The sequence below is a fragment of the Hemiscyllium ocellatum genome, chromosome 25 (assembly GCF_020745735.1).
Source record: "Hemiscyllium ocellatum isolate sHemOce1 chromosome 25, sHemOce1.pat.X.cur, whole genome shotgun sequence".
NCBI lineage: Eukaryota > Metazoa > Chordata > Chondrichthyes > Orectolobiformes > Hemiscylliidae > Hemiscyllium > Hemiscyllium ocellatum.
Genome location: NC_083425.1, coordinates 36,931,376 through 37,138,801, shown reverse-complemented (window position 1 = coordinate 37,138,801; position 207,426 = coordinate 36,931,376). Strand labels below are relative to the sequence as shown.

The window sequence follows — 207,426 nt, the reverse complement described above, 5'->3', positions numbered from 1 at the left end:
AGGAAAAGCAAGAGTTCCGACATCACCTTAGTGATCTCCAGTACAAGCCTTCCCCAGCCCAAAAAAAAATCTGTTCACCACTTCTGTTTCCTGTCACTCAGCCAGTTTCATCCTAACATTGCCTCTGTTCCTTTATGCCACATAATGAGTTTTGCCACCACACGTTAAACTGACTGGCCAATAGTTACTGGGCACATCAATGCCCAGTCTTCAAACTATTGTTGAATCCCTAAAGACGAATGGAAAAGTTACAGCCTGTGCCTCTGCAATTTCCACGTACTCCTTTCTCTCTCCGATCCAACCCATCTATTTCTATCTTGCCAAGTTTAATTATAGACTATATCAATTACTGTATTTATTATCATCTCTTCCTGTGGCCTGGGCAGCATCTTCCTTGGTAAAGGCAGATGCAAACTATCCATTTAATACTTCTGGAATCTGGAATAGCAGAAAGTAATTCCTCTTGGTCCTTAATTGGCCCTACCCCTTGTGGTATCCTTTAATTACATCGATGCCTACAGAACTTCCAGATGTCACCGCTAGTCTGTTACTTTACTTTCTCTCTTCCTGCAGGATTTGCTTAGTCACTTCTGTTCTGAACCTTCTAGAGTCAGCTTAGAACATTACAGTGCAATATAGGCCCTTCAGCCCTCGATGGTTCCAGAGGTCGGTGCAACAATCTGAAGCCCGTCTAACCTACACTATTCTATTCTCGTCCAAATACCTATCCAATAACCATTTTAAATGCCCTTAAAGTTGGTGAGTCTACTACTGTTGCGGGCAATGCATTCTAAGCCCCTACTACTGACATCTGACCTACATCTACATCCTGCCATACTAGCCATCACCATCTGAGGAAAAAGGCGCTCACTGTCCACCCTATTTACCTTTCTCTCTTGTCTCCATTAAGTCTCCTCTCAACCTTCTCTTCGGTCTTTATTTGTATTTTCTATCTGACATCTGTTATAAAGCACACTTTTTTTGTCATAAACCCCCATTTTGTATTATCTAGCGATCTCTGGATTTGCTTGTCCATTTTTCCCCTTTAGGAGAATATATCTTGATTGTGCTTCAGAGGGTGCATTTAGATACTATATTTCCTGCTAACCTTTGAATCTAAGCTGAATAAAATGGACTAATTCTTACCCTTCAGTTGGATTTTCTACAGTTAATTATTTGTACTCTACCTTATTTTCCAAACATTGATTGGAATGAAGGTTTGGATGGGGAGGAATTTGTTAAATATGACAATTTTAATATGTGAACATTCCTATTAGAGAGAGCCAAACTCTACCACGTCTTGGGATACAAGGCAGATCAAGTGTTAGCAGGGAAATATTTTAGGACTAATGACCATAATTCTATTATTTTTAAATGTTATGAAAAAGGTAAGGCTTTCTTAAAAGTTCTTAATTGGAATAAGGCAAATTTTAATGGTCTGAGAAGAACTCTCAGAAGTCGACAGGAATCGACAGTTAAGCAGGGGAAGTAGATGACTGAAGTGGGAGGCTTTCAAAAGTGAGTACGTCCAGAGGCATGGTAGACTAATTAGTACAGTTCGACCACATTGGATTAGCACATAGAACAATACAGCACAGAACAGGCCTTTCAGCCCTCATTCCTGAAGAAGGGCTTCTGCCCGAAACGTTGAATCTCCTGTTCCTTGGATGCTGCCTGACCTGCTGCGCTTTTTCAGCAACACGTTTTCAGCTTCAGCCCACGCAGTTGTGCCAACCATTGATCCTCATGTAAGGTAAACCTAATGTACGAACCCTCAAATTCCTGTGACCATATACATGTCCAGCAGTCTCTTAAATATCCCCAATGACCTTGCTTCCACAACTGCTGCTGGCAACGCATTCCATGCTCTCACAACTCTGTGTAGAGAACCCATCTCTGACATCCCTTCCATACTTTCCGCCAAACAGCTTAAAACTATGACCCTTCATGTTAACAATTTTTGCCCTGAGAAAAGGTCTCTGGCTATCAACTCTATCTATGCCTCTCATTACCTTGTACACCTCAATTAAGTTTCGTCTCTTCCTTTTTTCTGAGCTCGGTCAACTTCTCTTCGTAAGATAAACCCTCCAGTCCAGGCAGCATCCTGGTAAACCTCCTCTGAACCCTCTCCAAAGCATCTACATCTTTCCTATAATAGGGCGACCAGAACTGGACACAGTATTCCAAGTGCGGTCTAACCAAAATTTTATAGAACTGCAACAAGATCTCACGACTCTTAAACTCTATCCACCCGTTAATGAAAGCCAAAACACCATATGCTTTCTTAACAACCCTGTCCACTTTGGTGATTTCCCTATTTCCTTTCTTGAAGAGAGGAATTACATTTGCCTCCCTCCAGTCCTCCGGTGCGACTCCGGTGGAGAGCGAGTATGCAAAGATCTTCACAAGCGGCGAAACAATCACATTTCCCACTTCCCAAAGCAGCCGAGGACAAATGTGGTCTGACCCTGGCGACTTGTCAATGTTTGTCAAAATTAGGGTATAGGTTTGTTCGCTGAGCTGTAAGTTTGATATCCAGACGTTTCATTACCTGGCTAGGTAACATCATCAGTGGTGACCTCCAAGTGAAGCGAAGCTGTTGTCTCCTGCTTTCTATTTATATCTTTCTCATGGATGGGGTTCCTGTTCGTTTTCTGAGGGGTTGATTGATGGTATCTAGATCCATGTGTTTGTTTATGGCATTGTGGTTGGAGTGCCAGGCCTCTAGGAATTCTCTGGCATGTCTTTGCTTAGCCTGTCCCAGGATAGATGTGCTGTCCCAGTCGAAATGGTGGGTTTTTTTCATCCGTGTGTAGGGCTATGAGGGAGAGGGGGTCGTGTCCTTTTGTGGCTAGCTGGTGTTTATGTATCCTGGTGGCTAACTTTCTTCCTGTTTGTCCTACGTAGTGTTTGTGGCAGTCCTTGCATGGGATTTTATAAATGACGTTAGTTTTGTCCATGGGATGTACTGGGTCTTTTAAGTTTTAGTTTTTGTTTGTGTTGGTGGGTTTGTGTGCTACTAGGATTCCGAAGGGTCTCAGTAGTCTGGCTGCCATTTCTGAAACTACTTTGATATATGGTAAGGTGGTTAGGGTTTCTGGCTGTGTTTTGCCTGCTCGTCATGGTTTGTTCTTGAGGAATCCGCGCACTGTGTTTTTTGAGTATCTGTTCTTCTCGAATATGTTGTATAGGTGGTTCTCCTCTGTTTTTCGAAGTCTGTCTGTGCTGGAGTGTGTGGTGGCTCGTTGGAATAGTGTTCTGATACAGCTTTGTTTGTGTGTGTTGGAATGGTTGCTGGTGTAGTTGAGTATTTGGTCAGTGTTTGTCGGTTTTCTGTATACATAGGTTTGTAATTCTCCCTTGTCCTTTCTTTCTACTGTGACATCCAGAAATGCGAGTTTGTTGTCAGTTTCTTCCTCCTTGCTGAACTTTATGCCTGTGAGGGTGTTGTTGATGTTAAATGTCTCTTCTATCTTGTTTCATTTTGTGATGACAAAGGTGTCATCTACGTAGCGAACGCAGATTTTTGGTTTGATGATTGGTAGGGCTATTCGTTCTAGCCTTTGCATTACCGCTTCTGCTTTGAATCCTGATAGCGGAGATCCCATGGGTGTGCCATTGGTTTGTTTGTAGATTATGTTGTTGAAGGTGAAGTGGGTGGTGAGACACAAGTCTGCTAGCTTCATGATGTTTTTGTTGGTAATGTGATAACAACATAGTTGTTGTAGTGGGCAGCACAGTGGTTAGCACTGCTGCCTCACAGCACCAGAGACCCAGGTTCAATTCCCACCTCAGGTGACTGACCGTGTGGAGTTTGCACATTCTCCCCATGTCTGCGTGGGCTTCCTCCCACAGTCCAAAGATGTGCAGGTCAGGTGAATTGGCTATGCTAAATTGCCCTAGTGTTAGATCAGGGGTAAATGTAAGGGTATGTGTGGGTTGCGCTTCAGTGTGGACTTGTTGGGCCGAAGGGCCTTGTTTCCACACTAAGTAATAGTTACCATACAGCAGACAGTGAAGACCAGTGGGCTGAGGAGTGGCAAATGGAGTTTGATTTGGGTGAGAGATAGATTGCATTTTGGTAAAAATAAACATAGGGCCCTCAGCAGCGTAGTGGAAGATGTAAACTGCAAGATCCTTCATGTACACATGATTACTCATTACTTTGGTTTTTATACTCTAGTTTAGATGCCTTGCCCTTTACCTTGTTTGACTGCACCAGGTTTTTGGCTGACAACATTCAGTTCATAAAACAAAAGTTTATGGCCTGCTGTCTTATCTGACTGCAGTTTGGATCTTAAGGTCTTGTGTTAAACTAGCTGACAGAAACCAGGAGATAGTCCCTATAGCCAGGAGCCTGGCACTGAACTAACTGGTCAGAGTGCATGTAGTATGCTTGTGTAAAATAAAGGTGATGGGACATCGGTCTCTACAGTTATTTCACAAGTGATACATCTTCAGTCATTTTTCCTATTTCTAACTAGCAATACATGTTGCAAAATGTGAGGGTTGAAAAAGGTCATTTCAGCTAGGAGGACAAATTATTCAATTTAAGTGAACACAACTGTCACTTCTCTATCAACCACCTGTACAATGAATTGACCAATTTTTGCTCTTCCTCTGACATGCAGGTTGTATTCATTGGTGTCAGGCATCTTTGAACTCTCCCAACCTAAACAAAAATTACTTGGACCAAGTTTTGAGACTCCATATGCTTCCATTGATTAGTTACCATAAATGTCCGTCAGATGTGATCAAATGCTATTGGAAGCCACATTACTAATCACTACACACAGACACTGCAAGTTTTTTATAAATTGGGACTAGTAAATATCTAAATAAAAGTTTGTCTTGATGTTTATGCTGATGGTAACTAAATGACTACTTGATGTAAATGACATCAGGAGGAGATATTGGCCTTAGATAAAAGGAAAGGGCCTTATACACAACATAGTCAATAAAGCTGCAAATGTACAGCAATTTGTTACACAGTACATTCAGGCTGTTTCATTCCTAGAGGTGGTAACCAGCACAGGCCACAACCCAGAGGTATCAGCTACTGTGGCTAGCGGTATTAGCTGAAAGATTACAAACATTGAAAAACTGAATTCAAAGTGGTATTCACGCTTGACCAGGTCTTCATTAGCCAGTGGTATTCTTTCTCTTTTCTCCCCAACCTGGTGTCCATTCTACCAGTGCTACAGTGGGTATGACACCTGAGGGACAAAAAGTGTGTCCTGTTAATCAGTGGGTCTCTGCCAGGGTATTGTCCATCTATATCAGTAATGCCATCTCCATGATGCCTGAGTGATTGGGAACATTTCCAGCTCCTAATCGGTTTTTGTGATAGAGTTAACCAACACTTTGATCCAGATCTGCCAACAGGTGCAATTGCCATGGGATGGTGCCCAACACTGTACTAAACAGCTGCTGTTAATATTTCATTTTGTAGTCAATCACTGAGATGGAGTGAATGGGGCTTATTGTTAAGTGGCTATGAACAAAATACTGCAGTCTTCAGTGCTGGGGACAGTAAGCAAGCCCAAGCTGGTTTCACTGAGCAGACATCAAAATAGAGTTGAGGGGAGTCAGTGAATGATAGAGAAAGGGCCAGCTTAATTATAAAAATTGCACACAACATCATTAAAATGTAATGCTGGAAAAAACCAAGATTAGCAGATATCATTCTCATGACCTGAAGCAAAGAAAATCAAAGTAAAATGCATAACTGGCTCAGTCAGATGTACAGCACAGAAACAAATGTTTTGGTCCAACTCATCCATACCAGATATCCTTGATTAATTAGTCCCATTTGCCAGTACTTAGCCTATATACCCTCTACAGCTGTAATCAAAGGGCAAAAGGTGAACATAAGCAAGCATCTTTCTCTCCCCAGCATTCAGTTCAGTATTTGTGGAAGGAAGGGATGTTAGATTCACCAGACTTGGAAATAATGCCAGGCTGGATATACTTTGAAGTTTCAACAGAATGACCTCAAACCTATATTTAAAATAAAAAAAACTATAGACTACTGCATTATCGGAGTGCAATCTTTCATGGCAGAAGGGATTTTTTTTTAGTGGAAGCAGTAAAATAAACCAGTTTCTCAATTGTCAAATTACATTGACTCATGGAATGTTTGTAATTTGATAATTGAACAGGAACACAACCTAAAAATGATCAATTCTAAGAACATTGCAATATGGTTACAAAATATGCACAAGTGCATCACCACACCTCTTTTCAGTGGGTTTTGTTATCTCTAAGTTCCCAAATTCACAATCTCAAACCTGAAAATAAAAATGTGCACAAAGGCAGCCAAGCTGTTACAGCTGCATTGCTCAAATGCCAGCATACAAGGACAGAATTTGATTAGTTAATGTTTATCTGACAAAGAGAGGTTGAGAATCTAATTCACACATGAAACAATGCTAAAATATTATAGTCCATTTTCATTTTATAAAAGCTTGATAATCCTTCACTCAAGGAAATTGCTTAAATCAACAATCTTTAACCACTAGCTAGCTGCTTCACCAAGCCATTCTGTAAATTGGCTCCCTCATTTTGTTGGGACTGTTCTCTTTTTGAAGGCTGCCATTTATGCACAGACATTGCAGCTGCTCATTAACCTTACTCAAACACATTCTTCCTGTTTTGGCCTGCAGAGTGGTAAGCAATTCCTACACAAGAGGACGGTCATTACAATAGAAGTCTAACTTTGCCCTTTTCCAACACCCACATCTACTTACATCTGTAAAAGAACAGTGGGAAGTCACTGACATCTCACTTTGGAAGCACGGAGCGCTCCCCACAAACATTAAGGTCAGTTACTTTGCACTGAGCAAGTTTTTAAAAAACAAGAAGACATTTTCTCTTTTTCAGACCTATTCTGCACAACCACAGCAGCTTTTCTACACACCACAAACATTTTAAAAGAAGAGGAAACCTTATTTAAGTAAAATATTTAAGTGGAAAGTAGTTTGTTTATAATAAAAACAAAAAAAACTACTGAACAACAAGTGCATTTAATAAGTTTATTTTTTTTAAAAAATTGTTTCCAAAGGAATTTATTGAATGGTATAACTGTCTAGAAACACAGGTATACAAAGGTATGAGAACAACAGCGCCTGGTGGTCAACAGCCAGTACAGTAAAAATACTTCAAACTGATGTTAAAGCTTTAAACCAGAAGAAATTGAGAAATTCCTGCTTGGTACAGAAGGCTCAAGGTACATATTCAATAACACTGAGTTAAACCCTCTATCATCGTCTGATCACAAGGGCTGCACAAGGCATAAAGCACAGCTGCATGTAAAATATAAAACCATTTTAATGGTTATAAACTCAGCATAATGTACTATATGGTTTCAACTGTGATACTTGCTCTTGTAATCAAATTATAAGCCATGTCTAAGGCACTTTCTGAAACCTCTTTATAGGACTCCAGATGTAAATCTGGATCAAACAAAAATTGATAGGAATCTATTAGTATGCTTTTGAAACACAGCATCTGGTAGCTTATGGGGACTGTTTCAAATATTTATTTTATAAATTTCCAAAGACCAGGTATATATCACCCCACACCAGAAAACACTGGAGGTGAAAACAGTTTGGAAGGGTGAGAAAATTTGGAATGTAGGATCAGGTTGTGGCTAACAAGAACATTGCTAAACGCTGTTCATTCGTGCTCAGTGGGACAATACAAAAAAAGGCCAGCAACCTTCCTGGGTCCATCCTGTAAAAGCCAGTTTTCATCCACATTTTTTTTTAAGAAGTGGAAAATTGATACCAAGGAATTTAATATTGTCAGAACAAGCTTCTGAAATACTGACGTCCACTGTGTACAGAAATATAAGCAGCTACATGAGAAAATGAGACAAATAGTTCAAACACCATAAACACATTAAGTACAACATTTTGATTTCCAGTATAGCTATTGAACACTTAAAAGTTGTACTTACTTCAAAATGATTTGTGCAAATTATCTGAACACCAATGGCCCTTACTACCTTTAAGTCACCTCTAGTAATTTGAAAAAAGATTAAGTTCCTAACAAGTTTACTGGGCAGCATGAGTGAATGCATATTAGAAATCTTTATTGCAAAAATAAGTGAATGAAATTACATTATGACTGACTTCAAGGGTACTTGTGTAGCTAAATTTGGGTTATTTGCTATCCTATACATGATCTGTAATCACCGATTACTCAAAATATGTTGGCACTAACACAGTCTGAGTCAATCCTCACATTTAATTAGTCAAACTAACCAGATACCGCAATCTTCAGACTTTTTTTCCTCATTATAAAATTTGCTTACACAGATCCAGCAATGGTCACAGTTTGGTCTTAATACAGCAGTCAGCTGCAGACTAATAAATTGATTAATTACCCACAAAATTATATGGAAATACATGTTTATTTGTACATGTAGCATGCATAGTAATATACAAGAATCCTCTCAATCCTATCTTAATTATGTCTGGAATTTAGTTAAGTTTCCAAAGAAAACATAATTCAGGTGTTGTCTCAACAGTCAACATGTGCTCAAATTAGTACTTGATTATCAAAAGACAATTTAGGAAAGCAATTGTGTGAATACAATGTGCATGGTGCAATATGTCGAGACAAAAAAAAAAATTAAGACCAAAGAGAGCAAAGATTTATACGATTTCTAGCTTGCCAGTTTAAAAAAAAATAAAATGGGAGTAGAGAGAATCAGAAGTCAGCAATTGAGAAATCATTCTTATGTTCAGAGGCTCTCTGAAATCAGAGAAGGGCATTCTGTACTGACTGCACAATGGCTCTACTCTCCCTGGCTTGTTTGTGTTTCATTGATATCACCCCCTTTACTATCAACATCATCATCCGAGAGTTCAAGGGCAGTGCCCTCCAGTTGCAGTGCCCGCCTTCCTGCTCGACTAGTTGTAAATGTCAGACCACTTCCTCCTCTCCTAGAGGAAAAAGGAACAGCAGTTAGGTACAGTGCAAAATACCAGGCAATGGCATAGGATTACAGCACCCATTTTCTTTAGAATTGAAAGTGAACTAGATAGTTATTTATATTGGCACCAGGGAGGGTTTATCAGATTTGCATTCATCTATTTCTTGTGCTATGTTGAAAACTAGCAAAAATCAACTTAAACCTAATTGAGGAATCTGGCGTTTTACCAAATAATCTTGATGTTAACACTTAGATCAAAAAGAGCTCAGTGGTTACTGGGGCTAATCTGCAGAAACTGGGCAGGACAGTTGCCTGTACCGATGGACTGAAGGTCTCTTCATCACTTCCAGTTGTGTTTTCTGCAAAGAGGTTGGGCTAACTCCAGTGGCCCACAGTGGGAAAGGGCATTCACAGCATTAAGTTGCTAACATTTTGGCACATAGTTAGCAATCTCATTCAAGGACTACTTAAAGAAAATGACAGTGGGAAATGCAAATGCTACAACTGTGACAGGTTCAAGTGCACGAAAACCCTTGCAGGTCATCCCATTGATGATTTTATAACTTGACCACGAATACTACAATTCATATGGTGCTGCTTACACTGTTCAAAAGCAAACTGGGAGACTGTGACAGAATTAATACTGGTCATTTTTTTCCACCCAATCTATTAAGCAATGCTGCTGTGCATATCCCAATCAGGTGACAGTACCTCATACTACTGGCCTACTGAATGGATTTGAAGCAAGATGTCTGCAGTGAAAAACTAGTTTACATTTATATGCACACAGACAACACTTCGTGATGACCCAGAACTGGAATTTCAACTATTACAATATTTAGCAAGTCAGCAATGCCACAGTATTAACTGCTCAATGTGGCCCTGAACCACAGGCATTAGGCTCAGTGTGGAAGAAATTGTGGTTAAAAGTACGAGATGAACTCCAGATGGAGTTCATCCATTTCCCAAGCAAAACAAAAAGAATAATTAAAAAAAAACTTTGTTGAACAGAGACTTGTATCTGAGAAAGCCCACGTTACCGAAGCCTGCTCTTCAGAGTGTTGACCTCCCGATTCATCGCCTCAGCAGTCTCGGTGGTATCGTCCAGTTCACGCTGGAGTTTCCGACGTGCTGCATTAGCACGTGTCGCCTCTTCTTCAGCCTCCTCCAACTGTCGCTTCAGTTGTTTCATGCGAGAGTTGGATTTCTCTACCTGGAAATAATAATTGGCATCTCAATTGACGTGAATAAAAAGACAATAGAATCAGGTACAGACATCAAATAAGTGATTACAGCAACACTTTTCTATTGCCAAGGAGACTAACTTTCCACAAGTGCCTGTAATGCAATTGCTCTGTTTGCTTCCAAGTTCAAAATGCAGAAAGGTGTGATCACAGGAGCGGTTTTAAGCTGAACATAGAGCTGTAAACACACAGTCTCAATGCATTAAACTTATTACTCCTCCAGAGCACTGAGTATCATCTATTTAGAGGTTACTATAGAATGCAAATCTAAACCCTATTTATGCAGTTAGTACCTCATTTACAATTTTATGGGGCACATGCTATGCCCAGGTTGCCAGTCTCTTGCTGTCAAACTTAAGAACGTTTCGTCCCCTGTCTAGGTGACATCCTCAGTGCTTGGGAGCCTCCTATGAAGCGCATCTGTGATGTTTCCTCTGGCATTTATAGTGGTTTGTCTCTACTGCTTCCAGTTGTCAGTTCCAGCTGTCCGCTGCAGTGGCTGGGATATTGGGTCCAGGTCGATGAGTGGGAATATGTGCACAGGAGGCTCCCAAGCACTGAGGATGTCACCTAGACAGGGGACGAAACGTTTGCAACACAAATTTCCAGCTCAGCGAACAGAATGACAACGAGCACCAGAGCTACAAATCTTCTCCCAAAGAAAGAACTTGTGATTGATCATTGCTGGCTTTCTCTCCCAGTTAGATTTTTGAACAAATTGAACAAAGACAAGCTGTGTGATGTTGCCTACTTTCACCTTCCCCAACCACCTGCCTCAAATCACCCAAGGCTACGTAGGAATCAGTTTTTATTTTATCACTATCCCCAAAAGTTAAGTGGTAGTAAATGGGTCACACCCTGGTAACTGACAGTAACTGCAATAAGGAAAACATGGTGACATATAAAGCAGTCAGCTCACCTAACATCTTCCAGGTCATGCCATCACTGTTAGTGTAATGCTACTTGTCAATACCAGTGATGTCAGAAATGAATGTCTGTGCTTGAGATGCCAAGTGCATAGGCCAGCCAAGTGAAGATGTTCAGTCTAGCTCAAATCACACTTGCTAAATGTTACATCTGTATTCACTGTCCAATATGGGCCAAAGCTTTGTTCAGGCATTGTGCTCTTTAATTAAACAAAGCATGGTTACCATCATGTTGGACAAGAAATCACACCTGCCCTGAAGTCATGGTAAAGTTCTCAGTGACTGAGTTGTTAGGTTACATACTTTAAAAAGGTCCTCCACAATCCTTCACTTTTTGGGTCAGTGCCTTCCCTTATTAGGGAGCTCTGACCACATTAGCAATGAAGGGAGGAACTGCCAAGTGGTAACCAACCTGTAGCAACATTCATACATCAACCCGATTTATTTCTTCTGCAGAGTTTTGTTCCTAATTTGAACAAGATTGAAACTTCTGTTGGAGCCAACTCGTCAGGATCGATGATCTGGTTCCTAGCAATTACGTTCTTATCGGTGTTTTGAGATTGTACAATCTGATATGTAATGGACAACCAGATCAAGCAATGCAAACGTGGTTTACAAAAATGTCAATGTCTGACTGTGATCAATAAAAAGGAATTAACATGAAGCTTCTTGGAACTGATCTTAGTCAAAAAGGTTGCTGCTCCCGTTAGCTATTATAACAGTCTCAAAATATTAATTCAGTTGGTTTGTACTGCATGACTTCTACAAACCTGTGACAAACAAGGACCTGCGTTTTTAATTATGCTATTGAATCAAATGTTAAACTAAGCCTGTGCTCCCGCAGGTTTGTCCTGGGCTTCTGCTAGTGACTTCTCCGCAGAAACTATCCATTTTAAAATCTTGAATAACGAAGTGGAGTTGTCTGATTTCAATTCTGCTAATTAGGTTATGGTTCCCTTCAACAGTATCTATTGATTTTGGGAATTCATGCATAAGCATACAAATTGGGAGAAGTGAGCTAATCGAAGAGTGTGGTGCTGGAAAAGCATCTGAAGAGCAGGAGAGTCTATGTTTCAAGCATAAGCCCTTCATCAGGAAGGAGCTGTCGACTCTCCTGCTCCTCGAATGCTGCCTGACCAGCTGTGCTTTTCTAGCACCACACTCCCAGATCTCCAGCATATGCAGTCCTCACTTTCTCCTAGAAAGGAGCTAATTGGATTGTACTCCAAATAATGGCAGATGCAGCTGTTTTAATTTGTTTCAAGTAAAAGTTCATCTGGTACCCATCAAGTCTTTTGAAATGTAATCTGATTGACAGCTGTAGCACTCAAGGCCCCCTGACACCAATAAATAGTGCAGCTAACGTATTTCATTCATTGTAGTTTTATGTCATAGGGATATGCTAGAACAAAGTGTTTAATACTGCCATAAAACCTTAGTCAAAAAATTCTGATAAAGGTCTCAAATCTCCAAATTATTTTTCCGAAGTCAGTAACGATATTGTCATCTTAATTACTATTTATTCTATAAAAGTTTGCATCTTGAAATGAATTTCAATTAGTTTAGCCTGTGCTGCATAAATTGCAAAATATGTTCTCATCCATTACTTCAAAGTGATCGGTGCATGATAGTATCACGTTATATTGTGCACACAGCCCTGTAATAAAATGTCTATTAATATTGTGGGTTTTTTGGTTTGGCTCAGGTTAGAGTTGTTTATGAAAACTGAACTGAATTCTTTGTATTGAAAAACTAGTCTCAACTGTGGCATGTATCCATTTACTATGGAATATAATGGCACTTAAAGTCAAAATAAATAGAATGCATAAATAAAAATAATTACTAACAGCCTTATTTTAACTTCCTTTGTTGTCCACTCAGGGCAAAGTTCTGCAAATTACATCCATTCTGAAATGCACTTCTCTCTCCAGAAGGTTCTGCTTAAACTGATTTACTTTATGATTAATGCAAAAATTGGCTGTGAGCCAGTGTAATTGTGCACTTAAAGCCAAATTCATTTTCAAAGACAGCTTTAAAAATACTTCTTGACATACTGAAGAGTGATAACTCAGTAAGTTTGATTACTGCGACCAAAAGTGGGATTAATTACAGAAAGGCAGTATTTTAAAATCTGTCAATCCATCAGGTAAAAGCTGGATTTAAGTTACTGAAAATTACTTTCCAAATAAGAATCATCCAGTTAGGAACAGCCTCAAATCTAACAAAATTGAAAAAAAAGTCATTCAAAAAATACCAATTGGTGAGCTTGCACTTAGGTTGATATTTTTGGAAGGTCCATGATATAGATACACAAGTGAGTTAGTACACTGTCCAAGGCTAATTCATTCTCTCCTGGGGATGTGATCAGTTTTGGGGGTAGCTCCTGCATTGTTGTGGTTCTGTTCGCCGAGCTGGAAGTTTTTGCTGCAAACGTTTCGTTCCCTGGCTAGGGAACATCATCAGTGCTATTGGAGCCTCCTGTGAAGTGCTGCTGTGATGTTTCTTCCGGTATTTATAGTGGTTTGTTCTTGCCGCTTCCGGGTGTCAGTTTCAGCTGTAAGAACAAACCACTATAAATACCGGAAGAAACATCACAGCAGCGCTTCACAGGAGGCTCCAATAGCACTGATGATGTTCCCTAGCCAGGGAACGAAACGTTTGCAGCAAAAACTTCCAGCTCGGCGAACAGAACAACGGACACCCGAGCTACAAATCTTCAACCAGACTTTAAGTAGCTCCTGCATGTACCACATAGCATTTTCAAAACCAGCGCACAGGCTTGCAGGAACTAGAGTTGTAACAGTACACAACTTGCGCTCAAAATTCCATAGTATCTGAACCACTGCAAGATACTATTAGGAAAATTGAAGTGAGGATGCTAGTACAACCCAGTAGAAACTCAACATTAAAAACATTTTAAAACTGAATAAAAATCCAGGAAAAAGTAGATTTTCCTTTTCCATGGTGACAGAGGATGCATTTAGCGGCGGGGGGGGGGGGGGGAAGCGAAACCACTGGGCAACAACCAAGGTGTCCAGTATTGGGAATCAGAAAAGTGAAGTTCACTGGTTTTTCAGTGCCAGACTTAGAGAAGTGTCCAGTCCTTAACTACATTTTAGGCTTTATTAAGTAACATTATGTATGTTTTCTGAAGGTCAAAAGGCACAGCTTTCCTATTATTTTATACTATAAAGGAAGTGCTGAAGGATGTCAGAGGTACAGGATTCAGTACAATGATATACCTTAGACATGGGCAGCACAGTGGCTCAGTGGTTAGCACTCCTGCCTCAGTGCCTGGGACCCAGGCTTGACTCCACCCTCGGGCAACTGTGTGGAACTTGCACATTCTCCCCATATTTGGGTGGGTTTCCTCAAGGTGGTCTGGTTTCTTCCCACATTCCAAGATGTGCAGGTTAGGTGGATTGGCCATGCTAAATTGTCTGGTAGTATCCAGGTTGGTTAGCCACAGTATATGTACGGTTACAGGGATGGGTGGTCTGGGTGGGATGCTCCTCAGGAGTCAGTGTGGACTTGATGGTCCGAATGGCCTGCTCTCTCACTGTAGTGATTCTGTGTTCAGATACCCTATGACAACATCACTTCTCGTCATTCAAATAAAATTCACAGTTTCTACATGAATCCCGATATTTGAGGAACAAAGGCTGAAAAGCTACCTGCTCCTTATATTGATCTGCATGCCTGCGTTCATCTTCGACCTGCATGTAGACTTCCTTCAGCTTCTTTTCGGTCCGGCGAACAAGCTTGTTGGCTGCTGCCCGTTCTCTGCAATGACAAAGTCACTGGTCTTTAATGAAAAGGGGAAAGATGGAATAGAAATCCAGACTGCAGGGAGAAACAAAGAGACATGCTGTTGAAGCTGCTTCTTCTGCACTCATGAGGACAGGAACAAAGATACCAAATTTCAAGGGGAATAACAATTCATATTTGCATGAGAAGAGAAGACTGTGCCGATTGGTCAAGGCACTACTGTAAAGAAGGCACCAATGAAGATTTATCCCTAGCCTTGTATTTTTTAAATAAAGTGCAAGTAGCTTCAATTAGTCAAGGCATTGCCATGGGGAATGCATCTGGTAGCAGTTATCCCCTGCCAACAATATGTCACATTTAATTAAACAAATCCATCAGTGCCCAACATTAGTTAGGATTCTGCAATTTGACAGAACTTGCCAAACAATCCCAAATGCACTAATTATGCTAACTACAAATTTGAGATCAGCTGAGTTTACAATGTGGCTCATTTTCACTTGCTTGAAGTTACGAAATACATACACAGAACCCTGCTTGCAAAAGTACACAGTGCACTTTTTAAAAAAAAAATTAAACAAAGGCTTGGGTGTCAAGTGTCCCCTTGCGCATTCTCCATGGCAAGGTCTCAGAATCCATCTGCTAATCAGTAGCATCCTCTATTGATGTAAAAATTTTATTTGGGTGTCTGTCCTGACAAATGCAAGACTAAAAGCTTCAATTGTAAATTTATTGTTTGCAATACTCAAGTTCTATATCACCAAGTGACTGCCTAAAATTCAGCTACTGGTCCAAAATATTGGCAGTTCAATTTAAAGATTATCCCAAATATTTGTGATAACCAATATACGTTTTAAGTATGATACACATTCGCATAGAATTGCATGCACCATGTTCTAGCAAGTGTGGTACCTAACCTGTTCAGACCTTCATATAATAAATGCTCATACAAGTCATAAAAGATACTCAACAAAAGTAGCAAATCTGTACAAGTTCAGTGGCATATTGTTCAGCTTTGAATATTGAACTGTTTTCAGAACAGATTATTAATGACAGAATTAGTCAGAATTTGACTAACAGTAAATTGGACATGTTCAAGGAGAAGTATTTACTAAAACAAAAATAAATTCTACAATAAGATTCAAATTAGATTTTCTTAAAAATTGAGGTATTCAAAAAACCTAAAATCAATACTGTTACCAACACCAATGAAATCAACAATATCAAGTGCTCTAAAAATGGGCTTCAAGAATTTTGGCATTTTCGAAAATTCTTCAGATTAGTCAATTTTCTGAAGAACACACTGATGACAATGACATTAACAGTATTGTGAAATGGCCAATGAAAAGTGCAATAAGTTTGATTGATGAATCATCCAATGTTATTTTTACAGCTATGCATCTACAATCTCAAATTATAATGTATAGACAACATGTACTGAACAGGATGTTACATTGTTACACTGGAGATTAAAATCAAATTTCTGGCACCAGTTGCACAGATTTCTTGACTATATTGAAAAATCACTTGTCAAGGTGTCAGATACACAGCACGGCTATTTAACCTATCCATGCCCTTCATGGTTTTATAAACCTCCCATAAAGGTCACCCCTCAGCCTCTGACAAGAAAAAACAGCCCCAATCTCTACCTATAGCTCAAGTCCGCTGACCCTGGCATCATCCTTGTAAATCCCTTTTGTTTGAAATAGTTTAAATGCAACATTTCAATTAAAGTGTCAATTAGCTACCAAAGATAAAATAGATCTGCATAAAGTAATCATTTGGCATCACAGTTCTGCTGTACATACCTATTGTAAACTTTGTAACCTCTCTCACCATCCTTTATCAATGGCCACTGCTAACATATGGGAAAGCTAGAGCTCCAATAAGAAGCTATCACAAGCTGCGTGAACATTAATTATCTTAATCGAAGATTAAAATTTTAAACATCCAATTAGCAATTATTGCTGAAAAGATTTTTCTAGCCCACCCTCCGGGATGGATAAAGGAAACTTTATAATAATTCCCTTCACAAAACTGCAGCTCATTTAAACAAGACCATCCCAGCCAATAGATGAGAACAAGAATAAATTTGAAGCAATAAGAATGCAATTTACAATCCAAATGCAAGATTATGGAAGCAAGCCCTGGGAGGTATCTGGGAACTAGCTCTCAGTTACAAGATTTTTCTGGACCAAATTACTCATTATTAAAATGAAAATTAATATGAAACTGGCAGGAACCAAGCATAAAGTGCCATGTGTGTCCGCGCACAAAATACAATGCACAATGATTTTACTTGGCTTCCTGTTCAAGTTGTTCCTCCAACTGCGCTATCTTGGCCTCCAGTGCAGAAATTGTTGACTTGAATTTTGACTTGACTGATCCCTCCAGTTCTTGGAGCTTGGCTTTGAGTTCTTTATTTTGTCGTTCAAGTTGTTGCCGTGCATTTTCACTCTTCTGTCCAGCACTGCGTTCGCTAGCAAGCTCAGAGTTCAGAGTTTCAACCTTGCAAGGAAGTTGAAGCAGAACAAAAATGGGTAAAGAGTTGGAAATCTCAGACTTTGCTAAATGCTTCTCCAATACTTTGGCTTTAGCTATGACCCAATGTAATTAGTTGATATTTCCTTGGTCACTGATTTAATACATCAATGAAAACATATGGTCAGACAGTGGAACTACATAAATATAGTGGACAGCATCAAATCTGTTATTGCAAATGCTATAGTGCTATGCATCCTTCATGGAAATGAATGAATCAAATTTCTTCTATAAATTTTAAAAGGCAGCTAGTCAAACAATGCACTATTGTATCATTTAATGAGAAAATACAGATATTAAGATCCAAAAAGTATAAGGAAATAAATCAGAACACTTGCAGTAAAGGACTTCCAAAACTTTAATTTCGCAAAAAAAGTATCTACATACGGTTTGGTGTGCAATATCTTGGTTAACGTAAACCCCACACACGCACACCAAAAAGTGAAGCTCTGACTTGCAAATGGCTGCTCTGTTTACTGGAAGTGAGAGGCTAACTCAATACAGAATAGAATGGGTTAGAGAAGGCAAATGCAATTCAATGAACCTAGTTCTTACACAAAACACTCCACTTGATCACTGCTCAAGGAAAGACTCTGGAAATGCTTACCCTGCCCCCAGCTAAACCAAGTAGAATTGCAACATACCAATCAACTTCAGGCAGACCAAAACCATTTTACAAGATTAGTCGTAAAAGGTGAAATTCTAGATTTTATGAAAGACAGACGGCTTCTTGTTCTCTTGGGTTTTCCCCTTTTAGTATATGGAATAAGAATCCAGCCCAGAGAAAGGAAAATGGGGAGTTTGGTAGTGGGTTTGTAAGGAGATGGAGTCGGAGTTGTAGTTAGTACATTGAACTTAAGCTAGGGAAAGGCCAAAGGAATACTGGGGCTACATTAAATTAGCTTAATATTTGCTGCAGGGCATTAATAAAGTCAGCACTTCATTGACGTAAAAATCTGATCTTGCCAATCACAATCCTTGCACTGGATCTCCGTTTTATTTTTCAAATAATCCCTAAAGCTATTTCCCAGGTGGTGAAGAGAATTCTCTTAAGAGTTGGAGGTTCATACTGCTCAAAGTGGCAGAAACCAGCCAAGTCCCAGAACTATGCGCAGACCAAAGCAATTCCTGACAAGGCATGGTGTGCTTTGGTGGCTGTACAGCAATTCTGTGCTATACATTAAAAGTGAAAATTTATTGTAAGTGTATCCAGCTTCATAGCAGCACAAGTTGATGATGCAACATAAGGTATTTCACAGTCTCTCTACAGGAATACTAAGCTAGTCTAAATGAGAAACTTTACTGATGGGAATTAATTGACAAGCAGCTCTCTGGTTTCTTGAGAAACTGCAGCCACTACATTGATGCAACAACTTTGGGCATATACCGAGTTTATTTATTGGATTATACATTTCATTATCAATCAGCTTAGTAAATATTATGCAAGTTTATCACAACTCTAAGAAACAAATACAAAGTGTGCCAAAGAGTCAATATACTCAAAACTAAAATGGATTATATATTACTAGTGTGCCCAGTGGGAAAATTCTCAGTCAGGCCGAGCACAGTAGGATTAACTTTGAACAGTGAAAAAATCAAACCTGCATTGTAGTTTTACGGAAACGATCATTCAGGAGCTCCATGTTGCTCTGTTCCTCTTCAAGTTCTTCTTCTAGCTGGGCAATACGAGCTTCTAGGCGACGTTTCTCATCCAATAATGCAGATCTGAGGAATCAGACAGAGTCTTTAAAAAGGAGGATTTGTTCATCCAGATGTTCCATTCACTGGAACCAGATAAAATCAGACTGAGTCGATTTTGGAGGTTGAGACATCTAAATGATATACAGGGCAGCAGGAACCTGTGATGTGCAGATAACCAGAACATACTAACAGACAAGGCACCAGCCAAAAAAACATGTACAGCATGAAATGAGCATGTATGCACAAAGTAAAATTAGAAGGGATGTGATTTAGGAGGTAGGTTGATTTCATGCCAGCAAAATATCACCCAGGTTGTTAAAAAGTTCTTTCAAAGAAAAAATTAGTACAGCATTTTATGTTCCACCTGCATCAGAAAAATTGTAGAAATATGACAGCTTAAGTTAAATAACTGACTTCATACCAATGTCACTGCCCTAAGTTAACACCACAATCTTCACCTGCCCAAAGCATTTGCAGCAATATATGGGCTCATCTGCTCTAGTTTAACCCATGCTCAGATTAATAAGTGCTTGTTACGAAATGTAAATGAAACTCAAAGAATGAAGATTCAAAGCAAGGAAATCTCAGATTCTGCATTCTCCACATTTCAAATGGTGTTTGCCAAAGTAAATGACAATGGAGCATTCATATAGAGAAGTTAAAGCCCAACTTTCCTCTATGTACCACTTGTAAAATAAAGTAAAAAATAACGAAAATCACAAGAATGAAGGTTCACAGATGTGTGCGACAAGTAAACCCTGACAGGCATGTTTAACGTACAAACATTTCTCCTTAAGGCAACTTTACATTAGCCAATGGGCAGTCAGAGTACAAAATGCACACAAGGTAAATAGGTGGAAAACTTCTTTTACTCACTTCCATCGTCAATGCAGCGGGGTGGGATTCTCAACTGTTTGATGCTGCCTGCTTTAACTTACTTTTCACATGACTGTCATATTAGACTTGATTGCTAGTGCCATTCTGAAAAGTCACAACCCCTAGCTTCTATCCAACAGGAGAAAGTGATACAATGATATCTAGCTGGAGGATACGAAACTGCTTATCTGCAATGGGATGTCATTTTCATACACACTGGCATATCCTTCATTCAACAGATCTTGGCAGAACAGTGTAGCATGGAGAACACTTCACTCTCCCCCCAAAGAGATGTTTGCATGTGATTTTTACAATAGGTTTTTGAATTCAGGATTTATACTGCGATTAGAGTTTCATGACCTTGACTGAAAAGTGTCTGAACATGGACCAAGGACCAAAGCAAACTAAACTGAAATACTGCCAAGTCAAATAAGCTGCTGGAACTTAAAGTCCTTCCAGGACTTACAAAAGGGAACACCAAAAGAAAGAGAGTGTGCCTACTCAGACTAGTAGTGGTGGTAGCAGTGAAAATACATCACAAGAGAAAAAAGAAAAGATTTGGGGGAAGACTAACTGACCTTGGAGTGAAACATGACCATTAATAAATTGCAGATACGAGTTAACCGAAGGCACTGTTAGTAACTTGCCAAGTATCCAGAACAACTTAAAACTGAAGAACCTTCAAGCAATAGCCTGGCACTTTGGACATTAAAGTCCTTTACTGCTCAGGACTGAATGCCCAGCATTAACGATGTTTATACAGTTCAGCCAGTTGTGAACGCTCAAGATACAAATCAACTCTAGTCTGTATTGTTGTTGGCAAAACATGAATTTCATTTAGATTTAAACTTGGGACTCAATTTGATAAGAGTTTTAAATAAACATGTCTCAGTAATAAATTCTGCAGCTATGGATCTATGCCATTCTTCCTTACTTTCCAGATGTGCTGTTTGCAATTTCATCTGCCAGCTCATCACGTTCCTGTTCTGCATGGCGACGGGCCCGCTCCGACGCAGCCAGTTCCTTCAAAGCAACACAGAGTTTGTATCAAGTCAAGCTAATCCGTGCTAATCAGTCATTACACTGACCGGAAAAGTACTCTGAATAAATAAAGCTATTTCAGGGAGTTGACCGTGCTACAGTCCCATTAAAACATAACCATGAACCTCCTTATTAACAGGAATACAATGTTGTGGTCAACCCAGATTATGGACTGCACATGAACTGTAGTATTCAAAGCTATAATTTTCTCAAAATTGTTTATTTTTAATTATGCAACATAGAAATGAGTAGGCACTTGACACTATTTCAACATTCAATGTCGTGGTCGATAGATAATCTCCATCAAGGCTACACCCATCCAGGCTCCATATTCTGCATTCTACTTCACAGACAAATTAGTGAACTTAGATATAAAATGGAGTTAGTATTTCCTGCTTTGCATGTTTTTACCATCCTTTTGCATGTAGAAGTATTGTCCAACTATTTTCCCAAATGGCCTGGCTCACATTTTAATGACTGCATCTCCTTGTCCTAGAAGGACCATTCCTCAGGCTCAGCAATGAAAAATTCAAAATCCTAAAAATCTCAAGCAAAAATCCCCAAATTGTACAAGTCAGAATACAATTCTAGTTCATGCAATCTCTCCTTGTAACCCAATGGAAACCCTGGTTTCATGGTGCAAATGTACAGCACTTTTTCCAAGATACACTGCCCAGAACCATACATCACCCTGCTATTGTCTAACTTGGGTTTTGTCTCGTTGTTGAAAACTACCTCCTCTTTACATTGATATTAGAAAGGCTGAATATTAGCCAATTTTTTGTACCCAAGTATTACATTTTAGCAATTTATTGGCAAGGCATCACTACCACCACTTAAAAAATTTACTGGCCTCACACTTAGCTGCATAGAAAGCTAACAGCCAGTTTCATCTGCTCAACCTAATGAAGATTTTGCAATTTTATGTCTTAATGATTCTTTCTACTCCTAGTTATTGACAAACTATCTCCATTTCCAAATTTCAAGTCAATATTCGTGAATATTCAACTGCTGACAAATTGACAAATGGAATTAGTCTAATTTTAGTTTTGGCCAATTAAAACAGAGCTGAATAAAAAACAATTATTATTCCGCTCTATAAACACCAATGGAGACAACTGCTGGGCAAAAATAAGCTCACTTGACCAAAGTGGTGTAAGATAATCTGTTACACATGCAGACTTTTGTTCTTATTCTCTGCATCTCCCTCTGAAGAAACCTGGCTTACCCCAAACTGGCCTCTTCAAAATTTTGTACGTTCCCCTCAAGGTTTCAGACGACTTAAGCAAACTTACAGCTTATCTTTAAACAGTCATCAAACCCTGAGCTCATCCATTTGTACGGTTCTCTCAAATGGAGAAACTTTCTACGTACAATGTGGTGGTTGTAACTTGAGCTGCACTAGGTGAACGTTAGAGATGTACATCTGTAGGTGTGGTCCTGGAAACACTAGACAGACATTAGCATCAACAATTCCCTGGTGCCAGCGATGACTGACAAGTTGGTTGTATATACCATATGATGGATTGTACCAACAAACCTCGTGGAGTTGTAGAATTTCTGCCTCCAGACCTTTCAGCTTCTTTTCATTTTCTTTTGACTGAGCAAAGATCTCATCTCTGGAAACACGAGCCTCTTCCAGCTCTCGCTGGTAATCTTTCATCTGCGCCTGAGAAGGTTTTAAGGAAAAGGATTACTCTTATACTGCAAATGTTACCCAGCCATTATAGCTGAAGATATTATAACTATCAATTACCAATATCTCCCTGGGCTATTGGTGCAAATGTGCCTTGGATCCCATTTCTGGTTTTCTTATTTCACAATGATATTGTGGGAAAAGAGAGATTTCTCTGTACTTTGAGTTATGAAATTCAAAGAATGACTGAGTACCATTCCACTTGGGTACAATAGTGTGAGAGTGCAAAAAGCTGCAATCTGAGGTTCATTAGAGACCTCGGGCATGTAACAAACACAGATAGCTCAGTGCGCTTTTGAGAAAATGCTACCTCAGATGAAACGTTAAATTCTCAGCTCATAGGATCTGGTTGCAGTGAATATTAAGATAGCCCACAGTATTTTATGTAGAGAGATGGGCAGGAAGTTTCCTGCATAACATTCTTCAAGCATCCCACAGAAGAAAATGCAGATCAGTTCAAAACATTTTGTGGGATCTTGCGGTGCTCAATTCAGTTGGTGCTTTTAGAATCACCTGTGGTATAATTTATTTGCCTTTTGAATTACTGCAGCCTCATGTATTAATAGTGTTAGAAATGCTTACTCTTGTTAGAAATAAATATAGCTTTGCCCATTAACAAGGTAAGTGAAAAGTTCTCCGAATCGGAGGGTTACCTGAAGTCTGCGGAGTTGTTTGATTGCCTCATCCCGGTTCTTGTTAGCTGCTTCAATCTGTGCCTCCAGATCTTTCAGATCCATCTCCAGTTTCTTCCTCCCAGCAACTGCCTGTGCTCGCTGCTTCCTTTCATCTTCTAGCTCAGCTTCTAGTTCACGAACCTACATAAATTAAGACATTTCATGTCATACAATATGACAATTACTTCACAGCTTTTTGACATCTGGGACTCATGACACATACTAATCAATTGCACCAGTTCATGACAAACTCAGTCGATCCTAAAATAAATCTATTCATTGCTCACTTCTACCTGGTCCACCTGACTCCTCCCTCAGTTCCTTGACTTCAGTTTCCATTTCTGATGATTGGTTGTCTGCAGACTCCAATAGTTTCTTCACCTATACCACCACAAACCCGGTTTCTTGGAAAAACTCCAGCCATATCTGATCCATCTTGTGCATCCGTCCTCTCCCCCTCCCAGAGGGATAGGTGGGAGAGCAATGTGCCCTCACTTTTCGCCAGTCTCCCCTTTCGAAAAGAATACGCCATTTTTGCCATCTCCAGCAGGGTGCCACAAAATATCCTCCCATCAGAATTCCAGAGACTCTTCCTCCATGATACCCTAGTTCACTCCCTCAGGAGAGCTAATGCTTTCTCATTCCCCCTAAAGTATCTTGCCATGTAGTTGAAGGGGTAACACTTGCCCATTTATCTCCTTCCTTCTTCATTCTCCATGGCCCCAAACCCATTTCCAGGTTAACCAACATTTCACCTGAACCACTTTCAAAACTGATTTGTCACTCACAACGTGGTCTCCTTTACATCAGCAAGATCAAACAGCCTCGGTGACCGCTTTACAGAATAACTTTGTTCTGCTTGCAGGAAAGACCCTGGCCTCCCAGTCACTTAGCATTTCAGTAAACTACCTTGCTTCCATACTAATCTCGGTCTGGAGCTTGATACAAAACATTCCCACGAAGCACAATGCAAGGAACAACATCCTATTTTCTGCTTAGAAACTTCACAGCCAAGGTCTCAATACTGAATTCAATAACTTCAAAAGCTGATTACATTATGCCTGTTGGCCATCTTCCTTACATTCTCTCCCCCACAGTGTTGTCAGATTTATACAGAGTTATTTACAGGAGAGGCTGAATAGGCTCCAGCGTTCTTCCCTGGAGCATCAGAGGCAGAGTGACCTCATGGAAGTGTATGAAATCATAAAAGGGCATGGGTGGAGTGAATAGGGCAAGAGTTTGTCTCTTCTTTCCCCCCTCTTTCCTCCCCCCCACCTCCCCCCACCCACCCCAGTAGACAAGTCCAAAACTAGACAACAGTTTTAAAAGGTGAGGGGGTAAGATTTAAAAGACAATCTCAGGGGTAATTTCTTTTCCCCAGAGGGTGCAGTGTGTATGGAACAAGCTGCTAGAGAATGTGGTAAGATGGATATAATTATAACATTTAAAAAGACATCTGGATGGGTATATGAATAGGAAGGACAGGACCGAAGGGTTTAGAGGGATATGTGCCAAATGCTGGTAAGTGGGACTAGGTCAGGCTGGGATGTCTGCTCAGCATGAACAAGTTGGGTCAGTTGGTGTCTTGTTTACTTTGGACTTAAAATGTAAAACGCATGTAAATTAGAAAAAGGTGCAAAATGGAAAGAAGTGGCCCTTTGACTTCCTCCATTATCCTGGTCTTTCACATTCAGTCAGTAGATTCCTGAAGAAGGGCTCTGGCCTGAAACGTCGAATTTCCTGTTCCTTGGATGCTGCCTAACCTGCTGTGCTTTAACCAGCAACACATTTTCAGCTCGGTTTCACATTCAGTCAATCTATCCTCTTGCTCCTCCTTTGCCTCCAAGCTGGATAACAAAGCAGCTATGTTCCAAACACCCTTCAGTCTGTTTCACTCCAGTCACTGCCAGAGCAGAGTTTCTCCAGCATGCTGTGTGGTTATTCCAGATTTCCAGCAATTTACATTCCAATCTGTGTTGGCCAATTTAGCAATTCTTTGGACCCTCCATCCCAGTCATTTAACTAAATTACAAAAAAGTCTTTGAACAGATTCTTTAGCACACCATTACATCTTACCAAACAGGAAAAGATCTACTTATAGATTTGTTTTGTGAATACTTTTGTAAAAGCCTTTCATTTTGCATCATAAAGTACTTTTTGAAAATTCAAATATAGTACATCTCCCAATTCCCTTCTATCTGCAAGGGAAGTGATAGATGATTGGATTAACTATTTACCTGTTTAACCAACATTCTCTTCTTTTCTTCATTCTGCTCATCCCTGGCCTGCAGGTCTCTCTCAAACTGGGCCTTCATGGCCTGCATATTAACCTCCAAACGCAGCTTGGCATCTTCAGTGGCCTGCAGCTCATCCTCCAGTTCTTCAAGCTGAGTCCTCATCTCTTCCACTTGCTGCTCAAGGGCTCGTTTAGATTTTTCCAGTTCGTGCACCTATCATTCAAAACAGCAGCAATCAGGAACTGCGCCTGAATGGTGAATTTCCTGCTTATCTACAGTCAAAGTTGATCTACCAAGAGGCTTTAGTTTTCCCCTAAACAGGGGAAATGCTTGACTTGCCATTGCAGGTATCTGTATGCCAAAGTTATAAATTGGCTGTTAATTGTCAGAGCTGCAACATTAAAATGTCTATACAATCTACCTGTACAGATAGATGTTAGACACCATCAGGGTAGATGGGATTTGAACCTTCTGGTCTTGAGATGGATATACTTCTCCCTTTGCAAGATGAAAATTTGACTTGACGCTAAGTCAAGTTTAAAAATGGACCAGAATATCTTAAATAGCCTTCTCAATTAAATAGAGAAAGAAACAAGTAGAGAAAACAAATAGAAAACCTTATTGTCCACCCAACAAAGCAATCCCATAACATCATAAAAAATTTGAAACAGATTTCAGATTGTATTTTACATATTCATAAAAAAGTGCTCTATTTCCTTCCTGTGTTCTCCACATTCAGGCAGGGCTTACCCTGGAAAACAACGATTCATGTTTCGGCACGCATACCACAAATGGAGGGGTTTAGTGCTCCTATTGCTGTAATGCTCACAGGCAGAAGGCAGCTGCTGATATGGCTGCTGTATCATCGTTTGGTATTCAAACAAATTTGAAACAATATTCAATTTTTATGGAAAGACCTCAGACTAAGGTCAAACAGTAAACTGTTCTGTAATCTCAATACAAAGTAAAACCCTGACTCCATTTAGACAGTGTCCAATTAAATGGACATTCTTGATTTTGGTAGATCCCCTTGAGCAGCATGGGTGTGCCTATACCCCAAGGGCTGCAGTGGTTCAAGGGGGCAACTCACCATCTCCTTCACAAGTGGAGGTGGACAATAGGATCTTTTCACATCTGGCAGAGATCTTCCTGCACAAACACCTTATCCACTGTGTCTTTTGCCCTCTATGGGAGACAGGCGGCAGAACATATCAGGAAAATCTCTGGGACACATGCATCCAACAAGCCCACTGCTTGGGGGGGGGGGGGGGGGGGGGGGAGGTTTACCATTTCAACTCCCTATCCAACTATGCCAAGGATATGCAAGGCTTGGGCCACCTCCACTGCCAAATCCAAGCCACCTGCCAACTGGTGGACGAATGCCACACACCTTCTGCCTTAGGACTCTTCAATCACACAGCATCAACATAAAGTCTGATTCCAAATCTCTCCTCACCCACCTCATCCCAGATCCAGCCTTCCAACTTGGCAATGCCCCTTGACCTGTCCATCTTCCTTCCCACCTCTCCACTCCACACTCCCCACTGACCTACCTCACCCTCCTATTTATTTCAGTCCCTTCCCTGATGAAGGGCTTAAGCCCGAAATGGCCACTCCCTTGCTCCCCTGATGCTGCGCTTTTCCAGGGCCACACTTTGATCTCCGCCGTCTGCAGTCCTCAATATCTCCTAGCGATGAGCAATAATTAACAGCCCAGCCAGTGAAGCCCGCATTCCACAAATGGATGAAGGTTTTGCTCGATCACGTTTCGATTCGATTCATTAGCTTTACAACTGACATTTGTTTGCAATAATTCGGACTAATAGGTCGTTGCTCATCAACATTTTTTTAGCTGCATCCTGAATTACTTAGGTCTACACAACTGCGTACAGATTGTTTAATGCCAAGTCTTTTAAAAGCTTTTAAAATCCTTAATGTGATTAATTTATGCAAATGACTAATCAAATACCAAGTACTGCAAAGAGGACTGCTACAGAATAGAAATTTACATCTAAATAAATTCCACAATATAAAAGCTCAAACACTGGTTACTGCACAAATCTAAGTCTCAGCCATTAAATCAGCTCTAGATTAAATAAGAGGTTATACCAAATAAAATACTTTAAGGAGTCAACTTACATTCTTGCCTACATCATCTTTGGAGCTCATTAGGTCCTCCATTTCAGCACGGAGTTGCTTGTTTTGTCTTTCCAATTCTTCTTTAGCTTCAAGAGCTTCATCTAGAGATCGTGTTAATGATAGAGTCTTTGTCTCCTTTTCTCTGGCTTCAGCCTCAGCTCTGTCCCTTTCCTCAGCAAAGCGGGCAGAAATGCTCTTTTCCTCAGCCAGCATCTGACAAAGAGTAAAGTTAATTTCCAGCCAAGGATAGGTTGCCACAGACAATAGTTTATACAATTGGAGGCCATTTAATATACGAACCCCATAATTACAAAGGCTGTCCTTCTACAAAATTCAAATTCAAAATTCCATGAATGATATTTCAAACTGGACTGTGCTATTACACTTTTCAATCCAGCAATCTCAAGAAAGAAGAAACTTGCACAAATTCACAAAGCTAAGCTACATAGTCCCCTTCGGTGCCAATAGAAATAGATAATTAACAAATTCTGCTGCAGTTTTTCAAAACTGTAAAGCTTGAATTGCTGCAATGTGTAGTTTTTAAAAACACATTTACTAGCACTTCAGTAAATCTAGTGAAAAGACACATACCTGATCAAATTTCTTCTGCTTCTTCTCAAGGTTGGAAACTATTTGCCGTTGATGGTCCAGATCTACCAACAGATCATCCAGTTCCTGTTGAAGGCGGTTCTTGGTCTTCTCCATTTTATCATAAGCCACTGATTTCTCCTCAAAGCGCTGGTTGAGGGCTTCCATATCCTTTTGAAGTTTTCTTTTAGCCTCCTCCAGGCCATCGATGATCCCCACATCCTCATCCACCTTCTTCTTTGCATCAACCAGCTAAATTACACACAGGTTATACAATTGACTACAAAATCAAACACCAATGAATAAAATTCTAATTTAAAAAAAATGAGATATCTCAAAACTATTTCACAACAGCAGTACAACATTTTTTGCTACTTTACCTGAATGTTAAAGCATAGATCATATTAATATTATACTCTTGAAATAATGGTTTTTAACAAAATTTGCTCAGTGAATACCAGTGTGTTACTGTGCAAATTTGTCACTGAATACGGCGAGAAGATTGGTCAGTACCATTCAATAATATTGCAATTCTATGGTTAAAAAGTAATTAGGATTAAAGTAATTGGAATATATTGATTCAAGTCAATTCAGTTCCAAGTTTGAAAGGTGAATTTAATTCTAATCATAGATATTTAGTCATCCACAATAAAATGGATTCTGGCCCAATAATTACAACTGGAGCTGTAACTCTGCAGTCCAATGCCAAACCTGCATTTGCAGAGCAGCTAGCTGCTTTTCAAGATTCTTCTTTGCTTCTTCCTCCTCTTCCTGTTGTTCTTGGAGATTGTTCTTCTCTTCTTCCAGCTGTCGTATGCGACTGCTGAGATTCAATTTCTGCCGTGTCTCCTCCTGAAGTAATTCCTGTCAAAATTTACATTTAAATAATTACATTTGGGCCTCATGTTGCTAAACCAAATAACGAATTTTTGGGATTAATAAAATACATTAAAAAAGGTGAAATGCTGTAAATTATTGCTGACTAAAACAAACCCTTCCAAGCTGTGGTAAGGAAAGTGGAATAGTTTAGTTTACTTATTTATTGCCAAGATAGACAGTTTGAACACCATTTGCTAACATCTCTCAAAGCCATAAAAAAAACAACTTTTCAAACTTAGCATGCAGATCTTCCCAAGGCTGCAAATACCAACTTTGACAGGAGAACACATCAGCAACTGACAACTGGTAAAGCCTGAAAAGATTTGCTCTACGGAATCTAAGCTGAAATAGATATTGAAATTGAGCTTTGACAAATGGATATGATCAAGTCACTCTTTAGCTCAAGCACCCATTCCTCACATAATACCAATATCCTGATCCATTTCTTCCAACCCACCCCCCCCCCCCCCCCCCCCAATAACTGTCCTTTATTAAAGTACTTCATTTTTGTGAATTCACATACCTGTGTATCCTGGAGTGAAGATTCCAAACTGGTAGTATCTTTGGTCAGCTTAATTGCTTTTTTCTCAGCTTCTTCAAGAAGTCCAGAGACATTGTCCAATTCATTCTAAGAATGGAGAAAGTGAATTCCAGACTCTATTAGAATCTTCAAAAGTTCTTATTTAACAAAAATCATTTCTATGCTAATCTCACTTGCGTTTCAAAGAACGACAGTGCATTAGTACTACTTCCTATCACCAACTTTATTTTCAATGTTTTCCTCATCAGAAAAATAGCTTCTACAATTATATACCCTCTTAAGAGGACTGAGATTTCACAAATATCTTCTGTAATTAGTTAGAACTGTCAAAATGGCAATTAAATAAAAAAAAAAATCAGGAAAATCTAAACATTGATTCATATTTCAAATAACTAAAATAACTGGTAATGACTGCTTTCTTGTTAATGAGTTACCATTGGTTACCCATTCATCATTTCCAGATTGATGATTTAAGTATAAAAGATACCACTTCACTAGAACAAAAACAGTTTACAATACAACACAGCAGAGGAACAGGCCCTTTGGCCCACAAGCCTGTGCCAATTCCTAGTCCTTATTTAGGCTGGCTACTTACCACCTATTCTTGGGTTCTATGCCTCTATTCACCGCCTGTTCATGGGCCTATCAAGATATGCCTTAAAAAAAAAATTGCTAATGTGCCTGCTTCCATTACCCCAATTGGCAGTGCAACCCCTGCATAAAGTTTTCCCACACTTCTCCCCAAAACATTCCCCTGCTCACCTTTAACCTATGCCATCTTGTATCTGACTTTTCCCACACTGGGGTAAAAGCCTCTGACTATCCACCCTAGCTATGCTCCTCACGTTTGAAGATCTATCAGATCGCCAGCCAGCCTCAGCCTTTCCAGTGACAGCAATCCAAGTTTATCCAACCGCTCCTCATAACAAAATCTTCCAGACGACATCCTGGTAAACCTTCTTTGCATCCTCGGTGGGCGGCACGGTGGCACAGTGGTTAGCACTGCTGCCTCACAGCGCCTGAGACCCAGGTCAATTCCCGACTCAGGCGACTGACTCTGTGGAGTTTGCACGTTCTCCCCGTGTCTGCGTGGGTTTCCTCCGGGTGCTCCGGTTTCCTCCCACAGTCCAAAGATGTGTGGGTCAGGTGAATTGGCCATGCTAAGTTGCCCGTAGTGTTAGGTAAGGGGTAAACATAGGGGTATGGGTGGGTTGCGCTTCAGCGGGTCGGTGTGGACTTGTTGGGCCAAAGGGCCTGTTTCCACACTAAGTAATCTAATCTAATCTACTGCACAAGGTTCAAAGGTGGCCTAAAGTTATGCTACAACTGTAGCAAACTTGCCAACTTGTGTGATGCCTCAACTCAAACATGCTGCATATGCCTTCTAGACCACTTTATGTACCTGTTGCCACTTTCAGGGATTTGTGGACCTGTATGTCCAAATCCTATTTGTCAACGCTCCTAAGTGTTCTGCCATTTATTGTATCATTTGCATCGGAATTTGATTTTCCTTGCATTTATCTGGGCTAAACTCCATTTACCATTTCTCTGCTGGATCTTTCAACAATCCTCCTATCTGCAACTTTGCCAATTTTGGTGGTTGTTTGTTTTGCAGTTTGATGCAGAATAGTTAACTAAAACATCAGATGCATTTATCAAGAGCTGATAAAAATTAAAATCACCAAGAAAATTTGTTGAGCATTTTCCCATTAAATGTTTCACAAAGCTACATAAGAGGTCTAAAGTGACAAGCATTTAACATGTTCCAAAGCAAAAGAAAACTCACATTTATCACGGAGTGCAAACTTTAACAATTTTTTCTTTAAATGTAGCATTTTGTTACCTGAAGCTTGTGTGTTTTATCAGCAAGTTCAGACCTTGCCTTTTCACTTTCTGCAAATTTGACCTGAAATTCCTGCAGGTGAGCTTCAAGCTTCTTCCTTTTATGTTCAGATTCAGCCTTTGTGTGTTGCAAACTCTTCACTTCACAGGCCAACTCTTTGTTATCATTTTCCAAGCTCTGTTTGCTCTTTTCTAAATTGGCTTTGTGCTGTTTATAAAACAGGAAACAAAAAAAAAGTCAATAGTTAACTACTGGCATGAATATACATCTAAGTTTAAAAACAGTTTACAGAACTATTAACGGTTCAGGTTAAACAACAAAACTCTGCAGGCTGTTTAAGGTAGTAAGGACATGCCAGGGAACTATAGACCAGGGAGCCCTACGCCGGTGCTGGGCAAGTTGGAGGGAATCCTGAGGGACAGGATGTACATGTATTTGGAAAGACAAGGACTGATTAGGGATAGTCAACATGGTTTTGTCTGTGGGAAATCATGTTTCACAAACTGGATTGAGTTTTTTGAAGTAGTAACAGAGGATTGATAAAGGCAGAGCAGTGGACTTGTAAAACATCTTACTGAAGTCCATATTGATCAAGATTCCCCACGGGAGACTGATTAGCAAGGTTAAATCTGATGGAATATAGGGAGAACTAACCATTTGGATACAGAACTGGCTCAAAAAAAAAAAGGTAGAAGGTAGAGGGTGGTAGTGTTGTTTTTCAGAATGGAGGCCTGCGACCAGTGGAGTGTCACAGGAATTGGTGCTGGGTCTGCTACTTTTCATCATTTACACAAATGATTTGGATGCGAGCATACAGTTAGGTGGTTTGAAAATGACACCAAAATTAGGTGTGTAGTGGACAGTGAAGGTGGTTAGCTCAGATTACAACAAAGAGACCTTGGAGTGCAGATTTATAGCTCCATAAAAGTGGAGTCACAGGATAGAAGGCGGTGTTTGGTATGCTTTCCTTTCTTGGTCAGACTATCGAGTACAGGATTTGGGGGGTGAGGGATCATGTTGCAGCTGTACAGGACATTGCTTAGGCCATTGTTGAAATATTGCATGCATTTCTGGTCTCCTTCCTATCGGAAAGGTGTTGTGAAACTTGAAAGGGTTCAAAAAAGATTTACAAGGATGTTGCCAGGGTTGAAGAATTTGAGCTACAGGGAGAGGCTGAAGAGATGGAGGCTGTTTTCCCTGGAGTGTCAGAGATTAAGGGGTGACCTTAGAGTTTATAAAATCATGAGGGGCATGGATAGGATAAATAGACACAGTCTTTTTGCTGGGATGGGGAAGTCCAGAACTAGAGGGCATAGGTTTAGGGAAGGATTTAAAAAGAGCCCAAAGGGGCAACATTTTCACAGAGTGTAGTATGTATATGGAATGAGCTGCCAGAAGAGGCGGCGGCAGCTGGTATGATTACAACATTTAAAAGGCATCTGGATGGGTATATGAATAGGAAAAGGTTTGGAGGGTTTTGGGCCAGGTGCTGACACATGGGACTAGATTCGGTTGGGCTATCTGGTCGGCATGGACAAGTTGGACCTAAGGGTCTGGTTCCGTGCTGTACATCTCCATGATGGTGACTGGGTTTAAAAAAAAAGGTTTGTTCAACAAATTATACTGGACGTCTAAAGTCATTTTGTACCACTTAGATTAAGACTTAAGAAATTCTTGGTAACTACCACTTGTTGAAACATTCTATAAATTTGACCACTGATTTCCCCCAAATTCCCATGTCTGCCAATTTAAATCCAAACCAAATGCTTAGTTGCATCAACTTTTTTTTTTGCATAGCTGGTTTCAATGTTATGATAAAAATTCAAAATATAATTTTCTAAAAAAATCTTAAACTACTGACTCTCTTGGCTTGTTCAAGCTGTTCGGAGACCTCCTCAAGGGCAGTGCTGTGTCTCTGGCGGATGTCCTGGATTTGAACTTCATGGGCTTTGGTCTCCTCTTCAATTGCCTTCTTTAGCTCAGCTACCTCCTGTTCACGTTTGTTCCTTAATTAATGAAAATTAATTAATTTACTTCAACGACTTTTTCCAAAAAGTATTGATTCACTTTGCAAATTATGATTTTCAAAGCACATTTCTATTGACCTCATATCTGAGAATGTACCAGCACCTTGTTAAATTGCGTACATAAGTGAGATTTAAACCTGTTTAAATAGTAAAATTTGTGACAAACTTAGTATAAATCAAATTTTGTACAACCAAGTTTCAAGTTAACTCATATCTTTAGTCCAACAGCTGGTTTCACCTTAGTTCTTGTTGGGCTGCTGTGGTATCCAATGTATCCTCCAGTTCAGTCTTCAAAGCCTCCAGCTCCTCACTCAAGTCTCTCTTCTGCTTGTCAGCTTTATTTCTGGCACCCTTCTCAGACTCCAGATCCTCCTGCAACTCTGAAATCTGGACCTGTAGTTCCCGGATTAGCTTGAGAGCGTTATTCTTCTGAGCACTTTCTTCATCTCCTCTGAAAGAGCGATTGAAGAATACAGCATAGAATTTGCAAGTTCATTCACCACATTACGTAGAGTTTACGCGAGTAAATATTTTTAGTCAACTGCAATCTGCAAGCCACCGTTTCAAGCAGAATGGAAACATTGCAATCGAGATTTGACAATCATGGAGCAAACAAACAGTTTAAAAAAGTTCCATACTATAAAATGAAGTGGAACATTGTTCCAAAACTCGAAGTTTAATATGGAAATGAAAATTTCATTACATCAAAATTATTTATTTAAAATAACTTAATATAAATCCTCAGCATTTGGAAAAAGATGCATATTTCTGGAAAACAAACCTAAATTACCCAAACATTAATGTTTTGGATCTGCTTTCTAAGGGGTTCTCAACGCTCCTTGTTACAGCATGGTACCTCTTTGTTTGATTTAAACCAGAGGAATATCTACATATGACTTGGCTATAGACATCTCTCCAAGTAATTAAAAATGTAAAGTTTCTCAAATGCCAGCCTTTGTGGCCTTACAAACATGTTGTACCAATCACTGCTTATCAATTCCTGAGATACTTAAGCTAACTGAAAGCATAGCTTTATTTTTAAATTGAGCTTTTTGAAATGAACTAATGTTGGCATCAGAAGATAGAAGTAGTGGGGTCACTAAGTTTTTAAAAAGAGTGACAGATGATTCTCATTAGTCAATGAATCAAACAAACATCAGCCAAGATCTTATTGACAAATGCAGCAGGACCAAATGGTTCATTTTGTACTTTTCCTCTTGCTTGTTTTTCACTCCCTTCTCCCACCCCGACCCCCTGTCTTGCTACTCCCCACAACCCTTCTCCAATTCTAAAAGCCACAACTAAAATACAAACCCAGCTACTGGGTCCAGAACTCAAGTCACTTTCAATGAACTATATCAATTGATTGGAGTGTGATTTGCAAGAAAAACATTTAAAATCACTGCAATGGATACATAAGTATACTCCTGTGCGGAAGCAGAGTCTGACAAATTTGCTCCTTTGGCCTGTACCTCCACAGAACTTACCAGCTACCATTGACTAGGCTATAGTTCACAACAATCCACACAAACCTAACATTAGCAATGGCTTGTGTTAACCATTTGGGGAAAGGAGTGTATCAAACACCTACTTGCGTGTAGAAATATTTTTAAAATTACATTCCTGAAAGATCTGGCTCTAGCTTTTAGGCTATGCCACCTAGGATTTTCATAAATAGCTGGTCATCAGGTGACATCACACAATGATTTGACAAATTCAAATAGTTTATGCTCTCATTTTAACACTGGTATCTTTTATTCTGATCAGTTCACACTATATTGCTTTTAAGGCCTAAGTATCCTTTAGTGGTGGCCCAGAACCCCACAATACTGCAGGTATATTCAAACAATGCTACAGCATTAGTTCTACCTCCTTGCATTATAGTTCTCCAGCTAGGGGAAAAAAGGCCAGCATTCCACAAGCTTGTCTGATTAAAAGCACACAGAGATAATGATTTGTGAACATGCCACAACACACACATTTCCTCTGGAACTACTATTCTAGGTTTGCACCATTTAGAAAGTACCGATTTGAATGTTGAAAACACCTTGAAAGCTTAGAATGCCAAGTTATCACAAATCTATTTTCCACCAATATTGGAACAAGTTTGTCAGTAGACAACAGATTTTTGTTTTAGCCTCAGACCTAGCAAGAGCAGCCTGTAGTTCCTCCTCTTTCTTTGCAAGCTGAATCTTTAGCTCCTCTATCTGTTGCTGTAGCTCAGCAATTTGATCTTGGAGATCTGTAGTTTCACCATCTAATTTCCTCTTGGATTTCTCCAGCTCTTGCCGGGTCTTCTCCTCCTTCTTCAAACGCTCTGCATGAAACAGTTAAAATGAATGGCTAGAAAAATATTCATACTCCATTTCAGAGTCTTCTGAATTTTAAATGCATTGTTGAAATGTGAACTTTATTTTTTAAAATCAAATCTTCTGCCATCTAAAAGACAAACAAGTGAAACCCCAATTAGGGAATACAATTTAAGCTTTCATAATCACAAATGCCTTTAAATGATTGGGGAGAAAGAAAAAAAAAGAGATAGATGTGGCACAATTCTGATTACTCGCTGACAACTCTTATTGAAAAGGGTACTTGCTTCAGAACAAGTGCAGATTTCATCATGACGACCTCTGTCAATAAGTTCCCAATATTCAAACAAAGGGCAGTCCTTGTACAATTCAAAAACGGTAGATATTGCCCCTGGAACCACATTGCCAACTATAATATGGCAATATATGACAAAGGGAATAGGAGGGAGAAAATCTGAAAGAAGTGTCACTAAAAAAAAGTCAAAGATGTCCAGTCCTAATAGTTTACAGTAATAAAAGATCATAATTTTTAAATCCATCACATGGCACAGGGATATTACTGTACTAGACTAACATTCACTGCCCATCTTCAATTGTCCTAGTTGTTGTGAATTGCCTTCATAAACTGCTGCAGTGCTACGATGCAGAGACATGGAGTTTTGTTTGGGAGTTGCAGGATTTTGTTCCGTGACACCGAAGGAACAATGATACAATTCCATGGTTAGGATGGGGAGAGGGGGTAACTTGCAGGTGATGCTGTTCTGATGAATCAATGCCTTTGTCCTTCTAGGTGGAGGTGGTTGTGGGTTTGCAAAGTGTTGTCAAAGAAGCATTGCTCAGTTATTGCAGTGTATCTTGTGTTTCTTCACTGCATTAATATGTATCAGTAAAAAGGGACGGTGGATGGGCTAAGTTAACTAGGTAAAAACAAATAGTTGCAGATGCTGGAAACCAGATTCTGGTTTAGTGGTGCTGGAAGAGCACAGCAGTTCCAGCAGCATCTGAGGGCTAAGTTCACTGGACTGCTTTCTCCTAGATGGTGTCAAGCTTTTTAAGCTGTTGTTGGAGCTATATTCTCCCAGGTAAGTGGGGAATGTTCCATCAAACTCATGATTTCTGCTTTGTAGATGGTAGCCAGGCAAGGGGTTATTCACCACAGAATTCAGAGCTTCTGACCTGCTCTTCATTGATATGGCTAGTACACTTCAGTTTCTGTTCAGTGGTAACCCCCAAGCCATCAATAATGGGGGATTCAGTGGTGGTAATGCCAGTGAGAAATGCCATGGTGCAATGGCCAGAATCTCATTTGTTGGAGATGGTCAATGTCTAGCACTTGTAGCATAAATGTTACTTGCCACTTATCAGCCGAAGTCTAGATATCGTTGAGGCATTGCTGCACATGGACAGGCTGCTTCAGTATCCGAGTCACAAATGTTTCTGAACATTTTTTGCTCATGACGGCCACATCCCTCTTGCTTGGATGAGTACAGCTACAACAATACGCAGTCTGACAGCAGCCTTTTTCATTCGTACCACAATCAGAAAACATCCACTCCCTCCACCAAAGACACTCAGCAGCAGCAGTGAGTACCATCTACAAGTTGCATAACAGAAATTCACCACGATTCCTTGAACAGCACCTTCTATTCCCATGACCATTATCTTCCAGTATTGTTGGGTCAAAATCCTGAAGGCTTATGCACGAAACGTCGTATCTCCTGCTCCTTGGATGCTGCCTGACCTGCTGCGCTTTTCCAGCAACACATTTTTCAGCTCAAAATCCTGAATGCCCTCCCGGATGGCATTGTTGTATACCTGTAGAGTCCAGCAGTTCAAGGCAGCAGCTCAACTCCTACTTCTCGAGGGCAACTAGGGAAGGGCAATAAATGCTGACCCAGCTAGCAACACTTACACCCCAGAAGTGAATAAATACAACTATGAAGGAGGAAAATGGTCATTAAGTGAAGCAGTTCAAGATGGCTGGGTGTCAACACTACCCTGAGGAACTCTTGAACTAAAGTCCTTGAAATAGGATGATTAATTCAATCATGCATGGAGGTAAAATAAAATTCTCTCTTCCCATCCCCAGTCCCCATCCAGCATCATCACTGCTGGCATCTATTTTGGAGAACTGAAAATGGTGAAATGAGTATCAAATATTAGAATCTTTAATTTTTTTTTCCCCTTGGCAAGTGATCAACTTAGTTGCATTTTCCAGTTCCTATTTCTGATCATCGTTTAAAAAAAAATTTTAATGACCCAGCATCAAGCTTATCCCAGGATAAGCTAATGTAGCGCATTATGACTACCTTGACTAAAGCTAATTCAAATGGAAAAAACAAATTTTTGATGGCGCACACTTTCCCTCCACCAAGGTCTCCTCACCTTCTAAGTCTGTAATCATCATTTCCTGCTTGTTCTTCACTTTACTCAAATTCTTTGCCTTTTCCTCCTCCTCTGCCAGTTGAGAGGTAAACTCAGAAATCCGGTCTTCAAGCAGTTTTTTCTCCTGTTTTGAGAAACATTTTGAATAAAGCTAGTAATGAATTCTACAAAATAAATTACTACCTACCCAATTACGTCAAATCTAAAGCCTCACCAAAAGAGGACTAGGAAAAACCACCTATAGCAGTTTTTTTTGGAAATAAATGCATTAATGGAATGAAGGTGTCAACAACAAGGCCAGCTAACGGCTTTTGAATGAGGAAAAGGTGATTGTTTGACTCTTAACTGCCTTCCGAAACAGTCTATCTGGATTCACATAAGTCAGACCAAGTACATACAATGAATTAAAATGGGGGGAAAGAAAAGTGAATCAAGTGAGTTTTAATGACAAGTTTGTGGGAAGCAGAAGTGTAATAGAGTTCAATATTATTAATATATTTTGATAGCTACATGAAATATTGTCTTTAGCATTTGTTTTGTCAATGTTTCTAGAATGAGAAAACACCAGTTACAGGCTGTGACGAGGTTACTAGGAGGAGATTGTCATGCTAAATAAACACAGTCACGAAGTACAAACCATGAGATGTTATTTTGTTGTTTGCTGAAATTTGACAACTTTAATTTTTCTTTTGTACAGTAACTAACCTGAACAGCTCCGTGCAATCTATGACACACAGAGGAGAATTCAAGTCATGAATAACCACAGGTAAAATATTTGAGAGGTTCCATTGTTCACTTGTCAGTTCATTTCAGTTTCCATTAATATTAAGGAATGGAAGATTCAATTGTTGGTTGTTGAGAACGAAGTTTTGGTTTTCATGTCATGATAGACAACAGGAATAAGCTAATTTGCAGATTTTGTATTTGACCAAACTTCAAAATATTCAAAAATATTCAGAATAATTCCTTAGAATAGGTTTTCCCAACCTTAGGAAAGATCTGCCTTACAACGGTGACATTTACTTGGTATATTAATTTAAAATAACAATGTTCTTTTAAAGTGCACGCTTTAATGGACTAGCATGGCATGATTTCAGAGTCCCCAGTGTTAGTTTACACACACTCCAGTGCAAGGGCCAGAGAAAAGATATTCCTGCTTATTCAGTTTGTCTGAAGTTTAATTTAAAAAGGTCTGGTGGCTGAAAAGTTAACCAGATATATCTTTCTTCCATCCCTCTCCAGGAGGGAATTTCACCTTGGAGTTGCAGGCCAATTCAAGACCAGCACTTCTATATACTGGAAGCGCCAAGAGAGTGGTCACCGCTGGTGCTGAAGGTAGGTCAAGTTCAAACTGACAGACATGAGGCTTGCACAGCAGAAGTGGGGACAGGCCTCCACTGGTACTGGGCAAGAGTCATTTCCTCTCTTCCCTGTCCCCAACTCCCCCCAACTAGGCAGCATAACAACCTTCCAATTCTCCAGGTCAGTCAGGCATTTAGAATTACACTTCATTAACAGTCTGTGCTTCCATTCCCACTAATCTTATTTTCTATTAAATTGAGTTGGAATAAATAAGTATCCTTCGATAAGCGACCCTGGTCAGTTATGCTAAAGTTCTTCAAAGCCACCAAGCAGATTGAAACTTTAATTATCTGAACTGTATCTAAATTTTACAAAACCCTCTTGAAAAAGGGATTTCATTGACCATTAGGATGTGATAATTTCAGTGGACTAAGCCTTTATATTGATTATACATTGAGGAGTAATGAATACTGAAAAAGAAAAGGACATCAAAAGTGATGCCCTACACAAATATTTAATGCAACTCAACTGGCTGAACATTTGTGCAATAATTTTTAAAAGCTTATGGTTGCTAATAAATTGAACAATCTTTGATATTTGAGTTTCTGACAATGGAAGTGTTAAAAGTTGTTACATATTTAAAAAAATGTTGCAACTCTAACCATACATGGCAACTCACTTTGGCAAACTTTGAATTCTGATCTTCCAGCAACAAGACATCCTCCTCCATTTTCTTAATTTTAGCTTCTGCTGTTACTTTCTCAAGCTGAAGTTTCTGCCGGGCTCCTTCTTCTTCATCAAGTTGCTCTTCCAGATCCTGGCAGGGAGTAGAAAATATTAGTGATTACGACAGATTTTAGGTTATGGCTGATTTCTCACTTTGGGAACCAATTGATAAACCAATAGTTACACACAATACATTTTTAAATCTCGTCAAGTCTTTGCTAGATTCAATATTTCCCAAGAATTCAATGCACTTCAGAATGATGGTAAGAAAAGTATGTGTGCGAAGAATTCAGAGATTAAAGCATTAAGAGATAGATGGGCAGAAGGAAGGGAACAAAATGTGGGTGAAGGGGTGGATGTTAGAGACAGGGCATACACAGGAGTGGTTGAGAGAACCATGATATCGCTAGGATATTTATTTTATATTTGATTACTTGAAATTATACTAACCCTACTTTGGAAATCTAGTTGAATATTATATATTTTCAGGTGACGAGCTGATGCTGGTGTTGGACTGGAGCGGACAAAGTAAAAAATCACAACAAAATTATAGTTTATTTTAAAAACGTGTGGGGTGCTGGAAAAGCACAACAGGTCAGGCATCATCGGAGGAGCAGGAGAATCGACGTTTCGGGCGTAAACCCTTATGACCAAAACATCAATTTTCCTGCTCGTCTGCTGCCCGACCTACTGTGCTTTCCTAGCACCACACTACTGATCTCCAGCATCTGCAGTCTTCGCTTTCAATACTAGGTTATACACCAACAGGTTTATTTGGAATCACTAGCTTTCAGAGAACCACTCCATCAGGTAGCTAGTGGAGCAGGATCCTAAGACAGAATTTATAGCACAAGATCAGTGTCATGCAACTGATCTGATATTTTGAACAAACCAAGATTGGTTTCATTAACATTCCCCTCGCAGCTTTTAAGCAAGTTTCTGCCAGACTTGCCAACTTACTGCAGTTATTACTGTCTTGTACCAAAATTATACAAGTGTATAACATTAACATCCTCACAAATACAGATGGAAACCGGATCCCATCACCACAACATCTTACACTGCACGTCCTGCTCTCCAAATGTTACTGTCATCCACGTGCACGCACCTGAACATGTTGTTGCATTTTCTTTTTTTCATTCTGCATCTGCTGGTTTCTTTCCTCCTCTTCCTCCACTCTCGCTTCCAAATCATGCAAGATTTCTTCAAGTTCTTGCTTTTTATTTGCCAGACGTGCTCGCATTTCCTCAGCTTCTGCAAATAGTTCTGTCTCAGCTTGCAGCTGCTCTGCCAGGATATTCTTCTCTTCCATTAGCTACAAACGAACAATCACGTTTATCAGCCCAGGAAATAAACTTTTACCTCGTCATAACATGGGCAAGGAATGAAAACAATTTGAAAAAAATACACCTACAAATGTCAGTGTAACCACAAACAGCACTTACAAAGTTAGTCCTACTTAAAGTCTCAAAAATCTCAAACATTCAAGCAGCTTCGTATTGTAGAGATTAGTACAGTGCAAATAAATCCATGGGATTCATCTAGAATCAAGCAAAACGCATGATTCTGTACAAATATTCCCTCTGATCTCCATTAACTTACACGTTTTGCCTTCTCTGATCACTTTACTAATTTCTTTCCTCAACGTAAATAGGTTCTACTGAAAATTATAGTTACAAACTTTTATGCAACTAACTTCTCTAACTAAACATTCCAATGCCAGGGATGACCATTTGTTGGCCAAATGGCATTAGCTCAAAAGATGGAAACAAAGACATGGGGAATAATTTAACCATCTAAAATTAGATGAACTGCACTTTAGAACCAAGGGCCACTAGTTTCAAAGATGTGCTTGCTACAGGCTGGACAAAAAAAGTTTATTTAGGTCATGCTATGTCTTACAAACATTAGCCATTAAATTGCACATCAGACATGCAGAGTTTAAGAATCTACAAACCTGCTGATGCTTTCTTGCCATAGCAGTTAGGTCTGCTTCCACCTTCACATGTTTCTCTTTCACTTTTGTCAACTCATCCTCTTTGGATAGCAATTCCTCCTCTTGGCGAGTAACTTGCAACAGTGGTTTAACCTACAGCACAAAGAAAATTAAAAATAAAAGAAGGTAAAAGATGGTTTGCTCATGTATATGATTTAATATCTTACTACAGAACCACTAACACTAGCCTTTTATTCCCCCCAAACTAAAGTCACCACTTAAGACTGACTGGCTAACTATCCTGGCGAATTTGTTATTGTGAACTGATAGGAGGAAGTCTTAAAAAATATCGTAATTCAGAAAAAACAATTTAGTAAACGTTTACAAATGCACATCAGAATCTTAACACTTAACATCTCCTAAATTTTGCCTCCACAAGATCAATGAAGGAAAACAACTCCAACCTTGGTGAAAAGCCGCCACCATTGCCAGTGTCTGAGCTTCAGGTAAGCAGCACAATTCCTCTGCAGAACCTTCAGTGCACTCAGCTGCTGCTGTTTCCTCGAAAATGCTCTTTAATCAAAAAAAGAGACAGATTTAGAAATCATTGAGCCAGTGCTCTTTCATACCAGGTTATAATATCCTTGGGCCTTCAATAATTTGAGACAAGTACAGCAACTTTGGGGTTAATTGCAACCAAGCCCTTGTCAGAGGTAGCAGGCCTCAGCAAGGTCAGAGGTTGATCAGAATTTGCTAGTGAAAGGCAAGAGAACTGAACTAGAAAAAAAAGTGATATTTGAGGGACGTGAGGGACTTCAACTCAGAGCTCAGATTGTTCATGACATCCACTTCAGCATATGTACTAAAGGTACTCAGCACAGTGCATCCAAATGTTCTCAATAACTAGTCAAGATTGGAAGAGCTGTCCCACCTGATTACTTGAACAAAAGCCTGTCACTCAGCCTTATGACTACATTCTGTAACATTGGCAGGATAATCACAAATAGTGACAATGATGGTTGCAGCCATGAACATGGTCTGGGCATCCTCCACCTTGTTCTACAGTATGAGCAAGTTAAATCAGTAAGCAAGCATCAAGTGTGGGCAAGGAAACCTGTTGAAAACAAAATACCCTCCTCCTTAGGTGATTAATCTGTACAAGCTGTACATCACTGGAAGCAGCACAGAGGTTAGCAAGGGCACAGCCTGCTGGGTAGGGAAATTTAATGCCAATCAAGACTGGTTCAGCAATAGAGTACACACCAGAGGTTGTGCCAGGCATATCTAAAAAGAGAGAGGAATGTTATAAACAGGATCACAAGAAAGTAACACCATGGAAATAACTTTGACTGGCCAAGGAGCCCAAAGAACACATGACAACTCCACAGTTTTGTAACGTGATGATGAAAGGAGGAATTTAAGAGAACAGGAGGCTCCATTGACATTGTCATCTTGAATAAAAGGTAGAGTCTATCAAAAGGACAAAGACAAGACTCAAGTATTTTCAACCAAACAGAAGTGACCCATCACATCCTCTTCCCGAGGGAAGGTTTAGCCTTCAGCCAAAGCATCTCACTCCATGTGACAGGAAATACAGCCAAGTACAGGAGATTCAGAAAGACCAGACCATCTGCATTAGCTACATATGCCCCAAAATCACTTACACCACCAGTCAAACTGTCCCAGCACATTATCCTGGAGATGTCAGTGTAAAAAAAATGAAAAGTTGTCTAGGAATACAATAAGTTTCCAACCCAGTCAAATTTTACTCCACCTGGTTACTTTCAAATTGTTAAAGTTGATAGAAGGTAACAGTGAAGTCAAACACCAAAATTATCTATACACCTCAGTGACAACTTGGATTTTAAGATTATTCATCTCCAAATCTCATTATAGATGCACAAACATGGGCAAGAGAAGTCCAGAGATGAAGTGAGACAGCAACTGCCCTGGCATTTAACAGTGTGGGATTAAAGATCACCAATTAGCCGGAAGTCAATGGCAGTCAGGAAAATATTCCTACATGTCTCCAGCCAAAGGAGATGTGAGTGCAGCTGTTGAAGGGCATAGTTTTCAGTTGCTTCAATAACCTCCTCAAAAAGATCAGAAGTAGAATATTCATAAGTTATCTTACAACTCAACCAGAATTCCCCAGATATGATCATCCTTATCTAGGATTTATTGTGGACATCATTCAGGCCTATGGTGGCAAGTAATATTTATTCCACTCAAATGACCAATCTCAAAAAAAAAGAGGATAGTTACTGCCCACCCTTGACATGCAATGGCATTGCCAAAAAAGGACCCAACAACATTCTGGGAGGTTACAATTAACTGAAAAACTTAACCTGGCCAAGCAACAAATATTACTGGGATAACAGTAGGTCAAGAGGCTGTGAATGTTGAGCAGCAATTAACCTGCCAACACCTGCAACATGGCAAAAGTCAGGAGTGCTTTGGAATCTGAACAACCTGCCTGGATGAATACATTCTCTACAACTGAAGTAGTCTGATGCCATCCAAGACAGAGGAGTGGCATCTCATCCAGCATCAGAAACATTCAATCCCTCCACCACCAGTGCACCACAGTATCTGGAGTTGCAGATGTACTGCTGCAACTCCAAGGCTTATAAAACAGTACCTCCCAACAACAGGTGGAACATCCACAGTAGTACACCAACAGGTTCAAGTTCTCCAAGTTACACATCACTTGGACTTGGAATACATCACCATTCCTTCAGCAGTGGTCAAAATTATGGAAGCCCCCCTCATCAGCACCTTCACCACAAAGGACAGCAGTGCTTCAAGACAACTCCCCACTATCTTAAAGTTGAAATAGGCCAAAACAACTGCTACCTCACCAACAGATTCATGTGCAAACTTAATAGGTGTGCTGACACTTGAACACTAGTTTCATAGTCAGTTTCAGGGGTGGAAGGAGGAGATTAAAAGTAATGAAGTATTAAGAGTGGTGAAATATTAAGAAATACTGTACAATTATTCTAAACTGCTAATAAAGTTATTTATTAAGAAAGATCATTTTATATTTGGGCAAGTTTTATCATACTTGCCTTTTCCTAATAAAAAAAGGATAGGACAGATTCATAAACACTGGCAAAATGAAAAGTTACTCAAATGATACCAAAAGTCTGCAAAGTTTAGTCAGACTAAAGCAATGTTTGTAGTAAAACTAAAGGTAACATCTATTATTTTTGGAGAAAAACCAATAGTATGTACACAAATTTAACTATTGTTCAAAAGTCCACTGGATTTCATCAGACAACTGCAAGTAAAACAAACTAAGCAAGGTTTAAACTTACTTCCTTGCCAGGTATCCACGGCAGATAGCTTGGAACAGGATAATTATATCAGTGATCTTCAGATCCCGTTCCTCCTCCAAATGTGCTAGAACCCCAGCGCGGAAGAAAATCTTACTCTGGCCGATGCGGAATAAGTTAGGATCCAATTCCAAGGCATGAATCTGATTACAGAGAAAAAGGGGAAGATAAGGAACAGGAAAATAAATATCCATATTCAAAGAGATATATCCAGATATATCTATTCATTTCCAAATGTATGCAAAACATGCAAGTAATTAAAAAGTAAAGAGATCAGGTTAACCTTTTAGTTTTTAAATCTAATTAAATACAAAATTAGAGGTATTATTCTTGATTTTTAATGCATTGGTTTTGTAATTTGAAAACATTTACACTAAAGCACAAGTTTTTGTACAATTTCAAACATTCCAGACAAAAAAATTTAAAAATTAAGTGTCTACCATTCGTTCACAGGCTTGTTTCCCATCCATGAAACCTTTAGGGATTGAATTAGGGGTCAGAATCTCGTACCTAGGAGAGTGGAAGCATTACAAATTGAAGTATGCGTTTCTGAAATTACATTCAACTTATTGAACAGACCTTTCAAAAGCTTTGAATAATTCAAATTAATGTCTTTTTTTATTTAAAACTGAAGCTACTTTAAACTAATTTCTTCACTTCAACAACACTAAACAAAAAAGGTACTTAAAATACCATCCTTGACATAATAAAAACTACCCAAGGTGCGCAGAGTTCCATTTCCCAGCTTTTAACATTAGTCACATAGGAGATACTAGGGCAGTTTTCACAAAAACAAAGGCTTTGAGAAGCATCTTAAAAACAAAGGATAGATTGGTAGATGAATTTAGAGCAGGAACTTCAGAGCTATTGGCCTTAGCAACTGAACACCAAATGATGGAGCAATTAAGTGATGGTCAAGAAACTAAATCCAAAAGAGAGCAAATATCCCGGATCTGCAGGCTGAAAGAGAACAGTTTAGATGAAGGGCACAGGAGGGATAGAAAACGGATTTTTTTTTTTTAAAAAATGCTGCTTAACCAGGAGCCAAACAGCTCAACAACAGAGCTAAAAGGCTAATGGGCACACAAAACCATGAGAGCAATTTCACTGGCAAGAACCTAAAAACCAACATTTAAGAATTCTGGGTCAAGATGGATTGCCCTTCATTTCGTTAGAATCAACATTTGACCCTCTGACTGGGTTATTTTTATTCAGGGTTTGTTTGGCTTACAAACCTACAAAGCAAATGCGATTAAAACTTCCCCCGGAATTCATTGTGCCCAACTGCATTGCTTCCTCTCAACATGAGGGAGAGATTCATTCCACATTCCTCTTTATAAATAAGTTGTGTACGGGTTCAGTTTGTAAAAGCTTAACTACCTCTGTCTGAACTCCTGGAAGACAATCCTATTAGGAAAACCTTGACGACAAATTCGAATACCCTCCAATACTCCGTTGCAGCGCAGCTGGTCAAGAACCAAGTGAGGATCCAGTTTTCCAGCCTGTAAGAAGTGAAATTTAAACTATCATTAACTGACTTTGGTTGTAATCTCTTAACACTGCTCAAATTTGCTAGGAGGCCGAGTGTTGAAAGCAAAAGCTTTATTATGAAAATGTTTATTCCAGTCAGCAAAGTTAGGTTGAGTGGTTTCCCCACCCAAACAGTCCACTATTTACACAAATGCACAACGTCTGGTCATATGTCAAGTCACACAAAATATTCCAGCTCGAAGATGCAATCAGAGGCAAGTAGGGAAAAAAAAATATCTGCAGTGCATCTATGCCAGATAGAAAACTCCACTGGACCAGCCACGCAAGTCCATGCTTTTAATCATCTGTACCTACTGCTGAATTATCAGATCAGGCTGCCAGTAAAGTGTGGAAAAGTCATTAATACATTAGTACTGGCATGCTTGATGCTGAAAATGTTGCAACAATTGTAGGTTATAAAATCTAGAGACTTGATCATGTCGACCTTCAAACCTTAGCTATCAAGAGTCTCTCTGGAAGTGGCTGATGGAAACAACCAACTCATTTGGTACATGGGTGCTTCATCACATGAGGTGGAATTAAGAACACAGGATAAATGTTAAAGTAGATTTTCCATTAAAAAGTAATAAAATTATTAGATGAATGTCTTTTAGAACTGCCACAAGCCAAGCAACCATTTACTTGGAATTAAATCTTCCAACAATTAAATTGCACCATGATTACAAAACAAAAACAAATTGCTGGGGGAAAAAACTCCGGTCTGGCAGTATCAGTAGAGGGATAAATCAGTTCATTTGTTGGGATCACTGGACCTGAAATGTTAACTAAATTTCTCTCCACAGATGCTGCCAGAGCTGTGGAATTTGTCCCAATTTGTTTTGATTTGGATTTCAAACATCTACAGTTCAGTATTTTATTTTGCACCACAATAAAAACAAACTAAAATTCTGAACACTTGAGTAGCCAGATAACTGCAAAATTAAAGTCCACTTCAACTCTAGAACAGGAGCTCAAAAGCTTTTAAAAACTTAATCAGGATTCAGCAATTATGCTGGCAGTTCCAAAGATATTAAGTAAATGCAGGCAGTGGTCAAGGTGACTGCCTTGACATGTTACTAATTTTAATACTGCTCCCTCTCAAAACAGAAGTGATGAGTCATACTTATGTTGAAAATTCTCAACCAAGCCTTGAACCTTCCACATCACACTTTTTGATTGGACTAAAAAGTACACTGTTTGACCACGGTGTGGGAATGAAATACAGCATATTAGCTAGAAGTCTGTCAGCAACTTTAACATATTAACATCTTTACTCCCTACACTGGTGACCTCAAGGGCCCACTCATGAAAGTAGGACCAAATTGAAGACAGCAAAGTTAAGCAAATCTCCTAACACCCTGTCCGCAAAAACCCACCTCAAAAGTCAATTAGTTACACGTTGCCTGCTCTAATTCAGAAGGGGCTGTACAAATCCTTACAAAAACTACTTTAAAACTTGGCACAAAATAGTAAGTTGGAATACCTAAAATCAGCCAGGATCGAGCATGGCAGTACACTAGTGAATTTAAGAGTGTGCAAACTGTAGAAATAACAAAATAGCATAACTTTAGATAATTTTCACCAACTTTTATATTAAACACTGTCACAGGTACCATTTCTGCTATGAAAATATACCCACCCTTTTTTCGTGGTTTGGAATGATGCATCGAACAAAGTTTGGGTTGGTATTACGTAGGGTTGCCATTAATTTTGCCAAGGACTCTTTATACAGTTGCCCCACTGTGCGGAACATGCCCTTTTTTGTTTTGTAAGAGGAGCCAAAAGCAGTTTCGTTCATTCCAGCAACTTGGTCCAATCCCACAATACGATCAACTGCAAAAAACATTAAATTTTACAAAAGCACATTAGCTTTATTATACTTTCCTGCTGCATTCAGATGCAGGAGTTGCAGAAGCAATGCAAAACACATTTTCTTCGTTGACTGCAAAGCCACAAATTGCAACATTGATCCAAAGCAACAATTAGTAACCAGTCAGGTCTTAAAGTCGAAGAGTTCTTCGATGTCCTACAATGTAATCTCTGAAGATTTTGTCCAAAGACAAGTGTAACAGGTACACTTCCTCCATAGATGGTGGTGGTAAAAAGGCAACCCTGCATGACTGAATAAAGTACCACCATATCATGGCAAAGTATCACTATGGAGCCACAAAATAAAAAACTTTAAGCTTGGTGTTCATGACAGGCTTTGGCTAATACCTGTACAAAACTTAAAATTCCAATGTATTCTTGAAGTGGCAATGGACACAAACACTCAGCATTTTCACATAACATCCAAAAAAATCTTAAACCCTGCAATAAATGTTAAAAAAAATCACAACACCAGGTCATAGTCCAACAGGTTTATTTGGAATCATGAGCTTTCGGAGCACCACTCTTTCATCGGTGCTCTGAAAGTTCATGCTTCCAAATAAACCTATTGGACTATAACCCGGCATCAAGAGATTTTCAACTTTGTCCACCCCAGTCCAACACTGGCTCCTCCATATCATGCCAAGAAGAATGGAGAGGCAGGTATCACAGAATCTATATAAATAACTATAGTCATGTACACTTCCTATAGTGAGGGATTCAATATGTAAAATAGGAAGCAGCCTACCAAGAGGAAGGCAAGAGAATAAAAAAGTGAGCTTTGCAAAAGGAAGTGAAATCTGGACAGCCGAAAGTATTTTTAAGTTATTATAAGCATGGTGGCTTCCCATTCTTTGACTCAATCAAAATGTGCAATATCAAATGCTTGATCCTATTTGGACATAGCGTTTTGTCTGCTCTATCAATAATACTCCCTCACACCCACTTCAACAGAACCTTGCAAATTCATGACCTCTACTTCCTAGAAGGATAAGGAGAGTCATCACCTGCAAGCTAGCCGCCAAATCCCACAATATCCTGATTTGGAGCCATATTGTTTGTTCCTTCACAATCACAGATTTAAAATCCTGTAAATCCCTTCTTGTAGGTTTACTTACACTAAGGATGATAATAGGTCAAGGCAGCAGCTCACCACCACTGACCAAAAGGCAACTTGAACAAACAAGTTCCTGAAATTCTGGTTCCAGCAGTGTCTCTCTAGGATATATCCTCAAACTAACTCAACAACTTTTGGACGTCTCTCTCTCTGGACACCTTTCATTGTTGTTATATTGCTGTTTAACATGAAATACAAACCCTAAATTCTAATACCCAAGAGCAGATGGGGATGGGTTAGTTCTGTGAAGGTCTTTTTTTTTATTAAACTACACGGGTCAAAGTAATTTTGAATGTTAACTTCAGTTCATCCATTCCAAGACCTGCAATGCAGCTGAACAGCCAGCCAGCAGGAACCCCTGTTGGTGTTAAACTGAACAGTAAATGTTTTATTCATTATGACAGGTTAAATTAAAACTAAACTAACAGCTTTTGAGTTGACTTCAGACAGACGATTCAAGGTCTCAGTTCAGAAGAACCCAGAATTCAGTGAGAAGAACAGTTTTTCCTCAAAAAAAAAGAATTTTTCCACCAATCACCATACACTGTGTCTCTAATGTTCACGTTGGGAGAGTTTATATAGAAGTCTTCAAAATTTTATAACTGTGTACATTCATGCCATTGGACTCTGTAAGGAATTAATTGTCTCTACTGTCCAAGGGAAAAAGAAAAAAAGGGAGAAAGTTAGTTAAGTAAAAAGATATTTTTAAAAAAAGAGATTGGAATCATATTTTGCTGAAAGTATTTTTAAAAGCTAGGCTTGGAAACAGATTCAAATTTTGGTTGGATGTTTGTGATAAGATCATTCTAATTTGTCTGCTATAAACAATTGCTGTGTCGCTTTCTTCAGTAGTGACCTTATGTTCTATTATTAAAGAACACACGTAACATCCTGTGATTGTGTTTCACTGATTAACCACTATGGTAACCAACTGCAAAAATTAAATATACTCCATCAAGCCAAGTTTCATTCCCGAGTTCCTACTTGTCCAGTATTAGGAGATCAGAAAATGCACTGAATTGTTAACTCTTGTTTCATCATGGCAAGGTTTGCAAACAGTAAGAAAAAAGTCAACCAAAAAGGTTCCAGACTTCCTGATATTAAATAATTGGTTTTGCTGGCTTAAAAACAAACTTAAGCTAAAACCGTCTCCCACCTCAACACCCCAAGTACAAATTTAATCTCGTATAGTTATATTGTTCCTAATAAAATGCTATGATAGTTTCTAATAAACATGCTCCAAGTATTAAAATCCAAACAGTAGCTGGATGCAAGGGATAACAAAACTTTAAGCATTTCTCTAAAATGCTGTTATATGAAGGGATTTTAATAACTTGAACAAGTTCTCAATATTGCTAAAAGATAACTGAACATTTCTGCATCACTTCCACGGTCTTTCAGCAAGCTCTTGGTAAATATCTGCACAATTGAGACATGTATAAAATAAAATAATTTACAAACCATCTTTCCATAACTCTGCCACAAACTTGTCCATTGATTGATGCAGGAGTGTGGCAACATTGTCATTGAGTGGGTCCATGTTTTTCAGAAGCCATTCATCTGCCTTGTAATCCACCTAGTGCCAAAAGGTTGAAAGATTATGGAGTACTTGTGGTACATGAAAAAATATCAATTACATTTTGACAGCAAACCACGTGATCCCACTTCAATGAACTTTAAAAACTCATTGAATTCCAGTTGTGATTCAGTTCCATTTGATACATTAATCAAATTGTAAAAAAGTTTGCTCAGCAACCTCAGATGGGATTCAGAGTTTTGGAATAATAACAAACAGAACCCCAGATGATTAATTGCTCAATATCATACTGTCTGAGGTGGCCTGCTGCCTTATTCCCTATACGTTAGGATGGTGACGAGACTTTAAATTGTACTCAATTAGCTGGAAATGTCTGACGGTGTTGCTATTTTGAAGATTTGTAGCTCATTGTGGATCACGTTCTAAGTTTGCTCACTGCGTTAGTAGGTTTGTTCAGATGTTTCGTCACCATGCTAGGTAACATCAGTGAGTCTCCTATGAAGCGCTGGTATTCTGTCTCGCTGTGTGTCTTGGTCTATTGTGGTGGGCGATATCACTTCAAAGTTTTGTTTGAGGAGTTGGTAAATGGGGTTAAATCTATATGTTTGTTCATGGTATTCCAGTTTGAATGTCAGGCCTCTAGGAATTCCTGTGCGTCTTTGTTTAACCTATAAAATACCCTGCAAGACTGCAAAAAACATTACATTGGACAGACAGGCAGAAAACTAGCCACCAAAAGACATGACCAACACACACACCGGGACAATACATCTACCCTGGGAAAGGCTAAACAAAGACACATGGGAATTTGTAGAGGCCTGGCATTCAAACCGGAACTCCATTAACATATATATCAATTTGGACACCATTTACCAACCTCAGGAAAAGAACCCAAAGTGCTATCACCCACTACAACAGACCAAGACAGATAAATAGCAAGTTGGACAGAACACCAGCGCTTCATGGAAAGTACTGTTCCCTATCATGGTGACAAAATATCCGCAAACAAATTTACCAGCTCAAAGCAAATTTACAACCAGTTGGTGAAAAGTGATAAATAAATGCAAGAATTTCCATTTCTTTTCTTTACAATTCAAATATCTTACCAAAATAGTTGACTCTTTCCAGGCCTTAAATTCAGTTTTCCTCAAGCGATAGTAGCGTCAAAACAAATGCTCTTACATAACTATGTCTACTTTAATCATTAAAAAAAGTGATTGAAAAAGCTACAAGGCCAGTTACTTCAAAACTCACCAGGAACCATGATAAATGGGTGATAAAAAGTAAGTAGAGGATTAAAAGATAAAACACCAAAGTCAAAAAATAAAAGGTATCAATTTACAACAGATTAGCATATTCAGTGACTGTTTTTGCCAAGAATTAGAGGATACAGCATAACAGCCAAAGTATCGCTGCAAAAATGAACACATTTTGGAAAAAGATATTCCCTGTATGAGTTATATGCATTTTACATTCTATTATAGACTCTTAAAATGCCAGATTGAAAACCAGTGGAGGAAAACCGTTCCAACTTAAAATTCTTGGAAGCAGCCTCAGATATTGCTTGTAACTTGCGAATGACTACTCATGAAGATTCTGTTGCTATCACTGAGTGGAATGGAAAAAGGGAAGGGTTAAATGGGTTCTTCAAGTTCCTCCTTTCTGAAATTAAAAGCTTTTGAATTGTCCTTAAAAGGATGCCAACAAGCTACAGTTCACAAAAGCAAGCATTCCACTTGTTTTCCAGCTTCTTCCCCTGGATATTCTGCTAGATATTAAAATTGTAATCCCATTCAAAAACCTAAGAGGTGCACGCAAAATAATCAAGAGACTTCATGGATGCAGAATGACTTGTTCTTGCGTAGCACAACAGATTGAAACAAGACAACTCATTTAAATGATGTACATCCTGTTCACTATAAATCAGGCAAGTCTGGCTGTACGTAACTTAAAAGCAAATTTTCCATGGCTGTGCTACAAACACCAAATGGTTCTAACATACCACAATAAAAAAAATGGTTGAACCACCAGACTTAAAGCAACACACATTTTATTCATCAAACATAGTTAAAATACTACAAAGAAATTGAAATATCTATTAGAAAATTTAGTAATAGATACAGTAATTATTACTATTTAAAAATGTTCCTATATGGTAACATCCCATAAACCACTTTTGGAAAAGGCAAATTCAGAAAACATTGTCTCACATTAAAATCCCAAAGCATGCAGACAACTCCCAGCTTGTGGTTGTAACCAAGGCAGGGGGAGTAGCTTCCACTTCAAGACTCCAACAGCAACTGCTGGAAGCTAAAGATCCTGATTTGTGGATGGGTGTTTGACCTCACCAGGTTGGTTCTATTGCTGCAACTTAAAATACCCAAAGCTTCACAGATTGTTCATCTTAAGACTGCTGACACCTGTGCTGCAATCTGAGAAACTAGGAGAACACGCACCTCTTACAGCCACAGCATTGTCAGACTGAACATCTGTAGCCATCTCAGGTGAAGAAAGCTTATCGATTCAATACCTGTCTATCCCCTTGGTGCATCCTTAGTTTCCGAAGATTACTTTCCCACCTAGTATACATTTGTCAAACATCAATTCACCACCCTTGGCCACCTCATTCAAATTGTTTGCAGAGATCGCAAAAGGTTGAGGCCCATGATCCTTACTGTAAAATGAAAAGGATATAATCTATTGGCCAGTTAGCAAACCAGAAAGCAACCCTTTGAAACAATGGTTGTGCATGACTAGAGCTGTGTAAAAGCTTATTTCAGTGTTTGCATAAAGATAGACCCAAAAAGAACACAAAAGCTTGTTTTTTTCCCTACTCAGAACACAAGTGGATAATACTGCTTATTTCTCTGTATAACCACTGGGTAAGTATTTGAATATGCCATGGCTCCATTGATCTTAATCACTTATTTGCTACATACTTGGGTCAATGGCAAAAATATCAATTTAAATGAGGCCACTAGTCTTACTACATAAACTGGTTCCAAATGCCCAGTTCAAAACTTTGAACCGTTTTGAATGAAGAAGAATGAGAACAAAAGACTAACATTACAAACCCATCGTAAACACATAACATTCTATTCAGTAGACATACCTTGCCCGCGTAGTGAATAATGCAGAAGTCGGCCTTATCTTTGAGCTGCCTTGGCTTTTGGAATTTTGAGTGTGTACCCTGCTCTTGGCTCAGCTTCTCCACAAATGTCTTATCCGTAGCCTTAGGAAACCAACATTCCTCATCCAACAAAGCCAGCACACCAGGAGGATTTGCCTGGTATAACAAGGAGTTCATGAATTGAAGTGTGTTTTATGTCCAAACATCTCAATGGATTAGTGTGTTTACTCAATCTACACCCCACCTCCCATTCACCCCCAAAAACAACTATTCTCCATTGGTTAATACATTAATGCTTTGAAGTGCTGTGAAGTACTTTGAACTTCCTAGTGTCTCTCCCAAAATCTTTTTTAGATAGAGAAACAGGTAACATTGTTGTCCCAGATATTTAAACAAATATGCATATGGTATCCTGATAGCATTCTAGAACAGATGTAGCACCTAAGAGCGAATGTTGAATCTCAACAAATGAGTTGCTTTTTGTCAGTCTTGTCCTACCAAAAGAGATGTGCAAGCTGAAAAAGGTTCTGAATAGGGATTTTTTAAAAAACTCATAGGATTATGGACATCGTTGGTTAGACCAGTATTTATTGCCCATTCTTAAATTGCCCAGAGGGCAGTTAAGAGTCAGTCACATTGTTGTGGGTCTGCAGTTGCATGGAGGCCAGACCAGGCAATGATGGTAGATTTCTTTCCATTAAAAAAAGGATAATTTGTGAACCAGGTGGGATTTTCAGACAACTGGCAACAATTTTCTGGTCAGACGCTAAAATCCAATTTTTCATCGATTTCAAACTCCATCTGCCATTCAAACCTGGGTCAGTGCAACATTACCAGGATCAACAATCTAGCAACACCACCACTTGGCCATCACAACCTCAAAAGGAATATTTTAATTTTTAAAAAGTAGTCCCAGATAATAGAACTTCAAGTCTCCCCTCATATCCTGTTCATCAATTGTTTGGAAATCCTACCCCAAGCTTATCTTTTCTCTCTGCAAGAAAACTGCCCTTAATCTCTTTCAGCAAGCTTTTGGTCAACTATCATTTAATTGATTTTTCCCCCGCCTCATGAGCAGTTCTGAGTTTTATGTCAAAGCTAATGTAAATGCAAGTTTTACGATTAGGAAAGTGAGTATGTTACAATAAAAGTGTCTATAATGGTCACTAAATTACTCAGTCTAAACAGAACTGTTATATTCTTACAGGTCTCTCTATGAGGTCAATGCATGGCTGCAGATCCAGGCCAAAGTCAATGAAATTCCACTCAATGCCTTCTCGCTGATATTCCTCTTGCTCCAGGATAAACATGGTGTGGTTAAACAGTTGCTGCAACTTTTCATTGGTGTAGTTGATGCAGAGTTGCTCAAAAGAATTTAACTGTAATGATAGAAACAACTTGTCACGTAAGCAGGAGTAGACAAAAATAAAATTCAGCCAAAGCCTGGCCTATCATACAATTAAATCATGATTGCACTTCACTGTAGATGAACAATCTCCAGAAATCTATTGATAGCTTGAACATGCTCAATGACTGTACATCCACACTGCTTTGAGGGAAGAGAATCCCAAAGACTCACCAACCTCCAAAAGAAAGAAATAGCCCCTCATCGGTCTTAAACAGTATATTGCTTATCCTGATGCTTATCCTGAGATTGTATCTCCTGGTTTTAGTTTTAACAGCCAGTGGAAACATTATCTATATCTATCCTGTCATTGCCTATAAGGATTAAGTTTCAGTGAGATCACCTCATTCTTCAAAACTCTAAATCCAGTTTCTTCAGGCTATCCAAAAGACAGCACTGTCATCTCAGGGATTATTCTAGTCAACTTTTAAGCATCCTCTATGATTGGTACATCTTTCCTCAGATAAGGAGACTAAAAGTGTACACAATACTCTAGACATAGTTCAACAAGGCTTTACATGATTGCAGCAAGACATCTTTTCTTCTTAAGTCCCCTTGTAAAGAATTCAATATTTCTTTTACGAAGGTCACCTGCACACTTTTCAGTGACTCAAAGATCCCTTTTAGAAAAATATTACTACAAGTCCCCATAACCAAATCAGTTCTGGCCTTAGCACTGATCTTAGCAGTACCCCAACACTAGCAATCTGCAACCCTGAGAATAGGAGAAAGTGAGGGCTGCAGATGCTGGAGACCAGAGCTTAAAAGGGGGTTGCTGGAAAAGCGCAGGTCAGGCAGCAAAGGAACAGGAGAATTGGCGTTTCAGGCATAAGCCCTTCTTTAGGAATGAGAAGGGTGTGCCAAGCAGGCTAAGATAAGAGGTATGGGGGAGGGGTGCTGGGAATACAATAGGTGGAAGGAGGGGGAAGGTGAGGGTGATAGGCTGGAGAGGGGGTGGGGGCGGAGAGGTCAGGAAGATGATTGTAGGTCAAGAAGGCGGTGCTGAGTCTGAGGGTTGGGACTGAGATAAGGTGGGGGAGGGGAGGGGAAATGAGAAAGCTGGAGAAATCTGCATTCATCCCTTGTGGTTGGAGGGTTCCAAGGCAGAAGAGAGGCGTTCTTCCTACAGACATCGTGTTGCCATAGTCTGGCGATGGAGGTGGCCAAGGACCTGCATGTCCTTGGCAGAGTGGCAGGGGGAGTTAGTGTTTAGCCATGGGGCAGTTGGGTGGGTTGGTGCGGGTGTTCTGAAAATGTTCCACAGGTAGGCGGCCTGTCTCCCCAATGTCTAGGAAGCCACATCGGGTGCAGCGGATGCAATAAATGGTGTGTGTGGAGGTGCAGGTGAATTTGTGACGGATATGGAAGGATCCCTTGGGGCCTTGGAGGAAGCGAGGGGGGAGGTGTGGGCACAAGTTTTGTATTTCTTGCGGTTGCAGGGGAAGGTGCTGGGAGTGAAGGGTGGGGTTTGGATCTGACAAGGGAGTTGCAGAGGGAGTGGTCTTTCCGGAACGCTGATAGGGGAGGGAAATATATCCTTGATGGTGGGGTCTGTTTGGAGATGGCGGAAATGACGAAGGATGATATGATGTACCTGGAGGTTGGTGGGGTGGTAGGTGTAGACCAGTGGGGTTCTGTCCTGGTGGCGATTGGAGGGGTAGGGTTCAAGGGCAGAGGAGCGAGAAGTGGAGGAGATGCGACGGAGAGCTGGTGGAGTCGGTTTACAGTAAACGCCCGTGTTGAGTCGGTCGCCCGAGATAGAAATGGAGGGGTCTAGGAAGGGGAGGGAGGAGTCTGAGATGGTCCAGGTAAATTTGAGGTCCTCCCTCCCCTCCCTAGACCTCTCCATTTCTATCTCGGATGACCAATTCAATATAGACGTTTACTATAAAACGACTGACTCCCACAGCTACCTAGATTACACCTCCTCCTACCCTGCCCCCTGTAATAACACCATCCCATATTCCCTCACCTTCGCCGCATCTGCTCCCAGGAGGACAATTTCCAATACTGAACCCCCCAGATGACCTCCCTTCTTCAAAGACCGCAATTTCCCCTTCGATGTGGTTGACGACGCTCTCCACCGCATCTCCTCCACTTCTCGCTCCTCCTCCCTTGAACCCCGCCCCTCCAATCGCCACCAGGACAGAACCCCACTGGTCCACACCTACCACCCCACCAACCTCCAGATACATCATATTACCCTTAGTCATTTCCACCACCTCCAAACAGACCCCAAGGATATATTTCCCTCCCCATCAGCCTTCCAGAAAGACCACTCCCTCCATGACTCCCTCGTCAGATCTACAACTCCCACCAACCCAACCTCCACTCCCAGCACCTTCCCCTGCAACCTCAAGAAATGCAAAACTTGCGCCCACACCTTCCCCCTCACTTCCTCCAAGGCCCCCAAGGGATCCTTCCATATCCGTCACAAATTCACCTGCACCTCCACACACACATTATTTACTGCATCCGCTGCACACAATGTGGCCTCCTATACATTGGGGAGACAGGCCGCCGACTTGCGGAACGTTTCAGGGAACACCTCTGGGGCACCCGCACCAACCAACCCAACCGCCCTGTGGCTAAACACTAACTCCCCCTGCCACTCCACCAAGGACAGGCAGGTCCTTGGCCTCCTCCATCGCCAGACCATGGCAACACGACGGCTGGAGGAAGAGCACCTCATCTCCTGCCAGGAACCCTCCAACCACAAGGGATGAGTGCAGATTTCTCCAGCTTTCTCATTTCGCCTCATCCCACCTTTTCTCAGTCCCAACCCTAAGACTCAGCACCGCCTTCCTGACCTACAATCTTCTTCCCGACCTCTCCATCCCCATCCCCTCTCCGACCTATCACCCTCACCTTAACCTCCTTCCACCTATTGTATTCCCAGCGCTCCTTCCCCAAGTCCCTCCTCCCTACCTTTTATCTTAGCCTGCGTGGCACACCCTCCTTATTCCTGAAGGGCTTTATGCCCGAAATGTCGATTCTCTTGTTCCTGTGATGCTGCCTGATCTGCTGCGATTTTCTAGCAACACATTAAGCACCCTGAGAATGACCAGTTTATTCCTACTGCTTTTGTCAAAACTAAATCCATTTGTTATTACCCACAATGCCACATGCTCTAATTCTATTAACCCCAGTATGAGCTTTCTGAATATCCAAATTGACCACCATCCATGGATTCCCATTTACTTGTAGATATACTATCGTACAAAAAAAGTTACAGTAAAATGTTGATAAAATGCTGTACATTGACAAAAGTGACTTCATTGCTTAAACGTTCATTTTTAGGTGCCCAGTTGTCATACCCAGTACATATTCTATTTTTGCAACTAGTGACATCAGGCTAACAGGTCTGCAATTCTCCATTCTTCTTGTTAAACAACAGTTGCTTTTGCACCATTCCAGAATCCCATAGATTTTAAAAGATAACCACCAAATGCATTAGTTCTCTCTCCTTCAATACTCCGGATGTAGATATCTGGTCCAAGGAAGCTATCAGCCTTCAATTCAGTTAATTTTTTCCAAGTACTTAGTCTTTAAGTGTATTAATGTCTTCCAATTCCTTAGTTTCCCAAATTCATTGGTCACCGAGTATTTCTGGGAAATTTTCTGTCTTAGGTGAAGATAGGCAAAGAACAAACTGATTTAGTTTCCGTCATTCCCCTATTCTCCACTATACATTCTCCGGTAGCACGTGAAAAAATCTCACATTAAAGTTGAAAGAAACTTACTCAAGGGTAGTAAGTAAGTTACAAAATGGAAAAAATGTTGCTAAGAACGCAGACAAATACCAAACGCTATGGTACAGGACCATGCCAATCATAGATTTTCATTCAACCACATTGATAAATCCAGTGACTACAGAATTTCATCCATCAATTTTAAAATTAAAGTAGTCTTGAAGTATAGTTCATTCTCTTCTGCACTTTTCCCACCAACCTAAACTGCCCTCAAGCTTTTTTCCATTCTTGGCTGCACGTTAGTCTTGCTTTCAAAGCACCTACTAGAATATGTTATACAGAGTGAACTGTTCAATTGAATGCTTTAAGACTAAATATTTTCCAGCCATGCACAGGTGGCGATCTTAAAATTGGACAACTCACAAATGGCCGTGGTTATATACTGCATACAGGAAACCGCACTCAAATAGCCATTGCTCAGTGTCCTTTTCCCACCACGATCAATTACTAACTTTCTCAATGTCTGCTTGAGCTCAATTAGGATCATGTTGAGATCTGCATGACCTAACTTAAAAATCAAATCAGTCACGTATACTGCTTGATGACTATCTGGGACTCTACTAGGAAACACCGAAGTTAAGGCAGAGCCAGGATTACACAGAGTAATTATAAACTTACTTCAAAGATTTCAAAGCCAGCAATATCCAGAATGCCGATGAAAGAAGCTCCCTGCCGTTTTGTCCTATCCAAAGCTTTGTTAATGCGGTGAACAAGCCAACGAAAGAGACGTTCATACGTAGCTTTTGCCAAAGCTTCAATTGCAAAGTCAGCCTTAAAACAAAAATCAAAAATAAATTTATAGCAATGAAAAAACTTCAATTGATTTTTAGTGCTGCAAGCCACAGTCATACCTGCTCTTTGGTCTGTGCCTTCTGAACATAGTCTCGACCGACTTTGATACGTGGTGTGAGAATAGCACGAGTAAATTCCATCACATTCATTCCCAGTAGGTGACAGAGTTTCTGAGCAGCTTTACAAAAAAAAAAGTACAGATTACTGAACGATCTCTTAACAAATGGCTTCATTTATTTTCCACTTTAGTGGATTTTTAGCAGGCATGGAGAAAAACAATTCCACAAAATTGAGCAGCATTTGTATATCCATTCAATGGTGAACAACTTTGATAATTGGATAAATGCCTCAGTTTGTTTTATTATTTTTCAGTATAGAAAGCAAATCACAAAAAGCAGCTGAGTCCTCTGAAGGATCAGAGGCATCAATTCTCTCTCTAACATGCCAAGTATTTTCAGCATTTCTGTTCTTATCACAGAAGCGAGCTAGTTGGTAGATGGGGCCAGCCTCCCTAAGACAGAGGAACTCATGTGGATAGGTCTGAAGTAGAAATACGTACACAGTATACACATTTGTGTTCCAACCCCACAAACACTCATCTCAAATTGCCTCTTGGATATTAAATAACTGATTAAACAAGGAGTAGTTGTCTTGTGATTCCATGCCCATTATTCATACGAGTCGCAAAACAAAATAAGGTTGAGGAGAATGTCTTCACAAGTAAATACCATGGAATACTGTACTACAAGATGCAGTTGAGGTAAATGCTACTGCATCAAAATTAACATGCACAGTTTAACCCAGGACCCTTACAAAGGTGAACAAATTCTCTGCTTTTGAACGCTTTCTTAAAAAAAAAGAAACAAATCTGCTCTACCAACATTACAATACATTTGATATTTTTGCGCAATTTACAATTGCTTTCTAGGCTCCAAATAATCTTGTTAGACTGCATGCAATTTTGAAAAAGAAAAATTCACAAGTAGCCTTAGTGTAAAAATCTGCAAACAACAAAAGAACAAACTAATGTGACTTATGGTCTAAAGTCCCTGGAGGGAGGAAGGGAAGTTATTGTTTAACTCCCTATACTGGGCTTCGTTTAACGGCCGGCATGGCAATACTGCAATGGCCACAGCTAGGCTAGAAAACCAAAGCTAACTTTCTTTGATGTGGAGAAATCTAATATTATACTAACTAGCTGCAACTTCGGTATATTCTTTAGATCTACTTCTAAAAATTGTGTTTTTGGCATAATACACAAACTTGTGTTATAAACTGATAGCTTACCAGTGTTGTCTGGCATAGATGCTTGGTCTGTATTCCTTTCCTTCTTGAAGACTATGTTACCAAACTGCAGTACTGATGAAGCTACTTTCAACATTGCTAGAAAGTAACACAATTAGAACAATTAAGAATGTCTCTTGTCCAAACTATCATGCTATAAAAGAAATTTAGATCTTTGTAGTAAAAGATGGGACAATGATATTCACCAGGCATCAGAGTTGTTCGGTCTGAAAATCTTTCCCAGCATTTTCTTGGGTTCAGCTCCTCAAACCAATTATGGCCACTTTAAACTAAATCATGACATAGCTGCAGCTAACACTGCAAACCCACTCGAAATTTTACACAGAGCAAAACAATCCAACTCAAAATTACACTGGAGAATGCAAAATCAAATATAAAAGATCAAAGCTTTCTGAAAGTAGTGGAGCAGGATCCTTGCATGGAAGGTTACCAAGGCAGGTTACATTTACACAGCTACACTGATGCTAAACCAGCTTTATGAATGCACCTTTGACTAAACTAAATACCACACAGTTTGAAAACTTAAAACCCTTTTTAAAGCTCCTTAATGACTTGAAATATTGTCAAGTATGACATAACCGAAGTAACAGGTAGAGCATATACTTAACATTCAATCCTAGGAATTCATACAGAAATGCACAGCAATTCAAAAACGTGACACTGGTACACCAGCATAAGACCAAAGAATGAGAAGAGCCATAGAAAGGTTACAGCATGTGCACATTGCTGGTATTAAACTTGCTGCCCATTCTAATCCATTTTCCAACATTTGACCGGTGGCCTTACAGCCCTTCAGGTGCAGACAGATTCCTTTTTAAAATCAACTATCATTTTTTTTTGGTGAGGGGTGAGCTTTTCCTCCTGTGCTCTCAAATTCTACCCATGACCTTTAAATCTGTCCCCATTAACTGACTTCTCCACCTGTCATGTCCACTATCCAAACCCCTCATTGAGGGGTGACCTGATTCATTTTCCACCTCAGCCTCCTCTCATGCAAGGACAACCACCATAGCACATCCAGTCTTACCTCAAATCTGCAATTTTCAAATCCTGGGAAACATTCCTGCAACTCTCCCCTATATTCAAAACAATTATGCCATCTCTAAGATGGTGAGCAGAAACAGACAAGATTCATAGACATAGACAACCATAGCTGTGACCTAATGTGTTCCAATATTATCCCACAGCTTTGTTATTCCTTGCTCAAAGGAAAGCATCCCACATGTATTCCCTTGCTTTATTTCCCTTGCCCTCAAATGCATAACCTTGTACTTTTCTGGATTGAATTCCATTTGCCATTTTTCCATCCACTCAAAAGATATTGTCCAGCTGGAACAGCACCCTCTTTAATAGCAATTGTCTTGCTAACTTGTGGCATCTGCAACTTTCCAAATCATGCTTCACAAAGTGAAAATTAGCATATACCATAAACAAGAGACCCACAGAACACTGGACCACCACTGGAAGCTGTATTCCATTTGCAAAAACAGTGAACAATTTTGGATCCAATTCACCATATTCCCCTGTAATCTAAGGGCTAGATATAAAGACCATGGAAGCAGAACAACATTTTGCTGTTCAGAGACTGAATGTACTAGGGGAACTAAATCTAGCCAAATTTACAAGACTGATCTCAGAGGTTGTCATCTGTATACTAAGCAAGAGTAGGACTGTAAACTGCTGGCACTTTACTAGTGGAACAAAAGACTTCAGATAAGTAACATTCTGAATGGAAACTATTAATACTGATGTATTACAAGATTAAAGCTTCATTAGTCAAAAGATCTTGCATTTTACTGAAGCTACATCTTAAGCTTTAAATTAAATTGCTTTTAATCCAATGTTTAATAATGGTATTGACTGTTTAATAAACAAAGTGCCAATTCACAATCACTAATGTTTGGTATCACCTTTGAGAGCAACTCATTCACTCAATATTATTTTGCAACCCATGGTAGGCAGTAAACATCACAATTTTGATTGGAAATTGGAGTATTGAAGAGATCAATCAACTTGAACATTTTTTTATTGCAGTTAATTATTCTGTAATTACTACAGCCATGACAACATTTAACTTTGTAGCTTAGAGCACAAATACAGAAACAAAAATCAGAAGTGTTATCAATATTTGCTGGGTGACTATAATAACAAGTTAATGTTTGGATAGGATTTCAGACTTAAAGTGAAAGAACCATACAGACCAAGTCTTGGCTTTAAGACAGAATTCCATTTCCAGTTCACTTTCATCAATTTGATGTTGGATGACTTTCACAGAACAAAGTTGGGCTAATGGAAAAAAACATGCACATTTCTCTAAAATTGAACATACTCCATGTCAATTTTATACTCGAGTGAATGCAGTGGGAAATATGCTTAGTGAGATTATGACCACTGGAAAGAGATTTACATGTTAATTGCTTCTCAAAACCCATTGAATTCAATGAGGAAAATGTATCTGTCCAGTTGACCAAGAACCACCTGACATGGATTATGAACATATTCCTGAAAAACACCACCAGAAATAGTGATCGATATTAATGCCTGTTTGAGCATTAAATATACAGTCTGATGTACCTGTTAAATTTAAATTGTTCAGAAATTTAAAAATTCACAGGATTAGAACATTGTGCTAAAACTGGAATTGCATTTTTCACAACCACATTGCGGATCTATGTAACCAAACTGAAAAAAAACATGAAAAACAAGAAAAAAATCCAAATAAAAAGTTCACCCATTAAAACAGAAAATGTAACAAAGTCTCACTTTTTTTTAATTTCAGAGACAACTTACTTTTGATGATTTAGCAAAAGAAATGCTTCTAATATCAGTAATGGCGACCTCTCAAAGCTCCCCACCAATATTAAAATGATTCCTGGTGTTAACTGGAATCTGGTGCTAGATTAAGGGCATCTCCAGGTATCAGCTACAGTAAATGTTAAAGTTGGGTAAGCAACCAGACTGAAGAATTCCCACAAGCAAGTCATGAACTAAATTATAAACATTTTATAAATATAAATTTTACTAACATTGTGGGATTAAAATATAAATGAGAGATTTTAAAAAGTTAAGTGCATGGAATCATACTTGAAATTGGAAATTCTGTGTAAAATTAAAGGGTCAAATGTTTCTTTAGTGCCTCATTCGGTAATGTTCAATCATTCCCAAAGGGACTTAAAAAAATCAACTACATAAAAATGGAAATTCTTATCAGTTCAGAGATTTGCAATTTTTAAGATTCATTCACAGGATGAGGGCCGCACTGGTTGTTCCAGCATTTACTGCCCAGAGGGCAGTTAAGAGTGGAATACATTGTGGTGGGTCTGCAGTCACATATAGAGCAGATGCCAGTTTCCTTCCCTAAAGGGCATGAACTAGATGAGTTTTTTCTGACAATCGATAAAAGTATTAGTGGTCACCATTAGACTCAATTTCCAGTTTTTCTTTGCATTCAAATTCCACCATCTGCTGTGGGTCCCTGGATCAACACTTCAACTAGACTACTACCAGCTCATTGCCCTCCCCTTAATGGTCTAAAAGCATGGGAAGTCCTTCAGTACCTTAAAAAAGGAAGGAGAAATTAGAATAAAAACTGAAAAAGGTGAATAAGCCATACATGAACAGATTTAAGATTGACAACTAAAAGGCAACTTAAATAGGATGTTCCAAGTCCTCCCAAACCTTCCCCTTCCCTCCCCATGCAGTCTTACAACCACTATCTAAATTAGGGTTTGACCGACTGATTGTATTTGCCCCTTTAACTGCACGGGTTGATTTCTGAAATATCAAATACTGTCAATTTTGCTGCTGTGCTTGTTGTAAGATCAAGGCCACTGATCAGTTCAGATGGACCAGAAGCCTTTGAAAAGTGGTTTCTGTATTTGTGAACTATCCACCATGCAATATTGCCCCATATTATGAATTTTCCCCATTTTCTGATTAAAATTTAAGCGCAATAATAAAAACCTCAAGGTTCTATTTTCTCACCTTTAAAAGAACAGAATCTCATTAATCTTATGAATTTTTGTCTATTGATTGCCATATTTAGTCAAAGATACCAACTTACACAAAATTTCCTCATGTGAAAAACCCATGATGTGCATTGCTTCCATGGTTTCTTGGAAGTTATCTTTTTCCTGCTGTCCAGGGATAGGGACATAACCATTGGATAGGAAACGGTAACTATTAAATCCTTCAAGCAACAAATCAGCTGTGTATTTAAAAAAAAAATAAAGTTCCATTATAGGTTTTGTACTCAAAAATTGATACGTGCACAGGAAATAAAATTACATTGTAGAAAGCAAGACTTTAGATCCTACAGGAAACAAGGAAAGGGCATCAGTGCATCAAGGAGGGAGGGTCAGATGCAAAAGCGAAGATCCAAAAAGTTATGAATTACAGGAATCAGATTTAAAGGCTGATAATTAAAAAGACAGCCTCAAAAGCAGTACATTGTTTCATCTGCAAAGTCTCCCTTCTATCCACAACCCCTCTTTTCCAGGCACATTTCCTAAAAAGGAGACACTTTTGCAGGTTATACTTGTTTGCATTTGTGAAACCAGTAAACAGTCACCTTTACAATAGCCGTGACAACCTGCTTCAAACAATTGAACATTAACATGTTTGACTAGAGAAGTCAGAATGGAATAAAAAAATGTTTAGTTAACACACTCTTTATAGAAAGGACACTGAGTTGCAAATCAAGGGGGGAAATATGGTTACTGTTCCTTTTATTTAGTAGTGGATCTTGAAGTTAAAATTGGGAATGAAAACTACTTTTTTCTGGCCTGTTATGGTTTAGTGGAACACTGGTCATTCTTCCACACAAGCAGTGAGGTGGCAAACTGTACCAAAAAAAGAAAACTTTGCCCTACCCATTAATACCAATAGAACATGATTGATAAAAGTAAACAAAATTCTGGCAAAAGTGTGAACTTGCTGGGGCACTTGTACAATGGGTCAACACTAAACTGCTCCAATTCTTGTCTGAATGCCAAAACATATGTAATTTAAAAATTAAGTAGTGTTGATGCTTGCCACATTATCTGGGCAAATAATGTGCAAACTAGATAACATCAACATTAATTTTATCATAAGTTGAACAAATTCCAACTTGATTATTGTATGATCACTTGAGACTAAAGCCTTAAGTGAAGTCAAAAATTAATCCCAGATGTCTCATTTCCACTGAAGTTTGGAAATCAACACTGCTCTGCAATCTCTGCATGCCTGAGCTTAGAATTTCCAGTCTAACATATGGGGGAGGAAAGCAAATTGAATACAGTGGAGCATGGCGAATTCTATCCAAATCCTCATATCTGACTAATTCTGCAAGGTGAGGGGGAAAACAAGAATATTTCTCAACATTTTTCATTCCAGAACTGATTTACATTTGAGATGTTCTCCTGCACCACAAAGCAGCTGATAGAAAATATGGAACGTTCTTTCTTCCTTGGCCTGGCGGATTGCTCGAGATTTTTCCAGAAGATCTGGTCAAAGTCAAGGATTATTTTTAAACATTTTAACATGCCTACCAAATTCCAGGTTGTCAAAATGCTGAGGCCTTTGTAACAATTGACAGATGACTGCCATTTACAAAACTTTACCTTAAATAGCGCAAATCTGGAGAGGAAGTTAGAGTATCTATTGACAAACAAAACAGTTGCAAAAATTAAACTTAAGATGGCTGTGTGTTTGGTAAGATTTAGTTAACCTGTTATTGGAAGATCTCAATTTGAGAGAGGATCTTCCTTTTATCAAATTTTCTGTTTCCAAATCAAACTGGGCTCATTGAAAATATTGGATTAATAATTGGTTTGTGCATAAAAGAGTCTAACGAACCGAAAATGTTTATCATTTGGACCCCGAATCTGCTTCACCAATCAACGTAACTCATGGCTGGCCTTCAATATCAGCTCCATCTTTCCTCATTATCCCCATTCACCTTCAAAATGCATCATGAATTGATAAAGAATAATCTTCCACCTCCAAAACAGTTTACTAGCATTATCTAAATATCCACGAAAACTAAGCAAAAATCTCAAAAAGAGAATATTTTTATCCTACACCTCCCCTTCAAATACAACCATTTATCAGGATACAGGTCTCAATGTTGGCTCCCACAATGTAACCGGTCACATCAAAGTTGATTCGGATAAACTTGCCCTACAAGAGAAAATCAATTATTTAAGCATACATCCAGACTAAGCACTTTTGTAAATATTAAGTTTACATAAAATTATGCACTTGAAAATAGTAATCATAGACAAAATGTTGCCAAGTTTAACAATTCCAAATAATCTTAAGTTAAGGTGCTAATGGATGTTAAAAAACTTCACAGGTTGTCAGGTGATAGTGAAGAAACAAGACCTGCCATGAGCTGTTCAGACATTTTTCACTCCAAGCACAACTAATAAGTGACAAGCACATCCACAACTGAGTCAAATCCAGCGAGAAATATTTAGATTAATTTAATGACAAATTTTTTTTGGGGTGGTGGGGATAGAATTGAAATTCAGCAGAAGACAACAGAATTAAAGCTGAAACCAACCCAAATTCATTAACGGTATTTCAAGCCTGTTTTCCAATGTTATAGATAATTTTAAGCTCAGTCCATCATTATAGGTCACAATGTTGTTGAAGCAACAGGCATTACAATTTCTCTTAGCTAAAAATCAAAATCACAAACTCAACTGACTTGGCAGCGAGTTATTTTCCTTTTAAACAAAAAGGAAGCTCAATTGTGGCCTTTTACAAGTTTAAATTCCCAATGTGAGCCTTAAACTTTTCAAAGAGCTTCTATAAAAGATGCCAAGATTATATCAGCAGAGCATATGAATCTGTTACCAACTTTAAATCTTTGGAGAATTGCAATCATTTCTGCACTGCAAATGGATTGTTTTTATTTGAAATAACAAATCAAGATTAAGCTGCAGAGATCCCAGCTGACTCTGAAGTAGTATGAATTACTGAACATACCAGAAAACTCAGTTTAAAGGAGAAAGGGGGTCAGGAAAGGAGGGGATTCTCACTGGATAATAAAAGATGGGACAGATTGCTAAGAATGAGACATAAGAAAATGGTGCCAGAGAAATGACAAACGAGCTCCAGTAGTGAAAGAGAGAGAGAGAATCTGTGCAAAAAGTAAAGACCGAAAAGAACTTCAACTTGGCACAAAACCCTTTTGATCATTTCATAAAATCAGTTCGAGTTTTGATTAAGTGCACATTTTTAGTTTAATTGCTTGAGTAATAAATAATTCTGATAAAAATGAAGTTTACTCACTGGATAAACATTCCTTCAAAGTTGTTTTCACTATGACAAGTTTCAAAAACAGTGTCCCGTTTCACAGATGGCAAAAATGATTCCTCACAGGCCTAGTGTCTTACTCCATAGCAAGTTAAATTAAATTTGCAGGTGGTCAACTTGTGTTATCTTTTCATATTTTACATATTACAGAAGCTGCTCATGGCAGAAATCCCAGAAGTCCCTCCCCAAGAACACTGGAGAGTCAACATAGAGTATGGACCTCAGCAATTAAAAGGTGGTAATCCCCCACCTTCTCAAAAGGCAACTAGTCCAGCAACAAATACTAGCTTAGCAAGTCCTAGTATCAAAAACAGGGCATTAGATGAACAGAACGGGAAGAGAAAAATTCATTTTTTGCTGCAATGATGACCAAGTGTCAGAAAACATTTTTTTCTTCTTTTCAATGGTTATTAGGGGAACAAACGTGTCGAATTGAAACTCCGCAAGCATGCACTGGCTTTGTTACAATTGGAAGTCTTTCCATTCTGGTTTAGGGTAGGAGCTGGAGAACAAAGTTTTAACGAGGCACAGCAAATCCTGCATCCTCAAGGTCACCTATTCTGACCAAAACAGCAATAAAAATTCCACATCTGCAGGCAAACTCCTACTCACAATTTTTTGTTTCTTTTTTAACTGGTATTTTTAAAATGGACTCTGCATTCGTGAACTTCTCATTCACAGCAGTTCCTCGGAAAACTAATACTTGCATGTATCGAGGGGCGACTATTCATTTTAAACTTTTATCATTTTCTTGCCAAGATGTTATTGGTTTGTGAAGATCATGGTGCAGATTTGAACATTACATGCAGCTCCATTAGGGAATGGATGCGTGCAGTTTTGCACACAGTCAGCTTTTTAATTACTTGCCGTCAGAATCTCTGACAGTTTCCACAGTCAAGCAGCCTGGTTTCTGGTTTTCATTTTAGGCAAATTTTAACAACGCAAATGGAAAACAAGTTGGTAGCAAAACAAATGCAACTAGAGTGTAATTGAAGATACATTAGGACTGCTGGGGTCATCCTTGATTGGTAGCTGAGCCTAGAGATACACCCCCAGAAAGGCTGGCATTCTAGGAGCTCTCAAGGCTGTCAGCACCATCCACACAATTTGTTGATGTCACATTTTAGCAACCATGAGCTTGCTGATAGCAAAGGCTGAGCATGCACACATGATGGCGCAGCTCTGGGATTTAAGAAAAGTTTGACCAGGGTTCTGGGAAGAAAACTTTGTGCTGCACAATTTCAGAGACTCTCATCTCATCAACATGAAGCTATTTCCCCATAACCTGACTAAAAAGCTGGTCACCTTAAACTCCATCACTGAGCAGGTTCATTTTGAGAATGTTGTGTTCTACACATCATCCACGTAATTATTGCAACAAGAGCCCATTGTGTTCAGTGCAGACTGACTGGTTCTCAGCAATCTGTCCGAGGGGGAACAGAAGACTGTTTCACAAGGCAAGAAAACATGGGGAGGGGGAGCATGAGAGCAAGAGCAGAGAATTCAATAAAAATATGAAGTTGCAGGGATCTCGAAGGAGAGATATCAGAAAGTAGTAAACGCAAGGAAAAATAGCTGACTGCTGTGCAATGAGTTGCTTGCTGCCTGTCAGAGTTCACCCCATCAACATTTAAAACACTTTAGTTTCATTCACAAGCTAAAGAATAGCACTGCTGTTAAGTGTTAAAATATTTCAATTCAGTATTTAATGTACACCCATCAAGAAATTGCTTTAACTAGTCATGCCATTTTTACCATGAAATAATTTGCTTCTTGAAATTCTATTTAACAAGTCACTATTTAAACTCCTCTCGATGTTCAAATGTTTGATTTGTATGATGTTAGAAATGTTAAACTCTAAAGGAATTGTAGCTGGCACAGTAGATACTTGCTTCTACATTGTCTATCAGGTTTCAGAATAAAAATACCATGGGGATCAGACCACAGCAGTCTTAAGACATTAAATAACTTACAGATGTATTGCCTCAAACCCAAAAATGTTGGCTTCAACTTTCCTTGAACACTTCACACTTCCAAAGCTATTGCTTCAATTATTTTGGAACCATCTTAGCCTCAGATATTTTTAGCAATAAACAAAATCCTTCTGGAATCCAGAACTCCAAATATGGAAAAGTAGGATACATTAAAAATGGTCCCTCAATCCAGATTACCATGATAACTCTTCCCACCTCCCCCACCCAAAACGCAAATGATTGATCTTAAAAAGTTGCGTGGATTACTCATGCTAACAAGTCAAAATGGGGTTTTGAAGTTGGTATGAGCACCTTACAGAGTGCAGTCTAATCTGTTTGGAAATGACCATCCACCCCAAGCAAAGGTCTCTTCATTAGCCTGGGGAGATTCTCAGCTGGAAACTACACAAGGGCAGTAGTGTGGTAAGTGTGCAAATAGAAAGGCTACCAAAAGGAGAAAACGTGAATAAAAACACTACCTGCCAGATTAAACAGTACGGCCTGCAGAATGTTTATTGAAAACACAGTCTTCAGAGGCAAACAGGGATTTTTCAGAGGCTCTGGGGATTGCAACGCTTTAAACCACAAAGGGTTCAACTGGCATCACAAGGAGTAGGATATTATCCAAACCCTTTTACAAAAGTATTTTGATACTCATAGCCCAAAAGTCAGTCAGTACATTAACGAGACATGCAAGCTAAAGAACAAACCTGCAATGCCCTCAGGAAAAAATGTCTGTTCACAAAACTGCAAAAGGCCCAATGCTAATTATGCATGGTGATGAGGCAATTTTGACTTCTTATTCAATGTTGCTGAGTGCTTAATCTTTTGAAAGTTCTGGAGTTTCAGTTTAAGTTTAGATTGGTGACGTTTCTCAGCTGTATCTTAGATGATCAAAGCAGATTTGCATTTGTTCCCTCATTCTTCAAAGTTTGTCAGAATATTCACAAACTAGTACGTGTATATTTAATATTCACTTGTTAATTAGTTTGATTTGCTATTATATTCAATTAAAGTTCTGCAAATAGCTAAACAAAATTAGCATTTCAATTGCATAAATGACCATTAATGAGCTCAATATTTCATTGATCTCAGCAGGGAAGTGATGGAGTAATAACATTTCCTGGATTGCTAGTCCTATGACAATGTTCAGGGAATCCAGATTTGAATCCCACTACATCAGATTTAATTCACATTGCACAATTAAACACGTAATTGCAAGTCTACGATAATAAAACTAAACTGTCCACTAACGTCCTTTCGAGAAGGAAATCTGCCATCTTCACCTGGTCTGGCCTAGATGCAACTCCAGACTCAACAATGAGATTGATTCTTAATCTCGGAAACAGCATAACAAACCATTCAACTCAAGGGTAACTCAAGATAGGCAACAAATGCTGGACCCAACCAGCGACACCCACATCCCATAAAATGAGTAAACAATTTAAGAAAAATAAGTGGCATTAAAAGGTCAAGTCTTTTCAATAGAGCTGTGTAACACTTTCATGGCTCCATCATTTAAAAGTATTAGAATTTGTGAATAGAAAGGATGTAAAATTATACCTCAAGACAGACTTAAAAACAAATCCAGCTTTTATTCTGTGGTATGAATACCAGTTCAGGAGGTGACATTTAAAATTTCTCATTAAATTTTGGAATGACACTCCAAAAGCAGATTAACAGGGAGAGGAACAAGTCAAGTCCTATGACTCAACTTGCTAAACTGATCAGGAGATACATGAACAGTCCAATGTAGGTTTATAATATCTTTGGAGGTAATGAAACATTAATGTCCCCAGTTAATGGCACTACTTCTTTAGTTGCAGCAGCAGTCTAATATCTGTATTCCACAACATTTTATGGTTACTGCTAGCTAAAGCAGACATGACTGGCTGAAGTGGGAGCCCCGATTAAGAGCCTTAAACAGAAATGACTTGAAGGTCAGTTTTGAAGGTTTACGGTGATGGGTTTTCACAGCAGCATAAGTCAAGGGATGACACTCCGAGGTAATTGGTTAGATGAAACAAATAGAAATTGCATGTCTGGTAGCATCTATATAGAAGAAATCAGTTAATATTTCAGGTGCAGTGACTCTTCCTCAGAGCTCACGGCAGCTAGGAAAAAGTGAGTTAAGATGGATAAGGAGCAAATGATAGAAGCCAAAGAGAGAACAGTTGGACAGAGCGTGGATAACGATTGTCCTGGGAGAATGAATAGCTACTAATGGCGACAATTAGTGGCTAGGCTAACAATGGTTTGTGTACAATAGCAGACCAAGAGACAACTGTGTGCGTCATGGTTGGGGTAAGGACATAGGAGAATGTGCCCTCTAAAATTAGATTACTTAATGTGGAAACAGGCCCTTCGGCCCAACAAGCCCACACCGACCCGCCGAAGATCAATCCACCCAGACCCATTCCCCTACATTTACCCCTTCACCTAACGCTACGGGCAATTTAGCATGGCCAATTCACCCAACCTGCGCATTTTCTTTGGACTGTGGGAGGAAACCCACACAGACACGGGGAGAATGTGCAAACTCCAGTCACCTGAAGTGGGAATTGAACCAGAGTCTCTGGCACTGAGGCAGCAGTACTAACCACTGTGCCACCCTTGATGAGCTCACAGTCCAGGAGGTTATAGAGCTCCCAAGCAGAAAATAAGTTGCTGCTCTTCCAACTTGCAAGGAGCTTCATTGGAGCAAACCCAAGACAGATGTCAGTCAGGGAACAGGGTGGTGTGTTGAAGTGGCAGGCAATGGAAGCTCAGGATCTGTTTTGCAGACACAATCATTTTACCAGATGTGTAGACGAGACCACACCGTAGTGAATGTGGTAGACTAGATTCAGTAAAGTGCAGGTAAAGAGGCTGTTAAAAGGAAGTAGGGGAGCACTTGTAGCTGGGTGCTCGAAAAGCACAGGAATTCCTGATGAAGGGCTTTTGCCCAAAATGTCAATTTTCCTGCTCGTTTAATGTTCCTGGCCTGTTTATAATGGATGTTGCTTAAATTGACTTACAAAAGGTACGTGATAACATCCCACATACAGACTTCACTAAAGTAGAAGCTGACAGAACGGATGACAAATTACTGACATGGCTGGGAAATGACCAGAATGGCACAGAAGCACAGTGGTTAACATTGTTGCACTTCAGCATCAGGGACCCGGGTTCCATTCAGTCTTGGATGGCTGTATAGAGTTTGTATATTCTCTCCACGTCTGCATTGGGTTTCCTCCCACAGTCCAAAAATGGGCAGATTAGGTGAACTGGCCATGCTAAATTGCCCCGTAGTGCCCAGGGGATAATGTCCAGGTTTAGAAGGTTAGGGATGTGATCAAAATCTTCAAGAAAAGACCAGGTTAGATACAGAAACTATTTCCAATGGCTAGGGATTCCAGAACTCGGGGGCATAATTTAACCATTAGGCCCAGCCATTAAGAGACACTAGGAGCTCTTCTGCACACACAGATGGTAGATGTTTGAAACTTTTTAAAAAGCAAAAATGGCTGCTGAATCAGCCATTAAGTCAGAGATAAATAATTTTTTTTTGTTAAGGGTATTGGAGGATATGGAATTAAGCCACAGATCAGCCATGATTTCACAGAATGGCAGAACAGGCTTGAGGGGCTGAATGGCATACTCCTGTTCCTTTGATCTTATGTCCTGAGTAGCCATGCAGATTTAAGGGTTTTTTTCTCTATGATTGTTTAAAATTGTTCATTTAAAACATTTTGTCCATTTTTAAAAGCAAACTTTAAGCTGTTAGCCATCTTGGAAGTCTAACTATTTGAATGGTTGTAGTATTAAAAACATGCTGCTAAGCCAATCCACATTAGCTAAGCGTTTATTGAACAAATTTTTTATTTAGATCAGTGCAATAACCAAACAACTTCTGTGCTTCATTAAAACAATAAAGTATTTCATGGTTTATCTTCACATTCAAATGGAGTTTGGACATTAGGAGCAGTGCACATGAACTAAGTTGATTAGAGTGGGACTTGAACCGACAAAATGCATGTAGAAGAAAAAATTAGGGACAGCTGCAAGCTGAAAAGTTTAAAAGGTGACAACAATTCAGTACCATTTACTTACAAAGCGTGAAGAATTGTCATTTTTCACAGTTTTGGCATTGCCAAATGATTCTAATATAGGGTTTGCTTGCAGAAGTTGCCGTTCCAATTCTCCCTAAGACAGACAAGAAGGAAGCCATTAGAGAAAACAAGAACATGACAGAAACCATACCAACATGGAGGCACAGATAAAAACCTAATCAGTAATTCAGTTAGTGGAAGAATGCCAGTTGGGAGTGAAGTTGTTTATAAGGTTTGCAGGACTATTCTTTTCTGAACAAATGATATTGTACTACTGGAATGAGTTTGAGATTACTCGCATGTGATGGAAACATGAAGCATGAGTTATGCTTGTCGTACCAATTGGTGTCTGGCCAGAGGAAAAAATAAGTTGCCTATGTCCATTTATCGACATCCAGTCAAGTTTGAATGCCAAGAGAAGACAGGATAGATTAAGTGAACACTCCAAATATTTTACTTTTTCACTAGTTGCACAATTACTGCAAGCGCAATGATCATGACCTTCAGCTGGTCTTTCACTAGTCACAAATTTAATTCCGGTCACTTGACAGACCTTCCATTGTTGGAAACTTCTTAAATAAAAAAAAGTGATAAGTGCAGCATGTGAAGCATTAAAATAGATCCAAATGTCTAAATTTTCTTACACCAGGCTAGATCCAAACTGCAAGAGCAAGAGGATACTGCAGTACTATTGAAACTATGGATGAGGTATAATATTAACCAGATTACTTGGATTACAAAGTGACCAGTCTTGCAAGTAATGCAAAAATTGAGTAATTTTAAATGCAAGTGGAGGATAGCTTCAGAAAACAAAAAGACTCCCAACACTTTGATTCTTGACAAGGCTACTAAACCTTTTCAACCATCGGGGGAAATTATTGCTATCATTGCAATTTTTGATTCTACAATACCTGATAAATGCAATGTTGGCTTACAAACGGAGTTAGTTTATTTGAAGGATTAAATGGACAGTGAATGTGTGCCACAGATTTGAAGAATGAAATTGTATTTTCCCATATCAATGATGCATTCAAAAGAGAACACAAGCTACAATTATCTCCATTACTCACGAGAAAAAAGTGTATTCCTATAATTAAAAATAACAAATACAAGATAAATATGGACGACTCTTAGTTATCCATGTTTATGCATGGAATCATTTCACTCCCTCAAGGAATGGAAACTATATATGAGACTTTGTATTTGCTTTGTCACTCAATTGCAAAAAGGTGCTTTCAAATGCAGCCTCAGGAATGTATGTCCACAGATACTATGAAGCATTTTATTTTGTTTAACAAAAACATTGATTAATACTTCATAAAAAGATGGATGTTAGTTAAAAGACTCCAAGTAGTTAAAGACACAGACCATTTTGAATTTCAAAATTTCACTGCCATTCTCTCCAGCACTACAACAACTCCTAAGTGGTGGTGTTCTGTGTCCAGGACAGAGAAATTAACTTCCATTATGGAAATAGTGGTTGGTTTAAATTTGAGATCTAGTCACATACTAATGTTTACAACCACAAGCTCTGACTAGAGCTTGCTGCTCTGATTGACAACTTAAAAGCAAGCAAACCAACTTGGTATCAAAAATTTGATAAGGCACTTGTTAAAATTGGGGGTGATCTAGGATTAATTCACTACACCCATTTTTCCAAACAGACAGTAAGGTAACTGTACTTGAAGAGTTATCTTTTGATTGCAACGGCATTGCTAAAGAATTGCTGCTAAAAAAGTTAAACAGTGATGTTAGTAGCTTCCAGTAAATATAATGGAATATCAAACATCTGTTAAAAGGAACGAACAGTGAAGGTGCACAGTTTTGGTCTAGGATAGAGAACCACGAAAAAAAAGTCCAGTTAGATCTATGTATATACACAAACTAGAAGGAATAGGCCTTTCAGGCCAGAGGGCCTGCTCTGCTGTTCAATACAACCATACCTGCTTTCCTCAATGCCCAATTCCCACTCTCTCTCCAGACCCTTTGATTTTTTACTATCATAATTGTCTCAATCTTTTGCACACAAGATTGCTGCAATGAACTATTGCCAGAGCCATCAGATGCATGGAAGGTACTACAGACTTTCACTAATTTGCACTACCAATTTGTAAAATCATTTTAATGCATGGTTGAAGCAATTAGCTTGACAGATTGCACCCCATACAATACCAGTTAAGGATAAATCAGCTGGTCTGAAATAGTATAGGATAGGATGGAACTTTTCACAATAAACAACTAATACCTCTTCCTGTGGTTCTTAAAGTTATGCATTCCAATTGTACTTTATCAGGGAGATCATAAAATTCACAGGCCCCTCCACTACAACTTTTAGACTGCAGTTAATCAAGAAGCAGTACAGTTCAAGTGACATGATGTTTCCATCATCCCTCATAGTAATGACCATCGAATTTAGGAAATTAATGAAAACAAGTCAATGAACCGGATGAGCAACTTCAGAAAATTAATAGAATCCTGATATTCAAATGATTCCAATGTGCACAGAGATCACCTCCTGCATCCATTTAATCATTAAGTTAACTTGCAGGAGAGATTTGAACTAATAGTTTTCAATGGACTTCCATTAACTACAGTGGGAGAGAAGTAATATTGATGCCTATTAATTAGCAGTTTCTGATGAAGTCTATGGAACCCATTATTATTTTGCAACTGAATCCAATAGATTCAAAAGCCATGTATCAGTTGAAAAGGAACTAGAACAAAAATCATGCACAGAAACACAATAGGCATGCTTAGAGGCACACACTTGCAATGCCTGAATTATATTTTCTGAAATGAAATTCAAAACTCAATGGTTTGGAGATTAAATGCACATGGCATTTTGTATAAACCAGGATGCTTCCATGCTGGAAATGCAGAGTTTGCTGATTAGATTAGATTTCCTACAGTATGGAAAGAGGCCCTGCAGCCCAAGAAGAACACACTGACCCTCCGAAGAGTAACCCACCCAGACCTATTCCCCTACATTTACCCCTGACTAGTGTACCTAACACTATAAGCAATTTAACATGGCCAATTCACCTGACCTGCATATTTTTGGATTTGGGAGGAAACTGCAGCATCCAGAGGAAACCCACACGGACATGGGGAGAATGTGCAAACTCCAGACAGACAGACAGTCGCCAGAGGCTGGAATCAAGCCCAGGTCTCTGGCACTGAGGGAGCAGTGCTAACCACTGAGCCACCATGCCACCCACAATTTAGCACAATTAGTCTAAGACTTGAAGGACAAATAGCAACGAGATGGTTGCAAGTAAACAGTCACATGTCAAAGTGTGGTGCTGGAAAAGCGCAGCCAGTCAGACAGCAGCTGAAGAACAGGGGAGTCAACATTGAGCACAAGCTCTTCATCAGGAACAGAGTTGGAGCTGATGAAGAGCTTATGCTCCAAATGGTGACTCCTGTTCCTCAGATGCTGCCTGACCAGCAACACACTGATCTCCAGCATCTGTAGTCCTCATTTTCTCCCAGTCACATGATACTAAGCTGGCCAATATGGTTGTGGCCTGTTTTTTCTTAAACTTACAGCTTCTGCCCCTTGAAATCAGGATTGTTTTAGACCTCGAGTATTCGGGCATTGACCAAAAGATGTCATATATCTTTAGTAACTTCAGATACGCTGTCCATGTTTGTCTATGTTTATGACTGACACAATGTACTTCATCGGTTGTCATGCATTTTGCTCCCCCAGTTAAGTTGCCATCAGCCTGACTGAGGATTTTCTTTCATCACTCATGACATTTGGGAGCTGCAAATGCATGAGAAAAAAAACAGGGAGAAACCAGTCTGACCTTGGCCTGGATTTGAAGCTGAGCCCAGAGTTGATGAACATAAAAATTTTAAACTTTCAGCTATTTGACCACTAGCGATTTCCTGTGTCTAGAATTATTTGAAGCATACCATTGCATGCAAATTCCACTTGGTGATTTAGCTCACAATGTTCTGTTTGATTGGTATCATCCAGCATTGAAATCAAAAAAAAAAGTTTAGAAAAACCTTGAAATTAGATTAAAACCTTAATGTACAAATCTTAGAATAATAAATTCAAACTATGAATTTACATGTCAAACATGGGTGATGAGAAACAAAGCTCAGTCTTTGTGCAGATATTTGGGCCGTGTTCTATTCATTGGACATCAATGCCTAGGACAGTTATTATTATGGCACCAGAGCCAATATAATCAAAGCAAAGTGGCTAACATCCAAGCATAAGTTGTGCATATTCCTTATTCTCAACATCATGCAGAGAAAAAAAAAGCTATTTACTAAGCCACAAACATCTGGGATAGAAGAAAATGCAATACAAGTTAGTCTCCAATCAAACAAGCAGATTCAATAGAACAGTAACTTTTCCTTTTATTTTACTATTTGTGTAACAAGATTGGATTTAGAGTTGCACAAATTGGTAACAACCATGATTAATTATAGATCCAAAACGTAAATTAGCTTTTCAAAAGAATCAAGATAAATATTTAAATAAACAGAAAAATAAAACTATCCTTCACTGTATAATCTCAGCTTATAACATTTAGGACATCCAGATTTGCATTTTTAGATGGCAGATAAAATAGTCCAGCACTCATTCTCCAGAAGGAAGCAACTGTGACAAGTGGAAGATTAAAGAGTGTGCGAGTTGCATAAGAGTCAGAGGATAATCAGCAATTTCCTAACATGCAGCAATCACTGTTGCAATAACGTTTCTTCATATCCCTCCCCCATCCCTCCAAACAGCTATTGAAAAACATGGAAGAGAACAATTTATATTTAAAGAGCAAGATTCTGATTCTTAAACATTTTAGATTAAGAATTTCCTCATCCGATAAAGTTATAGCAAAAAAAAAAGCTCATTAACTATGCACATTTAAAACAAAAAAAAAGCAGTTACTAGAATAAAGTAGATCAAACTTGTGCAGGTTCAAAAAAAAGGCAACTGATATTGATACCAAGTAACCTGAAGATGGGATTTTAGGAAGTGTCACCATTTTGAAACTTCAAAATTTCAAGTGCTATGCTTCATGTCGAGAAGGACAGCTTTAGAAGGTATTCACATCTACATCTTCTGATACCTTGACATTAAACTTAAATTTACCCTGCCTTATTTAAGGGATGAGTATAAAATATTTTTCACTTGATGCAAGTATGCCAAAATGCCTTCTAGGGTACAGACCAGTCATTCTGTAACAAAGTTTTGCGTTGGTTTTAGCAGATAAGCAGTGAAAGATCATGCTAAGCAGAACAGGAAAGGCATAATCAAGAATTAACACTATTGTTTGTTGCAACTTCAACTGAGTGGGAGTAAAAATCCTGTCTGTTGCATACAGGAACAATAGCATCCTGTTTCTTGTGCCCAATGTGAGATATGCCATGAAATTGTTAGAGACTTAAAACTACATGCTACTCACATATAACAGTGATGTTCCACTCTGTCAATGGGCAGAAACAGATAGCATACCAAAATTAAAAGTGTTAGAGACATGACAACATGTTTAATATGACTTCCAATCTGGATCAGAAACAAAACATGCTAAAGATAAAAAGATGCTATATGCACAAGATTTAATAAAATTATAAGATATAATTTCAAAATCCTGTTCAAAGTTTCAGTAAAAAACGTATTCCTATAAAAACAAATCTAAAATAGTGACCACCTAACAGGAAGGAGTAAGCTAATATTATTCACTAATAGCTACTGATGAGTTAAAACAAATTCAAAAACAAAAGCATTACAGATTATATGTCAAGCAATGTTATTTTCTTAATACATTATTTCGGATTGATACTACTCAAAGTTCCTGAATCTCAACAGTGTTGGTTTGGACAAAAAAGTAAATTCTCTTAACAAAATCATCCCACTTCTTCACCCTCTCCCCACTTCCAAACATATTCTTTCATAACAGGAAACTAAGTAGTTTGTTATTGGACTATAAACTTTGGAGACAGACACACACTTCCAAGAACAGCGATTGTAAATCATTAACATTTGAGTGCATGACAGGACTGCAAACAAAAAATTCAAAACTGATCCCCAGGAGACAAAAGGCTCAATGAGAGGTAGGTTATAGAAACAGGTTTTAAAAAGCAAGAGTCATATGCAAGGAATTCCAGAGCCCCATAGTGCTCATAACACGGGACCAATAGTGAGGAAATGAGAACTTATGGAGATGAGGATTGAAACCAGAGGCTGGGGCTGCAAGAATGGAGGTGGTTATGTGGATGGGGCAGGTGAGAAGGGATTTGAAAGAGAATTTGATTAACTAAGCGCCAATGCGAATCAGCTAGTGCAGGGGTGAATGGTAAACAGGACTATGCCAGTTGGAATATAGGGGGAGTGTGTCTTAGATGAGTTCAAGTTTGGAGGGTGAGATGTTGTAAAAGGATAATAAGTGTATTGCACAAACATTAGAACAGTAGGTTTAAGATGTAACTAAAATTGAGATTCAGCAAAAGGCAAAAACTTATACAGCAAACCAAAGTCAACAGTCTGAACCAGATCCATCTTGGTATGAATTGTGACTTCAGGTTTTTATTGATGTGGGACAGCACTATGAATAATTCCTTGTTAAAACAGATAAGTACACTACTGCATCTTGTAACTTTCTATTATGGAAACAGGAATGCCACATTAAAATTCCCCCCCCCCCCCCCCCCAACTAAAGAGATTGGCAATTAGTTATCCTTTCCAATTAAATGCAAGGCTGCCACCCATCCCTTGCCCCTTGGCATTGAAAATACTATTTCTAGAGGGACAAGTTATCAAAGACTAAGCTCAGCATTAGCAAAAAGACAATGTATTCACAAGTAACTTCACATATACAGGCTTGTCAATAAGAACTTTCCTTCCACAGGGCAATCTTTCAAAAAAAAACTATTTGCCTTCAAAGATATATGGCAAAGAGTCCCATCAAGAGAGTTAATTCAAGATATAGCCTCTAAAATTATAGAGAGGTCATTGCACCATGGGCCAATTCTTACAGAAGTGTCCATTCAAAAATCTATACTTCAAAAGAAAGAAATAGCAGGATCATTAAAAGACAACTGCCAAAGTTTTGTCTTCTCTTTTCAAACCATAAAAGTACCAGCTTAGATAGAAATTACATAAGTATTCAATAGTCTTCAGTCCCATAATGTTTGCATATGAATAATATTCAAAGTATCATTTTTAGCAATAGTACATGGAAAATAAGGGTTTATTTACAAAAATCTGAAAAGCCATGAAAATGATAATTTTATTTCAGAATTCAGATTTTAGAAAACGATCAGAAAGTGTGCTTTTTAAAAGAAAAAAAGGTTTGCACAAAGACTCCTTTCGGAGCTTTTAAAGCAATTACAAAAAAGGAAAAGTGAAAAGGAAGTTTTTAAAATAATGGAAGTAACCATTAAACTGGAAGAGTTTGATTACATGTTGCAAAGAGTTAAACTGAACAGCATTTAACACTTGCCTGATGTTTCACTGGTTTAGGCGAAATGGGCTGCGTGGTCGCAAACAGATAAATAGTACTGTTAGGAGATACACATTAACCTCAAATATGCATAAACTTCAACAGCTGGGCACATTCCCCCAAGCTCTGCAGAGCAAGCATTGCATTGAAGCAGAAGTATTAGTTTTTGTTCATGGAATTAAACAAAACTTTTGGTGAATCAAAGAAATTATCTACCGAGATGCACAATTATGTATAGATTTTTGTAACGTCATTTAAAAATGGTACTGCAATGGCTACATTTAATATTTCCACTCTATTGCTATCTGGAATGGATATAGCAGGCTCCGCCACACTATTGTCTAATTTGCACTGAAGGTCAAATCCTAAGTAACTTCATCTTCAAAAAAAAAGACTCGGCACTTAAGATGGTTCATCACATCTCAAATGCCTCAAAATATTGAGGGCAATCAAAGCATGGAGATTTAACAGATTAGTCACAATGCAACATTTTTGTGCATATTCCAATAAAACATTCTGAAATAATTATGGTCAAGAAAGATAGCTCATGGAGACAATGTTCAGCAAGAGATTAACTTAGCACTAAGGTGAAATAGTTTTATCCCAACAGTTGTGTACACTGTAGTCAAAAGCTTACCCTATATGTGCGACTTCAATTAATTACATATGAATTTAGGAGAATGAGTTATTTTAACTGGGTAGGGGTACTTTTAGTGTTTATAGGAATTGGGTTTTATTTTAAAATGCCAAAGGAGAGGAGATTGAAGGAATGACTTCATTATAAAATAGCAAACATTTAAGCAAGAGAAACAGGGTAACAGTTTGTTGCAACATGGGGAGCTGGGAAAATGATGAGAAGAAGAATGGAAACAATGTGTTATAAAAGTGGTCTCAGGAATTTAGACTGGAATGAGAACTGCTTCAAAAAGTTTAGACATGCCATGTAATATTTTATAGGATTGCAGAAGCCTGACTACAGCTTTTAAATCATCAAAATTCCCCAGGGCAACTTTATGACTGTTTGGTTGCAACAATAATTTCAAATATTTGCTACAATAACCCATAGTGTGCCTTTTGGGACACATGCAGTGACTAAAATGTAGAAAGGAGGTTACCATAGCCTCTTGGTATTTTTGTTTTTTTAAACAAAAATGGAATGCAAAGGTCAGGGAGCACCAAAAACAAGAATTCTTTCAGTTTTCAGAACTTTAATGGCTTGCCCACTCCATAACTGTGGAACAGAGTTGTCATAGGATTTATTCTACAACTGTGCAAACTGACGTTTGGTGCATTATTTACATTGAGATATCTTTCTTGGGTTTTCAGAAAGTGTTGTCACCATACGAGGAGCACGATGATCATCAGGAAAACCAAAATTTTTAGATTCCATGAGACAAAACATACTCACATCTGAGCATAGTGCACTAGAATGCAGGTTATTTCACAAAATAGCCTTAACTGTGGTGGAATAAGTTACATTTCAAGGATATTTTTAAGCTCCAAACATAACGTATCGATGCCATGCTGTAAAGAGCAAATGCATTGCATATGGCAGCATCACACAGTAGTCAATTAGTTATATTATGCACAAGCCACATCAGCATTAAAATTATATTGCATCAAGAAATTAAAACAAATATACCTGCATCATACAATAGTGGGATTAATGCCACTAGGGTTTTTTTGAAAATTTAACTCACTGGAATATTATGGTCCTTTCGCCCTTTGTGGGAAGAAGCGACATGGGCCAGATATTGTATAACTTTCTTAGTGTTTTCTGTTTTGCCAGCACCAGATTCTCCTCTGTATTGAAAAAAGGAACAGGTGGAGAAATAAAGTTAATTTTGATTCAGTGTACATATTGCAATGTTTGCTCATTCCATACCTAGTACTAACTCCAAAAGGATTCAAACGGTCACTGATCTGACAGCATCCATCTCAACGTTTCATTCTGTCAATTAGTTTACAACACTGAGGGTTGGGGGGGGGGGGGGGGGGGGGGGGGGAAAAGAGAGAAGAGAGAGAAAGGACATTGAAGCGGAGAATCAATCTACAAGTCAGGATTTTTCAGTCACCTGGTTCTAAAGCTTTCAGGAGCATCTACCCCATACAAGGACACTGACATGGACACAAATTCTTTGGTGTACTTTACCATCACTGTTAAAAGTACCAATTTGAGATGGCTCAGGGAATCCCTGATGGATTCAACCTGCAAGTCTCCCTTGGCTTGTCTGGGAGATCATTCTGGGGTAGTCTGGAATATAAAACTTAGCAAATAAAAAGGTAATAATTTAAACTAATGGCATCAACGTTACATTATAATAGATACCTACACACCAGGCTGGATCTTAGGTTCTAAACCATTAGCAGGGTAGCAGCACCACTTCTTACCCTTAAAAGCGCTCCCCTTATTGCTGCAAACAAGCTGTCTTTATAGAGAAATTGGTATTAAATTTACAAAAACACTATATGCCCATAATCAGAAAAGGATCAGTAAAACAGCAAAAGTTTGCCGAGGAAAAGAAATTCTGACAGGTCCAAATACACTTAATTAAACTACACGCACAAAGTGAGACACCCTGATCAAGCCAGGCCAAATGGCCAATTGCCTTTGGAGAGATAAACTTCCTTTTAACAGTACATCCTAACTAGTCAAAATTATGTGGAAAGGGTCATGAGGTAACCACACTTAGCTAACATGACAAATATTGTCCTACAAAGTGGCATTCTCTTTTAAAATCTCAGATTCCCAAAATGCAAATTAAATTCATAACATTCCCAGACCCTGAGCTCCAGGGAACACCCTGCAAACATTCAATCCATGATAAGGGTACACTCCAATCAGACCACAGAATTAACCTTTCCCCCAGCTCCCATCCGGTCTCTCCCTGCGTCTCTTGAATCCTTAGGTCAGTGAAGGTAATTTACAGAAGAACGTTTTCTCTCATGTATGAACGTCTTCCAACCTCCTTACTATCTCAGTTTCGGTCTGTTGTTTTTTCCTAGCCTGTATGGGTAATGAGACATTCCCATTCCAGAACAGTCAAGGTTAGGGAGTTAAGCTCCATAAATTCAAATCTGCTCTGGTATACATGGAAGTGTATCAAGGTTGTTCTATTATATGCATATTAAATTACAAGTTATTTTCCTATTGAGTGAGTTTTGTTAAGAGTCTTCAATATAAACCAGAAATTCACAGTTATCCAATATCCAACTGTTCAGATATACACAGCTTGTCATCCCTCAAAGTCAAAAGGAAATACCCAGTCACCCATTCCTCAGGTGAGCAAACATCACCTTATTTACACTGATCCATTGACACAAAGAACAGATGTCCTTAAATTTTTCTGAACTAATAACTATGGTGGGGGGAGGCAAAGTGCTTTCTTCCATATCCTGTCACTGATGTGCAAGGCTACAAGCTATCATACTTTTGTCAAGCTAGCTTAGTTTAAACCCAAACATTGATGGAGCATTACTAGAGACCAAAGACCACTGGAACTTACTGTTATCATGATATGAATATGTAAAGTTACATGAATTGTGATTACCTGACCTAACAAAGCAGAACTAAAAAGGCAACCACTTCACCGTAAAAAAAAAGTTGAGACAGAGAACAAGACATGTCATTTTTATTTCTACCCACTCGCACCCCCCAGTGGATGGGTTCCAGAGTGTGTAGAAGATGGCTCTAGATTGAGAGGTGAGGAATTCCTTGGAGAACAGGCCAACCCAGACTGGGTATTAGGCAATTAAAAAGGAATAAATCAGCAATCTAGCTGAGAGAGGCTGCTTAGGGAAGCATCACAGTATGGAGAACCCTGCATCAAGATGGAGTGTGATGTAGGTTGATTATTCAGATTCAGGACTCTGGTCTCAAAAGAAACTAGAAGAGTAATAATGTTCCAAACAAATGACAAACTTAAGGGATAATGATGGATAGGCAATGGGAAACATTTAAAGACTACATAGAGGAACTGCAACAATTCTTCATTCCTGTCTGGCACAAAAAGGGACAGTGGTCTCACTATAGCTAAAAAAGGGTTATTTGGGATAGAATTAGTTCCCAAGAAAAAGGCAATAAATTGGCCCAAACAATGAACAGCCAAACAGAGAATTGGAGCAGTTTAGATTTCAATGAAGAGGACAAAGATTGATTAATAGGGGGAAAGAGAAGATGGAGCAAGTTGGCAGGAAATACTCAATTTGTAACAGCTTCATAAAAGAGGGAAAAAAAGGTAAGTGAAGACCAATAATTGTGTCTGTAAGGGACCTATTAACAGGAAACAAAAATGGCTGATCAGCTAAGTACACACATTGTGTCCCCTGTAAACAGGGCCTACAGGCAGTGGTGAGCCTGTGAAATCCACTGCCACAAAGTGGTTGAGTCCAAACACTGAATGCTTTCAAGGAGTTAGACATATTTCATGGGGCTTAAGAAGATAGAGGGAGAAAGCAGGAACACTTATTGAGGGAGGATTGTTAACCATGATTTCTTGAATGACAGTATGCTCAAAAAGAACCAAATAGCATATCCCCCTACCTTAATTTTGTATGTCAGAGAGACAAATTGGATTGACACCAACCAAATCTGCTACAAGCTTATTTAAACATGAAGTTAAGGCCATTTGGCCTAGTCCCACTGTCAAGTCCCATGTTCCTATGGTCATGAGATCATGAAGAACTTTGCATTTCTCTATGTGTGAACTAGTAATAAATTCCAGAACCACTGGCAAGTTCTCAACCTCTCTGGGGGTAAAAGATTTGTACAAGATGGTTGTAGTATTTCCACAAGCTAACAACTGCCAAAAAGGGAAAGCCACTGAAGATCCTAGATTCAAGCCAAGCTTTATGACCTCCCCAGCTTTGCAAGTTGAAAAAAAGGAAGATTTTCCAATTTGTTTAGCTTTTTGGCAAGCGTTTACAATCAGTTTAGTTCTGCTACAAGTTACTCAAAAGACAATAGTCTTGGCTTTCAAAAAAGTTTAAGCACAACTAAAGACCAACGCAACAAACTTCCCTTGAATGCTAGTTTCAGTGCAACATGAACTACCCTGCAAGATCAAAGATGAAGTAGTCATGACAACAAATTAAATAGATAGCTATGGCTGCTGGCATTATTATGGTGACAGAGTGCTATTAACAGGCTTGGTCACACTGATTTCATGACTATGGAGTCACCACAGCAGGAAACTCATTCTCAGGTTGGCTTTTCTGTGGTGTTCCTCAACATGACTCAACACCAGGTCACATTCTTTTCAAAAAAGGTCACTTCAGAGCTTTGGAAGTGATTTCTTGTAGATTTCTACACAGGAGGAACCGGAGATCTGACCAAAATCATGTCTAATGAAAATATGCACTATCCATTACGATCGGCATTCAAAGCCACAATTAGGGATTTCAATTCAGCGAAGACCAAATTTCAGCCATATGCCCTTGTAAGGTAATAATATTCAAATAACCTTCTCCTAAATCAAAATCAAGATCATTTACCAATTGCATTCTTTGGCAAGAACAGTCAAGCTATTTTGGTAACTTTGCAGTTTCCAAATTTAAACAAAACTAACATGCATACCTTGATAATCTGGCCAAAATAGATAAATTTTTGGATACTGGGCTTATCAAATGAATAAGAGCTTAAAATGGGGCTGTAGGATAAATCTTGAACAATTATTTTAATAATGTTCATGCAATATACTGCAATGAGTTCTTAGCTCAAACAATGCTGCTAATACTAAAATGAATCAGTATATGTTCACAATTGTCTATGACAGAGGCAACATTTAGGTAGACAAGTTTATAAATTAGTTCTTGGGCTTGGTCAACAGTAACCTTTGCTATTAAAATGCTGAACCAACCCAAATTCACAGAAGCCTCAAAATGTAAAAAGGGTGTGTTATTGACTCTCAATGCCACTGCTAACCAATTATTGAGGGATAATGGAAAGATCTTAATTGCTAGTAAACTGACAAAAAGAGAGGGACATCTGCAGCCTCGTGCATCTTCTGTTGGTAAACGAAGTATTATTCAAAATAAAAATGTACATGGAACAGGAGCCACAAAATTAATATGAAAAAGTATGAATGGTCTGAAAAATTTAGGATTAAAGGAATGAAAATTCTGAAACCATTCCAGCTGTACTCTTGGCTTCTCCAAAGAAAAATGTTTATTGTCAGAATGATCTGTAGTGCAAGAGCCCCAAACAAAATTTGCATTTTGACTGGACAGTTGAGTTCAGTTACTTGGCATCCTGTCTGTATGTTTGAAATTCCAGGACACTTACATCTGAAGCTCAAAAAGAATTGACAAATAATTAGGAATTAGAGAACATTCATTTCCAAGCTTAGATTAAGTCTTTGAAATCACATGTATGATCATATGCACATTGTTAGAATGATCAGTGACCATCTACATAAAATGGATTTCCAAAAAGGGACAAAGAACTCTAAGCTAGACAGCTCAACAAGATTTAGAAATTTTTCACTGGTCTATATCAGGCCATGGAAAGTTTTAGTCACGGAATGAGATGGTAATGGTTTTAAATACATCAGGTCTCAACTTTGTTCAGGCAGAAAAAAAAACAAACAATGCTACCAGAAAAACAAAAGACTATTTTCCTATACAAGTGGTACATTAACAGGAGAAAGGTGAGGACTGCAGATGCTGGAAAAGAACAGCAGGTCAAGCAGCATCCAAGGAGCAGGGGAATTGACATTTCGGGCATGAACCCTTCTTCAGGAATGAGGAAAGTCTCATTCCTGAAGAAGGGCTCATGCCCAAAATGTCGATTCTCCTGCTCCTTGGATGCTGCTTGACCTGCTGTACATTAACAAGTTCAATTACAAAAAAGTAAAAATAAAATGAAATGCTTAGGTTGTACAGCAATGGGTTCCCTAAAGGTGGTTACTGTCAGTTCCCTGTATGGCAGAGACTGTGGAGCACTGTTCCAATTGGCTTGCATTCCTCATTTGGAGCCAAATCAGGGCTTGGACATCACTGAATTCATAAAGATGGAATAATTTGCACCTTTTGCTGGTTAGGTCACCTATGCACATTTACAAACTTTGTGATAGTAGTTATTAATAACTACTAGGAAAATTTTAAACACTGCCAATTTGCAAAGATGGAGTAAAAATAAACTCCATATCAACAACTGAAATTCATGATATTTACCACTACTACTTTCACCAGTTACATAATATTCCGATGTTTCAGTATTAGCTGATGTGAGTTCGTAAATAAATTCATATATCCACATAAAATAGGTACTTACGTGCAAAGAATAGATTGATCTTCACGGTCTGGAAGAGACAAAAAAAAGTCAATATTCAGCTTGTTGCATTGTTTTACTTAATCTTTTCTTACTGTCAATGCCCATTATTCATAAAAAGTTTGCTCTTTCAACTTTTAGGAAAAACTAGACTCCTAAGCAAGTGTGCCACCTTTAGTCTTATAAAATACAATATACATGAGTAATAGAATAATCATTTCTACAATTCAGCTGCTGGTAGAGTTAACAAAACTAATTAACCACATTTTATCTGCATGACACTTGCATAAATGTATATGCGAAAATGGCAATTGAAAAAAAATAAGGACAAAACACTAGGACAAAAAAAAACTTAAATTCCAAGAACAAATTGCTTCACATTTTGCAAAGCAGGTATTGGCAGTTTGAGTTACACACCATTTAACAGGTGAGCATTTTGAAATGTTTCAAAGTCAAAAACGTTTCAGACAAAAGTATTAGAAAATTTCAGTTCAAAACTCCATACCGCAGCCACTAGCCTAAAAATCAACTATGACAACTGATCAAGTGGATTCAGAAAACATGACAGCCCCCAAAAATCAATAATTATTTTGCTCAAAAAAGATACCTTAGATATTGTGGTCATTGCCATTCAACATATGATTAACACTATATTCACTTAATAGATTTTAAAATACAAGTAATTGAGCAGCTAATCTATGGCAGAACTGAAAGGCTCAAAATAATGAGTGACTTTGTCAATCACAAAAGTTAGAGATTAGAAACAGTTCGTTTGATCCAACTGGCCTATGCTCCACAAAATAAAACTCCATTAGATCAACGGAATCTTTCCAATTTGCTTGATGTACTGTTTGAAGTGATTTCAGCATGATAGTGCCCATGGGAGCTAACATCAATTATTTCCCATAAAATAATCTATAGTTGTCAATATCACAAGTCAGCCAAAGTTCACTTTCCTACATTGAAGTGGTTATTACTGAAAGCAGATCACCCACTATTCAGAAGGTTTACGTATGACAATGTTCCATTTTAAACTTCACTCATCTTTTAATATTTTCTGGTTAAAGCCAGTGATGTTACTCTACCAAAATCATTGATCACGCACGATAGCAGCTAAGATGCAAAAAATGCAAAATTTTCTTAGGACACAACATGCTAGAAGTGTGTTATTTAGTAATGTCAGTGTTTCATTTCCAAATAATTTTAAATTAGATAGTTTTAGATGTTTGGCAATATTTCTAAAGAAAAGTACTTCAGATAAACCCTTATCATCAAGACTCAATTTCCAACTTCAAATTTGTTGAATCATCGTTTTAGGTATCAATTTAAATTGCAGAGAGTTGAGGGAGAAGTAACAGCTTTGACAGAAAGATATTCCCATTGCAGAAAAACACTGATTTCAGGCACTTGAAATGGAGGGCCTATTAAGGGAGTTCAAAGTGTGAACCACAAAATGAAAAGCTCCATAAAAGCGGTTCTAAACATCTGTAATGTACCCACACCTTAAACTAAATTGGTATATACATATGCACTCTTTACCCACCTCTGCACTTCCAGAAGTGCTGCAACTGCTCTTCACACCCCCTCATACACCATTTTCCCCATTGTTAGTTTTCCTTAAACCAACTGCACACCCCAAAGTTGCTCAGAAGCTGAGAAAAGCAAATCTATGCACCCCTTGGTCATTCACCAATTTGCATAAGTTTCAGGGAAGGTGGAGAATGGTTAGCATGGGTCAGGGTCAATTATGGACATGATCAAGTTCTTGCTTATTTTTGAAAGGCTTTGAGATCCTTCAAATTAATCTTATCCATCCACTGTGTTTTGCTTCAATGAAAAATTCTGGAAACACTCAAGGGTCATCAGACAAACCGATAGCACCTAGAGGCACACCACTCAGCTGTATAGAGCCAGCCTGCACATGTTGAAAGGATGATGCAGTGATGAGAAGTAACTTGGAAGGACAGGACAGGGAATAACGTGTTCAGAAGAGATAGGAAAGTAGGGGGACACCACAGCAGTGTTGGTTTAAGAATCTCAGCAGTGGAGAAAAAGGAATGTCTCTGAAAGGGATTTAAGGACAAAAATCAAGCAAAGGACAAAAAAAATGTTGCAATTACATTACTCTGTATCACCTGCAGAGCAAGTACCAGTGGAACAGTGAAAACTAGAAATTAGAGTGACAAGTGGAGACTAACTTCCTGCATATAGCCCAGGACAGTGATAGCTTTTAGAGTGGAGAGAGGCACATGTTCCTAGATTATGTTCAGGAAGATTTCCCATAGCAGTTTGTGTCCAATCCAACTAGAAAGAGAATGAACTGGTGGACCTAACTGCTAGTAAAGTAGATCAGGGGAGGGGGGGCTCCGAAAATGTTAAGAAAGTCAACAGGTAAACGAAGAAGAAAAAAAGTGTCACCAGAATGGGTCCAAATTGTCGAAGTCTTTGATAGCCCATCAAAACATAAGGTTGACAATGCACTGGGACTGGATGTGATGTATCCAAAAGAACATTGAAGGGAAAGAAGGGAGAAATTGTACAGGCAGTGGACGAAACTTTTCAGTCTTCACTCAGCTTCACAAAAAAAAGGTGCCAGAGGACTGGAGACATTACATCCTGGTTCCAAATAGATTGCGAAGATAAGCCCAGCAATTAGACTGGTCAGTTTAACTTCAGTGTTGGGGAAGCTTCTGGAAGTAGTTATTTGGACATGAGTGTCTGTGAAGATCAGATAGGTTGCTTTGAAAGAGCCAACGTGGATTTACAAAAAAAAAGGGGAAATTTGTTTGACTTAATTCTTGAAGAGCTAACAGAAAAAGGTCAATTTAGGGTAATGCTATTCATGTGGTATACAGGACTTGCAAAGAAAGTGTTCAATACAGTGATAGATTTGAGAAGTTATATCTCAGAATGAAAAGCAGTAACAAAGTATAAAATTAGCTGAGCATCAGGACAACAAAAAAGGTGTCAATGCTTGTTTTCCCCCTGGTTCTTGGAGTTTCTCCCAGAGTTGGCACTGTGACTCATTTAACAGATTAATATTCTAGATCTTGATGTGCAGATATGAAGTGTGGGAATAAACTTGTTAGGAATTCAGATTGGAGGAGTGGGACTGCTCTGCATAGCCTTTGTCCCTTCTAACAGGGGACCTGATAGAAGGTGAGCGAGAAAAGATGGAGAAACAATTCCACATGAGGAGTGATTCAGCTCAGGAATGCACTGTCTGGAAGGGAGGCTGAATGCAAGTCAGCTGAGGCATTCAAGGAGACATTGGATGATTGGAAGCAGTGTATAGGGGTAGGTGGGAAAGGTAGGCAAGTAGTCTTAAGTTCGTAATGCTCTGTAGGTGAACGGGCACAAGATAAAATTGGTTGAATGGTCTCCTAAACAAATCCTGTAATTCTGTAGCAGCAGTGGCAAGAGTGTGAAAGAATGCTTAAAAGTATTCCTAAAAAAGGTCTCTGGTTGAAAACATTAACAATCTCCACTGATGCTGCCTAACCTGCTGTGTATTTCCAGCATCCATGATATTCTCAGAAGTCAGATGCACAACCAGCACATTTCTATTCTACTGTAGATTTAAGAAACATTAATACATCAAGAATTATCCACTGAGTTTAAAAATGACATGTTCACAAAAACCCAGGTTTTAATTTTTTGTCCAGTTGCCCATTCTATGCTTCAAACGGAACTTCTGAATAAAGCTTTAAGTACATGCTGAAGAGCAGACTAGTGACCGGAATTGTATCAGGGTTTAGGTCAGCAAGTAGTCAGAATCTTACAGAATATTAGCTGACTCAGCCCCTTTATACAAAAAAAACTCAATCGAGGAGGCAAAAATCCTATTTTGTAAACAGATTTTAGAAACAACTTCCCCATAAGCAGCTCCAGGAAAACTACGCACAAGAAAAATTGAATCAATTCGCACTAGAGCTCAAATGGTTATGCAACAAGCTATAAGTGGTTGCTAACTCACTTCTAAATCAGTTTAAATTCAGTTAATCATTTGGATCACCAAAATAAAAGTCAGAGGTGAACGGAGATTATACTGCATCAAGGCTGTAACTCTGGAGTCAATTGTCAACACTTTCTTTCATAAAGGAAACCACAGGTCTGAAATATTCAAATTAAACAAGAGTATGTAAACAATGTTAAATTCCATTGTGGATTTAGCTGTTCTAAAGATGCTCATACATGGCAGATTCTATAAGAAATTGTAAAACAAAATGTTGTTACACAGCATAAATTGGAAGCTGCAAAATCCAGTAGGATTCAAGTGCTTTCGCACTTTGTCATGTGCATGGTTTTTGAACATAGTTCAAAAACGGTGTATATGAAGAAAACTGGGAAAGCACTTGAATTGGCTCAGTTGTTTCCCTCTTAACTGGTGAAGGATAACACTTGTATAACAGCTGTCAACTAAAATATCTTCCAATTTAAAATTTACAAGGTGCAAGTGACAACAAGGAAACATTCACTTTTTGGAAAAGACTTATTATGACCCCATTCCATCCCAAACACTGAAGACTGAGAAAGTTCATCTTGTTCTATTTCTTTCAATCCATTCACTGAGCATCACTGGCTGGGCAAGCAACTATTGCCCATCACAAGTTGCTATTAAAGGGTGGTAGCAAGCTACTGCCTTGAAACAGTCCAAAAACCATTAGGTAGATCCACAATGCCCTTAGGAAGAGAATTCCAGGATTGTGACAGTGAAGGGACAGCGAGTGGTTTTGAGGAGAACTTGCACATGGTGGTGCTCACATGTATCTACTATCCTTTACCTTCTCAAAGTGCTTTTGGTTCGGAAAATGCTTTTTTCAGGGGCAGAATTTTTACAGGGCAACTCGCAGATAATACACAGACTGCTGCTACTGACTGGTGGTGGTGGTGATGAAGGATGTTTGGAGAGGTGGTGCCAGTCAACTGGGCTACTTTGTCAGAGATGGTGTCAAGCTTAGGGTTGTTGGAGCAGCACCCATGCAGGCAAATGTGGAGTATTACATCACACCCCACTTGTGCGTTGTAGATGGTGGACATGCTTCAAGAAATCAAGAGGGGAGTTATTCCTTGCCTCGGGCCTGCTCTTGTAGAGAATGATGTAGCAAGTCCAGCTGGTCAACGTTACTCAGATGTTCTTAGTGGGGGAATTCAGTGATGATAACACCATTGAATATTCATGGTCATTGTCTGGAATTTGTGTGGGGTGAATGCAAGTTGCCACTTAGACCAAACCAGGATACTTTCTGGATCTTGGTGTTTGGACTGCATGGTGATTATGCAATCAATGGCAGACATCTTCACTTCAGATTTAAAAAAGGTCAAAGAAGGTAAGTGATTAAACAGCTGAAGCTGGTTGGGCCTAGGATACTACCCAGAGGAACGCCTGCAGTAATGTCTTGAAGCTGAGAGAACTGACCAACAACCATCTTGAATGCCAGATTTGATTCCAACTAGTGGTTGCTTGCTCCTGCTACCCATTGATAGCACACGGTCAAATGGGTTTTGATGTCAAGGGTATTATTTTCATCTCACTTGTGGAATTTAGCTCTTGTCCACATCTGAACCAAGACTGTAATGAGGTCAGGAGCTGAGTGACCCTGGCAGTGTACACAATCTAGGCAATGATCAGATGACTGATCAGATGCTACTCAATAGCACTATGACACTTTGCATCACTTTACTGATGAGTAGACATGGGCAGTATCTGGCCCAATTTGATTTGTCCTGCCATGTGTGCAGGACATTACCTGACAATTTGGAAAGTTGCCCCATTAATGCCAGTGTTGCATCTGAACTAAAACAAGAAAAAGTTAGTCTGGGGGGAGCAGCAAGCTCTAGAGCACAAGTCTTCAGTACTATTGATGAAATGTCACCAGGATTGATAGCTTTAGTATCTGGTGCTTCTAACCATTTCTCAATATCGTGCAGAGTGAATTGAACTGGCTGAAAACTTCAGATCCTGGGAACCACCGGAGGCAGAACCATTTTTTGGTGAGAATTCTTCAGGTTTTCCTTTTGCTATTTATTGGGTTGGGAACATTCTTGAAATCTCCTCCAGTGAGGTTTAATTATCCACCACCATTCATGACTGGATGTGGCAGGGCTGCTTAAATGTGACCCATTGGTTGTGGGATCACTTAGCTCCATTTATCACTTACGCTGTTTGGCATACAAGTAGTCCTGTTTGGTAGCTTTACCAGATTGGCAGCTCATTCTTAGGAATGTTTGGCATTGTTCCTGCACTTTGCCATCAAGTCTGGCTCAATGGAATGCTCAAAAAGGGGATTTGCCAAGCCATGATGCTGCAGATTGTGCTGGAGTACAATTACTGGTGATATTTACATAATAAATTGAAAATATCAAGTGAATAAAAAAATGCATTTGTACAGCACATTACAGTGCAGTAATTGTGTACTGTGAAACTGTACCAAGTGGAGTTGGGAAATCACTATTTGTCCATGTTACAGAATTTTTGGCTGCTATACATAACTTCAGGGTAATTGTTTTCACACAAAAATAGTGGATGATTAGAGTCCCAAAAAAGGAGGAAGGCATAGAATAGACTAGACAAATTTCTGGGATGGGCTGAAAAACAAAAATTAACCAAAAAAAAAGTAGTGCACTTTCAAATGGCACTGGATTTAGTGTACAGAAGTGATCTGGGTCCAAAACAAAGTTTTATCTTTGCAAACAAATTGGGAGGGGTTTTCCAAAGCAAATTAGATACAAACTAAAACAATTGGATCTGAGTAAGTTGAGAATTATTCAGTTATTTTAAATGGAACTTAATATCAAAAATGCAAGTTAATAAGACCAGGAAAGTTTTTTAAAAATTGCCTCATACAAGCCATTGTTCACAGCCAACCTTCAAAAGATACATCTTTACCTGGAATACTAGCAGGGCAGATACATTAACTACCTCATAATAGATTAACCAAGCAGACAAAATGCAAAAAAATGGGTATTTATAAAGGACATTACTAAATGACATTTATATATTGGGGGTTCACTTTAAGAACCTTAAGTGAGCATAATAGAAAGAACTCCAATTCAAACCCAGTCACTCAACTGATTTGATTTTAATCAGGAGGATTATGGGGACGTAACAACTAGCCTCAGATCATCTATACTGAATGCATTCCTGGCAATTAGACAAGTTTTGTTCTGATACCCTCAAACAATATACTCACATTCTAGACATGATGAATTTCTTTAAAATAACAGCAGAATAATGTGGTCATTATCCCAACAGATCCACCTCCCCAATGATAGAGCATACTAACCATTAGCATTGCACTAAATCACAAGCATTAGTGTGGGTAGCGGGTCAGTGTGGACTTATTGGGCTGAAGGGCCTGTTTTCACACTAATCTAAAAAAAAAGCACTATACTTGCTGCAAAGTATATTTCCTACTAATGTCCAAGAATAAATATTAGCCCAAGAAACGGCTAGTGTAAAATACATTAGTCAATAGACAAAAACAGATGCTCAACTGGTCTCTTATGCCAGTAATATTGGATACTCAGGAAAATCTGTTCTATTTTCCTGATGCTTAGTCAACACTTCTGCAACTGTACTGTCCAGGCACCAGTCAATTCATGGAGTGGTCTACAACTTCCTGTACTTGGTTGCAATGATTTCATCCAAATCAAGAGCACTTCAGAAAAATTCAGACCAGATCCGGAATCAGTGCTGTGCAGCAGCATAATACTTTAAGCAGTACATTACTCCCATTAAAAACCACAGGCATTTCTTATCTCCAAATCACTTTTTTTCAGCACAAACCCTCACATAGCTGAGCAAGCTCATACCATTTACATTCAGGAACATAAAAAAGTGTCAGAAGAGATAGATGCTTAAAATAGCAAGTTAGTAAATAAAATAAAGGAGTCTGGCACAACATGATCCATGCACACATTAGCATTTGTGCCCTTTGAACTGGAGGCAATCAATCGTGTACTCTTCCACTAACCCTATCCCAAGAGCCCTCTACCTCAAGTCAGAACACGCCCAGCTTTCTGCATGGATGCATGGTTTCAATTATGAATAAACTGGCTTTCATTCCTGCAGCAAAGGCCAGCATTTCAACAAGTGCCCACACAAGAGAAGTGCTACATTTGACACAGCTTAATACTCAATCTGTACATTACACATTCCAAAAAGTATTCCGCAAGAATTTAAAAAAAAACACTTTTCCTGAACAAGGCCAAGAAACTAGACTGAACTGTTTGGTATATTCACTAATTCAAACAAAAGTTTGATTCACAAATGCATTCAGTTGAACCAAGCTTAGATCGTGGCCGTTAAACTATATGCAAATTTCTAGTCTATTATTGTCAATAAGGCCTATACTAGATAATGTCTCCAGTTCAGAATAAAAAAAAGTGGACGCCTCTGTGTCTATGACAGGAGATTACTGTTGCTGGCGTGGAGGAATCTAACCGATTGTTAAGCTGAGTTGGTATGCTTTGGAGGAAAGCCCATATTGCAACAGGCACAAAACTGAAAGTGGAAGGAATCCTAATTGAAGGATGTGAAAGGACACTCAATGGCACTGCACCTGTGATCGACGTATGAAAACCCAACCACATGACTTGCTGTATTAGGGAGAAAAGCTGGCCCATGGAGGTGGTTAGTGGCAGTCATTGGCAACAGCACAGCTAGGGAGCTAGAACTCCCCAAATATGGACTCTCACGCAGCCTGGCAAATATTTAAGCAACTTTTATAACAATGATTTAGTAGCGGTGTTGAGAACGTTCTCTGGGGCAGTGTGACCTGCAGCCCAATTACCTGATAACTCTTGCAAACAGCAGCATCAAGTGTGCCTCCATCGGAGTTGGAGCTGCTGTCAATAATGATAAGAGGCTAAACCATCAAGAGCAGCTGAAAATCACTCCTGAGTCCAAAGGATTTTATCATCTCAATCAGTGAAATCAAAGTAGACTGCTTATTCTGTTTGTAAGGTTTGTGGTTTCTGCCATTTAATGGGCAGGATGCAGCTTATTCGACAAGCTGCCTGTTAATTCATGCTTAACTCAGGAATTGCAGATGTTAGTTAATACTCTGCTTTGCACTTTTTGCTTTGTTAATTTTTGTACAGTAAATCTGATGGCTTAAAACTCTGGAATTTTGTGGCTTTATTCTTTTAGCAATTAACTGGGATTTCAAATTGCATCCGCTCTAACTGCTCCTTAACTAAATTAGAACACTAGTTGTGTAGTATGAACAAAGGGCTTTACAATGAAATGCACAAGAGATGAACAGTATTGTGATCACTTGTAAACACCATTCCTATCTTTTAGGCAACCTGGTTCATATATTTGGGGCAAGGACAACTCCAAACCAAACAGGCTCTGCTGGTTAAGAATGCAAGGTTTGATAGAAAAAAATCTTTAATGCAAAATGAAGTGAACATATGACTGCCTTCCAGTTCCACCCAGCCTAAAAGCAAATGTGATCAAGGAACAAGAGTGCTACTGAAAAACATGTACCAGGTTAACCAAGTCAGGGCAGTTAGCTTTGCCAAGGAAACTAGGCAGTTCTTTTAAGACAATGTAGGTGGCAAGACATTCACTGCTCAAAGGATTGGAACTCTGATTTGTCTGCAAGCCCATGGGAATAAGTCATTGGAGTGACTAGAGCTGAAGGATAGTTGCACATTTTCAAGAAACAAAAACTCTATTGTTTGGACATCATGAAAATCAACAAGATGGTCAGAAATGTGCCTGACAGGAGTATTGCTGGACTGACTCCTGTAGAAACTAAATTCTGCAGAGAGCTCATTCATGTTTAACACAGCTTGAGTTTCAAAGAATGTTAAAATATGAAAAGGAAACTTTTCTGAAGGGGTGTTCATTTGGTCAGAGGTTTCCAACAGGTGTGCCACCGCAAGGTGAAAATTCCTTACAAATTTTGCAAGGAACAGGTGTCGTTTATGTAGCCTTCCGATACGGTGATTTGGTACTGCACGAAGATGAAAAATACATGTTGCAGCTTGCTTGTACAAGTGCACAACCATTTGGTCCAAGCATCAAGGACTGCATCTCTGGGAGAAGGAATTGACATACACAGCAAAACAACACTACAACTGTTGAAATGGTCCAGTTATACCTTTTTCCACATTAGCACAGATTTTTAAAAAAGTAAATATTTTGTAATTTTTAACTATAGAATCCGTTCGAAGATTTTAGATTGAGGAAGAAATAGATAAGTTTGTCAAGAGGCAATTTCTCTGCTAATTTAGTCAGTCAATAAAAATATCAACTCCAAAAAAACCAAACCTGTTCAGAGACAGCATGGGGTAGATCTGGCCTTTGGATTTCCTTGGACAGAGCCACTTGTCCATTACCTAAATCTTATCTGCAGAAGTAAACTGACAAACATTGCAGTAGCTACGAAGGTAGTTAAGATGTTAACTATAGCAGAAACATCTATCACTTGCTAACAAACAAATTCAATATTTCAAGAGTTTGAGATCACAAGACATCAGGCACACCCAGAGGGAATGAGAGACTGTTGGATATAGCTTGGAGGAGATAGTTACTTGATGGCTTAGTTGGACTGTTACTGTTACTCAAACCTTGATCATGCCTGCGTCGTTTTAAAACAAAATGGTATGTTGGAAGCTGATGCTGTAAAACAGATTTACAAAATTCCACTGAGAGAAATGGTGGTGAACTAACGTCAGCTGATTGAGGTGTTACAAGAGCTATTAGTGGAAAATTTGCTTTGCAAGTGAAGAGTCCACCAAAAACAGACACTGCCAGCTGTTGGCCAATATTTGGTCAATTGATGAGAACTCCATTCAGCAGGATTGTTTCCTTTGCAATTTACTGTTTTGCTGATTCATTGCTCATGAATTAGATAGAAATGGTCGACTTGAGCAGATTTTGAAAACGTCTGTGCTCTATTTTTGCTGCTGGATTGGAAATATAGTGACACTTTTGATTCCCCTTTAGCTTATGCTATGCATTATGCTGCAAACCACCTAGTAAGGTTGCAACCAAAGTAATGTGGTATCTCAGCATGCAATTCAACTGAGAGTGGGTGTGCCAGTTAAGTGTACCTTAAACACTAGTAATAAGTACCACTGATGGCTAACCAATGGGGAAAGAGTTTATTACAGTACAAATCTAAAAACCCAAAATCTGTTACATACCCCATCAGCTGATGCTTGGAAATTCAATTCCATTTTTTAAAGTCACTCAAGATATTGTAACAAAGTAAAATTTTGAAGTTTCCCATTCTTAGTATCACTTTTCTTTATTAAAGTTGCATTTAAGTGAATAACAGAAACCAGGTTATAGTCCAACAGGTTTAATTGGAAGCACACTAGCCTTTGGAGCGTCGATCCTTCATCAAGTGGCTGTGCACCCCTGATGAAGGAGCAGCGCTCTGAAAGCTAGAGAGATTCCAATTAAACCTGTTGGACTATAAACTGGTGTGGTGTGATTTTTAAACTTTGTACACCCCAGTCCAAAATCAAGAACAGAAACTAGTGCAAAAAAAATGTGTTCTAGGAAGTGTTACAAGCTACACAATCTGTAAACTTCGGAAAAAAAAAGGCACATTGACCTTTTGTCTGAATCAATTAAATCTCAAGTATCAACAGCAAATAAATGCTGGAAGCACTCGGGGTAGACAGACAGAAACCAACACCTTACAAATGCCTAAACTGGAAAGTTAACTCTAGCACTCTCCAGGAGCATTTCCAGCACTCTGCTTTTAATTTCACATTTCCAGCATTTGACATATTTTCATATTTAGCTGAACAAAAGGGGGTTATTTGGCACTTCAAACTCTGCAGACCATTAAGATTGATCAATCAGGCCATCAATTAGCCTTCTACCAAAGTGGGAACACAAAGCAGCAACACCAGTCTCATATGAAAGAGCTATTCCAAATATCTTCATGTTTACCGGAATGTCTTTACTGTTTCAGGTTGATGCAATAGGCAGGAAACATGTCCAGCTGGTTTGTCTGAATCTAAAGCACATTCCTAAAGTGTTCCTGGTGTGTTCAATTTAACTTCATGGCAAAAACCTTCATTTTGCACTAGCCACAAATTCTCAGATTGGTTTTTTTTTGTCCAATGACTCCGTGCTTGGTGGTATCCTGTAACCAGACCTTTGTTGCAGCAGCTTTTTTAAAAAAGTCAAATCTGATTATTTTGGAAAGTCAGAATCAAGAGAAAAAGTAACAGGGGAAATTATGCTCAGTCTTAAAAAAATGTACCCATCCAAGTCAAATAGTGGAACGAAGCCTGACATACATTATCTAGATTGGACACACATCAATTGCCGTACAAAACTGGAAAGTAAATCATTTGGCTCCTTCACCCTGCTGCTTCAATAGAATTGTAGCTGACCAGTGTTTTGATTTCTACCTCAAATTGTAAAGACCATATCTTTATTTTCCTGTATTTTGAAATGAAAAAGGACTACTTTGAAAAACCAAATGGTTTGTGGAAGTGATGGTTGCATTTTAAGTGTCTTGGTGCTGTTATACAGTTTGTTCAACCAGAAAAGGGACAAACTTGTTACTAGGGAAATTTACAAGGAGAGGTTTGGGCAGCCACAAGAGCTGATTGCTCCATGGAGTGGGGAGCAGTTGTCAATGACAAAGGCAGGCAGAGAGAGGGGGAAAACGTGACTGCTCGGGGAAGTTTTAAGTGGCATAGAATTTTAACCATTAGAGTTTATAGAATCCTTACGGTGTGGAAGCAGGCCATTTGATCCATCAAATCCACACTGACCCCCCTAAACAACATCCCACCCAAACCCATCCCCTACTCTGTAACCCAGCATTTCCCATGGCTAACCCACCTCGCCATCATAACCCTGGACACTATGGGCAATTTACTATGGCCGATCTACTTAGCCTGCATGTCTTTGGACTGTGGGAGGAAACCCATGCAGACACAGAACGTGCAAACTCCACACAGATGGTCAATGTTGGAACTGAACACAGGTCCCTGGCACTGAGGCAGCGCTAACCACCAAGCCACCCCTACTTTTAAAAATTTAAAAAAGTCAACTTTGGATAACTCTGGGAAGAGCAGGGCTTCGTTTCCAGTGCACTACCCGGTGAACTGTGACAGAATATTCTGCTGTCATATTGAACTCCATTGTTAAGCTTTTCCCCACAGATGCTGCCAAAACTGGAGTTTATCCTGCGCTTTACTTTAAAGGTTTCAGGGTGTGACTTTCCATTTTATAAAAAGTTCAGACATTGTTAATATGAGAAACCTAGCTGAAAGTTACAAATAAAAAAAATGAATAAAGAGCAGATACGAATCGCAACCTGCTAGGAGCATTTAATTTGACCTAATAGAGAGGTGCAGTTGTGGGAAGCCTGCCAAGCTTTACAAAGCATTTTGACAATATACAAAATAAACATCAAATGGGAACAAAACCAGAGATACACCAGCATGCAATTAGAGCACAAATTCTGTTCTTTTAGAAAAGGAACATAACCATTACACTGTGCATCTTTATTCAGTGATTGTGGGTGAATAATTACACCAAGGCAGCATTAAAAATTCCAGAAAGTGACCAGATCACAGTTAATTCTTTAGACAAATGTACCTTGTTGCACACCAATCTGGTTGTGCACAATGATTTTATTTCTAGAAAAAAAATTCCAAACTAATCCATAATTGCTTTAAGATGGAGGCTTCCAAGTTAAGCTTCTGGCATTTTAATGAATGAAGAGAATCTATTCTCTTGAACGTTTTCCACATGGTAGGCAACCAGCTGTGGGTCAGCAAAAAAAAAATCACTTCCAAAGCTCCTAATTCTTTGGTCAAAAAGCTGCCCTTAAAATTTAAGTGATGAAATCTTCACACTGTTGTAGATGTGCAGAAGCTGTCATAGGCCATAGTCTCTTTTCCTCCTTCAGAATACAATACCTCTGAATCATTCCAGGCATTATATGGACATGCAATTACAGAATAAAGACAGACTGGTAGGAGCTTTAAATATTTATTTTATCAGTCAGGGATGTCAGCTGGGAGTAGACTAGCAATTTAGTGTCATCAAGACATGCACACAGGTGGTTGCTGTTGCTAAGGGAACAGGTATAACTGATTAGCCATCTTGTTCCTAGTTGATAGAACTGTACATTTAATGTACAGTTCTAAGTGCTAGCCACTGATCAATCACGTTTAGTTCATTATTCCATTCTTAATTCTGGCAATTTCATCTTTATTCAGTAAGCTCAAAAAAGATCTTGAACTAAGTCCTACCTCAAATCTGAAAGGTTTTATCCATGTTTAAAGTAACCATGTTAAACATCTACTCTTAAAAAAACTCAAAAGGAAATGATTAACTCAAATGTTCTTGCCAAAAATGAATAGGTTATTGGCCAGCAGCTAGCATTAGCAATATAAAATGCCAACTAGATAGATATTCAAAATTTGGGTATTTATAGGCTTGAAGGATTTCAGAATTATTGTACTGATCCAGTCTACTGAAACTCATCTCAAAAGATCCCTTTGAAAATTCCAATGCAATCAGCATCATATTTGACTTAGAGCCTGACTACATAGCTACCCTAATAGTAAGCTCATCTATTGCCACATTACCTAACTCAACCTTTTATTATTCCACTGATGGGGGGAGTGGGGGAGCAAGCAAGTGAGAGAGCACGCGATCCAAAAACCAAGTCAGATCCTGCTTTAATATGTGTCTCAGAAAAGGTGGTCATCTCAATAACTATACCTTAGCTCTTGGGCACATTAAAAAGGGGTAGAGAAAACAATGTGGTTACTGCGAGCTGCACCAGACTCCAAATAGACTCACCACCCAGATGTGATGTAGCAGCAGACTGGGTGGAGCTCATTAGAGCTGGGACACTTTCAGAGCCATTACATTATACAAAAAGGTGCAATAGTGTTTCAGGTGGAGAGCGATAGAAAAACGCACATTAGCCCATTGTATCATGCTAATGACCATGTATAAAGAGATACCCAGTGATCAAAACAGAGGTATTAGTAGCTATGTAACTATCTCACACCTTTGTTTAAAAAAAAAGAGAACAGGTCACAGATCTTCAGTTACACTACAGAATTTGAAAGAGCTTGCACTGAAAAGGTGATTCCATTCATGGATTCAATAAAAAAAAGTTAAAAGAAGATTGATGAGGTTGGAGACTCAGACAATAGATGTTCAAGGGAAACAAAATCACAAGCTGGGAAATGTCATTCTGAATTTAAAGGAAAATGGTGAGTTGAATTAGGAGTCTGTACATCAGCAACTATACAAAAGCTCAGTGAAACCAAACAACTGTATTATAGGATGAACAACATGTACAATTGTCCTAGAGTCCATATTTTGCGTGGGGGTAGGGGGCAAATTGTGTTGAAGGATTTGCCTTGTGGCACTCCACTGGTCACAGGCCTCCAGTCTGAAAAACAACCCTCCACCACCACCACCTGTCTTCTACCTTTGAGCCAGTTCAGTATCCAAATGGCTAGTTCTCCCTGTATTCCATGAGATCTAACCTTGCTAATTGGTCTCCATGGGGAACCTTGTCAAAACGCTTTACTGAAGTCAGATGTACAGCATGGAAACAGTCCCTTCGGTCCAATCTGCCCATGCCGACCAGATATCCCAACCCAATCTAGCCCCAGGCCCATATCCCTCCAAACCCTTCCTATTCATATACCCATCCATATGCCCCTTAAAATGTTCAAAGTTTGTGAAAAGCTTTGTAGCTCGGATGCTCGTTGTTGTGGTTCTGTTTGCCGAGCTGGGAATGTGTGTTGCAGACGTTTCATCCCCTGTCTAAGTGAAAAGATGTCGGAGGAAAGATCACAGAAGCACTTCACAGGAGGCTCCCAAGCACTGAGGATGTCACCTAGACAGGGGACGAAACGTCTGCAACACAAATTCCCAGCTCGGCAAACAGAACCACAATGCCTCTTAAATGTTGCAATTGTACCAGCTCCACCACATTTTCATGCAGAGGGTGGTATGTGTATGGAATGTGCTGCCAGAGAAAGTTGCCCCTTAGGTCTCATATCTTTCCCCTCTCATCCTAAACTTATGCCCTCTAGTTCTGGACTCCCCCACCCCAGGGAAAAGACTATTTATCCTATCCATGCCCCTCAATTTTGTAAACCTCTATAAAAGGTCACCCCTCGGCCTCCGATGCTCCTTCCTGTTCTCATCTGTATCAGTCTCAGATTGACCTCTTTCCTAACTACCTCCTGGGTTCCCCCTCCCACCTTACCAATTTAAATCCTCCCAAGCAGCTCAATCAAATTTCCCTACCAGTATATTAGTCCCCTTCCAATTTAGGTGCAATCAGTCCTTCTTGAACAGGTCACTTCTACCCCAGAAGAGATTCCAATGATCCAAAAATGTGAATCCCTCTCCCATACACCAGCTCCTCAGCCATGCATTCATCTGCACTATCCTCCTATTTCTGCCCTCACTACTCATAGCACTGGGAGTATTCCAGATATTACTACTCAAAGACCTTTTTAAAAATTCCTGCCCAATTCTCTAAATCACCCTTCAGAATCTCACCTATTCCATTCCTATTTCATTGTCCTCTTGGTTCCAATGACCTCTTGCTGGCCCCTCTTCCCCAGTGAGAAGATCCTGCACCCTCAGACATCCTTGATTCTGGCACCAGGGAAGCAACATACCATTCTGATTTTTCACTGCTGGCCACAGAAGTGTTTGTCTGTACCTTGGACTAGAGAATCCCCAAACACAAATTGATCTCTTGGAACCAGACGTACCCCTTGCTGCATTAGAGCCAATCTCAACGCCAGAAACTTGGCTATTCATGCTATGTTCCCCTGTAAAATCTATCACCCCCTACCTTTTCCAAAAGGGCATACTTGTTTGAAATGGGTATAGTCACAGAAGTCTCCTAAACTAGGTGCCTAGTACTCTTACCTTTCCTGGAGGTAACCCATCTATGGTGACTGTATCTGAGACTTTTCCCTCTTTCTATAACTGCCATCCATCACATACAGTTGCTGTTGCAAATTCCTCATTGAAGGAACAGTCAGAAGCAACCAATCCATTCGATCTGATAAGATTCGCAACCAGCAGTATTTATTGCTGATACAGTCCGCAGTAACCCTTAAACTCTAAGCTCCCACATCTGACATGAAGCACATATCACTACTAAAGGCCATTTTTGCTCCTTCACAATCTACAGACCCAGAAAATAACATTCCTCTACAAACACTGCCCCAGGTTAAATTAATAGTTACGTCGCTTGATTAAACTTAAGCCATATCTAAAAAACCAACCAAGAAAAAACCCACTCTACTCACTACTGCAGACTTTCTGTAGGCCACTTAAAACAATTAACTTATCAGATTCTGTGCTGTGAACTTTGTCCAAACAGTTCCTCCAAGATCAGTTGTGAATTTAACCGTTTAATTTTCCCCAGACGCACTCCAATGTCCAGCATTACGCAAATTCAAATAGCAAAAAAAAAGGTGTGGACTTGGGATGAAGGGAATCTAATCTAGTACATTGGTCCAGTGAACATCAGCTGAAGACCGGTAAACAGTACAGATCCCTTCTTTTCCAACGTCCCATAAATTGAAACTTATTCCTCCTACACCAGTCTTTGAACCACACCTTATTTCACCCTATACCAAAATTTGCTCATGGTTCAGTTAACAATCCAGATATTGTTATGTTTGAGTTTGATTGTCAATGTATTTCCCAGCTGCATGTTCTATCAACCTTACTGTTTGTAGGATGGGCCACAACACCTGAATCATTCACCTCCTGCTGCAAGGTCATCTTCAGTTCAGAGGACACGTCTTTAACTCTGCCACCAAGCTGACCAAATACTTTTGAAATTCTTGCTCTTGTTTAGAGAGCAGCATCTATTGACATAACTACACAGGTTTCAGACTGCCGACTGTCATGGTTGCCCAGATACATTAAATCAGGTATTATGTATATCTCACATCCAATGACTCACCCTTAAGGTAGAATGCACTTACAGGATTGAGTTTCTCCTGCCACATGAAACCAGCCATGGTAAATACAACCTTAACGATAGTTATGATCAGAAAGTGGAGCGAGTGCCTGGTGACTGTAACCACACTGGTTGAAAAAAAAAATTCCTGATGTAGGGCTCCTGCCAAAGTGTCAATTCTCCTGCTCCTCAGGTGCTGCCTGACCTGCTGTGCCTTCCCAGCACCACACACTGACGGTTGAAAATAAAAAAGCTATTTCTGCCTTAAAAAAGTGAAAATAGCATTCCACTGACACCACTGTGGAAAGAGTATCAATTAAATAGAATAGTTTATTTCTGTTCCTACAGTGCAAGGTGAAAGATTTAGCAACCTAAAAGAATTCCCTAAAGAGTAAGAACGAATATTCCCTGAATGAAGTGGTGGCAAGGGGAACAAACAAGCTTGACTACTTGGTCAGCTTTATTGCCAACTCCAATTACAAGAATGGCATGAGCTCCTTCTTGAACCACTGTTGTCCACATACTGCACAAAGACTGCCTTAAGTAGTTCCAGGATTTTGACCCAAATATTGAAGGTATAGTGATTAGTCAGGTTGGCAAGTGAATAGGAAGGAACTGTCAGGGTGGTACTCCCATCTCCTACTTCTATCCTTCTTGATGGTAGCAGCTCTGGGTTTTAAAAGATGCATCAATGGAGACTTGGAGAATTTCTGCAGTGCATCTTGTAGGTGGCACATCCTACTACTACACAGCAGTGGACAGAAATGGTTGGCAAATCAAATTTAAAAAATCAAAAACAGGCTGCTTTGGCCTGAAATGGTATCGAGCTGAGAGAGTGTATTATTGGAGCTGCACTCAGGAAAGTGGCTTTATCCTATCACACTTCTGACTTGCCCCTTAGGTGGTGGTGGTCAGGTTTTGGAGCATCAGTTACTCAATGCAGGATTCCTAGCTTCAGACTTGCTCTTGCAGCCATAGTATTTATATGGCTAGTCCAGTTCAGTTTCTGGTCAAATGGTAACTCCTTGGATATTGATAGTGATGGATTCTGCAACAGTTAGAGATTTTTCTTGTGTGGCACAGATGACCATCTCCGATAAGCATCTCACAACCGGATTTGCCACTCACTGGCCTAAGCCTGGATAATGGCCAGGTCTTGTGGCACTTGGACATTGGACAACATTCAGCACCATGTGCAATGACTTAAGCTGTCAATCAGCCAACATCCCTTCATAAAGAGGTCAGAAGAAGGAAGGAAGAGTAGGCAATGTCCAGGCTCCTGAGCCTAGGAGGACACCCATTCTATCCTTTCAAAGAGAACTCCATTGGGGAGGCAGCAGTGGCATCAAAGTTTGGATCATAGCAATGACTGTCAAAGTTCTGTTGGCCCCAGTCAGCAAAGCAGCTGGGGAGCCTAGGCAACAGTTGGCAGTGAAGGACTCAGCCTAGTACAGGGCAGCATGCCCTTGGAGTACAGGTAAGAGGGAGCCCTTGTGGCAAAAGCCCAAAAAGTGTGACTGCAGGTCCACAGCTATAGAGACTGTAATGTTGAACTTTTAAACTGTATTCCTCTACTGTTCTAATTTGTACTCAAGACTTTATACCTAGGTACCTTTTACCCAAGATGGCACAGAACAGCAAATTTGTGCACTTGAGTACACATGACAAACCTAATTCTAGTCAAAAATAATTGGCACAAGGATATTAGAGAAAGCTCTGCAGAGATGTCCTGGAGCGGAGATAGCTGACCTTCAGCAACCACAACCAACTTTCTTTGCAGTAGATTCTCCCATTCCCAATTCCTATGGACCCCAGTTATGCTTGGGCTCCTTGAAGGGCATGCTGAAGTCAAATGCTGCTTTGGTTTCAAGGGCAGTCACTCACCCACTGAACTTCAGCTCTTTTGTCCATGTTTGAACCAAGGCAGTGGTGAGGTTAGGAGCTAGGTGATCTTAGGTGAACCCAAACTGAGCATCAGGTGAGCGGGTTATTACCATGCAAGTATGGCTCCATAGAACACTTAGAGTGTAAACTAACAGACAGCAATTGGCTGGGCTGGGTGTGTATAGGCCACACCTGGGCAGTTTTCTCCATTGTCAGGAAGAAGCTTGTGTTGTAACTGTACTTTAAGTGCCTGGCCAGGGGAGCAGTAATTCTGGAACACTTTCAGTACTGTAAAGATGATTGTAAAGAGACTGTCATCTTTGAAGGGTCCAGTCCTTCAGTTTCTTGAAATTAAGTAGAGAGAATCAATTTAGCTTAAGTCAGAGATATGGGAATCTCTGGAATAGAGAGACAGTGATCCAGTCAGCACTGGCTGAGGTTTGCGGAGTTTTTGAAAAACCTTTTGCAGTGATTTGTTGGGCACAACCAACAAGTATCAGATAGGATATTTGGGATGCCTCATTTCTTTAGCAACAGTTTTTAAATTATTCACCACGATTCACAACCAGAGATCGTAGGGCTAGAGCTAGAGTTTACGGTGTTAGTTGTGAAATTGCTCAACTGCCTCACTGGCTGCCTATGTTCTTCAGCACACAAATAGTAAAGCTAAAACACAAGGTTATGTTGATAGTAATAGTTGAATTGGTTGAGACAGAGGGGAGGAAAAAATGGATTTGTTGAGCCATCAAGTTGCAGAATGCATTGGAAAATACATTTCCACAGATGCTGATGGCCCACAGCATCTCATGGATGCCCAGTACGTTACTAGATCCATTCAAAATCTGTACTATTCAGCAGTGGTAGTGCAGGGCCTGATTAGAACAGTTCAGCATGGCTTTAGTAAGGGAAGGTTGTGCTTGACAAACTGGTTAGAATTCTTTGAAGAGGTAACAAGTAACTTAGACCAGGGAAACCCAGTGGATTTTATCCTTTTGACTTCCAAAAGGTGCCTCACAGGAGACTGCTAGGTAAGGTGAGGGCTTTGATGTTTGAGGTGAACTACTGTCATGGATTGACGATTGCCCTCTGTCAGATGGCCAGAGTGTTGGGATTAAAAAGGTTTTTTTGGAATGGCAGCCAGTGACAAGTGGTGTCCTACAGGGTTTAGTGTTGGGGCTGCAGCTGTTCACTTTTAATATAATTAATGATCTGGTGAAGTTTGCTGATGATATGAAGTTAGGTGGAGAGGCAGGTGGTACTGAGGTGGGGATGCTGCAGAAGGATTTAAACAGTTTAGGAGACTGGTCCAGGAAATGGCTCATAAAATTCAAATGTTAGCAAATGTGAAGTCTTGCACTTTGAAAAAAAAACACAGGCATGGACTAGTTTCTAAAATGGTGAAAAAATTCAAAGCTAAAGCACAAGGAATCTGGGAGTACTAGTCCAGGATTCTCTAAACATTGACTTGCAGGTTGAGTTCGTGATTAAGAAAACAAATGTAATGTTGTCATTTATCTCAAGAGGGTTGGAAAGTAAAAGCAGCAAAGAGCTTCTGAGACTTGATAAAGCTCTAGTTAGGCCCCATTTAGAATATGGTATCCAATTTTGGGCCTCACCTCAGGAAGGTCATATTGACACTGGAACATGTCCAGTCAAGATTCACACAGATGATCCCTGGAATGGTAGGCCTAATATACGATGAACGGCTAAGAATCCTGGGATCGTATTCATTAGAGCTTAGAAGGTTGATGGGAGAACTAAGAAACAAAGTAATGCATGGCTTAGAAAGGGTGGATGCTGGGAAGTTGTTTCCATTAAGTGTAGAGACTAGAACCTGTGGGCACAGCCTTAGAATGAGGGGGTCAATTTAGAATGGAAATGAGGAGACATTTCCTCAGCCAGAGTGTGGTGGGACTGTGGAATTCATTGCCACAGAGTGCAGTGGAGGCTGGATGTTAAATGTCTTCAAGGCAGAGATTGATAAATCCTTGGAATTAAGGCCTATGGAGAGTGTGCAGGTAATTGGAGTGGAAATGTCCATCAGCCCTGATCGAATGGCAGAGAGGGCTTGACAGACCAAATGGCCATGCTTCATTCCTATGTCTTGTGGTAGCACCACATAATGGTAAAACATACCTCAAGACAACTTGGAGTGTAAAATGTTATCCAAGCCTCTTTCAAATGGACTGAGCATTTTGTGCTTTTCAAGTAATTTACTGCAGATTCAGCTTTCATCAGCTTCATCATGCAGCATTTTGTTGAACTCCATGTCCAATAGGAAAGGATTCCCAGTCAGTTTTCTAAAATCTTGATAAAATCCATAAGAACAAGAATGAATACTTGGTCAGCTGGATATTGATAATCAAAATTATGATCATTTTGAAAGTCCAGTGTGGCTGTTAGCTTGTTGCTTTTGTTTCTAGGGAAAGGAGGGAAAAAAAAACGCTTTGTACAACATTAGATGCTTTCAAAATAGTTAAGCTGGAAAAGATTCATTTTTCCATATAATTTGGATCAATCCAGAGTGGTGCATTAAAATTTCCCACTAGTTTAATATATCTATTGTGATTTGAAATAATGTATGTAAAGATAACTCACCACCACAGAAGGCAGTACTGACACTAAACCAGAAACCCTTTCAAATCACTTGATTAAGATGTGAACTATTGAAAAATCCATTGCATTAGCATCTCCAACACTGAAGGATTAAACCTGTAGATCTACTTCTACCATTGTACCACATCTGTTCCATTCTCTGTAGTGATTCAAAGACCATTGATAATCCAGCTTGCCTGGACAATTAGTTATACTTGTTTTTAAAAGAAAACACACTCCAGAAATATTTCAGACTGAAACTGCACTCCAATCTCAGGTACTAAATCACACACTGACCCAACTTGGCCCTTTTGCATTGGCACATTTTATTTTGGATAAAAAGTCACATTGGGGAATGAAGTAAAGCGATTCAGACTGAGGTTTCATGAACACAATCTTGTGGCACTTGGGATGAAGGTGGGAAGGATGGTAGCAGGGGCAAGGGGATGACAGAAAATAAGAAACAGAAATAATGATTAAAACCTGCATCTGCACATTTGTCAGAGCATAGACTCTAAGAGTCTCATCCTATGTGCATATTGAATAGCTGGTTAATAAGAAGTCATGCATACATTCCAATGCCCATAACAGAATACTACACAAACTTAATTAGCACCTTCCATAATGAAGATAGCATTGAAATAAGAACAAAGGAAAAGATCTATCTTCAGAACAAGAGGAGAGAGAAAAAGTTCCTAGAGGTTTGAAAATAGTGATGCTGAACTTCCACAATTTGTTTCTACAAAGAAAAACATGAGTGTTTATAATCTGATGTGCACTGCCATCACAAAGTGTCTTGTCTTTGTTCTACTGATGGTATCAGACAGCATTTCATAATACTTTGACTAAAATTGGAATTAGACAGTGAACTTGAGATGGAGACCACAACACCTCTGCATTCACTTAGTGTGAATGAGGGTTTTCTATTACAAGAAGGTCAAACAATTAATGTGAATAAAATTCTAAAATGGTTTCCAGCACTCAATGATACTTGCACCTCTTCCCCATCACATGATCTTGTGAATGCAGTAAGCTTAATCAATTGATCATTCAGATGTCACTATTTAATAAGGCTGTCCTTTTATATTTGAAGACCTTGGGGGCCATGGACTCGAAAGATTTAAGATGCAACAAACTAAAAGGAATATTTGACGTGGTGCAAAAAGTGAACTCAATTGATGTTGAACAAAACTGGAATTTCAAAAGAAATTCAAAACATTATAATTAGAGACACTTAAAAGATTGAATTATTTATTCTACTTAATCTGCCATTTAAAAAGTAATGCACTAATTTTGGCTTAAAAACTCAAATGGCATTTCATGATAACAGAAATAAAGCCTTTTTTTGCACCGATTCCAAATTTGCGTTTTGGCGTTTTTCTTCCATTCAGTTCCAAGATGCAATTTTACATAAATTATACAGGAAATCTATTCAGGAAACTGCTGTTCCTCCTTTCTACATAAAAGGGACTGTTCACTAATTTGAATAACTAATTATAAATGTTTTGTTCAGTTTTCCAACTCAGGAAATTATCTACAAAGTTGTGAACTTTGGACTTTCATTTTTGTAAATGAAAGCAAGCTTCAAAGTTTTGAATAGAGTTAGTTAGTTGCAGGCACCAATTCTCTTTCAGTCTCTCCTTTTGTTCTCAGCAGTAGGTTTATTATATCTCAAAAACTAGAGTTAGGTTGCACAGTATTAGAGTGCATACACTTAAAGAAATTCCAGAGGTGGATGGCTTAACAAGTTTCCTTGCTGGTTTTCTTCATTTTATAGTGTTTGACTGTTTCTAAAATCTTGTACATTACAAGCAGAAAGTTTCAAAATCTGAGATTTACAAACTATAGTAAAGAGAATGCTGCTTCATTAGATATTAATTTTAAGCATAGGTTCAATTTGCTCGGCACTACAAACCAAGAATCACTGGCTCAGATTTAAAGTCAGCTGAAAAATAACAGAATCTGCAATCTTGAAAACGTCAAGAGATAAGGGCAGCACGATGGCTCAGTGGTTGACATTGCTGCCTCACAGCACCAGGGTCCCAGGTTAGAATCCAGCCTTGGGCAACTGCGTGGAGTTGGCACATTCTCCCAGTGGGTTTCCTCCGGGTGCTCCGGTTTCCTCCCACAGTCCAAACAGGTACAGGTCAGGTGAACTGGCCATGCTAAATTGCCCACACTGTTAGGTGCATTAGTCAAAGGGAAATGGGTCTGGATTGGTTACTCTTTGGAGGGTTGGTGTGGACTGGTTGGGCCAGAAGGGCCTGTTCCCACACTGTAGGGAATCTAGTCTTATAACTTAAAGTCAGAATCAGATGTACACCACAAAGAGACCCTTCGGTCCAACTAGTCAATGCTGACCAGGCATCTTAACCTAATTAGTCCCATATCCCTCAACCCTTGCTTAAGGATATACCCATCCAAATGCCTCAAGTGCTGTAATAGTACCAACCTCTACCACTTCATCTGGCAGTTCATTTCATCTCCACACCACCCTCTGAAAAGTGCTGTCTTCAGGACCCTTGAAATCTTTTTCCTCACCCTAAATCTATGCCAGCTAGTTCTGGACTCCTCCACCCTAAAGACTATTTACCCTATCCATGCCCCTCAAAATTTAGAAACTTCAAGTCACTCCTCAGCCTCCAATGCTCTAAGGAAAACTCCACCCCTTCCTAAAGCTCAAACCCACCAACCTCCTTTGGCTTAAGTAGAAAACCAGTGAGGCTGAAGACATACAAGCCTCTGAAGATATGGTAACTATCCAGCCACACTCCCTTATGCTAATATTAGAACATATTTCATGATAATTGCTCTACCCTTTGGGATGGGAGAGGATAGATAAATATCCTGGAGCTTTGATCAGTTACATTTAAGTACTTCATAAGAGGGAGGAAGAAATAGGCTATTGGGTGCAGTGGGGCTATTTTGTGCTGTACATTTGGGTAAAGACAATACTACACCAGGTTTGAAAACCTTTTCAGCAGCATTCCTTGTTCAACTTCTTCCCTTAGATTTATTGAAGGCAAGCAAGGTTTCAACATTTAAAACAGAGAGGTGTACACTGAATCAAAACGCATATGGTCTGGTACATTAGTTTGATCGCTGCTTAAAGGCCATCCCATGCTTGGGAACAAAATACAAAACCAAGTCTCTGCTCCCACAGCACTAAACAAAGAACAGATAGCTCTCCAGTGGCCAGCAGCTTTTAATGAACACCAGAAAATCTGGATGCCATTAACAGCACAGATCAGAGTGTCTCTATATCCAAAGAATGTTACAAATGCAAAGATTCCTCCAATTAACTTCAATACATTTTCACTAATTAGCCTAGAATTCCTGAAATCACAAAATGCATATTTTTTTCCACTGGCCAAACAAAATTAGTGTCTTCAAACTGCCAGAGAAAACAAAATCAGTTTAATAGATCTATTTTAGTGGCAATGCATGTCCCATATTGCTGACAGAAAATTCTTCAACTTGTTATATGCGAGTTTTTAAAACACCCTGGGGAGTAAAAGAAACTAATGAAATTACTGAAGGAGGTCATATTTTTTTTCAATAAATTTACAAAATGTCACTTCAATTTGTGGGACCCCTTAAAAATGAAGATCATGAATGCACAATTTTGATCCAAAGTACAGTTTCAATTAAGAAGTTTGCCATTACATGCAAGATTTTTTCACATTTCAATTTTATCCTAGAAATGTTGAATTTCTTAGAGATGGATGATGGAGACAGTGATTCAGTGGACTAGCATTGTACCTAGTTTCATCTGGTACTGGTGTTCAAATCATGTTTCAATGAGAGGTGAAGTCTTGTTAATGGATGCTTGAATCCAAACAAAACAGATCTGTAGACTAAATAGTTATGCAAGGATCCACAAACAATTTAGGCTACATGGTACAGCAGCAAAATTACACTGTTCTGCCCACTGAGTTTGTTCTGCCATTCAATCATGGCTGATGTTTCTCAACTCTATTTTCCTCCCCCTTACAAATCAAGAACCCCAGTCTTAAATACACTCAATGACAGCCTTCACAACCCTCTACAATGAGTTCCACAAATTCCCCATCCTCTGGCTGAAGAAAATCCTCATCAGTTCTAAAAAGGGTTGTCCCTTCACACGGAAGCAGTGCTCGCAGGTCCTAGTCTCTCCTGCAACTGAATCATCTCCATGTCCACTCTATCCTGGTCTGTCAGTATTCTGCAAAAATTCCTAAACACCTCCCCATCCTAAATGCCAAAGTATTGACAGACAGCCCTCAACTGATTCTTATAACAAGCCTTTCATCCCAGGATGAACTTTGAGCACTTCCTTTGGACCTCCAACACCAGTCAAGCATTCCTTAGGTACAGGGCCCAAAACTACACAATGTCCAAAGCAGTCAGACTAAAGCCATATACCGACTCAGGTGAATCTGTTCTTGTAATGTTGAGTGTGCAGGACAGAGACACACAGGCAGAGAGAGAACTAGAATACATTTGGTTTCCCAACTACATTCATTTAACCTCAGGAGTCTTGGTTCAGGATTCTCAAGTCCCTATGTGCTTCAGATTTCCAAATCCTTTACCATTGAGAAATTAGCCCACACCTCCATTCTGCCTACCAAAAGTTCATAACCTCATTTTTCTCCACATTGTGTTGCATCTGCCACTTCTTTGCCCACAGTCCTAGCCTGTTCAAGTCCTTCTGCAGCCCACCTGCTTCTTCAACACTACCTGTCCCTCCATCTATCTTTGCCATCTGCAAGCTTAGCAACAATGCCCTCAATTATCATCCAGATCATTAAATGCTTGAAAAATGATTAGTTGCAGTCACAACACTGACTCCTGCAGACCTCAACTGGTGACAACTGCTATCCTGAAAACAAAAGACCCCTTTATCCCCACTCTGCCTTCTGCCTCTGCACTTTGGGTCAAAATTTGGCAAAATAAAGTGGTAACTGCATCAACTCAAAAGGATGGAAAGACTGCTGTGGGGAAAGGTTGGTTTCCCATCTAGATATTTTATACTGAACAAATATTTCTGGTCGCAATTACCCATTAGCTTCAATGCTAGAAACTATTTAAGCATCATGTGCCATGTTTATTGGGTCCCTTCCTCTGGACCCAAAGATTTAACTTCAAGCCCCATCTACCCCAGAGATTGGACAGTGTTTAAGTGAAAAATAAGTGGACACTTTTCATCTTCTGCTAAAAACACAAGTAGAACTAATGAAGACTGAAGCCCAAATTATGCATTTGATGGGCACGTAACAGTTTAGTTCTTTGATATAGGATTAACAATATACGGCTGAGAGCAGTCAAACGGTTTAAATACAAAATTCCAAATTGCGAAGCACTTGAGGTACCGACTGAAAAAACCACATGCCAGCCAGGCACAGCATAGTGGCACAGTGGTAAGCACTGCTGCCTCAGTGCCAGGGACCCAGGTTTGATTCCAGCCTCAGCCGATGTCGGTGTGGAGTTTGCATATTCTCCCCATGTCTGCGTGGTTGTCGGATGCTCTGCTTTCCTCCCACAGTCCAAAGATGTGCAGGTTAGGTGAACTGACCACGCCAAATTTCCCATAAATGTTCAGGGATGGGTAGGTTAGCTTTATTAGTAAGGGGTAAATATAGGGTGGGGGGAATGGGTCTGGGTGGGCTGAGGGTCGGTGTGGACTTGTTGGGCCAAAAGGGCCTGTTTCCACACTAGGGATTCTAAACAAAAATTTGAGAAATACTGCAGTGAAACAGCTCTAATTCTAAAAAAAAAGCAGATACCTCCATACCACTTAAATAGATTTTATTCATAGAATCATTGAGTCAAGAGGACCTATTCCATATTCAAGTTTGCACCAAACATTAACTATACTAACTACACTGGACCCACAGCTTTGAATATTTATGACAGTTCCTGTTTAAAAAAAAAAGGTACTGGTTCCCTGCCCTCAACCACCTTTCTAGACAGTGCATTTCAATACCCACACTTGTGCACTTGAGCAAGATTTTCCTCAAATCCCCTCTAAAAATTACATCCCCTTGTTACTTGCGTCTTTGAAGGGAAACCCCTACATTGATTCTTAAATCTATCCTGAGACGTGGATTACATTTCTGATCATCATTGAGCCAAAACAGTAAAAATAGCACTTGCAGAGACAGCACAACCCATATTGCAATATTTTACTTAGATGTTGCAGTCTTTAAAAACTGCATGGACAGGTTTTTAGTAGCAAAAATATTTTGTTAGTTGTTGCTGGTTTGTAAATTAAGCTCAACAGGAACTCCTGGTGCCAAGTAACTTCAAATTAGGTTCATATTTACCTTTTAGTGGGCAAACCTCCTACCAAAAAGGAGGACAACTATCAACATGCACTCATTTCTCTGCAATTTTACCATCGATCTAGAATTCCCTCCTAAACCTCATTTTGTAGCGTCTTCATGCTGTTTGAAAGTTCAAAGTAATCAACAGCACAATAAGAATGACCATAACTATATCAATGCAAGAGGTTGAAGAGATTAAAAAAGGTGAACGAGAAGTGGGGTGGTGTAGTAGCTGGATGTAGTAAGAGTTAGCTCCTGATGGAACGGGAGAGGTCAGATGCAGGGAAGTGGGGTGGGGGAAGGAGAAGAGAGAAAAAAAGAGGAGAGGAAGAGAGAAATCAGGACAATCAGGTCATGTTCTGTGGTCAGCTGACTTGTTACTCAGGAGTTAGGACTAAAATAAGTATTAATAGGCTCTTTCCAAGTGGAAAGTTATTTCAGAACCCTACAAATCCTTCTCGAAACAAGCCACCAGGAGGGTTCCAAGGGTCAAGGAACTGCCCAGCCAAGACTTCAAAATTCCTCAAAACCAATTAGTTCAGTGTGTGCTACACCAAGTATTCTGCAGGGTCTGAGTGCAAAACTCCCATTTATAGCTACAAACGGACCATAGGCCTAGATGTTCTGCTGACCTATGTTTCAGTCCCACCACACAGCAGGACTTGCAATAAAAACATGACTGACTGAACCAGGAGTAAATCGAATAAACTAGGACAGTCATTCAATCGCAAATGGATTCCAGAACACGCTCATGAAAATAGTTGTGGAAAGCACTCCAGTTTCTAAAAAGAATTAACACAAAACTGTTGCACAACTGGTGTGACTATTCTAAACTATTGTTTTGACAAGGAAATCTGGTTAATAAGTCTTAAATCTGTGTTTGTATACAATGATCTACATGGCTCAGCTTCAGCATAAAAAGTCTTCAACTCGTAAAATTTAGCTTGCAATATTCAAAAATATTTTGTTACAAAATACTGCTTTCAGCAATCAATGCAATACTTTATTGAACAGCAGATGGCAGAATCTCATGGTAGTGAGTCCAAATGCAAATAAGCTGCAATGAACAGTTCTGCAATGCTCTGCGTCACTTAGTAAAATGCCACAAGAGGGAATGAATTAAAAATTTGTTTTAGGACAAAGTAACACAATATTAATTTAATCTAGATTGCTACAGTTGTAAACCAACTGTTACATTGGAGAATGAGAAAACATGGGGTGTGACCCTCTTTGAAGCCAAAGGTTGGACACAAAGCAGAGATCAAAAGCTGCAGAAGTGGGAGGTACTCAAGAGAGATCAGTCAGACCTAGAGAAAAAACACAAGTACAGTAGTATCAGGTCAAGTGGATGCAAAGTGCAGATGAGCATTCTTGGTTCATAGTGCAAATAACAAGTGTTCCTTTTCTACATCTTAAGGCTAGCAGCATGTAGCTCACACTGGGACAAAATGGTACCTGTAGAAGTCTGACAGGATTTGTAATCAATTATATTTGATGTTGTTCTGGCATGGAAGTTTACAAAAAGTGCAATAGCACTGCAGCGAGGACAACAGGACAAAACTCTCCATGACCAAGTACATCGTCATCAGCCTTTACAAGAGCTACATATATTAGACTAGGAAAACAGGTATAAAAGTACAGTAGAAAAACAGGAGGACAAAGTTAAAATTGCCTACAATCAATAGTCAAGGAATCGAGATTCCACATTTGTAACAACTCAGTACCAGTGTGGCTGAAATGTGGATAATTAAACAAGTTTGACAAGGATAGACTCTAATGAACATGATTTAGCTTTCTGAAGCAGTTACAGTTCAGGTCTATTCCACAAATAGAACTGCCTCAAACTGCTTAAAAGAATTTCAATGAGATGAAGGTAAAGTGCAATCTGTGGCTTACATCAGGACCACAAGCTGAAGCAAGTTTTGAAATTTTTGACTGTAACCTCTCATTTGAAGTTCACCTCACCTGAAGTACCTTTGAATGTAATAAGAATCTGTGACAGTCACTTTTTGAGGGAAAGTCTGGACCAGTAAAAACTTTCATATCACTTTCATTCAAGTGAAGTTAGAGGGGTCAATTTTGCTAACTGTAAGATTTTGTTTATCAACTCAAAGGTTAGGATTCATAAGAGTAAAATACTTCTTCATTAAACCGGGATATAAAATTGCCAAAATTAAAAACACCCAAAAGTTCAGCTTAGTTGATTGTTTAACTTAAGACCATCTTAACAGCCTCTGGCTTGCAGTTTTGGTTAAGTATTCATCTGTGCCATTGTTATTTGAAAACATATAACTCTTCCACTTTTAAACATGTTTGGCACATTACCTTCCAGCACAAAGTGAGTAAAGCATTTAATTGCAAGTTTATATGCACTGTTATACCCATTTTCAGCCAACTTAAGACAGCTGGATCCAATTATGAACAGCAATAGCATTTCCTGATGAAAATATTTCCAAAGGCTGACCCAATACAACGTAGAATAGTGCTATTGAAAACAGCAGATACAAATCTGCAGCAGCTGCATTATTGAACAAAGTATAATGAAAAGTGAACTTTTGTCATGTCAGATAGTTTACTTTACTGAAGAATGTGCTTATAGGGACTTGCTTGCAAGTGGTCTATCATTCTCCAGGAATTGATATGCATTTACCCCAAATCTCAGTACAATAACAGTATTAACCTCAACTTTTTCTGGAAAGACACCTTCAATTGCATCATTGTATCTTCTTAGTTTGCAATGTTGTTATATTCTTGCAACTTGAATACATTTGGTCATCTTGCTCAAGAGACATGAAATTTGCGAGATTATGGCTTCTGACCACAGGAGGATTTCTTGCCTCAACCTTTCATGTGATCCCATTTGCTAGATCAAGGGCATCATAGCTCAGCCATAAGCAGGATGAGAACAGGCCAGGGGGTAGTCAGTCATCAAGAGTGGGGAACTTTAGCTGACTGCATTTCCTCCCCAGCCAAGGGCACTGATTAGAGATAATTTGCAATTTCTACATTAAAAACACCCTTAACTCCAACCTATGTGAATCAGTTAATTTCTTGTGAATCATGAACTAGGTGAAATTTTAAAGGTATTCTAACTACATTCATACAGCTCAGAAAAGAGACACAAAGTAGTGTTTTAAAATGTTAGTTTTCTCGGAAAAAAAACTAGCAACCCTTTCAGTAAATCAAAAAACACCACTCATCCATCATAGAACATAGAAAAATACAGCGCAGTACAGGCCCTTTGGCCCTCGATGTTGCGCCAATCCAAGCCCACCTAATCTACACTAGCCCATTATCCTCCATATGCCTATCCAATGCCCGTTTAAATGCCCATTAAAAAAAAGGAGTCCACCACTGCTACTGGCAGGGCATTCCATGAACTCCACTCGCTGAGTAAAGAATCTACCCTTAACATCTGTCCTATACCTACCACCTCTTAAATTTAAAGCTACGCCCCCTTGTAATAGCTGACTCCATACGTGGAAAAAGGTTCTCATGGTCAACCCTATCTAAACCCCTAATCATCTTGTACACCTCTATCAAGTCACCCCTAAAACCTTCTTTTCTCCAATGAAAACAGCCCCAAGTGCCTCAGCCTTTCCTCATACGATCTTCCTACCATACCATACAACATCCTGGTAAACCTCCTCTGCACCCATTCCAGTGCCTCCACATCCTTCCTATAGTATGGCGACCAAAACTGCACACAATACTCCAGATGAGGCCACACCAGAGTCTTATACAACTGCAACATGAATTCAGGACTCCAGAACTCAATTCCTCTACCAATAAAAGCCAGCATACCATATGCCTTCTTCACAGCACTATTTACCTGGGTGGCAACTTTGAGACCTGTGTACATGGACACCAAGATCCCACTGCTTATCCACACTACCATGTATCCGACCATTAGCCCAGTACTCCATCTTGTTACTCTTACCAAAGTGAATCACTTCACACTTACCTACATTGAACTCTATTTGCTACCTTTCTGCCCACTCTGCAGCTTATCTGTATCCCGCTGTAATCTACTACATCCTTCCTCACTGTCAACAACTCCACCGACTTTCGTATCATCCGTAAACTTGCTCACCCAACCTTCTAGCCCCTCCTCCAGGTCATTTATAAAAATGACCAACAGCAACGGTCCCAAAACAGATCCTTGCGGAACACCACTGGTAACTGCACTCCAAGATGAACCTTTACCATCAACTACTGCCCTCTGTCTTCTTCCAGCCAACCAATTCCTAATCCAAACCTCCAACGCACCCTCAATGCCATACCTCCGTATGTTTTGCAGCAGCCTATCATGGGGAACCTTATCAAACACCTTACTAAAATCCATATACACCACATCTACTGCTTTACCCTCGTCCACCTCAGTCACCTTCTCAAAGAATTCAATAAGGTTTGTGAGGCACGACCTGCCCTTCACAAAACCATGCTGACTATCCTTGATCACATTATTCCTATCCAGATATTCATAAATCCTATCCCTTACAATTCTCTAAGACTTTGCCCGCAACAGAAGTGAGACTCACCGGCCTATAGTTACTAGGGTTATCCCTACTCCTTGTTGAACAAGCAACCACATTTGCTATCCTCCAGTCTTCTGGCACTATTCCTGTAGGCAACAAGGACATAAAAATCAAGGCCAATGGCTCTGCAATCCCCTCTCTTGCTTCCCAGAGAATCCTAGGATAAATACCATCATATTGAGAGTCAACTGGTACCAGGCATTTTTAGACTCTCCACTAAAACTAAGATTTCTTTCCCCCCAAACAAGAATGATGCAAAACACTTCAATTTTAAGTGGTTAACCCACAGTAATTAGATTAAGTCTAGTAACACAACCCAGTGTGGGGCATCATTGTTATTTGATATAACTGCATAAAGATAAGTTCTACTTAAAGAATTCAAAAGTTGCTCCTTGTTTTGTAAGGAATAAGCCAATTTAATGAGTCAAAAATCAAACCTCAACTCACCAAGCGTCTTCCTAGTCTATGTTTGAAAATACTGCAGCACAAAGATGACTACATTTGGTTTAAAATCAAACAGGATATTAATGCAGGAATGTAGCAGCACTCATTAGATTATGAAGTAGCATGAAATCAATTCCAGCATGCATAGGGTAGGTGAACTGCCAAGTGCAATATTTTTAAAAATGCAAAAAAAAAAAAGGGGTCAGGGAATCTGACAGTATCTGAGCAAGAGGTTCTTTAACAGCACCTTCCAAACTCTGATCCCCCACCACCTAGGTGGTGAAAGCCAGAGGGAAAAAGGACTTAAGTCACGTCCACAATTTCTACAGAATTTCAGATTTCTAGTAACTATTGTACTTTTCTATTATACTGTACCAGGTACAGGGTGCAGAGGTCACAGACAAGGTCAGCATTTATCATCCACCCCTAACTGCCCTTGTAAAACAAAAAGTGGCAAGTTCAAAAAGGGTGGTGCTGGGAAAGCACAGATGAGGCAGCATCCAAATGGGAAAGGCAATGTTTCAAGCATAAACTGAAAGGTACAAGTTGCCTTCTCAATCCACTTCAGTCATACCCACAGATGCGGTTAGGATGGGAGTTCCTAGATTTTGATCCCACAAATATTGAAGGGATAATAGTTCCACGTCAGGGTGGTGCTTGTTTTGTCCCTATTAATCTGCAACCCTTGTTCTTCCAGGAGGCAGGTCAAGGTTGGAGTTTGAAAAGTGCTGTCAAAAGGAGCTTTCGTGAGTTGCTGCACTGTATCATGTAAATGGTGCACACTTTTCACTGTACAAATGATGGAGGACAGTGATGTTTAAGTTAGTCGAGTGCAATGCTGATCAAGATAGTCTTGCCCTGGATAGCGAGGAACTTAGAGCATTGTTACTGTATTTACACAGGTAGTCCAATTTAGTTGCTGATCAATGGTAAATGTGTATCCTCAGGCAACCAAAATTCAGCCCCATGATGATGTCATTAGTGGGGACTTCAGTGATGATAATGCCACAATGTCAAAAAGGTGAGGGTCATCTTCTGGTACTCGAGTGCCAAATTCCAATTGTGCAAAAAACATACCAGCCCAAGCCTAAAATGCCATTCAATTCCTCCTGTACATGCATATGAGCTGTTTCAGCACCTGGATTTTGCAAAGGGTGCTAAATATTGTGAAAATCAAAACATCCCCATTTCGGATTTCATTAAACAGCTGAAAAAGAGAGGGTTAGGCCTAGAATTCTACAGCAAGACCCCACACAAAAACAAAAAAAAAGGAACTAGACTTCTATGGAGAAATAGATGCACAGCAATTATGGAATTGGTGAGGGGTTCATAGCAGCTTTGAAGTGTGGAAAATTACAATGTTATGAACCAACATGCTTAAAGATTCTTCATTCCATAGTGCAATATGTCCATGGGACTCCATAACAAAAATCAATTTGAATTCTGGCATTAGTGATAAATTTTGCACAATTTGTGATGTTGTTTTAGCTCATTAATATTTCACTCCATAACATGGTTATGGCAATGCTAACCAATTATTCAATTAGAGTCCAATAGCATCACTTCTAAAATGTTATTGTAACTTTATAAAAATACTCCTGTAAGCTTCAAAACTAGAATATGGAACACATGACAATATGCCAAAACTTCAAAATTTCTTTTGCCATTCGAGCTAAAAACTGATTTTGCATCAGCCATAATCAGGTACATTTAACACTATTCTTTAGTTAGCTAAAAGCTCTTACAATTGCACAAACAGGATTACTCCATTCCTTCTGCCTTTCACTGTTGTTCTTTCCTCACATTATTACCTGCATTTGCTACTATTGTTTCAGATAGGCAGGTTTTACACTACTGTAATTTCTTGTATTTCTGCTCCAACCTCCCATTGAGGAGTTTGAAAATAGTGGAAGCCAGCTACAAGAAATTCACTTGATCCCAGGTTACAATTTTCTGCATTTGCACTGGACTTGTTGCTACTAGCCATTTTGCCAAGTAACATAATGCTCTACATAAACTGGAGAGTGTGCATTTAACTGCTTTTTACACTATCACTTCAACTGAAAAGTCAGCATGTACGTTTGACACTGCGACTCAATCCATCAGCATCATTAACACTAAATAATGTTCATTTTCCTTAAAATGCATGAAATGTTTCAGATAGGCATCATACACCAGGAAATGTGCAACCTGGTTTCAGAGATTGAATTTCAGTAGCAAATGCTTCCAGAGTTCAAGTAGCCCTGCTCACTTGGAACAGGCAACATAACCTTTTTCTGTATGTCCAAACAGGTATTTACAGCTTAAATCATGCGCAAGTTTAGCCATACTATTTCAAATGGTCAATGCAAGACTGTTCAGCCTGTAGTGAAGTGGACAAATGGCTCAAATGACTAAACACTTAAGTGATGTAAGCAGAACTAAACTACTTATTCAATAGAAACACACCACTGATGCACATGGATGTCTTCAAATCTTAGACTGAGAGACAAGCTCTGCATTATTTTTCAGAACTGGTTGTACCCAGTTTGTGATAATTAGATTTCCTATTTATCACCATTTACAAACAATACCCACTTTGCAACAGACTGGGTACATTACAAGTTTCTCAGAATCTAAATAGCCTCAAGTATAAAATGGTTATACTTTCACAAGTTCAATATTAAGGTGGTAGGAATACAATAGCACGAAGAATGATAAAGCTTCTATATGGATTTTTGCAAATCCATAATCAAGAAAGAATTACAGAATCCCTAGTGTGGAGGCAGGCCACTCAGCCCATAGAGTCTACACTGATCCTCAAGAATATCCCATCACACCCAACGCCCTATCCCTGTAAGCATGCACTGTGTGGCTAATCCAGCTAGCCTATACATGCTTGGTCACTGGACAGTTTAGCATGGCCAATCCACTTAGTCTGCACATCTTTGGTCTGTGGGAGGGAACCCCCAAACAGACATGGACAATGTCTGTGGAGTTCAGAGTCAAGAGTGGAATCAAAGCCAGGTCCCTGGTGCTGTGAGGCAATGTTAACCACTGAGCCACTATGCCAACCCACAAATCATTTTAGAATCAATTCTTGCTTTCCCCTGCAAAAAGCAATTAAATTCACAAGTACAGCCTGCCTTTAATTTCACTAAGCAGGAGTGATCATTTCTGACCTCATGTATTATGGCAGAGGTTGAGCTGGCACTCAAACTCATTTTATCTAGGAAGGAGATACGAATACAGTGAGAAATAAGTCATGGTAGATGATCAGCCATAACCTTAAAAAAAGGAGAGTGGGGAGGAGTGCATGTAGTCCATTCATGCAATACACAATTTGACAGAATTCAGTTAACAGTCAGTCAGTTATGTACAGCAACAAAATCAACATCTATTGTATTCCTTATGGGAATACACAGCATTCTTAAAAAGCAGGAAGCATTTAAATTTTCAGCAATCTGTCTCCTTATTCCCATTTCCTAAAATCTGATACTCAAACTCTGGCATGACTGAGAACAATCAAGGCAAAAGCACTCACTGCTTCGTTCAACTGCATTTAAATTGCACATCAACTATTAGTATGCATACACAGCTGCATACCAGTTTAAAAACGTGACAGCAAGACGACACACACACACACACTATTGCACATAGTGGATCAAAATAAAGTTAATAGCTAGCCTTTTGCAATTCAAGCAGAACAATGCAAACATTATGTAGTTGTCCGTTAAAGCCAAATTTACTCCTCATGCATGCCAGTGCAACTGACCAGACCACCTGGCTTATCTCTGCACAATGTGTCTAGAAACATATGGGAACAAAGAAACTCCAGTATTCATGTCAGCTCTCACTCACTATGATATAACCTCCTAAACAAAACAACCATTATGATGCAGTAGTTCAATCTTACATGAACAGCCACAGATATGGAACCAGTCCAAGATGGCCAGATATGATACACTGCAACTGTAATTACTAACATCTGATGTTCAAACATTACAAACCCAACAGCTCATCTGTACTATTTTAAGCATAATTTTAATCAGCAACATTCAGAACATGCACTTCAGTTATTCATAAATATTTACGAATGCATCACATCCACTTAGGTTAAATATCAGTGGACTGTTATGGGAAGAAAAAGTTACTGATCAAAATGAAGGTCTGTTGCCAGAATCGTTTTGATTCCCAAGCCAACAGAGTTTAGGAATTTCATTTCTAAGCAAGTTAAGATGGTTCCAGGTGTAACAGTGGAGCACTGAGTTCAGTGTAGCTGATGACTGAAACACCTCCTGGTCTCCAATTCAATTCACTGATTTCTCTCGGAGAGTACACATGCAGACCTATTTACAATCAGGTGTACAGCACGGAAACAGACTCTTCAGTCCAACCCGTACATGCCGACCAGATATCCCAACCCAATCTCGTCCCACTTTCCAGCACCCATCCCATATCCCTCCAAACTCTTCCCTATTCATATACCCATCCAAATGCCTTTTAAAATGTTCCAATTGTACCAGCCTCCACCACTTCGCCTGGCAGCTTATTCCATATACACGTACCACCCTGTGAGAAAAGGTTGCCCCTTCGGTCTCATATCTTTCCCCACTCACCCTAAACCCATGCCCTCTTGTTCTGGACTCCCTGACCCCAGGGAAAAGACTTTGCCTATTCACCCTATCCATGCCCCTCAATTTTATAAACCTCTAAAGGTCACCCCTCAGCCTCCGACACTCCAGGGAAAACAATCCCAGCCTGTTCAACCTCTTTAGCTCAATTCCAGGCAACAGCCTTTAAATCTTTTCTGAACCCTTTCAAGTTTCACATCTTTCCAATAGGAAGGAGACCAGAATTGCACACCATTTTCCAGTGGCCTAACTAGATTAGATTACTTAGTGTGGAAACAAGCCCTTCGGCCCAACAAGTCCACACCGACCTGTCGAAGCGCACCCACCCAGACCCATTCCCCTACATTTACCCCTGCACCTAACACTACGGGAAATTTAGCATGGCCAATTCACCTAAGCTGCACATTTTTGGACTGTGGAGGAAACTGGGGCACCCGGAGGAAACCCACGCAGACACGGGGAGAATGTGCAAATTCCACACATTCAGTTGCCTGAGGCGGGAACTGAACCCAGGTCTCTGACGCTGTGAGGCAGCAGTGCTAACCACTGTGCTGCCCAAAATGTCCTGTATAGCCACAACATTACCTCCCAACTCCTATACTCAATACTCTGACCAATAAAGGAAAGCATACCAATAGGCCTTCTTCACTATCCCATCTACCTGCAAACCTGCACTCCAAGGTCTTTGTTCAGCAACACTCCCTCAGACCTTACCATTAAGTGTATAAGTCCTGCTAAGATTTGTTTTAGATAAGATTTAAACAGTGGCACCACATTAGCTAACCTCCAGTCTTCCAACACCTCACCTGTGACTATCAATAATACAAAATACCTCAGCAAGAGGCCCAGCAATTACTTCCCTAGCTTCCCAGAGTTCTAGGATACACCTGATCAAGTCCTGGGGATTTATCCACTTTTATATATCAAGACATCCAGTATTTCCTCCTCTGTAATATGGGCCTTTTTTTCAAAATGTTACTATCTATCCCCTTCATTCTGTATCTTCCATGTCCTTTTCCAAAGTACTGGTGCAAAATACTCTTACCATCTCCTGCAGCTCCACACAAAGACTGCCTTGCTGATCTTTGAGGCGCCCTATTCTCACCATATTGTTTAGTTTCAAGCCCAACTGCCATTGCACTTCAAGACAGGAGCAGCTACAAGACAAGAGAGGGCCTAAAGGAAGGAGTGCGAAAATGGGCAGGGGGTGGGGGGCAACTACACCAAAATTTGGCAGCTGAGAAATGTAGATTGGGAGCAGCTGTTTGAGGGGAAATCCACATTCAGTGTGGGAGGCTCTTAAAGAGAGGTTGATTAGAGTTCAAGACATTTGTTTCTGTGAAAATGAAGGATACAATGGCAAAATTAGGGAACTGTGGATGACAGGTGAAATTAAGAGGAGACTAGCAAGAGAAAAAAAAAGTGTACATTGTCTAGCGACTGAAGACAGATGAAGCTTTGGAAGAATACAGGAACATAGGGCCATCTGGAACAAGGAAGTAAGAGGGCTAAAAAAAAAGGGTCAAAGTATCCTTAGCGAGCAGGGTTAAGGAAAATCCCAAAGCCTTTCATTGGTAAGGAGCAAGAGGATAACTAGGGAAAGGGTTGGCCCACAAAAGACAAAAAAGATTCTTAACAAGTATGTTGTATCGATATTTTGGGGGGGGGGGGGGGGGCGGGAAAGAGACATTGTGGATAGAGGGGTTAGGGACAAATGCACAATTACTGTAGGTCAAGTCGCCATGAGGGAAGTTGTGTTGGGTATTCTAAACGCATTAGGCTGGACAAGTCCCCAGGTCCAATGGGATTTATCCCAGGTTATTGAGGGAAGAGAGAGAAAAAAATAAATAAATAGTGGGGCTTTAACAGATATCTTTGCAGCATCCTTGAACATAGGGGAGGTCCCAGAGGACAGGAGAAATATGGATAAATACAAATGCCAGAATTGAAATTTCAAAATAAGCTTACATTCTCTCTTCAGTGGATATATTGATTTGTGACACAAAGCTGGTCTAAAGATTAACAAACTTGATACTAGTGAATAAAGAGGGGTTAAGGAACATTTGGCACTAGATAGAAAACTCAGCTTTAAAAACAAACCAAACCAATTTAGGGCACAGCCTAAAAATGCAAAATATAAAATGTTTAAAAAATTAACCCCAACATTCTACTTGCTTTGCTTTTGCCAAGCTCAGGTGTTTCCCTCACTTTCCCACAGCAACCCCATTTCAAGGATTGAAAGAGCAGTGTTCCCTCAGCAAGAATGTGGGCAGGGGAGATAGGGCTAACAGTACAAGAGCAGGAGCACAATTATTGTACCTTCATCCAAATTCTATGGCAGCCACTACTGGGAATACAAGTTGAATGAGAATGGGTGTTAAGTGGGATCTCAAGACCCCACTTAACACCCATTCTCGTTCAACTTTTATTCACTGAATTTGATTTTTAGAAGTTAAACTAAATCAAAAAAAGGCACTTGACGCATTTCATCTTGCACATGAGATTTCACAAGGAATATTTCTTGAGCAATGTACATATTGCTCAACGGGAACAGTGCCAGTTAGTTGGCAAGCACATTCCCTTTGGTAGAGATGTGGTTATCATTGCCAATGACAATCTGCCTATCATGGCATATTAACTGGCATAATATGCCCTGAAATTATGTTGGCTGACCCAACAAACTGCAAACATGTCCCTTCAGTTGTTTAGGACAAGCAAGGCACTGACTACACAGCCAATTAGTGCTTGCAATACTCACAGCAACATCCAACAGTTGGACAGTTTCAGAATAATCTTGAACATGCAAGGAATTGCACTGATATTTTAGAATTGCCTGCTGGGCTCAGGTGGCACACTTCTATGCACTGGAAGCTACATTCTGAAACATAGTGCCCTGTTCTTTCCATTCACAAAGAATACAGATGGCACTTGTTTCAACTCAAACTAAGGATTTAATGAGTTGAGAATATTTATAGCTCAGGTTGACATTCTGGATGTAGGTTTGCTCACTGAGCTGGAAGGTTTGTCTCTAGACATTTTGTCACCATACTAGGTAACATCTTCAGTGGGTATCCGGGCAAAGCACTGCTGATAATGCCTGCTTCTTATTTATGTGTTTGGTTTCTTTGGGTTGATGTCATTTCCTATGGTGACATCATTTGTGATGTCATCATTTCCTGTACTTTTTCCCCTCGAGGTTGGTAGATGGGGTCTAACGCGGTGTTTGTTGATAGAGTTCCAGTTGGAATGCCATGCTTCTAGGAATTTCGTGCATGTCTCAGTTTGGCTAGTCTTAGAATGGATGTATTGTCCCAGTCAAAGTGATGTCCTTTCTCATCTCTATGCAAGGAAAACAATGAGAGAGGGTAGTGTCATTTTATGGCTAGCTGTGTTCATGTATCCTGTATATTCATGTATTTCTGTTTGTTTATCCAATATAGTGTTTGTTACAGTTCTTGCATGGTGTTTTTGTAATTAATGCAAGTTTTGCTTGTTGTCTGTACAGGATCTTTCAAGCTCATTAGCTCGTGTTTAGTGTTGGTGAGTTTGAGAGCTACCATGATGCCAAGGGATCAGAGTAGTCTGGCAGTCATTTCCGAGATGTCTGATGTAGGGGAGTGTGGCTAGGGTTTCTGGATATGTTTGGTTTGCTTGTTTGAGTTTGTTGCGACAGAGTGACAGACAGACAGAGTGACAGACAGACAGAGTGACAGACAGACAGAGTGACAGACAGACAGAGTGACAGACAGACAGAGTGACAGACAGACAGAGTGACAGACAGACAGAGTGACAGACAGACAGAGTGACAGACAGACAGAGTGACAGACAGACAGAGTGACAGACAGACAGAGTGACAGACAGACAGAGTGACAGACAGACAGAGTGACAGACAGACAGAGTGACAGACAGACAGAGTGACAGACAGAGGCAAATGTGATACTGTTCTTTTATATAAAAAAAAGAGGCAAAAAAGATAACTCCGGAAACTACACACCTGTGAGCCCGAGTGTGAAAAATTGATGGGACCATTGTACACTTTACTTCTTACTAGACAGACTGCATCTATTGCTCTCAAAAGTAGAGAAGACTCCATCAGGGAGATGAAGCACCAACTCGCGGAGCGGTTCAGGGTACATTTCTGGGATGCATGCACCAACCACTTCAACATGCACCCCCCCCCCAAAAAAAAGGCATGTAAATCCTGGGCCTTCTGCACCAAAATCAAAGCCACGTGCCAACTCGAAGGAGAATACCTCACCTTCCAACCACACAGCATCAATATCAACTTCACTAGTTTCCAAACCTCCCCACTCCTCTCATCCCAGATCCAAATGAGATCCAGATTATCTAACTCAGCACCACCATCTTGACCTGATCTACTTGTCCAAATTCCTTCCCATCTATCCAGTCCACCCTACCCTATCACAATTACGTCCTAACTGCATCCACTTATCGCCTTCTCACCAATTCCCCTATTTCTCTCAGCCCCATTCCTCCTCCACATTTCTGATGGCACAATGATTTGCTAGAATGATACCAGGATTGAGGATTTTTTTAAAAAATCAGAAATTGAGCTTATTCTCCTTGGAGCAGAAAAGATTAGTGGTGACTTTGAGGTGTTCACAATTACAAGCAATTTTGACACAACAAGGGAGGGCATTACTTCCACTAGTATGTCAATAGCTAGGGGGTCACAACTTAAGATTTTCAGCAAGACAGCTAAGAGCAAGGGGATGAGAAATCTCTTTACTCTGTTGTTAGGATTTGGAACACTGTCTGGAAGAGTGATGGTGGCAGAATCCATCAGCAGTTTCAAAGCAGAGCTGGACATATATTCAAAAACGTTGATCCAGAATTTAGAAGACTGGAGATAGGGCTGGAGAATGGGTCTAGCTCAACAGCTCTTTTGGGAGCCAGTACAGACATGGGTCAAATACCTTTACAGTGCAGAAAGAGGCTATGATTCAAGACTTTGAAGAAAGGGTAGTAAAGGTACATTAGACATTCAAGCAGACTTTAATTCCTCACCAAATCTTCTTGCTGTCTCAAACAGCCAAATAATTAGTGTGATGTGATCAGCCTTGCTAGCCACACCCAAATTCCATGAATAAAATAACCCCTCCATTGCTCAACTAAAAAGAGGTCTATTAACTAAATTCAGCCTCTTTGCAGCTGTCTTCAGCTGCAATTCCAAAGTAATTACACGGAATGGAACAGCCTAGTGATCTTTCCAGTTCATACAGCTCTAAGCATTGCACTTTAACTTTTGTGTAAGTAGAAATAAAGTTTTCACGCAAGATATACATTAGCAAGTTTCTTAAACTGATCATTTTGAAAACAAACATCCAAGTTAAAAAAAAAAGTTTCATGACCAATACATTTATTCTTGAAGGCATCAGATAATGGCCTGTTTTGTCACAATTCAAAATGTCTAAGTGAACTACTGGAATATCTGGCAATGCACCACTCCCTTAGTATCACTAGCCCAGAGCATGAGTGGAGTCTTAAAGTGGGATTACATCCCACATTCTATGGGCAAAAGTAACTTAAGGCCACTTATCCCAAACGGTTTTTAAAAAAAACTGCACAGAATGCTTTTAATATCTGAAAGCACAACTAAAAATGCCAAAACCTTTGTTACTAAGTAGCAAAATAAATTCTAGGTTCACAACATGAGGGAAAATTCCTCATGCTCAAAGAAAAATTGAAAATTTCAGTTAATTTTTCTTTCACTTGAACTGTTTAGCACCTTACCTTGCAACATGCTTCTGTAGGCACTTTCAGAGATGGCATAGATGTGGGGTGGCATCTCATGTCGCTTTTTCCCCCTGTACATTTCGATAATTTGTTCAGCATAAATGGGTAGATTCTTGTATGGATTTATGACCACACAGAAGAGTCCAGAATAGGTCTAAAACAAGAGAAACAATAAGACACTTAAGAGCTTTGGAGAAATGGCATTTTGTAGGCTTGAGGTCCTACAGAGGATCTCAAACAATTCTTAAGAAAACTAAAGCTTGCCTTTAAAAGTTTATTTTAAAAAAATTATTTAAAATTAAAATGTCACTTCCTCCCCCACCTCTTCCCAGTCAAAGCAATGGCTGACGACAAAGGGAGTAGCCTTGGAAACTTCAATCAGCATTATTCAAAAGTTTTGATACACTGCACTAAATACTCCTTAGGTTGGAGAAGCTAGAAACGTGTCTATGCTGACTAATGTTGCCAAACCAGATAGTGATACCCGAATTTAACTGCAGGCACTTCCTGCTCAGTTGACCATCTGGCATATGCTTAAAATTTGGGAATTGGCAAACCAGGGATGGAATATGGGCTTGATCTATTTGCACCACGCTTCCTTGCATCAACTTAAACCTATCCATTTGAGTCTCCTCTGCCATTCCAAATGTCAACCATGTTAGGAGAATTATTTACTACTTTCTCCCAATTATGATCCTTCAAAACTTAGTTATTTAGTAAATGGCATGGAAGCTTTTTTAAAAAAAAAAGCAGGTCTAGCATCACATCTGATCCAAATATTTCCCAAATACCTTAAGTTCCTCTCTGCCATGGAGAAGCAGCAGACGAAAACAACCAAATTTCATCGCCAAAGTCAACTTGTGCCAAGCCACTACTGGAGCATTTAAAATAGTGTAAACATCTTCTTCATTACAATGAAGAGAACACTTTTCATTTTTAATGCAAATATGAAAGGTCCATTTGAATGGTCATTATGGAGGAGATATGGAATACACACAGGCAAAGAGGAACTTTCATAATGTCATCACACAGCATTCAACATTTGGTCACATGCTGCCTTTCTCAAACAGTTGAAAGAAAAAAGTATAAAATTCTAGGACTTAGTGGGAAAAGTCAATGTGCATCAACCATGCTTAAATGAACTTGAATGTATTATCATATGATAATGCAGTGTAAAACTCTTCAAGCAGTACACTGTCTGCAGCTTAAGCTGCAGGGTGAGGTGATCAGTCATTTAAAAAGAATATTGGCAGTCAGACAGGAAAATAAACACCAAAATACTGCTATGCAGGAGTTCCTTGCAAAAAAATTATGCTACATGCTCAATTGTCATAATGCAGCCAGATCCTGGCTTGCAGCCAATCTGGATCTTCAGATTAAACACTTGTCTCCAGAGACTTGAAAATTCAGTTCTATTGAGATTAATTATCCAAATTAAGCTAAACAATGATAATGCTGTTTATAAAAGGAATTGCATAACTACTTTACAATCAAATCCATTAACAGTACAAAATCCATTCACAGTAAGCAGTATAGCATAAACATTCAACTTTTTCATTATACTTCACAGCTTAGGTAATCCAACTCCTGACCAGACTAATTCAGCCCTCTAAAATACTGATCTTTCTTCATAATTGACCCAAAAGATGATCATAGCTGGATGAGAATCATTTCAGTAATGGCTCACCCACCATTGTTGGCGATAGGCATAGTTTAGGAAAATGGGATAAATGTAGACATTATTATACTTTTGGTGCTACAGACTTAGAATCCCTATGGTGTGGAAGCAGGTCCTTCAGCCCAACAAGTCCACACCAACCTGCAGTAACCCCACCAAACCCATTCCCCTACCTTATTATCTGATATTTACCCCTAACTAATGCATCTAACCTACACACCCCTGAACTCTATGGGGAATCTATCATGTCCAATTCACCTAACCTGCACATCTTTAGACTGTGGGAGGAAACCTGAGCGCCTGGAGGAAATCCACACAGACACGGGAGAATGTCTGTGCAAACCCCACACAGTCACCAGAGGCTGGAATCGAACCCAGGTCCCTGGTGCTGAGAGGCAGCAGTGCTAATCACTGTGCCACCATGCCACCCTACTTGTTGGGCCTCTATCAATGAGATGGTCATGCAGAACATAGCAAGTTTGAATTCTAAACTTCAAGTCACAAATTTTAAAATTATATTTCTCCTTTTACTGGTCACCGTTCATCCAGTATTAAATCTCAGTTTAGAAATCAAGTCCCTTGTATCAGGTATAAACTGATTTCTCACCCAAAGACTGAAGCAGTATCCAAACAAGCGCAGTAGCATCAAATCTGATTTATAGTTTAGAATCAAAAAAAAAGGGGGAATCTGAAGTAATTCACTACCATGGTGGGAGTTCAGTCCTTTCAAACACAGGCCAGAAAAAAAAGTTTGTTACTCTAGAGACTAAAAATCTTAGTTGTTATCTGGAAGCTAAAAATGCAGAGACTTTGGCTTCTAAACAAACAGAAATGCTGCTGCTGAAAAATAAACTCAATTACTGTCAAAGTCAAAATCCAGGAGCGACAGAAGGAGTGCAATGGAGAAAGTGCGCTTATAGTTTAATTTTCCAAAAAATTGTTTCAGTAGATCCATAGTGTTCAATTTGATTTTGGTTAAAGAGCTCAGGCAGAGTCACAATCCCAATTTTTTTTTTAAAAAGAAGGATACAATAACTGTCAGTGATCAGCTCATGTTGAACATTTATTGGTAGGAATTAATTTAGCCCATTAATTCAGTTAAACTGGAAAGTTAGTCAGCCCCCTTTTCCAGAGAAGCTGGCTTTCTTGAACTAGATAGGCAGTGTTAATTCATCCATCATACAAGCAGCACCACAACAGGGTAAAGCCTGAAAAGTTATTTTTTTGTCATTAAAAATCATTTTCAATCAAAGGAACAGCACAGCTTGCTTTGCACCTATCTTACATCGACTACACAAATGCTGGTATGCATTCTATAGCGCAGAATTTGTTTTTAAAAAATGTTTGCTTCTAACTACTAGACCCCTGTTTTTTTTTAAAAAAAGATTACTTAGTGTGGAAACAGGCCCTTCGGCCCAACTAGTCCACACTGACTGGCCAAAGGGCAGCCCACCCAGACCCATTTCTCTACATTTACCCCTTCATCTAACACTATAGGCAATTTAGAATGGCCAATTCACCAGACCCGCACATTTTTGGACTGTGGGAGGAAACCCACGCAGACATGGGGAGAATGTGCAAACTCCACAGTCAGCCACCTAAGGCGGGAATTGAACCTGGGTCTCTGGCGCTGTGAGGCAGCAGTGCTAACCACTGTGCCACCCATTCACAGGACAGACCTCACTGGCTAGGCCAGCATATGTTGTCCATTCTTAACGTCTCAAATTATGAGTTACAGGCTAAATTTGTTCTACTGACATGTAAGAAATTGAATGTCGCAGGTGGCAGTGTCACCTTGCAGGCAGGATATGACAATCTAATCATAGTCTGTAAATGTTGCAGTTTAATCTAATCACTTTTGATTGCTTTTGGGTGGCATGTGACTATGGCCAAGTGGTAGAGGGTTGTCTTGCACACATGAACTTACCAACGTAAGACCCTGTATAAGAGGAGAATGGTCACCTTGTTCAGAGAGCCTCACTTGACACTCCACAAGTGAAGTGTTAAGTGATCCTCCAAAATTTTGCACTTGCTGAAGTAGTGGCTGTTCACAGAAGTTGGTATATTACAGTTGCACCAAGCGTGTAAGAATTTCACGAAGGGAACCTAACAGTTTGAGGTAGTGCAGTCTGGAGGGACAGGGGGAAATAAACAAAAGCCTGATGGCAGTGAAGGAACAGTGATAGTTCCCAGCCAGCCAGGATGATTGTGTGGCAAGGAGTGCAAGTTACTGGTGGTGCTGTCAAAAGGACCTGGCTGTGTAGGTTGTAGATGGTAAGCACCACAGTGCTGAAGACAATAAAATGTTGAAGGTGGCAGAATGCCAAAAAAGCAGATTGCACTGTGCTTCATGAGTATTGGTGGGGCTGAATGTATACCATCACAATCCTGAATTGTGCCTCATTAGCAAAGACATTGGGGAAAGTTAGAGTTATTTATTTACGAGAGGATTCCTAGCCTCTGGCCTGTTTGTGGCCAACGTTACCAAAGATGCTGGAAGTCATGGCACACAATTGAGATCCAGAGGTCTGCATAGCTCTAAAAAGGTGGGGGAATAAAGCTGCTAACCACCACAATATTTGTGGCATTCCAGTTTAGTTTCTAAACAATGGTAACTCAATACCAATAATGGGGTTCAATAATAATTTCACAAAACTTCAAATAAAAAAGGGGAGATGTTCAGATTGTAATTTTGGAGATAGTCATTACCTGGCACTTGTGGCACAAAATGTTACTTTCATGCTTGGGTTGATAAGTGACAAGTAAAGTCTTGCTGCATTTGGAGTGACTGCTTTAGTAACAGGTGTGCAAGTGGTGCTGAACATTGTAAGGCTAGAAGTGAAGATGTTTGTTCAATGCAGAGATCATTGTACACAGTACTGGACACTACTTATGGAAGGATGGTAACACTGGAAGCAGTTCTGAGGTTTACTAGACTAACACCTGTAATGAGCAGAACTCGAGGAACAGATCCTTAAAGAAAATGCCTGCGTTCAAGTCCCACATGAACAAGAGATAAGAGGTGACATCTCTGAACAGGTCTGTTAGAACCTCATTTACATTGAGTAAAGAGTATCCTGGAAATTAGATTATTGACCTTCAATAATAACCATCACCATCTTTCTTTAAAGTAGGGACAACTTCATTCAGCAGAAGAATTCCTCTAACCACTCCAGACCCCAGTTATGCTAGGGCACCTTGATGCCACATTCAACCAAATGTTGCCTCAAAAGGTCAAGGGTAGTACTGACTTCAACTCATTTACCCACCATTTGAGCTAAGCTTGCAATGAGGTCAGAAGCCAAGAGATCCTGGAGTGAAGCAGAATGTTGCTTGATTAATGAGATAATTCTACAAATTTTGGCACAAATTGCCAAGAGTGTTATGAAGGATTCTGTAGGACCAACGCTGGTGCCAGTTGGCAAACCCAAATGCGTTTTAGCTATTTTTCTAGCAATGCTACAACCAAGTAGCTTGCTCAGCCATTTCAGATGGCATTTTAAAAAAGTCAACCCCACTGATGTGGATTTGGAGTCATGAAGGATGGTAGTGAAACTAGGTTCATGACTTAGTTGGAAAAATGTGAGGACTCTGAACTCTAACATCTGCAGTCAAATGTGGTGCCAGAAAAGCACAGGAGGTCAGGCAGCATCCCAGGAGCAGGAGAATCAATGTTTTGGACATAAGCCCTTTATCAGGAATGAGGTTAGGGCCGGAGGGCTGAGAGAAATCTCATGCTCCAGCCTACAAGCTTCATTCCTGATGAAGGGCTACGCCCAAAATATTGACTCTCCTGCTCCAGGATGCTGCCTGACCTCCTGTTTTTCTAATACCACACTCTTGACTAATGAGTTAGATGGGGTTAATTTTAAGAAATTGACCAGTTCATGGACACCACATTGCTGAAGATAGCTTTTTATTTATTTCAAAGCTTTAGCTGAATTCAAATACCATCATTTAGTATGGGAGAATTTTATCCTTGTATGGAGAGCATTAAGCTGAGCTTCTAGATTTTGTTCGTGATATTACCATACCTTATCCCTTGAAGATCTCTTGGTGATTTGCTGTACTCCCATTATGTTATTTGGGAGAAAGCTCAAGAATTTTCACCCAAGTGAATGAACAATGACAGTTAGAAGCTAGGGGATAAAGAGAGTGATGGGAACTTGCAGGTAGGCTTGCTCATTCACCTACTACCCTCGTTCCAGGGAGCAGGTTTTCAGAGGCTTGGCAAGTTGCTACAGAGAACCTTGTAGATGGATCAGCCTCCAAAATTGGTGCACCAATAGTGGAGGGAGTGAATTTTTGAGAAACAAAGTTATTGGATGGGGCATTGATCAGTCAGGTCACTGGCCTATGGAGGTGAACCACCCACAGTCCATATATAGAGAAATTTTTAAAAATACTGCCGATGCTGGAAAGTGGAAATGAAAGCATTGGAGAAACTTGGCATGTCAGGCAGCAGCTGTAGAGAGAAAGAGAGCGTCATATCAAACTTGACACCAACTTAACTACTACCTCTTTCCACAGATGCTGCCAGACTCCATATTCTCCAGCAATTTTACACCCACAGCCTGGCTGAAAATGACAAGACCACTATTAGACATTTGATACTACTCAAAAATGCTAACTGTTGAAAGTGCAGAAAGCTGCTTCAAGTCAGGGTTTCATCCTAATCTCCACTGGAAGTCAACTACACGGAGTTTAAAATTCTGTCAACTTCCAACTAGTGCATTATGTAAAAAGTGACCAAAAGTAGATCTTCCCCTACACCTAAAACACAAGTTTTTAAAACAAATTTCAAAATATTTTTGTTCTGAAAGGCAGCAAATCTGCAACTGTTCCTGAACCATTTCCACAGACTAGGCTGTTCAGAATTGAGAGAAAGTTAACTCGCTCTGAGGACATCTCCAATTGGCATCCTTATCACATTTATCTATAGCTTTGATTTGAGTATCATTTAAAGCTTGGCATAAAAAGCCTCAACTCAACAGGTCCTCACTGTGCAACTACAAGTCTCTTTCCATATAATTTCACCATGGTCTTTTATTCCTTTCTTACCAAGGAAATTCATTTAAGAAAACAATACCACTGGCCTCAAATCTGTGGTAGCAAGACCCACATTCTCTGCATTTTCACAAGTAAGCCTTTGATTTAAATCAGCAACTCAATTACCTGAACAAAAGCAATCTGTATTACTTAAAGACACCCAATTGTCAGTCTATGTGCTTCCAACCTTATTAAAACTATCCATTTAAAAAGGAAATAGTGACATTAGCTCCCTTAACCAAACTGATTTTTTCAAAGTGTAATTTGTATTTATTCTGCAAGGTTACTACATTTTATTCTTGGTTGTAATGCATTCCAGCTAACCAAAGTGAAATATAGTACCATTATTAATTCATCAGTAGGAGCCAGAGAGATCAGGTACAATTACTGAACTGCACACCAGTTTCCACTGGAGCCCTATTCAACAAACAAGCTCAGAGCCTCAGGCTCAAATAGCCCGAAACTTGGCACCTTGCATCAGTCAGCAAATCAAGCTGCAGTTCCATACCATTAGGACAAAACAAGAAAGATCCACTTACAGCAAGCTCTGTTTAATAATTACCAAGCAGTTGCTAAAAAAAAATTCACAAGATACCTTGGAAACTGGTATTTATTTTAAAAGAAAATTACCACTAAAAAACACTGTTCCTGACCCCAAGCTTCCACTGCAGTTCATACACAAAACAAGGGCCAGGGCCAAGGCCATTATTAGGTTTTGAACAAGGACACTGATCACCTTATAACTCTGGTTTGCCACATGGCAATACAGGGACACACCAGATCATTACTGCTGATCTCAGAAGCTTCCTCCAGTACAGGATTGTGTAATGTCTGGCTTCATACTCATGGTGCCTACTGATGGCAAGAATACAATTTGGCATCATCGCCTCGCTCCAAAAATCAAACAGCTCGCATGTAAATGTGGTCTAAGTAAACATTTATAATTCAGGCAAAGGTCAAGATGGTCTGTTTATGCAATAGAGAATTGCACAAGGAGAATTCTGAAAATGAGCCAAGTTCATCATTCATTTTCCCACAGTCTACCCATAAACTGATCACTGAAGTAACTTTTCAGTGGTACAGAATTGATCCACTTATAAATAAAAGCAGTTCACTCATTTGTTCTAACAATTATTCCTCATTCATTTCAGGGCTGATTTTAAGCCAAACAACTATGGACTCCATGTCAGAACTGGGTTTAAAAAGAAAAAAGGTAAAAAACATAGACTGCAGATGCTGGAAACCAGAGTTTAGATTAGAGTGGTGCTGGAAAAGCACAGCAGTTCAGGCAGCATCCGAGCAGTAAAAATCGACGTTTTGGGCAAAAGCACTTCATCAGGAATACAAGTCAATTACTCCTAAATTTAGAACCTTACACAGCATGAAGAAAAACAGAAACAAGGATATCGTGATTAAAAAAGGTTCATGTGCATTAATCAGTTGTAGTCCTTACATTAAGTGACAACTGGTGTTGAGTGATTAAGCAAGTGTTTCAACAAATTCAGCTGTTGTGTGCCACCAGTTTAAATATGGCAAGAGGCCAACCTTACTATGCAACAATCCTTCATTCAGTGGTGACCCAGGAATTTTATTTCATGGCTGAGCAGCAAAATGTCCTTCAACTCCCAAGTGCCAAAGACAGTAAGCCAAGTCACTAATTTGCTGTTATTGGCATATGATATGCTTTTATACTGCTTTCTGAAGCATAAGTGGGAGGGGGAAAGGCAGTCAGGATTTACTTAATTGTCTTCGATGCATTACCATTAATCTGTCCAACAGAAAACATAACTGAACAGCAACAGGAGAGAGAAATTGGAAGAAATTTAAACCTTAAATAATTCGCTTCAAAACAAAAAAAAAGCTAAGCACTTATTCTAACTCAACCAAGAGCAATATTTATAACCATAACTTCCAAGCCAACTTGCTGTTAAACTTTTCAAAAAAAGTCAGTCACAGCTTCAGAGGAAGAACAAAACAGAAGTAACAAACCAAATCAGAATGTTTCAAACGTGGATTTTGTAAAACAACCCATTTTAGAATCAGCAAAAGTTAGACGATAACCATCACTGAAGATATTCCTAAGCATTTGAACATAGCATCGTTAAAATAAAATCAAGATTCACAAAAATCAACTTGCTTTTGGCAGAGCAGAAAAGCCAGCCATTTCTGAAGCCTAAAAATTAAAGTACCAATGACATTTAGAATGGTCATTTCTCTAAATGGAGATATGAAACAATATTAGCCTGAAGTAAGTATCCACTCAAATGCACCAAAATTTCAAAAGAGGCACAAAACAGAATTTAGCAGTGTAAATTGCACACAGTTCAATCAGGTTTCTGATCTATGTAGTAGCATGACATAGATAAACAGGCTCCACTCATGCTCCAGGAGTGAGACTACCACCTTTCAGGGCTTCCACAAATTGCTCTTATTTGCAGATCCAAGAATGAAACTTGATATTTTGGGCATGGGACATGAAAATAAGTTAAACATTTTAAAGAAATTACTAAAGTGTGACAGATCCTTAATTTAAGGATAAAGTATTACTTTTAAAAGAAAGGATACTTTAAGAGTTATTCCTAGTAATTTTTTAAAAAAATGTATACTCACAGGTGATAGATTGACAATTATTAAAAATGTTCCTTCCTTTTGGCAGAGCGGATTTAGCTGTTTTAAGATTAAACTAAGCTACTACAAATGTCAAGGAATTTGTTGGGTAACATTTCAAAATGTTACCCAAGCACATTTACTTATGGTAGATTGCATATTTGAAATATGGTGTGACCAAGAGAATCTAAAATAAATCCAAAACAGAGCAAGTGACCAAACAAGCAAAAAAAACAGGAACTCTACATAGTTTTAGAAACATGGTTGGAACCCATCAATTCATCACATAGCTAATGTCCTTTGGGCTTTAATGCTCAAGAGAGCAATACTACTATAAATAACGAACAGTTTGTAGCGATAATATGTGATACTATCAACTCAAATTTTCTCCATGCTAAGCCCAGTAAAATATTAATATTAGAGACCAGCATAATTTTCCTTCTTCCATCTTAGCCCTTTTTGCTCCAATGAAAACTGAAAATATTGTATCACTTGTCAGAGTGTACGGGCAGTCCATCCATGGTAACTGGGTCAAGATCAGAGTTCAGGTGAAACCCTACCCCAATGGACAATCTTTATGCCTTCACTTGGGCAAGACCAAAACCCCAGAATACAAGTGGCATGCTATTCCATAAAAAGGTGAAGCATCTAATATTGGAGCAATGTTTTAGAGCTAGTAATTCAGAGATAAATCTCATTTATTGGTAATGATCAAATGTTCAACAGAGGACAAGCATACAAGTGATGTAAGTGACAGTAACAAAACTAACAGTTTAAAATAAAAACAAAGTGATTATAGAACTTGCAGCTTCAAGATTAAAATAGAATTAAAGCTGGGAATTCAAAATTCAGCTCATCAACTAGTGGTCAGCATGTAAGGCAAAGTGATGTCCCAAGTAACTAAGTATATTCATATATTCTAATCAAAGACCCTTAAATTTTCATGAGCACATTCAAACTTGATGCATCAATTACCAAGCATGCAGGCATGGTAATGTGTTTTAAATATACATCTCCTCTCAATAGGAGAGACAGTATTCTAAATTATTGCACTTTGAAAAGGGAGAGTAATCTTAAGATGTCTCAACAATATAAACATCATCCTACTAGAAATTTCCCTCAAAGAAGGATCACTGAAGCTAGTCTAAAATTATTTTTTCTAGAGATTTGAACACATTAAGATTGTAAACTTACATAGATCAATCCAGAGTAGTATCGATCCTTCAAATTGTGCAAGACTGAAGCTTCATTCAAGCATGTTAACTCAGCCATGTCTTCCACCTTTGAGAACTTTGGTGGATTCATCTTCTGAATATCATCCTTGTTGACAAGAGCCTTCTTGCCATTTTCCATCAGTTCCACCATGACCTCATCACCTCGCTCCTCTCTGATGCTAGCTGCCTCAAACCCATGGCGATCTGATGGCACCCAAACCAGCTTCTTTGCTGTCCAGTCAGCTTGAGTTGCAGGGTTGTAAACCAGCGCCCTATCCACAAACAGATACCTCTCTGGATCTTCTTGGGTACTCCGCTGAGCCATCAGAACTTCAGAAAGTGGCCAACTTTACCTGTAGTAAACAGATGGCACAAATTAAATAGTCATGAATTCTGCAGATTTCTCTCTTAAAAAACAAATAGCCCAAAAGCCTGGGGAGAGGGAACATAAAATTAAGACAATCACAACTGCCTTGTACATGAAGCAGAACTTAAAGACATTGCAAATTATTAAAACTGTATTCAGATTTCCATTAACAATTCTCATACTCACTGCACAAATATATAGTGCATAGACTCACAGCTGGAAAGGCAGAGTTGCCCAAACAGGAAAAATGAAAAAAGTCAAGATCTTGAGGCAAAAAACAAAGTCACCATTTAAACCGAGTGGGGGGGGGGGGGGGGGGGGGGGGGGGAAAGGAAGAGGAAGAATAACTACTGAAATCCAACAGGAGGGTGTGGATTTGAGAGATGAAGTGATATGCGCTGTAACTCAAAAAAAAGGATTTGAAAATGTGAAGTTCAATACGAATGTTGCTAAACTCTTAAGTCTGCACTTTTGCATCAAGATAGTACAGTATAGGCCCTTCATCCCTTTATGTTGTGCCAGCCTTTTATCCTACAAAATCAAACTTCACTGTACTATTATCTATGTGCCTATCCAAGAGTTGCTTAAGTTGTCCCAAATGTCTGACTCTAAACATGGACTGCACTCTGTAGTAGAGAAGAACCTACTTTCATTAGAATACCTCACTTATACACCTGTCAAGTCACTCCCCCATCCTTCTTCACATGAATGAGAAAAGCCCTAGTTCCCTCAGCTTTTCACAAGACCTGCTGCCAGGACTGGAAATCCTGCAAATCTGCATTGCATGATTTTTTTAAACTCTCAAATTCCAATATAAAGTGGCACTTTATTTCACAAAACATCATCCATTACTAGCCACTCAATCTGATGGAAATGGCAGTAGAGATAAGTACCACCATTAAGCAAATGGCCAACTGTGGTGTCAGCAGACTGCTCTTAAGCTATCTTAGCTATGAATTTCCCACCATATTACCTGTACAATTGCTGTTGAAGCAGACAGTCATTTGAAAGATTTATTGAAACAAGTACTTCATATGCATGACTGCTTCATTTCAATAACTGATTAAAGAGCCAAAAAAAAGAGGAACATTAGTCCAAAACCCAAATACATGGGTATGGAGAATTTGAATCTTAGACAAGACATTTAGATTAATACTTGCCAACTTTTCACAGAACAAGTCTATTTGAAAACCATTACCTTTCATGGCACTCTTAAAATGATTCATTACCTTCACCACCTTAACACCAAATATATTCAGAAAGTTATGACATTACCCACTGTCAGGGTGCCACATTAATTTGACATCAATTGATCCATTAGAGGATAAACCATAAAGCCAAGTTGCATTCTTAAAATCAGAATGACAGATTCTCTAAAGAGTCTCAAAACTAAAACATTACTTCCTGGCATCAGTACACAGGACAAAACCATTAAGCCAAAATATTCTCAGCCATTTACTACAAGCTGGAAAACCCAGCCTTCCAAATGGAGTGACCATCTAAGATGAGTGTAGTTTCAACCTGGGGAGGCAGTGCCACTGGACTAGTAAGCCAGAAACCCCAACTAAAGTGTTCTGGAGTCCAAAGATGTTCACGTTAGGTAGATTAGGCAATTTGGAATAGCCAGAGTGTCCAGGCTAAGTGAATGACCCATGGGAAATTCAGGGTCACAGGGACATGGTTGGGGGTGGGGGTGAGCACTTGGGTCAGATGCTCTTTAGGAAGGTTGGTGTGGATTCAATGGGCTGAAATGACCCACTTCCACACTGCAGGGCTATGATTCATGGATTCAAAAACCCCAATCATAATGGATTATGAAATTTGAATTCCAAATTAAAATCTGGAATTAAACACATTCCAATTGCAACCATGAAACCCTTGTTGATGGTCAACAAAAAAAATCTAATACGGTTCACTGTTTCCTTACAAAAGGAAACGGTCATGCTTGACCTACAGCAAAGTGGTCGCCTCTTTACCCTCTAGCAATTAGGGATGAACAGTCAATGCTGGCCTATTCAGTAATATCTACATCCTGTGAAGTTAATGGTCAAGATATCTTAATGTCCTTTAGGATTCAACATCTGATGTTTACCTACCATCTAAAATTGGTTCAGAGACCATTTAAGGATAATCAAGGATGGGCAAGTGTATCTTCACCAGTAACACCCACATCACAAGAGAATAAAACAAAAAACTGAGTCACAGATTTTGATGACAAGACTATTGGGTTCCACAAAGCATTGATGCAGACAATGCACAAAACACCCAATGCACCTTAAGTTATTAATATGTAAACCAACTCATTGTGCCAAGTCTGATCCAGCATCTTATTTCATATTGTGACAAACAGCAAATCATAATTCATGGCCAAATAAGTTGAGCTGACTTTCTCCTGCCAAGGAGGAGGAAACCAAGGTTAAAAACTTCATAAAATCAACCTTTATTTTATTCACTTTGCTACAGACTAAACAATAGTTCAAATTACCACCATAAGGCAGGCTGAAAAACAATTCCTGATGACATGCCTATGATCAGTTGTCACTAGTTTCAGCATCTCACCTTAACACTTTAATAAAAAAGGAGGAGAATGTTTTTTCAATTACCATATTAACAGAACAATCCACCTCAACTTTTAATATTGAATAAATTCTATTTTGCTTTACAAATTGCAAGTCATTCCTGGTTTACTTCAAAAAGGGTCTTCAGAATCTACAGATTCCTTGCACATATGACATTTTGAAGAATTACTCAGTCTTGAGGGTTTAGACAACTCAAATACAAAAACCAAAAGAATACTCATCTGTTGTTTGTGTCATTTAAAAAATGAATCCTTTCTCAAGATATTCAATTATACCTCATCAGCTTCCCACCTTCCTCTTTCTACCTCTCTTTCTCTCCCCCTCCCCCACCCTAATATTTATCTGTGCTCCTTAGCCAATTATTGCTAAGACATGTATGCTACTGGTTGTTCAAACCCTAATTTCATAGTTCCTGTCTAAGTCTGCTTTCAAGTTTCCTTGTCTGTACTTATAGATAAAATATGCCAAGCTATAAATCAACTTTCCACCTTAGAGATGCTAACAGAAACATCACAAGGGTTTAATTACAACAATTTGATAGAGGTTCCATCAGCAATATGGACATAGATATCAAAAACAAGGACTAATGACTAAAATATAAACAAATTACACATGCAAACACTGATACTTAGACAATCACCCTTTAAAGTTTGGTTCAGACAGAAGATTTTCAATCAATTTGCACCACTCACCATTCAGAGCACCTTACGAAAGCCCACAATTCCTCAAGTGGCCATAATGATTTAATACAATAGGATGCCACGTTTCAGCTTTTTGAAAATATCTGAGGAATTTCAGTGTTTACTTTGGACATCTCAAGAGCAGCAACAAGTCATTAATTAAAAAGCAAATATTCAGGAAACCAGAGGTGGGAGAAACCGATCAGTTGACAAAACTATTTGGAGTTGGTATTGTCTGAGAATCTGACTGCCTGAATTTGTTTTCAGCAAAAAAGGTTTCCTATAGAATGCAAACTAAATATTAAGAAATATTCCAGACTTTAAATGGGTCTGAAGCAGTAGAGCACAGGCTGAATTTTTGACTAAGCAAAATATTCCTTATTCCTGATTCTAAGTCTCTCCCATCACATTCACATCTTTACTATTAAACTAGGGCAAGTTCTTTAATTATGAAGTTTCTTTTTCCATTTAATTTTAGGTCTGCAGCATTTGCATAAAAGAATCAGAAGTTCAACAAAAGGACATTTTACAACTAGCCCATTTCGAAGAAGTGATGACAAGAACCACGTGCCAATGGCGTTTAAAGATTCATTGTCTCTACAATGTCAATAAATCTAAAATCTAAATAAAGTCTTTAAAATATCATATAGCATCTACAGCTGTCTTTACTGCAGGGGATCGAAGATTTCCTTTGGTACCTAATGGTCTAAGAACCCATTTTAAATACAGACCAGTGCAGAGCAACATATAACAAGTGAACAGGAATAGGCCATTCAGTCCATTGAGGCAGCCTCATTCAATATAATGACGGCTAACCAAAAACTGCAGTGGCTTTTAACTCACCATATCCCATAACAGTACTCTACTGGCAATCAAATCTAACCACTACAGTAAAAATCACTCAAACACAGCTTCCGCAGCCATCTGTTAGAGAAACTCTCGGGTTCACAATACTGAGTAAAGGAAACTCATCTCAAACTTAACATTGGAGAGTCTGGAACTGGGGGATACAATGAAGGAATACAGCTTACCAGCATCTCTTGCCTCATTTAAATATGCTGCTTCAGAGAGATCACGTCATCTCAAACTTAGAGACTACAGACCCAGTTTGCCTAATCTCCTTTAGGACACTCCTACCATCTTAGGAAGTCCTGTGAACCTTCACTGCACACCCTTCAGGCAATGATATCTTTCTTGAAGTAAAGAGACCAAAATGGCACACAGTACTCCAGGTGCTGTCTAGCCAAACTCAAAAAAAGCTAGACAGACATCCCTACTCCTGTACTCAATTCCTCTTACAATTCCATTAACCTTCCTACCCCTGCAGGTTAGCTTTGTAACTTATTAACAAAGAAAACTGGGGTCCCTTTCTACTTCTACACAGTCTTCACATTTCACCAAGTACTCTGCACATCTGTTTCTCCTACCAAAGTGGATAATCATTTCTCTCTTCTCTTCCTACCCCCCCACCAACTCCCACAATGATATTCCATCTCCCTCTTTTTGCCCATTTACTAAGCCTATGCAAATCTTCCTGAAGCCACTTTGTATCTTTCTCACAAGAAATTCCTACTTCGGTAGTTCATATCAGCAGCAAGTTTGGAATTATCATAATGGATATATAGTGAACAACTGGTGACCCAGGTACTGCTGCTTATGGTTTCTTACTAATCACAACTTGCCAACATAAGACATTTATTCCTTCTATTTTCAGTTAAAATACTATTATCTCCTAACCCATGTACTTTACTTTTTTCCTAATCTTACAGGGACTTTCAAATTTAACAAACTAGATGCAGAAAGGATTTTCAAGGATATTGCCAGGAGTGGAGGGTTTGTGTGAGGGAAAGGCTGAATAGGCTGGGTATTCCCCAACCCCCTCACCCACCCAGAACAGCAGAGACGAACAGGTGACCTTAGGAGTTTATAAAATCATGACTGACAGGGATGGGGTTAATAGCCAAGGTCTTTATCCTAGAGTGGGCAAAGAAAACTAGAGGGCATTGGTTTAAAGAGAGGAAGGCATTTTTCTTCTTAAGGACCAAAGGGACATCTCTTTGCACAGAAAATGGTGCATGTATGGAACAAGCTGCCAGAGGAAGTGGAGGTGATGGATACAGTTACAACAATTAAAAAGCATCTGGATGGGTGCATGAACAGAAAGGTTAGGAGGGATATGGACCAAATGCTGGCAAATGGGACCAGGTCAGATTAAAATGTCTGGTTGGTGCAGATGACTTGAACAGAAGGGTGTTTTCATGCCGTATGACTGACTCTTATAAAAGCCTTCTAAAAATCTAATATCAGGACAAACTCTCATTTTTAGAACGTTAATTGATGGTGCAAAAATCATTATGATTTCAACTAAAGCTCATTCCTTCAAAAGAAAGTCCAAATTGTTGTTTCACATTACTGTGGTCAGAGCCAGTGGAACAGCCATTGATATGAACTCTACATTGCCCATGGTTGAGCCTGATGAAGTTTCTGCCAAACTTCCAGGAATTTTAATTAAATCTTTTTGGCAATATAACTGAAGCTCCTGCTAGTTTTCCTTGGTATTAGATTACAATATTGGAACATTGATTTATGACACATTCATTTAACACTTAGATCTCTTCCAAACCCATCTCAGCAAGTTGAGTTGTACACATGAAATGGGGTTTCAGGAACTAATTATTGCACTGCCCCGTTTTGGACAGCTTTGAACTTAAAAGTCAGATTCATATAGCCTGGAAACAGACGCTTTGGTCCAACCAGTCTATGCCAAGCATAATCCCAAACTAAACTAGCCCCACCTGCCTGCTTCTGGCCCATATCCCTCCAAACATTTCCTATTTATGCATCCATCCAAATGGATGGAACATTGTAATTGTAACTGCATCCAAGACTTCCTCAAGAAGTTCATTCCACATGCAAACCACCCTCAAAAATTTGCCTCATGTCTTTAAAATTTCTCTGTCAAAATGTGTCCCCTAGAATTTAAATTCCCCACAATGGCAGAAGGGCAACCACCATCAAGTCTATCTATACCTCATTATTTTAAGCTTCTTTCAGGTCACCTCTCTACCTCCTATGCTCGAATGAGCAATATCCCAGCCTTATTTTATAGCTCAAGCCGTCCATACCGAGCAATGGCCTGCTAAATTTATTCGGAACCCTCCAGCTAATAAAATCCTTCCTCTAGCTGGTGAGCAGAACTAGATATGGTACTCCAGAAGCAGCCTCACCAATGCCCTATGCAACCTCAACATAAAGTCCCAACTCAGGCACGATGGCACAGTGGTTAACACTGCCTCACAGCACCACAGACCCAGGTTCAATTCCAACTTCAGGCGACTGTGGGGAGTTTGCACATTCTCCCCATGTCTGTGTGGGTTTCCTCCCACAATCCAAAAATGTGCAGGTAGGTGAATTGGCCTGGCTAAATTGCCCGTAGTGTTAGGTGAAGGGGTAAAATGTAGGGGAATGGGTCTGGGTGGGCAGGTCAATGTGGACTTGCTGGGCCAAAGGGCTTGTTTCCACACTAAGTAATCTACTGTTGTGGTTCTGTTCGCCGAGCTGGGAGTTTTTCTTGCAAACGTTTGTCCCCTTTCTAGGTGACATCTTCAATGCTTGAGAGCCTCCTGTGAAACGCTTCTGTGCCGATTCCTCTGGCATTTATACTGGTTTGAATCTGCCGCTTCCGGTTGTCAGTTGCTGTATGCTGCAGTGACTGGTATATGGGGTCTAGGTCGATGTGTCTGTTGATTGAATCTGTGATTGAGTGCCATGCCTCTAGGAATTCCCTGGCTGTTCTGTTTGGCCTGCCCTATAATAGTGGCGTTGTCTGTCATTTGAGTGTATGGCTACTAGGGATGGCTGGTCGTGTCGTTTCGTGGCTAGTTGGTGTTCATGGATGAGGGTTGTAAGCTGTCTTCCTGTTTGTCCTATATAGCATTTTGTGCAGTCCTTGCATGGGATTTTGTACACTACGTTGGTTTTGCTTATGCTGGGTATCGGGTTATTTGTCCTGGGAGTTGTTGTCTGAACAGCCACTCTCAGACAACAAAATGTGGACATGCCACAACCCAAAGGACTGGCCACACTACCATACATCAGGAGCATTTCTGAACTGACAGCCAGACTGCTGCGACCACTAGGACTCATAACAGCACACAAACCAACAGCCACTCTCAGACAACAACTCACCAGGACAAAGGACCCGATACCCAGCATGAACAAAACCAACGTAGTGTACAAAATCCCATGCAAGGACTGCACAAACCACTACATAGGACAAACAGGAAGACAGCTAACAACCCGCATCCATGAACATCAACTAGCCACGAAATGACACGACCAGCTATCCCTAGTAGCCATACACGCAGATGACAAACAACACAAATTCGATTGGGACAACACCACTATTATAGGGCAGGCCAAACAGAACAGCCAGGGAATTCCTCGAGGCATGGCACTCAACCACAGATTCTATCAACAGACACAGACCTAGACCCTATATACCAGCCACTGCAGCGGACAGCAACTGACAACCAGAAGCGGCAGATTCAAACCAGTATAAATGCCACAGGAATCAGCACAGAAACGCTTCACAGGAGGCTCCCAAGCACTGAAGAGGTCACCTAGAAAGGGGACGAAACGTTTGCAACAAAAATTCCCAGCTCGGCGAACAGAACCACAACAACAAGCACCCGAGCTACAAATCTTCTCACAAACTTTAAATAATCTACTATCCTGCATCTCAAAAGGATTCATCAAACGCAAGTTAGTAGCTCTGTCAAAAAGTATAACAGACCAATAGCGATTACCAAGTAATTTATGGCTAAAGAATGAGTAACAGTGCTGTATCTTAGAGAGAACTGAAAGATGACTGAACTTGTACTACTAAAGTCATCCCAAGTATATGAGAAACACTCATCAAAATCTAGATATGCAGAGTCTTGCTACAAATTGGCATGGGATAAGTCTTTAATTGTGAATTAAGCAGAGCATTGCAATAGCCAAAAGAACAGTCACATTGTCACAAAGTCAGCAGAGTACAAGTCATAGGTAAGGACACATTGGAGAATGGTTGCATTAAACCTCATGGTGCTACAAAACGTGGCCTTTGCAAAACTCTTTCCTTCGTGAAAAACATCTCACCTCTTCAAAATATTTCTCCCCACCAACAACTCCAGCTCCACTACAATGGAATTAGCACTGGTGCCAAGGACTTTCAAACATAAAACAGTATGTGCTTTGATGTCATGGCCATCTACAAATCACCTTTGGAAGAAGCAAACTAAGCTCATTATCAATTGTGGGAATAGGAGGGCAAAAATAAATTAAGGGGATATTCACCTGCTCTAATACTCCAACTCAACTCCTATTATGACTAGTCCATTCTTCCCCTTCAAACTGTGTCTACACAAGTGCCTACTGGTCAATATTTTTTTTAAAAATGTGATGTAATACCCTATTCACTAATGTTTTATAGCAGCACTTCAGAATCTCCCCAGTCTCAAATTATGAGAAACTTTATTTTTAAAAAACAGCCAATCAAGACCTTTAGTTTGAACACAAGTCAGTACAAGTTGTTTCCATCCTTGTTGTGGAGAGATTAAAGTGAATACAGATAGAAGCTTCCATTCATTACAATATTGTATGATTTTGTCTCTATCATATAGTCCATTTCCCTCCAGTTGCCTTTGCACTTCCAGCCTTTTTATTGATCCACTACCACAGACCTTTGTACTTATTGCAATTTAACCAATCAGAACATCAAGTATTTTTGACCCAAGTTCCAGCATTTCAAATCATTTTTATTTTGTGGGATTTTGAAAGGAGTGTACATTTTTGAAGTGTCCATGAATAGAGCCAGATTTTGTCACAGAATTCAGCTTCAACCTTAACTGAAATTTGGTTGCGTGGCTGCAGGAACATGGAATTTTCCATTAACTCTGCCTGAAGACCAGCTAATGTGACCTGCTTGTTATGGAGACAAACCTAAAACCAAAACTAAACACTGAAGCTAGGCAGCAGCTGGCAATGCTAAACCCAGATACTTAACCAGAGAGATTTGGGAAAGATAACCATACAGGTTCTACTATGACAAGAAGGAGAGAAGATTGGTTTTTGGGTTAACCACTAACCAGGTTACAGAATAGATTTAGTTCAAACAGTAAAGTATGCAGAGAATTAAAGACAATGAATCACTAGAGTGCAACTTGCTACAAGAACATAAACCAAAAGAACTGCAGGTCCTGTAGATCAGAAACAAAAACAAATTGCTAGAAAAGCTCAGCAGGTCTGACAGCATCTGTGAAGAGTAATCAGTGTTAACAGTTCAGTCTGGTGAACCTTCCTCAGAACAGAAAATTATTACGAGACGTTCATTCACATATGCTTAAGAGGACTTTGCTTAAAATGACAAAAAAAAGGTACTTGCTGCCTCACCAGGAGAACATAGTACCGTTAAAGCTGAAGCCTGGAGTTTCAAACAGGCACTTTCTGCTGAGAGCTCACTAATGTTAAAATAATTATAAACCCTATGAACTGTTTTATCAGATTAAAATGTGAAAGTTAGTATTTTTCCTGTTATATTACTGTAGGTGTCCAAGTAGCATTTACTGAATATTGATTATACTTTAAGAATCCAGTTCTTGTAATTTCAGTTTTTTAATGTTAGAGATTACAGGGAAGCTTATACACCCTTTAGCAGTTTTAGTCACCATACCTCCCATAGATAGCTTGTAGATTTGTACCCAAGAGTAAACATAGAAAAACAATATTTGGGGGATGGGGTGGGGCAGCATGTGAAGAGAGACAGAATGAAAGCTACCCGTGGGCACACAAACCAGGTGGCATAGAGTAAAAGCAATTGGGGTAGTGAGGGGGTTAGAATTAAGTATTCCAAATCTGTCCACACCTGAAATCAAAACCTGTAATTGTAAATAGCTTTGAACACATAATGACTTCCAACTTTATGATGCCTTTAATTACTGTACATTAAATAAAATAGAGTCTAGCAAGTGTGCATAATTGGTTAAATATTTAAAAACTCAAAACACTTAATTTCCTGCCAACTGAACCATGTGTGCATTTTTAAACTGACTCAGACCTTCAGGGTGGTATGAAGCATGTATAGTCATTAAACATACAAAAAATACCTCTTGAACAATATGCAAAGTTGTAAACCATTAGAGCACAATCTTTATAAATAGAATGATAACATCCATTAACAATGGTCTTCATGAAACAGAGGTACTCAACTAGACTACATACCAAAATTCAAATTTCTGCAGCAATAGCTCAATTCTCTTATAAGATAGAAGGCTGAGCAGTGAGAGAGGTGATGTTAAAGTTAACCTCTTAGTTTGAGATACCAACTTTACCAAAAATTAGCAAGACATTATGATGAGCGAAGAAACCCTAATCAGTGTCTTCAAGAGTGATCTTGAAAAGTTAGATCTCTTCAGTCCTGTTAGAGCACTTGTTTGTCAGGTTGATACCTCATGATCCAAAATAAATATGCAATAATCAAGGTGCTTGACTATGACACAAACATGTGAAAACAGCAATGACCTTATCTGGTGTGATACCTGTATATGGTAGGGAAGTGGAGTAGCAGAATAGGTCACAAACTATTAAGTCATAAGCATATACTAGTCAATGACTGGTGTAAAACATGGCCCAGTCATTGCATTCACACTCAGTTTGGTAGAGTTTAAAATGGGAAGAATGACCATCAGGCTCAAAGCTGACATTTTTTGGTCAAAGCATATAGTTACATATTTTGAAGAAACTGGATAAATTCACATAAACAGGATACTCCACGGATATAGACCAAAACCCAACCCCTCCCCAAAACGTAGCTTACTTTTGACTTGCTGCAATCACCACATTCACTTCACCCATAACACGCATTTATTCCCCCACCCCCTTCCCCAGGAGCCTCATTGCCAATTTGGAAAATTGAAAGGAGTGAGACAAACGCAAGTTTAAGAATCTAGCAATCTAACCGCACAAAAGACAATCCTTCAAAAAAAAAAGGACATTTTCAAAAGAAACCATCAAAATCCTCCCCTACCCACAAATAAAATAACTCGGCTTTATTAGAAACAACCCCGTTAGTTGAGAATAATTCAATGACCTCACCCAGGCGAGTTGAGCCAAGCCAGAAATTCCTCAGATAACGGGAACAATGTTACACGTTTCAGTTGAAGAGACATTCGAACAGGACAGCCCTGGATACAATGTGACCAGCAGCTCAAACCCCTTACCTCTCGCTGAGAAAATAAAAGCACCTCTGCAACCGGGAGAAACTTCTTTGGGAACAAATTCGACGGAATCCAGACAATGTCCTTTTCCTCCCCGCTATAGCAATTTTTATTCCCCCCCAGTTCTACTTTGAACGCACTAGCTCCCTAATAAAAAGGGAGGACCGACAACGCCACCTCAACCTCTTCTGTTGAATGCCAGCCCCACCCCCCTGCACTGCTGATTGGCGCCTCATTCATAAGAGCCTCAATTGTTCCCCTCCCCAATCGGTCAATCCGCCCGTCAATCATGGGGTGGACCCAGGGCTGCTTCCGCTCGGTGTCAGCCGCCCAATCACAGTGCCCCATGGAGCTGTCAATCATCTAATCTCCTGGGAGATTTAAGACGCTATAAAAATTCAGATTGGTTCTTTCTCACATTAACCGCAGCGTTTCCCGGAAACTTCCGCTGCTGAGCCAGAGTGTGGTGATTTGGGGTGGGATGTTGGGAAAACGGGCCGTGCAGGTTATGAGAATAAACTGGGAGGGGGGGTGCTTCCTCCCTTTTCTCCTTCACTGATGAGGAGAAGCACGTATTTGCTAGCGCAGAGAGTGTCAGCTTGCTGCAGCCTCTGATGTTGGGAGGTGGGGGGAGAAAGGATTTGGTGAACCGTGTCCAGAAAGGGGATGACATCATGCTGCAAACAACCCTGGCTTTGCAGCGCCGTCCAGTGCCAGAAGCAGCAGAACAAACAACCTCTGCCTTGCTATTGTGTCCTTCAAACAATTGCTTTACATGCAACCAGCAAAATGTCAGAGGAAAACATAATTCCTAATAGGGGAGGGGACTGGTAACCTGCATTACTAACGAAGTTGATACCTAGCTCAATGGTTGCACTTGTAGAAATTCACAACAATGGATATAATTTAAAGCCAACAATGCGACATTTTTGTTGGCAATTTAATTGAGCTTTTATATTGCGAAAGACATTTGGACCCTAAATCTAAATATTACAACGGTCTGAGTTAACATTTTAAACTACTCCGCCTACATGGTTCTCAAGCTCACCAACACTTTCTGAAGGGCAACTAGGGACAGACAATAAATACTGTCCAAGCCGGAGACGCCCACGTATCAAGATTTTATTTTTTTTAAGTAATATGATGGACAGCATCTAAAGAACTGAACCCTCTTCCCCCCCCCCCTTGATATTTTTAAACAGATAAATGTGAAAACCTTTTTTTGTGTGGGTGGCGTGCTTCTTTTGAATTTGTTTTCAGTCAAAAGTACAACGGCCGACTCATTCATCAAGCTATTTCGCTGCATGCATCAGTAAAGTCTTGCTATTTTAATTGGCGCTTATCACTAACATCCAACATCTGGTTCCACTGACTTGGACCGGGAGACTGTGAGAGGCTATTCATTGGCCATATAAGGCAAAATGAGGTGTGTGGAGACATGGTTCAAATCGCACGCACGCCATTACATCACTCCGGTGGGTTCCGCAGTCCATTTTCACATTCCCTCAGAGGGCCAGAATATTACGTTGGATTGTAACATTTAAAATCAGTACTTTTTTTAAAAAGAAAAAAAAACACTGAATCATGTGTGCGGCAGTTTTCAATCCGCAGAATCATCGAATTCCTATACGACAAAAGGGTGATTATTCCGTCTGTCCTCTCAACACCGGCTCTGAATGAGCAATGCCCATACTAACGCTAAACCTTCCATTCACCCCTTATAACCCTGCACTTTTATTCCTTTTACAAGTAAAAACTACTTTTCTCATCGTAATCACGTAATTCTGTCAGGATCATGTACGAAAAAAAACATATAGAAGCATTGCTTATACCAATTCCTCTTTGAATTCCATATCGCGTCTCCAGGGCTTCCTTAGATCTTTATTAGTAAATCCGACAACAATTCAAGGTTAGCAATTTACTTATTATTCCCACAGCACAGCCAATTTCAACAGCGGAAATAACTTTACTGACAGTATAGTTGTCAGAATTCACGCTTTGGAATGTATCGCTTTTGCAATGAAAGATAAAATGTCCAAAGTATTGAACATCATAGTGGCTTAAATACTATTAAAAATAATATCACCAATTATTCTGTTAGAGTGACGACAAAGCAGATTTGGAAACCTCTTACTATTTTTGTCTAACTCCACATGCACTAGTGAATCTTCAGATTTATGATGTTTAAAATTATACTTTAATTACCTTGTGTTTATATTTCAATGTTATGGCCCATCAAATAAATCTCACGTGACATCTTGAAGTGAATACAGTAAGCTATTCATAGCAATCACATCTAATAAATAGTTTATGGCACAGTCACTTCAGAAAAAAGATTATGACATACCAACTGCTATGTAAAAATATAACAAGTTCACCGTAAATAATGACTTGCAACAGCATATCATACACAAATGACAGAATCATTTATGTGAGAAAGTATTTTTGTGCATTAATAGATGGAAAATCTATTTCAGCAGTAGTGGTCATAATGCTCTTTCACGTGAGTGTTTACACTGTGTGCTGATCAATATGGAAGCATTACACTAGAACCTTGTACTGCTCTCTTTCTCACACACAAACAATAATCAGCATGTTGTTCAATGTGAAGTTATCACAACTTCACCTAGTCCTGTGCTCCCTCAACATCAACACACACACTCACATACAAATATATATGACGATGTGGAGGTGCCGGTGTTAGACTGGGGTGGACAAAGTTAAAAATCACACAACACCAAGTTATAGTCCAACAGGTTTATTTGGAAGTGCTAACTTTCAGAACGCTGCTCCTTCATCAGGTAACAAGTGGAGCAGGATCATAAGACACAGCTCATTTGCTATAAATTCTATGTCTTATGGTCTTGCCTAACTAGTTGCCTGATGAAGGAGCAGCACTCTGAAAGCTAGAATTTCTAAATAAACCTGTTGGACTATAATCTGGTGTTGTGTGACTTTTTAACTTTATACAAATATATAGGCACCCTTTTTCCACTGAATGCACAACAGTGAAAAGGAAAATTACATTTTAATATTTCTTTCCTCAGCCTATGTGTGCTAAAATAAATTTTAGTACTCTTACTATCAAACTATCAACATAACTAATCAATTCACTCAGTGTAAGCCAAGGAATAAACTTGAAATCTGTCAAGGCACAGACTGAGCTGATACTGTGCAAGTAATCACCAATGAATGAAGGGAAGATTTTTAATTCTGTACAATCTGGTATATTCACTGTCTTTTTTGACCCTGCAAGTTCAATGTGAGAAGTCTTACTTTTTTAAAATTAGATTCCCTTTCAGCCCAACAGATCCACACCAACCCTCCGAAGAGTAACCCACCCAGACCCATTTCCTTCTGACTAATGCACCTAACATTACGGGCTATTTAACATGGCCAATTCACCTGATCTGCACATCTTTGGACGGTGGGAGGAAACCAAAGCACCCAGAGAAAACCCACGCAGACACAGGGAGAACGTGAAAACTCCACACAGACAGTCGCCCAAGGCTGGAATTGACCCTGGGTCCCTGGCACTGTGAGGCAACAGTGCTAACCACTGAGCCACCATGCTGCCCCAATTGCAGGAGCATAACTGTATGCAAATTGACTATATCATTACAACATTGACAAAATTTCAAAGATGCTTTTCCAATATTTGCTTTAGTCTTTATGGTAAATAGTATAGACCACAAATTCTTCAACCTTTTTTTCCTTCCTGTTTTGTAGGTGTCACAATACTTAGTTCTGGTTTTCAAACACCTTTTCTCATCTTAAACATGTAATTTATTATCATTTATTAATTTACTTTATAGAAACAGTGGAAGTTTATTCTTGAGTCGCACTATTCAGCAAATTACCATTACTGATGTTACAGTTACAAACCCAGGAAATTCTGCTCATTCAATTCCAATTCAATTCTTCCATGCTATCAGATTTCCTATGCGTATTACACTTTTCTTATAAATATACTGAATGTTTATGTAACACCCGTTCATTTTCATTCCCTGTATCTTGTGAACTGAATAATGACAGTCTACAATAAAATGTCATAGACGTCCGTGGTTTATTTATATTTCTTCTGCTACTTGGCCACATGCTCTATATAACTTCAAAGGTTGTTGCTGATTTATGTGAAATTTTGTTTTAAGATATGCCATTTTCTAGGAACATGATGATTAATGGGGCTGTTGTTAAACCTTGTCAAATGTAAATTATCACTTTATTTGAGGCTTAAGGAAGTGAAAGGAGATGTATAGCTTAAAACTTCAGTTATCTTATGAAAGCTGTCATGTATTGCTGGGCGTCGAAGTCAGAGATTATGGGTTCAAGATCCACTCCTGGATTTGAGCTCAGTAATTTCAACTGACAGTCTAATGCGCTACTATGCGAGACATTCACTTTTGAAGGTAAGCAGTAGAGTTATCACCCAATATCCTGACCGATATTTATCTGTCTATAAATTTAAAAAACTGGATGATCTGATCATTATTAGATTACAGAATGTGGAAGCGTATTTGTGTACAAACTGACAACATTTCAAAGAGTACTTAATTGGCAGCAGTATGCTTTTCCAATATCATTAGCCCATGAAAGGTATAGAAATGCAACTATTTATTATATGACCATTGACCAAGACACTACTTTCGTGTGAGAATGTATAAATATCAAAAAAAGAAAGACTTGCATTTACGCAGTATTTTCAAGACTGCAGTACATTTCAATGCAATTTATAGCCAACGAAGTACTTTCAGGTACAGTCAATTTTATTATGTATGGCAGCCAACATGCACACAGCAACTTCTTCAAAAACAATGTGATAATGATCTGATAATATGCTTAGTGTGATGCCGATTGAGAGACGCATATTTGGCCAGGATTCCAGGGACAATACCCCTGCTTTCCTTTGGAACAGTGGCATGGGATGTTCTTTATCCACCCAAGCAGGCAGGTGGGAGCCTCAGTTTAATGTCTCATGCAAAAGGCAGCATCTCCTGCAGTAAAGGACTTCCTCAGTACTGCACAGGGGTATCAGCCTACATTCAAAAGTATTGGAGGGTCTTGAACTAGAACCTGGTGACTCAGATCTGAGAATGCTACCAACCCAGCCACAGTTCACATGTGTCACAAATGTTATAGTCATAGAGATGTACAGCACAGAAACAGACCCTTCAGTCCAGTTCATCCATGCCAACCAGAAATCCTAAATTAATCTAGTCCCATTTGCCAACACTTGGCCCATATCTCTTTAAATCCTTCATAGTCATATACCCATCCAGATGCCTCTTAAATGTTGCAATTGTACCAGCCTCCACCACTTTCTTTGGCAGCTCATTCCATACACGCACTAACCTCTGCATGAAAAGGTTGCCCCTTGTGTCCCTTTTAAATCTTTCCCCTCTCACCTTAAACCTATGCCCTCTAGTTCTGGACTCACCCACACCAGGGAAAAGACCTTGTCTATTTATCCTATCCATGCCCCTCATGATTTTATAAATCTCGATAAGGTCACCCCTCAGTCTCTGACGCTTCAAGGAAAACAGCCCCAGCCTATTCAACCTTTCCCTATAGCTCAAACCCTCCAAATGTAGCAACATCCTTGTAAATCCTTTCTGAGCCCTTATCAGTATCTTTCTTTTGCTCTGCTTGATGAAACAAATGTGATAAATTTCTGATTTTCTTTTGATGTTCTGATCAGTTATTTCTACAATGTGAGATGAATAAAGTGACTTTAAAAAGGTTGCAAGGCGTAGCACAGTAATGTAAATGCTGCCATTCCAACCCCATGCTGTTACACAATGACATCCAAAGTCAGGTTTACCTGCATTAACCAGCTATAATTTCCTTCAATTGTTAGTAGCTTTCACAAGACATGTAAGTGTTTAATGCTCCCCTTCAATGTTCTACTGATTTTCTGTGATTAACATTACTACAACACATTATAATTCTGAACTAAACTGTACTGACCACAAAATGGTTTACAAAATACCTTAATGATTTGTTGGCAGGAGAAAAGTCACGCTTATGCAATATATGATTTTGTTGCATTTCTGAGGGAAGAGAAAATAAAAATGGGAAATCACTTGAATTCTTAACTATTGAGGTCATTTGTTTTAACTCAACATTTTAAATGATGCATTACATTTTGCTCAGAATAAATATTTTCTATGCTTATGCTTCACATTATTTTCTCTTATTATGATATACACTATTGGCTTTTATATATTAAAATCAACAGGTGCTTTCAGGCTTTAAAAATATTGTACCACACGTTGCTGTTGTCAATCAAATGTTACATCACAAACAAAATGGGAACCATCTAACATTACAATTCTATCAAAATAAAATTTAAACTAATTTAAACTGATTGGTCAATCAAAACTTCAGTTTGGAAATAAAAGTAAGGTAAGTTCATCAGAAGTTATAAAGCCCTACTTTATAGCAAAAATAACATGATGTATTTACTGGTTTAAAAACACTGATTGAGTTTTAAGAACCTGAAATTGCATTTCTGTGACTTCAAACAGCACTTTCTAAAATGGTTGAAAATCTGCTTGACTTTATCTTATATATTCTGAAACTATTAAAATGGAGCAATTTATTTCAGCAAAAGTGATCAACTCAGAGTGTAAATGGAATTATCTGCTAATTTATTCTCAAAGCATCCAGACAGTTACCTTGTATATTTATCTGAGTGGGGACTATGCATTAGGTATAACCACTTCAGGCAATGAACTCTGGCTGGAAAAGGAACTTATGCAACCATCATCTAATCAAATTGAAACCACATAACAGGAATCCACTAGATATGACCATATTTGAGGTAACTGGTCAGTTTGAAAGAGGGGATTGTGTGATAAATCAGCTGATTCTCTTTTCTGTTAAATAATTTTTTTTCTCTTCAAAACACAGCACAGACAATTAGGAGATGTGGACCTCTGAGTAAGCCATCCTTACTCTCTTTTCCTCCATTGCAAGTTTGAGTCCTGTCTGTCTTTTGAACATTCACCTGCTACAGCAGAGCTTTCACGGCTATTGCTGACTCCATAAGAACAAATGAATCATATTTGAATTGTCCCAAAGTCAAACCCGGAGGGACCATCAAGCTCAGCTCGAAATCATCTAAGTTACCAATCTACAAGACCTGCATATATTTCAATCTTTTAGTGTATAATAAATTCATAATCTGTCCTTCCATTCTGTGATTTATTAGTGTTTGTGTGTGTGTGCGATCTTCAGAATTACAGAGCTGAAGCATTTTTGTTATTTTATTTAGACCAGATTAAGTACAATGGGAAGTGACAATCACAGTTGGATTACTACTCCAATCCTTGCCCCAAACTTCTGTGTTTCAGGGCCAAACCTGAGTTGGAACTTTTTCAGAAATGTGGAATGTTGAACAAGATCAATGCCCAAACTGCACTCCCATTTTATTTTATGGCCATATTCCCAGGTCTAAAGATCCAAAGCCTCTTTGATAGAAGAAAATATGTAAGGCAAGTGGATGAAGGAGTAGTGTGGCAGGCAAATGAGTGAGGGCATAGGGCACCAGCTGGTTAAGCAAGTAGTGCACTTCGTAGGTGGGTGAGAGCGGGTAGGATGGATAGTAATTGGATAAGAAAGTAGGTGGGCATGTATTTAATGGAGGTAGAGTGGCAAATGAGTGATAGAAATGTTGGGTTGTAGGTAAATGAGTGAGGCTTATAGGGTGGCAGGAGGTTGAGCGGATAGGATTAAAGCTGGGTGAGTAGGTAGGGTGGCTGGTGGATGAGGAGTTACAGATAACAGGTACATGAGTGACATGGGACAGTGTTCAGGTGTCAGAGGGTTTCAGGCAGCAGGTTGGGGAATTCAGAAGTGGGTTGTTGTGGAAGTCGTCAGGTGTCGTGCAGGAAATAGCTGGTTACCAGGTATTGGGAGAGGGTGCTGCTGGGTATTGGAGGAGGGCAATCAGATGTGAGGGGAGCAGTTGTATGTCCGTGAGTGCTGAGTGTGAGAGGTGGGTCATTCAATATTCAGGCGATGGATGTTGTTAGGTCAGATGTGGTATGTAAGTAATTGGCCAGTTAATTCTGGGATATGTCATGCATTAGGGTTTTAATCTTTCTAACTTTTCTTGACTGACTATTAAGATAATTACATTGGAAATCTTTAAAGTCTGTAACTAGATCAGAGTTGGGGGCCTTGTTAGTAAATGCCAAGGAATTGACCATCAAAAATTTAAATTTATGGGCAATTTCCATATACTTAGTGCAATGGGTCATCTATCAAGATAGGTCCAGTCTCTGATTATTTAAAGACTGTTAGTTTTCATCCTTTACGATCAAAACATAAAAACAACAAAATCTGAATTGATAAACATCCTTTTTTAAAAACCTGTTATTGTCAGACAATGATGGGGGTGATAAAGGACTAGAACATCTCCTCACCTGATCATTATGGAAAGTAAATCACGAATGTTTGAAGGAATAATTTGCACAAATAAATAAATTTGATTGACTGGAAACAAGAAGGGAGCTTCAGGACATGGAGACCTAATCGAAAAGTATAATCTAAAAGAAAACACAATTTTGAGGCATTCAACAGGGCTTTGAATGATTATTTGGATTAAAATAATGTGCAAGGATGTGGGGGGAAAGCAAGAGATTGGCACCAAGCAATAAAGCCTCATTTAATGAGACAGTACAGATATGATGGGCTGGCTACCTTCTTTTTGTGCCATAACACTTCCATGATTTTGTGATATTGAATGATGATTTCTAAATGCACAAATTGAAAAAATCAGATTGAACATTTCAACACAAAGTCTAAGATGCAGTTTGAGCTCAGAGTCAAAGATGGCTACACAATTTGCTACACTGTATCTTCCACATTCGATTTCTTCCGAAGAGATGGAGATGATTGTCTGCAACAACCAACCAAAAATAATGATCTGAGCAGAACATCAGTGAACCAGAGCATCAGGATAATCATCAACAGTACTCAACTGGATTAAAATAAATCATTAAACCTAAACACCTGGAAAATGGGGACCGACCTAAGAGGAAGAATGTCTACTGATGAAGGAATCAACTTACATGGAGAAAAGACTCCAATGGAGTCACTACACAGTTGGAGAGGAATGATCACATGACAAACCAATCTTGTATGTGTTTTAAGCATATTCTTTTCCTGTAGTAGAGGACAAGGAACTCAGATGCCAAGAAAGAAGTCTTGAGTTCAGCTTCCTCTCCATCCCCCTCTCTCACCTAATTCATAGACCTTTAAACCCGATTTACTGCTTGTAACTACTGAGGCATTGTATACACAGACTTTTCAATGGCACTTAACCCTTTTAAACACAATGCAATATTTGTGTTTCAATTGACAAGATGAATGTTGTATATATTCCATCCATTAGTCCCAGACATGGAATGCTCTAACAACACTTATGCAGCTTCATTATCACAATAATATAGATATTTCACAGGAGTATTATCAAGCAAAATGTTACACAAGTAATATGAAGATATATTCAGATCGATCGCTAACATGAGTCCTTAAAAGAGAAAAGCAAGGTAGAAATGCAAGACTTTTAAGGAGGGCATTCCACAACTATGGTCTGGACCACTGAAGGGACAACTGCCAATATGGACATCATTGCCTAAGCTAACAATTACTGGGGATAGACAAAAGACCGGGTTAAAGAAGTGTAGGTATCCTCAAATGAACCTCAAATGTAATGCTGAGAAGCATTCCAAAAACAGATGATATTTATTTTTCTCGTTTTGTTGAAGGAGAAATATTTCTTCAACAAATAGCAGTTGTTGCATGATGTAATTTTCAGGCAGGCTGAAACTGACCTTATAGTTGCAACAGGACATGGACTGTTTCCAAAGTTGATTGAAATAATGACCTTGCCATTATCAAATGCTTGGATTATGCATTCTGAAGTGGCAGTAGCATAAAGCAGATGTAGTGTAAACAGGCAATAGATTTATGAATCATTAACTTCTGCAAGTTGATTGATTCCTTCCAAAGTTGATTGATTCCTTAGTCCTGTTCATTGTGCATAACCCTATTCCCATCAGATTTCCACATATTTCAAAGTCTGTAACCATACATATTTTTGCACAATTGTAGTTTACATGCTCTCTCTGTCCACAACAAAGCAGGAAGAAGAACATCTATACCCTTCACATATTGCTCAATGACCTTTTGTTATAAGCAGATTAATCACAGATTGGGGCAGACATTGATATCCAATCTTTATGATGTGACATGAAGTTACTTTCCAGTGACCAAAGAAATATATGTAAAGGATTATGCTTGAGTTTAATTCCCAATACAATATTGTAAGGAAGTTATATGTTAATTGTCCATTGCCTTACACAGTAATGAGAAGATTCAGAAATATCAGTAGATAGAGGTCAGTGTGGCAGTTCAGATGATTATTATGTCCTTCTTTACATTTCCCAAATTCACTATCTACCTCTCCTAAAATTAGAGACTTTTCCATTTAACTGGAGTCAACAGCTCTTTATTGTTTCTCAAAAGGAGTCATTCTTTATTTCTGTTTCTGGACAGGAACCACTGAGAAGTATTTGACACCAGCTCAATCTAATCGTAATAGAAATTTGATGTCCACACACGTATGCTTCATACAATGAGTCAGTCGTTGGAAATGTTACATTTTGGGTGTTTTCTTTATCCCTCTTAATTGGGTTTATTTCAAAACATGAATCGAACAATTTATTTTGCAAGATTCAAGCAGAAACAAGAAGCAATAAGCATTTTTGCACCCAACTCTAAATGCCAGAGGAAAATTCAAATGGCTAACAATCTTCCCAAAGCATCAGAATCTCTAGTACAATTCACTCACATATCATGTACGACTTCTTCCAGTAGAAACAATTATCTTGACTTACACAGGCATGACAAGTGTGAGCTCCAACATACACTCTTCATCCCATGTATAGATTAGATTACTTACAGTGTGGAAACAGGCCCTTTGGCCCAACAAGTCCACACCGACCTGCCGAAGCGCAACCCACCCATACCCCTACATTTACCCCTTACCTAACACTACGGGCAATTTAGCATGGCCAATTCACCTGACCCGCACATCTTTGGACTGTGGGAGAAAACCGGAGCACCCGGAGGAAACCCACGCAGACACGGGGAGAACATGCAAACTCCACAAAATCGGTCGCCTGAGGTGGGAATTGAACCCGGGTCTCAGGCGCTGTGAGGCAGCAGTGCTAACCACTGTGCCACCCACTTAATATATTAGTTTAGATTAGTTTACTTACAGTGTGGAAACAGGCCCTTTGACCCAACCAGTCCACACCGACCCTCCAAAGAGCAACCCACCCAGACCCATTCCCCTACATTTACCCTTTCACCTAACACTATGGGCAATTTAGCATGGCCAATTCACCTAAATTGCAGATTTTTGGACTGTGGGAGGAAACCCACGCAGACACGGGGAGAATGTGCAAACTCCACACAGACAATTGCCTGAGGCGGGAATTGAACCCGGGTCTCTGGCACTGTGAGGCAGCAGTGCTTACCACTGTGCCACCTTGCTGCCCTAGAGGTATCACAACATGAAAAAATTTCCAGCTCTAAAATATGCTAGAAATAAAGCCCAAAAACATGGATCAATTGCAGAATAATGAACAAGCAATGAATAAATATTTTGTTCCTGTCTTCAATTTAGAGGGCAAAAACAAAAGCCAGTAATGCCTGGAATGCTTTCCTTTAATACAAGAGAAATTAAACTTAAAAGTAAGGAGATTATGTATGAAGTGTACAGACATTGGTGAGACCACATCTCAGGTGCTGTGAACAGCTTTGGTTTCCTTATCTGAGCAGGATATAGATGTGTTGGAGGCAGCTCAGAGGAGGTTACTAAATTGAAACCTGGAATGAACGGGTTGTCTTTTGAGGAAATGTTGGATGGACTGGGCATACTTTCAAACATAAAAATGCTAGAGAAACTCAGCAAGGGTTTGGAAGCATCTGGAAACAGCAACAGAGTTATTGATTCAAGTCCAATTTGAATCTTCTTCAATCTGAGACTGAAGAATCTTATCTAGAGAGCACATGACATGAACATGCAGAGAAGATGGATTAATTCTTACCTGATGTAACTATATTGTCAGTGTCTGATATACCTATGATTACCATGTATAGCAGCAAGTAATATTAAAGTGAATTAAACAGTGTTAATTGGAATTGAAGCCTGAAATCAACACTTGACTTTGCTATCTCCTTGACCAGTCCCAAACTCAGTGTGGCCTAAAAACCTCAGGATTAAAAAAAACGGACTGACAACACAAACATCAGTGGCCCTGATTAGTTAATTATTATTTTTGCCTCTAGAATAGACATGTTGTGCAACACTATGAGTCTTGTCATGCTAGAGCATTCACCAAAGCCACCATTGAATTGTAAATAAAAGCATGAGGAAAACGCAGAACAGCAGATTACAACATAAAAGAGCCCCTTGAGAGAACAGATCTCATTGTTGATGGGGCACATGAGAGAGTCTTGATACATAACCAATTGAAAGAAGCTAGTGGTTGCAATGTCCTCTTGTTAATAAGTTTGTACTTGAAAGGGATTATTGCATGAAATAAAGATAAAGAGATAGGAATGGGTTTTAAACAAGATGATTAGAATTTTATATCAGAAACTTTGTTGGAGTAGAAGACAATGTTGGTCAGCAAGAATGAGACAGATATGTGATTGGAAGAGTGTAGGATAGAATAAACACAGGAGAGTTTGACATGAGTTGAAGTTGAAAGTGTTGGTTGGGCCACCAGTTAGTAGGGAAACAACAGCATTATGCATTATATGCTGCCATTAAATTGCAAAATGTCCAAGATGCATCACAGTGGAATCTATCAACTAAAATCTTAGTTCATAGCTAGTTAGAGAAAGATCAGCACAATTTTATCATTAATGTAGGTTTCAAGGAGTGTCTTAAAATGAGAAACAGATTAAAATGTGGAGAGGTTTGAGGAGGGAATTCAAGCATGTAGGAGCAAAGCAGATGCACACATGGTTGCCTATGGTGGATTGCAATAACAATTAGGAACAGCCAATTAAGATACTGACATACGAGGAGCACAAGGCTCTCTGAGGGCTCTGAGGCTGGTGGAGCTTAGTGGACAAGGTGATGCAGTGATTTGAAAACAATGATGAAAATGTTAAAACCAAGGCAGGACTCCAGAAGCCAATGTTAATAAACAGACACAGGAATGATGTGTGAATCTGACTTGTTGCAAGTTGGGATTTGGTCAACAGAGTTTAGGATGAGCTTAAATTTAAAGAAGATGCAAAATGGGAGACTCTCCAGGCACACTGTGGAATGGCTGAGTCCAGGTGAAATAAGGATAGATGAGAGCTTTATCAGCAGATGAGCTGAGGCAGGGCAAAGATGTGAAAAATTACGGTATTGGGGAATGGGAGATCTTGATGATGGAAAAAAGATGAAGTCAGGAGTTCACGGAGTATGATATGACAAGGACAAGGATGAAGTTGTTGGCCAGAGATAGCATTTGCGAAATGGATTGAAGGCGATGGCTTTGGAATAAATAATTGACTTTGGAAGTGAAAAAGCCATGGGCTGAGAATTTCAGCATTTAAAGGGCTTAGGCAGGTGAGCAATATTACAGAGGTGAATGTAGCCAAATGATATATGCAAATAATAATGATGCAACTGATTCTAGCATCAGTAACGGAGATCAAGAGAAGACATCAAAGTAGAAAATTTACGAATAGAGAGTGATCCTAGACGCTATTCTAGAGGGCTAAATTCGGTAACTTGCAAAGTACAGAAATAGATGAAAAAGTTTTACATATCACTAGATTGGGAAGACCTTTAGATTGAGAAAAGAACCAAGAGGCTGATAGTGCAGTTGTAGATATCCATAGCCTAAACATACTAAGAATTGGTGTCCAGATAGCAACATTACCTAACGCCCAAATAAAGCAATGAAGTTAGATGTCTTTGTAATAAAAGAAGATAGAACAATCAATAGGATCCTGAGGTTGGGAATAGTCCAGATGAACCTGGTACAGGGATCAGTGAGAGAAACGGAACATGGAGCAAGGATATAGATTTTAAGGTGAAGATCGGAAATAATGCCATTTGTCTTCCCAGTGTTTAACCGGAAGTGATTGATGGCTCATTAAACACAGCATTTCGGACAAAGACACTGGAGAAATCAAGAGAAGAAGGTAAGGTAGGACTCGATGTCCAGCCTGAGGATGATGTATTGAAAGGGCAACACGTAGATGAGCGAACCAAAGACAGAGACTTGAGACACTCCTTAACCAAACTTCTGACCATGGCAAAGGAATCTATTTGCAAGAGTTGCTCATGCTATAATCAAGTAAATAGGAACAGAAACGAATGTGAGCAGTCCTAGAGAGTTTGCCAATGAAGGAAAGGAATGAGAGGAAGATGGTGTGATGGACCCTGAGGAAGAATACAGAAATGTTAATAAGGAAAATGTATTATGGTCACATTCAAAAAGGATAACACTGGGACTATTGCTTACAGTATTTTCAGTGCTGTAATGAGGATAGAAATAGAAACTAAGTTGGAGATGATGAAAGTCAAAGGATTTTGAGAGGGAAAGAATGATTTGGAGATGGGAAATAGCTTACAAGAACAGAGAAACCAAGGGGCCATGTTCTTTCTGAGAGTGGGAAGTAGAAATGAAGGTTGTGCATTTGAAAGGGGACACTACCAAAGGAAAGGGAATGCTTCACAATGTCAGCTAGAATGTGGACCAGGAAGAGAGTTTGATAGTCAATAACTGAATGGTAATGTGTTGAAAAGAAAGGGATTTGTTAAAATGGATAAGGTGAGGTCAGAGATGACTGAGGATGTAGCAGCGAAAATAAAAGGTATAGTTTCAGGGTGAGTGTGAGGTGAATAGTTGGTAGACAAAGGAGATGAAATGAAGTAATGAAGGTAACAGAATGGATGGTCTCAATATTAGCAACCAAGAGTCTTTGACTTTCTGTTCTGTGTGGAGTTACAAATTTGACACTTTATAAAACAATATGCTTTAAACGGATTGTTTTAATTTCAAATAAGGCAGAATACCATGGAAGAGGGATGATAGCCAAACTTAAATCTGTTCAGAGGCAGACCCATGTGACTTGGTTGTCGTGGCATCAGAAACTCAGGTTGAAACTCATAGAAACTCAAGAGGTCCGTTCAAAAGTCTGATAACAGCAGGGAAGAAGCTATGTTTGAATCTGCGTACTCAAACTTTTATATCTTCTGCCTAACAGATGAGGATGAAAGAGACTATGACCAGTGTGGGAGGGGTATTTGAGTATGTTGGTTGCTTTCCCAATGCAGCGGGAAGTGTAGATGAAGTCAATGGACGGGAGGTTGGTTTGAGTGCTGTGCTCACAACTCTTTATACTTGTAGACACTTAAAGATCAAAGAGGATATCTTGCCTCTGGTTGTCAATTCAGTTCCATTCAGGAGGAGATTGCATAAATGGAGTTTTAAGAGGACATTGGAAGACTCACCCTGGTCTAGCAGAGTGCAAAAAACCTATCAGGCAACCAGAAATAATTTTGGACTGAACTACAGGGCTATATATTTGCTGTAATGTATAAACATGGTGTGATATTTTGATTGTGCTAACTTGATAATGGAGAAAATATTTTTTCTATGGTTTATTGTATTAGTTGTCTACCAAGTAATGCTTAGGTTTTTGTTTTCATTGGAGGAAAGGTTTTAAAATATGAAATTATATCCTTCAGTTATTTCCATCAATTGCTGGGAAATAAGTACCTTTAAAGATTGTGACAATGGCTAAACTGGTTGGTTGGGATATTCCACTGGAACATGATTCCTATTTCTCAATGAAAGAGAAGAATTATAAAAACTGCAAAATAGAACATTGTAGATCAATGGAGACCTCTGCTGGATTTGTTGATAGATCAAGTTCAATAGCTATTGGGTGTTCATATATTTTACATTTAATTGCCCACTGTGAAGTAGTTAAATTTAAATAAACTAATTAAAGTGTTTGTTTTTTGTTAAAATTCACTTGGGTAAAACTGGGGTTAGATAGTTTTGAAGAGCCAAAAATAATACAACAAACGGTCTCTGCAGTGAAGAGGAGCACAGGTATTCAGCCTCTTCGAAATAATGTTAAAAATCACACAACACCAGGTTATAGTCCAACAGGTTTAATTGGAAGCACACTAGCTTTCGGAGCGACGCTCCTGCATCAGGTGATGAAGCACACTAGCTTTTGTTGCTCCGAAAGCTAGTGTGCTTCCAATTAAACCTGTTGGACTATAAGCTGGTGTTGTGTGATTTTTAACTTTGTACACTCCAGTCCAACACCAGCATCTCCAAATTTTGAAATAATGAGGTGTTGCGAGGCAATTTGCCTTTCTAGTTTAAACTGGTTTGGATACCAGTGAGCCCAATGATGAATAAGGCAGAAAACAGGAGAGTAAGACAAACAATGGGGACTGACAGGAGTGACCAATGGTAAAGGCCAGTGATAGCCCATAGTTTTTCTAAGAAGCCAGGAGGAAATTTCCTACTTCTTAGGATCCACCTCAAGGAATGTGGAAACAAAAGGACCTAACTTTTTAAACATTTTTCTGTATCTCTTAATTGCTTTAAGGAGATGCTGCAGTGCATTCCTCAAATTGTATAATTTGCAATTCATGCCTAATTTTTCATGACTTTGTGACCAATGGACCCTCCATATTTCCTAACTCATTTTGAATCAATTTTTACAGAATGCAATAATAAATACTTCTAAAGCAGATTCCTCTTATAAGGCAGAGGAATCAAAGGTTATTGATGGGTAGTTGGGAATGTGGAATTCAAAACACAATAGATTAGTTGTGATCTTATTGAACAGGCATGAGGGGCCGAGAGGAGAAATTGAGGACTGCAGATGCTGGAGATCAGAGCTGAAAATGTGTTGCTGGAAAAGCGCAGCAGGTCAGGCAGCATCCAAGGAACAGGAAATTCGACGTTTCGGGCATAAGCCCTTCTTCAGGACTGAGGAAAGTGTGTCCAGCAGGCTAAGGTAAAAGGTAGGGAGGAGGGACTTGGGGGAGGGGAATTGGAGATGCGATAGGTGGAAGGAGGTCAAGGTAAGGGTGATAGGCCGGAGTGGGGTGGGGGCGGAGAGGTCAGGGAGAAGATTGCAGGTTAGGAAGGCGGTGCTGAATTCGAGGGATTTGACTGAGACAAGGTGGGGGGAGGGGAAATGAGGAAACTGGAGAAATCTGAGTTCATCCCTTGTGGTTGGAGGGTTCCTAGGCGGAAGATGAGGCGCTCTTTCTCCAACCGTTGTGTTGTTATGGTCTGGTGATGGAGGAGTCCAAGGACCTGCATGTCCTTGGTGGAGTGGGAGGGGGAGTTGAAGTGTTGAGCCACGGGGTGGTGGGGCTGAATACCAACTTACAAACTGGACACAAAGTAGCTCCTATGGCCCTGGTTCTGGACTGACACAGAGTAAAATTCTTACCAAGTCCATCTTGTCAAGTCCATTTAGACTTCAATCAAATCACTTCTCACTCTTCCAAACTCCAATGCGATATGCCCAGTCCGTCCAATCTTCCCTCAAAAGACAACCCGCTCATTCCTGATATCAATTTAGTAAACTTCCTCTGAACTGCCTCCAATACATTTATATCCTTCCTTAGATAAGGAAACCAAAACTATTCACAGTACCTGAGATGTAGTCTCACCAATATCCTGTATATTTCATACATAATCTCTTTACCTTTACGTTTAATTTCTCTTGTAATAAAGGACAGCATTGCAGGCATTACTGGACTTTGTTTGTGTTCTCCAAATTGAAGAGAGGAACAAAATATTTATTCATTACTTTTGCCATTTGTAATGATCTATTATTAACTCCCATTCTCACCCTCTAAAGAACCTTAACTCACTCTATTTTTTTTTTCGTTTTGCAGGAGCTCTTGCTATTTGTTTTTATGTTCTTGGTTACATTCTTCTTATGTTCTAATGTATTTGGCTTGATGAACATTTTTATCATTCAGTGCATTTCTTTATATTCTGATCAGTCTTCTGTCTTGCTACTCACCTTTCTGAAGTTTGATGCTTTCTTTAACTTCTTTAGTTAACCATGAACAAATCCTCCTTTTGGATTTCTTTCTTTATGGTAGGCATTTACTTATTTTGAATATTCTAAAATATCCCAGTAAATGTCTGCCTCTGCTGCTCTATTGATCTATGTCTCAATCTAATGTCATGATGTGGAGGTGCCGGTATTGGACTGGGGTGGACAAAGTTAAAAATCGCACAATACCAGGTTATAGTCCAACATGTTTATTTGGAAGCACTAGATTTCAGAGTGCTGCAGGTAATCTGATGAAGGAGCAGCGTACTGAAAGCTAGTACATCCAAATAAACCTGTTGGACTATAACCTGGTGTTTTGTGATTTTTAACTTGATCTAATGTGCCAGGTAGCTTTGGGTAGCTCAGCCCTCATGCCCATGTAATTGCCCGTATTTAGATGTAAAATATTATTCTTAGATCCACTCTTCTCCCTTGCGAACTGGATATAAAATTCAATCATATTATGATTATAACTGACTCAAGGTGCTTTCACTCTGAGGTCATTAATCAATCTTGTCACATTTCATTATAGTCAATCTAGAATATGTGATGCAAAGAACCTATTTCAAAAGTATTCTCTGAACTTCTTAACCAAGCTACTATTGCAAATATGATATTTCCAGTTTATATGTAGATTAAAATCATCTGTAATTATTGTCATCCTGAAACACAAACCCACAATATTTCTTCTTCAATGCTTTTGCCTACTTAGTGGTTAGTGTTGAGGGGTCTGTAGACCATTCCCATTGTAACTTCTTTCTCTTGCAATTTCTCATCTCCACCCAAACCAATTCTAAATCCTGATCACCTGAACCCAGGACATTTGTAGCTATTGCATCAGTACCATCTTTGATTACAAGTGCTACTCCTCTGCCTTTATGTAGCTTACCTCTGTTCCTGATTGGTATATTAGTAGTATGACTGGTGACCTAGAAAACTCTGTGTCACTGCTCATGGGATCTGAGGGTCCTTGCGTGGCTGTTGAGCCTGATCCTGGAGCCGCATCTCTGACCACACATTATGCAGGTGTTTCTGGGAAGTGGAAATTAGTCTTTGAAATTGCTGGCATTCATTTCTCCAGTTCTTTTTGCCTTTTTCCTCTTGCCCATGGGTGCTCCTTCGTACTGGAAGTTCCTCCAAGTCAGTTTCTTTATGGGTGGCACGGTGGCACAGTGGTTAGCACTGCTGCCTCACAGCGCCTGAGACCTGGGTTCAATTCCCGACTCAGGCGACCGACTGTGTGGAGTTTGCATGTTCTCCCCGTGTCTGTGTGGGTTTCCTCCGGGTGCTCCGGTTTCCTCCCACAGTCCAAAGATGTGCGGGTCAGGTGAATTGGCCATGCTAAATTGCCCATAGTGTTAGGTAAGGGGTAAATGTAGGGGTATGGGTGGGTTGCGCTTCGGCGGGTCGGTGTGGACTTGTTGGGCCAAAGGGCCTGTTTCCACACTGTAAGTAATCTAATCTAATCTAATTCTTCTGTGCGAGGATCTCCAACATATTGACATCTATGTTGCATTTCTTGAGGGATGTCTTCAGGGAGTCTTAGAAACATTTCCTTTGTCCTCCTCTCATTCAAATGTCTTCCTTGAGCTGCATGGGGAAGATTTGCTTTGGCAGTTAGAACTCAGGCATCCTTAGCATGTGGCCGGCCCAGCAGAACTGGCTTTGGATGCCTGATACTGGTGCTATTGGCCCTTCAAGGAAGCTAATGTGGAGAATCCATTTCAAACAGGGTTGGTGATACTTCTCAAGGACCTTGAGGTGGCATCTGAATGTGATCCAAGCTTCATAGCCATATAAGACCATAAAAAATAGGAATAGGAGTAGGTTGTTTGGCCCCTTGAGCTTGCTCCATCATTCAATAAAATCATGGCTGAGTCGACATTCCTCAAATAAAGAAGAATTGAAAGGATGATTGTCTCATACACAAGAATCTGGGAATCTGTACAGATGCCATGATTGTGAAAGACAGAACTCAGAACTTACCAGTGACATAGCAGCACAGAAACTTTGGAAATAAGTGCAGGACTAAGCCATTCAGCCCTTCAAACCTGCTCAGCCTTGCAAGATGATCATGGGTGATCATCCAACTCAGTCCCCTGTTCCTGCTTTCACCCCATATCCTTTGAGGGGAGATACTAAACAAGTATTTTCCATCAGTGTTTGCTGTGGAGAAGGATATGGAAGATATAGAATGTGGGGAAATAGTACCAAAGCTTGAAAAATGTCCATGTTACAGAGAAGGAAGTGCTGGATGGTTTAAAATGCATTATATCCCCAGAACCTCATCACGTGTACCACAGAACTCTGGGGGAAGTGCAGGAAGTGATTGCTGGGCCCCTTGCTGAGAAATTTGTATTATGAATAGCCATAGGTGAGGTGATAGAAGACTGGAAGTTGGCTGATGTGGTTCCGCTATTTAAGAAAGGTGGTAAGGAAATGTTAGGGAACTACAGATGAATGAACCTGAGATCATTGGTTGGCAAGTTGGAGGGAATCTTGAGGGACAGGATTTACATATATTTGGAAAGTCAAGAACTGATTAGGGTTGACCAAGAGGGCTTTTTGCATGGGAAATCATGTCTTACAAACTTGACTGTGTTTTTTGAAGAAGTAACAAAGAAGATTGATGAGGGCAAAGTGGTGGATGTGATCTAAATGGACTCCAGTAAGGTGTTCAACAAGTTTCCTCATGGTAGATTAGTTAGCAAGGTTAGATCACATGAAATACAGGGAGAACTAGCCATTTGGATACAGAACTGACTCAACAGTAGAAGACAGAGGGTGGTGGAGGGTTTCCTTTCAGACTTGGAGGCCTGTGACCGGCAGTGGGCCACAAGGATCGGTGCTGGATCCATTGCTTTTCATCAGTTATATAAATGATTTGGATGTGAATATAAGAGGCATGATTAGTAAGTTTGCAGGTGACACCAAAATTGTAGCGTGGTGGACAGCAAAGAAGGCTACCTCAGAGTACAACGGGATCTTGATCAGATGGGCCAATGTGCCAAGGAGTGGCAGATGGATGTTGCTAGGATTGGAGGGTTTGAACTATAGGGAGTGGCTGAATAGGCTGGGGATATTTTCCCTGTAGCATCGGAAGCTGAGGGGTGACCTTATAGAGTTTATAAAATCGTGAGGGGCATGGATAGGATAAATAGACAAGATCTTTTCCCTGGGGTGAGAGAGTCCAGAACTAGACGGCAGAGATTTAAGGTGAGTGTGGAAAGATTTGAAAGGGACCTAAGGGGCAATATTTTCACACAGAGGGTGTTGTGTGTGTGGAATAAGCTGCGAGAGGAAGTGGTGGAGGCTCTACAATTCCAACATTTAAAAGGCATCTAGATGGGTAAATGAATATGAAGGGTTTAAAGGGATATGGGTCAAAAGCTGGTATGGGACTAGATTAATTTAGGATATCTGGTTGGCTTGGACGAGTTTGGTTATCAGTCTGGTACCCATGAAGATGGCTCCACCTGGGACTTTGGGTTCATGTCACATTACAGGTGACCCCACTATACAATACACACACACATTCACTCGCTCTCAAAAACACACACACACACACACTCACACAAACACACACATGTCTATGGGGTGAAGTTGCATCTGCAGAATTGTATTTGCATATTCTATTTTGCTCAAAAAGCACACAATCTGCAAGTAGTCAATGTAGGCAGTCAATCCATGTCCCATTTTATAAATACCTACTTTAGAAATAGAACCAGTCTGACTCAAGATTGGTATACAGACAGACTCTAACCTTACACCTTTACTGCATTGTCTGAGCTGAGATGTCACTTTTTAAAAATAAAACCTTAAGTTATCTCAAGAATGTGACTTGAAAGACGTTCTGGGGTTTACATATTAATGAACCAAAATCTGCAACTCATTTTAAAAGATGAAAGACTTACCAGCAATCTAGGTTTGTTCCAATATATTGTTTTAGGTCCATGGCACTGTGATCTTATGCTATAAATTTTGTGTCTTATGATCCTGCTCCACAGCCACCTGATGAAGGGGCAGTGCTCTGAAAGCTGGTACTTCCAAATAAACCTGTTGGAGTATAACCTGGTGCTGTATGATTTTTAACTATATTGAAACAGTTAAGGAGTAGTTTATTTTGTTAAGTATTTTGATAGTTACAGTTAAGCCAATTTTTAAAAAAAATTATTTTGTCTGTTAAGTATTTTATGTGAATAAAGTGTGTGTTTGCTTCCTGCCTGGTAGCCTGACCAATCAAATTGCACTCAGAATGGCACTTGCTTTTAAAATAGGATAAAGTTAGGGACTAGGCTATCTCCTTAACATGTTTTTGAAGGGGTCTGGTCCGGTCCATAAAACCTTGTTCTGGACTGCCTGGTCATCAGCAACATCCTTCCTGTGTCAACCCTGTCTAGTCCTGTCAGAATTTTATAGGTTTCTATGAGATCCTCCCTCATTCTTCTAAACCTGTGTATATATAGTCCTAATTGATTCAGACTCCCTTTAAATATCCATCCTGCCATCCCAGGAATTTCTCTGGTCATGCTTTGTTGCATTCCCTCCATAACCAGAATATCCAGATAAAGGGCCAAAAATGTGTTGCTGGAAAAGCGCAGCAGGTCAGGCAGCATCCAAGGAACAGGAAATTCGACGTTTCAGGCATAAGCCCTTCTTCAGGAATTCTTTCCTGAAGAAGGGCTTATGCCCGAAACATTGAATTTCCTGTTCCTTGGATGCTGCCTGACCTGCTGCGCTTTTCCAGCAACACATTTTCGGCTCTGATCTCCAGCATCTGCAGATCTCACTTTCTCCTATCCAGATAAAGGGACCAAAACTGATCGCAATATCCAGATATAGTCTCACCAAGACCATGTTCACTTGGAACAAGAAATCCCTTCTCCTGTATTTGAATCCTCTCACAATCAAGGTCTACATTCCACTTGCCTTCTTCACCACCTGCACGCTTACTTTCAGTGACCAGAATATAAGGATACCGAAGTCTCATTGCACCTCCGCAACATCCCCCACCTCCCACTCCCATCTCCCCCACCGCCCCCTGGCTTTCTCAATCTATTGCCAGTCAGGCAATAACCTGCCTTCCAGTCTTTGTAACCAAAGTGGATAACCTCACATTTATCACATTATACTTCACTATGTGTTTGCCCAGTCACTCAACCTGTCCAAATCACACTGATACATCTCTGCACCCACCTCACAATTCGTCCTCCCCCCTAGCTTTGTGACATAAGTATGAATCTAAATTCTTGAAGAGTGTTGAAGTTACCATTAATGCATCTTAAGCAATGCCAAAAACTATTCTTTGTCAGAAGATACAGCTCTAAATAGCATTTTATCAACACAACCACCAATATGAAGCACAATGAAAGAGAATGACATAATCTCACTGCAGTTTTCCATTGTTTTTGCCAGTACCAAGCTATAGTCAGAAGGTGGCAGTATTCCTTTCTTGACTTTAAAGAACAACTTATTGATTTAACCAGCATTACCAACCACAATGGTAAAACAAAATTTAATTTCCATAAACTTTACTTTCTTGAAGCTGAGATTGATTTTGTACTCATTATTAGCATTTCCACATCTTGATCGTATTTTGCACACTTTGTCTTTTTCACCACCTACTCCATTTTATTTCATTGCTTATGCTTGTGAAATCTGACCATGACTCTACAGTACAGGAAGTCATTCAAGCAGGGACAGTTAATAGGAACGTGGTGGTAAGAGAGGACAGTATAGTCAGGCAGACTGACACAGTTTCCTGCAATTGAAAGAGTTCAGAAGGTGTGTTGGAGAGCTGCTGTGAGCCAGAGAAGGCACTTGCAACGGAAGGGAAAGGATCCTGCTGTTGAAGTCCAAGCAGGTACCAATGATAGGTTTAGGAAAGACGTTTTGCCGAGAGACCATGATCAGCTAAGGGCGAAGTTAAAAAGCAAAATCTCAAAGGTAATGATCTCCAAACCTTAGGTTATTACCTGAATCACAAACAAATTGGAATAGGATAAATAAAATTAGAAATTTAGATGTGCTTCTCAAAGCTTGGTGGGGCTTTCAATTCATAGGGCACTGGCACCAATGCTGGGGAATAAATGAGTTATACTATTAGCATGGCTATCACGTGAACAGTGCTGGGATCAGTGTTCTGCTGAACTGTGTAACTAAGGTAGTAGAGGAAACGTTAAACTAACTAATGAAATTGAGGAAACAAGTAAAGGAAGTTAGAGAGAGGACAAAGCAAGAGAGAAGGTTAGCAATAAAATCATTGATAATCTGAGTACAGCAGGATGGGACAGTGTTTACAAACTTAAGCATGCACCTGCAGATAAAGCTAGGCGCTGAAAAAAGCAACAACAAAATAAATTTAAAACACTCTATCTGAATACACACAACATTTACAGCAAGATAGAGGAATTTATGGCACAAATTGAAGTAAATGGGCATAATTGAATTGCCCTTACAGAGACATGGGTGAAGGGTGACCAAAGCTAGGAGCTAGATGTTCATTGTATTTAATATTAAAGAAAGGTGGATAAAAGGAAAAGGAGATGGTCTAATGCTGTTAATGCAGGGAGCCATCATTCTATTAGTGAGGGAAGGTCTTATATCAGAAGAGCAATATGTAGAATCAGTTTGGATGGAATCGGTTTGCTTCTATTTGGAAGGAAGGGCAGCAAACATTGACAGGAATTGTTTGCAAAATAGTAATGGTGATGGAAGACAGTTTAAATCAGGGACTTAGAAGTAGGTATGACATAGGTTACCTTGGGCTACTTCAATCTACATATACTAGTAAACCCTTGGAACACCCCCTTGAATTAGATCAGCAGTTCTTCGAACTGATCACTTCCCCTCCACTACTCCCACCTCCACCACACCCAAATCGATCACCCTCCTTCAGCATCTGATTGGCTCCCACCCACCCTGGCACAGACTTCCCAGTTCTGCCCATCACCAACCTGCTCCAATCAACCTGGGTCTTATGACAGGAAAACCAATCAGTGATGTTGCTGCCACATTGTGAGATTAATACACTATAGTTGGGGGGAATGGGGGAAATTTCAAACACTGGGTTCCCCAAAACTTGCTAATTGACTCACTACTTACAGATGAGATACGTAAAATTTTCTTCCAGTCAGTGGAAATAATTGAATCATTCTGATTTAAGATCTCCTCACTTTATCTGCAATATATGTGTAGCTATGATAAAGTTCCTCATTGCACAGTTCTCCGTTTGTAAGAGTTTTCACTTTCATTTTTCTCCAGTTTTCTGTGTTTCTTAGTTTGATTCCTTCCACCAATCATTTTCTCTTTCTCTCTTTTTGGTAAAGTTCCAGCTATTCAAGGTGATGTAACCAAATGGTAACCTAGGAAGTTTAGGGTCTCATAGACTTACATTGATAATATGGGAATCAGAAAGCTTACACACACTCTAATGGATTTCCTGTCTATTAAACATATGTATAAACATGAACTCTAGTAGTACCAAGCAACTAGGCCTAGTGGTGCTCAAATCACTTATATTTTTCCTTTCCTAACGACTTTTCCTCTTCAGCGTAATGACTTCTGCTACATGGTTCCACAAGCAGCAAGAGTTCTCTGATATCTTATCCAAGATTTCATGTTTAATTTGTAACCCCAGACAGTATATTTTGGCAGGACATTCACCACAAGGACCTTTTGCAGCCAAGCCTAAAGCTGTCATCACTCAACACCAACACATCCAGACTTCAGACAGAAATTGATGGATAGTGATTAGAAACAAGAATGCTGACTAAACCTCCTTCCAAAATGTCAGCAATCAATAACACAAGAAAGGAAATGGGGTTTTGTTCAATACTGTTGGTTTAAATATAGGTTTTGGAATTCAGGCTATCTGGCATACACACCATCCTTTGCAGATTAATTTCTCTTGTGGCCTCACTCCTTTTCCTTAGGGTATATAGGGAAATGTTTAACGATGCATTCCATATTGCCTGTTAGTGGAAAATACTGATGGAACATGTCCAACAAAGAATAAAATTTTGAATTATTATTTATAGTCATGTTGCAGATGAATAGATAACAAACCTTATACATTGAAATTCAAGTCAGCATGATGACTGCATTAAATTGAGACAAAATAGATCCATCAGGCATATAGTTCTGATTATGCAGAAATTTTACATTTTAATTTGTAAGATAATTAAATCATATGATGACTGAAGCATACAATCCATAATTAATCTCTATATCACTTTAATATTGGAAGATTGCTTTCTTAGGAATCAATTCTGACCATAACAATGAAATATTTGAGATATCAGCAAGAAGCTAAGTACGCATTCAGGCTTTATATCACAAACCCCACAAGAGAAGAATGAGTCATAGTGCTTAAATCATTTGACTGTTTTAACATCCCACACAACATATGCAAAATGTTGCAGGTGGCAAATTCATTTATCTACTTTAAAATAATACAAAGTCTGGTTGCAAAGATAAACTGACGACAGACATTGGATAAGTATCTTACCCTCAGTATTCAACATATAAAAAGAGGGAATAACAAAGCAGACTGATGGAAGACTTTTTTTTCCTTGTTAGTTTTGTCACCTCCCAAGGTTAGCTTCTTTTCTAACTGGGAGGGCAAATAGGAGATCTACCTCAAGCCTGAATAAAAGAAGCTTTTTAAAGTTAGCAAGTTCTGGTTTTTGCAACTAGTTTATAGTAATTCTTTCTTACCATGTCTGTGATGTTTATTCCGTATTTGATTCTGCTAAAGAGTATGGATATTTTCTATTCAACCTGTCCAGAGATATTAGTATACACCTTCGGAGTAGGTGGGACTTGAACCCAGATGTCCTGGTTCAGAGGTAGGGGCTCGACTATTACACGGCCATAAGAGTCCTCTGCTATAGAGAATATACTTATGATGAGAAAGGCATTTTGTACTGGGAAGCAATGGATTGAATTTGATGGTGCTGATTCAAACTATCTCAGACTTGGCTGGGCTACGACACAGTTCTCTGTAGATTAACATCAAGTCATGAGTAGTTGAAAGTGGGTTGGCTGTGCTGGGATCAACCCAGACAAAACAGGACCTGGGGGTATGGGGGTAACAAAAATGGAGGAAGATGTTATTTTCAGAAACTGCAAAACTCAATCTTGCATCCTGAAGGCTAAGGTGCTTTGGAGGAAGATGAGCTGTTGTTCCTCCAGCTTGTTTTGATCCTTGCAGGAGGACTGCAGCACTGCATCTATTGTGAACAGTTTTGTGATAGTTCCATGTTGACTAGTTTCATGCAAACAAACAGAGACATGAAAGGAAGATTCTGGGGAGATGACAGTTGTAAGCAAGAAAGCCAAATGGGAAAGACCAATCAGAGAAACTGAAAATAATCGAAGTAATTAAATATAAAAAAATTGTGTTGAAGAGAAATATTAAATTATGGGAAGGAGCAAGTTTGTAAAGAGCAAAGAAAAAATGCTTGAAAATTAACAAAGGTCAGAGATAATAGTAATTCATATTAAGCACATTGCATTTTGCTACAAAACAAAAATTGAACTGCAGTATGTTCCTGAAATTAAGTGTTGGCATCCTTAAAGTTCTACATAACTGCTGAATGTGCTCCTGTCAACAGACATTTAAGAATTCCTCTTAAGTTTTGCTCTTGGCAGCTTTATGTTAGTGAGCAGGAAAAGCTGATATTACTCAGCTCATTTGGTTTGAAAGGCATTCCCTCTGGATCATCAATGAGTGATATTAATGGCAGAGATGGCCCAATTGTGAGAAATCTGCAGAAAACAACAAAGAGGGAACAATGAGCATTAAAAAAGATGATGATTCCAGAAATGGAAATCTTCATATTGCAGGCTAGACTTTACATGTGTGACTGAAAGAGGTTTGAGTGAGTTAAAATGGAGTCTTTGTGTGTCATTGTTCCGTCTTTGTTGTTTCCTGCAGATTTCTAACATCTGAGCTGTCCCTGCCATTAATATCACTCATTGATGATCCAACAGGGAACAAGTTACAAACAGAATGAGCTGGGTAAAATCTGCTTTTCCTGCTCACTATTGTAAAGCTGCCAAGAGCAAAGCTTGTAAGAAATTCTTAAATGTCTGTTGACAGCAGCACATTCTGGAGTTATGTAGAATTTTATGGATGCCAACACTTAATTTCAGGAACACATTGCATTCATGTTTTGTCTTGCAACAAAATGCTGTATGCTTAATATAGATTGTTATTATTTTAGACCTTTCTTAATTTTCATGTCATTTCTTTTTGTTCCTTCCAGCATTATTTAGTATTTCTCTTTGTTGATGCAAGAATTTTATTTTTTTTGCTTTAATTCCTTCCTGAACAGGATTGTGAGTCTACCTGAGACCATGGACTGCAGCAGTTCAAGAAAGCAGCTCACCAACACCATCTCAGGGGCAACTAGGGATGAGCAGTAAATATGGCACCAGTCAGCAATGCTCACGTCCCATGAATGAATAAAAACATTAAAAAATAACGTACATTATTTCCATTTTATCTGATTGATCTTTACCATTTAGCCTTCTTGCTTATAACTGTCACCTCACCAGAATCTTCCTTTCACATCCCTGTCAGTTAATTTGCAGTTAAAATGGAGCTAATCACAATAGCTGTTTGCAATAGATGGTGTGCTGCAGTGCTTCAGCGAGGCTCAAAACAAGCTGGAGGAAAAACAGCTCATCTTCCTCCAAAGTACCTGAGGACGCAAGATTGAGTTTGACCATTTCAGAACATGAGCAGTTTCCTCCATGTTTGTTAGCCACCCCCACACTCCAGGTCCTGATTTGTATTGTTGATCCCAGAACAACCAACCCATTTTCAACTATTCATACTTCCCATTAGCATCTGTTCGGCATTTATTTCTCTCTCCTAGATTATCATCTGCAATTTCTTTGTCTGCTTCCCTTTTTATGTTCCCTTTCTTGGGCATCATCTCCATCTATTTCACTCACTCCATTAACCTGCCCACCCTTAACACTGCAATCCTTCTCACCATCAGCATAAGTATGATCATATCTCAGCTGCTTTCACATCTGATGAAGGGATGCTGGACTCGAAATGCTAACTCTGTTTTTCGCTCCCCAGATACTGCTGGACCTGCTGAGTTTCACCAGCATTTTTGTTTTTCTTTTGTTTCAGATCTCCAGCATCCAAAGTTCCTTGTTATACTTTCACAATAGATATTGATTATCAATGGTTTGTTCAGAGAAGAGACAAGCTAACTGGCTAAATTAGGTTGGGAACCAGAAGCAGTTGTATATTCTTTTATCAATTGACATATTGAAAACATTCTTGATGGGAAAAGTTTGGTTGAATCCTTATTTTCATCCCTTCTTTTCCTGCACATTCTTCAGTTGAGGAAAGGAAAGCTGTCCTCACCTGTTCTGGCCTTTGTGTGTGACTTCAAACCCAAAGCAATGGGGTTGCCTCTTAACTGTCCTCTGGGCAATTATTGATGGAGGCAACGATGCTCGCATTGTGCAAATAAATAAAAATAATTGTATGATGTGATTTCATGAACTGAGTCAGTTTTTGTTCTGACAACATAATGAGAAGAAAAGTTTCTTTCTTTTCAGAATATAGGTACAGTAGAGATAACCCTTTGAACTCATACAAGGTTAGACCCACAAATCAAATGTGAAGGTTGAAGATTCCATACAATGGGTTGACTGAATTTCCTCTGCTACTGGCTGAGCTACAGTATGGAAATGAGAGACAGCATTCCATTGTCAATGAGAGAAATACAGACACACATAAATGTTAGGCCATGTGGAGTTGAGTTGTATTATCGATGGGTCCATTGTAGGATATTCCATATACCAACCATTATTGATAGAGTCTATTACATAACAGTCCTCCCACTCCAAGTGCAAGGTGCTCAGCAGATGAAACATTGCAGGAACAGAAATTTATGTTTACAGGATAAATAAACACTACAACTGAAAAGAAAAGCAGCAAAAGTGGTTGTCTGACAAGAAAATTAGGTTTTATAATAACAGAAATAAATCATTATTGACTCAGGAATGTAATGGAATTTTATTCTCTTGCCTGATTGAATGCAGCTTCAGAAAAATTGAAAAACCTCAACACAATCCTGGACAAAGCAAACTTGACTGGCAACCCATCTAACACCTTCAACATTCATCCCCCAACCATCAAAGCACAGTTAAAGCACTCCAAATCATGTACTGTGCAAGATCCAGTGCAGCAACTCAACCAGGCTCCTTCATCAGCACCTTCCAAACTCGCAACCTCTGTCACCACGTAGGATGAAAGCCACAGATACATAGGGGCACTCTCACCTCCACGTTACCTTCCAAGCTACACACTAGCCTGACTTGGATTTGTTCCTTCTTTATCACTGATCAAAATTCCAATTCTAACACACTATCGGTGCACCTCACCCAGACAAGCTGCTACAGTTCAGGAAGGAAGGCCTTTTAGGGATGGACTATAAATGCTGGCCCACAAACCACAAATGAATGAACGAAAACTATCTTGAGTAAAGTGAAGTATTGACAGATTGATATATTTGAGTGAAATGGTGCTGACTGTAGTCAATGGAAGTATGGTCTATTCGGTTTGGTGGCCTGTCCCCAAGAGCTGCTGCTGGCCCAGTAGGAGAGCTGGCCACTCAGCAGCACCATTGCTAGTAGTCATCACTGATGATGCTGTAACTTCAGGCAAAGGATGGGTTAATAGTTGAACTCCCTCAAACTAAACTGGGATAGTTTGACAGATGAAGGTAGGACCTTGAAAGATGGGAGCCATAGAGTCATACAGCATAGAGCAAACCCCTCAGCCCAACCAGTCCATGCCAACCATAATTCCAAACTAAATTAGTCCCAACTGCCTGCGCTTGGCTCATATCCCACCAAACCTTTCCTATCATGTACTTACCCAAATGTCGTTTAAACTTTGTAACTGTACTCACATCCATCACTTTCTCTGGAAGTTCATTCCGCACACATACCACTCTCTGTGTAAAATAAAATTGCCCCTTGTGTCTTTCTCAAATCTTTAATCTCTCATCTTAAAAATTGCCCCCGGTCTTGAAAACGCCCATCCGAGGGAAGACACACCTGCCATTCATCTTTACTCAACCTCTCATGATTCTCAAAACCTCTATAAGGTCACCCCTCAACCTCACTCCAATGAAAAAGGTCCCAGCCTATCCTTATAACTTAAACACTCCATTCTCAACGACATCCTGATAAATCTCTTCTGAAACCTCACCAGCTTAATAATATCTTTCCTATAACTGGTTGAAGGGAGTTATTATTTGCTGGTACCATTGTTGCCAAGAGGGAAGAAATTTTGAATGAAGATTCCAATCCCTGTTGGGTCCTTAAAGGAGACTACCCCCCCCCCCCCCCCGGATGACAACCAGGCAGCTGCCAGGTATATCTTGTGGACCCTCTTGAATGTGGGCAAAATGCCTGGTGTGCTTTAATTGGCCACTTTGAAGGTTCAATTGATGTCCTATGGGAGCTTTGCAATTCCTATCCTTCCTACCACTGGCATTATGGCGTGAAGTGGCATGTCAGTTGGCTCCTTTCCTGTTGCCTCCCCTCAAAATCTTCAAGTCTGCTCTCTTCCCAATTCCACCTGAAAGAGCCCAGGAAACATACCGCATGTAAACATGCCATTTGTCCCTCATGGGAACTATGTGTTACTAAAAATCAACATGTACTGTTGACATTCTGTTAATTAATTTGTTGATTGCCGCCCACATATAATTAAACACCCCTTATCTTCACAGGTGTTTTCCCAAATCTATATGCTTTCAGAATTTTATACGAAAGTAAATTGTTTGAAATGAATAACAAGGTTGTGAACATGGTACCCTGCTATTTCGTCAATAACTCTACATAAACATTATTCTCCAGGCAGTCCAAAGGCATGACAACATTTCAGCCCATCACTGTGTTATTCAGAATGGAGCAGCTCATTCAGTCAAAGAATGAATGACGCAGGATGCCAGTGAGTCACCAAGTCTTCTGGGAAGAGACATTTTCTCAGCTTTATTCATTCTCGATGGATCTGCATCACGCATTGCTGTAGACTGTTGGGAGATTATGCCCACACAGATCAAGCCTGCAAGATATCAACCAGAATACTGATTATATGAGTGCTCTGGTGTTTTATTGTTTTTAGGTGAATCTTAACAGCTGTCAACAAAAAAACTGCAGGAGGGGATCAAATACAAATCTTGTTCAGATTTAAAAGGGCATTCTCACATCTTTTTGTCAGATAACCTGTTCATCCAGGCAATATCTCAGTATCTATATCAAAAAGGGCTATTTCTAATTCAAAACAGCACTAAATATCCAAATGAACAGGACAGAATTTTCCACTCCCCTTGTGGGAGTGGGGGTGGGGTGGGGGGGTGGGGGGGAGCAGAATAATGGTGATTACTTAATCAAATAAGATTTCAAAATTCACTTTCTCATTATTGAGTTAAATTTCCACAGTTACGAATTTCCTCCTTCAAAATATTTTTAGCCAACCTTGGACTCTTTGTTGAGCTAACGTTCTCTCCTTCAGATGGCAAGAAGCCTCTACATGTGTATTTGAATCTTATTAATAACCTAGCTTTGCGGAATTAACTTGCCCTTCCCAATTAACTCCTATGTAATCAACATACTTGCCACTTCAAGAACTCAGTGGCTTAAACCAAGCTCATTCCTGGCGATTTTGTTCCTTTGTCTCCAGTTTGTGTTAGTACATATACAGCTTGTGCTGTCTATCCTAACTCTTTCACCATGTTCTTTCACTTTGCTTTCACAGAAATCTCTACAATTGCAGTTTTGTCTTTCCATGTTAACTTAGGTATCATGTGTCCCTCGACCATTCCACCCAACTGCACAATGCCAATGCACCAGCATGGTTTTAGTGGACACAGTCAACTGGCAGGTTTACTCTCGCAGTGAGAATGGCACTTTAGTGCAGATTGAAAAGTAGGCAATTTGTGGCTAAAAGAGAAGTGTTAACACAGAAGGAAAGACATGAAGATGTGAGTGTAGGAAAAAGGAAGTGTCAATGTGAGAGAGGGGGTTCAGGTTGGTGGACAGCAGGATTCTGCATCCATGACAGAGGTGGCCCCAATAGCACCACAACTAACAAGGTAAGTACATTACATTGGCTTGAAGAGCATCGCTATGTGTGAAAGGTACAGAGACCGCATAGTTGGACTATAGGACAATAAGATATAGACGCACAATTAAGCCATTTGGCCCACAGGTCTGCTCTATCATTTGATCATGGCTGATAGCAACCTGATTCTCCGGCATTCCACCCGAAACCCTCGATCCATTTACCAATCAAGAATCTATCTATCTCTGTCTTAAATACCCTCAATGACTTGCTCTCCACAGCTCTTTGGGACAATGATTCCACAGATTAACCACCCTCTGGCTGAAGAAATTCCTCCTTACATTGGTTTTAAAAAGCCATCCCTTCACTCTGAGGCTGTGCACTTGGAACCTAGTCTTTCCTACTGATGGAAACATCTTCATGTCCAGTCTAACAGTTCCTTCATCCAGAGCATTAACGTACAACATGAATAGTTGTTATCCCAACACAGACCCTTGCGGAACTCCACTAGTCACCAGCTACAATCCTTAAAAACTCATTTTTTCCCATTCTCTGTCTGCTGCCAGTCAGCCAATCCTCTATCTATGCCAGTATCTATACCGTGGGTTCTTATCTTATTTAGCAGTCTCATATGTGGCACCTTGTTAAAGGCCTTCTGGAAACCCAGATAGATCATATCCCTAGCTCTCCTTTGTCTCACCTGCTCGGGTCTGGCTCCTCAACCCAGGGCTTGTCCATCTGTCCACTTTTTTTTCTTTTCCTTCCTCTCTTTTTTCTTTCTAAGTTTTTAAAGAGCTTTTCTTAGAAAAGAAAATTTATCTTGAAGTGGCTCAGGGCAAGAGCAGAGCAGGTTGGAGGCCTGGAGCAGAAAGGCTGTGGGCCGGAGCGGAGAGGCTGTGGGCCAGAGCAGAGTGGGCTGGAGGCCTGGAGCAGGGTGAGCTGTGGACCAGAGCGGAGAGGCTGTGGGCCGGAGCGGAGAGGCTGTGGGCTGGAGTGGAGAGGGTGTGGGCCGGAGCAGAGTGAGCTGTGGGCAAGAGCAGAGTGGGCTGTGGGCCGGAGCAGAGAGGCTGTGGGCCGGAGCAGAGAGGCTGTGGGCCGGAGTGGAGAGGCTTTGGGCTGGAGCAGAGAGGCTGTGGGCCAGAGCAGAGTGAGCTGTGGGCAGGAATAGAGTGGGCTATGGGCCGGAGCAGAGTGAGCTGTGGGCCGGAGCAGAGTGAACTGTGGGCTGGAGCAGAGAGGCTGTGGGCCAGAGTAGGAACAGTTGTTAGACTGGTGGCAGATGCAGGTGGTCACTAGTTTGCAAGGCCAGTCAGCCGACATGTGGAGGGTCCCTGTGCTAATCTACTGCAATGTAATCTGTTTATCTGACTGCAATGTTTATCCTTTTAACTTTATTTCATACTGTACTCCTGTACTTGAGTATGCATGACAATAAACCTCGTTCTAATTCTAATTCTATAATTCTAAACAGATTTGTCAGCCATGACGACCCTTGACGAAGCTGTGCTGACTCAACACTGTTTTACCATACACTTCCAAATACTCCTCAATGTCATCCTTAACAATGGACTCTAAAACCTTACAAATGACCAAGGTCAGGCTAACCAACCTTAGTTTCCTGTCTTCTGCCTCCCTTCCTTCTGAAACAGGGCTGTTACATTTGTCACTTTTCAATCCACTGGGGCCTTCCCCGACTCCAGTGATTCCTGAAAGATTACCACCAATACCATCACAATCTTCTCTTCCATCTCCTTCAGAGACTCGGGTGTAGTTCTTCTGGTGCAAGTGACTTATCTACCTTCAGACCTTTCATCTTCCCCAGCACATTTTCCTTAGTGATGGCCACTAACACTCACCTCTTCTCTGATTTTCTTGAAGTTCTGCTATGCAGCTGGTGTCTTCCCTGTAAAAACTACTGCAAAGTATCAGTTCAGTTCCTCTGCCATTTTGTGCTCCCCATTACTACTTCTCCAGTTTTATTTTTCTATGTTCACTTTTGCATCTCTCTTACCTTTTAGATATCTCAAAAACTTGCAATCCTTTTTTCATATTACTTTTAGTGTACTCTCATATTTCATTTCTCCCCCCATTGCTTTATTAGTTATCCTCTGTTGGTTTTTAAAGGTTTCCCATTCCTCCGTCTTCCCACTAACCTTCACCTTGTCAGTCATGGTTGCCACATCCTCCCTTTGGTATGTTTCTTCATCCCCAGGATGACTTTCTGCTGTGCCTTCCGAATTATCCTCAGAAACCCTGTCACTAGTGCTCCATCAACTTTCCTGCTAGACCGCTTCCAACCAACTCTGATCAGCTCATATCTTTGTAGTCATCTTTATTTAATTGTAATACCATTACATCATCTCCCTGTCAAACTGCAAGGTGAATTCTATCATATTACGGCCATTGCCCCCTTGGACTTCCTTTGCTTTAAGCTCCCTAATCAAGTCTGCCTCATTACACATCACCAAATTGAGAACTGCTTGTTTCCTAGTGAGCTGTACCACAAGCAGCTCCAAACATCCATCTGATAAGCATTCCACAAATTCCTTTCTTGTGGTCCACTACCAGTCTGATTTTCCCAGTCCACCTGTATATTGAAGTTCTCCATGATTATTGTAATTGTGTTTTTTCTGACATGCCTTTTTAATCTCTTGGTAATGAGGACAGTGCTGAGTGGAAGATTGGAACTGGGGTCAGATGGGGGAAGTGGAAATGAAGTAACTGGTGAAATCCACATTGATGCCCTGGGGTTGGAGGGTCCCGAGGTGGAAGATGAGGCATTCTTCCTCCAGCCGTCAGGTAGTGAGGGAGTGATGATGGACAAGGCCCAGGACCTGCTTGTCTTTGGCGGAATGGGAGGGGGAGTTGAAGTGTTCGGCCATGGGGCATTGGGGTTGGTTGGTGTGCTCTGCGAATGGGCGTCCAATCTCCCCATGCAGAGGAGACTGCATCGGGAGCAACGAATACAGTAAATGACGTGTGGGAAGTGCAGGTGAATCTTTGATGGCTCCTTTGGGGCCTTGGACGGGGGGAACTTGCAGTGAATCATGCTTTCCCATAGCAACCAACATTAAAACTAAAGTCAAGTTCCAGAGGACAATGCTTACTTGGAGCAGCCAAATGTTAGAGTTGAAATATTGTACCAGACATGTGCAACACTATGTATTCCGAGTTGAAATAACATGCAAAATAAAACAAGGAAAGTTTCAGTGAAGAAAGCAGGCTCCATTCTTATGGAGACGTCTTCCACCAACAATGCTTCACCCGCACCTCCACACATGTCATTTACTGCATCCGTTGCTCCCGATGTGGTCTCCTCTACACTGGGGAGACAGGACACCTATTCGTAGAGCATTTCAGAAAACATCTCTGGGACACCTGCACCAACCAACCTCACCACCCCATGGCCGAACATTTCAACTCCCCCTCCCACTCCACCAAGGATGTGCAGGTCTTGGGCCTCCTCCATCGCCACTCCCTTACTACCTGACACCTGGAGGAAGACGAACTCATCTTCCGCCTCGGGACCCTCCAGCCCCATGGCAGCAATGTGGATTTCACCAGTTTCCTCATGTCCCCTCCCCCCACCTTACCCCAGTTTCAACCCTCCAGCTCAGCAATGTCCTCATGACCTGTCCCATCTGTCAATCTTCCTTCCCAACTATCCACTCCATCCTCCTCTCGGACCTATCACCTTTACCCCCACCTCCATCCACCTATTGTACTCTCAACTAACTTCCACCCAGCCCCACCCCCCTCCCATTTATCCCTTCACCCCCGAAGCTCCTAGCCTCATTCCTGATGAAGGGCTTTTGCCTGAAACATTGATTTTCCTGCTCCTCAACTGTTGCCTGACCTGCTTTGCTCTTCCATCACCATACTCTTGACTCCTGTGGTCAGGTTCCAAGGTGCTGATGGGACTTTGGAGGGTTGCCCAAAGCCACCTTACACCAGGTCACAATGAACAATATGCATGGGAAGGGTATTGTCAGATTTGAGGGTAATCCTGCAGTGGTACGTTGTCCAAACTCTTGGTGGCAAGGAGCAGTCCTCTCAACAAACACAGCAACAGAATTATAGAGATCTATAGCACAGAAAGAGGCCCTTTGGCCCATTGTGTCCATTCTGGTCAAACACAACCACCTAACTTATTCCAATCCCATTTTCCAGCACTTGGCCCAGAACCTTGTATGCCTTGGCATTACAAGTGTACATCTAAATACTTCTTAAATATTATCAGGGTTTCTGCCTCTACCATCCCTATAGGCAATGAGTTCCAGATTCTCACCTTATTCTGAGTGAATACATTTTTCCTCACATGTCCTCTAAACCTCCTACCCCTTAAATCTCTGCCCCCCAGTCATTGATCAAGGGGAGAAGTCTCTTCCTTTTTGTCCTTTCTATGTCTCACATCATTTTATACATCTCAGTCATGTCCGCTCTCTGTCTCCATGGAAAACATACTCAGTCTGTTTGATCTCTCTTCATAACCAAAACTCTCCAGCCCAGACAGCATCCTGGGAAATCTCCTCTGCACTCTTTCCAGTGCAATCACATCCCTCCTATAGCATGGATTCCAGAACTGCACACAATATTAGTGTTGTGGCCTAACCAACAGTTTGTATGGTTCCAGCGAACCCACCCTGCTCTTAAACTCTATGCCTTAGCTAAAAAAAGTCAAGTGTACTATATGTCTTCTTAACCAATTTACCCACCTGTCCTGATGCCTTAGGGACTGGTGTACAAACACACCAAGGTCCCTCTAAACCTCTGTGTTTCTCAGGGTCCTACTGTTCATCATGTATACCCTTCCCTTGTTTGTCTTGCCCAAGTGCATCACCCGCACATTTATTCAGATTGGATTCCATTTGCTACTGATCAGCCCATTTGACCAGCCCAGTTATATTCTCTTGTAACTGTTCTAGGATTGAAAGAATCAGCATTAACTCTTTCTGGAATAAACTGTTTCCTGAGATAAAAGGGACAAGGAGAAACTGTTACAAAGAAATTAAAACCAACATGCTAATTAACCATTCTGGGAAGGAGGAATCAAAGCAACATAAACAAACTGTTTCCCGAGAGAGAGGAGAGAGTTTCCACAAAATGTAATAGGGTACAGGGAAGCTACTGCTGATTAGTTTGCAAGCTACAGACTTGATGATTCCAGAATTGTAATCGATGTGTGAATGAACATATCTAAATGATCATCAATAATGTCACATCAGAAACTTCACAAGACAGAGCATCCTATCAGAATTCAACTGTAGGATTCTTCTGTAGCAGAACTCTAGAGAAGTACACCTCACAAAATTAAACCCTGGGCATTTCCAGAGAAAACTTTTGGTTAGAATTGTAGCTAGATTCTATCATTACATGGGCATTCGTTAAGTTTAGCTGTGAAGCTTATCTTGCTTATTCGAGGGGTATTATTTTGGTTGTTGTATACAATAAAGTTTAAGTAATTGTTTCAGTATTTGATTGGCTGTGAGATTTCTTAATACATAGCCGAATTAAAGGTAGCTTGTGGTAATTCACATACAACAGTATTGTCAGTGAACTTACTGATCAACCCTTCAACATTCAAATCTAAATCATTTATATAAACCACCAAAGATCCCAATATTGACCCATGTGGGACCCCACTGGATACAGATGTGTCTGGTTGGAGAACACCCCTTAGCCATCATTCACTGCTTCCTGCCATTCAGCCAATTGTGAATCCAATTTATCAAACTTCTTTGGAACCCATGGGCTTTTACCTTTGCTATCAATTTCCCATGCGGGGCCTTATCATAGGCCTTGCTAATGTCCAAGTAGACTACGTCAAAAGCATTGATCTCACGCACACACCTGGTTATCTGATAGAAAAATTCAATCAAGTCAATCATTAATGACCTCCCCTTAACAAATCCATGCTGACTATTCTTGATAAATCCCTGCCTCTCCAAATGCTGATTAATTCTGTCTCAGAATTGCTTCACAATTCCCCACCACCGAAGTTAGACTGACTTTTCCGTAGTTTCCTGGTTTATCCTTTCCTTCTTTCTTGCATATTAGTACCTGATTGGCTGTTCTCCAGTTCTTTGGCACCTCTCCTGTGGCCAGAGAGAAAAATGAAAATGTTTGCGAGTGTCCCTGCTATTTCCTCTCTTGCCTCACTCAATATAGGATACATTTCATCCAACCCTGGAGATTTACTCACTTTTTAAGTCTGTCTATGATAATTTCTTTAATTGCATCACAGATTTTCACCTAATTTCTATACCTTTATTGTCCCCTTCATTTAGTGAACACAGACCTAAAGTATTTCTTTAGAATCTTACCCACGTCCTCTGGCTACATGCTCAAATTACCTCTTGTGGTCTTTAATGGGCCCTACTTATTCCCTTGCTATCCTTTTACCTTTAATGTATCTGTAAAATAATAGAGGTTTTTCCTTTATTTTACCTGCCCGTATTCTTCCATATCCTGTTTTAACTCTCCTAATCTCCTTTTTAAGTTCCCTTGCATATTCTGTACTTCAATAGGGTTTCTGCTGTTTTGAACCATCAGTATCTACCCTAAGCCTCCATTTCCCTCTAAATTCAATGCTGTATATCCCTTGGCCAAATGCAGAATCACAGGGAGTGCATGCTGTTTGGGGCCCTCAGCCAGCTGAGACACTACCCTCTGAGATGACAGAACCTGTGAAAGGATGTCAGGGATGAAGCACCCTCTTCCTAAATCTACTTACTATTCTCAGAGATCTGCTGCAGGTTGAGGAAACATGCAGAGGCCAATCCAGCAGATATTCTTGTGGTTAAAGGAGCCACCATAAAAGACAGAGGAGACAGCTCCATCTGCCATAAAACAGCAGCAGGATCTGCCACGAGCTGCTACACTGCCTCCAGTGGGACAGAAAGCAGGACAAGAACCTATAGGGAGGCAGAGTGCAGAATCTGCAGACTCAGGTGCAATTATCTGCAAATGACCAGCAGCCCGTGGAGAAGACAACTATGCATGTCCTGAGTTATCATATCACACGTATGCCAGCTACTGGACAAGGGTCTGTGAGTAATGCTCCTTCTAACCTTCCTACTGGAGGCCTGTGTGCAACAGCAACTTCAGGAACTGGAAGTCAATGCCACAATTAGTGTGCCAACACTGCGTGCATTGAATATCAGGGTGATCGCACGCATGCAGTCGAGCGGGTTAGAGGGAATGTTGCCTTCAGGAACAAGGTGGCAATCCAAGCCCAGTATCCCTCAAGTTGACAGTTATCCTAATTTTCTATGCCAATGGACTATTTCAAGAATTTACTGGCGACCTCAGTGACATTTCGCAGTCCTCAGCCCATGAGTATATGAGGGATGTCACTAGGTTTCTCTGTCTGTGAAAGCCCACTATTCTTCTTGACGTGGGGATTCAGGCAGCGTGGGCATTAGGATTCTCAGACACCATTGGATTCCTGCTGGTTCAAGGTACACTCCATTGCACCCACATAGCAATCACAGCAACCTATTGTGATCCAGCAGCCTTTTGTGAACTTGCTTAAAGTTCAAACCATTTGTACCCACAAAAGCCAGACAATGCAGGTCTGCACTAAATACTCAGGGAGCTGGCAGGATCATACATCTGAACCATCATGGATGCCAGCCTCTTTGTAAGGCCACCAGTCCCATCCTGAAATGGTCACCGGGTAACAAGAGGTACCCGCTCCACAGCAGCTGGTGATACCTCAAAGGAAGCCTTGCTGAACAGAGACAAGACACTGCCCACACTCTGAGCAGAGCCATTGTAGAAGAAACTGCCGACCTCCTGAAGGTGAGGTTCCAGTGCCTGGACCAGTCAGGGGGTGGGATGTAATATCCCTCAGAGAGAGGGTTGCACAGCACAGCAGAATGCTGTGTCCTGCACAAACTCAGTCACAAAGGAGGGGGTGGGGGAAGGGGACAGAGGGCGGGGGAATATTGGCTGAGGAGGAGATGTTGGATCAAGGGAAAACTTGAGGAGGAAAAGTAGGGTGAGGACCACCTAGAGACAAGGCAATGGTTCACAGCACAAGGGAACAGAATGAACCTGTAGCCACCTGCTTTCAGGGTGACTGAGTTGGGTTAAGCTATACTTGTTATTATTTCATGTACACAGCGAACAGTCAGCACTGTTCTTGGCATGTGGTATTTAGTTTATCCACACAATAAAAAGTTGATGTTTCCTTTCAACTATGGCTCTGAAGCCTGCTCCTCTGTAATGAGCATGTGCAAACTTTGTCCTGGGAAAACTTTAGCACTTAAGCAGCTGCAATCCAGCAATTATTCCCATTACCTCACATGTCCATCAGGAAGTTTACTATGTGGTGACCACCATCAAGTTGTCCCATCTTGAGCCTGCTCCTATGTACCTTCGACTCTGACAATCACTGCAGTCCCTCACAATGAAATGAGCCTTTACTGTACCTTTGCAATGCTTGAGCATCCAGTTAACATCCAGTAACTGTAATCTGTTAGGTGTGAGGCTATTCCCTTCAGGTAACTCAGCCATGGCAGCAAGTTGAACTGTGAATTGCCCATTTCAACCTTTAAATGTTATACTGTGGCTTAGGAAACCCCAGAGATGGGACAGATTTTGAATCTGTAAACCCAGGAAAAATCTTCCCATCAGGTATGCTGTGCAATGTCTATAAGTTGGATGTCCTTCTCAGCACCTGTTGAGACAATAAAACTACAGCAGTCATTGGAATATTGTGGTAAGGATACATTTGCACCTGTCACCAATGTAGCCTCAGAAGGTTTACTTTCCTCTCCCTCCCAAAATGCTGAAGTAAAGGCCTGACTTCTGCTGTTGAGGTGGAGGGAGTTTGCTGGATGGTCAATTCCTTGGTTTTGAAGGCTTTAGAAAGAATCTTCTGAGTGCTTCAGGACTGGAGGCATCTAGCCTGCTGAGAGTCTACAAAGCTGCACGCACACTGACCTCAGCAAGAGCTCCTGGAGGTAATGGTGCTACTGGAAGAGATGAGGCACAAGGCATATCGGCAGTGACCTCATCTGAAGCTGCTGGGGGAAATTGTCTGTAGCTTCTTCTTCCAGGGACTCTCCTGTATGCACTCACTGGGGCCATCCTGTACACACTCTGTGGGGCTATCCTGTATACACTCACTGGGACCATCCTGTATACGCTCACTGGGACCATCCTGTATATGCTCACTGGAACCAACCCGTATACATACACTCACTGGGATCATCCTGTATACACACTCTGGGACCATCCCATATATATTCACTGGGACCATCCTATATATGCTCCCTGGGACCATCCTGTATATGCTCATTGGGACAATCCTGTATATGCTCGCTGGAACCAACCCGTATACATACACTCACTGGGATCATCCTGTATACACTCTCTGGGATCATCCCGTATATATTCACTGGGACCATCCTATATATGCTCATCGGGACAATCCTGTATACACTCACTGAGACCATTCTGTATACATTCGCTCGGACCATCCTGTATATGCTCACTGGGACCATCCTGTATACACTCACTGGCACCATCCCCTATATGCTCACTGGGACCATCCTGTATACGCTCATTGGGACAATCCTGTATGCACTCACTGGGACCATCCTGTATATGCTCACTGAGACCATCCTGTATATGCTCACTGGGACCATTGTGTACACACTCACTGGGACCATCCTGTATATGCTCACTGGGACCATTGTGTACACACTCACTGAGACCATCCTGTATATGCTCACTGGGACCATCCTGTCTCCTTGAGTCTTTTGAAGTGAGGTCAATATTCCTCTTCTCTCACCTTGCTATTGATGCTGAGTACCCATTACACAGATGGAGTGCAGATCTGAGAGCGTATCCAGCTCCAGGGGGGGCTGCACCTTTTCCATGCAGATGCATAAATGTCCCCGTACCAGAATTGTCACATTAGTGAAAAACTGGATGCACTGTCCCATCTTTCAATTCAAACTACCAAAGGCCTCTGGCAGACCTTGTTGATGTTCCCTAGTCTCTCTATAGCTTGAACATGTCACTTATTGTGAAGTGTAGAGCAGGCAGGCTCTGAGCAAATAGCAGGTCTCTAGCAAATCTGTGTGTATCAGAAATGTCTGGTGGTTCTGCTTTCCAGTAGCTACATATGCATGTCAGTGATGTTGCTGAGTCTGCTGCAGCTAGACACGCTGTGAGGTGTTTGTGAAGGGTGCAGCCAAACACCTTGCCAGTGCATCTCCTGAAAGTTCCTCTCAGAGGTGGAGCTGGTGCAGAGACTTGAGCTCTGGCCTCTCTCCTAAATAGTTTTGGTACTGGCAGAAGAGGAGAGGAACACTTAGTTGGTGAAGATACAGAATACAGGACAATGAATTTGCTTTCGTGCACTTCCAAGAGGAGCAGATAGCAAAGTTGCTGACTGGGTAGTTTGCCTATCGGTGACACCGTGTTGCCATAGCAACGGTCCCTGCCCACCTAGCCAGCTCTTCAAAATGGGTAAGGAGCCTGATAGCCAGCTCTGCTCGCCTGTTGGTTTGGTCTCTTTGCTCGGTTGTGAGCCAATGTTTCCTGAAATGTGACAAAGTGAAGGCCTGATCGTGATGGGAATGGGTGCAGGGATAGTTTGTGAGCATGCATTACCATGAGTCCCCCGTGAGTGAAAAAGCAGTTTGAAAAGGTGAGGTGGGTGGGAGGCTTTGAGTGCACATCATGCTCATGATGCTGAGGCCTGTGGGGTTTAAGTCTGTGCAGCAGAGTAAGTGATGTCATTGTGAATGTGAGGTAGCAGAGAAAACATCATGCCACTTACCCTGGCAGAGTGCAGGAGATCATTGATGGGTATCCTTGCACTGCAGATGGAGTGGGTGTTTGGGCTTTTGGTGCCAATTAGGCAGGCTGCTTTGTCCAGCTTCCTGAGTGTTGTTGGAGCTTCACCCATCCTGGCATTACACTCCTGACTTGTGCCTTGTGAACAGGCTTTGAGGAGTCAGGAAGTGAGTTACTCCCTGCAGGATACCTAACCTCTGATCTGCTCTTATAACCATACTTTGTATAGCTAGGCCATTTCAGTTTCTGGTCAATGGTAACCCCCAGAATGTTGATCATGGGAGATTCAATGATGGTAATGCCATTGAATATCAAGGGGCAATGGTTAGATCCTCTCTAATGGGAGATGGTCATTGCCTGGCAATGGTATGGCAAGAACATCATTGTGTATTTGCTGCATTTGATTGATCTAGTGTTCAAGATATCATATCTTCAATAATTTGAAGAGAATCTTTTACTATTTCAACAAATTCACTTCAGTATAGGCTTGTAAAAATCCTGGAGAGATGTTTTTGAGCGCCTTGACAGGAAGATGAATTGTTGACCATCTAGCATTGTCACCAAATCAGAAACAATAATTATGAGAGATGTTTGTCAAATTTGCAAGTGCCAGAAAGTTTTCAATGCATTTCTATTTCTTCCTTTCACTCAATGAGAATGCATAGTAAGTTGGATAGATGGGACCAGGAAATTACAAAGAGATATTGGAAGAATTAGTTAATGAACAACATAGATGGCATTCAATGTGAGGGTGCCTGAGGTAATCATGTTTGAATTTAAGAAAAACAAAGTAAAACATTTTCTTGATGAGAAATGTAACAAGGTAGTAGAAGATGGGAATGGGTGCAGGGATAGTTTGTGAGCATGCATTACCATGAGTCCCCCGTGAGTGAAAAAGCAGTTTGAAAAGGTGAGGTGGGTGGGAGGCTTTGAATGCACATCATGCTCATGATGCTGAGGCCTGTGGGGTTTAAGTCTGTGCAGCAGAGTAAGTGATGTCATTGTGAATTGAGGTAGCAGAGAAAACATCATGCCACTCACCCCGTGAAATTATAGCCATTAAGGTAGTTAACATCACCAGCAGAGGAGAGGAGAGAAGAAAAGCGTCTAACTTTAATAAAGAAAGTACAATTTTCAAGAACAGTTTTATTTCCAGCAACTATACACAATCCAACTATAAATCTGCCAATCACAGATGTTATGTGTTACTTAACATCTGATAATATCTGGCAAGTCATCACTGGATCGGTGAGATGCAGTGGACTCTTTAGGAAAATGTGTTCTAACTTCAGATAAATTATTTCTAATGTTACAGAGGTGATATCAGCTGTACTAGGTTATAAGCTTGCTGGAGCATCCTAGAACCTTGGCCAGAGGTTAATAGAGCTGAAAATGTGTTGCTGGAAAAGCGCAGCATCCAAGGAGCAGGAGAATCGACCTTTCGGGCATGAGCCCTTCTTCAGGGGTTAATACCCCATCTGCCTTACCCTGAATACAGGAAGCCAGGCAGGCAGGGTGCTGTCCAAGATGGCATCTCTGACTTTTCAACATGCAGGTAGGACCACCACCACTGCATAATATTTATCTATAGACTCTCCCCATAGACATAGCAGTGACTGGAAGGATAACCAGAGTAATGCTTGGCTCCTGTTCATGGCAGATACCTAACAAAGAAAATGCTTATTAATAATCTGTTTGGCCACATATTGTATCAAATAATGATCACTTGCCATATGTAATTAGTCATAGTCCACACAGGACTATAGGCATCTTTGTTACAGTGAGACAATTGGCGATGTACTGTTTGAAGGCACCAGTCCACAGGTTTGAAGTAAGATGCAGAGGCAGGATTTACATGAAAAGTCATTACCAATAGGATACCAGCCTGCACTGCATCTGCGCCTCACTCTAGACATTTACCAAATAACCTATCCAACTTCCACAGAGAATAACATAATCCTTGAACAAATAGATTGTTTTTGTTCCTGCAATTGTCATTCAAAAAGTTGGCATTGAATAAAAATATCAAACATAAACTCCACAAAATGCCTTGACAACAAATTAATTCATGTTGCATTTAAATAGCAACACTAGAGGTAGATTGCATTTTGAAAGTGTGACGTATGCAATATCACTTCTTCACTTAGGAAGACATCTCCAACAGGACCTGCATTATAAGCTTTGCCAATCCACCTTTTCCACAAATAATTTCACATGTTTTTATCAGTTAATATAACATGTGATATTGGGTTCTGAATAATTCAAAATAAGTAGAGGCTTCACTTGTTAACACTTTCAGTTAACCACATCGATTCTGTCAATCACTGATTGTATTTAAAATAGAAATCAGTTCCATTGTAATGAAGAGTTCCAAGAAAATTTTATACCTATACAAGATGAGGTGCAGCAATTCACCAAAACTCCTTCAACAGTACCTACCAAACCCATAACCTTTATCATCTAGAAGGACAAGAGCAGCAGATACATGGGAACCCAGCACCTCTCCAAGCCAGTCAACATCCAGAATGGAAAGATATCTCTACTCCTTCACTGTCACTGAGTCAAAATCTTGGAGCAGCCTCCCTAAATACACAAGGGGTGCTCCTACACCATATGAAATACATTGGTCCAAGAAGGCGGCTCACCTTCTCCAGTGTAATGCTTCCGGTGTAAAAGTGCTATCTAGTCAGTGAAGCTCGTGTGTCTAAAAGGAGAAAGTGAGGACTGAAGATGCTGGAGATCAGAGCTGAAAATGTGTTGCTGGAAAAGCGCAGCAGGTCAGGCAGCATCCAAGGAACAGGAGATTCGACGTTAAGAAGGGCTTATGCTGAGACGTTGAATCTCCTGTACCTTGGATGCTGCCTGACCTGCAGCGCTTTTCCAGCAGCGTGTGTCTAAAAGACAGCTGACAAAGTTGCAACAGGTCTCAGCTTGTACTGCCATGATGAAAAGAAGCAAAGACAAAGAAAAATATATCATAAATATTTGCATTCATTCCAACTATGATCATCCACTAACAAAGGAGTAACTTTCAATCTTCACCTAAGACCCTCACTATGCATTTCATGATAAATTACTTAGTCTTACTTGATCTGCCATCATCTTATTTTGTGGCTCACACTTAGGCTTCACCAGCAAATACCATTGATTCAGAATTTATAACTTAGAATAAGTACCATGGATGGAATATTCTCAGTCCCTGAATGCCATGGTGAGAATGTTGAGAAAATCACATCAAACAACCCGCGAGGAGCTCAAATACCAGCCACCAAAATTCCATTAGTTTTAAAATAGTGATAGAAAAGGATAGACTATTTCTAAAAGTTGAAGTTCTAAATTGGAGGAAGACTAATTTTGATGGTATTAGGCAACACTGCGGGCAGATGTTTGCAGATAAAGGGACGGCTGGAAAATGGGAAGCCTTTAGAAATGAGCTAACGAGGGTCCAGAGAAAATATATTCCTGTTAGGGTGAAAGGGAAGGCTGGTAGGTATAGGGAATGCTGCTTGACTAATGAAAGTGAGGGTTTGGTTAAGAAAAAGAAGGAAGCATATGTCAGGCATAGACAAGATAAATCACGTGAATCCTTAAAACAGTACAAAGACAGTAGGAGTATACTTAAGAGGAAAATCAGGAGGGCAAAAAGATGACATGAGATAACTTTGGCAAATAGAGTTAAGAAGAATCCAAAGGGTTTTTAACAAATACAATAAGGACAAAAGGGTAACTAGGGAAAGAATAGGGCCCCTCAAAGATCAACGAGATAAAACCAATGACTGCAGATACTGGAAACCAGTTTCTGGATTAATGGTGCTGGAAGAGCACAGCAGTTTAGGCAGCATGCAAGGAGCAGCGAAATCGACGTTTTGGGCAAAAGCCCTTCATCAGGAATAAAGGCAGAGCCTGAAGCATGGAGAGATAAGCTAGAGGAAGGTGGGGGTGGGGAGAAAGTAGCATAGAGTACAATCGGTGAGTGGAGGAAAGGATGAAGGCGGCCTTTGTATGGAGCCGCAGGAGATGGGGGAGATACTAAATGAGTATTTTGTGTCGGTGTTTACTTTGGAAAAGGACATCGAAGATATAGACTGCAGGGAAATAGATGGTGATACCTTGAAAATTGTCCATATAACAAAGGAGGAAGTGAGGGAATCCTGAGACAGGATGTACATGTATTTGGAAAGGCAAGGACTGATTATGGATAGTCAATATGGCTTTGTGCGTGGCAAGTCATATTTCATAAAGTCTTTTGAGAGTTTTGAAGAAGTAACAAAGAGAATTGATGAGGGCACAGCAGCGGATGTGATCTATATGGATTTCAGTAAGGCCTTCAACAAGGTTCCCCATGGGAGACTGGTCAGCGAGGTTAGATCTAATGGAATACAGGGAAAACTAGCCATTTGGATACAGAACTGGCTCAAAGGTAGAAGACAGAGGGTGATGGTGGAGGGTTGTTTTTCAGACTGGAGGCTTGTGGCCAGTGGAGTATCACAAGGATTGGTGCTGCGTCCACTACTTTTCTTCATTTATATAAATGATTTGGATATGAGCATAGTTAGTAAGTTTGCAGGTGACACCAAAATTGGAGGTGTTGTGGACAGCAAAGAGGGTTACTTCAGATTATAACAAGATCTTGATCAGATGGCTATATGTGCTGAGGAGTGGCAAATGGAGTTCAATTTAGATAAATGTGAAGTGCTGCATTTTGGGAAAGCAAATCTTAGCAGGGCTTATATACTTAATGGTAAGGTCCTGGGGAGTGTTGTTGAACAAAGAGACCTTGGAGTGCAGGTTCATAGCTCTTTGAAAGCAGAATCACAGGTAGATAGGATAGTGCAGAAGGCATTTGGTATGCTTTCCTTTATTGGTCAAAGTTTTGAGTACAGGAGTGGGAGGTCATGTTGTGTATATAGACGACATTGGTTCGGCCACTTTTGGAATATTGCGTGCAATTCTGGTCTCCTTCCTATCAAAAGGATGTCATGAAACTTGTAAGGGTTCAGAAAATAATTACAAGGATGTTGCCAGGGATAGAGGGTTTGAACTACAGGGAGAGGCTGAACAGGCTGGGGCTGTTTTTCCTGGAGTATCAAAGGCTGAGGGGTGATCTTGTAGAGGTTTATAAAATCATGAGGGGCATAGATAGGATAAATGGACGAAGTCTCCTCCCCAGTGTGTGGGGGGAGTCCAGAACTAGAGGGTATAGGTTTAGGGTGAGAGGGAAAAGATATAAAAGAGGCCTAAGGACCAACCTTTTCACACAGAGGGTGGTACATGGATGGAATGAATAGCCATAGGAAGTGGTGGTGACTGGTACAATTGAAACAGTTAAAAGGCATCAGGATGGGTATACAAATAGAGTCATAGAGTAATAGAGATGCACAGCATGGAAACAGACCATTTGGTTCAACTTGTTCATGCCAACAAGATATCCCAACCTAATCTAGTCCCATTTGCCAGCACTTGACCCATATCCCTCAACCCTTCCAATTCATATACCCATCCAGATGCCTTTTAAATGTTGCAATTGTACCAGCCTCTACCACTTCCTCTGGCAGCTCATTCCATACACATACTACCCTGTGTGTGAAATGGTTGCCACTTAAGTCTCTTTCATATCTTTCACCTCTCACTCTAAACCTACACCCTCTAGTACTGCACCCACCCCCCACCCATCCCAGGGAAAAGATCTTGTCTATTTATCCTATTGACATCCCTCATGATTTTATATACTTCTATAAAGGCCACTCCTCAGCCTCTGATGCTCCAGGGAAAACAGCACCAGCCTATTAAGCCTCTCCTTGTAGCTCAAATCCTCTAACTCTGGCAACATCCTGGTAAATTTTTTCTGAACCTTTTCAAGTTTCACAACATCTTTCCGATAGGAAGGAGACCAGAATTGCATGCAATATTCCAACAGACGCCTAACCAAAGTCCTGTACAGATTAGAGAGGTGCTGGAAAAGCACAGCAGTTCAGGCAGCATCCAAGGAGCAGTACTGCTCCTTGGATGCTGCCTGAACTGCTGTGCTTTTCCAGCACCTCTCTAATCTAGACTCTGGTTTCCAGCATCTGCAGTCACTGTTTTTACAAAGGCCTGTACAGCCACAACAGGAAGGGTTTGGATGGATATGGGCGAGATGCTGGAAGGTGGGACTAGATTAGGTTAGGGTATCTGGTCATCATGGAGGTGTAGACGAAAGGGTCTGTTTCCGTGCTGTACATCTCTATGACTGTGTGACTCGAGGAGCTGCGTCACATCAAGATCAAAAGTCCCACTTTCCAACCAAGTGTTGGATGGCAAGATGCAATATTTATTAGAGAGTGGTGAGAGGCCTTGTTATTGCATTGATTATTGCTCAATATCACATTCATCATCACCTTGGCTTTTTAATATACGTTTTTACATATGGCCACCTGGCCAGATAGAAACTAACTCTTGAGAATTCCTGATGTGTAACTCCAGCTCACCACTTCCTCCTCCAAAGTTCCAACTTAGACACCCAGCACCAACATCTCAGGGCATACTCCATGGCAGTGACTACATGTACCCCCACATTCGTGGACATTGATATGTGACACGTACCAGCCTCATCGCCTTGGCACGGGACACCTTTGGTCAACTTATATGCACTTCCTCATGTCT

General features: G+C 39.9%; 1 protein-coding gene across 2 annotated transcripts; it reads right to left on the bottom strand.

Annotated features, from left to right (window-relative positions):
* Window positions 1-7,020: 7,020 nt before the first annotated feature.
* LOC132827645 (myosin-10) lies at window positions 7,021-156,918 on the bottom strand. 2 transcript variants are annotated; one of them, XM_060844231.1, is made up of 43 exons: window positions 156,726-156,918; window positions 144,819-145,191; window positions 134,288-134,444; window positions 90,195-90,222; window positions 84,622-84,724; window positions 82,922-82,951; window positions 80,885-80,905; window positions 75,463-75,555; window positions 68,191-68,254; window positions 67,480-67,578; window positions 66,156-66,299; window positions 62,075-62,170; window positions 60,847-60,965; window positions 60,614-60,766; window positions 56,044-56,217; window positions 54,821-54,994; window positions 51,633-51,747; window positions 48,825-49,018; window positions 47,036-47,157; window positions 46,096-46,165; window positions 45,638-45,798; window positions 42,782-42,890; window positions 42,339-42,470; window positions 41,490-41,696; window positions 40,335-40,472; window positions 38,354-38,477; window positions 35,805-35,976; window positions 33,898-34,110; window positions 33,494-33,638; window positions 31,633-31,839; window positions 29,772-29,876; window positions 29,081-29,233; window positions 28,373-28,621; window positions 27,782-27,994; window positions 25,643-25,855; window positions 23,385-23,546; window positions 22,576-22,704; window positions 20,929-21,017; window positions 19,019-19,142; window positions 17,176-17,384; window positions 14,786-14,894; window positions 9,982-10,154; window positions 7,021-8,951 (listed from the first exon to the last, which is right to left on the bottom strand). In XM_060844231.1, exons 2-43 carry the CDS (start codon window positions 145,161-145,163, stop codon window positions 8,804-8,806), a joined length of 5,985 nt encoding a protein of 1,994 aa, XP_060700214.1. In that variant the 5' UTR covers window positions 145,164-145,191; window positions 156,726-156,918; the 3' UTR covers window positions 7,021-8,803. The 2 variants fall into 2 exon arrangements, with proteins under 2 accessions (XP_060700214.1, XP_060700215.1); XM_060844232.1 differs by lacking the exons at window positions 80,885-80,905; window positions 82,922-82,951.
* Window positions 156,919-207,426: the final 50,508 nt, after the last annotated feature.

Coding starts and splice junctions, on each gene's coding strand:
- LOC132827645 (XM_060844231.1), bottom strand. CDS start 145,163: ATGGCTCAGCGGAGTACCCAAGAAGATCCAGAGAGGTATCTGTTTGTG. Junction 45,799..46,095: donor AACAAGCCTGTGAACGAATG/GTAGACACTTAA, acceptor CTCTGTAATCAG/ATTCATGCCTTGGAATTGGA. Junction 38,478..40,334: donor AGAATTCAAAGTTTGCCAAA/GTGAGTTGCCAT, acceptor TTCTCAAAACAG/GAGAAAAAACTGCTTGAAGA.